Source organism: Equus przewalskii, chromosome 16, assembly GCF_037783145.1.
Source record: "Equus przewalskii isolate Varuska chromosome 16, EquPr2, whole genome shotgun sequence".
NCBI lineage: Eukaryota > Metazoa > Chordata > Mammalia > Perissodactyla > Equidae > Equus > Equus przewalskii.
The window spans coordinates 32,222,917-32,511,274 of record NC_091846.1 but is presented as its reverse complement, the minus strand read 5'-3'; the positions used below and the strand labels follow the sequence as shown (position 1 = coordinate 32,511,274).

The window sequence follows — 288,358 nt, the reverse complement described above, 5'->3', positions numbered from 1 at the left end:
TTAATAAATCCTTAGTACTTTGGGTTCAAGAACAATTGAAACTCCCATTATTTTGAAAGAGAATCGTCCTTACTTAGAGACACTCTTTCACAGTAGGTACTTATACACTGCTGAAATTAGAATAAATAGGCAATATATTTGACTGGAAAGAGGTATAATAAAATAACCATTTTACTTCATGGATGTGTGAATTTGAGTATAAACAAATAAAAGAAAGAAAATATGCCAGGTCTTGGGAAATCGCACAATGTAATAGTTCCGGTTGTCATTGTTTCCAGGAGGATGGAAACATCAATTTCTGTGTACTAACAAACTAAAATGTCACAAAAAGTTTCATTTCACAACAAGAAGCCAGAAAAACAGTGCATATCATCATTGTTAGAAGTTTCCTTTAAGCATCTTCAACACACTTTATAAGCTACACAACTGTTTTAAAATAAGAAATAACAACAAATATAATTGAGCTGCATAATTAAGAATAAAATGGCAGGGGCTGACCCCGTGACACAGCAGTTAAGTGCACATGTTCTGCTTCAGGGGCCCGGGGTTCGCCGATTCGTATCCTGGGTGCAGACATGGCACCGCTTGCACGCCATGCTGTGGTAGGTGTCCCACATATAAAGTAGAGGAAGATGGACACGATGTTAGCTCAGGGCCAGTCTTCCTCAGCAAAAAGAGGAGGATTGGCAGCAGTTAGCTCAGGGCTAATCTTCCTAAAAAAAAAAAAAAAAAGAAAAAGAATAAAATGGCACATGCATTAACAGAGCAGTGATCTTATAAGGGGATATCATGAAAGTGTCAACCAATCTAATAATTAGGCCTACTCTTAATTATGTGAGCATTTTTAGATGATTACCGAGTAAGACATTTTTGTAGCAAAGCATTAGAAATATATAACTTCTGAGGTTAAATGCTCCCAAGGATTTCCTTTGATCATACTTTATATCAAATATTATTTTAGTATTGTCCCATTAATAAACTTGTACATCAGCTTTGGCTCCTATTTTACCCACAGGTAGTAAATGTATACAGAATTTACCTTAAACATCATAGCGTATTTATATTTATAAATGTTATACTGCTATCTCCATGTCACCTAGTTGAAATGATGGTTTATTATAAGCACCACTGTTATATGATATAATAATGCCATTTGGCTACCATAATTTTTCATATTGACTCTGTGAAATCAGGTCATCACATGAACTTAGTGAATACCAAGAGTCCTTGGTCATTCAGCATTGAATTGTGCCTGCTGATACCAACACCTGCAGCCCAGACACCTAATCCACAGAGCTAACTACACTGTCTGCGGCCTGCATGTCTTTACATTCTAATATAGACACATTGATTTGAAAAAATGATATTGAATTTTTGTTTAACATTATATGTTTAATTTATATTCTGATGCACATTAACGGGAATCCCATAAGTGGGAATTTTTAAAATTAGGGATGGAAGTGTAAATCAATAAAATATCCTACTTTTAACTGAGGCAGCACATATAAGTTAAGAGCCCAGACTGTGGAACCTTACTCCAAATCCTACTTCCACTGCTGTGGCTACCTGGGAAAGTTACCTCATCTTTTTAGGCCTCAGTTTCCTCACCTGCATATGAAGATGAAAGAAATAACTACTTATATGTTGTTATAAAGATTGATTGAGTTATTACTGGAAAGGCATCTAGAACCTGGTACATAGTAAAGCAACACAGATTTTTGTCAAATAAATAACTAAGATTAAATTGAGTTTTCAAACAGGGATCACGCTTAATAAGTTAAGAATAAACAGTCTTGGGAATATTTCTGGCACGTAAAGGGAATTGAGAAAAATTATTAAAAAGATATGAGAAAAATGATGCAGGACATATAATAGGACTAACTAATCATGTCACAAGACAAAGTTGCAAAATAGAGGAAAGCCATCTATCTTTTCTATTATTTAATTTCTGTGTCTAAGTACATGCATACATAGATATAGATCTTTATTTGGTAACACATAATTCATTTTACAATGATACATTAAAATAAAATTTAAGTTGTCTTTTAGCATAACTTATTCCTAATATGGATTTCACTCGTCAATAAGAGGGGTTGCATATTATTGTATATAAGATAAACAAAGAAGACTTCCCAGCTATATGAAATTAATTGCAGAGTAATTGTCTCTATATAAGGAAGATACATAAAAATAAAGCTAAGAAAATACTCTGATCTTAAGAATAGTGTAAGTTATAGTCCAAAACACACTACGTGCTAGACTCCTGGTGAGAGATAACTGTGAAAGTTTTCATTAAAAATAAGGAGAATAAAGATTTTACATTCAGAAAAATAGAATATTTTAAAAATATTACTTTGTCATAAAATCTAGTCTATTTTACTGAATATTTAATGTTTGTTGCTTTTAGGAAACTATATAATGCTCTTTATGAGCATGAAGAAAAATCAGAAATCCTATCTGGTGGTTGATTTTTCTGAATAGTGAAATTAAAGATTTAGAATATCCCTAAGGCTATGCAGCACTGTAAAATAATGCAATGCTTTAATCCTTAGTATATGGGGCTCATTAAAATAGATTATTCATAGATACATTTATTTATTTAACCAATAAATATTAATTACTGACAATATTCCCTACACTATCTTCCTGTATTTCGTGCCTCTTTCCTACCTTTAAGAAACCTTCAGTCTATGAAGATGGCTATAATGTCAATAAAATGTGAAACTACATTGAGGTTAGCATTGTTCAGTGTTGCGGGAGCATCATGCATGAAGACAGTGGGCAAGTCTTATGAAATAGACTCGTAGATAAGAATAAGAGTCTTGAAATGAAGACAGTCAATTCAATGGGGAAATCTTGTCATTTCTTTTTACTGTTGTATCCCCAGCACATAGTAGGGGCTCAAAAACTGCTTGAAAGAATGAATGGGTGAAAGAATAAATAAATGAAGAAAAATAGTGGGCAAGATGAGAAGTATATTTTACATAGACAGTACACCATGTTTACATGTAACAAACCTCCAAACAATATCCCGGGATATTCAAGGAACCACTCATGGCATAGTATAGCTTAAATTTAGATTACTGTAGAAGAAGCAGATAAGGTTAGAAAAGTGAATGAGGGTGACATCGTGAATCAGATTTTATATGCTTTGCAAAGGTCTGGACTTTGAATGATGCCATAGTAACATTTTCATTTAAGAAAGAAAATTTATGAAACAGTATAGAGCAAAAATTGGAAACAGTATCTCTGAATGTAACTTATTTGGAGATAGGATCTTTAAATGTTTGTTGTCGTTAGCGCTATTTGGATTCCTGGGGACCCTGTGTACAGCAGAGTGGAACCCTGCCCCGTGTTTTTGCACCATCCTCTCACCTTCTGGTACTATATCAGACAATCTTCCACTACTATTCATAGGGTTTTCATGGACAATTTTCTTGGAAGTGGGTGGCCAGGTGGCCAAGTCCTTCTTCCTAGTCTGTTTTAGTCTGGAAGCTCCAACACTAAGGGTGACCCTGTTAGTATTTGAAATACTGGCGTCATAGCTTTCAGTATCACAGCATCATTTAGCCACTACAGTATGACAACTGACAGATGGGTGGTGTGGTTCCCTGACTGGGAAATAAACTCATGGCCACAGCAGTGAGAAAACCAAATTGTAACCACTAGACTGCCAGAGCTGGCTTCTTTAAAGAGGTAATTAAGGTTAAATAGTCCTATGAGTGCACCCTAATCCAGTATGATTTGTTTCCTTTTAAGAAGAGAGGGAGAAATACCAGGATGCTCATGCACATGGAAAAGGACATTTGAGGACACAGTAATTTGGCAGCCATCTGCAAGCCAATGACAGAGTCCTCAAGAGAAACCAAACCTGCCAATACTTTGATCTTGGACTTCCAGCCTCCAGACCTGTGAGAAAATAACTGTTATTTAAGCCACCCAGTCTGTGCTATGGTTATGGCAGCCCTAGGAAATTAATGCAAATGCTATTTGATCATATCACCAAGTGAATGTGCACGGTTAGAAAGAAGAAAACGTCTTCTTCATAAACATTTAGATATTTGATGATTTGGTGAAAAGGATAAAGAAGAGTGAGGGGGAGTAGACGATAGTATAATAAGGAAAAATAGGAAAGTATGGTATATAAGGAAATATATGCTTTCTTTTTGAAAAATGGAGGGAAGAAATGCCTATCTGTGCTTTGGAGAAGGAATAAAAATTTTCTAATTGGATTTCATCACTGACCATCATTTCTGTCTTGAGGAAGGGGATAAAACAATCTCTTAGTCTCCCACTGTTGATGTAATTGCCCTACTGTATCCTTCATTCACCTTTTGGGGCAAGAGTAATTATTTACACTTTCAAAGAAAAGAATGTCTATCAGAAAAAGGTATGCAGGATGGGCTGGTGATATCTAGTTGTTGCTCAATAGTTTTGGGGGTAAAATACAGTTACTTGTAGAAAAAACAGTATTGACTGATCAAGGTCCCTTGATGTTATAGAATTTTATTTGTCTCCATGGTTGTCAGGTTGTAATGGGTCCCGAAGGAGAAGAGTGGGAAAACATACCAAATTAATTAATGTGGATAAATATACACCTCACTTTGTTACTACATTACTGCTGATAAATGGATTATGAAACAGCCTTCCAAACACGTGTAAACATATTGGGCTATTTTAGGGCATACATTATTTCCCAAGTCTGCACGATTCCACAGATTTTCTCTTGTATTCTTTGAACTTCCCTCATCCACAATCTTGCTGTTGCCTCTGATTTATGATTAAGGTGAACACTTGATAAAACACTTGATAAAACCAAGACTCAACTCACAGATCTGGTTATTTTATATATAAACACCATCATAGGGTCAATTTAAATCTTACAAAACCAAATAAGATACACCAATGGTAAGCAAAGCTGCAAGCGACCAACTATTGATCCATCTCCATGTCTTTATACATGTATGTATGTGTACATAATAAGTACACATTATCACATGACTAGTATATTCTTTCCAGTTCACGTTACTTTTGCATTCTACCTTTATATTTGATAAATGGAAACATTATATATGTACTGTAGAATTATCTACAAACATGAAAATTCTCTTTATTGGTTTCAGCTAAATATTGGAGCAATTGATAACTGTGTTTCAGATTGAACATTGAAAAAATAATAATCAAGAACATTTTAATGAGTTCATAAAACATATACATGTTTACTATTAAACTGATTCACTTTTCATATGGAGTTCATCAATGCAATTCCTGAGTTTTGAAATAAAATATTTGTTGCTATTCTTTTTTCTTTTTGTTTTGGTTTGTTTTTTGGTGAGGAAGACTTGCCCCAGCTAACATCTGTGCCAGTCTTCCTCTACTTTGTTTATGAGATGCCTCCACAGCATGGCTGATGAGTGGAGTAGGTCTGCACCCGGGATTCAAACCTGCAAACCTGGGCTGCTGAAGTGGAGCATGCAGAACTTTTACCACTCAGCCGGGGGGTCCCCACGTTTGTTGTTATTCTTAAATGTGATTCTGCTTTTCTCCAACAGAGTGTCTTTATCCTTATAGTCATTCATTCATTCTCTCTCTGCTCTTCTTCCTTTCTCGCCACTTCCCTCTGATGCTATCCACTCAATATCCTTTGTGTACTTTTTTTAGTAACAAATGAATATTTCTCATGGGAGACTACTCACATGGGTCAAAACCGAAGAACAGCTTCTCCCACAAATTTTCCTTTGGAAGAAGAGGTAAGAACAAGACACAAGTAGGCCGATAAGAATACTCCATCCTTCTGACCATGGTGTTTGTTTCAAGGATGTCCACATGCTTTAAGTTGTACTAATTAGAGTCTGTTCTGGGAATTTCTGCCCAATTTATGGAAAAAGATTATCTCTTTCCACTTGGGAAACTCAACTGGAAATCATATATATTAAGTTCCTATTGCTGTTGTAACAAATTCCCACCCACTTAGTGGCTTAAAGCAGCACAAATTTATTATCTCACAATTTGGGAATTTAGAAATCTAAAATGAACTTATCGGAAAGGCTGTGTTTCTTTGGAGGCATCAACACAAGTAACTAATAGTCATTCTACAGCAAAGAACAGAAGAGAGTTTTATTCATGCCAAACTGAGGACTTCAACATAACCTTGGAGTGCAGCCTTGACAAAGGAAGATAGCGCTCCAGAGAAGAGTGACTTTCAGCACAGTTATATACCATTTCTAAACAAACAGACATACATCTAGAATGACAGGCGTACATTCTTTCAAGGATATACTTTGGTTACAGATTAGCATGTACAGAGCAGTTCAAGACAACCTTGGTGCCATGGGAAGGGAGACTTATGTGGCATCACAAGAAGGGAGGTATTAATTCTTACCTTCAAAGAGCACATTCTTTGCTTCAGGGTAATGATTACAGCCGATGTACAATGTATATTTGACAAGCCACCAGTCAGGCCTTTTGATTCAAACAAAATTTCAAGGTTAAACCAGAATGGCTTCCCTGTACACCTCAGTATACAAAACTTTTCTCATATCAGAAGCTTCAGGGAAGAATCTCTTTCCTTGCCCTTTTCAGCTTCTGTAGGTCACTTACATTCCTTGCCTCATGGCCCCTCCATCCTTTTGTTTCTATAATCCCATCTTTTTATCTGACTCTGATCTTCCTGTCTCCCTCTCAGATAATCCAGGATAACCTCTCCATCTCAAGATCCCTAAGTTAATGACATCTGCAAAGTCCCTTTTACTATATTAAGTAATGTATCCACAGGTTCTGGAGATTATAAAGTAAACATATTTGGAGGGAAGGAGAGCTGGTGGCATTATAGGGGGAAATGCTATTTAGCATACCTTATCAAGAAAAGAATATTCTGCCTTCTAGGAGGAGAAAACTCTTCTGAGAAGCGACAGAGTTTTAATAATGCTATTTGAATTACTGGATCCAGCCATATATAAAACTAGCACCATACTTGGACTTCCACTTAAATGAATAAATTAAATTTTTCATCTTCTTCTCCCAACATTAGTTGGGATTTTTTTTTGCACTTTAAATAAAAATATTTCACATAAGGCCCTGTATGATCATAATCCTAGTTATATTTTTATCCTCAACTTTTGCTTCTGTTACTCTTGGTTTTTCCAATTTAGTTACTTTTCCCTTTTCCCTGTTCCAACATGCCTCACCCTTTCACCTCAGGACCTTAACTTATATGTTGTTTGTCCATCTGGTTTTCTCTCCCTCTAGCTTTCTCCTAGACAGTTCCTAGCTGTCATTCATTTTTCACTTTAAATATCACTTCCATAGGAAAACTTTTCCTGAATATGTAGATAAAATTGGATAAATATATGCTTTTGGAGTATCTTAAATTTCTTTGCAATAGCACCACAGTTGAAGTAAATTAATATTAGAATATTGTTTTTTTCTTAGTCACTAATTTTATTACTAAACTGTAAGTTCTATAAAGGCCCATTACCATGTCTATAATTTTACTGCTGTATCCTCTTCACCTAGCACATGCATACTCAATAAATAGTTGAAAGCATAAAGAAATCATACAATGGTCAGAGCTCTGTTCTTAGGTTGAATGTATAGAACATAATCAAATTCAGAATTGAAGAGAGAATTCTGATTTGCTAACTTAAATATATGGCTGAGATTTACAATGAAGTGCCTGAAGTGATAATATTATTACATGAGCAGCATTTGATTAATCTTCAGCAAACTGGACAATCCAAATGTATATTCCATGTTCCAGGCTAATGACTGAAATCAAGGCAAACTCTTAATAATCTTGTTAAATACTATTTACATTTTTAAAGCTAACCAAAAGAAAGCAGGATGAGTAGAATCATAATTCAGCTCCTGCCTCAGCCTAGTAGATGCACAGACTGCCTCTCATTTCTTCTTTTTCATAGATGATGTGCACAGTTGGATTCCCTGAATTCTGGAAAGGGAGAAAAACCAAAAATATCAACTAGAATTTTATAACAGTAGGTTTTTTGATTGATATCCTACTGTTCGAAATCTGAGGGTTTGTAGAAAGTAGTAATTATTGTAGTCTGTCAGGTGTCCCAGAGGGCAAATAAACAAGAAAAATAGATGTGCTAGAATTTTTTTCATTCATGTAAAGGAAGATTTCATTTTGGTGACAGTAGTCAAAATAGGAGTCACTCAAGTTTCTCAGGTTTTTCATTTTTTCAATCAACTTTTAACTTGACTATTAAATTAGCCCCCTATCTGGTTCTAATTTTATCTACCAAAGAGATGTTAGACTTATCCTATTTAGAATTCAGATTTTGAATGCTAACATAAAGAAGAAAATAAACTGCCTATTTTTGTTGGTCTGTTATAGTAGTCTCAAACTATATTTCTAGCCCTAGCCTCAACTAAAATCTACTAGTACATACGTCCCTGCTACGCTAATTATGGATGTGTATTTCTCTCTCAAAATCTTTTAATTATCTCTTTACCTTGTAATCACCATTCCAATATTTCAAATAATGTTTTTCAAAGACTGATTGAAATGCTTATAGGTATATTTTCTGATGTTCCCAACTTAAGGTAATAATTTGATCCTCTGTCTTCTTTCTAACCCATTAGAATGTAAACTTCATTAGTGGAAAGAACAGATGTCTTAGTCACAATTTACTCGTAATGCCTAGCATTGAGATTAGAACAGAGTTGGCCCTCAATAACTATTTTGTGGGGTAAATGAATGCTTATAGGGTAAATGAATGAATAAATGTTGAATTCTTTTTTTTTTTTTACTGTTTGGATAAGAACAAAAACTTTAAATATAACAGCAAATCAAGTCAAATTAAGTTTTTGCTTTGGAAACAAAAATACCAGTGCACTCTTGGAAAGTAGGTTAACTTGTTTGGCTGATTTCTTATTAAAAGGAATTGAATTATTTAATATTGATATATTTCCACCTTACAAATGCTACTATAAATATTGAGAAAATATTCACACCACCTTCCCAATATCTCTCTGTTCACAATCTGAAAATTTCCTGTGAGACTACTTGGAAGAGTTTGAAAATTTGTGTAAAGTTCAAGCCAGCAAAAAAGATCAACCTAGTGGATGGTTTAATTCAGACATCTCCTATAGAGCAGTATATGCTGATAAATTAAGGCAAAGACGATTTTGTTCCTGACAAGGATTTAACATTTTGCCAAGGCTCTGGATGAAAGAAAAGCACAACTACCAATGGGCAAAGGATATAAATCGTGAGCATTCCTTGCCCATTAACATTAATTCTTTTGCTTCTGTACCATCTACATCTGATTCTTCTGTAGATGGTGGAGCAACTTAAGGTTCCATGCTGAAATGCTCTTACCATAGCATTTCAATTTTTATTGTCATAATTCAAAAGGATATAATACATACATGTTATATATTTGAATAAATTAATAACAAATGCATTCTTCTGGAGTATTTTTAAGATAATATTAAAATGAAATGGAAAATTCCTCTCTGATCAAAACAGATGTGCAATGCCCCAAACCACCCACTAAATTTTAATTCTTTTCCACAATATTAAAGCATCTGTTCCATATAACTCTGCTAAAATCAGTTTTATTAGCACGGTGTTTACAATACGACTCTATTGATAGCATCTTTATTTTAAAAGATGCATTTAAATGCATCATATTGCATTAGAAGTGAAAGGGGAACTTTTCAACTTCCAGTGCATTTTTCAACTTAATAAAGTATATCTTAAAACATGCCAAGAAAAGAAGAGATAGGACAAGAAAAGACGAGAAAGGAAAAGAAAAGAAAAGAAAAATGTTTAAATCCTTTCCTAAACTTCAGATTTTTCTTGGATAAGAGCCTACTTAAAGAATAAAAAATTTTAGTGTGTATACTAACATTAAAACATTTTAGTGTTTGCTATAAAATGATCCATGATGAATATTTCATTCCATAGTTTATGCAATAATTTTTAATTTATCTTTTACATCCTTTTTGAAACAATTCTATATTTTTTCAGACATTCTCCCTGTCAAAAAACAATATCATATGAAAAGAAAGGAGATCATATCTAATAATTTAACAATCTATTTAACAGCAGTTATGATCATTAAATTGTTAGAATTTCCACAGAACCAAAAATAGAGTATAGCATGAGTGTTTCAAAACACTAAATATAAAACATTATTATGGTGATAATCCCTTTCTTTAAACCAAGAATTGTTCTGAAAGAAAAAGGAATGATAGGCAGGCTGACAAAGAATTATAGTTCTAATCCACTCACACTCACTTGCCTTCATACTACATTTCTAATTCTGTTGTTTGGTTATTTGCTTTATCGGAAAAAGAGAAATATTGTTAGATCACAATTGAAATATACTGATTTGTAGTTCATAATGGATATATGTTATAGATGAGGAATTCATTTTCTTTATTGTTTTCCTCTTTAAAACTAATGTTATGGAATGAGCTCTCCACCGAATGATTTATATCAGAAATGGTGTACTTTTTATCGTGAGCTTTTATTGCTACCATTTTTAACTCCATTTGTCTTGCCCATACATTAGGTAAAAACAATCAAGGAAAACATCATGTTCTTGGTGTGTTTCTTTATCTTGACAAGTTTAGTGACTGTCTGATTCCCAACTCAGAAGAACGTACGACTTAGAAGGGGGAGAAAATCACTTTTCCTCTCTTTCAGTCTAAGAAACCAGTAATTAAGACTTCATTATGTGTATATCTGTTAGTTGTTTCATGTTAGCAAATCCATATCCAAATAAATAAAATTATCAGCATTATTTTCTAGCAGATGTGCATTATCTAGAAATGGGATTTTTTTATTCATCTGATAAAACACACTGTATTAACTGAATCATATATATTTGCAGAATGAAGCCACTTTTGAATTTGAATAACATTTATTATTTATGTTTACCTTAGTAACTAATAATCATGACATCTAAAACAGTAAACATTATTAATATTAAAGTGTATATTATGTGGGCTAAATAATGTATTTGTATTAAGTAACTCTTATATGTCCATAGTCAAGTATGTGAGTAGAAATTGGAGTATATTATGTTATAATTCAGATTCTATTAAAATGGAGTTTGTTAGACTACAGTGAATTATCAAATTATTTGGTTTTCCCTGCTTACTTTTCTACAATATATTTTTTTCTTTCAAAATCATGTAATAAATATTGGCTATGTACTCACAATAAGCCTAGAAAAAATAATTGAAATTATTTTGATACACTTAACCATGCTATCTCATTTGACTAGACCTGGGAACAATTAGGATAAATAACCTAAACAAAATAATTAGATTATTTAAGTTCAATTAACAAAACATTACGAGCACCCTATGGAAAGGGGTTAAACTGTTACCATCCAGATAGATGCGAATGTTGTGTTTCTCTCTCCCTCAACAGTCTTACTCAGCCTCCCCTGCTTTCTAGTGCCCTCAACTACTCTGTAAATCACATTGAGAAGATTTTTATAGTTGCAAAATTATCTTCCAGAGAGTGATTTGTGGGGAATACTCTGACTTATTTTTATAAAAGCCAGAACAAACTTGAAGCCAAATTTTTCAAAGGAAAAAAATTACACGCTAATCTCCCTCAAGTGTTAATACAATAGCCCTCGATAAAATAGTAACCCCAAAAAATCGATGTACAGAAAAGAAAAAGCGCAGAGACGGAGGTCATCTCTCAGTGAGATGTTGGACCTCTTCATACTTTTTGCTGACACTGGTAGGACTGGTAGAAACTTTAGTATAATGCCCCCTTAAGGCTAACGGGGTCTCTGGGCTGAGTTGGTGCTCCGCCATGGCTTGGAGAAGCTTTTGATCTGCATGGAATTGTGTGACTCAGGGTACTGCCGGGACAGAGGCAGTAGATTCCTGGCTGGTGCTGTCATGAGTTGGCAGTGCCAGTCTGAGAATATTGTCAAGCTGTTGGCTAACTGGTTATATACAAAGAGATCAAAAAATAAGTACACATTTAGGTAAAATAGTAATCAGATTTCTCAACGTTGCAGAAGGGAATTGCAAGTATAAAAAGAGGAAGGTTAGATTAAACCACGCAACATTAAATAATAATTAGAAATATAAGTTTGAACTCATTTAAGTTTCGATAGATAAATAATATGTAGAAATATATGTGTTTGTATGTGTGCACATGTATGTATATGCATATTTATTTAGACTTCTGTCTAATAAGACGGTATAGAAACAATGCCCAAATAGCAATGAGCACGTCTAGTGTGAATAAGTTGGATTTTGAGTACCATTTTCTACAAAAAGGTACTGAGGTTCCTTGGATTCCTGGATGGGATAGGGAAAGTACAAGATGACTCTGGAACATCTTGAGCCAGAGAACTAGAAGTACTCAAAGAATAATAGAGACATAATTCAGTTCAACCCTACTCAAAATTGCTGCCTGTTTTGTGTGTGTATGCACTTGTGTACATATGTGCGTGAAAATTGACTATCTTATTTTTAACAGTTTTATTGAGGTATAATATACAAAAAACTGTACATATTTAATGTGTACAATTTGATAAGTTTGAACATGTGCAAATACCCATGATATCATTACTACAATCAAAATAATCGACATATCCAACACCTCCCAAAGTTTCCTTGTGTCCTTTTTCTTTTGTATTTTGCTTTTTGTTTTTATGATGAGAACACTTAACATTAGATCTACCCTATTCACAGATTTTGAAGTGCACAATACTGTTTTGTTAATTATAGACACTATGTTGTTCAACGGATCTCTAGAATTTATTCATTTAGGAAAACTGAAATTTTATACACAATGAAGAACAACTCCCTATTTTACACACCTCCCAACCCCGGGCAGTCACGATTATATTTTCGGTTTCTATGAATTTGACTATTTTAGATACTTCATATAAGTGGAATCATGTAGCATTTGTCCTTCTGTGACTGGATTGTTTCATAGAATTCTTCAAGTTCAGACATAGAATTTCCTTCTTTTTTAAGGCTGAAAATTATTTCATTGTATGCATATATCACATTTTCTTTATTCTTTCATCTGTTGATGGACATTTGGTTGTTTTCATTTGTTGGCTATTGTGAATAATTCTGCAATGAACATGAGGGTGCATATATCTTTTTGAGTTAACGTTTTAATTTTCTTTGGATAAATACCCAGAAGTGGAATTGTTTGATCATATGGTATTCGATTTTTCATTTTTTGAGGAAGTGTCATACTGTTTTTCATGGTTGCTGTACCATTTTACATTCCCACCAACAGTGCATAATGTTTCCAATTTCTCCATAACCTCACCAACACTTGTCATCGCTTGCTATTCTGATAATAGCCATCTTAATAGACAGACTCCTGAGATATATTCAGTATGTGCTAAAAGCTATATAGAAGAATGATAATAGTATTATAATAGCACAAATGCAGAAATATCTCAAATTTTCATCAACAGAAGAATACATACGTAAACTGTAGCATATTCTTAAACTGGATAATGTATGCATGAATGAAAATGAGCAACTATTGTATGCAAAAATATGGATGAATTCATATTATTGAGCAAAGAAGTCAAACAAAAAGGATTACATGCTATATGATTCCATCAATAGAAGTTAGAAACAAGAAAAATGAATCTATGAGGATACGAGTCAGGATAATTACGTTTGTGGTAGGGAAACTAGTGACTTGAAGAGAACACAGGTGATGAGAAGGACTTCTGGGGCGCTGGTCATGATCTTTTTCTTATCTTCATGGCAAGCTATAATTTGTGCTCTTTCAGTATGTATTACATACTCCAAAGAAGTAACCTGGCATTACTAGTGTTTTGTATGGTTAGTTAGCTGTCAATTTGGCAAAAAAAAAGGTACATCAACCAGAATATCATTGTTTATAAGATGATCTAAATATTTAAGACAGAGAGTGTAAAATAAAAATGTCCTAAAACTTCTCTAGTAAATGGTGAAAAAAACAGGAATTAAATAGTCAGTGAAGAGCACTAGAATTATTGCTATTGTTATGATGTCTCTCTCTCTATCATCTTATGTATAATCATAAGTCATAAAGGAGTAATAAGTAAAACGTCATAATTACAGGTTCATTATTTTAATATCCATGATGCAGTGGAACAAAATTATAGGCTAATATATCATATATAACAGAATTTATAAGATATGTTGAATTATACAGCAAAATGTATTAAACAAGACAAATATTAATGACAATTAGATAATTGAATTAATTAGCCACAAAATTGGTTCTAAAATTGTAATAACTGTTTCATCTCTTTAAAAAATTCTCCAGGCAAACTTTATTTAATTTTTCTAAAACTGTTTGATATAGAATTCCTCTTTAATCACTTATTTATGTCCCTGTATTCCCTACTGGAATGTTATTCTTTGATGGTAGAGTTTATGTTTTATTCATTTTATATACATTGTATTGAGTGCAACCTAGAGTTAATTGGGTCTAGAGTAAGTATAGATCAAAATGACAATGTACTCAACCAAGAAGAATGTTTTATATTAATTTTGAAAGCCCAGATCAAAAATGTCTACTATTTATTGAGCAACTAATGTGTGAGAAAATGGTGCGTACATGATTTCGTTCTATTTTCACTTTAATGAGAAGGAAAGTTAATCTCAGTGAAGTTAGCCCACCTGCTGAATGTCATAAAAACTAATAAGTGAAAGATAAAGAATTCATGTTCATATATGACTTTAAATTCCATAGTCTAGATATTATGCCATATCTTCACAGTTTGGGAAATCTTTCTTGAAATCAAAAGTTGCTGTTGGGGCTGGCCCCTTGGCGTCGTGGTTAAGTTAGTGTGCTCCACATTGGCGACCCGGGGTTCACCAGTTTGGATCCCCAGCACGGACCTATGCACCATTTATCAAGTTATGCTGTGGCAGGTGTCTCACTTATAAAGTAGAGGAAGATGTGCACAGATATTAGCTCAGTGCCAATCTTCCATGCCAAAAAAAGTCTTTGTGGTCAGTGAGCCTCTTCAAAGACTTGCTTCCAGCCTCTAATTACCTACATTTACAAACATAGAAAAAGCCATTGTAGCTCCATAAACGGCTGGAGAAACATTACAGGGGTTGAGATGTTTACCTTTTACTTTTCTCACAGTATTTAGAATAGAATATTTCTGAGAAAGACATTTAATTTTAAATATGGATGTTAAACAACTATGGATTCATAGCCTCTTCAATTAATTTATCTGCTTTGATAGAAATAATTGGTTATTTTGTCATCTAAACTCAGGATGTTGAATGGTACAAGAAATATTCAAAGAAGGTTTACAAAATAAAAATCTTCATAAAACAATTTTAAAAAAACTTTATTGAAACTATATTCTTTACTATATACCAGACAAATATAATAAGGCAGGTGAGTGTTAGCATATTTGATAGAATTTATTATTTTAATTAATATGTATATGTAATTGTATGTTAACCATTTTATAAAATATATGGAATTCAAAGTAGATTATAAGGTATATTATCATACATTAATCTGTTGAGTGGAATAAAAATTCATTCTGTCAAGCGATTTTTCAGTTGTACATAGCAAGTAACCTTACTTGCCAGTCCATTCAAGATTCTGATTCCTTGTGTGGTTAGACTATGCAGGGTTTCTTGCAAGCTAATATAAGTAAAAGTTACCCACACTGGTTACTGAAAATGCAGATTCCTGATCCCTATGATTAAGGTTAGCTTGATTATTTTGTGATAGGCAATATGCAGATGACGTCAGGAGAAATGCTATTCTCAGTTACCTTATATTATATAAAATGAGCACCTACTATGCTTACTGAATAAATTGTTAGATACGTTGAATGAATGAATTATTCAAATAGGTATTGTCCAATATGGTCAAAATTCCTGCTAAATTAACTTGACCAAATATTAACCGGGCTTCTCCACTCCTCACAGATTACTGGACTTTGACTCACCCTTGAACTTAAAACAAGCATTGGAATACAAATAACCTTTCTTATCACGCCATCCTGAGAATGGACTGACCTCAGGCGAAAACATTACCTAACCAATTCTCTGATCACACCACATGTTCTTCCCTTGCTCCACTCACTCTTCCTTCTAGTCTTGTTTAATCCTCCCTATATTCCTATAAAATAAAGGCTTCTCTGCCTGACTTTTGAGACACTTAGATATCTTAATGTTGGAAGTGTGTCCCTGTTACAATAATCCTCCTTCCCCTACTGTGATAGTTTTTTTTAAATAAAGTCTCTATTTTTATTGAGATACAATTGACATATATAAGTTTCAGATATACAACATAGCTATTCAATATTTGTATATGTTATGAAATGATCACCACAATAAGTCTAGTTAATATCATCACCACACATAGTTACAATTTTTTTCTTGTGATGAGAAGATCTACTTGTGATTTTAAGATCTATTCTTTTAGCAACTTTCAAATATTCAATACCGTATTATTAACTATAGTCACATGTTGTACATTGCATCTGCATGTCTTATTTTATAACTGAAAGTTTGTACCTGTTGACCAACTTAACCCATTTCATCCACCTCTACCCCTCACCTCTGGCAACCACTAATCCGTAATCTGTATCTATGAGTTTGTTTGTTTATTTTTTAGCTTCCACATATAAGTGAGATCATGTGGTATTTGCTTTACTCCATTTGACTTATCTTACTTAACATAATGTCCTCAACATCCATCTATGTTTTCACAAAGATCAATTGAACAAAACAGAGAGCCCAGAAACAAACCCACACATAATCTGGTCAATTAATTTATGACAAAAAAGCCAAAAATACACAATGGGGAAAGGATAGTCTCTTTGGGAAATGACATTGGAAAAACTGGATAGCCACATGCAAAAGAATGAAACTGGATCACTATTTTATACAAACACAAAAATTGCTCAAAATGAATTTAAGACTTGATTGTAAGACCTGAAACCAAAAACTCCTAGAAGAAAACATAGGTGGCAAACTCTTTGACGTCAGTCTTGGAGATGATGTTTTAGGTTTGACACCAGAAGCAAAAATAAAGTAGGACTACATCAAACTAAAAAGCTGCTGCACAGCAAAGGAAACCGTCAACAAAATGAAAAGGCCACCTACTCAATGGAGAAAATATTTGCAAATCATATATCTGATAAGGGGCTAATATCTAAAATATATAAAGAACCCAGACAACTCAATAGCAAAACAAACAAACAAATAATCTGTTTTAAAAAATGGGCAGAAGATCTGAATAGACAATTCTTCAAAAGAAGATGTACAGATGGTCAACAGGGACTTGAAAAGGTGCTCAACATCACTTATCATCAGGGAAGGGCAAATCAAAACCGCAATGAGCTATCACCTCACGTCTGTTAGAGTGGCTATTATCAAAAAGACAAAAAATAAGTGTTGGCAAGGATATGAAGAAAAGCAAATCCTTGTGCACTGTTGGTGGGAATGCAAATTGGTGCAGCAACTATGGGAAACAGTATGGAGATTTCTGAAAAAAATTAAACTAGAACTATCGTATGACCCAGCAACTCCATTTCTGGGTATTTATCTAAAGAAAATGAAAACACTAACTCAAAAAGATATATGCATCCCCAGGTTCATTGCAGCATTATTTACAGTAGCCAAGATATGGAAGCAACCTAACCATCCAGTCTTGAATCAAATAATTTATTTGTAATCTGCACATATGAAAGATACATCTATTAAGATTTTCAACAGGCAATTGGAAAATCATCTTGTAAGAGCATGAGGCCATTATATTGTACAATGCAGCATAATGGCACAATGAACAAGATGATGAAACAACAGTTTCTGGCCAAACATTTAAAGATACATGAGTTGATGTTTAGATTACTAAATTTCTAAATAAATATCCTCGACAGATACCACATGAGATGCAGATGCAGACAGACAGTGAAAGTTTTACCAGTAAACTAACATTTTCTGGTGAAGAAGTTTCATTATTGTTGTTCTCAAGAAGCGAGGTACAGGTGTAGTGAAATCTCAGAATCTTTGGAAAGGTCTTTAAAGTAAGAACAAGACTAAAACAGAGAGAAAACTGTACTTAGTCACTTGTGCGATGTATGTAGAGAATAGTATATTGAGCTATGTGTAAAATAACTTATTTAGAGAATTTTATAAAAAGGCACATAAAAATGTTGACTTTTTAAAATAATTATTTTTCCTTTTTTCTTTTTTTTCTCCCCAAATCTTAAGTACATAGTTGCATATCCTAGTTGTAAGTCCTTCTAGTTTTTCCATGTGGGATGCCACCACAGCATGGCTTGATGGGCTGTGTGCATGTCCATGCCCAGGATCCAAACTGGAGAACCCTGGGTTGCTGAAGTGGAGCACGGGAACTTAACCACTTGGCCATCGGGCCAGCCCTCAAAGTAATTTTTAAGTACAGTAGCATGTTTGATCACGACATTAAAACTGTGAACTAAATAATACATGTTATATATAGTTGATCATTTTATAGCAAATGAAATTGATTCCACATAGTTTGGTCTTACAACAAATTTCCAACAGTTCTGACTTTTGATTAAGATCTCAGGATTTTAATATTTAGTGTGACACTAATATATTTTGTTGTGTATGTGTGTATATACACACAGATGCAAATGTGGAGAATAACAAATTTTATGACATCAGTACTTATAACACTGTCATTTGACAAACAAATTGGTATGGTGTGCTTTTTTTTTCAGGCCAATATTTACAAGAGATAACTTAAAGGAAATGTCTGAATACGGCAATATATGCTTGTTTTCTTTTGAATATATTGATATTAAGCAACATTAACAAAGAAGAAAATTGTTGCATTTAAATAACTGAACAGAGACAAGGTTTGGATCAAAATAATTTGACATTTTTCCCAGGAAATTGTTTCCCAAACATTAAGCATAACTAGTAAGAGATTTTCATAATGATATTCCCAAAGTAATAATTGATGCTGCAGAGTTTTCATAAACATTCCTTTAAAAGTATGGAATTGCTGCTTCGTTTTTTGTTTTTTTTAAAGCAGCAGGTTAAACTGTAATGCAATATGTTAGATGTATATAGCGTCCTTTCTGGATTTTGAATTTCCCACTTTTATCTTTTGGTTAAATATCCAAGTTATTCTCAATTCTTCAGGAAGAATTAAAAACATTTATTTATTTAAAAACTTCATATTTATTTCTTTAGTCTTGGACAGTAACAAGGGAACTACATTAGTTCAATTTCTTTCAGAAATAATTTCTTTTCCAGTTTTCTAAGGTTTGTTAAATGTTAGCATTTCACCACCAGTTCAGCGACCATATTGCTTTCTTGAAGTATTGACAATTATACCAGCAGAATGTTCTATAGTAAAAGAACTTGGTAACTTTGACTCACTGGTGTAATACTTTGACAAGGGAAACACAAGCTCCTTTCTATGAAAGGAGTCATTGATTATTCCTTCCCTTCTCCGTTTTCTTGTATACTCTTTAACTTTTACTTATGTTTATAAAGTAAAATCAAGCATTACCCTCGGGATACTGATCTGGAGGATCTAACATATTTACTGCTTTCATAGACTAACACAGTACTGCGAAGACAGACATAAAGTCAATTCAAAGGAGATGCAATCCTCAGAAGGAAGGGTTATTCAGTAAATATTTACTGAACAGCTATTGTATGTCAGTAACTGTTCTAGGCTATAGGGATTCAAAGACCAAACCTCAAAGAGTTCAGGGAAGAGTAGCACAGAAAGACAGGTAAACAGATAATTTCTGCTGATAGCAACATCACGGCAATTTTTTTTCTATTCTAAATATGAAACTTTTTCCATCTCCCTTTAAAATATCCTTGAGATTACAGAAGAATCAGTCTGGCAGCAGCACTGAATGTTTGCTATTGCCTGGAGAAGTTTTCCACTAAATGAATGATAGAAAAGATTGAATTTAGAATACAGTCTTGATTACTCATTGCACACCATATGCTTAACCAGAATAGGCAGACAGTACCAAGAGAAGTTTGATGTAATTGATGCCACTAATTATCTGTGCATAAATCCAGAGTGCAGAGGCTGCAATGATGAAAACAAAAACAAAAATACTTCCATCCCAAGGAATGCATACAAAAGAGAAGCCATAGGTGAATTTCCCTCAAAAATGAGATAAAAAATACATTTTGAACTGGTCAGAGACAGAATTGTGAACTCATTCCCTATTAGCCCTTCTGTGGTACAAATATTCAAACAAAATAGCTCTCAACATGTAAATCTGTAAACAGTAGAGAGCAAGAGTTTAAAAAAACGTGAGGGAACATCATAGATTATGCAAAATTGTTTAAGAAAGGGTCTTGTAAGTGAAGTGTTGACTCCAGAGCAGCAGGCCTCAATTTTGCATGCTACCAGGGACCAAGAAGGTAACACAACCTCAATAACAAAACGGGTTGTAGGAGAAGTGGTAACTAATAATCAGCCTCTCGGTAGAATGATAAAAGTGAGTGGTTAGATCTGTGTAGACCTGGAGATTGTGAATCCGTATATAAACTGGGAGCAGACTTTACTTAAGTCTAGACTGATATATTACCCAGCAAGGATATGAACATATAATTGATATAAAATCCAATCTTTCAACTGAATTTGATTTTTTTATGTGATATATCCCAATTTTAAAAATGGCATTAAAAGTATTATGTGGGGCTAACAGTGTAAACTAGGCAAAACCTATCTGCAGGCTATGTTTGGCTTATAGGACACAGTTTGGGACCTCTACTATAGTAATAGTATAGATAATCTTTTATACTATAACAAGACTATTAATAATAAGAAGAATAGCAATAGCTAGGAAATAAAAGATTTTTTTTTTTGACAAGATTAGCCCTGAGCTAACTACTGCCAATCCGTCTCTTTTTGCTGAGCAAGACTAGCCCTGAGCTGACATCCATGCCCATGTTCCTCTACTTCATATGTGGGATGCCTACCACAACATGGCTTACCAAGCAGTGCCATGTCCACACTGGGGATCCGAACCAGCGAACCCCGGGCCAACAGAGTGGGACGTGTGCACTTAACTGCTGCGCCACCGGGTCAGCCCCTAAAAGATATTTTATATGTGCCACTGCTCTAAAGACTTTATATTTAATCCTTACCAAAACAGACTGAGAAACAGAGATACACAGATGTAAAGTAACTTGCCCAAAGTTACCCAAATAGGAAAGGTAGAAGATTTGGATCACATCTGGAGTTAAATTCTAATCATAGACTGCTGTGATGGGAGAAGGCAAAGTCCAAATCGGTCCATAGACCCTGGCCAGATATATGTATTAATTAACTGTGTACAGCAATTGGCTTTAGTTATAGACTCGAGTCAAAAATCCCAGTGACCAAGTGACTAGCAAGGATGCTTAAAGACATCTACTTTACCTATTATCTAGGGTTAGATCCAGATCAATTTTGCGGAGTCATGGAAGTGTTCGACATCTTAATTGTGATAGCCATTCCACAGCAGAGTAATCTCGTGTTTGTTATTAAAATACCTTAGAAAAAGAAATCTTCCCATCACTTGCTGTAAAATCAAAGTGTAAATTAGTCCCATGTCTTTTAAGGCACTCCATGGTCTAGGCTCTGCCTACATCCCCAACCTCATCCCTAACCCCTTTGCCTTGGTCACTTTGCTACAGATGCAGTGTGTTCTTCCTGTTCCTTTAAGGTCATAACTACCTTAGCGCCTGCAACAACTGCTCAGAGAATTTCAAAGGGCTGCGTCTTTCCTATCCTTCAGTTCTCCTCATCAACAGCCTTGCTTCACAGAGGCCAGGGGCGAACACTTCCCCAATCAAGCAGAGTTATTTTATTTTATCCTGTTGTAGATTCTTTGCTGTTTGTTTAGTTTATTAACTTAATTCATAAACAAGGGTATAAACTTCTGCAAATAGTTTGAGACATAAAAACATTTCACTTAAAACAGCAAAAATAATGTTTTTGGTGAATTCTGAGCATACGTATTTAATTACTTTTTGTTCGTTTCACTATGTCTTGGTCTGTGTCCCAGAAGAAGAATCTGAACAGCATAGGAGCAGTATCTTTATTTGTTATAGACACTATGATACACTTTTTTTGTTGTTGTTGTTTTGTTTTGTTTTTTGCTTTTCGGGTTTTTTTGAGGAAGATTAGCCCTGAGCTACCATCTGCCGCCAATCCTCCTCTTTTTCCTGAGGAAGGCTGGCCCTGAGAACCCTCATCCCAATTCATATGTTGTATACTAGTATGAGATGATATCTAATAAAAGAGGATATAAAACAAAAATTACATATCATAAGGTATTTATTATATATCTTATAATTTATATATTTTATAAACTAAACATAATATATTCATCAAATTGTAAATTACATATTCTGTATTCTGGAGTGGAAATTAGCAAGCTATAGCCAAGTCTGGCCTGTTGCCTGTTTTTGTAAATAAATTTTTATTGGAATACAGTCACACCCATTCGTTTACATATTGTCTATGGCTCTTTTCATGCTACACAAGGCAGCATTTATTAGTTGCAAACAGATCAGATGGCCCATAGACCTAACATAATTACTCTCCAGTCCTTTACGGAAACAGTTTGCCAACCCTTTTCCTGGAGTATAAAGATGTATTGAATATTTCTATCTTCCTATCTATCTATCTATTCATTCATGCATCTATCCATCCATCCATTTGTCTACCACATATTGTGTAATTTGTAATATTAGGGTGAGGCATATTTATAATTACACTATACACATATAACAAGTAATTCATATAGGTATCTTTCTTCGCTTATTCCATTATTATTTCTCAAATAGGTTACTACAGAAAACCAAAAACAAACTGAAACAAAACTATAAACCTTCCTCTTTCTCTTCCCTAAATTCACTTTTACCTTCTAAATTCCAGGCTCCAAAGTAAAGAAAGAAATCATATCAATTGCCCTGCTTAAAATCTTCCAAAATTTTTCCTTTACACTTTGAACAAATTTGTATCTGTTATCCCGATTTCAATCCTATATAATCTGGCGTCCACAATGCCACCCTCGAACTGACCTTTACCCTCTGACTCCATTCCATGTGTGCCAAATACCTTTCTTCTCTCTTCCTGAGATACTCTTCCCACTATCTTCCCACGCCAGGATTTCTTGTCATCTAGATCTCAGCACAAAAATTCTCTTCTTAGAGACCTTCTTTGTCTACCCAATCTGAAATATGATTGTTGTTATATGTTTAGTTACTTTTAATTTATCCCAACACTGAAATAAATGTGACATGGAATTAAAGATTTTTCTCTCTTGTTCTCTTTTATATCACCAACACAAGAACACTGACTGGCCTTTACTCTATAAAAAATCAATGTTATAGAAAAACATATGATTTATTGTTGTATGTTAATATTTCTATACATATAACTAATTATCCAATAATTATTGATAATATAGCAATTTAATAATAAGTAAATCATGAAAATGAGAAGACTTGTTCAACATTTTTGATATTTCAAAAAATTCTATACAATTTTCTGAAATATCAGTTTTCTGTTTTGATTTACATTTCATGTCTAAAAATGTCTCTTAGATTTTGTTTTCAGAAAGTTTAAGTGTCCAGTGTAATTTTGATAATTTAGATATCAGTTAATTTTTCTTTACAGTCTTAAGGAATAACAATCAGAAAGAATATAGTTATTGAAGGGCAGTCAGTTTGTAGTCATGAGACTATATGCTTTTGAGGTGGGATCAAATTTTTTGTGCTTATATATGTAATGTTATAGCCTTTACCTTTGAACAGGTGCATTTCTATAACTCGTCCTCTCTTCGTTAATTTACTGTTGAGAATCTGCATTCTGAAATCTCAATTTCTGTTAAACCACAGTAAAATCTTATATCACCTATGCTTTAAACAATTTCTGTATTTAAGCCTCATGAGGATAAGTACCACATCTGATATATTCTCTTTTAATTCCTTTTGTCTAGCTACAGCCTGATACACAGTAGATTCTCAATTAATATTTTTTGTATGAACAAAACACAACCTTATGTTTTCCCACTTTTAATATTTTTGTCTTCTACGCTCCTTCTAATTTTCTCAGGCTAATCAATTGTATCACTTTTGAGGGTTAAATTTATCTGTCAACTTGATTGGGCCACAGGTGCCCAGATATTTGGTTAAACATTATTCTGGGTGTGTCTGTGAGAGTGTGTCTGGATGAGATTAGCATTTGAACGGGTAGATTTCGTAAAGCAGATTGCCCTCACCAACGTAGAGGGTGTCAGCCAATCGAGTGAAGGCCTAGGTAGAACAAAAAGGCTGAGTAAAGGAGAATTCTCTCTCTGTGACTTACTGTCTTCGAGCTGGGATATTCGTCTTCTTCGGCCTTCAGACTCAGAATAGAACTGGGACTTACACCATCTGCTCTCCTGGTTCTCAGGCCCTTAAACTTGGATGGAACTAAACTATCGGCTGTCCCAGGTCTCCAGCTTGCCGACTGCAGATCCTGACACTCCTCAGCATCTCTAATTGTGTGACCCAATTCCTTATAATAAATGAAAAGACTATAGATAATCTTATCGGTTCTGTTTCTCTGGAGAGCCATGCCTAATGCGTCGCTAATGTGAATATCTGTCATAACAAGTTGATGCTTTACTGCCAGCCATGTGAGCTTATCTTTATCACAGCCATTTTGATTTTCTAACTGTCTTCCCTTCTCTTACAGAAGTAAAGTCCTTTATTTTCATATAACCACACACTTTTAGGTTTTCATCTATTTTTTTCTTTATGATGATCTTTTGCTGTTTTAGACATGTAAAGACTTCTTATATTATACCAACTATTTCAAGATGGAAATTTCTGAAAAATGTGTCCCTACATTATACCAAATCAATCCTCTATGCTTCTTTGATTCTTCATGGGAATGCTTTCACTTTTACTGGAGCACATGTCATTATTCCCCTGATTCTGTTTACTTGTCATGTAAGTATAAGACATCTCTCTAGGCCTGTCACGTATCAACAGGCAATTGATCTATTCTCAGTGTCCACCTCAGTTTAATTGGAGTCCTTCTCTCTGAAGCAAAGAGAAGGGAAAGTAATCATTCACAATCTATGGTTTAATTTCTAGAGCTTATCAGAAATTTTTTTAATTTGGCTTTAATGTGTTGTGGTAATTTTCCCTACGTCATCCCTATTGCAATCACAGCAAGAACGAATACTATGGAGATAGTAATTTTTATTTTTCAGATAAACATAAAAAAATTTAAAACTCCTAAACCTAGAATAACTCTTTTCCGTTGGTGACTTCCTTTTCTGGATTCCCAGCAAGATCTGTTACACACTTATTGTCCAGGCATCTGCTTACTCTGAGTTCACAGTTACTGAAAAGATGAAGAAATCTTTTACTTCAGCAAACAGCATCCTGGCAGAGTGGTATGGCTGGCAAATCTCTTCAGGAACAGATTTGGGGGAAGGTCAGAACCGAATCTAATTCTTGACAAGACTCAGATATCTTTTTTTTTTTTAAATATTGTCACATCCAAATTTCTTTCAAATCCGTGCTAGTTAAGAAATGTTTCTCAAACTGGTAGAAAATTAATGTTTACTCAATTTCCATTGCTCTTATGGAGTTTTGTCCATTTAAACTAAGAGAAATTCAGGCATAAATGTAAGAACTATCTAATCCTGGCAAAGCTTTGGGGCAAATATAATTATGACCTTTTAAGCATCAAAAACTAAGACTCTAGATGTTTATGTAAGGCACTCAAAGGAATTGACAGCATGGACTATTTTAACTCAGATTTTGTCTCCAAAGTAGGTGCTTTTTCATACAATGTAAAACATACAATCTCTATATTTTCTTTAATTTTATAGATTTTGAAGGGGATTATGGGGGGGAGTGAATGTTTTAATAAATGTGAGAATGACTCATTAAATCCTTCCCCATTGAATAATGCAGTTTCTTCATCACGTATAAACTCAGAATGTATATTCTAACTTCAACTTTCCTTCCACATTTAGATGTTTTACTTACAAATTTGCTTTTTATTTTCATTATGTAATGCAATAAAAATAAATGCAAATAATGCTTTTTATAATAATAAAGACAACTATTTTGTATTTTTGTATTGTGATTAGGTACACCCCTCACATTTTTCATATCTGTAGTGTGCACTAAGATATAGTAACTACAGCAATGGCCAGTCAGTAAATACTTCAGTTAGAAATAGAATAAAATAACTTGCTTCTTGGCCAATATACTTCTTTCTATATTTATACATAAATTCTGCTTTTTTTTTCCTTGGCTTTCCTTAATATCATGTCTTATATCCCTTATGAGTACATTCCAAATGGAGCTGCCTTTAATCTTTAATTTCTGGATTTACTGAAAGTTCAGAAGAGGATATATAAATGTGAATTAAAGCCGCTGCTATCATCAAATACTACATTAAGCTTCCATGGGGGAAATGGTTTACACGGAATATCTGGGAAGACAAGATGAAACATAACATAATATTTGGCATATGAAATTATGCAACTAGTTGATTCAAAAAACTATATAATAAAGGATGAATGATGGTCCCCTGAAAATTGTTACACAATTAGCATATGATGAAATAAACCAGAGCAAATTTAAAGTTAAAATTAGATTTTTGTGCAGTAGGACTCGATTACAATCATATAAAGGCATCTTCAGCTATTTAAATCATATGTCTCAAAGAATGAGAAAAAATAAGAGTATGATTAAGTATTTATTAGCCATAAGCAATTTAAAAGTAAGGGCTATAAAGGCAAAAAATGTTAAATCTCCAACCAAGCATTATACATGAAGCAGGCCAACATAACATTTATTACTGTGTAAATTTACGAACACAGCATCTTGGTCCCTTGCCATTAGACTTATTAATACATCTTTGTTTTTTCTGATTCTATGTTCACAAAGCAAACGGATATAACCAAATGTCTTGCTTTCCGTTGATGTGGCATAAAGTGAAAGCAGATATAAGCTGATTTTAAAAGTAGTCAGTGAAAGATAGCTAATAAATGCAAAAATGCTAAATTGTATGTATATGTAGATGTGTGTATAGATGTGTGGATGTCTGGATGTGATGCACTTGTAGTTTACCATATAAAGTGTCTCCAAGAAAACTTAAAATGAAGCAGGACATTAACAATTTGACTTTGGATAAAAAGCATTCTTAATTTCATGATTAATTAGTTTGTTTTCAACGTACAATTTCAACTAATTTAATATTAAAATATGCCATGCATACATCTCCTGTGAATCATTTAAAAAAACTTAATCTAGTGACTGAGATATTAATAGAGAAAAATTATTTCCTGCAGTAATAACCATGCATTGCTTGTGAGTGACATTGATGATTATAACAAACCCTTCCTTAATTTCAGTTTCCCAACTGTGATAATGTTGCATAGAAAGAAATTCCCAAAGCCTTTTCAAAGTTAAAGAAATTGTACGGTCACCTTTTCCATGGACAGTAATATACCACCCCTCTAATCATTTTTCAACTATCCTAATTTATAGCCAAATTTTCAGGCTTAGAGGATCACCATCTCATTGAAATTGATTGACAGTTCTGGCAATGTAAATTCTCTAGAGCATCTCTAGGAAAAGAGAATTGAAAACTCCATAAATACGGTATTTTTAACTACTAACAGTGTAAGCATATTCACTTCCATCTTCTACAACTTAGGGACGCAAATTAAAAAAACACTGCAACTCATATTTCAGAAATTAGACAGTTCACCTTAAAAACAGTTCTAGAAAGTAAACTGGCTGTTAGAAAATGAGAGAGTAGGAAAAGAAGGCCAGAAAGAGGTCGTTTCAGATTTGCAATATACAGATATAAGGTAATCTTTTAAAAAGCTATGGTGTGTTTATCTCCCTCTTCTCATTTCTTTCATCAACTCTTCTAAAGGCATATCATGTGTAAGGTACTATGAAAGTCTCTTATCTCAAATTGAGACTTTCAAGTTGAGTGTAGGAGAGAAGATATAAAAATGAATGAGTACAGCCAGAGAGAATATAAAGTGCTTGCTAAAGGCATTTCTGGTGGTGTAGACATTAATAAATTAAGACATTACTAACAAAATTAAAATGTCTTTCTCTCAACTTCGGTTGATTTGGTGAAATAAAGGATATTTCCCTACTTCAAACCTACTACATAGAAAATGATACATAAAAGATAGCAGAGAGAGGGAGCACAAACAAAAGTTTAACAGCAGGAAAAAAAGAAAAGAAAAGGGAAAGCATAGTCTCAGAAGACTTGCTGTCAAATTCTTTGAATTCTGAACTACAAGGTAAAATTAAAACATTCACATTAATTTAATATGTGTAGGGATGTCTGATTGAAATGACGTCATAAAGTGTAACTATGGTAGCACATAGGTTCTACTGTGTTCATGTCCATGAGCTGTATAATCATCTTATCATTAGCATTAAAATGTCTGTGATATGTTAAATATCATACAGCCAGTCCAGATCTGCTTGTGCTCCATCTTTCCATCGATTTGAAAAAGATTATTCCATTTTTGAGTCAACGAGGAGATGGGGCAATTTATATTCTCAGGAGATCTTCCAAATCTCCATTCTTCACCTTCTGCAGCAGGATAATTATCATACAACACTGAAGTTCCTGCTTATAAGATTTTGCAGCCACCTGAGGACCCATCATCAACCCAAATAATCCTGTTCATTCAACAGTATCTGCCATTAGCAATATGATCTCCTATTTGTTATTGCTAAAACTGTCAATAATGCCTCATGAGACGCCTGCTTACCATTTCTCCATAAAAAGTCTTAACTCTCTCACAGGGTATTCTTTGCATTCTGTAGTCACCTAGCCATGGCTTTTACCTGCCTTCATAGTTTTTTGAGTTTGAAATTATTTTAAATGGTTTCCATTTAGTTACCTTGTCAGTTAATGTAACATCTACCCAGGTAGCCAATACTTAAGAAGGTTTCTAGAGAGAGGATTTTTCTGGAACTACTATAGCCTCTTCTTTTAGAATTTTACCTTTTACCAGTGCTCTTAACAAGTCAGGGAATGGAATCTTTTTCCTTATTTACCATCTGCCTTGCATTTTTTTTTCTGTTTAGCCAATCCTGCCAGGTCTAGTTCTATTTCTTCCAAACTCTTTTCATAAGAATTACCACCCATAATCTGCCCCAAGCCTTTGCACTTTAAATAGAGGATGAGTAAGTAGTCATTCTAGAATCAAGTCCTAATGATGTTTCTCTTTATCTCCTCCTTTGTCTGCCAGAAACTACCTTAGCCGTTATGATTGATGAGTCTGTGCTGTGTCCTCCCAAAATTCATGTGTTTAAACCTAACCCCAAAATTGGTGGTATTAGAGATGAGGCCTTTGGGAGCTGATTAAGGTCATGAGGGCAGAGCCCTCCTGAGTAGGATTAATGCCCTTATAAAAGAGGCCAAAGAGAGCCCCTTTGCCCCTTTCCACCATGTGAGGACACAGCACCATCTATGAACTGGGAAGAGCCTTTACTAGCCACCACGTTGAATTTGCCAATGCCATAATCTTAGATTTCCCACTCTCCAGAACTGTGAGAAATAAATGTTTATTGTTTATAAGCCACTCAGTCTATGGTATTCTGTTGTAGCAACCAAAATGGACTAAGACAGTCTGAAAGACAAAGCTACTAACAGTTGCAGTGTGAGGCAGCACACGGATCACATAGTCACATCAGAAGTCTTAGCTGGTAGGAAACTCCTTCAGCTTTCAAGGAGACAGAGGAGAAAAAGGAGAAGAGAGGCTCAGCCCTCCCAAGTGTTCTGTTGGTCCTTTCTGGCCAAAACAGGAAGCACTCTGGCCCAAATTCATATATGAAGACTCTAAGAAGTGCAAATGCTCACTAAACTTGCACAAGTGGAACTGTTTTGGCCAGAGCATATCTCCAATTTATACTTAGATAGTTACATAGCTCATGTGACAAGAACTAAGGAGTCATCCTCCATGACTCTATAGATTCTAGATCTAGAAAGAACTAGTACTTAACCATTTCCTTTCCATAAAGGAAAATCATTAATAGCCAGCACAGAGCCTCCTTGAAGGATGGAGAATGATGACAAGCAAAACACATATGATAATCAGAATTTCATGAACTTTTTTAAAAAACTGAGGTAATTTGTTATTTAAAGAATGTAATAATATATCCTTAATTTAGAAATATATATTCTTAAAATTTAACTAAAAGGATAAAGTTAAATATATTATATTAACAGACGGAATGTAAGATGCTTAAAATGGCTATCTAATTTAATGATTGAAATACGTATCAAAAGAGGCTTAATCAAACATCTTATGCCTGTTATGAAATATATAAAGAAAATGGAGGACGTTTTTTAAGGAAAATTTAAAAATAACACTTTTCTTGCATCTAGGTATAATTGTAATTGAAAGAAATGATACTGGTAAGAATAATTATTATTAAATAAACTTACCTACTAAATACATTTTTATTAAACCTGCTATTTTATAAGAGCAGTTCGTATATACCAAGCACTATGTGAAGAATTCTATTTCTCTCTGTCTCTACCTCTCTGTGTGTCTCTCTCTCTGGCTCACATGCTCTCTCCTTTCTCTTTTCCTCCTCCTCCCTGCCTCCCTCTCTCTCTCTCTTTCTCTCTCTCTTGCTCTCTCTATATATACATATATATTAGTCATCAGATAAATATTTGGAGACATATTCTTCTAAAGATAAAACAGCTTGCTCTCAGTCATAACCAATAAGTGACAGAACAGAATTTTGAAACCAGGTATCTCACTCTAAAGCAAATTCTGTCAGTTCTTCCCTTTCAATACACTAATAGGAAATTAGACAGAATCAAATTTATGCCCGTATCAAAAAAGTTGAGGAGTGATATTTTTATTCTATTCTTTAGATGACTTTGTTTAAAATTGAATTAAGATTGAGGGTAAGATTAAATATTTAGAAGAATTCCCTGTCAAAGCCAGAGGCAAGGCAAGCCTGAGATTTCTTTGTCAAATGGTTTTTAATAAATGATTCAATTTTTGTTCTGGATATACTATTTGAATTTCCTATTTATTCTACCATTAGATTTGATAAATTTTATATTTTGAGGGATTCTCCTTTCATTGAATTGTCAAATTTGTCAGTAAAAAATAAATTTCTACAAGATCACTGGTGATGTTCTGATAGATTAGAAAAACCATAACATTTTTACAGTTTGGAAAATTATTAAGCTATTCAAATAGGAGTTTGAAATTTAACCAATGTTTGAATCACATAAAAGGTAATTCTAACATTTTTAATAGCTAGAACAATAATAATTGTCTCTTCATCATATTACCTATGCTTTTAAATATAATGAAATTGCCAATTATAAAGGATATATTTATATGTAAACAATGAGATTCTCTTATTTACAAAAGCCAGCTCACTAGGGATCAAAACAAATTAAAACCATAATATAGAATGTGAAGCAACTGGACCCCTCATGCATTGCTGATGGGAAAGAAAAATGGTACAGACTCTCTGGAAAACAGTTTGGTATAGTTTCTTATAAAGTTGAATATACAGCAATTCTATACATGGATATTTACCCCAGGGAAATAAAAACATGTGTGTACATAAAAATATATACATGATTATTTATAGCAGCATTTTTTATAATTGCCAAAACTGTACACAACTCAAATGTCTTCAATAGATGAAAGGATACATCCATGCAATAGGATACTGCCCAATGATAAAAAGGAATGAACTATTGATACATGCAAAAATTGGAATAAATCTCAAAGGATTATATTGAGTGAAAGGGGCTAATCAAATGATTTCTTATTTCATGATTCCATTTATATGCTGTTCTTGAAAAGACAAAACTATAGTGCTGTAGAAGTATGTAGTGTTAGATAGTGATTGCCAAAGGTTAGGGATGAGGGCAAGGATGGCTCAAGACAGTTTTTTGAGATGATGGAAATGCTCTATATCTGATTACGGTTGTACTTACATGAATTAATATATGTGACAAAATTAATAGAACTCCACACCAAAAGAAAAAAAAAGCAATCTTATTGTATAATAATATTTAAAATAAAATAAATCATAATTTTAAATGCAGTAGTTTGAAAGCAATGAGAAAATTTTATTTTGCTATAGTTATTATAACTAGAATTTTGTAATGTTTCTGTTCTTTTGAGAGTGTCTGTATTTTTCCCATGGATCTTTTTGGTAGAAAAGCATTCATAAAGATAGTGACATATTTCTGCATGTAATTAGGAAGGAAATGTACTTGCTTTTCTTTTAGCTTTATTGAGGTATAATTGATAAATAAAATTGTAAAACATTTTATGTGTATAATGTAATGATTAATATAAGTATACATCATGAAAGGATTCTGCACATTGAGATAATTAACACATCCATTGCCTCACATATTTACTGTACTTTTTGGTGAGAACATTTAAGTTCTACTGTCTTGGCAAATCTCAGTTGTACAATTCAGTGTTATCAACCATAGTCACCATGTTATACATTAGATCCTCAGACTTTATTCATCTTGTAATTGAAAGCTTGGACCAGTTTACCAACCTCTCCCTCTTTCCTCCACCCCCTAGCAATCATCTACTCTGTTTCTAAGCTTGACTTTCTTCTTTTTTATTCCACATAATTTATACCATATAGTATTTGTCTTTCTCTGTCTGGCTTATTTCACTTAGCATACTGCCTTCTAAGTTCATCCGTGTTATCATAAATGATAGAATTTCTTTCTTTTTTAAGGCTGAATAATATTGCATTGTGTGTTTTTGTGTGTGTGCCTGTGTGTGTATCACAATTTTTTATCCATTCATCCATCAACAGACACTTAGGTTGTTTCCATACCTTGGCTACTGTGAATGATGCTGCAATGAACATGGGGATAGAGTTATTTCTTTGAGATAATGATTTCATTTCCTTTGGATATATGCCCAGAAGTCAGATTGCTGGATCATATGGTAGTTCTACTTTTAGTTTCTTGAGGAACCTCTATACTGTTTTTCATATAGGCTATACAAATTTACATTCCCACTCACAATGTGCAAGTGTTCTCTCTTTTTTTTTTTTAAGGAAGATCAGCCTTTAGCTAACATCTGTTGCCAATCTTTCTCTTTTTGCTGAGGAAGACTGCCCCTGAGCGAACATCCATGCCTATCTTCCTCCACTTTATATGTGGGACGCCTACCACAGCATGGCTTATCAAGCAGTGCCATGTCCTCACCTGGGATCTGAACCAGTGAACCCCGGGCCACCAAATCGGAACATGCACACTTAACTGCTGCTCCATGGGCCGGCCCCACAAGTGTTCTCTTTTCTCCACATCCTCTCCAGCATTTGTTATCTTTTGTCTTTTTGATAATAGACATCATAACAGATGTGAGCTGATATCCCAAAGCTATAGTAATCAAAACAGTATGGCAATTGGCATAAAAATAGACATATAGATCAAGGGAACAGAATAGAGATCCCAGAAATAAACCCATACATATATGGTCAATTAACTTATGCCAAAGAAGCCAAGAATATACAATGGGAAAGAATAGTCTCTTCAAGAAATGGTGTTGGGAAAACTGGACTGCTAAATGCAAAAGAATGAAACTGGATCCATATCTTATACCATAAACAAAATCAACTCACAATGGATTAAAGTCGTGAATGTAACACCTGAAACCATAAAACTCCTAGAAGAAACTATAAGATGTAAGCTCCTTGACATTGGTCTTGGCAATGGTTTTTGGACTTGACACCAAAATCAAAGGCAATAAAAGCAAAAATGGACAAGTGGGACTACTTCAGACTAAAAAGCTTCTGCACAGCAAAGTTAAATATCAACAAAACGAGAAAGTAATCTACCAAATGAGTGAAAATATTTGCAAATCATATGAGGAATTAATATTCAAAATATACAAAGAACTCTTACAACTCAATAGCAAAAAATGAATAATCTAATTAAAAATTGGCAAAAGACTTGAATAGACATTTTTCCAAAGAAGATCTACAAATGGTCAATAGATATATAAAAAGGTGCTCAAGATCACTAATCATCAGAGAAATGTAAATAAAATATACATACTTTATTTGAATATCTGTAACATCATTGAAGCTTGAGTAGCAAAGATATCCATATCTGGTCAACAGGAAAAAGTACTATATGATAACAAAAATAATAAATTAAAAAATCATAAGCAATAACATTATTAAAATATGCAAAATATATATTTAAATAAGGCAAGAAATCTCAAAGGTCTAAAAAGGTTTATTTTTTTAAAAAAACTTTTTTTTTTAAGATTTTATTTTTTTTTAAATTTTTTTCCTTTTTCTCCCCAAGTACCCTGGTACATAGTTGTATATTCTTCGTTGTGGGTTCTTCTAGTTGTGGCATGTGGGACGCCGCCTCAGCGTGGTCTGATGAGCAGTGCCATGTCCGCACCCCGGATTCGAACCAACGAAACACTGGGCTGCCTGCAGCGGAGCGCGCGAACTTAACCATTCGGCCACGGGGCCAGCCCCTAAAAAGGTTTTTAATATGCTGTTGTTTTAAAGTTTTTTCTTTATCATTTATTAGTATTTCTTATTTGTATTAGAGTTTAATAAAACCTATAAATTACTCAAAGCCATCAGAATGGAGTTTATGTAGATCAATATAGCATTCAGTTACCAACGAAGTAAAATACTACCTACACCTAGTCACCAACGGAATAATATGCAACATACAGAAAAGCATTTCAATAATTTTATTGTATTAAGAAACATCCCAGACATTATATGACAGTATGTCATTCTGGAGATCAGGCGGGACTTCTCACTCAGGAAAGTCTGCCCATAGCATTTCTTTAAATCTAAAGCTAGATTGATAACAGAGGTTTCAGATATGAAGGGTTAATGAGAAGATATCTACTTACTTTAGCACATTTCTGCAATTAGTAAACAATGGACATCATTACTATTATCATCATCACAATATTATTGTTATGATTATTATGGTTGTCATATGTGATATCATGTTTTGCTTTGTCAAATACTTCCATATACATAATTTCTTTTAACATTATCAATAAATGGAATTGCTCCCAGATTAAGAAGTTTCCTGTAGCCTTGCCTGTGAAGTACATGAGTATAACAAAGCTGACAGATTATTTCTTAGAAGTTTTACTTACCTCAATCTGCAAGATAATGTCTAACTCCCTTTTCCTGGCTATCTGACTTTAAGTTATACATTTCTCTTTAAGATTGCTTTGGATTTAAAAGAGAAATGCAAGCACAGCCAATTATCTAGCACACTTTCCTGAGATCTTTTCCCTGACAATAGCACCTTGCTGCATCCACCTACTACCAAAACACATCTCAACGTTAGAATTTTCCTCTTCCTCTCTAGTGATAGTCAGTGAACACAAAATCTACTTTGGAAAAGAACAAGAAAATTTTTTAAAAGCCATAAACCCAAATAAAGACATAAAGCAATTCATCAAGCTTTTCTTTTCTTTTTTGTTTCTGAGGAAGATGTGGCCTGAGCTAACATCTGTGCCAATCTTCCTCTATTTTGTATGTGGATCAGTGCCACAACATGGCCCCAACAAGTGCTGGAGGTCCAAGCCCAGGAAGTGAACCTGGGCTGCTGAAGTGGAGTGTGCCAAATTTAACCACTAGGCCACAAGGCCAGCCCCTTCAAAGCTTTTCTTTATGAATTTTATCTGGGTCTGCCTTTCACATGAAAACTGCATCCTAACTGCCCCCAGCTGTTAAAAGGTTTTAAAAGACATTCCCAGTACCTTGGGACATAGGATGAGTAGACACTAGGAAAATCCTATGCTAGCAACAGCAATGACAGCAAGAGATGAATTACACTCTGGGCTCCTGGGCTTGGGTATGAGAATTGAATAGTAGTTCATTCAAACTGAGCACCTGCTCATCATTTTAAAATAATAATAATTTGAGTATAAGATAGTAGGACTAGAAGAAAATTTTAAATTCCTAGTAATCTTAAGCATTGTCACTTTTCAATAAATATAGATTTGTCAAAATATAAAACAAACTGTACTCCATTTATTCCCTGACAGTGAGGTAGCCACATCACTTAGCCTTCATTTCTAAAAGTTATTGACAAGACTTATGAGCTTCATTTTTGCATCAAAGGACATTCTTTGGATGAAATTTTACTCTGTGTCTATAAATACATGTATATGTATATATAATCATTTTAATGGCAGGTATAGTGGTATCTCTTATGAGAATTAACTTTACTGTTTGTCCCAAAATTCAACCCATTAAAAATAAGGTGAATTTGCTTAAATCTGAGTTATTTTCTTTCTTGAGTGTCCACAAGGGAGGGTTGCTATACACTTTCTTGTTTGTAAAACAAACTTGACTGAACTTTGCTTATCACACTTTATTAGGTGGTTTTCTCTGAGGTATGCTAAGTTTTTCTCTACTGGACTTTTAACAAATAAAATATGCGAACAAATAAACAATAACCCAAGTCAATTTTGATAGTGACAAGTAATTTTCTTCCTCTATCTAAGCATTTTCTTGCTCAAGAAAATGATATGTAAATTAGGAAACAGAAAAGGTAGAAATATAGAAACCCTCTCCTAAGGAGTTGAAGTATCTTTAAAAAGCTTTGAAAGGTATCTAAAATGATCACCTGTCATTAATTTAAAACTCCAATGCATGAAGAGTGAGAGAATAGCTTATTTTTGTCCACAGACTTTAATCCAATGCTTCATGATAATTACTAATGACCTCCATAGGATGGCTGTGCCTGCTCTTAAATTCAATGAATTACATTTCAATTAGAAAGAAAGCGCATTATTTGATTGGTAATAGGACACACATCTGGTGCATGACAGATGTTCCTAGTGCTATAGATATATTCTTCATTGTTTATAGACATATTGTCTCTGAAAATTAGCTTGCACATTTTACTCAATTTATTTAAATAAATAAATAGCATACTTATGTTTGAAAGAAATTGAGATTACCCTCTTGACTAGCAAAGACAATTGTAACTCAAATACAAGAATTTTAATCCACATGATCATTTTCTTTAAAAAATAGTATATAATTATAATAAAGTTGCAGATTTTTTGCCTTTAGTCATCTAATTATCCATGAATTCAAGTAATGCGAAATCAAGTTATTTTGTAGAACTGTAGATATAAAGCATAGTCTGTGTATTATTCACTATCCTGTCATTTGTGGTCAAGGGACTGAAAGTAAAATGATAGAATTATGGCATTTTATTACTAGGACTAAAGTTTTAATAAGAAACAATAAAATATCATCTGTCCTATTTCACAGTGACCTATGAACAGTAAACGAGTCTATTCTTTTTGCTTCAATAATAATAGATAAATTAAGACTATTGTACAAAACTAAAATGATATAATTGGAAAATATCAATATTCAACGACAAGAATTACAATATTCCATTCAATCTTTTATGCACTGTCATCATAGTTGTAGCCTGAGAGAAATCCATCTCTCTGTGCTCTGCCTTCTGCTCCCTACCTTAGAGACAGAAAGAGGTAATGTGTAGGAGTTTTGATTACCTGGCTTATAGCCAGTGATATGAAATTATGATCATGCTTTTCTTGTGCTCTGATATTTTCTCTACTTTTGTCTTTCAACTTAAATGAGGCCTGCCCACTGAGGTTATAATGAACTGAAATTTTAAGTAAGCAAGTATTTAGTTTCTGGTGAATTAAATCTGCCAATTCAAACAGTTTCATTCCCACTGAGCTATAGATTTAGGTGAGTGTCATCTCTGAAATATCATTGAGACCCAAACTGCACAAAGTCATGTCTGTTCCATAAAGACAGACAAAACTGTCTTCTTGATGAAATAGACCGGGGGCTACCTTTTATTCTTTTCATCTTTTTTTCTTTCTTCCTCCCCTTCCTTCCTTCCTGTCTTCCTTCCTTCCCTCTCTCTCTCTCATTTCCTTTCTTTTTCCCTTCTTAATTTTTGTTTTTTTGCTTTTGTTTTTGCTGATTCCTTTACACATTCAACAAGATCATAGGATCCTCTGACTTCTGGCTTAATTCAAAATACTATAAGACAAAGGTAACTATCACTTTATTTGGAGCATTACTTTCACTGCTAAGTTCATTTGATTTGTCACTTGTATTTATAGTTTCTCCCATGAAATACTATGATTTTTGTTATATTTTGTGTTGTACGTTTATGCATTATATCAAAAACGAATTTACAGTGTGTATCATTGGTTGAAAGGTAAATGTTGAGTTCATTCATATCTCTTTTTAAAGGTATTCATTTGTGGAAAAGTATGACAGGTAGTGAGTAGAAAACTTTACAAACATTATCTGAATTAAGCCCATTATACAGATAAGACCTGAGGCTTAGAGATATTACGTAATTTGCACATAACTGTCACCCAACCAGTGAAGGGTCGAAATCAGTAATAGAACCATCATCTGACAGACATCTAATCCTCTAGTCTAACTTTCCTACAATTTAAAAATATTTTTTAAAAGAAAAATTACATCAGGTTTCCCAGATAATCGTTCATATAGACTATTTTAAACACGCGTGACTTTCCTTTAAATGTAATGTGTGAAGATCTTACTAGGTCTAAATGAAAACTTTTCATCATTTTACTTTTAAGGGATGGACTTAGGAAATGGGTGGCCATTAGGAATGATGAGCTTTGAAGCAGTTTATGAGATGAGATCCTAAGGCTAACTGCATAAGAGATACCAAACACTGGATAACTGGACTGTGTATCATTGACTCAGTACGACACAAACATAACCTGTGATCTTGGCATAAAAGTGTTGAACTGGCAGACATAGGGGGAGATATACAATGCCAAGATAGGGCCAAAGCAAAGTTAAAATACAAGGAAAGTTCATAAGAATGAGATGCAAATAAATTGGGAATAGAGATAAGTATAGGGGTTGAGTAATTTTGTGTTTTGTTTAGAATTTTCTCACTAGGAGCATCCATCTGTTTTACACATATTTTGATACATCCCTACAACCACGATATCATACTTGACCCAGTGTGTGCAAATGAATACGTACTTATCAACATAATCTTTAGAAACTAACTATGGAATGTAAAACTATAATTTGTTCACATTAACAAATATTTGATCATCTCCTTCAATGAAAATGCCATTCTTAGTTTTAAATGTAAAGATACAAGATACACATTTTTTTTGTTTTACTTACAATTTCTAATATAATGTGAAGTAATATAGCTTTACAATAACATTTTTACGTACAGTGACTACCTCTAACTAGCTGCTCTTTTCCAAATCCCACATTTTTTCTTCATGGGTACAATTCTTTCAATTGACAAACTCCTCACATTTCTCCCCACCCAGTTTAACGAAAGCTAATAATTTATTTATACCCATTTCAATGTAATAAAACATTAATTACATTTTCTAGAGGATATTTGTTCTCCTTGTGTCTTTAAAAGTATCCTGAGAACTAATTAACTGCCTAAGGTGACTTTAAAATACAACATAGAATGTAAAAACTAAAAAGAAAAAAGTTACAAATATCCGAAAAACAATTGCTACAACTAAATGTTAAATAAGCTGTTCAATTAACATTTTCCTTTCAGTATTTCTTACTAATGCATTTTCTTTGATATTATTTAATATTTAGGAATTAATTTTATGATTAATTTAAGAATTAACATGATAATTTAGGATTCATTTATGATTCATAATTTAAAATCATCATAAACATAAGCTCATCTCGTAACTGAAGAAAACTTCTTGCAAAATATTTAAAAACTTAAAAGGGAGGTGTTTATATCAATAGTAATAAAAATTCTAAGATTTTAAGCTCAACTCTAACATAAACAAAGGGAATAAAATCATTGTGAAAGATAATTTTGAAGCATAAAGAAAGTGAATTAGAAGGTTTTTGTACATAAATGCATAGGAATATTTTCTAAATATATCTGTGCCTTAATAATGTTTTTGGAAAATTTGACTGGCATTTGACATATTAAGTTTCCTTTATTATAAGACTGACTTGCTGTCATTATTTTCTAGTGAGCGTGCATTTCTTATTCACTTATATACCTTAAATTACCTCATAAAATTTCAGTTGCATACTATAATGAATTATAAATTGAGAAACGTCATATTCCCAGTCCTGAAAGAGTGCTTGCTCACTGATTTTTGTTTTCCATTAATAAAATTTGTTTAATTTATAACCCTATATATAAATAATTTGGTTAGTATCAGAACAGAAATTTAGGGTATTTCAAAATACTGTAAATCTAAATAAAAAATTGCTTTTTATGACTAGTTGAGCTAAATATATATTAAATATAATCTAAAATAAATAAAAATATTTCATCAATTAGAAGACATGGAGATTGAAATTTAATCTTCAAGGTGAACCGATACTTAAGAATAAAAAACAAGTTTGTCTTTTATACATATAATCATAGCTAATTATAATTTTAATAGCCTGTTCTACAATTAATTATAATCCAGTCTTATTTTATTTTCAGTAACATTGGAAATGGTGACTGGAGAATGCTCTATTAATGATGGCACATAAAACATATTCAGTAAATATTTAATAACCGAGAGATGTGAATGGATAAATGTCATATTCTAACATTTTATAAGAAGCGAGAATACTTAAAGTCACTGTATGTCATTTTACTACAGTAATAAGGTCAAATAAAATAAAAATTTAATATTTCTATAAAATAGGACCATATTGCATATATATTAAAAGATAGAATGTTATTAATTATGAACATTCAAAGAAGAACACACTTGATTTACATATAACTCATGCAGAAAGAATCATTCACTAATGATTTAGTTTAGTTATAGGGATGGTAAAAGGAAAGCAGAGAAAGATGTTAATTGTCCTCATAATGTTTGTGGACTAGCAGAGAAGAAAGAGATTAGGCTTGCAAAAAAGGAATGGGAGTAAATCTTGTTGCCAGAAGAACAAACTATCTTCCCTGAGAAGAGTCTAGAAGCCAGAGGAAGAATGAACACATCTAGAGAGTAAAATAAGTTTAGTTTGGCTGTTGCATAGAGATTGAGAAGGGAAAAGAACATGGGAGATGTCTGGAGAAGAGGACAGAATCTTATTTTTAATGAAAAGCTAATCAAAAATGTTATTAAATTTTAACGGAAATGAAGTTTTGCAAGGAACTTACTTTTAACATTCTTTACAAACTAATTTAACAAATATACATGTCCATGCCCAATATATATATATGGCCCAATTGTTATTCATAATTCCAATGTGCCTCTTCAAGAACTGAAAGCTTTTCAAACTTCTTCAGAAATGCCATTAAGTTATGACAGAATTTTAAAGGGATGTCAACATTTCCCCTTGCAATGAAATCTTTCCAACAGTTATGACACATATAGTCATGGAAAATAAGTCAAATTATTCTTTTCTTATAATAAAACATTAATATTAAAGATGCATTTCTTCTCAAGTCTTTCTTCCCCAAGATTTCCATTTCCAGTGGCTTCTTTTTTTCTCTATTTCTCTTTCATACTCGACTCCACTTTGTTTCCTTTTAAACATTATATGTAGGCTCTCCTATCTAATCTATTACCTCTTTCAGTGTCACTTTCTCTTAATTGTCTCTTTCCTTCCCCTTGTTGTATATTGATTATGAAACCAAAAAATAAAGTAACTGGTTTCCACCTAATCAATGACACAAAATTTGCTCCTTGAAATAATTTAAACAAAGCCATTTTCCATGTTAACATCCCCTTGCTGTTTTAGAATTCATGAAAAAAAAATATTTGAAGTAAATCTGCCTCTCCTTATTGCTATTGTCACTTTTCTGGGCTTTCAAAATTTTAACTTATGACAATAAAATAGCATATCCCAGCCCCAAACACACAGAGTTAGCTTGCAATCATCAAGCTAGGAAAATTCTCTGCAGGGGACACACACAGCATATGGAGAATTTATAACAAATGCAGAATTGCTGCTGAGTGTGTCAGTGCTTTTTGAAACAAACAGAAAATATCACAGGTGGTTTTCTAATGTTCCAGAATAACTCTAAATAAAACGGTTCTTATAGGTGTAATATATGAGTGTAATGGAATAGGCTTCTGTGTTGCCTATCAAGGCAAATGTGAGACAGATATGAAGCTCAGTCATTTTTGGAAGGAAACAATATGTTCCCAGATGTACACACCTCCCATAACAGGTGGCTGTACCATGGTCTCTATTTCCGTTTGGGAGCAGGTACCACCAGGGTTAAACTTCTGACTTCTCTCAGACACCTCATTCACTCCTAACAGCAAACAAAGAGTAACAAATGTTATGAGTGATTCTGGAAGAAGGGACAAGCATAGTTCAGTTCTTTTCTTCTTCCTTCTTTCCCACTTTAAGGATTGTTATCCACTAAAGTCCACATTCTGGTCCACCTAGTCATAATTTACAGAAATAGGCCCCTATGAGGGAAGTCATAAATTGGCCCTACACATTTGATCCTGAAGAGATGTTAATTTAATTCTGGTGCACAATGTTAGCCAGCCCCTTTGCCATTAGTCTTAAAGTCACATTTTTGAATCTAGCTTTTGCCAATTAAGTGCTGTTTTGCTATTTATCTGCTGAAATTTTATGCTCTAACTATCTCAATTGTTCAGAAATTGGCCAGTTAAAAACGACTATTTTTCATTAGATAAAATAAAATTCGTTTCTGTTTATTTAGGCTGGGTATACTGAAGAGACACAGGGAGAAAAACTTGGGGACCATAACAATCTTTTATCATGGCTGGGAAGTTTGATAGCACGTCACTGGGATTGAAGCTGTTATAAGAGAGTAGTTTTTGCTGCTGTGTCGCCAAGGCCTTAAGCCTTAGGCCAAGGGTATTTTGATCTTGGCTTGAGATTGCATTTTATGGAAACATCTTTCAGCAGATGTCTGGGCCACCCAGATGTAAACACACAAATTTGGGCTCCCTCCCTCCTAAGGTGAGTGTGAGCCACTCAGCATGAACCAGCTGCATGGGGCTTCGTGGGACCCTCAAAACATCCAGGTCCTGCTTTCCCTGCAAGTGGTAAAGATTCAACTATTGTGGAAAGAAAATTTTTCTCTATATAGTTCATTTGGACATAAAAGAGCAGAGGAATTCATTTTCTGTTTTTACTGTTTTACTATCCAAATGTAATTTTAAAATGCAAGTTAGTTTCATGTGAGCTAAAGAGTATAAGTCAGTGACCTCTGACTTTAAGTTATCTGTGCTTAGATAGGCCTGGATAGGCAGAGCAGATAGGGTCAACCATGTTTTCTTCTGTTTTTATCAATTTCAAAATCTCTGTTTGGAATAACCTGTCTTTAGTAGTCAAGTTTCCTAGAAATCCAAGAATGACACGGAATAGGTTGATTACATGTACATTGATAGAACAAAGACAAAATTTAAAAGGGAAGACCAGGGTCAGCCAGTGTCGTAGTCATTAAGTTTGCATGCTCTGCTTTGGTGCGCCAGGGTTTGCGGGTTCGGATTCCTGGCTGGGATCTACACAGTCCTCATGAAGCCATGCTGTGGCAGCATCCTACATATCAAATAGAGGAAGACTGGCACAGATGTTAGCTCAGGGTAAATCTTCCTCAAGCAAAAAAGAAGAAGATTGGCAACAGATGTTAGCTCATGGCCAGTCTTCCTCACCAGAAAAATACATAAATAAATAAATGATAATAAAGCTCTGGTTTTTTCATAATAAAGGGGGGGAGGCTAATTAAGCTAGAAGAAAAGACATTATTTTCCTTGAGATAATGAATTATATCTTAGAGGGAATGCTCCTCAGATATGAAGGGGAAAATGAGATCTGAAAGGCCATGAAAGACATATATAAAAGGAAAAACAAAATGCACTCAAATCTCACTGTTTGTAAGAAAGCAACAAAAAGGAAGCTGCCTGAAATAGTACCAGACCGGAAAATGATGAGAGCCTAAGAAAATCAGACTGAGCAAGAGGCTCACTGTCTCAGACAGCTGACTGAGAGGATTCACTCATGGGCACCAGGAGAGGTGATCTCTTAAAATAAGGACTGTAAAACCCAGAGGAAAAGAAATAGAGGTACAACTAAAAGATTAAAATAGGTACAGCCAATCTAGAGGAATTTCAGGAGAAAATAATAGGAGTATCAGTTTAATATACTCAAAGATTGCTTGATAAGCTTAAAAACGACACTTTTATTGTGAGTATTTAAAGAATGTAATAATATATCCTTATATTATGTTTTTGTACCCTGAGAAAACATGGTCATAAATGAATGGAATTAGGACTCTAATGGAAGGCTGAACAAAGATGGGGCATATAGAGAGAGAGCTAAAAGGACAATGATGGGTCATTGGATGTTGGTTTAATGGGCTAATCCATCTTGTGTATAATTGTTCGACTTATGAAAGTGAGAGTACAAGATAATTCTTTTGGAAACTTTTACATATTACAAGTGTATTTTCTTTGGGAGCTTAAGTACTTATTTAATAAATGTAATTTACTAAATTTTTAATATTTGTTTAATATAAAATTAAATATTTATTAATATTTAATAAATCTTACAAATTATATAGACTCATATTATCCTCAAAATGCACATAATCCTCATGTTTTAATATTGTAAGTGATAATATGCTATGAATTAAAGAATATAATTAACTCAACTTTCTGCTATCATTTTGCTTCTTTATATATACTCATTGTTTAGAATTGCTTTAATTTAATAATTTAAGTTTCAATTTAATTGTGAATGAAGAGAACATTATCTTTTAAATGCTTTAATTTAATCCTGGGTAAGAATAGGTTTAAGTCAGAGGAGCAAGAAGCAGCATGACCCAATACATTGCCAATGAATATAGTCAATTGCTAAGAAAATATAAAGTTGTTCTGAAAAGGTTAGGTACACAAGCCCATAGCATACACAGAGTCAGATACACGTATTAGATGAGCATTGAAAGCGTTTTAGAGGCCTGTTTCTCCCACTCAGGCCTACCCTCTTTTAAGAGGTTATTGCTTTTGTAACAAGCAGAACTATGAGAGCCAACACTGCTCATCCTTCAGGACTTGCTTATTTGCCTCTCCCCCTGAACATGTCAGCATGTCCTTACTACTTAATGGCTTAGTTTCTCCAAGCTTAGTTGTGTAAAACAAAATATAGTAAACAGAAAGTTAATATTCATAAAATAAAATTAATTTGAGCAGAAATTAAAAGGAATTGATTATTCTTCATCTCAATTTCTAAAACAACAGGTCTCGAAAAACACAGTAGAGATTTCACAGCTGTTATGGTTACAATTGCGTTCATTTTTTTTATTACAATGCAAAATATTTAAAAACACACACATAAAAACAACTCTGCATCTTTTTAATGTTTTCCTTGCTGTATTTGAAATATATACTGATGAACTTGTGTATCACATTGGAACACAGAACTGATATTTTCAGCTCTTGCATATTATGAGGAAAGGCACATCATGGAGCAGATTCAATGTTAAGTTTATGTAGCAATGGGAATCTTAGAGGTTGCCCACATAGAATGGTTCTTGTTTTTAGAATTTTACAAGATACTTGAGCAGCTTCTGATACTCCTAAGACTAAGTATATTTGGGTACTTACTGATTCAACCAACATTTTTTGAACTTTTACTCCATGAGAGGTACATGGTTAGGTTTTAGGAATATTGATAAAGAAAAGAGACTACTCAAGGGATTTTTCAATGTTTAGGGAGAAAAAAACTAAGTGAAGAAGCCCAAGTCATCGACTGTAATGAGTACTGAGATCCAGGTACGGTCAATGTACTAGGGGAACAAAGAGTAGGGACACCTAATCCAGTTTTTGGGATGGGTTTAGTAGCCAACGTTTTGTTTGTTTTTTTGATTTTTTTTTTGCCCAAGTGGAAGTGACATTGAAAGAATAGTAATTAGCTAGGTGATGAGAGTATGCAGAAAGCCAGTAATAAGAGATAATGGAAGGAAAACGCAGAAAGAAACAAAAGCAACAGTGTATCGTTAAAAGAGATGGAATTCTTCAATGTTTGTCTCTGTTCTCTGAATTTTTTAAAAGTTTTCCATTCCATCTTAATTTCTCAAGGTCTTTTCTATAGGTGATAGCTATGCTTCAATGATAACAGCGTTATCTGAAACAATGCGATGATGGGTCAGTTAAGAAGAATATTTCAGAAAACCATAATCAAAATAATCTTTTTGAGGCATTTATAAGGTTAGCTGATTGATAGTTTATACACTTATGGTGCACTAAGAATTTAGAATCCATCTGTATCACACCTCAACATTTTTGTAATGATTATTCAAATTCAAGATTACTTCCATCCAATTGGTTAAAAAAAAAAAACAAAGTAAACTTTCCAAAATATCAGGTGACAAACACATGCTAGCAAAGCATTGTTGAGTGGATTCAACATTTCCAGCCTCAAACAGGTTAATTTATTAAGGCACCAAATTGTTAATGACTGAGGAAGTAAGTAATTGCTCAGCTAGGGAAAAAGACCACTGTAATCTGGATACCCAGACTTATCTCCCAGAGAACTGAGAAACTAGATGATCCAGGAGAGAAAAATACATATTCCTTTGTTGCTAATGACTCTCTTCATGAAACTGAAATTGATTTTGGAAAAGAAATAGAATTGAGAGGATGTAAAGCAAAAAGCCAAAACTTGTGCATGAGAGAGAGAAAAAAAATTCACATGGTAAATATGAAGCCCAATTGGAAACTGTTGATAAACTTACGTTTAATGGTGCTTTTAACTTCCGTGACCACTGATAACTAAAAGCATCCTTCAAGGGTTTCATGGTGATGGATAGATGACACGGGGGTTATAGTGTAAATGAGCTGGTTTATTTCACTGAGATTGAGGTTAATTAACCTACAGAAATCTAAGGAATAAATAATAATTTATTCTTGGATGCTAGAGAATGCAAAGAAATGTTTATTAGCAGCACCAAACCAACATTGAAGAGTAACTAGGTGTATAGTATCAATGTCTCTTTTAGAGTGGATGAAGGCAGGAGTAAGATGAGTCAATACTAAGAAAGGAAAGTGCTTCCTCCCTTCATTGACTATAAAATAAAATCCCCCCTGAGAAGCAGGAGAAGTGAAGGGCAGCAGCACCCCGGGGACTGGCCACGTAATAATCAGAGATGAAATTCCCTGATTTATTTGCCTCACTGAGCAAGAGAACTCTTTAAGCATGGGTTTCCCATGTACTCTCCTGTTGGTAAATTTTATTACATCTAAGTTATCAGAGAGAGAGAAGTGAGCCAGACATGTGCTATGAGAAAACATGCTGGAAACACTTATTTAAAAGACTTTAAGGGAATGTACTTAAAAATAACAGCAATTAAAGCGCCCCAGGTAGATCCAAAATAGTTTGAATACTGAGAAGAATTAGGTGACATTATGAGGCGGAAGAGAGGATGAAATTTCTCAACTCATTAGCTGAAGGTCTTTAGAACTTCTTGGAAATTTAATACTTTTGGCAGGAGCCTAAGAAAAAAGTCTTTGGGCCCCCCAAAGAAAAACAAAACACAAGGAAGAAAAACTCCCTAAACAGAGAAAAAAGAAAATTATTATTGACAGGTAGAGAAGAGGAAAGATAGAGCCAACTTTAGAACTGTTAAAGACTCAGCTAGGCTCCCAAAAAAAAGACAGAGAAAACTAGAGTCATGTCTCAATGCTACAGTAAAGAATATACAAGAAAAGATTGTTTCCACTGCCAGTACTAAAAGCATGAAAAATTCAGAAGCATCAAAAGGCTCACTTTTGGATAGTACCACAGTTAGGGTACATACAGGTTAGTACTGGGCCCCTAAGAGTACAGCACTGAAAAAATATCAATAGCAATTTTAGTCCAGGAATCTATTGGGTCATTTCCCATCAGAGGCATGTGGGGGAAAGGGAAAAATATTATCCAGTAGGTGGATCTCATAATCTGAACAGATTCCAGATCAGGAGGCTGTACTGTGCCTTAGGGTTACAACACCTTTGGAGCTTTTCTGTGGATAGTGAAATAGAGAGAAGAGTAGAAACCAAGAGGAGCAAAGGGAGAAATAAAAAATAAAGATCTTTAGATACATTTGTGCTTGTATGAACTAAAGGACACCTTGAGCAGGTCTGAAGGGAGAAAATACGATGATTGCAAATTTCTAAATTTGCAAAATAGGAGTACTTTTTATTTTACCCTCTGAGAGAGGAAGTGATGTGACAAGTGGAATTTCCCCCAGGAAATGGACAATCCAGTGCCACAAATTCCTAAGTGAATCCTGCCAAATAATTAAGTTAGTAAATTGTTTATAACTCACATACTGATTAAATTGCTGATGAATTAAAAAGTAAGCGATATTTCCTTCTTTGTTCACTTTCTAGTCTATCATCGTTCAATCAGATAACATTAAATCTTGCTAAGAAGCAAGGATGGCTATAACAGAGGGTGAAATTGTTTTTTATTCAATGCTTGTGGAAATGAGATTGATACAGCAATCTTCGCAAGTTCCCTGTTCACTCTTGGACTTTTGGGAAGGGTAGAATACATGGAATTTGTGGGATTTGAAATGACTGGGAACTCTGAGGTAGCTTTGTCTCTGCATGACAAAAACATCCCAGGGCCAGCAGTTCAAGAATAATGCTTGATTCTTCATCTTTGAGGGCCATACATTCCCAAATTTACTATAGATTAGTTGACTGAGTGCTATAAGTAAAAAAGACTGAAAATCTGGGGAATAATACTGATTTTTTTCCCCTTCAGTGGATCAACAAAGGGACACATTGTTTAGAATTTCCAGCACATGGTGCTAATAAAAAAACAAATAGTATTCTCTGACTTATTCTAAGTTTTCTACAGATAGTGCATCCCCTTACTGTCTCCACCTAGCATAGGCCACTCCACTGCTGTTGTTCCCTTCACTCACATTCTAATTCTGGCCCATTTGCCCAGACTTTTTTTTCTTTTCATCCTTCTATTTATTCTTCTCCTAATCTGTTTCTAATCTGTTTGCTCAGAATCTCATTCACTGGGCAATATTTCATAAATTGGTAGGGGTCCCTGCATTAAAAATTATGCATGTGGTTCATACATTATTTTTCTATGACTGCTTAGGTAAACTTTTCTGCCAATCTCTCTCAGTTACTCAATTTGATCCACGCAGTTTAGGTAAGTGGCATTTTATGTAGTCAATAACATCTTATATGTCTTCAGTGACAACCTGTAAATCAGACGTATGATTGGCATAACTTGAACTCCAAATATTATTATATAGACATTATATGCTACTTCAACATCCACAGTTTTTTAGTTTCTCCCTCCTACCAATTTCAGATTTCTTTTTTGGGCATTTCACTGATTCATTTTGGAGATTTCACCCTCAGGTCAACGGATTAAGCTAAAGGAAGCCCAATGGTGAAATCTTTTGAGCAGGACAGAAAAATATTGCAGTAGTGGGCATCCATTATCAACTGAATGTTTATGTCCTCCCAAAATTGATACATGGAAATCTATTTCCCAATGTGACGGTATTAGAAGATGGGGTCTTTGGGAGGTAATTAGATCATTAGAGTGGAGCCCTCATGAATTAGATGAGTGCCCTCACAAGATAGAGGCCAGAAGGCTAGCCGCATGAGGATACAAGGGGAAGATGGCAGTCTGCAGCTCAGAAGAGGTCCCTAGCTAGAGCTTGACCATGCTGGTACCCTGATCTCCTGCCTCCAGAAGTAAGAGAAATAAACTTCTGTTGTCTATAAGCCACCCAGTCTAAGATACTTTGTTATAGCAGCCTAAATTGATTAAGAACGTAACATAAAATTTATTAAGAGCGTGCCAAAATTTTTGCATAGAATGCAGAATCATAGACTCTTTTTTCTCTTTCCCTAGAAAGATCCTGAAAGAATATACACCTTGGAACTCTTGCCAGTCTTCCTGTAATCAAGATGTAATCAGGATGAAGACAATATATTTGAAGGCAAAATAGTAAGATATACGTTAGATATCAATGAGATTGCTTAGCCTTTGTATTGCCTTACCTGAAATATGGATATTTTTTCTATTAAGGAACTGACATTATTTATTCTGTTTAAATAATAGCAAACTTTCATTGCACGCTTTGTGTTTTTCAAATATTATCATAACCCTCAAACAAACCTCTAAGTTTCTTATGATTATTCTTATATCTATTTACAGATGAAGAAACTTTCCCCAAATCATGTACCCAGTTAGTGAAGGATCTGGAATTGAGACCCCGTCAATCTAACTCCAGGGCTTAAATCATTAATCACTATCTAAGAGTTGCCAGATAAATTTTGTTACAGCAAGCATTCACACTAAGTGATCATTTTCATCTCTTACTTCAAAATGACTGTGGCTTTTTCTTAAATTACATTATTCATCGGTTGGTATTCACAATTTACTTTTTGCTCTCCATTGTAATTGATCTTTTAAAAATGTATATTTGAGGGGTTTTTCTTTAACTGTGTTTTGATGTCTTTTTTTCCCTTCCTTTTTTTTTTTCCCTTCTTTATCATTCATAAAATATTATTGGAATCTTCATTTTGAGAAATATTATTTTTGGAGCCATTCATTTTTCATTTGTTATTATTGTTTAGTTTTACTATTCATCATTTGTTTACTTAAGTAGAATGGTTAATTTCCTAAATAGTGAAAAAACAATAACAATACAGATAATAGTTTTAAAGAAGGCTCCTCAGAGAAGTTCAATACGTCTATGAGCACCACTGAATTTTTTCTTTTAGGTGTTCATCCCTAGGTTTGGATTATATGAAATCAATTTATATATTATGTTATTTAAAACAAAGATACTGAGCAAAGGGAAATATGAAAAATAATCAGAAGAGTATCTCCATTTGGTTTTTCTTAATGATTACCAAAGTCATTTTGTCACATCAGGGAGGATATGGTAGATTTATCTATCTATCTATCTATCTATCTATCTATCCATCTACCTATCTATCTATCTATCTACCTGTCTACCTATCTATGTATCTTTCTATCTATCTATCATTAAAGTATTTAAACAAGGAGGCTGTAGACTGACGTGGCTCTGATGCCTTGGTAGCCTATGTAATCAAACCAAAACTTAAGTCAGAGTCAATGCATTGAAATCTGAGAAAGTGAAGCAATCACAAACAGCTAACTAGGCTTTCCCAAAAAAGGCAACTGCTTAAATTATTACCAAATAATTTCTTTGCTTTTCTTACACTTCTTCTATACAAAACCCTGCCCTTGGTTCCTGTCAGTGGGGTGCTCCCAACCACTTTTGGTTTGGTGCTACCCATTCAAATCAACGTTTGCTCAAATAAATAATTCAAATTTTTAATGTGCCTTGGTTCAACTTTTAACACTATTTCTCCTTTTCTGTGTCCTTTTTATTGCTTTTATTGAGCATATTACTGAAGTATATTTTATGTTCAAGAATATGCTCCTTTAAATTTAGATATATTTGCAATAGCAAATTATGGAAAGCCTAGTCAGAGAACAGTCCTACCGTATACAGAGTTTTATAGTATGTTATGAAAATATCTCCTTTACTTATGCTTGGTAAATCTCCAAAATTTTATGACTTTGGAAAAGTCATTGGCTGAAAGTTATCCTTTCTATAGTACACTTGATTTTATTCCCTGCCTAATTATGAGAACAGGTTTCGTCTGCAATTCACCAAAATGTTCCTCTTTGGGTGATTTTACCCTGTTACAAGGTAGCCTGATCCCAGAAATGCAATACGATCATCAGTATTTCTGTCTTTTTCTTCTACTACATCTCCTCATTGCTACCAAATTTTGCAATTAAAGTCAGCTTTGGCTCTCAAGCACTGTAAAATTAGCCTATCACAGTTTCATGGTTGCTGACAAAGTACACAAGACACCTGGGTAAAAGCAAAGGACTTTACAACTGAGCTATGGCAACAACAGTAGCCAGTGTGAGTGTTTTTACCAGTTCCTCAAGCCCCAATTTTCATAAGGTAACACAAAGAGGAAAACATTATGTCTGCAAGAACCCTGGGTGAGTTACAGGAGAGGGACACTGAGCATAAGGAAGCTGAATCTCTTATGTAGACACTAAGTAGCAAGTATGCCTGATTTTTGACTTGAGAGAGTCACTATCTTTATCCCAAACAGTAAATTAACATGTCTTTTCCTCTAAAGGGAGACACTATTTCTCTCTTCCAAGACTGTTAGCTAGAGAAACATATTTGAAAAGATAGTTCACCAAAAAGACAGTGCTTCTGCTCCCAAGACATGCGGGGATGTGCAAGACTCACAGAAACTCTTCTCACAACATGGGCAGGTTGTCCCGTTCTTTCTCCTGGCCTGATCTTCTCTGAATTTCCATTATACCATTACACCACTTTCTTAGGAAGCAGATGTGTGATTCAATGATGCCACTTTACAGCTGAGTCTCATACTAACAGTCTGGCAGAAATCAAGCCGCGTTCCTTCTACGTAGCTTCATTTAAGTCTTCAAAATATTGACACTCTTTCTAATTAAGAAAACGTAGAAAACTGAGACAATTCCTGCATATGTGAAACATCCTGAAATTAATTTCTAAAGTATTTAATTTCTAAAGTACTTTAAGATCATATTGAAAACTAAAATTTCACTTAAAATTCAATGTCTTTGCAGGTATACTTTATTTAATAAAAATCTCTTTTTTCTTTCGATTTTCTAGCAGTCTATCAATTGCTAACGTATTTAGCAGTAGTCAGGGTACTGATACTGCTTCATTTTCTCCCAGAGAGTTCTTCTTTTAACTTATCTTCTTATTAAATATTCATTTTTATATGACTTCAAAAATATTTCCCATAATTCAACATAAATGGTTCTAGTATTTTCTATAGTTCATTGATTTCCGATCGAGAGAAATATCCCACTCGATTATGGCAGCACTAATCATTTTTTAAAGTAATTTTCTTCCATTAAGGTAAGTTTTGTTTTTCCATGCTCATTTAACTACTTTTCTGTTAAAGATTATCCCTATGGATTTTGGGTTCTGGACTCAATTCCAATGTGAGGACTGGTGGGATTTACCCACACCATCAAGCAATTCTTGTATACCAGCTGGGTGTCCTACAATTCAGCTCAATTCTGACTCTATCTACCTGGAGGCAGCATCAGATCCTACAGGTTAAGAACTCAGTCCTACAAAACTGTCTCATCCCCACTTCAGATGGCAGTCACAAGCCCAGGTTGTCATCTGTGCTTCTGACCAATGAGCTTTAGGTTGGAAGTTCTGATGACCTCCTCCTTGGGTTCAATTAATTTGCTAGAGCAGCTCATGGAACCTGGTGAAACATTTTACTTACTAGATTACTGGTTTGTTATAAAAAGACATAACTCAGAAACAGCAAGATGGAAGGGATGTATGGGGTAAGATATGGGAAAAGCATGTGGAGCTTCCATGTCCTCTTCCAGGCATGCCACTCCCTGTGAATCTCCATGTGTTCACCAGTCCAAAAGCTCTCCAAACCCATCCTTGTAGGTTTTCATGGAGGCTTCATTACATAGACATGATTGATTAGATCATTGTCCATTTGTGATTGATTCAACTCCCAGACTCTCTCTTCCCTGGAAATCAGGAGGTGGGACTGAAAGTTCCCCTGGCAACTAACCCCCATCTTTAGGGGCTTTCCAAAAGTCACCTCGTTAACATATCCAGTTGTGGTGGAAAGGGGCTTGTTATGAGTAACAGGCCACCCATTTCATTTTAACCATTCTGAAGCAATTTCAGTAACTGAGGATGAGACCAAATATTATGAAAAAAGATGCTACCTTTGCTTTTATTGCTCAGGAAAATCCGAGAGTGGACTGTGAACCAGAAACCATGGACAAAGACCAAATATATATGAAAAATATATTTTAGTCATCTGAATGACAAAATTTATATTTCTTACAAATCATAATATTGCACTATGATATTTTTGCATTATCCACATTCTCAAATATCCATATTTTTTCCCAAGGTTGAAGTCATTCTATAACAGATGGTCAAAATCTGTCCTCACCAGCTGTCGTATGGTCCGTTCATCCTCTCCAGGTGCATTTATTTGTATGCTTTCACCTGTGAGTTCTAGAAATTCCATTGGGTTGAATTAAACAAGTGTAACAGAGCTTGTAAGGAAAGCCTAATTATGAAAGAATTTGCATCAACAAGGTTGTTAGACACTTATCTGTTTTGAAATACTAGCTAGTCTATATTTTCATATTTGTGTTGCCATACCCACACCAACACTACATTGCCATTTTTGCTAATTTTTGACACACTGTTAGGCAAAACAAGTTTAGCTTCCTGCTAACATGCCCCAGAGTATTTACACTGAGAAAACATTCACTGCTCCAAATACATAACAATGACTGAAAAAAAGGAACCAGAAAATCATAGTTAATGTTAAATACAAGAAAATATCTTTATGAAAAGGGGAAAAATCACAAAATGTTGAGTGATACTCATCTCTGGTTGATAAATAGGCAGTGGTGAAAGACAATATGACTCCTCTGGGGAAAAAGGAGAAGGGCTGTCCACATAAAATGGGGAAAGGAAGTGCAGCAGTGAAGCTCTTCTCATGATAAAAGACTACTGAAGAGAAAAGGTTAACAATATACTGACTTGGGTTAAGACTTTATCAAAAACTATGGACCAAAGGAGATAGCAAAGAAAGACAGTTAGGAAACCAGCATCTGAGCCATGCTATGCATTCTCCTCATGCTGAATCTGCAGTATCATCAACATCCGTGGAGAGCAGCAACTTACAAACATGATTGTAAGATCTGGTTCTATGTTAGGGTCTGGAGAGTCTGTGGAGAGCAACTAGTGCTAGATAGGGGAGAGTGTGTACAAAAGTGGAAGGTAAGTGGGGCTGGAGCAGGGGAGGAAAGGTAATAAATAGATGGAGATACAGTTAGAGATGAGAGAAGGAGAAACTCCCAATCAAAAGTGAGTTTGCAAGTAAAAATTTAAGACAGTAAACAAAGAAAGAAAAAGCTAACATCAAGAAAGTTAGGAATGAATCAATAATAGGAATGGGATTTCACTAGAGACACTATTTCTATATAAATATATTAAAATAGGCATTGATATATTCAAAGGGAAAATATGAATCTGCAATTTTAATTTTAAACAAAGATTTTGAAAAAGAAAAAATATTAGAAACTGAGAAGACAAGATTAGTCATATACATATTCTTAAGAACAAATTAGAAATTTGGGAAATAAAAATTAAAGTCATAAGGAAATGTCATATATTGATAAATTCTGTGCTTCATGCTGTCAAAGATTAGTTAGCAAATGGCAATAGCAAAGTTGGAAATTTGGAATTTTCTGTGGTAACTTTATGATGAAATTTTTTCATGAAGACAATTGGAGCATTCATGTTAACCAATTGGAACACTTCAGTTTGACAATTTGAACCGTGTGGAGCCAGTTTGGATATTCCATCTGAAGAGCTGTCAAGACTCTTCTATAAGTAAAAAGAAAGGCAAGGCAAAAGAAACACAAAAGACTTTATGATTGAAGGTAAATCAGAAGGCCAAAGGATCACTTGATTTCATACCTGCCTGTTGCCTCGTATTCAAGGATATCTAGTTTTCTCTTTTCATGGCCTCATCTCTTTCCCTCTGCCCCTTGTAACATCTATGTTTATCTTTTCTTGCCTGCTTTCCATTCCGTTGCAGATAGGATCTCTCATGGGGTCTAGGGGATAGCTTTTGACAAATCTCAGGACTGTTTTTCTTTTTTCAACTTGTGATCCAAAAGCAAGAGAAACTTTTCTTTTCCATTAACTCTAGATCATATTACATGGAAGGGTTGTTTTTATCTTTCTGCTTTTTTGCGGCCACTCAAATGGCAGGTGATGTCGCATCTCTCCTGCAGATAAGGAGCAGAGTTGGACTTTCCAATAGGAGAGATGAATTCCCAAAATAAAAAGGTGTATTGAATAAACCAAAACACCCATATCTCACCCTGTTGTCAATGACCACACTTAATTCAGGGGCTCTTCCAGGTGCCAGGGATACAATAGTGACCAAAGCACATTAAAATCACTGCCTGCTGAAACTGCATTATAGTGTGTGTCTACGTGTGTGTGTGTGTGTGGGTGTGTGTTGGGAGTATGGGCAAAAAATACAGTAGACAAGCAAATTTGGCCTGTTAAATGATGATACTATGAAAGTTCTGGGTAGCCCAAACAGTAATAGGAAATAACAGCCGCAAAATCTCTATGCAAAACCATACTCTCAACAATACATGATGATCAAGAATGTCAAAACTGCAAAATACCTGTAAGAAGGGAAAAGGCAACAAAACCCAGCACCATGCCCACCTCCACCTCTGCCCACACACGCTCCTTTCGAGGATCTGTACCTAGCAAAGACAAATCGGAGGAACTACTATGAAGATGAAAGAGGGGTACCACTGAGGGTTCCTGAGGCAGAGGTAGAGAAACCATCGGAAAGATGAAATCCACTCCAAATAGAAGATAAAAAGACAATGGCAGAACAGAGTAGAGCTTGAGGAAAGGGACCTACCACTCTAAAGAAATGAGCATGATTGAAAAGGATAGTTTACAAATGCATAGCTTCAGGAGGAGAAAAAATGCAAAATGAACAGAAGATGCATCCCTTGGCAATTGGGTGGTAAAGAGGAAAGAAGAAAAGGGAGAAATTTAGATTTCTTTAAGACAAAAAAGGCAGCCTCTTCCTCCACAAAATCAAAAGAAATTCACCACTAAAGTACCTGAACTTCGTTAGACTGACACAAAAGGGTGCCAATAAACTAGGAATCTTGTAAAACATCTCAACATCACAAACATGAAAAGAGGGAAAGTAAAATTCAGAGAATTATTGTAGAAAACCAAGAAACAATTTTGAATAAATAAATAAGTAGACCAAGTCACTTGAATAAAGTGTGATTTTTTTCTGGGAATGCAAGAAAATATAATATATACATTATATAATATATATTATATAGTATATAGAAAATATAATATACATTTTGTATAATATTAAGAAATCCATTAATATCATATGCCATATTAATAAATCTAAGTAAAAAAATCATATGATTATCTCCATAGAGGCTGAGAAATCCTTTAAAATATTCAAGTCATTCATGATAAAAGCACTCAAGAAAATATAAATAGAATATACTACCTAAATATGATTTAATATATATAAAATAATATATTAATATAATATATATATTATATGTAAAATATATACATGTATGTCTTAGTCCTAAGGCCAGTATGTCTATTAATAAACACTAGAGGTGTTGTAATAGAAATATTAGCCATTGAAGTTAGAATGAAAAGTTCCAGGCGTGAGAATGTATAAGGTTTTGTTATCCCTTCATGCCACGTCAAAGAGAGGTAGGAATATTTCTCTCCTCTTTCCTTTCTTTCTGTTTTCTAAGTAGAACAAGACACAACTCCTAAAAGAGCAGGTCATTTGTTATCAACATTAGAATCTCACCTTTTATTCCGTGCTCCCCTAAATTTTACCAAAGTTGTTTTCCTTAACGGTATCTTCCTCCTTGAGAAGTCTGATCCCAGCTATTGAAGTTATATATTTGTTATATGTGTAATAACATTGCAAAAACTAAATTAATTAATTAAATTGTGTCCAGAGTCCTAGTTAATGAATTTTCTAAAGAACTACTTTGTGAAGTGACTTGATCAAATGTAAATCGTGAAAATATCTCCTACACTATTTCGGTCAATCTAGTGTAAGAAAACGCTACATATGGTCATTGAGTAAAACACTAAAAAGAAAATTGCCAGCATAAATATATGTTATGAGAAACGAAGCTGAACATTTACTTTTCTGAGAAAGTGGAAAAAATTTACCATTGTGAATATGAAAATGTATGTATTCAAATATAACAAAATTAAAAATAATTGTTGAATGTTATTAATAAAACATAGTATCATATTTTATTTTAAGTATTCCTCATCATGTTTATAGCATTTCCAAGGAAGGATAAACATATATAAGGATTATTGTATTTTCTTTTCTCAGAATTTATTACACTACATGTTATTTTGTAGCTATCATTTTTTTAACCTACCATGAAACTCTCAAATAGGTTTTACAGAGTTTTTTTCATTTTATTTTGTTTCCTTTTGCTTATTTTTCTAATTATTTTTTAGCATTGGGGCAGGGTTAGTCATTCTGCCATCCCTTTTTTAATTTACTCTTTCATCGTTATTGCCCTGCAAAGAGGTCATAGCAACTTTGATGAATTCAAAAAATAGCATCTACTATAAAACTGCCATTCATCTTAACATGTATTCAGGTATTGTGATCATAGTTGAATGTGAGATAGTGTTTAAGTTGGTAACTATCTCTTTTATTTCTTCCTTTAAAAATGCACAAATATATTCATGTTTAAAACATTTCTTTAGTATTATGCACATTTTCTCCTTAAAAATATAGAGTTCAACGGCTGGTTATGTCATTTCTCTTTTGTCTTCATTGTACCTTTGTTTTCCCCTTAAGCGTTATTTACAATCCGATTCCAGATCACAGTGTCTTCAGAGAGAGCAATCGGTATCATGAAGGATTGTGTTCAGCAAATGGTTTCCTTCCACAATGTTACCTGGCACCTGTCACCAGGCTTTCACAGCATGGCGTGTAAAGTTTAAAGGCATCTACACATCACCTGGCTGTGAAGATCAGGCTGCGCATTTTAAGAGAATTTTTTTTCTTTTAATAGTGAAAAAAATATACATGTATTTTGTTCATAAATTTGACCACACCATGGGAAGATTAACGGTTAGCTACTTAATGAAATTAATACAGTGACCATCATCTATTCCCAATAACTCCACAATAAAAATTGTCTATTACTTTATACCATGTGAAAATTATAGTAATTTTGTTTTTTCCACCAATTGGTGTATGTGTTTTTTTCTTTGAATGTGTTGTAATCTATATGCAATGTGAAAGATGTTGTGAGAGGTATATTTGTCTTGTTCTTAATTTAATCAAAATATTTTTAGTGTTTTAAATCTAAGCATCATGCTGGCTTGCTAGCTTTTGGTGTATGTGTATGCATGCACATGTGTCTATACATTTTTTTTTAAATTTCATGCAATTTCTCACATTGCTACTAAGGGTTTTATTTGTTTATTTCTATAATTTTGTTTTTGTCCTTTATTTTTAGAACATGAGCTAAATTTCAATAGATCCTATTTCACATCAATGGAGATGTGAAATGGTTATTTGTGCTGATATTTTTTAATCAGCTTTTCATTTTGGACTGAATCATTTTCAAGGTTATTTTAAAATACACAAGAGATATTTCTAAAAAAAATTATCACCATGTATTTAGTGAATTTAAAATATGCATTGTATAATTTAAGGCAATACAATTGACAGTTAATCTAAAAAATTAAAAGCAAGTAGTGAGGCCAGCCTGGTGATGTAGTGGTTAAGTTCACAGGCTCCACTTTGGTGGCCTGATATTACTGGGTTTGAATCCCAGGCAAGGACCTACACATCCTCTGCTCATCAAGCCATGCTGTGGTGGCATACCACATACAAAATAGAGGAAGATTGGCACAGATGTTAGTTCAGCGACAATCGTCCTCAAGCAAAAGGAGGCAGATTGGCAACAGATGTTAGCTCAGGGCCAAACTTCTTCACCAAAATCAAATAAAAAATAGAAGCAAGTAGGTAAAAAAAATCAAAAGAAGAGAACAAATAAATAAAAGCATTGGACAAGAGAAATAAGCTAACTCTTTAATAACTGTCCCATTGGATGTGATAGTGGTTATAATTTCTATAGCTGAGGACAAAGTACAAACAAATTTTAAATATAAATGAAACAACTGAGAAAATATTCTAGATGGAGAATTTTTCAATTGAGAATTTTGTTGTTTTGTCATTTCATATAGTTATCCAACTACAGCCATTTTCAGGTGTAGATTGACTTCCTATTACTTCTGGAAATCCAAATAATTGATTTGCCTTTTTATATTAAAAAATGTATACATATTTACTGTCATATTTACATATGTAAATTAACGCATATTTGATACGTATGTAAATAATACATATTTAAATGTCATACATTTAAAACAAGGTATGACAACTGTGTGAAAACAAAAGTATAATATTAAATCATAAATAGTAAGCTCATCGAAAAAATTTTAATAATTTGGGGAATTTACAGGAGATACTCAAATAAAATGTAGGTTTAATTCCACATTTTCTTAAGAGAGATAAGAGGCAGTTCAGTCTTAAATGTTATTAAGTAATGAAGAAATCAAGAATATTTTAAAACTCTGATAAATAAAATCATGCTTTTAGAAAAAATGCCTGTAAAAAGAGTATACGTAATAAAGATTTTTAAGAGCATTCTAATTAATATGTTATAAAGTTATTTATTCAGTTTAGTTGAGCAGAAGATGTCAAGTTCCATGTTGTGACATTTGAGAGACATCTGAAAAGTTCCTCGGGGGCCACTGGATGAATAGGGCCATTGCAAAAGTGACAACTTAGCTGGCAACCCGATCATGCTTTCTCCAGAGTAGCTTTACTTTTTTCTGCTGTATTCAAACAATTTTCAAATAAGGCTGAAAGCTATTGTGCAATTAACCAAGTCAGTAAACTTTCACCTCTGGAGATACTATCCAGAACTACCCATATCCCAAAGGACTTTGATTTTTCTGTTTCTTAATATTTTTATGCCAAAATAATGTTCTGTGTACCTAAAAGCGTAACACAGAAACCCAGACATTTGGCATACAAACAATCACTGAGCTCTTCTATCTCTTTTCGTCATTATAAATCGAAGTTGTCACTCAGTCAGCTATGTTCATTGGTTCTAGAAATAGCAGTATAAGTAAGTATAAGTAAGAACTTCAAATGCTCTCTGTGCAGAAAGCATTGTTGATAATGTATATATTTTTTTGGTCACATCTAATGACACAGAGATAAAACATCTTCTATGGGACTCATTGTCAGCATTGAGAAAAGTCTTTAAAATCTATACACATTTTAGTATTTTCTAAAAAGAATAACTTGTCATAAATTGTTCAACGCATAAGAAAGACCAGAATATCTATGCATTAACGTTGTCTATGAAGATGTGATATTTTAATATATTCATCTATTATTAAATGCTTTTTACAAAATTTTGAATTTAATCATTAATAAAGTAAGGAAATAGTTCACATTTCAAAGTCTAATGGGTTTCGGTCTTCTGCATATTCTTCTGTCATTTTGGGTTTGACGGAATGTTTTAGACAGCTCAGGGGCCAATTTTGTTTTATCTTTCTCTTAAAGCCTAGATATAAGTCAGGACCAAGAAGTTTTCGTAGGTCCCCTTGGTGCATAGCTTACCATTCCAGAGCTAATGTACATTTGAAATCAAAGGCATATCAAACCTTGTCTTGAAATTCTGAAAGCAGACGTTCTGCAGATCTATACCTAATCCCTCTACTCATATCACAAGTCTCTCTTCCAAAATATTGCTCTCTAGTCCTATCAAAGGGATAAGTTTGGCATTTGGGAGGGACATTATTAATTTCCCTTTGGCAATTATTCCTTGGCAATTACAGAAGCTCTTTTCTAAGTTTAGAGTTGAAAGAGGAACAACAAATGGATAAAAGAATAGTTCTCAACTGGGGATGATTTTGCTACCCCCAGGGACATTTGCCAATGACTAGGGGTATTTTTGTCACACTTAACAGGGTGCTACTGGAATCTAATGAGTGGAGGTTCTGGATGGTGCTAAACAGTCTCTGCACAGAATAGTTCCCCACAACATAGAATTATGTGGTCCCAAATGATAATAGTGCCAAAGTTGAGACACCTGGGCTAAAAGTAAAAGGTATTTGCTATAATTAATTCTCTTTACACAACTGAATGATCTGATGACATATTGTAATAGACTAATGTTTGGATAGAAAAAGAAAGAAAAGAAGAATATGTAATACTAGATAGTATGTTAATAACAAACAATGAGTAATTGTGGATTTTACTTTTGTATAAAAAGATGATAACATTTGCAATTGTTTTGAAATCTATTTTATAGCTATTATCCTTCTGTTTTTCATTTACATATCTAATAATTTTCCATCAAATAAATAAGAACACATTGAGTGAAATTATTCTTGCTATACCTATATTAATTATTCACACAAAATACCTTTGAGGTAAATACTAGCATTAATAACGTTTTCCAGGTAAAAGAGAGCAGTTAAATTACTTTTCAAAGGTAAGGTGGTTTACAGGTGAATTTGATTCCATTCCACCTGATTTCATAAGCTGTGTATTTTACTATAATCTATGTAGATAGCAAACTGGAAGCTCTTTGAGATGCACTTGACATCATACCTGTCAGTATGTGGGGTTTTTTGGAACTACACAATGACTTAGAAAATGAGAAACGTTACATAAAATTCAGGATTTCTGACTCCCTTGAGAAATGATAAGATCTGGCAACACTTTGTCCGCATTTCTACACAGCCAAAACAATTGGAAGTAGATTGTTGTCAGCCCATCACATAGAATCTTGTGCTGTTAAGTTCTCTGCAGTCACCACCATTCTTTATCACGCTGTCTCTGGCCCATTTTACTCTTTTATGTAACTTATCTGGCCCCTGTAGTCTAGATATTTTCATACCTGCTATAGTGCCAATATACTATTGGAATTCACTTAGTCTCACTTAAATGATACTCCATCAGCCTGTGTATCAAGATTTTGTTCCAAAAATCTTATTTTTTATTTATGTCTTATTTGATCAGTCTTTATATCCATGTCCTTTTTCTTTTATTTCCATCTATTTTTGTTTCTCCCTAATTTCCTTTTTTTTTTTTTTTGCTGAGGAAGATTTGCCCTGAGCTAACACCTGTGGCCAATCTCCCTCTTTTTGCTCAAAGAAGAGTGGCCCTGAGCTGACATATGTGCCTATTTTCCTCTATTTTATCTGTGGGACGCCACCACAGCATGGCTTGATGGGTGGTATGAGTCCACACCTGGGATTTGAACCCGCAAACCTGGGCCAATTAAGCAGAGCACACTGAAATTAACCACCATGCCACTGGGTTGGTCCCCTATTTTGTGAGTTTTAGAGCATTCATTTCATTTATCCTTTTGCCCCAGAAGTTACAGACCACCAATACTTTCCATTTTTCTGTTATGAGCAGCATAGAAATACTTCAGTTCCTGGTTACAAATAGAGAGTATTAGTTTCCTATTGCTGTTGTAACAACTGCCACAAACTTAGTGTCCTAACACAAATTTATTATCCAAAATGAGGTCAGAAGTTTTAGATGTCAGAAGTCCAAAACGGATCTTATTGGGCTAAAATCAAGGTGGCAGCAGGCTGGATTCCTTTCTGGAGTCCCTAGTGAAGAATCTGTTTTCTTGCCTTCTCCAGATTCCAAAAGTTGTCCACTTTCCTTTGCTCAAGGCTCCCTTCCATCTTAAATATATAAGGCAAACATTATTAACAAGCTAACATTTTATTTAACACACATTTTATTTAAATATCCATGCATATTTAAGTATATTACACATTTTTTTCAAACAACAATCCCAGGAAGTTTTATTTTATTATTCACAATGTGAGAAAATATTTCACTGACTATCTAAACTATAACCAAAAAGAAAAAAACATAGAAGAGAAGACAAATCCTGGTCTCTAAAACTGCTTTAGAGAAGAAGAAAGAAGGAGAGAGATAGCAAATATTCCAAAAGAGGATAAACTAAATGCTGCTAAAAAAATAAGTCAACAAAAACCCCAAATTAGCAATATTCAGTTATTTGTTTGGCATCTTCATAAATATCTTTAATTTTTTAAATGTTTCCAAATTCAAGCTGATCTAGATGGAAAAGAATAGAATGAAAACTTGAACAGAAATTAATAAAAATGTCCATATTATTCATTCTATTGAAGGAAACTATACGTTTTTAACCCATGAAGAGAACTTAATATGTTTTTTTCCTTGTATTTAAGATAACCACAACCTCAGAATTGCAACATCTGTTCCGTTTGGTTGAACCACTTGGATTATATATCACAAACGGAGAAATAAAATACCATGGCTTATGTCCCAGTTAATATTTGTTATATTTAATACATTGCCTACTGTTTCAAACACTCGGCCCTGATGATAGACAATCAGACAAAATTTGTCACTACTTTTGAATGTTAGTTTCTGGTTTTTTTTTTTTTTACCGCGTTTCATCAGAAAGAAGCTTGTTTTTGTTTCCTTATCCATGAAAAAAATTAAAATTTTATTGGTGTACAAGAATTGAGTTTCTTAAGACTGGTGTTAACCTATTTTCAAAGTAATTATAGAAGTGCTTCTGTAATCTGATCATAATCAAGAATGGTGTCAAAAAACATAATGAAGAATAATCCATTAAATGGCTATGAAAGATTAATACTATATTGTTTGATAATTCTGTTAACTTAAGAGCATGTAAATCGCCTCTCTTAGTATTCTTCATTTTGTGTTGTAAGTGTACATTTACATTAGAATATCTCTCTCAAAATCAAAAATGTTTTATATTTCTCTTTGGCACTTCAGTGCACAATATAGTACAGATTCTGACCCACAGTATATACATATGGGTCTGAGTTTATATTTATCCATATATATATACTATACATACATATAAATATTTTTTGAAAAAGGAAAAATATACAAATGAAAAAATGCATTAATACTCTGTAATTTATCTTTTCAGTTAGTGTTTGGTTTGAAAATTTGGTAGTGACCATGTTCACCAAGAATTTTCAATTTTTTAATTCTTTGTATGCGTATCATTTATTATTGCTCTACATAATAAGCAAAAAGGCAGAGAAAGAAACATAACCACGCATTCAACAAACACAGAAGAACAGAACTACTAGGTTAATTCAGTTTATTGTGTAATAAGCATAGAAATATTGTCAAGGGGCAAAACTATGCTTAAGTTATTGCTTTGGTATCCATAATCATCCTGAATTGGCAAGTTCAAATGTCTTTACTCACTCTAATTCAGGTTTCCTCTGTCTGTATTAAATTTTCTCTGTTTGTATATGTTAATGTGTATGTATATGTGTGTATGTGTATATTCTCTATATGTCGTTAAAATTTATTTATACAAAATAAATGCTATGATGTCTGGGATTTGGGATTTGATTAACCATTATCCACCTGGAAAAGGAGGAGATTATTGAGGCATATAGATAACAAAAGATTGGTCATGTTGATAGTTGTTGAAGCTGGTTGATGCTGTCATGGGAGTTCTTTTTGCTACTTTCTCTACTTTTGTATATGTTTGAAATTTTCCATGAAAAGATGTTAAAACTTGTCAATACATGTAAATACTAAAAGAATGATTTTTACATTTCCTGATATTATTTTTCCTTGCTATATTTAAATGCCTGTTTCTTTTTTAATTTTTATTTTACTGAAGTCACATTGGTTTACAACATTATATAAATTTCAGTTGTACATCATTATATTTTGACTTCTGTGTAGACTCAATCACGTGCCTGGATGAAATTTGGGTATGCTATATTGCAGATTCGGCTATTTCTTCCCTTATTTGTCCCAGTGTACGGATATTTATTTATGCCCAGATCGCTGCAGTGGGCTGAAAAAGAATAGTGAAGACATATTTCATTTTCCGCATCTTTCAGTATGAATGGATTCACCCACATGACTTTGTCCTGTGCTTTGATGGAGGAAAATGAGGGATGGTGTTAGAAAAGGAGATGAGACTGCACCACATCGACTTCTCACCCTGTCTGTCCAGAGCCCTTTTAAAGACAACAGTACAACACAGAGGATTTAGAGGACATGAGTTTGGGCAAATACAAAAGTAAAAGGGAACAGTGACAATTACTGGACAAAGTTGGAAAACACCAACTTTTCTAGAGGGAAATCAACATTAAGTGAGGAGAAAAGTGACACTTGACCATTAATTGGGAATACAAATGTAAAGTATTACCTTTTTAAAGTGATATACGCAGTCTCAAACTAAGTCAAAACATGTTATTACTTTAGAACTAGCCATGATCTCTTTTGTTTTTTGTTCTGCAATTAAATAATAGAAAATAAACCTTATAATTTAATAAAAAATTAATTCAGGAGTGTAATAGGAAATGTATATATAAAGTTAAAAGAGTAAATCATTATATTTTTAAAGTAACTAATATAAAACTTCACTCATAATTTACATATCTACCTTAAGTTTTAATTTTAAATGCCAACACTATAGCCATGGAAATAAAGAGGGAGCAATAAATATGGGAAACAAATTAGAAATATAGAAATAGATGAAGAAATAGAAAAATGAGAGAGAATGTGTGTTACTGGTTTACTCAGAGGTTTCTGAAATATTAGATAAATGAGACTTGGCACTCTCTGCTTTTTTCCTGGGTTGAGAACTTCAGGTTATTACTATCATACAGCCTTTGAAATGCTAAGGAGCTGCTTTTCGTGGATGAAGAGAATATGGTTTTCTTTCTTCCATCCAGGTCCCAGCACAGTGTGCTTCACACTCAGTATGATTTATTAAGAATATCTGGAAACACATAACTGTTCACAGCTAGAGTTGCCAGGTTTCTCCATACATTTCAAAGAATAAAAATTAACTGCATGTTCAAACACTAATGAACTCAACAATAAAAAATGAAATAAAACAAATATGAAACGTCTGAGAATTAGAATAAAGCATAAGGTCTAGGATCATACAAATTAGTGATTTTATCACAGATATTCCAATTTTGGCTCCATGAAATGAGATAGGTATTTATCATTTCAATCTATAAAATGGGAATTTATTCATATATTTAATAAACATTCATTGATTGCTTCCTCTGGTAGACAGTGTTCAAAGGAAATAAAATAAAGTCTAGTTCTTGAGCAGCTTGTATCCCTATCTAGTGCGGAAAGACAGATGGTGGACAGATGAAGTAAAAATTCACTATGAGGTCAGGAAATTATTAGGTGCTGCAAAGTCAATAAAAACATATGGGAGGAAACAGAGAGAGATGGAGAGTGGAGATTACTATATGTTGAGCAGACCTGAAATTAAAAACAGATGAATAGTGGCAATCTTATGTGGTTCAATCTTGTATATTACATTGAGTGTTCAGATAAGGACTTTCTTACATGGTAAAAATTGAGTAAAGAACATAGGGAGAAAGCAACATGAATTTATTTAGAAGAGCATTCCAGATGAAGAGAAAAAGTGCAAGTGGTGGAGCCCAGAGCAGGCACGATGTTTTTGGTGAGAAGCTAAGTGTGGCTGGAATGGACTGAGAAAGAAGAGTTGTGAGAAATGATGTCAAGGGGGTCACAAAGACCTTTCAGAAATTTCTCTGTAAGAAATCGGGATTATTATTCTAACTGTAATGGAAAGCCTTTGAGAAATTTTAGGTGGAGATGTGAAATAATTAGTTACATATTTTAAAATAATGACTGCGGTTTTTATTTACAGAGGAGACTTTGAAATATAGAAGAACAAGAGTGGAAACAGAGAATCAAGTTGTTAGGTTATTTTAGTGGCCCAGGTGAGCAGACGGTGCTATGAGGAGAGGAGATAAGGACTGAGGAGAAGAAGGATGCACATTATAAGTGGAGCAGATATGCTTTATTGTTGAATGGAAGGTGAAAATGAGAGAAAGTGAAGAGTCAAAGATGACTCCAAGTTTAGGGGCCTGAGTGAGTTAAAAAAGGTAACATTTACTGAGTTTGGGAACGTTATCTACACTGCAGATTTGGAAAGGAAATTTAGAATTAGAATTGCCCATATTAAGTTTATATGAGTCTTGAGATCATGGAGGAAGTTGGAAATGGAGAGGTATACATGGAGAGAGTTATCTTTGCCTAGATAGGATTTGAAGTTATTGGCTTGGATGAGTGGGCCTGCGAAGTGAGTCTTGATAGAGAAGATTTTTTGACTGGGCCTTATGGCACAGCAACATATAGAGATCGAAAGATGAGGATTACTTAGAAAACCAGAGAGAGAAGAGGAAAAGCAAAGAGAGTCTAATTTGCTCAGATACAAGTACGTTTCATTTCATCTTTTTCTCTGAACTCCTGAAAAACATTAGCTATCTATATGCATCAATAGACATAAAGGTTTCCCTTACCACTTTAAAAAATAAGGGATCTGGAACTCTAGGAAGAAGTTATACAAATTATGTAGTTATGCATTTATTGAAATGCAACCCCATGCAGAAGTGATACAGTAAGTATACACATGTAGAAAATGCTGTAGAGTGTCACGGAGAAGGGAGACAGCCTGTTACACCACACTGTATCAATCTAATAATTGCATTCTTTTCATCCACATGGTTTCTCCTTCTGTTTTATTCCTAGTCCCAGACATGATAACTGATAGGAGAAATTATCTTTATTTGAGTTTCATCCCACCTCTCTCTCTTTTTATACAAACTTCAATGTAATTTATTTAGAGGTATTGTAGCTCCAAGTTCTCATTAGTTAACAAAGATGCTTCAAAATAGATCAGCGAAAATTGGTCTTTTCCCTATTAGTATAATAATATGTGTTAATTCATAACTTACTTGACCCTATGTGAATTAATATTAGTGGAATATAATAGCAAAAGAAAATTATTCAGTGGCTAGCATCACAGTGTTGAAGTTAATTAAAACAAAGAGAATTAAAAACATGATCCTGAGAATGAGTCTCTGTTACTTAGTTTGGATGACAAACTTTTTTACTGCTACTCAAGGTTATCATTTATGTGACTTGTGTGATAGCAGTGATGTCTCAGATTTACTACATATTGTATCTTTTTTTCAAAACTATGTCATGAAGTGGTGAAAAGTCAGATTTCTTGGATATGAGACCAGAATAAGAGGCACTATTTTCCTCATGCTAGCTATCTGATCTTGTTTACCTAAGAAACTTGGCTTAAGGCTTTAAGACTCAGTTTTCTTAAGTATGAAAGTGTGGAAAATTAAATAGGCCTATATCTGCCTTTAAAATTTTATGTGAGAGTATGTAAAAATGATCTGTAGACACTAAAATACCACAAAAGATTATCTTTATGGCATTTACTAAATGAATCTGTTTTCAGGCACATGTTTTGACCCATGCATATCTGTTTCACATAATGAGCAAAATCCCAGTAAGGTTCTATTTAAATTTGATCAGAAAAAGCATGACTTTTTCTAATTAGGTACGCATTTCTTGGTAATAAGTCATTGCTTACAGTAGCATCTGCAGATCCCATAATGATATGTCTTAAGACCTTTCTTGAAAGAGCTGCTTTTGTTTTTATGCTTCTAATTTATAAAACATATAAAGTGAAGGTGAGGTCATTCCAACGTTTGCTTATTGAGAATGTAACAGGCTTCTCTTCCACATTTGAGAGCTCTGAGAAAAGCAACTAAAGGACTATCCCAACTTTATGATAATAGAAATAATCCATAAGGCAAAATAAAAGAAATAGAAAAACTGCATATATTTATGTGATTCAAGTATATACTCATGTTCCCTTGAAATATTGGATAAGTTGTTTTGTTTTTATTTCCTAATATTAGAAAAATCTCCTCAAAATGTCAGCCAATTATTTCACATGGAAAAAAATAGTGAGTATGAAAGGATATACTAAAAATTAAATGTATAATTTGGTACTGATAAAAAATAGTGAGAGTTAAGAGATAATTTAAAATAATTTTATTTTTCAGATTATATAAGTATTGGATGTTATGTAGGTTTACTACAAGATCTAGCTCTGTCCACATAAAATATCTCTATCAAAACTGCATGAACTTAATAAACACAGAAAATAGTTATGCAGAAAGATTAGATACATAAAATAAAAATGGCTTAATTATTTTTAAATAGAAATTGAAATTTTTCTTTTTAAATCAAATGGTAATTCTGAATTTTGGAGTTGATGGAAAAGTTGCTATCATATTTGAGGCAACTGTAAAAAACAGAGAACTTAGTTCTCAAAGAAGAAGTTTTACTCCTTTTAGAGAAACAAAAAGAAGTAACTCTCACAGAGCAGCGATCTGTTACTTTTTTAATCTCATATATTTAGAGGTAGAGAAAAGATTGAGGTGGTACCTTGACACGATTTTATACATCTGAGAGGGAGTAGAATATGTGACCCCAAAATGTGCCACTTTGGCATGTGGATTATTCTTAGCTGAAGGTAACTTACATACTCAGGAAGAATTTATTTACCTCTCCCTTACCTGCCTTGAAAGAATTTAGACATAGGACCTGTACCAGGAAGAGAGCTAACACTAGAGATAACTTTTTATATCAGAAAGACTTATCTGCAAGGCATGGCAAACATTTGTTTACCAAATCTTTGCTCTTCCCATCTTCCTGTGAGCTGGCTTCCTCCCTTTGAACTCTCAGACCCCTCTCCCCTTCTCCTTACCTCAGGATGGCATATAAGCCTCAATTGCCTGACAGTACGGGAGATTTACACCTTTGGGGTTCCCATGTGTACAAAATCAATTGGACTTTTTTTTCTGTCTGTTCATCTGTCTTACGTCAATTTAATTACTAAACCAGGCAAAGAACTTGTAAGAAGGGAAAAATTTTCCTCCCCTACGCATATATTTACAAATTATTCATATTCCTATATTGATACTGTCTATATATTCTAAATAGCACTCATAAAAAACTAAAGACGAGAATGAGGAAAATATTTTATAATTTTATTTACATTTATTTTATTCTCAGCTAATTATTATAATTTTTTGGAGCAACACAATATAATGATAGATTATTTCTGAAAACTGAGTTTAACCTTTTGTGATAGAGCAAATCAAAGTCTAATGTTAAGTTCAATTTATTTTAATAGTTGGTTTTAATGGTGATCAGAGCTGAAAAGGATACTCACGGAGATACACAAATGCAGATGAAAAGGTCTGCATTTCTGAAAGCAGCTGGAACATTTTGAAAACGCTCATTTTCAACTTAGTCTATCCATAAAACAATGGACGTGTTTTGAAAGCAGCTCAACTCTTTTTATTAAGTCTCCTTTAGCTTAAAGGTACATATCATTTGTCATTTAAAAAAAAAAATCTGCTAGACAGCATCTACTGACAGTGAGTTACTATCACTAAAGATGTCAGCAAATTTGGAAATGTCTTTCTATAAAGAAAAATAACTCCAGTTTAAGTTCAATATGAGATATCCAGTGAATTTCTCAGTGACAGAAAAGCTCTTCAGGGACACTACCTAGTATATTACTAATATTGTAAGTAATGTATTTTAATTTCTCAGTATTATAAAGGTAACTGTATCAATTATATAGATTATACTCTAAAATACACTTCAAGGGTCATGATGCACTGAAAAACAAAGAGTAAGGTTATCTCTGTTCCTTGTTGTAGATTTTGCTATTTCTTTAATGAAATAGGTGAAACGGCAGCCAGACATACTGCATACAGTAAGTGTGCTGTAGAGTTGCATATTAAATGTCAGTATTTGTTGAATTCTTCTCATATTTCATTTGAAATAATGAACATAATTAGGAGTTCTAGTATTTTCATTCCACACCCAAATGTAGTACACATAGTGCATAAATGCTGGGAAGAAATATTCTCTACATTATATATTATTGAGACAATTATTTTGATTTTCTATTTTCAAAACAAGATTAAGTTGGACTTCCATGTCTATACAATGGTCTAGAGTCACCTCCTACCTGAAACAACAATAAAGGAAGACATACATGAAATCCTGTGCATGAGACAACAAAAGACAGTGAGTCTGAGAGACAGAAGTGAAAATGTTGAGAGCCATACTGTTGCCTCAGCTTACTGCAGAATGAGCACTTGCAGACTGTGTCTCAATGAAGGGAAAGACAGGTGGAGTTCAGTGGATTCCTTCCATAGAATTGATGGAACTGAGAGTCTGAGGAGCCCAAGGGTATTTGAGTACATAAGACAGAGTACAAGAGAAGGGAAAGGTGCATAGAGAGAGAACTCAAGTTATGCAGCAGGTACCTCTCAAGTATTCAACAGAATACTGATGAGCAAATGTGTGCGGAAAAACTTACTCAAAATCAGGGAAACAATAAAATGTAAAAGGATTAGAAGGAACAGTACCTTGGTGCTCACAGAAAGCAGAGAAGAATGCCTATCCTTCCCACCCAGATTAGAAAACTTCATTATTCATGAGACATTGGTTAGATTACTTAGAAGAATATTCCTATGGTAGTGGGACTAATGAACTGTACAACAGTTATTCTCAACCAGGGACTATTTTTCCTTCAGAGGACATTTGGAAACTTCTGGAGATGTTTTTCGCTTATCACAATTAAGGAGTTTATTCTATTGGCATCTAGTAAGTAGAGGCTAAGAGGCCTAAATGTTCACTGCACAGGACAGCCTCCCACAACAAAGTTTCATCTGGCTCAAAATGTCAATAGCATTGAGTTCAAGAAACTCTGTCTTAGGCTATACACTACTCAGGTCCTGCCAACTAAGTCTTAAGGGGATCTGAAAAATTACACTATTTCCAAGTAAATTAACCATGCCCCAGAACATCAAGCATATTTGTGAAGTACAAGAATAGCCAGTATCCAACCAGGTAAAATCTACAATATCTTGTATCCAATAAAAAAAATTATCAGCTTATGAAGAAGCAGAAAAATATGAATCATGATGAAGAGAAAAAATAATCAATTCAAAGCAACACAGAACTGACACACATTAGAATTAAGAGCAAGAATTCAAGCAATTATTATAACTGCATTCTAGACATTCAAAACATTAAGTAGAGACATGGAACTTACAAAAAATAGCCATGCTAAATTCTAGAAATTGGAATTATAATGTGTGAGATGAAAAATCTATTGAATGATAAAAATAGTGGATTAGACATTGGAGAAGAAAATCAGCCAAGGAAAAGAAATTGCAATAGGAATTATGCAAATGAAACACAGAGGGGGGAAAAAAGAGGAATTAAAAAATGAATAGATCCTTAATGACCTATAGCACATCTTCAGCTGGTCCTGTTGACACTGAATTGGTATTCCCAAAGGAGAGGGAAGAACAAACTACATATATAATATCTGAGGAAATAATGGCGGAGCATTTTCCAGATTTATAGGAAACTATACAGCCTGAGGTCCAAGAAGGTCAATAAATCCCAAACATAGAAAATATGATTAAAATGACCCCCAAGCACATCATAGTCAAGTTATTTAAAAACAAGTGATGAAGACAAAATCTTAAAAATAGTCAAGAGAAAAAATATGTGTTACACACAGAGAACCAAAGATAAAGATGACATTGTCTTTCTCATGGGAAATTATGCACATGGAAAATAGTGGAGCAACAACTCAGTGTTAAAAAAAAAATAGTCAACCTAAAATTCTATATCCAAGGAAAAAACCTTTCAAAAATAAAGATAAAGTACTTTTTTAGACATATGAAAGCTGATTCTATCACCAATGAAGAGTCTGTCTCACAGCAAAATTTTCTGTGTGACTTTTCAGGTGTGACCATAGGCAACTGTCTGGCAGGCTTAAAGTGAGGAAGCTGTCCTGCCCATCCAAGACTGATAACAAATTAAAAAAGGTAAATCAAAATAGATCATAAACCTAAATGTAACACTTAAACTATAAGAGTCTTAGACAACACATAGGATAAAATCTCTGTAATCTTAAATTATATAAAACAATTCTTAGATACAAAACCAAAAGCACAGTCCATAAAGGCAAAATATTGACAAATTGGACACCATGAAATTTAAAACTTCTGGAAAAATAGGCCATAGACAAGGAGAAAATACCTGCAAATTGTTAACCTGATAAAGCACTTGTATTCAGAATCTAAAAAGGTCCCTCTAAGCTCAAAAATTAGAAAACAATCTAATTTTTTTTCTTTAAAAATGGGCAAAGAATTTCAACCGATACTTCACCAAAGTAGATATAAGATTGGCAAATAAGCACTGGAAAAGTTACCAAACCTCACCAGGGTTCTACCTTAATCAAGTTCTCTGTTCCTGTCTTTAAAAAGACTTCTCTCTCATTCTTTCTCTCTCTCTTTCTCTGTGTCTGTGTATCTGTGTGCATGGTGTGTGTGTATGTATGTGTGCATTTTATTGTTGTTCTTTTCCTTTTCAGAATTTACTTTGGATAACTTTGATCTTCTTGCTCTACCTGGGATCGGCCACCACAGACATATCCTGCTGTTGCTGTCCCACACTTCCGCTTACCAACACACATTCAGGAAGTCCATCCTCATGGAGATACATATCTCTGGCCATTTTACATAGTTAGAATTTCCAATTTTTTTCTATTCTCATTGTTTGAGTTATTTCAAAGAGGGTAAAGAGGAAAATATCCTATTCCTGGCCATTTTGAGAAAGGAAACCTCAAAAAATACCTTAAAATTTAAGGAAAATAGGCTTAAGAGCAGAGGAACTTAAGGTATAGAACAGTTAAGTTCAGGGCTGCGTACCTGTGTATGCCTCATTGTTAGTAGGGCATTGATCAAGCTATCTGTCAATACTGGTCTCTTAATAGACACTAGAATTTCTGAGTTTCAAAAATGTACTTACAGTTTTTCCCCTCTGCATCTGGAGTATAGCAAGCACTCAATAACATGCTTTTGATCTAAACCGATCCCATACTATTGGCAAAAAGCTTTGTTAACTGATTGGACATGTAGAAATAAATAAGATATCAGGCTGTATTGATTAGAAGACAAATATACTCTATTAGAAAAACAAAATTTTATCTTATTGTGTCCTGCAAATAGAGTGGATTAAGTGTGATTCAGGGGAAACATTTGGAAAAACATCTAATTTGAGAATTTGCTGGATACTTATATTTTTGCACCTGTAAAAGTGAGATAAGCCAAGATTAGGGTTGTCCTTACACTAACTGAAACACTAACCGAGAGACAACTACAAGGCCACCATTCCCATTTGCACAAGTTCTGGCACCATCAAATGGCCAAAGACAATGCTGTAGTATCGTTAATTTGGTTAATATCATAAGGACAGTTTCTTTTATGTTTCTCAAATAATAACATACACAGAGGCATGGGTTAGTTGTTATTAACTAAAGAGGCTGTAATCTACTTGCAATTTCTAGAAAAATATTAGTATAGGAGGCATTTTTATATCAGCCAGAGAGGACTCCTATTCACAGTAAGTAAACTGTACTCTCAAATGCACGTTTTTCTTCTATTATATTTAGTGCTCACTGCTGAATGGAAGGAAACCTATAAACTAGAAAATTTTAAGCTCATTATACCCTTATTTTTGTGTTAGGTCATGGGCATCCTCAAGTAACTGCATTCTTTGGTGAGTAGCTTTAAAATAGAAGCAGCTAGGGAACCAAACTTACTCTAGAGTTGACATTAATAGTGAACCAATGAAACTCATACTCAGGTTAAATAAAACAAAGCCTCAACACAAAGACATATAAGTCCTTTGATAGCAGAAGATAACATTTTATTTAATTTTCTGTTTATGATCCATGGAAATTTATAGATGTTATTAACAGATTTTTTGTTTCAAGTGAATGTTTTAAGCATTAAATTAAATTATAATAAATATATCCTTCAACTTAATAATAACTCGGTAAGTACAAATCACCATCATCATCATCAGCATTGAGTTATAATATAAATCATTTTCAATGAAGTGTAACAACCATATTATTGTTATCACTTTTTTTCTATTAAGGATAGGGTGGTTTACCGGGAACTGTATTGAGATTGTAGTGATAGCTGGTTTAATGCCCATGGTCTGGTACTTATTTCAGTAAGTGAATGTTTTAGGACAATTCATTAACTTCTCCAAAATTCCATTTTGCTCTGCTGTGCAATATGAATAATAATGTCTGCCATACTTTTCGGAAAGTTTATTATGTATTATGTATTATATGCTTTATACATATAGAGAGAATATAAAATGTTCTGTTGTTTCTATAGTATTTACATAGTCTTTGTGGTACTACGTAGAAGACAAATATCTTAAAATATGCAACAGCTAAATTACTAGGTAAATATTATACACATTAAAACATCAAGAATGTGCAACTGCTGAAGATGAAGTTCTTACAGTTATTAAAATTAGGATTTGGGAACAGAAAGAGATAATCATGGTTCGTCAGCACCTGTCTAACTGTGTAACTCAGAATATAACTCTACTATTGACCTTTGGTCAGAAGCCTGTAATCCTCACACTTCATTCTGAAGTGAAATTTATAAATGTCAATAATTTTTATTATTAGTTATATTGTTTAAATTTAGCTTGGGTCATGGTGATCACAAGTTGCCATCTGGCAACTGTGTGCCAGCTTCTGTGAAATAAGTTTTTCATCAGATTCAAGTTCTAAGTGGACAGATGGCCACACTGAAAAATGACCATGACATTTGTAGCTAATTGATATCCTTTCTCGGAGACTCAGCTGAGAAACCAAAGACTGAATGTGAGCTGAGACTGAAGTCTCTAGACACCCCAAAAAAGAAACTAATATGTCTGAAAAACTATCTAGATATGTGATTCTGCGGAGAGTTGAGAAAGGTAGCTTCAGTGAGTAAGGTTTTATATACATAAATATATTTATAAATATAAATAAATATATATATATATATATATATACACATCACATGCTCCCTTGTACTACTATTATATGGTAAGTAGCAATAATTAAACTTCATTTTTTTCAATTACTTTTGACTTTAGCATTACAAGTTCTTTAAATACTAAATTGATGTAATTAAATAAATGTTCACTTTCTTCTCAACCTCTTAGTATCCTTGTAAATAAATAGCTAGTTCTGTTGTCACTGCTGAGTTCTTAGCTACATTATAAGAAGAATATCTTCTGTAGTTCCCTCTAGACACTAAATCAGTTTTACTGCATAAGTCTTCTCTCACCATTTTGTCTACAACCACTTATCCCAGAAAATATCTTTTAGTCTGTTTTCCATTTAGCATTAAGGGATTTTTAAGATAACACTAGAAGCTGTTTACACATAACAAATGATTATGGAGCCAAATTTCACATGACGTTTTTGAATAGTAATACTTCTATACTCAAGAGAAGTATTAAATTTAGAAAACTAATTATGATTTACTATGACATACAGCATTTCTCTAACTTAAGGAAAATTATTTTATCTTTCAAAATGACATATCTAGATTTCTTATAACTAAAATGGATTTAAATACAATCTAGGCACTTTTATAGATTTATTTTGAATCCCCAATATATTACCAAATACATTGTTTTTTACAAAGTGATCTCCTTATAGAAATTACTATTGGTGAAATAATGGATTATGATACATCTTCCATAGACTTTTATGGCTTCTCAAATAATTGGAAAAGTTATATGAATATCAAATGCCTTAATAATTCTGTCGAATAATCAAGAATTTTAGTTTAATTATCACTAAAAAACTTATGTCAGAAACTTATAAATATATGTTTAGACACATGTATAAAGAATATATATTCTAATATTTCATGTAGTGTTAGTAGTCTTTGTGCTCTATAATTAAGCGCAATTTCAATTGAGATCGGAATCTTGTACTACTACTAAGACGTGTTTAGTCTAGCATGGTATAAAGATTCAAATATATTGAAGTTACATTATAGTGGCTTCCATGCCTCCAGTTTCTTCTGGTTTTATGAAAAGCAAAAAAAAAAAAAAAAAATGAGATAATAGTAGTCCTTCTTTAAGTCTCTGTATCAGACATTGTACTAGATGTTTTACATATGGAAATATATTTATTCCTAATAAAAAATGTCAAGGTACGTTTTATTATTGCCGTAAAAAAAATGACAGAGATATTAGGTAAATATTCAAAATCAGATAGCTAGTGAGTCGCAAAGCCTAGCCTGGAAAGGAGATCATTTTCACCAGAAAACATGCTTCTCCTGATTCCGTATAACAAGTCCTAAACTTTCTATAAGTAGGCTACAAAAAAATTATTGACAGTTTGTTTTCAGTTGCAATACCAAAACCAAAAAGACTCATTAGTAAAATTATAGGAAAATTATCAACCAATACCTCTCATGGATGTAACTATAAAAATTCTCAACCAAATATTAACAAATCAAATTCAACAATGTATAAAAAGAATTATACACCCCGAACTGGTGGGTTTATTCCAGGTATGCAAGACTGATTCAACTTTTAAAAACCAGTCAATGTCATGCACCACACCAGCAAACCAAAGAAGAAAACTCATATGATCTTAGAAACTGATTCAGAAAAAGCATTTGACAAAATACAACACCGTTTCTAATAAAAGCTCCCAGCAAACTAAGCATATAAGGGAACAGCCTCAATTTGCTAAAGAACATCTACAAAAACACTTATAGCTAACTTCATACTTAATGGTGAAAAGATGGACAGTTTCCCACTAAGATCTAGAAAAAGGCAAGGGTGTTGTCTGTCACCACTCCTATTCAAGATTACACCAGATAGCCAAACGATACTGAAGAAGTAGTGCAATATTGGAGGAGTGATGCTACCTGTTTCAAGACTTACTCTAGGGCTGTGTTAATCAAGACAATCTGGTATTGATGAAAGAACTGACATGTTACATTGATTGAAGAAGTAGAATGCAGAGTCCAAAAATAAGCAAGAGACATATAATAAACTGGTTTTTGAGAAAGGAACAAAGACAATTCAATGGAGAAAGGATAATATTTTCAAGAAATCATACTTGGAATATTGGACACTTATATACCAAAACGGGAATCTAGATATAGACTTTCTACCTTACACAAAAATTAACTCAAAATACATTTAGATCTAAATGAAAATGCAAAACTATAAAACTTAAGAAGAAAAGATAAAAGAAATCTATATGACTTTCAGTTGGTGATAACATTTTAAAATATAGCAACAATAAGATTATTCATGAACAAAAAATAATTGTAATTTGACTCTATTATAATTTAAAACCTGTTTTGTGAAAGATGCTATTAAAAGAATGAAAAATAAACTTCAGATTGGGTAAAAAAAGTTCAGAGATATATATCTGACAGAAGACATTAATTCAAAATACACAAACACTTAAAACTCAACCACGAGAAAACAAACAACTCACTTTAAAAATGGGCAAAAAGTCTGAACTGATACCTCATCAAAAAGATACACAGTTGGAAAAGAAGCAGATGAAAAGATGCTCAATATCATTTTTCATTAGTGGACTGCAAATTAAAACAGCAATAAGGTACTACTACATATCCATTAATATGGCCAAAATCCAAACCTGATAGCAACTGATGATGAGAATCCAGAGCAATAAGAATTATTATTCTTTGCAGAAAGTAATTCAAAATGGTACAGCAAATTTGCAAGACAATTTTCCAGTTTTTTCAAAACTACTCATAGTCTTCCCATATGATCTAGTAACTGTACTCCTAGGTAGATTTTAAAACTTAAGTTCACAGAAAAACCTACACATGAATATTTATAGAAATTTTATTCAAAATTAACAAAATCAAAAGCAGCTAAGATATCTTTCATTAGTTGAATAAACAAACTTGGTGCGTGCATACAATGGAATATCATTCAGAAATAAAAGGAAATTAGTTTTCAAGTGAAAAAAACACATGTATGAATCTTAAGTGTATATCTGTATGTGAAAGAAACCAGTCTGAAAGAGCTACATACTGTATGATTACAATTATATGACATTCTGGAAAATGGTAAACTACAGAGGTGGTAAACAGAACAGTGGTTGCCAAGAGTTTGGTGTGGGGTTGGGCAGATGGAATAGGTGAAACACAGTGGTTCTGTTTAGGGTGGTGAAAATATTCTATACAGTACTATAATGGTAAATATAAGGCATTAAACATTTGTCAAACTCAGAGAATTTTGCAGCACATACAGTAAACTTAAAGAATGTAAATTTATAAAAATATCATTTAGAAGCCAGTGGGATCTCAGCATGGAATGTAGAATGCGACAAATAATCTAAATATATTAAAAATGTATGAAACAACTTCACTGAAGGGGACAGCCAAATAAAGAACTAACATAAGTAAATTTCAAAATGAGTGGAGTCTGTAAAGTCAAAGGCAAAAGGAATTGTATGTAGGCACTGTACTCACATTGATAATGACCCCACATGCAGATAGAGATTAATAATCTTGAAGCTGCTATAGATGTATAATAGAGCTGAATGATTAAGTAAATAAATAGAATATATTAGGAAACAGGCCTTTCCTCTGTTAGAGTGGAATGTTGCAGGTAGGTAAGGGGAAGAGGCTAGATTAACTCATGTGGTAAAGGATTACAGTAGGAGAATCTGTATGAATTCATATTTAGCTTAATATTGATACAGATAGCTACATATAGAAATATTAATAGATATGTCTATATACACAGGTTAGTAAACACATATACTTCCTTGCTTCATCAATTGAGAGAACTTGAACCAACAACATTCTAGTAACCTTGAGCATGTCTATCAGCCAGACATGAGTTTTTAGTATCATTTTTCATTAAAAGGAATGGATGGTTCTAAGACTACAGCAAGAAATATACCAAATGAGTGTGAAGCATCTTGTAGTACCAGAATCTATGCAAAAAGATCCCCCAAAACTCCCTATATTGATGGAGGTATGTCAAAGCAATACAAAAGCCAACTGAGAGACCCAACGCCAAATCTGAATGACTTGAGCAATAAAATAATGTAATTTTGGATTATAAACCAAAGTATTTTATAAATATTCATGAGCCCATACTAATATAAATAAATGATTGAATAAATAAATAACTGAGGGAGAAAAGACAAATCTCTCTTACAGAAGAATTCCAAATATTTTATGTGGCTACTCTACCATTAAAACATGGAGCATAACTCTCCACTCTCTAGGTGTGGGCTATGCTTAGTGATTTCCTTCCAAAGAGTATAGGATGAAAAAGGAACAAAAGCGAGTAAATCATACACGATATTAGAAGCCAATATGACCTCAATAAAATTTTTAAAAATTTAAAATAAAAAAATTTAGAAAGGAGTAAACTTAGAGTGGTGAATCCTGATGAACACAACCTAGGCCAGGTGATTAAGGTTTCCATCGAGTTATTTGGGAAGTATTTTCTGTTAATATGATATGATGAGCATCACAATTTACTCTATGATCATCCTCCCAAAACTGTTGCCCAAGTCTGATCCTGCAAAAAAATCATACAAATCCCAATTGAAGAACTTTCCAGAAAATACCTAAAGAGTACTTTTCAAAACTCTCAAGATTGTCAAAAACAAGGAATGTCAGAGAAACTGTCATAGCAAAGATCCTAAGAAGACATGAATAATCAATGTATGGTGGTATCCTCAATGGGATCTTGCAACAGATAAAGACATGAAAGAAAAACAGAATTTAGATAATGCATCAGCTTTAGTTAAGTGTAATTATCTTTCTTTTTTTTATTTTACTAGCTGTGACAGATGCACCATGCCAAAGTTGGATGTTAAAAATAAGGGAAACTGGATGTGGCTGTACAGGAACTCTCTGTGCTATCTTTGTAACAATTCTGTAAATCTAAAACTGTTCTAGAACAAAAATGTTAAAAATAAATGTCAAAATATGTGTAATGATGCTACTGTTATTTACCAGTATGTAGATATAGAATATGGCTATTAAAGAAACAATTTAGATATTTAAAAATTTATCGAATATAATAAGATAAAATATATATCTAAAGGATTAAAGTGGTTTATTTACAGATCCATTTTAGAGGATAAAACACTCAAGTGAACAAAAAAATATGTATCCAAACATGAAATAGAATACAGAATATAGCTAAATAATTATTAGATTTCTCTATTTTAGTAATATTCTTTTCCAGGTTTCTGTCACTGCATCATCCACATTTACTTTGTGTTATATATGTGTTCATTGTTACAACGAGTATAAGAATTTCAAAATCTGAGAATGGGATATTTTCCTACTTTGTATTTTGTCATCTAACATGATGCATGGTTTGTTATTCAAGCAATATTTATTGAAATAATGACCAAATGAATGAATAAGAACAGATTTTATAAGTATATAACAATAGAAGTAATATCAAAACAGGATCAGCTATGAGTATAGAATAGTTAAAATTAAGAACCAAATATTTTTCTTTAAATTATCAAAAATATAATTTCCGTATGTCTGCTGCCTTGCAAAAATTATATAAGATAGGTTTTAAAGTAATAGAATAAATAAAACCAGCAATTTAAAAATAGTTAAGAAATTGAGGTCAAGACTGTATTCAAAATAAAGATGGGTGCATGCATCAAATTAGCGTATAAAATTTGACACTTAAATGTCTTTATATCTTCCTAAAGTTCCTGCAAATATATATTCAAAATTTTTAGTAGGCAATTCAATTCAGAAACATGGTATTTTAAAAATTGAGTCAATTACGTAAAAACACAGCACTTAGTTGAGTACATTATTTATAATGTAAAAACCGGTGAAAAACATTCTTGTGACTATCGGTAGAGCAAGATCTGTGTCATACATTAAATATATCTTTATATTTATTCTCATAAATAAAACAATGGCAATTTTATAAGACAATTCTGACAGTGTTTTAACATGTAGCTGTATGACATTTCTTGAAAGTATAGCCAAAGTAATTAAACCAGAAGTCAATAGGAATCAGAGTAAGTATTTACCTTACATGGCTTGGATGAATCTAGCAGTAGATTTTAGAGTATCAGGAAAATAGTTGGATTTAGTGTTTCAGGTAATCCTCTATAAATACTAGTTCTCTGAGTATTGCTTTTGAAAGGCATTGGGAGATAGTAATTGAGAGATTATATACCTGATAAGTATCTAGAATACAACTAGTCAGTGTTGCCATTTCATAGAAAATCAGGTACTTTAACCATTAGCTGACATAAAGGCAGTGTTGATATCCTCTCATAAAAATTAAAGAGCCTAAAAGACACACATTTAATTAGAAAAAGATAAATACTGTGAAGATTAAAAATTTCTCCAAAAAGGATTCATTGTCCATATACTTTAATATTAAGACACATGGAATGCTAACATCCTTGATTTCTATGTCACAGAGCATAGAGAATGAATTTATCCTGGAAATGCAATAAAATAGGTGTAATAAAACAATGAACTCAGAATTAGTAATTCTCACTAAAGTGTCTTCAGAAGACGAGCCTGTGATCAATGGAATGTTCCACTGTACTCTTTAAAGTAAGAGAATTTGAAAAATATTCATCTAGGTAAGCAAATAGTTAATTTTCTACATGGTGTTATTAACCATAACCTTGTTATGTACTGATGGACACTTGCCAAAAATTATGACATTGATTTTAGAATAGCAAGACCCACTTGTGGATGCTCTTAAAGAAGAGTGCTGGTAGTCCAGAAAGATAATTTATGATAAAAAGCGTCGTCTACATATAACTATTTTCCATATAGGAAGAGCATATGATCAATTCATCCTAAAGTGGCAGCAAATTTTCAGGAATTTATGGCAAAGAACCAGAACTGCAATTTATTTCTCTTTCAACCCCCCTGAAACTTACTCTCTGATTTTTCAAGAGAAAATTACTACTAACTCTGACTCTTGCAGTCAGATTCCTGTCTCTGTTAATGGGACACTATCATTCCTATGACTCCATCGGTAACTTGATTTGCACACTTGTGCTATTCCTTCCGAACACATACTTTCAAAGAAACCACAAATGCAGATTTTATTGTCTTCCTGTGATGAGCAATGTAAAACTGCTCTTACAGCCTTTTCTTTGCTATTGTGTATTTGTCTGTGCTTCCCACTCGATTAGGGGCTCTATAAGACAAGAGACCATATTTCTTTCATTACATTTCTTCTGAGCACTTGGCACAAATTCTGCCCATTTAAGTCCTCAATTAATGTTTGTTGAATTTAAAACAAATCCTCATGTCCTGTGAAATTTAATTCATTAATGTGTTTATAATGTTTGCCTCTCTTCACCCTTATTATTTATTTTTTTTAGTGCTTTATCTCCCCAAATCCCCCCGGTACATAGTGGTATATCTTAGTTGCAGGTCCTTCTAGTTGTGGCATGTGGGACACTGCCTCAACGTGGCCTGACGAGAGGGGCCATGTCCGCGCCAAGGATCCGAACCAGCGAAACCCTGGGCCGCTGCAGCGGAGCATGTGAACTTAACCACTTGGCCACTCAGCCAGCCCCATCTCCACCCTTATTATAATAGCCTCCATTATGATTCTATGACTTCTAGGCTTATTTCTTTTCGTCTCCTCTCTGTATTGCAGCCAGAATGGTTTTTCTAACCAGCATCTCTTGCTTTGGGGATACAGTTCATTTGTTTTTGAATCACAATCTGTAATCGTTCATCTTGCCAGCTGGCTAACATTACCAGTTTAATCTTCTCAAACATAGTATTCCACCTCTGTACCCACTCTAGACATATCAAACCACCTTCATGTTCTTGAACACATCATTCCACTTATTTACCTCTAAAGTTTGTACTATTTTTTCTGCCTGAAACACCCTTCCCTTAAGCTGTATCTGGGTAACACGAAGCCATTTTCCATGTCTCAGGATAGATATCTATAAGATAACAGAACAAGTACAGATGCAATAGAATTTTATAAAAAGGAAAATAAGGACTTCTGGCTTCCAGTTCCACATGTCCAGAGCTCATTAGTCATCACTCTGTCTGTCCTAAAAACAAGTCAAAAGCTGAATAGACTGAACAATCAGTTGTTTCAGGATCTGTAAGAAAGGGGAGGACACAGGGCAAACGACTGCCCCCAAGTTTGGAGAGACAGGTCAACACAGGGAGTCACAGATTTGGATGTGTTTCCTCCCACATTTTCTTAAAAAGCTGTGTAAGATTCTTTATATGTTTGTTAGAATTCACCAGTGAAGTAATGGTGTGGATACTGCTTTGTTTAAAGTTTTCAGAAAGTGGTCAAAAGGTACAAACTTCCAGTTACAAGATAAACAAGTGTTAGCGATGTAATGTACAGCACGATGACTATAGTTAACACTGCCCTATGATAGATGTGAAAGTCGTTAAGACATAAATTCTTAGAGTTCTCACCACAAGGAAAAAAAGGATACTTTTTTCTTTTTCTATTTTGTTTGGTATCTATATGAGGTGATGGTTGTTAACCTATTGTGGTAATCATTTCACAATATAAGTCAAATCATTACGCTGTACACCTTCAACTTATACAGGTGCTATATGTCAATTAGATCTCAATAAAACTGGAAAAAAATAAAAAACAAAAAGCATTATTATAGAAAACAAAGTTTTCAAATATAAATTCTATCTTTTCATATGTGTAGAGCTATTCATAATATTTATTTCTCATTGTGTAAATTTGGTAAGCTGTATTTTTCAAGGAATCTGTCGATTTCATCTAATCTGGTGAATTTATTGTTATAATGTTGCTCATTATATATATTGATTATGCGCTTTTTTGTTTTGTTTTGTTTGTTTGTTTTTTCCGAAGAAGATTAGGCCTGAGCTAACATCTGCCAATCCTCCTCTTTTTTTCTGAGGAAAACTGGCCCTGAGCTAACATCCGTGCCCATCTTCCTCTGCCTTCTACGTGGAACGCCTACAACAGCATGGCTTGCCGTGTGGTGCCATGTCCACACCCGGGATCCGAACTGGCGAACCCCGGGCCACTGAAGCGGAATGTGCAAATTTAATCACTGTGCCACCGGGCTGGCCCCCATGATTATGCTTTTAATATCTGTAAGATCTGTAATGATACCCCTCTTTTATTCTCTGCACTGGTTGGTTGTGTCTCCTCCCTTCTTCTTGACTACACTTGCTAAGGGTTTGTCAATTTTAGTAATCTTTTCAAAGAACCAAATGTTGTTTTGTTGACATTATGTATTGTTTTCTATTTTGTATTTCACTGTTTTTCTAGTTTGCCATTATTGTTTCTTTTCCTTCATTTTCTTGGGGTTTCTTAAAGGTTTAAGATTAGATCTTTAACCTCGCTTTGCTTCTAATGTAAGTACTTAAAACTATAAATTTCATATGACAGACTATGTTTGCAGCAAACCACACATTTTGTTATGTTCTGTTTCATCATCGCTTAAAATGTTTTCTGTTTTCCTTTTTGATTATTTGACACTGTTTTTTTTTTTTCAGGATTGCTTTTGTTTCTAGATGTCTTGATTTATAATTTCATTCTATTATGGCCAAAATATGTATATTTGTATGATTTTAATCCTGTGAAATGAATTATTGAAAGCATATCTCAGCCTATGACTTATCTTAACAAATGTTCCATGGGACCTTAAGAAGAATGTGTGTTCCTCATTTGTTTAAGGTTTTATTTTATAAATAGTAATAAGGTTAATTCAGTTGATGTTGTGTTTAGATTTCCTGTCCCTCTGCCGATTTTTTTCTAATTGTTTTATCTCTTTCTGAGAAAGGGTTGGTAAACTTTTTTTTTTTTTAAATGTCCCTTTCAGTTTTTTTTTTTAAAGATTTTTTTTTTTATTTTTTAATTTTTTCTCCCCAAAGCCCCCCAGTACATAGTTGTACATTCTTCGTTGTGGGTCCTTCTAGTTGTGCCATGTGGGACGCTGCCTCAGCGTGGTTTGATGAGCAGTGCCATGTCCGCGCCCAGGATTCAAACCAACGAAACACTGGGCCGCCTGCAGCGGAGCGCGCAGACTTAACCACTCGGCCGTGGGGCCAGCCCCGGCTTGGTAAACTTTTACTATATTTTTGGATTTATCTATTATCCCTTTAGTTCTTTGAACTTTTCCATGTATGCTGAAGCTTTGTTAATAGGTGCATACATATTTATGATTGAAATGTCTTTTTGAAGAATTCATAATTTTATCAATTTAAATTGTCATTTTATATCTCTGGTAATACTCTCTGTGTTGAAGTCTACTTGGTCAAACATTAATAAAACCACATGTGATTGTGTGTGCTAATTTAGCCACGGTATATGTTTTGTCATCTTACTTTCAGTCAGTCTTTCTTTACATTTACAGTGCATGTATTAGTAACAGGATACGAGTGGGCTTAGAAAAAAAAATTCCAGGCTGATGAGCTCTTCCTTGTAATTATTGTTCAGTCTACTTATATGTAATGTGACTATTGATGAAGTTGGTTTTAAGTCTTTCATTTTGCTATTTGTTTTTTTGCTTGCCCCCTATTCTACCCTGACTTCTATTGAGTAACAATCAAGTTTCTTTTAGGACTCCATGTTATCTCCTCTATTAGCTTTATGATTCTTTTTAGTTAGTGCCATTGAGTTGATTCCAACTCCTAGTGACCCCGTGTACAACAGAGTGGAACCCTGCCTGGTCTTTTGTACCATCCTCTCATCTTCAGGTGCTATATCAGACAATGTTACACTGCTATTCATAGGGTTTTCATGGCCCATTTTTTTTGGAATGGGGTGGCCAGGTCCTTCTTCCTACTCTGTCTTAGTCTGGAAGCTCTGTCAAAACCTGTCTATCATGAGTGATCCTGCTCGTATTTGAAATACCAGTGGCATAGCTTTCAGCATCACAGCAACATGTAGTCACCACAATATGATAACAAATAAATGGATGGAGTGGTTGCCTGACCAGAAAAGGAACTCGAGCTACAGAGGTAGAGGCATTGAATCTTAACCACTAGACCACCAGGACTGGGTTTTATGATTGTACTTTTTGTATATAATCCTAGTTGCTTTAGACAGCATAATATGTATCCTTAACTTATCACAGTCTACCTTGAATTTACATTATATTAATTTTATATATAATGTAAAAAATCACATTATAATATGTTACTCCTCTTCTCCTTCCTCACTTGCTTTATTACTCTAATTTTTTTTAAGAAATCAAAAAAAAATTATTCCTATGACAAAAGTCAGAAGCAGGGAAATAAAATCAATGAAGTCATATATTAATGACGCACATTTAGGAAAGTGGTTGTCTCTGCTGGATAGGTGATAAGATCAAAGAAACGAACCACAGACTTTGCATTAGTAATAGTTTATTTATAGAGTAGTGTGGTACTTTTTAAAATTGATATTTAAAATATCAATCATATTTAAAAGAATGATGGAAAATTAGTTATATCTCCTTTAGTGACATAGAAAAAAATTGCCCAGTATATATTAAGCACTAAAACACACTACAACAAATATGTATTTTGTTTTTGAATATGCATGGAAAGATACCCCAAATATGTACCAAACTATTAATTGCAATAATTATTAATAATAGTTTTTAAGAAACTTTCACTTTCAAAATAACATATTTCTATATTTTGGATTTGATATCTTTGAATTAAAAACAAAAAAATTTAAAATTAGGGTAAACTCAAAGATAAAAGGAGAACAATAAGAAAGTAGAGAAAAAATAACAAAAACAAAACCCAATAAAACTACCACAAATATATTTCAGGATATAGAGAGTTTTCTAACGTGTTTGCAGCCTAACTAAAGCCAATAAAGATGAAGATTTTAGAGGACATAAAAAGTATTTCACATCATCTGTAGTTGTCTGGTCAGAAGATGTCAGTAAGGGATGACACCCAGTTCCCTCACCAACTCTGAATTTGTCCAACCTATTACTTCTGGGACTAGATGTAGAGGACATTCGATTGTTATTTTATTTGTAAATAAGGGTGTGGAGAAGAAGAAAAATCAGGGAATTCTTACTTGGTGGCTTCTACTTTATAAATGAAAAGTCTAGTTCACCTACAGAGGCTGAAGTTAATTTGATAGAAAATTTAATGAAACAGATAAAGATCTGGAATAACTAAGAAGAAGAAAAAGTGAAATAGCAAGCAGCAATGAGTCAATTACGGATCTGACATTATACTTTTAAATGAATCTACTTTTCTGGCACATTCTCTGGAGTCATAGGAGACATTGTTATTCTGTGTTCTGATTTTATTTTCAATCTTTTCACTTCCCTCTATAGGCAATAGGGCATTCTATTTCCCAGTAAGAACTTCCTACTAAAAATGTTTTCATTTTTAAGAAAAAAAGATAAAATTGAAATACTGTGGCCAATAAGTAAGTAATAGCAAGCTATATGTGCATTTTACCAAGAACATAACTTACACATATTGCAACCAATAGAACATGTATTGTTTGCTTACTGTCTTACTCTTTTAATGTTGTTAGAGAGCAGAGCAGGTCCTGTCCCTTGGCCTTGCCTCAAATAAGATAAAAGTACTATGACTGTCTGTTACCAAGCCTTATTACTTGTCTCCCAAGGAGTGTAATAAAGTTGCTTCTGGCATCTCTTCTATTAAAAACAGTTGCCTCTCAATGTATCTGAAACATGGTTAAGTCTCCCAGAATAGTTAGAAGAAGAATTATGAAGATTTGAAAAACAAGCCAAAATATCCCCACCAGCTTAATTAATTAGTTAATATTTTATTAATGTTTATTATTGTTCTGGACAGAGATTAAAGTGTCAGGAGAAATATTCCTTGGTTGGTCTCCACATCCTAGCATCCTGACTGCTCTATAGAGGCACAAGTGTCCTAGCGTAACTATGATAGTCTTCTCTGATTTTGGTAAGACTCTAAAAGACTCTCACCAACCTTCTCCTTGTTTTAGCTATGCACCTTCATTTCTAATTTCACACTAATCCTGTCAATTAAGGACATGGATCTGAAATATTTTTTCCTGACTTTGACCTTATCACTTTCACTGAGAAGCAACTTCCGTTTTTCACCTGCTTGCTGGAAGTTGGCCAGTATCATAATGGGAAATTAAGTTGTAAGGGGCTACAGTCTAGCATTTGAATTAATGAATTGAGCAAGACCAGGTGAGGTCTCAAGGCACGCTCAATTGTTTTATGGAGGAAGTAGTACACCAAAAGGGACTTCCCAGGGCTGTTGCAGTGGTGTAGTGGTTAAGTAATGTGATCGACTTTGGTGGCCCAGAGTTCACAGGTTCAGATCCTGAGTGTGGACCTAGAACCACTCACCCAGCCATGCTGTGGTGGCATCCCACATACAGAATGGAGGAAGACTGGCACAGATTTTAGCTCAGGGACAATCTTCCTCAAGCAAAAAGAGGAAGATTGGCAACAGATATTATTTCAGGGCCAATCTTCCTCACCACCATCCCCCAAAAAAGAAGCATTCATTTCAAGTTCTTTAAGAAAAAAAGGAATTCCCTTTATTATTACCTTCTCTAAATGCTGTATCATCTGACCCTGTGCATCCATTGTTCGTTAATTTTACCAATACTAATTGAGTACTTTTTCTGTGCCATGCAGCTTTCTAAGCAGTGAATAAGACATGCAAATTCCCTGCTTTCATAAAGATGACAGACAACAAACAAGTAAATAAATACATAATGCAATATTAGGTAGTGAAAACAGTTACAAAATATAATGAAAACATATAATTTGTCACATACAATTTTCTTGAATATCAATTCACTTTAGATTTTAAAACTCTCATGACAATATCTTAAGATAAAATCCTTGAAAAAGCAAAACTTTCAGATAATTTGATCAATCAGATTAATTGATCCTAGGAATACCATACATCTACCCTATGCCAAGCTCCCTATTTTTGCATTCCCATCTCAGTCCTGATCAAAATAATAAGATACATATTTGGATATATCAGTTCTAAATGGCATCTTGGAACGAATCTCATCATTCTACATAACTCTGTAATTACAATGATAGTAACATTTCTCAAAATTAAATTATGTTAGATTTAATTTGTTTTTGGTCACATTATCTTGCTTTTCTCTCCTCATCTAACACAGTTTACTTAGCCTATGCTTTATTGATGACCAGTCTATATTAGAATAGCCATTTCCCTAGTTTGAGCAGAGGAATTACTTTATGTAGCTAAAAATCATTCAGAAACCATATCATATTCTTCTCTGATATTTTGTTCATTGTCAATATCTCCACATACACACAGTTAACTTTAAATTTCTAGTTTTTTGTTTGTTTCCCACATGAAATATTGCCAAGTTAGTCTTTTTGAGTCCTACTCAAAATATAAAATACAAAGGATTTCATAAGCTATGCTGTTTTTAATGACTAGTTTTGGCCTTAAATTTGAAAATACTGACATGCCTTTTATGCTCAAAAGTTTCATGCTGAATACTATCTACTATTTTAGCACTTTGTCACATTTAAATGATCAGTATTCCAAAGTATTGAGAAATACTAGTGATGACAAATTTCACAAATAGAATCCTGAACCCCTTCACCAGAAGTCATCCTAAATTACATCTTTTAATAAATATTTGGTTTAGATTAGCCTTGAAGTTATCACTGGGTATCTTGAACCAGTGCGAGAGCTGCTAATGAATAATGGTATTAATTACTGTGTGTACTAGGGGTATATGAAAGAGTGAGCTTTTAATGTAATAAATCATACAGAGACCATCTAGAGAAACACCAAACAACCAAATCCCAGAGAGGTAGGATGAACCAACCCCTACCTATTGCAATAGTCTGTGGATTTGTGATGGCAGTTGACTACCAGGGATCCTGAGAGGAGCTTAATGATAGTGTGACCATATGGAATAGTGCCTATTGTTTACGTTGCCAGGCCTTTAGAAGTATACAGCTTTGATAAATAATATAGCAACCATTTGGTTGAGGAAATGTTGAAAAACTTTGGTCAATATTAGGCCACAAGGTTTGTCAGTGGGAGAGCCAGAAATAGATTTTACAATCTTTTTTAAATTTCCAAGCCCATTAGTTAGGGCCCCATTTAAATATTACCTTGCAACATGAATATGAGAATAACGAATGCATTTTAAAAATTGAGATGATATTCACATAACATGAAATTAACCATTTTAAAGTTTAATATTCAGTGGTATTCACAATGTTGTGCAACTACCACCTATATCAACTTCAAAAACATCTTCATCACTGCAAAATAAACCCTCACGGCCATTAAGTAATCACTACACATACCTACCTCTTCCCCAGCACCTGGAAACGATCAGGTGGCTTCTGTCTCTATGGGTTTACCTAGTCTAGATATTTCATATAAATGAAATCATGCAACCTGTGACCTTTTGTGTCTGGCTATTTTTCGCTTTGCATAATATTTTTAAGGCTTTTCTACATTGAGTCGTGTATCAGTACTCCATTTCTGTGTATGACTAATATGCCATTTTATGGGCTTACCACATGATTATCCACAATCTATTGATGGACATTTGAATTGTTTCCAACTTTTGGCTACTGCAAATAGTACTGCTACAAACATTGGTGAATATGTTTTGGTTTGAACATTATTTTTAATTATTTGGGATCTATACATAGAGTAGAATCCTGGGTCGTATGATAATTGTATGTTTCACTTTTTGAGGAACCACAAAACTGTTTTCCACAGTGACTGCACCATTTTTATTCCAATCATCAATGTATGAGTGTTCCCATTTCTCCATATGTGTGTCAACACTTCTTACTTTTCTTTTTCTTTTTTAACATGTTATTGTTAATATAGCCATTCTTGTGGATATTTTGGTAGGCTTGATGGTGCTCCATGTATCCTTTGGATTCTTCTTTTTTAAATTTTTTTTTTCTTTCTGCTCCCCTGACTGGATAATTTCAATGATCCTATCTTCAAGTTTACTGATTCTTTCTTCTGCTTGCTCAAATCTTCCGCTAAAACCCTCTAGTAAAATTTTCATTTCAGTTATCGTATTTTTCAGCTCCAGAATTTCAATTTGGTACCTTTTTGTAATTTCTTTCTCTTTATCAGTATTCTTTTTTTTTTTTTTTTAAGATTGGCACCTGAGCTAACAATTGTTGCCAATCTCTCTCTTTTTTTTCCCCCGGCTTTATCTCCCCAAATACGCCCTGGTACATAGTTGTACATCTTAGGTGCAGGTCCTTCTAGTTGTGGCATGTGGGATGCTGCCTCAATGTGGCCTGACAAGCGGTGCCATGTCTGTGCCCAGGATCCAAACTGGTGAAACCCTGGGCCCCTGCAGCAGAGCACAAGAACTTAACCACTCTGCCACAGGGTCAGCCCCCAGTATTCTTTATTTACTGAAGGACATTTGAATTGTTTCATTCTCATGATTTCCTTTAGTTTTTTTTTTAATTTTTATTTTTTTCAGATGTACATCATATTTCAAATTCTGGATACATTACATCATGTTCACCACCCGAACATTAATTATAGTGCATCCCCTCACATGTGACCCTAATCGCCCCTTTTGCCCCTCCCCCCCTCCCCACTTCCCCAATGGTAACCCCCAGTCCAATCTCCAATGCTATGTGTGGTTTTTTTGTCGTTTTGATCTTCTACTTATGAGTGAGATCATATGGTATTTGACTTTCTCCCTCTGACTTATTTCACTCAGCATAATACCCTCAAGGTCCATCCATGTTGTCACAAATGGCTGGATTTCGTCATTTCTTATGGCTGAGTAGTAGTTCGTCGTGTATAAATACCACGTCTTCTTTATCCATTTGTCCCTTGATGGGCACCTAGGTTGCCTCCAAGTCTTGGCTATTGTGTATAATGCCGCAACGAACATAAGGGTGCAAGTATCTTTATGCCTTTGTGTTTTCAAGTTCTTTGGATAAATACCCAGCAGTGGAATAGCTGGATCATATGGTAGATCTATCTTTAATTATGTGAGGATACTCCAAACTGCTTTCCATAGTGGCTGCACCAGTTTGCACTGCCACCAGCAGTGAACAAGTGTTCCCTTCTCTCCACACCCTCTCCAACATTTGTTGTTTCCTGTCTTGTTAATTACAGCCATTCTGACTGGAGTGAGGTGATACCTCATTGTAGTTTTGATTTGCATTTCCCTGATAGCTAATGATGTTGAGCATCTTTTCATATGCCTTTTGGCCATCTGTATTTCTTCTTTGGAGAAATTTCTGTTCAGATCTTTTGCCCATTTTCTAATTGGATTGTTGGTTTTTTTGTTGTTGAGCTGTGTGGGTTCTTTGTATATTTTGGATATTAACCCCTTATCTGATATGTGGTTTACAAATATCTTCTCCCAATTGTTAGGCTGTCTTTTCGTTTTGTTGATGGTTTCCTTTGCTGTGCAGAAATTTTTACTTTGATGTAGTCCCTTTTGTTTATTTTTTCTTTTGTTTCCCTTGCCCGGTCAGACATGGGACTTGAAAATATGCTGCTCAGACCAATGTCATAGAGCGTACTGCCTATGTTTTCTTCTAGAAGTCTCATGATTTCAGGTCTTACATTCAAGTCTTTAATCCATTTTGAGTTGATTTTTGTACATGGTGTAAGGGAATGGTTTACTTTCATTCTTTTGCATGTGGTTGTCCTGTTCTCCCAACACCATTTATTGAAGAGACTCTCCTTTCTCCATCATATGCTCTTGGCTCCCTTGTCGAATATTAGCTGTCCATAAACGTGTGGATTTACTTCTGGGCTCTCAATTTTGTTCCATTGATCTGTGTGTCTGTTTTTGTGTCAGTACCATGCTGTTTTGGTTACTATGGCTTTGTAGTATAATTTGAAGTTGGGGAGTGTGATACCTCCAGCTTTGTTCTTTTTTCTCAGGAATTCTTTGGCTATTCGGGGTCTTTTCTTGTTCCATATAAATTTTAGGATTCTTTGTTCTATTTCTGTAAAAAATGTTGTTGGAACTTTGATAAGGATTGCGTTGAATCTATAGATTGCTTTAGGAAGTATGGACATTTTAACAATGTTAATTCTTCCAATCCAAGAGCACGGAATATCTTTCCATTTCTTTGTGTCTTCTTCGATTTCTTTCAGCAATGTTTTATAGTTTTCAATGTACAGATCTTTCACCTCTTTCGTTAAGTTTACTCCTAGGTATTTTATTCTTTTTGTTGCAATTGTAAATGGGATTGTATTCTTAATTTCTCTTTCTGCTACTTCATTGTTAGTGTATAGAAATGCAACGGATTTTTGTACATTGATTTTGTATCCCGCAACTTGACTGTATTCCTTTATTATTTCTAAAAGTTTTTTAGTGGACCCTTTAGGGTTTTCTAGATATAAAATCATGTTGTCTGCAAAGAGTGACAGTTTCACTTCTTCTTTTCCAATGTGGATCCCTTTTATTTCTTTTTCTTGCCTGATTGCTCTGGCTAGGACTTCCAATACTATGTTAAATAAGAGTGGTGACAGTGGGCATCCTTGTCTGGTTACTGTTCTTAGAGGGATAGCTTTCAGTTTTTCTCCATTGAGAATGATATTTGCTGTAGGTTTGTCATATATGGCCTTTATTATGTTGAGGTATTTTCCTTCTATACCCAAATTATTTAGAGTTTTTATCATAAATGAATGCTGTATCTTGTCAAATGCTTTCTCTGCATCTATTGAGATGATCATATCATTTTTATTCTTCATTTTGTTAATGTGGTGTATCATGTTGATAGATTTGCGGATGTTGAACCATCCCTGCATCCCCAGAATGAAACCCACTTGATCATGATGTATGATCTTTTTAATGTATTGTTGTATTCGATTTGCTAGTATTTTGTTGAGGATTTTTGCATCAATGTTCATCAGTGATATTGGCCTGTAATTTTCTTTTTTTGTGTTGTCCTTGTCTGGTTTTGGTATCAGGATAATGTTTGCTTTGTAGAAGGAGTTAGGAAACCTCCCCTCCTCTTCAATTTTTTGGAAGAGTTTGACAAGGATAAGTATTAAGTCTTCTTTGAATGTTTGGTAGAATTCACCAGGGTAGCCATCTGGTCCTGGACTTTTATTTTTTGGGAGGTTTTTAATTGCTGTTTCGATCTCCTTACTGGTGATCGGTCTATTCAAATTTTCTATATCTTCTTGGTCCAGTTTTGGAAGGTTGTATGTTATTCAGAATTTATCCATTTCTTCTAGATTATCCAATTTGTTGGCATATAGCTTTTCATAGTATTCTCTTATTATCTTTTGCATTTCTGAGGTGTCCGTTGTAATCTCTCCTCTTCCGTTTCTGATTTTATTTATTTGAGCCTTCTCTCTTTTTTTCTTGGTGAGTCTAGCTAAGGGTTTGTCCATTTTGTTTATCTTTTCGAAGAATCAGCTCTTGGTTTCATTAATTTTTTTCTATTGTTGTTTTAGTCTCTATTTCATTTATTTCTGCTCTGATTTTTATTATTTCCTTCCGTCTGCTGATTTTGGGCTTTGTTTGTTGTTCTTTTTCCAGTACCTTTAGGTGCACTTTTAGATTGTCTATTTGGGATTTTTCATCTTTGTTGAGGTAGACCTGAATTGCTATAAACTTCCCTCGTAGAACCGCTTTTGCTATATCCCACAAATTTTGGCATGTCATGTTTTCATTTTCATCTGTCTCTAGGAATTTTTTGATTTCTTCTTTGATTTCTTCATTGACCCAATCATTGTTCAGTAGCGTTTTGTTCAATCTCCACATTTTTGTGGCTTTTCTGGTTTTCTTTCTGTAGTTGATTTCCAGTTTCATACCTTTGTGGTCAGAAAAGATGCATGGTATTATTTCGATCTTCTTAAATTTATTGAGACTTGTTTTGTGGCCTACTATGTGATTAATCCTGGAGAATGTTCCATGGGCATTTGAAAAGAATGTGTATTCTGTGGTTTTTGGATGGAATGTTCTGTATATATCTACTAAGTCCATCTGGTCTAATGTGTCCTTTAAGGCGAGTGTTTCCTTATTGATCTTCTGTTTGGATGATCTATCCATTGGTGTAAGTGGAGTATTAAAGTCCCCTACTATTATCGTGTTACTGTCTGTTTCTCCTCTTATGTCTGTTAATAATTGCTTTATATATTTAGGTGCTCCTATGTTGGGTGCGTAGATATTTACAAGTGTTATATTTTCTTGTTGGATTGTTCCCTTTATCATTATGTAGTGCCCATCTTTGTCTTTTATTACAGTTTTTGATTTGAAGTCTATTTTGTCGATATAAGTATCGCTACCCCTGCTTTCTTTTCTTTGCCATTTGCGTGGAATATCTGTTTCCATCCTTTCACTTTCAGTTTGTGAGTGTCTGTAGGTCTGAAGTGTGTCTCTTGTATGCAGCATATACATGGATCTTGTTATTTTTTTATCCAGTTGGCCACTCTATGGCATTTGATTGGAGCATTTAATCCATTGACATTTAAAGTAGCTATTGATAAATATGTATTTATTGCCATTTTGTCACTTTTTCTTTTTTGGGGTGTTTTAGTAGTTCTTCTCAGTTCCTTCCTTTTTCTCTTGCTCTCTTCACTTGTGGTTTGATGGCTATCTTTAGCAATATGTTTGATTTCTTTTGTCTTACTTTTTTTCCAGTTTGTTATAGGTTTTTGGTTTGTGGTTACCATGAGGATCCTATTTAATATACTATGCATTTAACAGTCTATATTGAGTAGATAGACTCTTTAGCTTGACCTCTTTCTAAAAGCTCTACTTTTTCACTCCCCTCCTCCCACCTTATATGTTTTTCACATCATATATAGTCTTTTGTTTAGTGTGTGTATATCCATTACCCTCTTATCATTGAAATAGGTAATTTTAGTACATTTGTCTTTTAACCTTCATATTACCTTCACAGGTATTTGATCTGAAGCCTTTACTATACTTTTACCTTACAAGTGATTTTATTGCCTGTTTTTTCTTTTTGTTGTTTTGGGTCTTTTTGATAATTTTTTTCTTTTATCTCTATTTGTGGTCATTACTTTCCCACTTAAATAAGTCCTTTCAGCATTCCTTATAGAACTGGTTTCTTAGTGATAAACTCCTTTAATTTTTGCTTGTCTGGGAAGCTCTTTATCTCTCCTTCCATTCTGAATGACAGCCTTGATGGATAGGGTATTCTTGGTTGTAGGTTTTTTCATTTTATTTATTTATTTTTTTTTTTTAAAGATTTTATTTTTTCCTTTTTCTCTCCAATGCCCCCCGGTACATAGTTGTGTATTCTTCGTTGGGGGTTCTTCTAGTTGTGGCATGTGGGACGCTGCCCCAGCGTGGTCTGATGAGCAGTGCCATGTCCGCGCCCAGGACTCGAACCAACGAAACACTGGGCTGCCTGCAGCGGAGCGCGCGAACCCAACCACTCGGCCACGGGGCCAGCCCAGGTTTTTTCATTTTAGCACTTCAAATATGTCGTGCCATTCTCCTCTCGCCTGTAGGGTCTCGGCTGAGAAGTCTGCTGACAGCCTGATGGGCTTCCCTTTATATGTCACTTGTGGCCTTTCTCTTGCTGCTTTTAGTATTCTCTCTTTGTCTTTAATTTTAGACATTTTGATTATAATATGTCTTGGTGTGGGCCTCTTTGGGCTTCTCTCGTTTGGAGCTCTCTGTGCTTCCTGAACTTGGATGTCTGTTTCCTTCCTCAGGTGAGGAAAATTTTCCTCTATTATTTCGACAAATAAATTTTCTGCCCCTTTGTCTCTCTCTTCTCCTTCTGGGAACCCTATAATCCAAACGTTAGCACGCTTGATATTGTCCCAGAGTTCCCTTACACTATTCTTATTCCGTCTAATTCTTTTTTCTCTTTTCTGTTCTGCTTGGGTGCTTTCCTCTCATCTTTCATCTAGCTTGCTGATCCGTTTTTTCTGCTTCCTCCACTCTGCTATTGAGTCCCTCTAGTGAATTTCTCATTTCAAGTATTGTATTCTTCATTTATGACTGGTTCTTTTTTATATCTTCCAATTCTTTGCTGATGTGCTCACTGCGTTCATCCATTCTTCTCTGCATATCTGTGAGCATCCTCATTATATTTTGTTTGAATTCCTTGTCAAGGAGGTCGCTAGTTTCTGTTTCACTTAGTTCTTTTTCTGGTGTTTTCTAGTGTTCCCTTGCTTGGAAAGCATTCCTTTGCCTCCTCACTATGCCTCTTTTTCTGTGGTATTTTCTTTGTACTAGGTGAGTCGGCTATGTCTCCTGATCTTGGAGAAGTGGCCTTATGTATGAGATGCATTATCAGGCCCAACAGTGTGCTTCCCTCTCGTCACCAGACCATAAGAACCAGGAGTGACCCCTTTGTGGGCTACTTGTGTTCTTCTGCTGTGGCAGGGTTGCTCCCACTGCAGGTACCCAGGGAGTCTGATCTTTCCTTCCCTGGCCAGCTGTTTGTAAATCCGCTTTGGAGGGGCCTCAGCACTGTTGGCTACAAAGTCTATTAGCACATTCTTATTGCAAGTGTCCTCTTAATTGGGTTGGTACCCAGTGTAGCTGGTTGCTAGGCTCAGGGGCGTACAGTTGTGATAGGCCTGAGGCCAACAAGGCTGTTGTCAGTTCTCTTAGGAGTGCAGCTGAGTGGGACTAGCCCTTGGCATGGAGGCATTCAGTTGTTTCAGGCTTTGGAAGGTGGGGCTGATCCTTTTTATGGCTATTTGTGAAGCACAAGTCTTCTGCTCCTGATAAGCCTCAACCCTCTCTGGACCACATACACTGTCAACACAGTCCTGGTCTGTGCATACTTCTCAACCCCCTGGAGGGTACCCCAATGCCACACTGCAGAGGCCCCCATCTCTGCCCCAGTGCCCCCCACAGTTCACCTGGTCCTCACAAAAGCCCTGCCCCACAGAGACAGACACCCTTGCCTGCCTGTACAGGATCAAGGCACTCAGTCAATGCAAGCTGAAAAGTAGCCTGAGGGCTTGCTGTTAGGTGGGACCAGTCCCTAGGGCGGGTTGCCTGCCCTGGCTGAACTGGATTAAATCTGTGCTCTAGTGGGTGTGCAGACCCCTGGGCTAACAGCCCAAGTGATGCACCTCCATGGCCCCCACCGGTGTCTGTATCAGCACACCGGGACCAGCTCAGAACAATGGCCCCCATCAATGTCTCAGTCTCGGGAGAGGATCCTCCTCTCACCAAGATGCCCCCAGAGCCCACCAGGTGAGTCTTGTTTCACCCAAGGACAGTCAGCCTTCTCTCTGGTGATTTTAGGTTGTTGCAGTGAGTGAGTTTGTGCGTGGGCCCTTTAAGACCCGGATCTTTTCGGCTTTCTGCCGATAGCTTTTCTGGGGTGTCCTCGCTGCAGTTAATAGCCAGCAAAGCCAGATGGTAAGACCTTCATCTCAGTTGGGCTGAGTCCGAAGGATGGTTACAGCAGTATTGCCCCCGCTCCGGACCTCACTCCTCCAGGGAGGGCTGCGTACCTTAGGTTGGCTCCCGCCTGGCCAGCTGAGAAGTTCCGCTGCTCCCAAAGGTGGCTTTTTTCCTCTCCAGCTGGAGTTACTGCCTCTTCTGCTTTCGTCAGGACTGTCCTTTGTCGTGGGGGTTCTTTTTATCCAGTTTTCAGTTTTCAATCCAGGGTGATTCTTCCCAAAATTGTTGTAACCTGGTTGTGTCCGTGGGAGGAGGCGAGTTCAACGTCTGCTCACAGCGCCATCTTGACAAGAACTAAGTCCTTTAGTTTTCTGTCCATAGTTTTTATGAGATCCTTGCTCATACTTAATACAGTTGATTTAAAGTCTTTGTTTGGTAAGTCTAATGACTGTGCTTCCTGTAAAACAAAGTCTGTTTATTTCTCTTGTGAAAGGCTATACATTTTTGTTCCTTTATGTGCTTTTCTTTCTTGGTTGAAGACTGAACATTTTTATTATTATGAGGTGATAACTTTGAAAGTCAAATTGCCCCAGCTCTTCAGGGTTTGTGTGTGGTAGTTTTTTATTTGTTTAGGGCCTTTTCTAAAATAATTTCGTTTAGCCTGAATTATTTGGCATGTTCCGTCTCTGACTTCTCTGTTCTTTAGGTGATGATCAGCTAGTATTTTGACAGGGATTTCCTTAAATGCCTAGAGCCAAAACACACAAACAAGACAAAAGAAAAGAAAAACTTCTCCCAGTCTTTGCAGTTTGGCTTTGTGCTGGAATATTCCTTCAATGCTTAGCTAGCTATTTACAACTCTGCCTTAGTCTTCACGTCTTGCTTGCACTTAGCCTAAATAAAAGCCAGAGGTGAAAGCTAGGTTCTTCTCAGGCCTTTTCTCAGTATGTGTCCTACCTTATGCATGCACACGGCTTTCTAAATTCCCCTGTAGTTGTGGGCATTTTTAATGCCCATATTTCCTAAAGAAACTCTCTCCTCAGCTTTTTCTCCTAAGCAGACGGTGTACTTATCATTTGCTTCGACTATAAGCTTTTCCCTTAGGCAGCAGTGAGTTGTTCATTTGCCTTACGACGTTTTCAAGGACTGACCTCTTTAAAGCTGCCATTCTGCTCTGAGAGAGTTCTGAATTAAGAGACACAAAGGGAAGCCCTTTGCATCATTCCTCCAAGTAGCCTCTAGTCAGGTTAAAACACACAAGCATAATTCTTTGATAATAAGGCCTTCTCTCTTCTCTCCAGAACCAATGACAAAAATCCTATACTTGGAACCTGATTTGCTGTCTTCAAGACTGCTGCTGATGGGAGTGGTATAAGACTAAACAAAAATGTTTCAAAGTTTCCTACTGTTTTTAAATTGCCCTTTTCTGATTCAACATTCTCTTGGTTGCTACAAACCTTTTCCTGTTATGCAGAGTTGCTAAAGACTTGATTGTGATAATTTTTGTTCAAGTTTCCAGTGTGTCTGTGGAGGGTCAGGCCCTTGACACTAACAAATTTGCCATTTTCACTGACATCCACCACCAATGCATTCTTATGGCTCATTCAAATAAAGGTAGGCTCCAATCATTGTTGGTGTAGCTCCTTCTATGTATTCATTAAAAAGTATGTGCATTACAATAACATAGCTTTGGCTTCATCTCTTAGGAACACAAATCAGAAGATTAGCATGAAGCATATGATCATCTCAATAGATGCAGAGAAAGCATTTGACAAAATTCAGCATCCATTTATGATAAAAACTCTCAACAAAGTGGGTATAGAGCGAATATATCTCAACATAATAAAGGCCATATGTGACAAGCCCACAGCTAAATCATACTTAATGGTGAAAAGCTAAAATCTTTTCCTCTAAGATGAGGAACAAGACAAGGATGCCCTCTCTCACCACTTTTATTCAACATGGTGTTGGAAGTCCTGGGCAGAGCAATTAGGCCAGAAAAAAAAAAAAGAAAAATAAAAAAAAGAAAGAAAAGAAAAGGCAACCAACGTAGAAAGAAAGAAGCAAAACTGTCACTATTTGCAAATGAGATGATATTATATATAGAAAGCACTAAAGACTCTATCACAAAACTGTTAGAACTAATAAATGAATTCAGCAAAGTCACAGAATACAAAATCAATATACAGAAAGTTGTTGCATTTCTATACACTAATAATGAACTATTTAAAAGAGAAATTAAGGGCCGGCCCAGTGGCGCAGCAGTTAAGTTCACATGTTCTGCCTCTTGGTGGCCCGGGATTCACCGGTTCAGATCGCAGATGCAGACACAGCACAGCTTGGCAAAAGCCAGGCTCTGGTAGGTACCCCACATATAAAACAGAGGAAGACAGGCATGGATGTTAGCTCAGGGACAGTGTTCCTCAGCAAAAAGAGGAGGATTGGCAGTAGTTAGCTCAGGACTACTCTTCCTCCCCCCCCAAAAAAGGAGAAGTTAAGAAAACAATCCCATTTACAATTGCATCAAAAAGAATAATATACCCAGGAATAATTTAACCAAAGAGGTGAAAGACCTGTACACTGAAAATTATAGGACAGTGATGAAAGAAACTGAATAAGACACAAATAAATGGAAAGACATTCCATGCTCATGGATTAGAAGAATTAATATTGTTAAAATGTCCATACTACCCAAAGCAATCTAGAGACTCAATAGAATCCCTATCAAAGTTCCAATGGCATTTTTCACAATAATAGAACAAAGAATCCTAAAATTTGTGTGGAACCACAAAAGACCCAAAATAGCAAAGCAAACTTGAGAAAGAGGAACAAAGCTAGAGGCATCACATTGCCTAATTTCAAGCAATATTACAAAGATATAGTAATCAAAACAGTATGGTATTGGCATAAAAACAGACACATAGATCAAAGGAACAGAATAAAGAGCCCATAAATAAATACATGCATGTACAGTCAATTAATTTATGACAAAGTAGCTAAGAATATACAATGGGGAAAGGACAATCTCTTCAATAAATGGTGTTCAGAAAACTGGACAGTCACATGTAAAAGAATGAAACTCTACTCTTATCTTACACAAGACATAAAAATTAACTCAAAATGGATTAAAGAGTTGAATGTAAGATCTGAAAACATACAACTCCTAGAAGAAAACATAGGCAGTAAGCTTCTTGACATTGATCTTGGCAATGATCTTTTGGAATTGACAACAAAGCAAAGGCAACTAAAGGAAAAATAAATAAGTGGGACTACATCAAACTAAAAAGTTTCTGCACAGCAAAGGAAATCATCAACAAAATGAAAAGGTGACCTACTGAATGGGAGAAAATATTTGAAAATCATATATCTGATAAGGGGTTAATATCCAAAATATATAAAGAACTCATACAACTCAATAACAAAAAAAGTGATTAAAAAGTGAGTAGAGAATCTGAATAGATATTTTTCCAAAGAAGGCATACAGATGACCAACACGTATATAAAAATATGCTCAACATCACTGATCATCAGGGAAATGCAAATCAAAACTACAACAAGATAGCACCTCATAACTGTTAGAATGGCTGTTATCAAAAAAAGAAGAGGGGACGGCTGGGTGGCGCAGCAGTTAATTTTGCACGTTCTGTTTCGGAGGCCTGGGGTTCATTGGTATGGATCACAGGTGCGGACCTATGCACCGCTTGTCAAGCCGTGCTGTGGCAGGTGTCCCAGATATAAAGTAGAGGAAGATGGGCACAGATGTTAGCTCAGGGCCAGTCTTCATCAGCAAAAAGAGAAGGATTGGTGGCAGATGTTAGCTCAGGGCTAATCTTCCTCAAAAAAGAAAAAAACAAGAATAACAAGTATTGGAGAGGATGTGGAGAAAAGGATACCCTTGTGCACTATTGTTGGTAACGTAAATTGTTTTAGCCACTATGGAAAACAGTGTTGAGGTTTCAAAAGATTAAAACTAGAACCATCATATGATCCAGCAATTCCACTTGTGGGTATTCATCTGAAGAAAACAAAAACACTAACACAAAAAGATACGTGCACCCCCCGTTCATTGAACCGTATTTACAACAGCCAAGATAAGGAAACAATCTAAGTCTCACTCAATGAATGAATAGATAAAGAAATTGAGGGGTGTGCGTATATATATGTGTGTGTGTATATATATATATGATGGAATATTATTCAGCCACAAAAAAGAATGAAATCTTGCCATTTGCAACAACATGAATGGTCTTTGAGGGCATTATGATAAGTGAAATAAGTCAGACAGAAAAGGACAAATGCCGTTTAGTCTCACTTATATGTGCAATCTAAAAAAACAAACTCATAGTTACAGAGAACAGATTGATGATTACCAAAGGCAGAGGGTGGGGGCTAGGTGAAATGGGTGAGGGTGGTCAAAAGGAGCAAACTTTCAGTTATAAAATAAATAAGTCATGGGGTGTAATATACAGCATGACGACTATAGTCAATACTGCATTGTATATTTGAAAGTTGCCAGAAGAGTAAATCTTAAAAATTCTCATCACAAGAAAAAAAAATTCTTTATGTATGGTGATAGATATTAACTAGACTTCTTGTGGTGATCATTTTGCAATATATACAAACGTCCAATCATTATCTTGTATCCTGGAAACTATTATAATATTGTATGCCAATTTACCTCAATAAAACAAAAAAATTTAGCATGAAAAGTTAATTGCTTATAAATCAATTAAAACCCAAGAAAGAACAAAATCAAGAAACACGTATTATTTCCTATTTTGTAATTATTTTCAAACTCTCACTATGTAAAATGCATTGCATATTTAAAACTTCAAATTTACAAAGATCATAGATATATATGAGCCAACATAACTTTTTGCAATTTCTGTGGTTTTAAAGCATTCTAAAACATACTGTCAAAATTTTCTATATAAATACAGAGTAAACAAATATAATTTTTCATTTTGATGATTTCTTACCTCCAAAATTTTCTCCATTCTGCTTTTTAGAATTTTTAAACATTTGTGTCTAGAAATTCTAAACATTTCTGAGCCACCTTTAGTTATAGACATTTATCACTGAAATGAAAACTATATCCCAAAGAAACTAAGAGCCATTCAATCTTATTTAGTAAGTATTTAATTGAACTGTTACTCTTTCAGATACTGGGTTAGGCACTGGGAATACAATGATGAATGAAGTATGCCCTTGAAGAGGTTCACAATTAAGCAGAGGAAGGTGAGGTAAATTGATGTGAGCCTTTAGTGGTCCCAGGGAGAAAAATCCTGGAACTTATAATTCTGAATAAACCTTGGATAGCCACACTAAAATGTTTTCTTTATATTTTCTTTGTATTATATAATGCAGAAAAATACTGAGTCCATTTGGTATGAATTTAATTACCCACACATCATTTTATTGGATTTTTGAAAATTAGCATATATAGCAATACATTAAAATCATAATCTTAACAGAAAAGTAGAATTAAATCCAGTATAATGTACTAGATATTTTCAAGATTCTTTATAATAAAACATGTCACAACTAGATTCACCAAGCAGCAATAACAATGAATTAACCAATCAAATAAATTGTGTTGTGTTTCAATTTTACGTGAAAAGGACAATTTTCATGGCCTTAGCATAAGTACAATGTGCTATCTTGTTCTAAGTATAAAATTAGGAAATGCCAAATTCCAGCTTCATTTTAGACAGACCCATTTATAATAGAGGCAGTTAAGGAACTAAATTGAAACAAACCTATAGATAAAAATTTCAAATCTTTCGTTTCAATTCAAACCCACTGAATATATTATTATTCTTACTATCTTTCTTTTAAATTCTTTAACCCCAATATACTGGTGTTAATAACAAATATCATTATCCTCATGCAAGTTCTAACTCTAACTAATTGCATTTAGTTTCTTTATAACGACATCATATACAAAAGAACAGTTGAGAACAATTTAAAGATATTTTAAATTTTTTAAACTTGTTTTCTCTATTTGACAAATCTTATGTTATTCCTGTGCCACCATCCGAAAACACAACTCTTTACATACTTATTTTTTCATGTAGTTATTCTTTGAAATTATCAGTTTTCTAATACTTAGCTGATAACGTGTCATAATGTAGCTTGTCAAGTGCCAAATGACTCTCCAAATCATCCAAGCATTAGAAGGAAATGAAATCATTCATCTAGATACGCTTTTGAGTAAGTCAAGCTCAAGAACTCACTGAATAAACTGAATATTAATGAAGGCCATATTTAAAGGCAATATCTAATAGGAGTATTTTTGTTAATCTAGCAACATTAATATAGATCATTTATTTTAAGTTAGAACAAGTATTCAACAAGAAGAAAAAGTGTATCTTCTTGTGTAAACACAAGATTTTGGCTTTTGTCGTTAACTTAGAGCCTTTATCATTCTGCCATTATTGTGTTATTATCAAGCATTGATTTTCCCCCATTTAAATAGACTATTTTTTAGAGTAGTTTTAGTTTCACAGCAAAATCGAGCAAGAAGTATAGACAGTCCCCATATACTACCCCCTTACACACACACTCACAGGCACACAATCTCCCCTACTATCAACAATTGTGCCACTCTGGTACGGGATACTGGGATACCGGCAGTGAGGGAGGCTGTGCTTGTGTGGGAACAGGGGTATATGGGACCTTAATTTTGATACAGTTTTATTTCTGCACAAACAGACAATTTCTCTTCTGCAACAACTCCTGCAAAAATGTAGAATGTATCAATTAATAGAAAATTTAAATGTACTTTTGGTCTCATGTTGTTTTTCTGTATGTCAAAGTCTAAAATTAACGATGCTTGTGCTTCATGCAGTTTTTGTTCAAAAATACACGAAAAATATAACGTCTTCCCAAATTAATTTTACTTATTACACTTAATTTTTTCTCTTCTCAATAAAATATTTTTGAATATCTAGGAAACCAGTGTGAAAGCAATCTTCAAGTACTATATTAAATATTAATATTTAGGACGATGACATTTTCTTCATAAATAAACATCCATTCCTCTTTGAAGGTGCCCAGGCAATTTAATTACATAAGAAATCTCATTCTTTATCATTTAAAATGTAATTAATATTTTTTTGCAAAAGAGGTGGATACGTTTCTGCTAATAAACATTTTAAAGTTCATTTTATGCTATAGTTTATAACTTAATTAAAGTTAAAATATAATGCTTTCCCTGGCTTATAGGACTTTTGTCTATAAAATATTCAATAAGTTTTTGCTCTAATTATGTAGTAAGGTCTTTCACAACAGAATTAAAAAATTTGAGGACATTTTACCTTCTTGAGATTTTGTAGTTTAGAATTAAGGTAATGCAAACGCTTTTATCTACTCTCTATTCTTTAATTTAGCAGCCAAAGTTATTACAATTTTCACATAATTTATACATCAAAACTCAATGCTTCAAATAGAAATTTTCTACTGAGGTTAGCACTGATAACACTTGTTTCTGTCAGAAAGCCACTCTTGCTCAATTCTTTCATTTTACTTTTGACTTGAAGTCTTCTCCACATTTGCCTTGATGTAAGGTTGTTAACAGAAACATATTTGAACATTTTATTAGAGCAAACACAATATTTTTATGTAAATGTTCATATGGAAGAAATGTCTACCTCTGTAAGTGTTCAGAAGTAATATGTGATTATCACAATCTAACTGACTTTAAATGTGTTTCAAGAGAGACCATGTGGGCAGTTATTTTTTCCAAAATGCATTGAATTTCAATATTAATATTATGTTGTAGAAATCATCATTACATAATTTTATTGACTTTTTTAATATTCATAATTTGATAATTCTGTCAAAATCATACTTAAAGATTTTATTGTGGAAGTATTTAAAACATTTTATAAGAAGATGACATTAAATTTTACCAAAATTTTCCAATATTATTTCGTTTTTGCTGATATTCATTCCTTTACTCAACAAATATTAAATGAATACCTGTTGTGTCCTCAGCTCTTTTCTAACTCTTGGGGATAAAACAATAACCCAAAGAAAGGAAAGTCCATGAATTCAGGGAGTTAGTTATCTAGAATGTGGTCTGCAAAATAAGCATGCTAGATAATGAAATGAGTGAAGGAGGCAGATAAATCAGGGAAGTAGTCATGAGCAACTGAGGTGATTGGTGGTCATTTTTGGTAGGGGATTCAGTTTAGATCACATGAGAAAGAGGTGATATTTGAGTAAAGACCTGAACAGATTGGTGAACAGGTTATCAATGTCTAGGATAAATTTCTCAGTAGAAGAAACCTCAAGTTTTATGCAAGAGGCCCTGCAATGTTTGAGAAAAACGCAAAAATCTCACTTCAGTGCTCACTGAGTGGGAGATTATTAGGAAACTACATGTGAGAGACAACTGGTTGGATGGAAGAGGATAAAGAGGGTCAGGGTAAATAATTTGCCATTTAGTGTGAGTGAGATGGGGCCCACAGAGGGATTTTGAGCACAGGAATAACATGGTCTAAGTTACTAACATTGCTTTGGCTGATGTGCTGAAATACGTATGTAGTAGGAAGGCAAAGGTAAAAGCCGGAAAAAAGGTTAAGAGGATATTTCAATAACCCTTGCAAGAGATGATGGTGGCTCAGACCAGCAGAGTATTGGTATGATTGAAGGGTAAATAAAAACAATTTTTGAGAATGATTTAAGCAATATTCTAGAAGAAAATCTATATACAGCTCTTCTTCGACTAATGATGAGATTGTGTCCTGATAAACCCATCCTAAATTGAAAATACTGTAAGTCAAAAATGCATTTAATACTCTTGACATACTGAACATCATAGTTTAGCCTAGCCCACTTTAAATATGCTCAGAACACGTGCATTAGCCTACCGTTGGGCAAAATCATCTAACACAAAGCCTATTATATAATAAAGTGTTGACTATCTCATGTAATTTCTTGAATACTGTACCGAAAGTGAAAAACAGAATGGTTGAATGGGGACAGAATGGTTGTAAATGTTTCAGTTGTTTATCCTTGTGATTATGTGGCTGACTGGGAGCTGCGGCTCACTGCCTCTGCCACAGGAGAGGCATCAGGAAAGAGTATCATACTGCATCTTGCTAGTCTAGGAAAAGATCAACAATCAAAATTCAAGAACAGTTTCTACTGGATGCATATCTCTTTCACACCATCGTAAAGTGAAAAAATTGTAATTTGAACCATCGTTAAATCAGGGACCAACTGTACATAATATTATATTTTATACTAATACATGGATACATGTAAGAAACTAAAATAACACATGGTCCTATAAATAGTTGCAATTGTTACTTTTTGAATGAATAAATCTTCTGACAGAAGAATAATGTCTTTTTTCATGTAGTCGTGGTTATATCTTTCAAATTACTACCAGTCCTGTTCTGTCTGTAGGCCTTTCTTATCCCATACTAGTGGGCTGTAGTAATGCATATAAAATTTCTTTTACAATTAAAATTTTAAGAAGAGGGAAAATATGAGTGTGTGTAGTTTTAACCAGACCCATATAATTCAGTTTCTTCTTATTTAATTATTAAAAGTCAAATAAAAAAGAATTTTCATCCATTTTACTCATAAGACAGCTTTGCCTCTGCAAATGTCACATGTAGACCAAATGACTTTTACTTATTTTTTAATATTTCTACCTATTGCTTTACCAAAGATCACTTTTTTAGGTATTTTATATAGACTTTTGGGAAAGGATGTATACTTTACATTAGTTTAGGAGAGAGTAACTTCTCTCTTTTTTTTTTTTTTCAGATCACCATGGTCAGAATTATGAGGGCAGATGATTCTTCCTCTAAATAAAATGTGTTGGGTGGCAAGTTGTCAAGTTGACACTACTACTTCCATCAGATGCTGGTGAAATTATTTCCCATAATACCCTCCCAATATTGTTCCAGATTAGACTTGGTCAAGAAAGGAACACGGCAAGATTTGGAAGGCAGGAAGGAAACAGAAATCATTACTCTTGGTAGGTTGTGTTACACAGACACGATGATAGGTAGGGGCAACTATAACATATTTCCTCCTGCTGGCTTTAGAGCTGATCAAGAACAGCCCAAAGCCTGCTACATAGGGCTGTAAAAGAGACAGTCGCCTTAGAGGCAGCGGTTTTCACAGAGGAAGCAGCTTTCTTAAAGGCTCTATATCTTTACAAGCTCCCCTTTCATGGTTCCATTTCAGCTTTCAGATATGCAGAGTTTCTCAACTTTCCTTCAAGTTCCAACTTATCCAGCACTGCCAATGCTTCAGGCAGATACTGTGACTGTTACACCAATCTCCCGTCTTCCCCTTTCCAGACTTTCACTTCCCAGCTCCTCCATTTCTGTAATCTCTGATTTCCACGCTCAATTCCTCATTCCAACAATACTTCTACTGACACACACGATTATGCATCCCTGAATCAGCTGGTGTAAAAGAAGGTTTTTTTTAACCATTTCATGCTCTGTATTATGTAGACTATAGAAGTGCATGTAGAAGTCTATGTGTGTTCATCTAAGTTTATATAAAAGAAAAATAGCCATTTATCATTGTCCTTCAAGATATCACTTATTCATATGTCATTCAGTCTTTATATGGAAATGAAACAAACAATATTGCATAAAGATCAAGAGGAAAACTATTTTAAAGACAAAAAATGTCATTTACTGATTGGCATTTATAATAACATTTACTGTTAATATTTTCTGAGTGGTAACTATGGAAGAGGCAAGAGACTTAAAACTCGCCACAAGCTATATAGTGGATACCATCATTCTATCCTCATAACAAGTGATGAGACTAAGGCTTAATGATGTTAAGGTCAATGAGGTGTTGCAAAATATGAATCCAAATAGAATTATTCTAAAGACTGAGCTATGTTATGGACATATATGGTGAACTAAGTCTCAGGGTTAAACCACATGTAACCTAGAGGAAGAAATATAACATTCAGTAGTCTTAAATCAGTCCCTTCACTATTTTTAGCTAACAATTGAACAGCATTATATCCTGGCTTAATAGAACACATTTAGGTTTGCAAAGATGTGGAAAATAACCTGTGCTACATAGAGGGCATATTTATTTCAAAGGTCAAGATCACTCCTATATTTCTTAGACTCTCTGCTTAGAAAATGGGCTGAAATAAAAAGTATTGCTGTGATATATAGAGAATTATCAATCTTAAAGTGAGGGCAGGTTTTCCTTTCCTGATAGGAAATGAAACTGAAAGATAGAGGTGAAAAGAGAAACCAAGTAAGTTCATCCTTTTCCTAGGTTTATTAACCAAATGTCATAGATTTCTCTTGAAAATGAGCTCACCTCTCTCAACAGATTCTCCTATTCTGTAGTCCAGATTACTGTTTAAAGTGATAAACTGTAGGATTTAGTGACTCTGAAGGAGCTATAAACTTCTGAATTTGCCCAATTTGTAGAATGAAATTATCACTAGCAGTAAAAGAATATGTCTCATTTACTAAATCATATAAATATAAAATCACTAATTATTGGCACTCAAATAAAACAGTCTTCTGTCATATTTATTGGTTAATTATAGATTAAATGAGAAATTACAATCATAAAGCAATTCTACACTTATCATTAAGGATGTGTCATTGTGCTAATTCCACAAAGTAAGATATTTATAGATCTATAGATAAATATAATGGAATTATAACTATATAACCTACATTTATGTCTAATCTGTAAAAGAACATTTCTACAGTTCCAAATTGAAGATGTGATGAAGTCATTCTGATAGATTCATTTGATAATTAGCCTACAAGGCTATATAAAGGCATATGAATAATGACTTAGACAATTTCCTTTCTTCTTCAGGAAATAAAATATAGTATTAATATGTGTATGTCTATTTAAGTCATTTTCCAACAGAATATATCTGCTGAGAAAATAAACCCAGACTAAATAGATAATATAAGTATAATTTTTAAAAAAGTTATGAATGGTGGCACCTATGCTAAAAAAGTATTTTAAAATAAGTTTAAGCCAAAGTTAGTTATTGTCCTCCTGACTATCATGACTATATATTTCATGCCGTACAAGTATTAGATCTGCATTCTATTTTCTCTAGTATTACATTTAAGCTTTTGGTTGACATCTGAGCTAATCCCTTGATCATGCAAGTTACAAATTGTCTTGAACTGCAGCAGAATCCTTTTGCCGCTTGAAAACTATTCCACTTTTCCTCCATCTGATTGTTCTCCCAATTTACTCATTAGTTACTCAAAATAATCTTCACCATTCTCCTTAAGTTATCCATCCATTCCTCTTCCGTATCATTTCATTAGTTGACCTTATCTCCTGGTCATTAAGCGTAAACTATTTTCAATTACTGACCCTTTCCACCAATTTATGTACATATGTACACATTTCTACTATCCTCTCTTCAGTCTCCGATGTGCTAGCTCCTCCTCCTGTTTAAGACAATGCCCATCTCTTGCTATCAGCACCAGAAACTTGACTTGGATATTTATCATGTCTCTCTACTGTGTGTTCAACTTCTCCTTGTCTGGTAACTCTTTTCTATTATCTTACAAATATATACAAATATGTTCCAAATCACATATTTTCTCCATAGATCAGACCTCATTTTTCCCATCCCCTATCATTGTTTTGCCACCATGCTTATCTATTTCAAAAAGAAATGTAAAGGAAGAAAATATTTTAAAGAAAATGATATACACACAAAATAGGAAAATAGTGTATATATATTTATAGTAGGAGTATTCAAAGAAGAAATTAATGCAATGGAAGACAAGGACTACAAACTATGATTCAAGAAAAATATTCCTAAAATAAAAGATTCCTGGATACTACATATTGAAAAAGTATCTCATTATGGAGAAAATTGACCAAGAAAGCCAATAATGAGAAATATGATGTTAAAATTATTAATTTTAAACAAAAAGTAAATTTTCTTTGGCATCCAGGCAGAAATGTCAAGTTAAATATAAAGGAGAGAAAATCAAATTATTGTAATTATTTTTGACAGCATTCTTTTATGCCAGAAGATAATAGAGTAATTTTTAAAGGACATTTGAGGAAAGGAAATGTAAGCCAATGATTTTATACTTATCCACAATATACAAGCTGCAGACAAATGCTTATGAAGAAACTTGAATCTTAGATAGATTCAATATGTCAGGGATCAATGAGCTCTTCTGAGAAGTTTAAAGTGGAATCTACTTTAAATAGCAAATTTAAAAGACTGGAGGATATCAGCATAAACCTAGAAGTGAAAAATAAATATATCTTTACTTACAGAAATACCAAAACACTCTTGCATTGTTTTTGAAACAGACTTGCCTCCAGGGATAGCATCAGGTATATAAATAAATGATAGACACTAAGATATTTATCCTTACTGTTACCCTCTCCAACAATAAGACAATCAGATGCTATAGCTAAAAAAAAGTATAAATCTTTGTTTCCAAAAGATGCAACTTTGGTTAATTTATTCTTTATTTTAGAACAAACTAAAATTTCTGGCACCTCATGCTCATTCTCCCTTCAGCTATCCACTTTAGATTTTTCACGTCCAGAAACTTTTACACTACCAAATTTATAAGGCAATCCTTAATATATTTTCCTCTAACAAAATACTATCAAATGAGGCCTAGAATTTGATAGTCATTCTCTGATTGGCCAACAAATTTGGGGATGGGTGACAAAATATGCAGAATTTTTAACATTTCAACATATTTCTATAAGAAAATTCTCCTCTACATTGTTTCTGGGTTATTTCAATTTTAATCAGCAACCATAATGTTTATGGTAACAAAAATTAATAGTTTAGTTCTTAATGTAATAGAGTAGTTATCCTATTAAAGGTAATTGTTTGTAGGTTACTTAAACATTAAATATAACTCCCATATCACACCAGATAAACAAAAAGGTATTTTTAACAATTATTATTCCTCATTAGGATCTTTCTCTGAAGTTCTAAATTGAATCTCAAGTTGTAGTTTAAAATAATAATTCTCAGCAGATTATTTTATTTTTTAAAAAAATTGTTCTGTGAAATGTAATTACCTTCATACATTAGTTTCATAGGCCCTCCACACACACACACACACACACACACACACACACACAAGTAGTGCTTGTAAAAACTGGTGAAATCTTGGCAATGTCTATACCCCAGTTAATTGTCTTGAGCCAATATGAATTTTCTGGTTTTAATACTGCACTCTAATTACGTAAGATGTTACCTTTGGTGGAAGGTGGGTAAAGGGTATATGTCTCCTTTCTGTACTATTTTTGCAACTTCTTGTGAGTCTATAATTATCTCAAAATTAAAAGTTAAGTAAAATAAAATTACTATAATTATTGTAGCTACGTGTTACAACAAAAAACGTTTTAAAAAATTCAGTCTTCAATCAAAAACATCCCAAAGAATAAAACACCAGGACCAGATGGCTTTCCTGGGGAATTCTACCAAACTTTGAGAGAGGATTTAATACCTATCCTTTTCAAGCTATTCCAAAAAATTAGGGAAGATGGAACACTTCCTAACACATTCTATGAGGCCAACATCACGCTGATACCAAAACCTGACAAGGACACCACGAAAAAAGAGAACTACAGGCCAATATCACTGATGAACATAGATGCAAAAATTCTAAACAAAATTTTGGCAACCAGAATTCAGCAATTCATCAAAAGAATCATACATCAGGATCAGGTGGGATTCATACCAGGGACACAGGGATGGTTCAACATCCGCAAATCAATCAACGTGATACACCACATCAACAAACTGAGGAATAAAAACCACATGATCATCTCAATAGATGCAGAGAAGGCATTTGACAAGATCCAACAGCCATTTATGATAAAAACTCTGAACAAAATGGGCATAGAAGGAAACTACCTCAACATAATAAAGGCCATATACGACAAACCCATAGCCAACATCATACTCAATGGGCAAAAACCGAACCCCATCCCCCTGAAAACAGGAACGAGACAAGGATGCCCTCTATCACCACTCTTATTTAACATAGTACTGGAGGTCCTGGCCAGAGCAATCAGCAAGAAAAAGGAATAAAAGGAATCCAAATAGGGAGGGAAGAAGTGAAACTCTCGCTGTTTGCAGACGACATGATCTTATATAGAGAAAACCCCAAAGAATCCATTGGAAAACTGTTAGAAGTAATCAACAACTACAGCAAAGTTGCAGGGCATAAAATCAATTTGCATAAATCAGTAGCATTTCTATACTCCCGTAATGAACCAACAGAAAAAGAACTCAAGAATACAATACCATTCACAATCGCAACAAAAAGAATAAAATACCTTGGGGTAAATTTAACTAAGGAAGTGAAGGACCTATATAATGAAAATTACAAGGCCTTTCTGAGAGAAGTGGATGACGACATAAGGAGATGGAAAGACATTCCATGTACATGGATTGGAAGAATAAACATAGTTAAAATGTCCATTCTACCTAAAGCAATCTACAGATTCAACGCCATCCCAATCAGAATCCCAATGACATTCTTTACAGAATTAGAACAAAGAATCCTAAAATTCATATGGGGCAACAAAAGACCCCGAATTTCTAAAGCAATCCTGAGAAAAAAGAACAAAACGGGAGGCATCACAATCCCTGACTTCAAAACATACTACAAAGCTACAGTAATCAAAACAGCATGGTACTGGTACAAAAACAGGTGCACAGATCAATGGAACAGAATTGAAAGCCCAGAAATAAAACCACACATCTATGGACAGCTTATCTTTGACAAAGGAGCTGAGGGCATACAATGGAGAAAAGAAAGTCTTTTCAACAAATGGTGCTGGGAAAACTGGAAAGCCACATGTAAAAGAATGAAAATTGACCATTCTTTTTCACCATTCACCAAAATAAACTCAAAATGCATTAAAGACCTAAAGGTGAGACCTGAAACCATAAGGCTTCTGGAAGAAAACGTAGGCAGTACACTCTTTGACATCAGTATTAAAAGGATCTTTTCGGACACCATGCCTTCTCAGAGAAGGGAAACAATAGAAAGAATAAACAAATGGGACTTCATCAGATTAAAGAGCTTCTTCAAGGCAAATGAAAACAGGATTGAAACAAAAAAACAACCCACTAACTGGGAAAAAATATTTGCAAGTCATATATCTGACAAAGGCTTAATATCCTTAATATACAAAGAACTCTCGCAACTCAACCACAAAACATCAAACAACCCAATCAAAAAATGGGCTGGAGACATGAACAGACATTTCTCCAAAGAAGATATACTGATGGCCAATAGGCACATGAAAAGATGCTCATCATCGCTGATCATCAGGGAAATGCGAATCAACACTACACTAAGATATCACCTTACACCTGTTAGAATGACAAAAATATCTAAAACTAATAGCAACAAATGTGGGAGAGGTTGCGGAGCAAAAGGAACCCTCATACACTGCTGGTGGGAATGCAAACTGGTGCAGCCACTATGGAAAACAGTATGGAGATTCCTCAAAAAACTAAAAATAGAACTACCATACGATCCAGCCATCCCACTACTGGGTATTTATCCAAAGAGCCTGAAGTCAGCAATCCCAAAAGTCCTGTGCACCCCAATGTTTATTGCAGCACTGTTTACAATAGCCAAGATGTGGAAGCAACCTAAGTGCCCATCAACAGACGAATGGATAAAGAAGATGTGGTACATATATACAATGGAATACTACTCAGCTGCAAAAGAGAACAAAATCATTCCATTTGCAATAACATGGATGGACCTTAAGAGAATTATGTTAAGTGAAATAAGCCAGCGAGAGAAAGATAATCTGTGTATGACTCCACTCATATGAGGAATTTAAAACTATGGACCAAGAACAGTTTAGTGGATACCAGGGGAAAGGTGGGGTGGGGGGTGGGCACAAAGGGTGAAGTGGTGCACCTACAACACGAATGACAAACATTAATGTACAATTGAAATTTCACAAGATTGTAACCTATCAATAACTCAATAAAAAATTAATAATAACAAAAAAAATTTCAGTCTTCTCTTTAAGAACATATTGATTCCCTCAGTTTTGTAAGTGTCCATCAATTTGGTTTAAAACCTTTCTGAACATAGAAAAAGTGTACATTGTTCGAGTGCAGCAATATTTTCATTAAAAAGCAGCCATATTGAATTTATTACTCTTTTTGGGTAAAGTTGACTTGCATTAGCCAGCCCAGCAATTTAAACCTTTTTGGCAGCAGAACACTGGAAACTGATGTAGCCGCTTAATTTGACCCCGGAGACTCTGCAGATCTGAGAGCAGCCCCTCCGTGACCTGCAAACTCACCTCGATGAGCAGCAGGTGAGGCTGGAGGAGCTACAGAAGGAGGCCATCTCCAGGAGGACACAATGGGCTTCCTCTCCTGCCCCTTGTGTTTGTCTTAATTTTAAGTGACAAGGAAATTGATGAGAAGGCAGGTGATCTTGTTCAGCTTGAGTGATCCGAACCATCTGTTCACGTCCGAGGGAAAACTTTCTTCTGTGTAGTGACTGTTGTGTTGACTCATGGGAAATGCTTGTGGGCACAGTGCCCCTTCGGCGCCATCCAGTGTAAGGTCCTGTACAACCGTGCTCCTCTGTAGGTGGAGCATTCAGCAAGAAACTGTCACCCTCATGGATTGTTAGGATTAAGTAGGAGGTGAAGTTAAGACAGTGCCTTGCACATGGTAACACACAGGGGAAGTGGAGACTTTTCCTCTGTGGCAGCCTGCGGGGGACTCTTTAGCCAGCCCTGCCCCTGGGATGGGTGTCCCTGCACCTGCCTGGTGCTCACTCACTCACCATCTGGGTCCGTGAGTTCCCCCCTGCACCGCGGGGCACAGCAGCACAGGGCCCCCCACTCATTTTTAAGAATAAAAAATTTCACCAGTGAAAATAGAAATATATATTTTAATAAATTTAATAAAATCAATATGATTGCATAAAAAGAAAAAATGACAATTTAACGGAATTTTATATGTGTGTATAATCATCAAAAACAATCACCAAAACAATTAATAATCATCAAAAACAATTTTAAGGACACCTTTGTTTGCCCATCTACATTTAAGAAAACTGTAGAGTGTATATAATAAAATAAAAGAGAAAATAATGTTCTAATTTTCCCAATGCGTTAAGAAATTAAATTACTTCATAATATTTCCCATTTGTTTAACTTTCCTATCTGTGTATTTTACAATATTTTCGTAAAGCTTTCTACCCTTTTGATTTTATCTTCCAATTTCACATGGGAAAGACACTTCATTTTGTTTAAAAAAGTTATGAGTATACAAACTCTGAAATGTTTTATATTATTTTCCTTGTACTTCTTAAACTTATTCACCATCTTCTAAAGCGTGATTTATCTACTGAGAGAGAAATAAACCTTATCATTTTCTCACCTTTGAAGATATAATGGTTTTTGATTCTCTGAATACCAGTATTATTTTTTAATTCTTTCAATGGAACTATTCCTTAAAAGGAGATTTGTAATTATGATTTATAAGAATGTGTATAGAAATATAAGAATAAGAAAGTAAAATGTTATTTTGATTATATTATTTGCAGTGTCCATTTCAATCCTTCAGTCAGCTCAACTTGCATTATGAGATTTAATGTGGTGTTAGTACATACTTTATCTTACAAAGTGATCAGTATGTTTTGTTTCCAATATTAATTAACAATAAATCTCTTAATTCAGTCATATAAAGTTCAATGCTGTAATAGTATTCAATTTATCTGTAATATGATCCCTACACTTAATTATTTTATTAAGTGAGAGTGAATAATGGAATGTAAATCTCTGTGAACAGTGTGGCACAAGTGATATACATGAGCACGTTGAGGGAAAAGAGTGTAAATTCGTAAGAACTTCTAATTTCTTATGAGTGAAATGGGTTAAGCACTTAAACTTCAATTAGATAATCTCTATACATTTTATGAAAAAAAGTTGAGGTAGTAGCAACTGTCCTGTCTATCTCACAAAGATTATGTAAGGATCAAATGTTATGACCTCAGAGACAAATTATTTAAAAATTTATCTTAATTATATTCATGCGCTAGAGTCTGGCTGAGTATGTGAGTCTGGCTGAGTATATGAGAATTTAAAAATAAGGAAATCATAAAAGGACAACTAAATATGTGTAATTGAGCATCTTATCGATGCAAAGCATTGAGACAGGCATGATGGAAGATGCAAATATTAGATCAATATGTTTCTGAAAAGCTTGCACTTTAGAATGAAGAATAATGCAGCACATGTAAAAAAAAAACTACAATATAATTAGAAGTTTCCTTAAATGGCTTCATTCACAAAGGTTTCTTTAATTATTCTTTCTCTAGTGACTTGATTGCTATTTCCATGGCTTATTGATAAGTGTATAATATATTTTTGTATGCACAATGTATATGCAAATATAGATAGGTTAGAACTCTGCTTGTATTTCCAATTCTCAGTCTTATTCCAAAGCTTTCAATTTTTAACAAGTGAATTTACATAATCTCCCAGTTATTTACACCTCTTAACCCATATACTTGATTTGACACATCCTTACTCATTTTTCTAATTTTAAAATATCAGACATTGAACCTCAAAGTTCTCCTAGAAAAATTAAAGTCTTAATAAAAGATAAAAACATCAGACATCAAAGCTGTCGATAAAGATTACATTAGATCATCAGAACTACCAATAAAGAGGGATAATTTCTATTGATAGTTTGCTTTAAATGTTTCTGTGCACTTTTCTACAAGTATGCCTATTGAAAATACTTTTAACAAAAATTAGAATGCTATTTCTAACTTGTTTTTGTGATTATAAATAGTAACTATGCGTTGTGCAAAAATTACAAGTACAGATGGAAAATTAAGACATGAAATTACTCTTATTCATACCATCCTGACTTAATTTTTTAGTGTTTAAATATATAGGTAGAATTTACAATAATACACTTGTATTTAAAATATTGTTTCCTAGACTACTTTAAATCATAAAATTATTTGTTAATATTTTCCCAAGCAGTGTATATAATCTTACAATAAGATTAGAAAACCACATACTAATCTATAGTATGGATGTGCCATGTTTAATTTAATCAAACACCAAATTAACCAGGTGAAATACTTAGAGTTAATAAACATTTGGAAAACTTACTGAGGCTCTATAATAATGAAAAGCACAAATAGGACTTGAAATGCTGCTAATATAGTTCTGCCACCTTTGATAAGAACGTGCAATTTTTTAAGTGAGTCAAGTGTCACCCTTGTTTAGGTCCTTTTTTTTGGTTTGGTTTTAGAGATGTATATTTAATTTAGCTAACTTCATGGAAGTTTAGAAGGTAAGTCTCAATGTAACAGACAGTGACGTGTCATAAAGCATGCAGTGTTAACAATTTCTGTGGTACTTCCCAGTCTGCAGAGTGTTTTAATATACATTATGCTATTTCATCACTCATATCTTACTAAGAGTTAGTGTTATCCCACAAATCGATATGATGTTTAGAAAGATTACATGGTTTTCATTCACAAATATAGGAAGTATATTCTGGGATCCTGATACAAAAACCACCAACAAACTCACTGGCCTCTAAATCTATTATTTATCTCTGTACCCCATAGGCTTTGCCCGAAGAAGAAACAATCATACACATTAAAACAAAATCATTTTCTTGCGGACAGTTAAAGGCAATGTGTCTTATATGGTAAAATAACATATTTTTACAATGTTAATTTTACATTTATTTTATTATTAAATAAATGTAAATTAAAGCCATAAAAAGAAAAAAATTGTATGTTTAAGTTCACCTGAGCAGGAACGAAAAAATTTGTTTTGACCTATATTTTAAAGAGAGAGAAGAATTTGGAGAAAATTGCTGGGAAATGGGGGTTTTGAAGATGGGCATTAACAAAAAGTTGGGCAAAGCTGGAAAAATCAACACTGCAATGCAAAACTCAGTGGGCTAAGAGTCGAGGGGTACCAGCAGGGGAGCAGATGAGGTGGAGCCTGAAAGATTTAACCCCTCCATTCAGTGCCACATGACTGGAGAGAATTATGCCTCAAAATATAACATTGCGCATGACGTTAGCCAGAGAAGACATGGAAAACTATGAATATTTGTATTGGCAAGCCCTGAACCATATTCATAGATGGATGATGGGGTTAGTTTCCTCTTCTATTATTTGCAGAGTGATTGTAAAGGGATTATTTTCCTCCAGCATTGAAAAATTCTGAAATGATTTCTACATAAGAAGGAGCATAATCTCCCCCAGCATTGGGGGATATCATTAGTTTCAATAGTTTCAAAGGATGTTTTTTTTCCCTTCTTTTCACCATCTCTACAAATGTCAAGAAAAAGGTGTTTCAGCTTTTCCTAATCACGTAAGTCCTCAACACATTGTCATCACAACTGGTGACACTGTGAATACCTGAAGAACAAAGCTGAATACAAATAATATCCAATGATTCACGTTTATTAAAATGATTCCATCAGCCTTTTCTTCTTTATTTTACTAGAAAACTCCTTTTACTATTCAGAAAAAAATGTATCTGACAGGGTAGATAATAGCAATCACATGTCAGTGTTCTAGAAAGCCACTTCTTTCAGCTTCCTAAGAGAAAACTTGCCATACTTGGAAACAAACTACTGTTGTGGTGTGTTTTTTAGTACCATGGAAGATAGGTGTGTCTTGTGATTTAGACCTCAGGAGGAGTTTAGAGTTTATCTCAGGCACCTTTAGAGGTGCCAGGACTGCATGTGACTGGTTTCGCGCATGCTTGTATGCTTTTTTATCTCATTGATTTTCACAATTAGCCCCAGGATTAGTTTGACTTGTAAAAGTCCTGAACCAAAAAGTTCCTTTTGACATAACAATGTCTTTCTGTTTTGTGTCTTGTTTTAAAGACTAGATTATTCCCAACTACCATTCATTAAAGATTAATAAACAATAATTAATTATTAATTACTGGGAGGAAAGATTACATGCATTTGCCTTGGGCTTGACAAGCTGTCAAGGATTGTTGCCAAGGCTGCCAGGCTCAGTGAGTTCCTGAGAAGCTGTGACACTGAACACCAAAAGTTAAGTGACATTTCTGAGAACTGGAGCAAAAGCATGTGGACAACAACAATAACAAATTTCTCCCAAGTTTTTTTGTCTCTTGCATGTAAAAAAGAACAGAAGAATGACGTGGAATTTTTTTTCACTGCTCAGAAGAGTCATATTAACTGCATATCATGTAGGAATTCCTTGCAACAGTACCCACAAGGAAATGATTTCTAAGAGCAATAATCAGAAAAGGATCGTTAATTATCTCATTTTTAAATATTTTCCAGTAAATGAAAACAAACATTTCTGCAAATAATAATAATGCATTTAAAGCTATATTTAGATCTGAAAAATGTCAAGCACACTGATGATAAGTGTGTCTGAGACACAGGCAGAATTGGGACTACTGCATTAGTCACACTTTAAAATTTAATTTTTATGTTCAAGATCTGCTCAACTGAATAGAAAATAAGATATTATCTCATATATTCTGAGTAGGAGGAGTCCAGCTCAATCAAAAGATTTTTAGTGACAACAAAATATGTATGTTTATGAAACAATGCATTTATTTGAACTACGTTTTATGTAATTTTGAGGAAATCTGTGCAGATCACAGCCAAACGTTTTAGTTCACTCTTATTCATATCACTTTAGTATAAGAGATGCTTTACTATAAATTGCAAATTTTTACCACTTAAAGTACTTCACAAATCAATAGTTCTAGAATAAGTTTGTTTCTTCCTGTGTCCACTAAATTCATTATATATCTAGTATACTATCTATTTTCTTATTCTTAAATAAAGACAGGAACAGATTAAGGTTTGAACTTTCTCTACATATGAACTGGAACAAAGATTATTGTAACATATTATAAGTATTAATGTTTTATATTCCTGAGCTACTTGTATTATAAATAATGAGAAGTAATGCTAAAAGTCCCAGAAAGATTAATCATAAACAATTATGAATTTTGTTTAACAATGTATATAGATGTTATATTTTAATGATATCTGTGTAGCATATAACTTTAATCAACATGGGCAAAAAAATAAATATCAGTACAATTTTTCACAAGAAAAATTCAGAAAAACTAGCATGAAAATATTGTGCCGGGGGCCAGACCAGTGGTGTAGTGGTTAAGTTTGAATGTTCCGCTTCAGCAGCCCGGGGTTCAGGATTTGGATCCTGGTGCAGACCTACACATGGCACATCAAGCCATGTTATGGTGGTGGTGTCCCGTGTACAAAATAGAGGAAGATTGGCACAGATGTTAGCTCAGAGCCATTTTCCCTCATCAAAAAAATAAACAAATAAAATAAAATAAATATATATATAAATATGTATATTATGTATATATATATAGTGCCAATTTCTTGCCATTACCATCAATTTCCAGAACAAACTCATCTAAACTCATTATCTCTCATTAAATATAGAAATTTAAACTATGATACTACAACACATACAGTTTTTTGACCCTTGAATATTTCCTACTGCTCTATTATCTTTAAATTTTAAGCCTCCTTCTTTTCGTGCCCTCTGTTTTACTATGTCATTACTCCATATAATAGTGAATAGTGAATTATAAGTTAAATCTGATAATGAGTTAGCAGGAAAGATTTCATCTTCTGGGATCCTTGTGTGTTGTATATTTTGTAGAAGCCAAATGCCAAGGCAGTCCTTCAGCTGGCCAATGTGATAGGGTAATAATGTCACAGATGGGCTTACCCAGCTGCCACCCACTGAAACAGAAAGCAAAACTTTGAGATCCTTTATCTTGACCTTCCTGTTCCAGAACTGCTACAACCAAACGATGAGTTTTTGTTGAAGCAGAGAAATATGGGATCATTTTCAGAATCTCCTGTATCAAAATCTGATGACCAGTTATCTGTCTGCCTGATCTGGACAAGGCCTCCTTGTCTCTCAAAAATCAAGAACTGAGAAATCTGTTTCTTACATGCCTTCTAGCTGGGAATTGATAGGATCTGGATACTGTCTTTAAGAGTGAGAATCTGAGGCACTGATATCAGTCTTTCCATTAGGTACTGGACATCTGGTACAAGATGCCTGAGTGTGAAAAAGCAGTTTTCCTGCGTGAATGTCTATGAAAGCTTTGAAAACATGAAGTAGAACACGGTTTCTCAATCTCAGCAATATTGATATTTGGGGCTGGATAATTCTTTATTTTGGGGGCTGTCCTGTTCAATGTAAGATATTTAGCAGAATCTCTGGCCTCTACCCACTAGATGCCAGTACTAACCTATCTCCCTCCTTCCCAGGAGCGCTAGTTAAGGCAACCAAATATAACTCCAGACATTGCCAAATATCACTGGGAGGAGGATTGGACAAAATTACCCTTGGTTGAGAAACTCTGAAGAAGAGTAATTGGCTTGTAGCTTTTTCACCATGTTTACTGTTAGTTTGTTTGAAGAACTCTGGGTCCTGAGTACTGCAAAATCCCAGAGTGAATGAGATAAAGTCCAAAAAATCTACAACTTATTTCTCACAAATATGAAGAACAGAGAAAATTCATATGGAAACATTGGGAATTATCCATTCTCACAGATCTTTCTGTTTACAGGTGTTTATTTTTTTTCTTAAAGATGTTGTACACATTTATTTTTGTGTGATTGAAGTTGCAGTTAGTTCTCTGTATGCAAAGAAGAAAAGCTTTTAACCCTTTCTCACCATAGTAATTAGCCAACTACAATGTTGTATTTATAATTGCAACCATATGTAACTGTGGACAGATTTGAGGGACACTTGGAAATTACAGAATCATCCAAGTCTGTCATCCATATATACTACACACACAAATTATTTTAAATAGAGAGGTCCTTGATCATAGAGAAGAAAAAAATACAAATAGGTATCAAGCTACCAACTAGAAATAATAAAATATAATTAGGAAGATATCTGTACAGCATTTTTAATCCTTGATTGATAAATGAAAATTTACATGTGGTAACAAATTTACATCATAACCTTAAACAAGGTGAATTATTGAACAAATAAGACTGGATTGAAAAATTTGCTCAATTGGATCTACATATCTTTTTCATGAATATATCAAAGTATAAAATATAATACTATACATATTTAATTTTATAGAAGGCTTTATTTTCTAATGAAAAATCTAATTGTTTTGAGCTTCCTACAGTTTTTCTACATTAGCTTCCTGAGTCAGAGAAGTTATTAATGTTTCCACAAAACATTTAAAGTCATGAGAATGTGAACGTATATGTTCAATTAAATCGATTTACAAAGATAAATGTATATATCGAAGCGATTATTTCTGGTCACCTTAGCTACTTCAAGAGCTGTCTGTGTGAAATTTTTCATGTTTATCCCTGTGACAAACATATACAGGAATTGTGTTGCTCTGAAATGTAAACTTAAATATAACTTCCTAGATCATTTAATCAATTCAAGATCTTGGGTTAATATTTGAAATGAGTTAATTAACAAATGGCCTTTGCTTTGGTGAAAAACATATACAGAAAGTTAAAATCATGGAAAAAGAGAAAAGAATAATGGGTCACTGAGCAGTGCCTTTACTTGCTTTTATAGCCCTTCCTTTTACTATAAATATAAGGTTAATTATACCTTGAAATTGAATTTAGAAGTTTGAAATAACATTGCCATCTAACCATACATATTTGTATGTATATATGGAGGTAGGTATGTATATGTAAATATGCATGTAGATAGGCACTTATATATGTGTGTGCGTTTAAAAAATTAACATAAAAGCTTATTAAAGTTAATTTTTAAAACTTTTGTACATAATAGAAAGAAGAGGATAGATAGTTCAAACTTGGCTTCAGAATATTTAATCTGCTGTTAATAAGTGGTAGTGAAAAGTTATTATCACCACATTGAGATACCACCTCACACCCATTAGGACAGTTAGTATTAAAAAAACCCATACAAACAGAAAATAACAAGAGTTGGTAGAGATATGGAGAAATAGAATCCTTAAAAACTGTTGGTGGGAATGTAAAATGGTTCAGCTACCAAGGAAAAAAGTATGGTGGTTCCTCAAAGGATGAAAATTAAATTGCCAGGTGATCCAGCAATTTCACTTCTGGGTATATATCACAAGGAATTGAAAGTAGGATCCCAAAGAAATATTTATACACCCATGATCACAGCAGCATTATTCACAACAGCCAAAAGTTGAACGCAACCCAAGTGTCCATCAATAGATGAATAGATAAATACAGTAGAATATCATCTAGACTGAAAAAGAAGGAAACTCTGACACATGCTTCAACATAAACGACCTTGCAGACATTAGGCTAAGTGAAATAAGCCATTGACAAAAAGACAAATACTGTATGATTCCACTTATATGAGGTATCTAGAGTAGTCAAATTTATAAAGAAAGTAGCATGGTGGTTGCCAAGGGTTGGGGGTAGCCAGGAATGGAGAGCTGTTATTTAATGGGTATAGAGTTTCAGATTTGCAAGATGAAAAGTTCTGAAGATCTGTTTTACAATAATGAGAATACACTACTTATCAGAGCTGCAGACTTAAAAATGATTAAGATGGCAAATTTTATGTAATGTATATTTTACTGCTATTTTTAAAAAGTTATTTATCTTCTATATAATCTGCCCAGATGGTAGAGGTTTCTTTCGTTATTATAATATTTTATTTCAAAAACCCATTGAGGGGCTGGCCTGGTGGCGTAGCAGTTGAGTTCGAGTGCTCTTCTTTGGCAGATCACTGGTTCAAATCCCGGTTGTGGATGTATGCACCACTTAGCAAGCCATGCTGCGGCAGGCATCCCACATATAAAATCGAGGAAGTTGGGCACAGATGTTAACTCAGGGCCAGTTTTCCTCAGCAAAAAGAGGAAGATTGTGGCGGATGTTAGCTCAGGGCTAATCTTCCTCAAAAAACCCCAAAGCCTCTTGACTTTAACTTAATATTTATCATGCTTTTAAATTACCTTTTGAAAAGTATGAACAAAAGGTTCTCACGTCTGCAGGAGAGGATGTTACTTTTAATGAGACTACTAAGCCAAGTAACTCACCTGCATTCCACTCAGCTTTTCTCTATTGTTTCTTTTACTTTACCCTACATTCAGAAAAATAAAACTGCCACGTGTTTTTAACACCAAAAATAATCTTTTGTTCTCCCAAATGACCAAAATATGAAAGGCTTGATCCTTCAACTTGTAAACACTGGCTTGGCACCCAGAAGCAAGAGGAAAATTGAAAGACTTGGGTATACTTTCTAATTCTTAATTAGAAACACTTTATTTAATAGATAATGGGATAAAAGTTATCCATAAAAAAGAGAAACTCATCCCATAAGGTGAGTCAATTTTATATTTAAAAATGATATTAAGAAGAATACATTTTAGAGATTTAAAACTAACAGGCCCTGGAGATTTGGTAAAGACCTCACTGTATCTATTTATCAAATACTTGAAAGAATAGTTATTTATTATACCAATATGGCAGTCCACTCTTCTCCAAATTGATATTAAGGTTTGCTCTCAAGAAAAATAATAATAACCAGACTTTCCTTATTTATTTTTTTTTAAATAAACATGTTGTTTCTTCTTTCCTCTCACCTTATGTCACTACTTTCTGTCTTGGGGTTTCTGGGAGGAAAATATTAAAAGACAATCTCAGAGATAATAGCTGGAGCAAGTACCTTTGATTATTAATATTGCAAAGAATAGAGAGACACCTGGTATAAGCTAATATTGCTACCATGAACAATAATTGTATTACTTAGGCTGGGAACTGAGGCAAGACTCTTCCCAAAACAGATGACTTTGTGAAAGCAAACTCAAAACACAGATACAGTGGATGGTGATTAGTCACACAGGAACCAATGAAACTAATTAGGGAAAACTATTTGTGATCATTTATTTTGAAATGTGATTTTTTTTTGCCCTAAAGTATGTATATATTTGTCATAAAATATAATTTCCGTTTTATTTTTTTTCCAGAGTCTAGGTTTTCTTCATTCTTTACGGACTCAGCGCCTCACAAGGGCTTTAGCAGAGATTCTGGTTGAAGCACTCAAGCGTCTGAATTAGGGTGGGGTTTTTGGCTCTCGACTACCTTGCTGTGAATGACACAACTCATACAGTAATGTAGTTTCACATATAGCTTGGGAAACACATAGGCAGAGATGATACTCATTTTGCAGTGTCCCTGAGAGCTGTGGCCTCCACTAGGTTTCAAATGATGACATTCTTAACGGCCTTGTTCTTGGGCAGGCAGAGGCCCTTTTTACCATGACCATTGTTCTTTCTGTTCCTTGTCATCTTGGAAGCAAAGAACTGAGAAAAGCTGAGATGTTGTTTTTAATACTCTATTTTCTCATGGTCACCTGGGAAAAAAAATACATTTTTAATCTATCTAGCTTTCACCTGATGTTAGCAGACAGTATCTGCCCTCTTTGGATGGCATCCGGTTTTAACAAAACCCTCACGATTCATGAACTATGTCTGTGGGAAATCTTAATGTAGATTATAAAATAGGAAAACATTTAAGGATGTAAACAAATGACTCTATAGGATATAGAATTAATTTACTGTCTTTATTTGCCAACTCCTCATAACAATGACCAATAATATACACATAGCTTTTACTCAGGCCCTTTATTTTCAAGACAAGATAGTTATTTACATATGTTTAAAAAATGTATCTTCATCCCCACCATCGTGCTCTACTGCTTGTGGAGCCCCAGCCTTAGTGCTGGTAAAAACACAATAATTTCTGCTTTGTAAAGTCCCAAGATAGAAGTTAACCTTGTATACTTTATATCTTAACGGCTTTATACTTAACTGACGATACTACGAGGCATGTTAAGTAACACAACTTGCTGCATCTGTATAAATGAATTAATCAAATAGAATAGACTAGACATAATATATTGGTTAAATCCACAGACTACATTAAGTAGCCACTGCTGAGTTAGTGTAATAATATCAGTTGTACAAATACCATTATTAATTTTGATTTTACATGTATGCTGCTAATTGAATATATGTCTAATTCTCATTATCTATGAAAACGGGGTGAAGAAAAAAAAGTAAATAAGCCAGAAATCCTTTAAATGATCTTAGCACAAAAGCACAACAAACCCACTCTATTTGTCATCAGGAATAATGTTTAGATATTATTTAAGATCAGAGGTTTTAGTGTTGAGGATAAACCAAATCTTGGGGAAAAAGGCATGCATATGAATGTGTGACCTTTTTGTCATGCTGCAGCATTTTCTAGTAAGCTCAGCGAAGGGTAATCTGATTCTCAAGAGATGTAACTTCTTTTTAAATATTTTTGATATTTATTTATTATAGAGTATGCGTTTTAAACTATTGAGAGAGAGAGGTTAATTTAAGAAGGCTTAAAAGTGTGTTCATTTTTTTTCCTGTCTAATAGAGAAGATACCAAGATATTAGGATTTTCTTGTCCATAGCACATTATCCAGGTTTATATCTAAATTAGCTTTGGGAGACAATTAATTATCTATCTAGACTTTCCCATTTCTCCATATTTTGAGAGGAAGGCACCCTTTGTAGTGGACTACCTCTTCCAGGGAGTCGCATAGTAAACAGACTTAGAAGACAGAGATAATGTCTTCCTCTGGAGTGAAGTGAAAGGAAGTATTTATTCACACGTTTGACAGATAGCGATAGTATCTCCCTCTGGAGCAAAGAACAGGCATGATTACTTTCCATTATCAAAGGACTGGGGATCTCTAAACTCAGAATCCTTCTGTCAGGCAACCCACTGTGTGAAGGTGTTATCTAACTAAGACTGCCTTAAGGGGCCCCTCAGCTGGACTAAACTTTAGACAGGTCTCTTCCAGACTCTAGGCCCCTCATCTCCCTTTTCTTAGATCATTTACTTTAGAAAACTTGTCATTGCAAATTCTTTCTGTGCCCTTTGAGATGTAAATCTTTTCTCAGTCTTTTGCCAGTTTTACAACTGTCTTTCTCAAGGACCTGAGAGCCATCCCTTTGAAATGCAATCAAGAAAGGTAGAGCACGTATCTCCCAGCCTCTGTGGGAGGGTAGGAGCTTAACTTAGAGAAGCACCAATTAACAAGCACAGTTGGCCTAATCACACTGACCACCTCCTGGCTAATGTCCAGCAGTATTTTTCCACTAACTTATACAGCACTTAAAACCTCTCCCCCGTTTTCTTTCAGTAGAGTTGAATTCAATCTTTCTCCTTTATTGCAATAGATTTGCTCTTTTTCCTGATACCTTGTCTAGGGATTGAGCAAAGAAGTTCAGAGAGCAAAGAGGCTCCTCAAGGGGGATTGCAGAGAAGAAACCCTCTGGCTCCCACATGAGGATTGTGCTTGGAATTTACTTTTTCAAATCTTTCACAATAGTCTTGAATAAAGTTTATCTTGCTTGTTAAATCTGTCTTGGCGCTATGTGTTTTTTTTTTTGAGACACACAACTTCCATCATGTGGATTTGAGTTGGTACTAGAGTTCATGGAACTGTTTTAAAAAAATGCTTGTATTCTGGGGCTGGCCCAGTGGCATAGTGGATAAGTTTGTGCACTCTGCTTCAGCAGCCTGGGGTTCTCAGGTTCGGAACCAGGGTGTGGACCTAGGACTACTCGTCAAGACACACTGTGGCCACATCCCATATAAAATAGAGGAAGACTGGCAACACTTGTTAGATCAGGGCCAATCTTCCTCACACACAAAAAAAGAAGATTTTTTAAAATGCTGTATTCTGAATATTAATATTTCTGTGATTAATTAACTGTTGTCTGTCTTTGACCAAGGAGTTTCATGTGTTCTACAAGCATTCATGAAGCTGTGGCAAAACTAGATGGTTAGCTTGCAAGTAGGATAAAATTCTTAGACTCTTTACAGTTCTTGAAAGTAACAGTCACATTTCAGCATTTCTTTCCACAATGACTGTATAAGTCCTAGTTCTTCATGTCCAATTTTAATCAGCTCTGCCATCCTGCTGGTTCTCTCATTAATGAGTTAAATGTGACACTGACACATGCGCATTATCTATTTGTATCACAGTGACAATTTTAACAATTTGAGAAGTGTGTTCTTCTTATAGTGTTAATATGCCAGTGTCCATCTATCATTTTCAGTGACCTAGTTCACATAAGGGGACATTTCTTCAAAGTTCATAGCTGTTTAGATGCCATAGAACATGGGGGAAATTCAGTTCTACAATTGTTCCAGGCTGTTCATTTGCAGGAGGCAAACTGGTATAAGATATTTTGCCATGCCTCATCTGTATGCAATCAATGATCTCTTACTGCTCTTGTTAAGTATTAAAAAGTTATAAAGTTATTCCTTCTATACTAAGTGATGTATTTGATTTTCGGTTCTTGAAACATTTTACCGACTGCCTTTTTGTGTGTTCCATGATGAGACAACGACTAGTTACTGAGTATCTGCTATGTACTGGGCTACTCTTTGAGGATATAGTACTGAACAAGAAAAGCTATATTAATGGAATTTAAAAATACATAGATGTTTTCATTTGGTAAGAAGTCAATAAATGCATTTAAAAATGTAAATGACGATGGACAAAATAATACTAAATTTCTTCCTTAAGATAATCTAGCTCATTGGGCAGGGACTCTAGGTGGTGAATATTGCCATAGAGAGGGATATAATAAGGGTGGAAACATAAATCTTTGTTTTGTTCAAAAGACATAGAAAAAGAAATGATACTAATTCTTCACGAAGTCTTCCAGAATACAGAAAGAGGAAATAATTCCCAAATCATTCTACGAGGGGAGCATTACCCTAAGATCACAGCCAGATAAAGATATTACAAGAAGGAAAAACTACAAACCAATATCTTTCATGACAACAGATGCAAAAACAAAGCAAAGTAAAACACCTACTTTAATACAATATTAGGGAAACAAATCTAACAATTAATAAATGGAATTATATACCATGACAATATGTGATTTATTTCAGGTATACGTGTCTGATTACACATTGAAAAAATGATCAGTGGAATCTACCACATCAACAAGATAAAGAAGAAAAATCATATGGTTGCATTGCTTCAGAAAAAGCATTTGACAAAATGTATCATCAATTTATGATAAAAATACTCAGCAAACTAGGAATGAGGGAGAATTTCCTCAACTTGATAAAGAATATCTACAGAAATTCAACAGCTAACAAAGTTAATGGTGAGAAACTGGACATTTTCCCCTTAAGATCATGAACAATGCAAGGATATTCTCTCTTACAACTCCCTTTCAAATTTGTATTAGAAATCCTAGATAGTACAAAAAGAGAAGAAAAGTAAATAAGAGATATGCAGATAGCAAAGGAAAAAAAAATGGTGTCTTCATTTGTAAACAAAATAATTACCCACGTAGAAAACCCTCAAAGAATCACCATAAAAAGATTTAATGCTAATAAAGGAGGATTGCTAGGACATAGGTTATTATTTTTCTGTATATCAGTAATAAATAACTAGAATTTGAAGTCTTAAAAGAAATCATTTATAATATTACCAAAAAATTAAATACTTAGGTATAATTATAACAAATAATGTATAAGATCTAATAAACGATCTATATCCAAAACATACACACAAAAAATTCTTTTACTTTTTTTCTTAAGATTGGCACCTGAGCTAGCAATCGTTGCCAATCTTTTTTTTTTTCTGCTTTTTTCTCCCAGAATCTCCCCATTATATAGTTGTATATTTTAGTTGTGGGTCCTTCTAGTTGTGGCGTGTGGGATGCCTCCTGAACATGGCCTGATGAGCGGTGCCATGTCCGTGCCCAGGATCTGAAACTGGAGGAATTGGGGAAACCCTGGGCCAAAGCGGAGGGCATGAAGTTAACCACTTGGCCATGGGGCTGGCCCCCAAACAAAAAATTCTTAAATCAACAATTGAAAAACAGACCATCTACTAAAAATAGACCAAATATCTGAACAGACACCTACCACAGAAGATACAGATGAAAAATAAGCCTGCAAAAAAATGTTCACCTTTATTCATCAGTGGGGAATTGCAAGTTAAAACAGCAGTAAAATACCACTACATACCTATTACCATTGTTAGAATTTTTTTAATTGATAATACCAATTGTTAGTGAAAGTGTGAAACAAAAAGAATTCTCAATTCACTACTAGTGGAAATGTAAAACGATTCCAAATTGGGAAACAGATTTGGAATTTCTTACAAAGCTAAACTTGTCTTACCATACAATCCAGCATTCACATGCCTAGGTATTTACACAACTGATTTGAAAATTTATGTTCACACAAAACCTGCATAGGAATGTTTATAACAACCTTATTCATAATTTCCAAAACTGATGTCAAATAAGACATCCACAATAGCTGAATAAATAAACAAATTGGTATATACACACAATACAATATTATTCAGTGTTAAAATATGTGAGCTACCAATTCATGAAAAGATATGGAGGATCCTTAGAAGCATATTGCCAAGTAAAAGAAGCTAGCCTGAAAAGTCTACATTCCATATGATTCCAATTATATGATATTTTGGAAAAAGCAAAACTATAGAAACAGTAAAAAGACAAGAGGTTTCCAGGGGTGTGGGAGGGGAGAGGAATGAATGAGTGAGACAAAAGAGATATTTAGGGTGGTGAAAATAGTCGTTATGATACTATAATGGTAGATACATGATATTATGTATTTTTCAAAATCAAGAAGGACTTTACAGCAGAAAGCAACCTAAGGTGCACTGGTTTAAAAAAAAACTCATTTATGAGGGAAAGGAATCTCAGAAAGGAATGCAAACTGTGATGATTGAATTTAATTGTACTGCAAATACATGAGACAAGCACAATAAGGGCAGTGCACAGATGGGTGAAGGTGGTCATCTAAGTAATTTTAGAAATAAGTGGAACCTTTAAGAGTGAAGGTAAAAGGAAATGCGCACATCCATTTTAAACTAGTTGATAAAGTTGCTTCCTTTGGGGGTATGGGTTAACAATTCTGATATTGCCGTACAGGTATACCGGATTTGAATAATTAAATGGACACCAGATGGTGGGAATATCTTTTCTCACTTTTGGAATGGGAGTTTACAGATCCTCAAGGGAAGAAGGCTAGAATAAGCCATTTTTGGATCAGAGGTGAAAACATTAATGAAATAAAAATTCCTTAATATAGTTACAGACAGTTATATATAAAAATGTTTATACGTATTTGTTTATATATAGGTTAGTATGCATGTATATATTTCTTTGTCAGATGAGATGGCCTAAAAAAAGAGCCATCAGTAGCAATGAACACACTTGGAGTCCAGATGTTAATTTCTAATACCACTCTCCAATGAAAAGAACCAGGGTTCCTAGGAGAAATCACTGATTCTAAGACTGGGCAAGAAACAAACAAGATGAATCTGGAGCATCTTGTAGTGTTAAGAAGTTAAAAAAAGTACTAAAACTAAAAAAGCAAACAAACAAAAAGCTACATTGATGGCAGTATGTCAAAAGGATACCTTAGTCAAATGAAAGATTTCCAATGGCCAAATATAGAACCATGCATTATAACCCAAATAATAAATTAAATATACAGGTATCCATACTTATATAAATAGATGGCTGAATAAATAACTCTGTAAGAAGAGGCAAATATTTCGTGCAAAATAATTTCAAATATTTTATGTAGATATTCTACCCTTATTGAGGTTCAGCAAATTCCCCACTCCTTATGAGTGGGGTGTGCACAGTGACTTCTTTCCAAAGAGTACAGTATGAAAAGGGGGCCTAGGAGAGAAAAATTACACTGAAAAACTACCTCAGCCAAGTGATCAAGGTTTACATTGACAGTGATATGTCATATTGATACATGCATTCTAGATTCGTTGTGATAAGAATGTACTTTTCACTGCGGTCTTCCTCTTCAAAACATGCCAACCCAATCTAATAAGAAAAACAGCAGATGATTTTAATAGGGGGACATTCTACAAAATATCTGACCAATACTCCTCAAAACTGTCCACCTCATCACAAACAAGGGAAGTGTGAAAAACTCACAGCCATGAAGTGCCTAAGGATACACAAAAACTAAATGCAACATGGTATCCTAGATGGAATTCTGGAACAGATAAAATGACGTTATGGAAGAACTGAGGAAATATGAATAGAATACGGATTGATTAATGTAATACATAAATACGGTTCCATTAATTGTGAAAAGTGTACCATACGATGTAAGATGTTAATAATTGGGGAAACAATTGGGCACATGGTATATGGGAATTCTCGGTACTATTTTTGTATTTTTTCTGTAAATCTAAAACTTTTCTTAAAAAATAAGATTATTAAATTTTTAACTTATGTGCATCAGAAGGTAGCGTGGTTCAAAAGAGTATAAGAAAAATGTAATGAAGAAATAAGCATACAGAAAATTTCTTTTAAAACTAAAAGAAGTTTCTCTCTTTTTCTAGTTTCTAGGGCTAGAGAGGTAGAATCGTGTGCACACGTGTCTCTACGTGTGTGTGTGAGAGAGAGAAAGAGAGGGAGAGATGGAGGGATGGATAGAAGATCCCTAGGACAAATGGACTATTACTCTGTTTTCCAAGCAAGATGTGACACAAATGAATACTTTCCCAGAAAACATAATATATTACATGGTATTAATATATTCCCAGTTAACACATTACATCACAAATCAAGGGAGGGAGTCATATTTGTGAAAAGTTAGTTATTCAACTAAGCAATTATCTGTAACGTAAATTAAGTGGAGTTGTAATCAGAATTATATTTCTAAAACCTCTGAGTTTTGCAACTGAAATTATAAATCACGGTAAAGGGGGCTGACAAAATCTGATTATCATAGGGTATTTGATCTTTTTCCTTTAAATTATCCTCCTACTTATAAATAAAACATTAATATTTTTGCTGAGTTTCCAGAATTCCCAAGACACTTTTTCTAGATGTACCTAAAGTTAGATTTTTCATGCTTTGTGTCTATTCAATTTGAAATTTTAAACTGCAATTGCTTTTCAATATTATGTGTCCAAATGTTTTATTCTAATATTTTACAATATATTTAAAATTAGAATTATTTTATATTTTTTCAAATTTTAGCTATATCCTTCAGATTTTCAAGAGTATTTATTAGTCAACATAAATTATGATCACCTTGTTCTTTAATTACAACCACAACAAAAACCCTGGTGACAGGGATTATCATAGGCCAAAAATTGTAAAAATAATATATCATGAATATTAAAGTTAAAACTATAGATGTTACATTTCATAATATCATTAAATCTAACAAATAATTAGGAAAATAATTAATAAAAATGCGTAAGTCTTCTTCACTGAAACCACAAAGCATCACTAACCTATATTAATGAAGACCTAAGAATAGTCAGGGCAACCATAAAGATGAACAAAAGCTGGACTACTGGATAGCAATTTCTGCCATCATTCTACGTTAATTAAAACAATATGATATTGTTGTAAGTCTAGAAAAACTGACAAATGTAACAGCAGAGACATTCCAGAAAGACACTTGCTTATAAATGGCTACCTGATTAGGGCCAATGTTCTGCTATCAAGGAGAAAATAATGCTTTTTGTATAATGGTAGCAATTTGATTGCATATTTATATGGAAAAAAACTTAACCCCTACCTTACACCATACACACAAAAACAATTTCAGGTGTTATATATATATATATAAACAGGACCAAAGCAGAACCTACTCAGAGGGATCTGAGTGGCAACAGTAAAGAAAAGGGAAAGAGAAATTCTGACAGTCTTCAATATTCTGAAACACAAATTTCCAACAAATACCCTCAAAATAAGAGCACTATTTTAAATGAAATCCTCTGCAAGCAAATCTTTGATAATAATGAGATCCAACTTTTGACAGAGCATAAAAAATATACTCAGGAACTCACAAAAATAATGCTGGAAGATCAGTTTAAATTACGATGACCTAAGACCTCAAGGCCGTAGATATATCCCACAAACATTCCTTCCAGAAGACAGATGCAAATCTGGAAGCAACAAAAAAGAGCATGATCTTTGTTTGCATACCAGATTAGGAAAAAAGAATAAAGACAAAGAAAGAAACATAAAATTTATTGTTGGGACCATTGAGAAAACTTAAATGTGGATCACATAACAGACTACAACATTGTATCAATGTTAAATTTTCTGATTGTAATAAATATAGCTAATTGTTATTATGTAATAGAATGACATTTTTCATAGGAGATATAGTCAGATATCAAGTGTTATATCTACTACCAGTCACGTGTGCATAGACGAACTGAGGCAAAATTCTAACCATTGTAGAAAATAGCTTCTTCCTGATAAGAAAATATCTACATGAAATTAAAATCTTTAGCTTCATTTCAGCAAAATTAGTTAATATATTTAAGTAAGTACAGGATAGATATACACATTCACCACAAATAATTTCTGACAGTTAAATTCTTGTATTTTTGGAGAGCAGTGTTAGTGAATAATGTTGAAGGACTATTCTGAAATAAATTGTCGAATATTTTAAGTGTTTCTTTAGATGGGAATAAGTGTACAATATTTTGTGATAAATATTTTATAAACAAAAAATAGAAAACGTTAATGTTAAATATAATTATCACATAATAGAGAAAGGTTATTATAATAATTTTAAGAGTAAAAACATGAAACCAAGTTAGCCCTTATTCAAGTTAGTATGCTAACTAAAAATTGTACCCTATTTTAAAGTTTACATAACTTTTTCACGTACATTATCAAAGTGGATTTTCATAATATTTCTATTAGGGATGTAGAGCATACACAGTTTCCTCATTTTAAATGTGAAAAAAATGGGGTTCAAAAGGTTAAGTAATTTGTCTAATGCCATAGAACTAATAGAACCTAGGATTGTATGCATATCTTTTGAAACAATCAATATCTCTACGTAAACAATCTCCCTAAGCCCTGTGTCACAAGCACATATTTAATGACTCATATTTTGCATTTAGCAGGCAGACCAACTGGAAAAATTTCTCCATGGATCTCACATTTCTGCAAAACCTCTAAGCAGAGACACTGAACGTTTTTGTTCTAGACCATTTTTTCATGGATGTTTATGTACCAAATTGTCCCATCAGTGAAAGATAACGTCTTCATCTGGAGCAGTGTGCAGATTTGTTTGCTGTACAATATAGTAAAGATAGTATCTCTCTTGGGAAAAGGTTGAACATATTTGTTTGAACTCCTTTTCAAGATTGGGGTTTATTAAGTTCAGGGTTTTTAAACTGCAAAACAAAAGTACTATATGCATAGCATCCACCTGGACCTGAGTCCACTAGATTCATATAGGACTTGAAAGACATGACTAACTGGTGGGAATATAAAGTTCAAGCTGTCAGCTGTGCTGTGAGTAACAAAGTTCTTTTGTCTCTGATCCAAGAGTTCTGTGTCTCCTGCCAGCATCCATGACTCTATGAAAGGTAGACCCTTTCAGTTCTTGACAGACCTAAAGCAGTCATTGATGTTCAGACATGAGAGTTATGACATTGTATTTATTCACAGCATTATGAATCTAATTCAAAGAATTGGTACTAGTTTTACTGATTTTTAACCTAATTTTCCTTTCTTCCTATCTCCCTACTTTCCTTGCCTTCTTCCCTCATTTTCTCCCTCCTTCTCTCCCTTCCCTCCCTCCCTCCCTTCCTTTCTTTGTTTCTTTTATGCTGAAGAAAGCTAAGTATCATCAGTTGAAGTTTACACCATCTTAGCTTCTGAAAAAAGGGACGAGAAACATTTCATGAAATGACAGTATCAACACAGAAAAATAGAATGCAATTCTAAAGGTTTTGTGAGAAAGACCAGCATACACAGCTTTGTCATATCTTTATTTGCAATTTTTCTTTGGCAGAGCAACCAGTAATAAAGTAGGGAAAAATTATCTTTTGGATTATAACATCATTTCTCAGTCTGATATCTCAGTCTGGAACACAGTTACTTCAAGAATTTTCAATCAAATTTTTCAAAAATGTTGTTTGAAATAGATGTCAAATTTGTGTTCAACTTACTGACACAGTAATGATTTTAATGAACTAGTCTGTAGCCATTTAAAATTATTTTATATAATTGTGATAATCATTTTAACTACACTTTATTTTCATTTTTCCCAACAGAAAATGAGTCAGAGCACTAATGTGAATTAGGAATTTCCATGAATAGCCTATATAATACATTTTAATTTGTAAATTGTTACCTCATTTAATTTTATGGGTATTGAAGCTGACAGAAAGATTGGTCTTTCTTTAAAAATATGGAAAACAATGCTGCAGAAATCAACATACATGATACTACTTAAGAGAGAAAGTTTTTGTGAATGTAAAGTCATAAAGACAAAAACCATAGAAATATGACAGATATGTCTAGAATTTTTGATAACATATTGAAACAATTTCATATGTATCAAATACAGTTCACAAAGCATTCATTTTTTGTTTACATTGAACATTTTTAAATTTTCAGATTTATAGTGCTATTTTAAATAATCCAGTAATTAGTTTAAAGATTAACAGGAAACTTAAGAATCTTCTAGAAAAAAAGTACAAAATAGCATAAAACAAGAAATTTTATGCTATTTTATACAATTATAAAAGGAATACCTTTTATATATTTCATGTATTACATGCCACTCATATATTAAAAGACGTTGACTCTACTATCAAAATAAAGTTTCAAATAATCCCTCAAATCATTAACTGAAAAAATGGTTCTACGAGGGAGGGATCAAGACTAGTGTTTACCTTTATAGTTCTTGGAGAGCTAAAGGCAATCAACAATATTTATATATTAAGGACTTTTTAAAATTGAACCAGTGATAGGGTCAAAATACATGAGACAATTCTGGTTTGAATATATAGCAAAGACAAAGTAAACAAACAAATTAAGTAACAAAAATAAAGAAAAACAAGATAAACCAAAATAAAACTTTTCTGATTTTTAATTCAAGGCAAAAATACAATCACAATAAACAAAATGCCTCACTTACATTTTTATCAAAGAAAGGAGAACACAGGATTGTCAGGAGAGACAGATTATTCCTGGTCCTTTCCCTCAGTCCCACACCTAATCCATCAGCAAAGCCTGTCAAATTTTTCGCGTGTGCACAGATTTCTTTTTCATCATCGCCACAGTCCTATATTAACCACCATCTTCTCTTAATTAGAATGCTGCAAGAGACTCTGAAAAATTCCATCCGTGGTTCACCCACCTCGCTTTATACACAGCAGAGAACATATTAGACTCAGTAATTTAGAGAATATAAATCAGACTCTCTCACTTCTCCCTATTTAAAACCCTCCAATGACTTCACAATACATTCCAAATAAATTCAAATATCTTACTATAGTTTTCAAGGCCCAGTGTTATCTAGCCCTTGATAATCTATCCGTTTTTATATTGGCCATGCTCTCCTTTTCACATTACTCCCTGTGAATACTGAATTTCTTCCTTTCTTTTTAACAACAAACTTTTAACTTAACAAACTCCTCCAACTTAACTGTCATTCTTCAAAGAGGTGTTCTTCTCCCTGACAACCATGTGTAAGATTCTTCCTCCTATTCTTTATCAGGAGCCTTCTATTTTTCTCAATATTAGAAATTATTTAAGATACATAATTGCAGATTTTTAATATAAAATATTCAATGAAAATAATAGAAAATAATGTAATAAACACAGCACTTGCTACCTCAAAGCTCTGACAAATTTCACCATAAATGCTTTAGCTATTTTACTTTTTAAAATGTTTTGTTGTAACCTACTACACACAGAAAGAAATTGCAACATAACCATATCAACCACATCAGTATTATTATTGTTATTGTTGTTAGACTGGACACATTAAGGCAGGTAAACGGTCTGTATCAGTTCCCTCCTGCCGCTGTGCACATTACCACATATTTAGTGGCTTTAAACAACAGCGAATTATTCTTTTACAGTTCTGGAGGTCAGACATCTAAAGTCAAGGCAGTGTCAAAATTGCATTTCTTCTGAAGGCTTCAGGGGAGAACGCACTTCTTGCCTTTTCTAGCTTCTAGCGGTCATCTGCGTTCTGGTCTCTTCCTTACATCTCTCCTACCTCTTAATTCCATCATCACATCTCTTACTACTCACTCTAATCTCTTGTCTCCCTCTTATAAAGACCTTATAATTACCTCAGAGCCAACTGGAAAATCCCCAAAATCTCCCCACCTCAATATCTTTAAATTAATCATATCTGTAAAGTTCCTTTTGACATATAACATTCACAGGTTCCAGCAAATAGAACATGGTCATCTTTGCAGGGTATTATTTGGCCTACCACACTTTGCAAGCATTTACACAATCTGTTTATTCATAATAGTCAAGTATGGAAAGAACCTAAGTGCCCACCAGTGGACGAATGGATAAAGAAGATATGGTGTAGACATGCAATGGAATATTATTCAGTCATGAGGAAGTAGGAAATTTTGCCGTTTGTGACAATATGGATGGATCTTGACAGCATTATGCTAAGCGAAACAAGCCAGTCAGAGAGAGACACTGCATGGTATCACTTATACGTAGAATCTAAAAAAAAAAGTCAAACTCATAGAACCAGAAAGTAAAAAATTAGTTGCTAGGGTCCGGGGATGGGAGGAATAGGGAGAGGTTGGTAAAAGGGTACAAATTTTAACTATAAGATAAATAAGTTCTGAAGATCTAGCGTAAAACATGGTCCAACGTAAAACATTATCAATACGTGCTAACATTGTATCATATAATTCAACTAAAAAACCCAACACTATCTAATCATATCACCCCCTAAACTATTATAATAATTGGGAATGTTTTCAGTCACTTATAATAGCTTAATGTTGTCTTTTAATATCTACATATCCCTCAGTATTATCCCTTTTTTCAGAATTTTCTTGTAGCCTATACTTTCATATTTACTTTTTCCGGAAGATGAGCTCTAGTATTTTTTTGTGAAGTTCTAAAATAAATGCTGTTAGACAAAGAGGGTAGTCTTTGGGAGAGGGTTGTGTGTGTGTGTGTGTGCTAAACATGAACGTGGTATATATTTTGATTTACCCAAATCTTCTTTCAGTTTGGTTAGGAAAATTTTAAAATTTTCACCATCTAATTCTTGGATATTATTTTTTAATTTAAACCAAAATATTTTATTGTCTCCTCTGGTACTGTAAATGAGACCATTAACTTCCAAACTATTTCCTAGTCACTTTATTTAATATAAACATTTTGCTTTTTGCTGATTTTTAAAAATTTTCCTTTTCAAAACAATTTAGGTGTATATTATACTAAAATGAGTGCATCTTAAGTTAGCATATCAATGAGTTTTGTCAAATGCATCCAGCTATGGTACCGTCATGTGAATGATGCCATAGAACATACCCAACACCCTAGAAAGTCCACTTTACTCCTATCTGGTCAATATCTCGCTCAGGGTTATTTTACATTCCTTTCTTTCTGGTGTATAGGAACATAATTGATTTTCCTATTTTGAGCATGTGGCTCATGGCCTTGATAAATTTACTGTAGTTTTTGCAGTGTTTCTACATTCCATTCAATGTTCTATGAGTGTAATTATATCATATATGAATAAAACAGTTCAATTTCTTTCTTTACAATTCTAATGCTATTTACGTTTTTACATAATTCACTGGGTAAGACCTTCAACAAAATAGAATTGGCAAGAACAGACACCCTTGCCTTATATCCTATCTTAGGGAAAAGTAATTGCCATTAAATTTGTTAACTCTTGGGTTTTCAAATATATCCTTTCTAAGATTTATTAATTTGTCTTTTTAGTCCTAGTTTACTGAGTACTTTATTCTAAATGGGCATTGAAAAGCCCATATTTAAAATATGTCATTAAAAGGGAAAGACACAATAGTAAAAATAACCTATAGCTTTGGAAGCTCTAATCACCATCATTCACAGCCCATTAGCCAAAGCTAGTTCACATAGCTTTGACCTCTATGCGTTAGGAAGCATTCTTCTCCCACTAAGAGAAACACTGAAAGTCACACGGCAAATGGCAGTTATACATTCTTCTTGCTGGTAGAGCATCAAATAATTTGGGATAATAAGTATCCAATTTGTTACAATATACTAAAGCCTTTCTGAAGATTCGCCAAATGAAGACTGGGTCAATTTTCCTTATTGATCAATAATTTTATCTCTGACTCATTATCGTTCTCCATAGTACTTCTTCATAATTCTTGGCAATTTTTAATATCCAACTGATATTTCAAAATCCCTGGCTTTTCTCCTTCTCCTTCTTTTTCATTTCCTTCTCCTTTTTCTCTTCCTCCTCCCCCTCCATTTGTTGAATTATGTCATCCACTCTGGCTTTTTTGCTCGCTCCCACAGTCATACCTGAGGACCTGTTACTTATAGTAACTGAAATCCTGTATAAACTTGATTTTAGGCATATCACTCGTCAATCACCATTTATCTTTCCTGCTCATGCCCTTTAACGCCCCATCTCCATCAACTATTCAACTTCACAGAAACATGCACTACTTTGATACTACCACCTATCATTTTTTCTTTACCTTTTTTATATGCTTATTTAATCCTTGCCCAGGATTTAGTCCATGGTGTTAAATAAAGGGCCTCCTAAATAATTGCAGTGCACACCAAAAAAAACTATATGTGGAGTCCCTATTGTAATCATAAGATTCCTTTGGGATGCCCATGATCTTTCTCTCCCAAAATAAATGATCTTCTCTGGATACAGAAAATTTCCCATTTCTCCCATTTCCATTACGTTCCTTCCATTCTACTGATCTAGATACCTCCTGAACCCTGGATTACTCCACAGCTCCAGTGTCACTCTGAACATGGTGTTTGAGTAGTGGGGACTGCTGCTTTACATTGTTTCCCATTGAGAAGCCAGCATGAATCTTCTCATTCTCAAATTTACCAATTCTAGCCAAGAAGCTGAGAGAAGACATTATGATTGATATTCTCTTCTTCCTATTTTTGGGGCTAGTGCCTCAGACTGCAAATGCTCAAGATTCTTTGTCCTACATGATTATAGTTTGAGTTTCAATAATCAATTTTAGTAAAGTTATTTTTTCCTTCCATTGTATTCTTGCTATATCAAAACATTTCTCTGCAACATTGAATTTGGGCTAAATAGAAGGAAGGGACATTCAGGGAAATGCCAGGGGTAACGAGTATTATCACAAATATCATTATTTACCTTCACTCTTTTCTTAATACACTGTGAAATATGTATAATTATGACTAATTTCCACTTCAAAGGTTAGAAAATTGATATTCTAGGTTTTGTGTAACTTGCCCCCCTAAAGTTAATAAATAGCGCAGAGTAGTGTTTGTGAATTTTGGATTTCTGTCTTAGAATATTTGTAAGTCCCTTTTTTTTTGTCAGTGATGTTCTTCTGGTAAGAAATCAGGTGGAAAACATTACTGACTTGAAGATAATTTTATTGAAATTGATGTATCACCTAAAGATAAAAAATGCATTGTTTATTCATGTTGCATAGACATAAAAATAATTTTTACTAGTCTGTATTGATCATATTGCAGGCAATTAATAAATATATTAAAATACCACATATTATATTATATAATTATATAAGTAATGTATATAATTATGAATTATAAATAACCTATTGATTGAATAAAGGGGGCTTAGATGTGCATATATAGACAAATATATGTATATATTCACATATAATCATCCTGGGTTCTAATCTATTTCAATTCTATTACATTAGTCTCTACAACAGATTGCATATATACTGATCTGACAGTGCATGTATTAGTCAGCTTGGGCTGCCATAACAAAATACTATAGACTGGGTGGCTTAAATAACAGAAATTTATTTTCCCACAGTTCTGGAAGGTAGAAGTCTGATATGTGGGTGCCAGCTTGGTCTGGTTCTAGTGAGGATCTTCTGCTGGCTTGCAGATGACCATCTTCTTACCATGTCTTCACACGGAAAGAAAACAACAATCTCTCTTCTACTTCTTATACGTGCACTAATCCAATCATGAGGGCCAATCTCATGACCTAATCTAACTCTAATTATCTCTCAAATACCCCAAATACCATCACTTTGTGAGTTAGGGCTTCAACATGTGAATTTGAAGGGGAGACAAACATTCAGTCCATAACAGGTAGAACTTTTTCTTTTTTTTTACATAGGTGGCATTTATAGAACACTACATCCAACAAGAACAGACTATATACATTGTTTTCAAGTGCATGTGGTGAATTCACCATGGTAGACCAGCTGCTGGGCCATAAGAAAATCTTAACAAATTTAAGAGGATTTAAATAATTGAAATTGTATTCTTTCACCACACAGAACTAAATGAGTTACGATACAGGGCAATTATTTTCAGAATCCTGATATCTTAATTTTTTTCAAAGTCAGTCACAGAAAAATTAAAGACTCCTATGTTTTCAAGTTTCTAAATTATTAAAATTGATTGATTAAAGACATTAATTGAAGTTAGAATGCCCTTCATCTTCTTGCCTTGATGTAACTTCTATTTTAACAGGGTTTTTCCAGTGTATATTTCATTAGGTTTCAGGTAAGTTACCAAATACATACGTCGTACTCTCAAATGATCAGAAATAATCTGAGAGAATGAATTTGGTTTTAGACATATGTTCTAGTCCACTGACTTTCAATTGTGTTTGGTACGTTTTCTGTCATTTTGACATCAGTTATTGTCATTTTATGTATTTAAGATTGTGCCTTTGGAATGCTGTTCTAGTAAGAACGAGTCTATGTGTGCACACTAGGGGAGATCCCAGGCCTTAAATTCTTCACTATCCAGGGTGCTACTTTTGACACAGAATAATTTTCTAAAAAAGACATGGCCAATGATTTGATCCAAAAGCATTTACAAAAAGTTCTTCATGAATTTTAGGGTACTTTAAGACAAAATAAAAGAGAAATTTTCACGGAATTGATAAATTAGTGGCATATGAAATATACCTAAATCCATGTCATTCTATATAGTTATCATAGAGAAAATAATTGACTACTTTTATACGGAATGCTTGATATGCGTTAGTTTAAAAATGAAGGCATGGAGAACTGAGGATGCGTGTGAAGTAAGACGTGTTTAAAGAACATTTATGTTTTCCTGACGTTTTTAAATGAGATAAATTTACTTCTGTTTTAATAGATAATAGTTACAGTAGCATGGCAGTTATAGGTAAAGACTCTAGTGCAGTCTACATATTTTAAAATTTGAGTTCCATGATTACTAGCTGTATAACCCTCGGTGAATTATATACTTCAGTTTTCTTCATCTGTAAAATATAGGTGAAAGCAACTGCTTCTTAGAGTTCTTGTGAAGATTTAATGAGTTAATATATATGAATTGCTTATATACTGCATATAATAAGTATCCAAGATGTGTCCAACATGCTTTGTTGAAACATAACTGATTAAGCAGAAGTGAGGAAATGAATAGTTTATCACAGTTGATTAAGAACTAAGGCAGTTGACATGAATAGAAACACAAACGAGAATGATTAGTGGCTTGTTAAAACAGTGTAGGAAAGAGTTTTCTGTAGAGTAGGACTGCTTTGTATATCAGAGGAATGGGTTGTACTAGTTGAGAGAAAGCAAAAGGAAAGGGGCATGATCTCTCATCTGTATGAAGGAGTTGGTTCATAGAATAAAATTTAAATTTAATTTCAAACTTGGATTTGTGCAGGTAAAGTAAATAAATTTCTGTTTATAATCAAAGGACCAGGAAAGTAGGTGACTGTTCCTAAAATGCTCACACAAACAGAGCTTCCTTTACCTCATAAATTATTAGCTGAACTGTTTGCACACACACACAAATCTGGAAAACATATCTGACTTGACCAAACTTTAGTTGAGCTTCTCTCCTCCCCTAGGCCCCAGAATGTTGGTCCATCCTTGAGCACTGGAGAGCATAATAGCTTCTACTTAAAGGCCCTCCTGACAATCAGTTGACCTCAAGGAAAGACATTTCCTGCTCAAATGTCCGATAACACCAGCTACTCTACCATGCCTAGTTCTTTCTAGCATTCTGTGCTCTTCCCTAAAAAAGAAAAGCAGTTTTCTACTTGACCTTTGAAATGCTTACATATCTTGTGGTTGGAGGATTCACCCTACTATAATAGCCTGCTCGCCTTCCCTTATGGCAATGGTCCTTTTGAATAAAGTCTTTCCTTACCTAAGTCTGGATTTGTTTTATCTGATGCCTCACGAAAGGAATTTGTTGCAACCTCTCATATTTGTCATTTTATACACTACATCCTTAAACTACCAATTACCTGATCAAATATGATATTTACCATCACACCTATTTTTTCCTAATTTACTAGATACAAGTTAATAGCAGTGATGTTGTCATTTGCAGGTGGTAAAATAATACACTTGCTTTTCAGACACATTGACATGAGTTCCTATTTATTAAAACAGTTGTCCTTCATTAGTATATAACATGACATTTTGATTAAAATGATTACAGAAATATTTATGTATGTGGATAGATTTGTACCTTAAGCACTAGACTAAGGTCCCATATACATACATATATATGAATATACACAAGGGCACACCTGTTTTCAGCATTTTCTAATCCCCAAATATTTTAGATTATGTTCTACAGAAAGCCAACTAAGAATTTAGTGTAAAACCTGCAAAGACTGATGGCTGAAGGCTTCTCCTAACAAGGACTGAGCAAGTGTACTTCATTAACTGGTGAATTAAATGACTATATGACAAGGACTACTAGCCTTGCATTCTTTAGATGCTTAGGGGTGATCCTCATTTCTGCATCACCCCTCTCTCAAGGAATTCGTTCTGTTTTTTGGTTAACTACCTTGGCTTTCATGGGATCGAGAGTTTCAGAGTCTTCTACTTGGTTTTCCTCGCCATGATAGTCCTTGTCAAATAGACCGAGGACCCAATGTGGGTGTTGTATCCACTACCGAGTATGTCTATCCCGATTAAACATTCAGGGAGGGACCAAAAAGTGACACAATGCATCCCTCCCTGGACACATTAAATTAACTGTGAGTTGGACCTTGGCGAGGACTCCATTTATTACCTGGTCCCCACATATCATCATTCTAATAGAGGTGCCGTGATAACTTTGGATCTCTGAGTATTGCCATCACCTTGGAACCTGTGTCAAACAGTCCTTGAAATGGTTAGCTGTTCCCCTTTCTCTAGCGCACAGTTTTTGAGAAAATGGCTATAGGTCCTTGGGGAAGGTCCAGAAGAAGTGTTGCCACGTACAATTATCTGGTGCTGCGGGGCTTTTTCCTCTTGGGGATCTAGCCTCTCATTCAATCAATGCATTTTGGGTCCTAAAACTGGCTCATATCCGACAAGTGGAAAAGGAATTTTTAGTAGAGCAATTGCCCACTCTGATCATTCATCCTCAGTTTCTTCTGACTGCATACATTTGTAATGCAAGTACCTGACATTAAGTTTTTGATTGCCAAGGCTTCCACTTCAACAATATCCACCTCAAATAAACACATTGCCAACTACAGGACTAGATAAATAGCCAGGCCACCCCACCCATGAAATCTCCTTTTTTTTTTTAGAAAACTCTGGTATATCTAGATAACCAACCTGACCATTTGACTAGCCACTTGCTTTTCCCTTCCCATGCTTTAATTCCCATTGTTATGATTTAAATTCACCAATAAAGAGTGAACCCATGAAACCCTACTTACCTCACCCTCAATCCCAATAAAGGCAGAATCCTAGGTCTGCTTTCTCTGTCTACCAGCAATCCTGCTGTGTGGCCCGGGCATACCATGTGCCCTCCAGGATCTGTAAATAGTAATCCTTGATATTTCAGGGGCCAGCCTAGTGGTGTAGTGGTTAAGTTCATGTGCTCTGCTTTGGTTGCCAGGGGTTCATGGGTTTGGATCCCAAGGCCAGACCTACACACCGCTCATCAAGCCATGCTATGGTGGCATCCCATATACAAAATAGAGGAAAATTGTTACAGACGTTAACTTAGGGCTAATCTTTGTCTCCAAAAAAATGATTTTTCAAAGTTGCCTGATGGTGACTGCTGAGGTACATCTTATAAGCATGATAAGAACCAAAAGGTCCAGTCCAATCACAACATTGGCTCTGGTCAGGGAAATGCCTGTGAGGGGGTCCCACAAGGAGTACAGTTCCAGGTGAATGTCTCAGACATTTCTAGGCAATAACTTCACTATTGGCTGAAATTGGCCCAAAAGAACATTGACCAGTACCTTTGTTTTACTTGCACGTACCTAGTTTCTTGTATGAAGCTCCACAACCTGGCTTCTCTTCTTTAAAGGTTTTACCATCCCTATTTCTGCCAGTATACCTAGTTCTACCTATTGTACCCAGCCTCTTTCAGCATCAGCCTTAGCTAATAGAGGGGAACCACCACTGAGTTCCTTCAGGACGCTTCTGTTTTCCTACAGTACATTCCTTATGGCCCTAATTAATGGTGCATCCTTCAGGCCTTTCTGTGGAAAACAAACATCTGGTAGAGTTTCTGGTGTTATGGAGCCTACCTTCTGCAGCATGCATATGTCCCTGAGCCTTTTATTCCCTTTATCCACAGACTTCCCCACCAATTCAGGCATTAGATTTCATTCAGTTTCATCCACTGCTTTTTGCAAGCTTCTAGAAGTCATCTAATGCTACAATCCTAAATCCTATATCTCAGGAAAGTACTCCTAAGTTAGAAACCTTTCCCTTGTCCATACTCATGTCTGCATCCATTGATCAAGCATCATCGGAGTCCAGTTCCACACGGATACTGAATTCATTAGATATGATTCACCCATGGAAGGATGTGCCTTGAATCAGATAACTCTTTTCAACGCAAGCAAACTGTGAAAGGGCTAACAGCTGAAGGCTATCTGTTGACAGCACTCCCAGAAGCTAGGGCAATAACTCCATATCAAAGTGTTCAACACACAAGAAAATACGCACTATTTGCTCTAACAAACTTAAATGATATTTTAGAGACTTTACTTCATCCTGAAGATATTAACTGATTAAAAGTATTTGTGATGGTGAATATATCTTCTGTTTGTGCTTCCACCTACTCTTTGAGGTGGTGTCTGAATTCTAAAAGCCCAAAATTCCAATTTATTCTCATTTTAATGAGATTATTTGGGGGTTTTTTTGTTTTACAATCAATCATTTAAAGGAACTTCATTTCCATTGTTTGTCTAAGTTAAAAAAATTAAAAGTATGAGCCTAAGACCTTAACAGACACCTCACTAAAGATATACAGATGGAAAATAAGCATATGAAAAGATGCTTCACATCATTTGTCATTAGAGAAATGCAAATTAAAACAATAATGAGATACCACTACACAACTATAGAATGGTGAAAATCCAGACCACTGACAGCATCACATGCTGACAAGGATATGGACCAACAGAAACTCATTCATTGCTGGTGGGAATAGAAAATGGCACAACCACTTTGGAAAACAGTTTGGCAGTTTATTACAAAATGAAAAGTACTTTTACCATATGATCCAGAAATTGCACTCCTTAGTATTTTCCCAAAAGTAATAAAAACTTATGTCAACACAAATACCTGCATATGGATGTTTATAGCATCTTTATTCATAATTGCCAAAACTTGCAACCAAGATGTCCTTTTGTAGGTGAATGGATAAATATACTGCGATATATCCTGGCAAAGGAGTACTATTCAGCACTAAAAAGAAATAAGCTCTCAAGCCATTAAAAGACAAGAGGAACTTAAATGCATATTACTAAGTGAAGGAAGCCAATCTGAAAAGGGCACATGCTGTATGATTTCTATTATACGACATACTGGAAAAGGCAAAACTAATGAGGGAGTGAAAAAGATCAGTGGTTGCCAAGGGTTGCTCGTGGGGAGGGAGGAATAAGAAGAGCTTAGAAGACTTTCAGGGCAGTGAAAATACTCTGTGTGACACTAAAATGATGGATACATGTCGTTATACATTTGTCCAAAGCCACAGAATATACAACACCAAGCGTGAACTCTAATGTAAACTGTGAACTTTGGATGATTATGATGTGTCAATGTAGGTTCATCAATTATAACAAATGTGTTACTCTGGAAGATAATGATGGAGGCTATGCATATGTGGGAGCAAGGGGTATTTGAGAAACTTCTGTACCTTCTTCTCAGTTTTGCTGTGAACATAGAACTGCTATGAAACAGATGAACTTTTTTCAGAAATGAAAAGAGTATTCCTCTACAAAAATCTATTAGAAAACTTCTTTTTAGTTGGTTTCTTATTAAAGTCACTATTATTCTGAATCACTCTACAAATTTGACCAAATAGCAAGATAATACTGTCTCCTTTTCTTTACTTTAGTTTATTAGAAATATGCTTCATTATTTTTTTATTTAGTACTATCTGAAATTACCTAGACTATGACTATGATAAATTAAGGGGTTATAAAAAAGTTTGCTGCTTTTACTTTTTAATGCAATTGGTCTAATATGAAATCTGGACTCACTTAAAATATTCACACATACACATGCACCATTTATCTTTATCATTCCATTATTTAGATTTTATGTGAGTAATTAGGGTGAAAAGTACTCTTCACATGGATCTTAGCAAAATTTAGTACAAGTTCTGTCATCTGGATATATAATGCTATTTGTTAAGACTATAACTGTGTTTGTGTCTGACATGATTATCTTGAAATTCATATTACATATTTTGTAGGTCTTCACTCTGAATTTGAAAAAGTTTTACTTACCACTATTCTCCTCATATATTTTATTCAAGAATTAGAAGAAAGAAATGATCCATTACCATTAGAACAACTGCTTTCTCAAGAGATTAATCCTGTGATGTCAACCAAGTTAAGCAGAATCTCTTGACCCATCTCTTTTATACTCAATGACATACAAGTAGTTGCATATCTTTCACCCTTGAAAAGCGAATTTTCTCTGTGTAAGCTTTCATCATCCACGTAAAGGATTAAGCTTAAAACATTATCTCGACATTGTTCAGCTTTACATAGGAGAAAACATTTTGGATGGCTGAATACATAAAAGTGTGTAATTTAGGAAACAACTTCACTGTCTTAAAAGTTCATTTACATCAAAATGTAAAATTATAAAATTAAAATAAATAAACTTAAATAGTATAAAAAATTTAACCACATAAAAGAAGTAAATACACTAATGTGTGTGTAAGTATGTATGTGTGTATATTTACTATTCGTCCTGATATCTTCTTATTGCAAATATGAGCTAGAACTTAAAAATATCTTGATATCATAGAAGCTCAAAAATGAATTTAAGTACATTTATGAATTTTTAAAAATTTGCCTGATTTCTAGAAATTTGAAATACGTAATCTGTATGAGGATAGAGATTTTGCGTTTCACTGTTATTATATCACCACTACTTAGAAGAATGTTTGGCATATAGTTGACTCAATAAAAATGTATTTGGAATAAATTAGACAATAAAAAAGTGCGCTTCATGTATACCATAGCAAAAAACCTATACATTGATGAAAATTACATTTTCAATTTTCAATATTTACTTCCCCTGTAACTGGACTGTATCCTAATCAATGATTCAGATTTTGGACTATGTTGAACTGTCACTTTTATAAAGTGTTCACTACAGATTTGGGGTTCTCACCCACTCTCTGAGGGAGAAAATTATCTATCATTATCCTACTGGGCCCAAATGAATATTTAATAGTTTTAGCTTTATTATATAAGCATTAGATAGTTATTAATGGCTTTTTGCAAAGTAAAATGGCATATTAAAATTGTTAGGTTAATTAGTGGAATTGAGAATATTTTAAGAAGCATTGAAAAGAAAAAATGAGAGAATTTGTTGACTGCTTAAAGAAGGAATTAAAGGGAGTAGAGGACTGAGATAACTCTATGAGGTTTCAAGACCCTACAATGCCCTTAGGGAGGTTTTGCACTGCTGTTAACAGAATGTTAAAAGAGAAGGAGGTGTGGGCTTGAGGATGAAAATTATAAATTAGCTTTCATATGTTTTTGAGTTGAAAATACCACATTCAAGTAGAAATATCCTGCAAGAGATAGAAAACTTCAGCTTATGGCAATAGTTATGTATGGGGGTGTATTTTAAGAGTTAAATTTCATAGATTTAATCATTAAAACTCTGGAAATGTGTGATATCTTCCAGAGGGATGGTGTATAGAGAGAAAGTGGGACAATTCTGCATGAGGATTTGTAAGTGTTTGTATTAGGTGTTTGGGGAGTGGGTCTTCCAAAAGATACTCCTAGCAAGAGTAACAAATGAACAAGAGAAGTCTAATAGAGTAATGGAAGTCAAAGGAAAGACACTCTCTCAAATGTGAGAGAAATAGCTGATGGAAACAATACCTTCTTCACCAATCCCTACTTTCTGTTCCTAGATATCTTTTAGGGGTATACAAAAACATTTTAGGACTGATAGTTTTATGGAATATTTTTCTCAATAGTTTAAAATTCATATTTATGTATATGATGTTGGCTTAGAGACTGTGTCAAGCCCATGTATCTTAATAGTTTCAATTACAAAATGTATGATTACAAATATACCACACAGAATCTATAATTCAGTAGAGCTTTCAAGCTTCTAAATTTCATAGGACTCATACACATGAAGTATTAAAATATTTCTACTATAATACATTCATGTGCAATTCCAAATGTTATCTCAAATATCTAAGATGTTTGTTTTGCATTACTAGTTGCTGTAATTTTTATTTACTGTGAAGACATTTAAAATAAAATTTCTAAAGTAATAAAGTTTATAACCTTTGAAAGGCAAGAAAATAAATTTGAATATAAAAGACATAAAATAAACATTTATTGTTGTAAATAATTAAAATAATAGGAGGCATTATTGTATTCAAAACATTGTCTTAAAATACGATATCATTATCATGTTACTTAGAATGTTTTTGTTCAATATTGTAAAATTAAGCACATTTTAGTTTGTTTATCTAAAATAAGTTTTTCTTTCTGAACAAAACAAGAAGAAAATTATAGTTCTTTTGCATATTTCAAAGTGAAATAATTTTTGTAATGCTTTTCCTGTCAATCTTGTGATATGCCCAATATAAAGCAATGACTAGAATTATTATGTTATTATAGTAATATTGCTTCTGATGAATGAGGAAAAGGAACCATATATAGGTTTTCAAACAAAAAGAAAACGTTGTTGTTTTTCTGCCTCCTGATTATGTAATTAAATCACAAGATTCATATTTTAGCATTACTAAATATTATTAAAGCCATGTATGGAATGGTAAAAATTAACAAAACAATGCAATTCTTCCAAATAATGCTTTTCCAAATATCCAGTAATTTGTGGGGAAAAACGTGATGTTGTTTGATATACGTGGGTGCCTTCTTTCTTTTTAATTTTAGTTTGATTGTGGTTAAGAACACTGCTATATACTGAATGTTTGCATTCCCTCAAAATTCACATGTTGAGGGACCAGCCTGGTGGCACAGCGGTTAAGTGCGCATGTTCGGCGTCTGCGGCCAGGGGTTCACCGGTTCAGATCCCGTGCAGATGTGGCACCGCTTGGCAAGCCATGCTGTGGTAGGCGTCCCACATATAAAGTAGAGGAAGATGGGCACAGATGTTAGCTCAGGGCTAGTCTTCCTCAGCAAAAAGAGGAGGATTGGCAGATGTTAGCTCAGGGCTGATCTCCTCCCCCCCCCACAAAAAAAAATTCATATGTTGAGATAATAATCCCTAAGCTGATGGTATTAGAAGGTGAGAACTTTGGGAAGTGACTAGGTCATGAGGGTGGAGCCCTCATTAATGGAATCAGTGCCCTTATAAGAGACCCCAGAGAGCCCTTTTGCCCCTTTCACCATGTGAGAATATGGAAAGAAGAAAGTGTAGAAGATCAGAATTTGAGACCTTAAGATGCGTCTCCTTGGCATGAGGATTATTTTTGGTGTTGGATTTTATTTTTTAAAAAACTATAGAAATGGAGAAAGCTCTGAAAACCAAGTAGAAGTTACACTTTTAAGTGACATTTACATTTGTAAGGAAAATCTCCACTTGTAAAGATATCTCCCTCTCTGTACCAAGAAGAGGGCAATGACCTTATCTCTAGTAACTCTTATCAGTGCAGAAGGCAAGGACTTAAATCTTCACAATAACCTTACTCTTGTTTACTGTGCTTGTCTGGTAATCTCCCATAACTGATTCTCCCCACCCCCAACATCCTCCTTTGCCTTCAGCTGAAGATGAAATTTAAGGTGACAACCTCAGCCATTCTGGCGCATTACCCAGTTTTTGTGTTTCTCTCATGTATTCATGCTGTAAAGTTTTGTTTGATGTTCTCCTGTTATTCTGTCTCATGTCAATTTAATTCATAGGCCAGCCAGAAGCAGCTGGAATGGGTAGAGGAATTGTCTTCCTTCTCTACAACAGCCAATTATGATCTAAGGAGCATACTTTCAGGGGACACCAAATCCGCTGGTGCCTTGTCTTGGACTTTCCAGCTTCCAGAACTGTGAGCAATAAATGTTATTTATGTCATCCTGTCTGCTATTTTTGTTATAGCAGCCCGAAGGGACTAAGACAAACACTTAAAAATTCTGTTAATAGGGTAGATCTCATGTTACATGTAAAACACAATATTGTTAACTATAGGCATAATGTTGTACAGCAGATCTCTAGAACTTATTCATTTTGCATTATTAAAACTTTATAGCCACTTATAACTTATTTGGTTTTCCTTTAGTTCTCATATTTCAGATGTTGGTACTACTGCATCCTTTGAATTAAAAGGAAAGCCAGGTTAACAATAAATTTAAGTGAAAAATTAGTTTACATTTATGCCTTTAGAAAATACCAATAGCACTACATTAACTCTTATCCAACATCTCATAATTAATAAATACAGTCACGTGCCACATAATGACATTTCAGTCAATGGCAGACTGCATATACTATGGTGGTCCCATAAGATTAGTGCCATATAGCCTAGGTGTGTAGTAAGCTATACAATCTAGATTTGTGTAAGTACACTCTATGATGTTCACACAACAACAAACTCACCTAGTGATGCATTTCTCAGAATGTATCCCCATCATTAAGCTATGCATGACCATAATGCAATGGCTTAAGAAATTATAGAACTAATAACATTCATGGTCCATACTGGCCAGTATTCATCCTTACTTGCACAGCAAGAGACATCTGGTTGATTGGTTAATATCCACTCTGGAATACCCATGAGGAAGTACGTGTGTGTGTGTGTGCGCGCGCGATGTAACATCCTTTCATAATCATCTATTGATTTATTAAGCTAATTTTATTGTTTTAAATTTTATTTCTTGTTAAGAAACACGTAGTTCTGTATTTACTACCTGCTGACGTATGTCCTATTTTATAGTTTCCAGAATTTTCTGTTTTGATGGCTGTTTCCTATTAACGTCCCTGTGTATTATCCGTGTTCTTTAAGGTTTTATAAAGCTTTCCCACCTTTCCATTATTATCCATCTAAAGTAATAACCTGTAGTATGTTCAATCTTCCCTATTACTGCTGTCATCTCATCACCACCTAATGAATTTAATTCCCCCAATCAAGATCTACACCAATTGAGTCTAACTTTCCTATAATATATGACCAGAAAGATGCACCATAAAAAGATGGAATGTTACCATGATTTTTTAGCTCCAAGTAAAGTTCTTTTCATAGTTTCTGTAGACACAAAAGATAGAGTATTCAAAACATTTAGATCCCTTAGATCTGAGCTATATATTAGATGTAAGCTAGTCTAATGTTAACATTTTACAGAAGACAGATCGTTTTACTTACATAGATAGAAAAGGAATGCAGACATGAGATGCCTGGTATTGTGTGCCGTGTTTTCCTTAAATGAAACTGAAACTTAGCATAGCCTCTGGAATTTTTTTGTTCTATAAAATTCATATGCACAAATACATGGACAAGTATGTGCATTGTGACCTGAATTCTGACAAGGAATCCATTTGATATTCAGCCTCCATTGATCCTCATCCTAACAGGGAAGCCATAATGATGGTTTCCATGCCACATCTTCAATGTCAAATTGAATTCTGTGTCCACAGTCCTCAGACATGTTTGGACATTTCCCTTTTCTTTGGGCACAATTAACTGAGTAAATGTCCTTATATTTCTTTGGGGAATGACTGTGAAATCATTACCATGTATACTTTCCAAAGTGTCCTGGTTGCTTATTCTCATGAAGGATCCATCCTCTTCTTCAGTCAACAGTTTCCAGAACTGAAAAGTCCAGACATGAACTGGTAACTGGAAAAGAGATTTGACTGATTTGGGGGGTGGTTTCTCGCAGCATTCTGATCAAGTATCCTTCAATCCTTCTGGCTATAAAATTAAACAATTTCTTTCTTAACAGCCTAAGGATCTTGCCCCTGGGAAGCCATGTTCTATTAATCATCTCTATAGCTGTCCATGGGTCAGGACTCCTGAATCTCAATCTTTACAACAATTGTATGCACCTTAATTCTGACAGTTAAGTAAGCACATCTGACCTCTAATATTTCAGAACTACACCGTATTCTTTGTAATCAGTGAGTCCAGTTTTGTAATGGCATCTCCTACCTTTCTCCCTGACCAACAGAGAGCAGGAACAACGAGCTTAATGATGCTAGTGAACTTCTTACCAATATATTCCTTACTGCTTTGGTGTACACAGAGTGTCCTCTGAGCCCTCCAAAAGAATACAGTCAACTGACCTCGCGTAGTGTATCAATATTAGTATGCCCACCTCTCTGATCATTTTAGTCCTCCCTTCACTTAGTATGGGTAATCACTTTTTCCAAGATTCCAGTTGCCAGTCCAGTAACATATTTTCACTATTTCTCACACTACTTACTCGAGTATTAAATTCTTTCTTACTATAGAACATAAAATATATTTTCTATTGAATAATGTACATAATATGCTCTGTCTTGTGTTTTTTCCCTTTCTCATCTGGAACAATCAGCTATTTTACTTCAGGACAAAATCCTCTATTTTCCCCTTAACAAAACCTCTCTCCATATAGCATACCTTTTCTTACCAAAAACACGTCCTACTTCCTTGCTTAGAGGTTTCCCTTATTATTTCCAGTAGTTTTAATTACATATATTAATTGGAAATGTTAACCCTTAGAATCTTTAATTCCTAGTAAAAACTAAGAAGTAAGCAATTGTGGACAGACTGCTACACTAGCCTTGTGTGGATTGGCAAATTTATAAGTACATTTCACAATTTCTAGAAGTATATTCTGTTTTTTTAAAGATATTTTTCCTTTTATATAATTCTTTTTTGAAGAAGAAGAAGATTGGCCCTGAGCTAACATCTATTGCCAATCTTCCTCTTTTCTTTTTTTTCTCCCCAAAGCCCCAGTACATAGTTATATATCCTAGTTGTAACTCCTTGTACTTCTTCTATATGGGATGCTGCCACAACATGGCTTGATGAGCAGTGTGTAGGTCCATGCTCAGGATCCAAACCAGTGAACTCTGGACCAACAAAGCAGAGGACACAAACTTAACCACTATGCCACTGGGCCAATGCCACCTAGAAGTATATTCTAGTATGTTTTATTTTATTTCGAAATGATCTAGATATTCAATGAATATCCATTATTTAACTTATCTCACTATGAGATTTCAAGGTACCAAAAATATTTTGGAAACTATTTTTACATAGATATGTCATAAAGAATAATTATTGTTGAAAAGTTCATTTATAAACTTTTATCTCATATATACATCTGTTTAATTTACTTGTTTTAACAATTATGTTTAGATTACTAATGAAAGTTCCATGAGACATTAAATAGCTAATCATCACTGTAAGTTCGCTCTCTTGCTGACAAATGCTGTAGGAGAGAACACAAGCTTATTTGACTTTTAGTAATCTTACGTAGAATAAAAGCTGTATGCCTGCATTATATTTAATATTGATAACTCTAAAGACACGCCTGTTTTAATTAAAACAACAGGCTCTAACTAGCTTTCTTTTTCTTGAAAATTATCCTACATCAGGTGAACTTGAAAAACATTTGTGTTTTCTATATTTCTGAGAGTACACTTGATTTATATAAATGTTTAATTTTCTTTAAGCCAATTAATAGATCTCTTTACAAATTAATTTTGGCATTACCATCTAGAGATAGAAAAATATCACTCATCTAAAACATACATACATAGACAAATATAAACATACAGAGATCTTATAGTTTTTGTCTTTAAACCTTAGCCTTGAGACAGGCATGAGAATGCAAAACTCACTAGTTTATAAAAGAACAGTTAAATCCAAAACACATTTTTGGCAGATGGAATATATTAATTTCATCTGCTTAGATGGCTTTTTACTAATATTTGTGAAGAAAATGTGAATGATTTTTCATTTTCCTTCTAAGTTTCTAGTTTAATAGATACTCTCTAAATAGCCTTTCCTTTTTCCCCCTTCTAATAAGAATTGCCTTCCTGGGGGCTGGTCCCATGTCCTAGTGGTTAAGTTCACGTTCTCCCCTTCAGTGGCCCAGGGTTCATCAGTTTGGATCCTGGGCACAGACCTACACACCACTCGTCAGGCCTTGCTGTAGTAACATCCCACATAGAAGAACTAGAAGAAGTTACAACTAGGATATACAACTATGTACTAGGGCTTTGGGGAGAACAAAAAAATAGGAGGATTGGCAACAGATGTTAGCTCTTTGCCAATCTTCCTCACCAAAAAGCATACCAAAAAAAAAAAAAGAATTACCTTCCTGAAGTGTGCACTTCAAAGAGATGGCCCCAGTTCCTAGAGAAGGCCAGGTAGAACGTTTACTTCTCAAAGACACAGAGAAAGGATGTAAGTTCCTCCAAGAAGGATTTTCATTTCCTGAGTCCAGAATTTTTACAATACTTCCAAACCTTTTGAGATGAATAGGGGAGGTTTTGGGATTGGTGAAAAAAAGAAGGATAGACAGACTTTTTCTATTCCTGTAAAGACTCGATTTGTAAGACAAGTTGTATAAGTTGTCCTCAATTTGTAGGACAGTTGTTTTTAATTCCTCAAAGAATTGGGTGCATCCTGAATTGCATCAAGGTGTTGACCCAGCCTTTCCACTACATTATCTTCAACTTGCTTCTTTATATCAGGGAAAAGATCTTCAACTAAGATAGAAATGGAAATTAGCTTTAGAGCTGTTTGTCTTTAGAACGTTTTTCCTTTCCTCGTAGTGTTACTGCACAAAAGGCATGATCTGCTCGCCATGAGACAAAAGCCAATCATCAAGATACAAGATGGTAGCAGAGAAAGCACATTGTATTACAGCTTGCTAGCAAGAGGGAAGATAGCCCACTAATGTCCAAAAGAGTCATCTTGACAAGGGCACAGAATCTTGAAGCAGTTGTATAGGCCAGTGGGTTATAGGGGAGGGGTTAGGAATATTGACCCTCTGGTGTTACAGACTGTGTAACACCAGATCTTTCACTTTTCATTGATGATGGCTATCAGCATAGGCTCTCTGTTCAGGGGTCATCACATTCCTAAGGAACTCAAAAGAAACAAGTTATTGTCTTATTGCAGCTGGGAGGTATATGCACAATCAGGGGTCATAAAATCTGCAGAGCAGGTTGATCTCCTGAAGGGTGCATATCCAGATGTGTTAGTTAGTCAGAGGTCATTCAAAGTTATAATATGCTTTCTTTTCTACAGTATGGCTTCCCTTATGTCAACCTTATGTTGAGCCGGCATTAATAGTTTCATGTTAGTTTAGGGGAGAAGGCCTTTAAAAAAGTTTCCATCAGGTTCTGACTATCAGCTCCAAATTTGACCAATTTCTGACCATAGAGCTACTAAAAAAAAAATCCTTCAAATGTCTTGTCTGATTGAAAAATCTCTTTACCCTCTACAAAGTAAATATTCCTGGCAGTATTGAATGTCTCACGGACCCACGAGGCATCCCCAAAGAGGGTACAAAAGATACTACCCTCCCAAGATCCAGAGTCACTCTCAAAGACAGCCAAAAGAGAGAAATACTTGGACAATTCCCCTGAGAGCTGGGAACAGTCAGTAGGACCCTAGCCACAAATGGAGTGACCAGCCATATTTTTGGGCCCCCAACCCAATGGTTGAGCTGCCTGCATACACAAGAGCTAACAAACTGTGCACCCTGGGCAGGCAGAAAGCCAAGCCAAGTTCTCAGAACACAAAATGAGACAAACAAGAAGGAAATAGCTGTCCTTGGGAAAGAAAGGATTGATAACCAGTGGGTATCTCAAAACCAAATTCACAAGAGTCTGGATTTGCAAAGAAAGAGACAAGTGAAATTTTATCTTCCTTTCTCAACCAGGCATTACGGAGATCCAGGAGAGCTAACTCTGGTAAGAATTCTTACATTTTGCATGCTTCTACCAGTTTTCCAAGATCCCATCTGCAGGTTCCAGAGCAAGTGGGTTTAAATTAGAGATTGTAGCCTCAGTATATACCAGAATTTGGCAAGGTTTTCCACTAATTTTAATAGCTTCTAAGTGGTTGATCCCTGCCCACCAATTTTACACCTTTGGCTTTAAGATTCCCATTAGCACTAGATCTTTCTTCTTTCACAAGATTTCTTTATAGTGGCAGATGCCCTGATGGCTTTTGAAATCCAACTTGTGCCTACTTAGATTTTTATTTTGATGGTCTACATAATCCAAATTTCTTTTCTTAATTTATTTTCCAACTTCCTCCAGTGGTTTATGCTATAAACTGGCCTCAAGGCTTTGTGAGTCCCCTAAGAGCTGCCACGCATTGCGGACTCCCAATATAAGTACCCCAGAACCTTTCCAGGAGCCCAGAACCTTTCTGGGAAGTTTAATAAACCCCAGAACTTTTCTGAGAACTGTATATATATATATATATATATATATATATATATATACATATATTTTTAAAATAAAGGCAGATGACTCTAGATGGGGAGGTGGCTAAGTTTAATAAACTAGGGAACTTAGATACAAGTTGCTTGTCTTGGGGGCCCACAAAACAAGTAAGTCTCCACACCTGCTCAGCAGAATCTTAAAAGTTTATGTAGAGGCCTTACCTGGTTTCAGTGACGTATTGAGTCCCAGTGGTCCCAACACCACTTTACTCTCTCAAGGCTCTATACTTGCAACAGCTCCCACTATGGGAATGGTGGGCAGAACGTTATATTCCAAGGACAGGGGAGGGGCTGAGGAGCCTGCGATTAACCAGTTCGTAGGTCAACTGGACGTCTCATTCTCTCATGACTTCCTCCGACTAGGCCAAAAGCAGGAAGACTTTTTTAATTTTTAATAGCATAAACAGTAAAGAACAAGGAAGAGACAAATAGAAAATATCTGATTGGCTCAGGCCACACAGTCAACCTTGTTTGGGGTAAGAAAACCTAGATTTGGCTTGGCGATTAGGGTTTGGCTTACTGGATATACTAGATTTCTGGTCAAGCAGAACTTTTAAGGGATGTGAAAATTTTCTAAGTTTCTGTTTGCTGATGTAGTGTCCTTGGCATGAGTGGCTCCACCTTGAGCCTAGAGATTTATTTCAACACTTGTAAGTACTATTTTTCTCCTGCCTCTCAAAATCCTGAGATATTTCACCTTTGAGCACACTCCCTTCTACTGATATCCTATCCCAGTTCACCTCCAGTAAAGTTTTAATAATTTCCACACAGTTGCATGCCAGGAGCTATCAGTGTTCTACTTACATTAGCATTGATATTCTCATTGCCAGTCGCCCAGTGAGTGACCCAGTTTCCATTTAAGAGTCTATGTCCACAGACTAATCCTGGTTAAAAACATGTCTAGGTTGTGTCCTCTGGAAAACAGATGTTGAAATTCTGAAATTTGCATATAGGAGTTTTATTAAGAATTGCTTAACAAAGGAGAATTGGGGGGAAGGAGAATCTGTACTCCAGTGTAGTTGCAACAGAGGCATCAGCTGATCCCACAGTGAGCTCTGGAGCTGTAATGGCTTTTCATAATTTTCCCATATCAAGCAAGGGATGTGGGCCTCTGTGGCCCTGCATTTATTTGGTGCAATCTGCCCAAATGAGGGACAGAACTTTGGATGAGGCAGCTTTTTTTTTTTTCTTTCCCTCAGGGCAATTCCTAGAGAGATACTGATCTGTGAACTACCAGAATCCAACACTGTCAACAGCTGTAAGAATTAGTTCTTCGTTCCTGAAAGCTTCTACTTCAGCATCTACCCCCGCATTGGCTGAATTGAGTTTGATCTCATAGGAGTCTCTAAAGTTCACAGAAATGAATTTCATAAATATATAACTGGATATTTATGGATACCTAACTGGAGGAGCAAAAGGGGAAAGCATTAATTCATATAACTCTTATCCTATATTTCAAGGATACGTCCATGTGCATTTACCCTTGCAATTCTCAGCTGCTCATTCATAATGATCTTCAATTTCCATTAGGCTTGTCATAATGTTATTAAAGAAAGCCCAGGTGAAAGGTTTGTGGTGCTATAAAGTAAGACTATTGCGGTACAGACCAAAGATGAGGCACCGTAAAATTGAACAGATATGAATACTGGGAAAAATCTATGCAGAATTGACCACTGCAGCAGCAGCTGGGGTAAGTCGTAGGGCTGAGATGATTCAAGGTTGCCCAAAAGTTTTATCTGATGCAAGAGTTAAATTAAAGGAGGAGTGACTAATAGTTTATTCTATTTGATCAATACAATTTGTTGACAATATCAGTAATAATATGTTCATGAAGACTTTGTTGTTAACGGTAGCACTAGTGCAAAAAATGATACCACCTTCAAGGTAACCAGCCTACAAGACAGACATCAATGATCTCCACCTCCTGTTACTCATGCCTTTGTGTAGTATCATCTCACACTGAATAGGGCTGATATGTGTAACCTATAGGAATTGAGGAAAGGATAGATTGATTTCGAAGCCTCGATCAAAGAAGGCATTTCACCTTGAATCATTTGCTTTGATAGAAGCCAGCTACCATGCCATGATGATACTCAAGAAGAAATGTGGAGAAATCCCCAAGGCAAAGAGGCCTGCTGCCAACAGGAGACATGTGACCATGCCAACTTGGAAGTGTATCCTCTTCCTTAGTCAAGTCTCTGGTTGACTTCAGCCAACCTCATTAGAGACACTAAACCACAACCACTCAGCTAGGATGCTCCAAAGTTTTTGAACCACAGAAACTATAAGATAATAAATGTCAGATGTTTTTTAAGTCATCATATATTTGAAGTATTTGTTACACAGGAGTAGATAAATAATACAACCATTAAATTACAAATATTGTGTCTTTCTTTCAAACAGCATCAATATTTATCCTATATGTAATGGTGGAACTTAGCATGTGCCGTGTCAGGACCCTAACTCTTAGCTTAACTCTCTTGGGATGTTTTGAGGCACTGAAACTGGTGTCCTGACTTTTATAACTTAGCTAGAATTTGAGCATCACATGAGATAAAGCTTAAATCCCCCCCTGACTGACATTCCTGACAAACTCAGTGGAGCGTGTAGGGCCTGGGCTTTCAAAGAGGGGGGAAAAATGCCATGAATGATTGAGGAGTTCTACCCCACTAGGCCATTATTACAACCCCCACCTAAGTTCCAGGAAGGAGCAGTGGTTTCAGCTGCCAGGAGTTTACCCCAAAAACACATTTATCAAGCACCAACGAGTTCTAGGAAGAAAGCTGGAGAAGAATACATAAGACTACATAACTATTCACATCTTTCCCTATTGTGATGGGATCTCCTTCTGGAAGTGCTAATATTATTTAAGGAAAGAACTTCTCCTTTGGAAGGGATCATTGAGCCATGGGAATAAACCATTGGAAACAATTTGGAATGCCCTTACGGCTTCAAGAGGTGCTCCATAGTAACAAGGGACTGTTATCACCACCTTGTGTGTAGTCCAGGAAATGCAATGGCAATAGAATTACAGAATCTGGAGAACTTTGGTAGGAAGGACGGAAAAAACTACCAAATGTGTAATTAAGAGAGATGTTCCAGGATGCAAATTGTTCAACAATAGTGAGCTACCTGTTTCAATGCCTAAATCAGCACATCATACAGTAGATATTCAATAAATATTTATTGAATATATGAATGAATGAATGAGTTTTTTCTAAATGGAGACTAAGTGGTAAATGGAGACTACTATTAATTACTAATGGTAAATGGAGACTAAGGATGGGCAGTCTTACCACAGAAGTGGGTTTTAATAGGATTTTTACAGATATCAGAAGCATCTGACAGGGTGATTTTGGAGTCAGCTGAGGAAGAGTGGGATTGTAAAGTCCGAGAATAGCTTGGATCAAATGTCAGATACTACAACTACTCCTACTTGAAAGCTTTATAGAAGCAGAAAAAACATGGATAAAAGTGTCCCAATTTGTCACTGGCAGATATTAATTTAATTGACCCGTATACAAATTGCTCAAGTTTTTTTCTCCTAGAAAACTCAGACAAGTGGGGCCAAGGCAATATTCTAGTTAAACATAATAATTCATTTGAGACTTTAAAGTCTTAGAGAAAGCAATTTTATGTTATAAACAGTGATAATGCTAAAGGCTACCTACAAGGTGTTTATTGAGATTACTTGATGGAAGACCACTGAAATATTTGTGATGGACATATCTAAAATACTTAATAACTGATAATATTACTAGAAGGAATTTTAGTACTGGTAGATGTGTTAGAATTAGGAATAATATGAAAGACTGTGAAATTAAATTTAGATGATATTGTATTTCTTAGTCTTTTGTATAAACATACATTCTTCTAAATTTTAAGTATATTTACATATGTAAACATATGTTTAATATGTTAAGTAAGATTCATATACATTTTCTTATCTGATTATGAGATATGATATGTAAGTTAGATGCTGTTACTATTATTCCAATTTTACAGAACACAGAATTGAGGAAAAATTATTTTCTCACAGTCATAAAATTATGAGAAAGACAGGATACAAACCCTAGATCTTATTATTGCAATATGCATTCTCTCCACCCCTAATTATAGCATCATGTAAAGTATAACAGAACTTGGTAACAGTAAAAGTGGGTTTCTATATATGAATGAGTAACCACGGCTTTGGAATTTCTTGTACCCAAATGGTATTTTACTTTTAAGGTAACAAGGGTTTTTATCAAGCAATGGCTCAAAAATGCTATTGACTGGTGGTTATGTCTAGACATTCTTCTTCTTTTGAAAACATGAAGAGAATTAAGAAAAACACTTTTCCTAAAGTTCTTATAATCTAAAAAGAAATAAGCAAATAAATAAGTTTGTAAATATACTAGTGTTGTGATAAAGTATACTCAGGGGACAATGACAGCATAGCAAAGGGTACTGGCTCTATTAAGCAAAGCTTCTATTGGAACACATCAAGATGAGATGGGGAAGTTTAGATGATGAGAGTAAGAATTATAGAACAAGTGAGGATAACTTGAACACATACAGCTGGAAAAGGAGACTACAAACAGTTTGATATTATGATAGAATGAAAGTCAAGGAAGAGAAAGTCAGGAACTGACTCAGAATAAATATAGTTACGCAGCCCTTGAAAGAATAATGGGTTACTAATATGTAATTTCAGTTTTATCTAGGCAATGGGTGGAAAATCAATGAGTATTGAAAGCCTTCCAAAGCAATGTCTACCCCTGCCGATCATAAAACCTTCCCAATAATGGATGGCTGAGGAGCTAAAACGCTTGAGCTCCATATATCCAGAAGCAGTGAAAAGAAAAACTATTGTTTTAAAGGGCAAGTGACAAGGAATGGATGACTTCATACTGCCTAAACACTTGTGATCTCAAAGTGAGCTTTTCTTCTCTGGACACTTGCAATAAGTTCTAATCATTTGGCACAGTTCTGGTATGCAAAGGCAAATTTGCCACACAAATACCTGATACTTTTCAATCTTTTTCACTCCTGTATCTCAAGTTGAAAACATGTCCTAATACACAATAGGACTTCAACAAAACATTGGTGAATAGTAAATGAATGAAAAGAAGAAGATTAAAATCATCTAGTCAGCCATGACTAAGAATTTGCTTAATTTGATCAAAGATACTTTTCAACTAAATACACAAGTATTAGAGTTAAAAAATCAGCTTGTACATGCAAATTAAATTGCCAGGGATGGCTTATCAAGCATTACTATTTTCTGTCACATTCAGAGGAAGTCAATATTACAAGCAATGACATTCAGAAAATGTCTGCTGTGCTTAAATATTGGTAGTATATATAGTTCTATATAGTGAAAAAATAGGAGCCATATTTCTTTCAGTTTAAAATGAATCCAGATAAAACTAGAGGGAGGGTGAAATTTCCTAATAAAACTCCCAGTTGTTGTAAAAGCAATGTCTTTTTCTCCCCAATAGAGTCAAAACTTCATATAAATAGAGAGTTGATAGTTTATCAGTCAGAATAGGATACGGTATGCTGTAGTAACACACAAACAAAAGTCCAAAAGCATAGTCATATTTTTTCCAAAGAAAAGGTTTATTTCTTAGTAACAAAAATGTCTGTTGTAGACTTGGAAAACGTCCAGGGTAACAGCTTTCTCAGCAGTGAGTCAGTGATCCAAGCTGATGGAGGCTCCACCATACTGTAACTAAATCAACCATATCTGACATTCCCAGTTGAAGGAGCAGGGAAAGGGAGGTGAGAAAAGTATCAGCAATTAAATGCTTCCTCTTAGAAGTGACACATCTTATTTCTACTCACTTTCCATTGTTCATAGCCAGTCATATGATGACACATAGCTTTAAGGGGCCAGGGAAGTGACTAGAAGGGGAAAGACCAGGAAATGTTGATGATCAGTTTTAATGTCTACAGTCTAGAGGTGAAAAATGGATATTGGAAAATCAACCTGAATCTATGTCAATTTCAAGTGAGAAATTTCAACACTTAACTGTGAATTCTTTACTACCTTTGTATGGCAACGTAAGAAAAATCGGGAGAACTGTGTATCATATTCAAGACATAAAATGTTTCTATCTAATTATAGTCAACATTCTCCCTCTATGATGAGCTGAAAGAAAGGTTACTTGGGTCTAACACTTATCATCATAAGCTTTATTTCCGATTAGTTGTCTATCCTTGACAAAATTATCCATAGGCAAAATTCTTTGCTCACAGCCAAGATCGGTAAAATGTATACCTTAGTGAAAATTAAGGGCTCGTGATTTCTCTTAAGCTCTCAAGTATGCTAATTCTTGGATATTCATATTAAAAATGACGTATATTTAGTTATAACAGGCTTAATAATTTAGAATGAAGGACTTTGATGAGATTTATACCAATCTTTCTTAATTAATCACAATGTTTGACTCTGTGTTAGTTTTATATCTGATAACTGTTCTGAAGTTGGTCAGCTTTATACGTCTTATTCTTGTGAGCATAACAAGTAGCCTTCAGTCATTATTCAGACTACCCTAATTAACCATACAACTCTTAATGAAATGCTTTAGGGAACATAAATAATCTAACATATTTTTCAAAACTGGTATATTATAGAAAGAATTGAACAAAGGTTCTGGAAATCCAGGGGTTTTCCAGTGCTTAAAATAAAATTTATTATCCTATATTTGCAGTTGGTGACAACTAGGAATTAAATACCAATGAAAAGGTCCTATTTAACATTCCTCTAGGGGTCAACAAGGATCATCTGTTATTTTCTTACAAGGACAATGAAGAAAGTAAAATGAATGCTTTTAGAAATGTGGGAGAAAATCCATCTTAAAAAAAAGAAAAAGATACATTTATTTAAGGAAAAGTAACAGAAGAAATCCTCAAGGCTAATTTGTCCTGAGTAGTATGAGAGTCATTTAGGCAGCCAGGAAATTCAATGGCTGAATGCTTCACTGGCTTTGCCAGCCAGTGGGCAAGGCAGAGTGCATAGCAGACTATCACCCACTGGCCGATTGCACTCTACTGGCTCATGTGTCTTATCCTTTCCCACTGGTAAGTGATTAACCTCATGTACTAGGCTTATTCAGCAGGACTCAAGTGGTTAAACTAATTAAATTGGTGGTGCCCTATATTAACTGCTACATGAATTCCTGCTGCATCTCTCCTTAAGAGGGTAGAGATTCAGGGTCAAAAGGATGCCTACTGAACTTTATAAGGAGAGAACAAATGTTGCCTGTAGTTCGAAGCTTCCACTAAAGCTATTTATACTAACTAATCATTTCAGCATATTGTTTATTAAAATGATGGTAAAACTGCAATACAATATCAGATATTGGCTCAGGTACTTATAATAACTCATATGGAGCTTGTCTACCCAAGGGGGTAACTAGCGATTTGGCAATTTTATGATGAACATCATAGGCCTAAATGTATTCGTTCAATAATTTATTTAATTATTCATTCATCCATTTAATTCATTACATTACCTGCAGGTATTATTCACATTTGGAAAACAGGCAAGTAGAATATAAACGATTGGAACAAGTGGAAAAATATCACAGCATTGAAGAAAACCCAAGGGGTGCTATTGTGAAAAAAGAAGACATACTAGAATACAATAAAGACTAAAAACATGATATAGTTTAAAATGTTAATAAGTAACTTTTAAAAATGAAAGAAAATTTCCACAATGGCTAGTGATTTGCTTTAGCACACATCAATGGGATAACCAACGCTGTGCAAAATATTTTATAGATATAGGTACTTGCTTCCCTGTATCGATTCTTTTGTACTTCTGAGCAAGCAATTTTGTTTGTGTTCAGTTAAAGTAAGAAAAAATGGAGCAGAGCAATTCCTCTAATTCAAATAAACATGCACACCTAAATACAGTATTTTTCTCTCGAGACAGTATAAACACGGGGAGTTTAGTCATTGACTGTTGGGGAGGACTGCACCGTATTTCAAAATGAGCATTCAGATTCATAGAACCTATCAAGAAATTCAGAAACCTATCAACAAGAATAATGCACCTACCATCCCAACACTGTATGAAGCCTGAGGACACGAGACAAGGGCATTCTTAAGCAACAAATTCTGAAGACAGACCAAAGCGTTATGCATATCAAGCAGGTTGTGAGGTCAATGTGCGGAAAATATCACAACATAAGTTAATGCCAGAGAATGACACCCTGAAAACACCTTTTGAAAGTAGCCCTGACAACTAGAGCATCTGCAGACATTACCTCCACATGACACGTCACTTGATGCTGCAGAAGGGGCCGTGGTTAAGGAACACACTTGACAGGTACTGTAGACAAAATAAACGTGAATTTCAAAAGAGAAAAGAAACTATGTTTGTCTGTTTGTGTTAATATGTGACTGGATTTCTAGAAGATTTTTTTAAATTTAGAAAGCAATATGAAAATTGACATTTTAGATAATATGACAATGATTTTTCAAATTCTGCAGTTTTCTAAATTTGCATTACTAAAATATTTTGTTGAGAAACTTAGAGGTCTGAATACTAAGAAAAGATGTGCCTTAATGTATTCAGAATTCTATTAAGAGTTTAATGTTTAAGTTTGTGTTTTGAGTTCTCCCAGTTTCTTTCAATTTCCTGTTTTCGCACAACCCTCCCCTTTTCTTTTTCTTTTTCTTTTTTTGTGTTTTTGCTGAGGAAGACTAGCCCTGAGCTAACATCTGTGCCAATCTTCCTCTATTTTGTATGTGGGTCACCACCACAGCATGGCTTGATGAGTGGTGTAGGTCTGCGCCTGGGATTGTCCAGGATCCAAACCCGCTGACCTGAGCGACTGAAGTGGAGTGAGTGTAACTTTAACCACTCAGCCACTGGCGAGCCCCACAGCCCTCCCCTTTTCTAGCCATTGCATGCTCCTCATGGTTTCCCCTCATATTCCTAAGTATTTTTACTGCATCATTTAATTAGATTTATCCTCAATTCTCAATAGTATTATTTAATAATAATAATAATATGATGTCACTGAGCTATCATCCATGACAATCTTCCTCTATTTTATGTGAGATGCCACCATAATGTGGCTTGACGAGCAGTGCTAGGCCTGGGCCCATGATCTGAACCTATGAAGCCATGGCCGCTGAAGTGGAGCATTGTGAATTTAACCACCACGCCACCAGGCCAGCCCCTTAACATATATTATTTTTGTAACAACTTCTCTATAACAACAAGCTAGGTGGTGTTGTTCTCATTTTACAGATGAATAAACCTAAGATCAGGGAGGTAGCTCACATGTTTAAACGTCAGTAACAACAAAGCTTGAGAGTTTCAATAGATGAAGAGTTGGAATCTGGGTTTATTCTATGAGGTCTTCAGTCTAGACCTTCTTTCATTGGAATTGATACTTTCCCCACAGCATTTCCCAGTTTGGGTTAACTACTTTTCTAGCCTCACAAATGTCTTTGCTAACTTTTTGAACAGCATTATAGCACTATTCCCATATGGAGAAAATTTAGAGATACGGAGGTAACATTTAAAAGCCTTGATCATGATTTTGAACTATAAACAAAGTCCTACTGCTAGTAATAAAAATGTTTTCTGAGCAAAAGCGACAGTGACAATACTCAAAGTATTTTGCCAATATTGTTATTTTCAATTATAGATCATAGCAAACAGAATCATCTCAGAAAAGTGAGGAGGTAAGAAAAACAAATTTTAAAAAAAGTGGAAATGCCTTTCTGCTTTTAATTTTGCTCTCCAGAATTAGGACTATGGACTTAAAACTCACCTGGGAAGAAATTCCCATCAGGAGGTTTATTGTCACACTATCATTCCTATAACTTGAGGGAAACAATTCTGTCTACATACTGTCACCGCTAGTAATAAGTATCTTTGAAACAAATGAATAATTACTGTCCAAAAAGACAGGGCAAACTGTGGGCACAGTAGAAAGCTTTGCATCTGGGGCAAACCAAGACAAGGCAAAACCTCAACAATTGTATTGATCCAAAGGGCTTGAGACAAGAAGGAAAATCCACTTTGTGTATACCAGCCAGGGAACAGAGAACCAACCTCAAGTAAGTGGGATTAAAGTAAAGGAGTGAAGGTGGCTGAGCCCAGAAAAAGGAGCGTCTGGAACATAGCCACAGAATCTCTTTTTTAGGAGCTTGCAATCTCAATTGTAGACAGGGATAAAGCTCTAACGTATGACAAGCCAACTTGGACAGATGTTCAGAAGACATCACTGATTAAAGGGTACTTGTTTAGCTGAAAAGTTAATTCACTTTGATAGATGAGTACTTCCCTGCAAATGAAAATTTCATTTTGTTTTATATTAACACCTTCCATAGAAAATTTGAAACTAACTAAATTTGATCTTATTTTTGGGGGGAATATTTTCAGCAATTCAGAAAGCAATTTTAATTTTAAATGCTATTTTCTTTGAAGAGGAAAGAGGAAATCAATAAGTATACTTTTTTCTGTATTTTGGAACAATTAAACAATTCTGATCCATCTCTCAATTTTACATTCTAGTTCTTCAGGAAACACATATAATACAAACACAATTGTGCACAAACACATAGCAATCTAATGTCTGTTGCAAGCCCCAGAACAATATAATGCCCAGGATATCAAACACTTTCTTTGCCTTTTGTTAAATATGTGAATTCAAATGTGCAAACACAAAATGGAATTTGGACTATAGTTTTACCATAAATTAAAATCTGGAATTCCTCTCCATAATTATCAACGTTAGAGAGTTATTTTATTTTATTTTATTCAAAGATTGGCACCTGAGCTCACATCTGTTGCCAATCTTTGTTTTTTCTCCTTCTCCCGAAAGCCGCCCAGTAGATACTTGTATACTCTAGTTGTAATTCCCTCTGGCTCAGCTATGTGGGATGCTAGATCTGTGCCCAGGATCCAAATCAGTGAAACCCTGGGTCGCTGAAGCAGAGCATGTGAACTTAACCACTCGGCCACAGGGCCGGCCCCTAGAGAGTTATTTTAAATTTCATCTTTTAGCATTACCAAAAATAATTATTGGTATCACAGATAGAATCTCCAATGGATTAATAGCTTTTTATGAGTCACATAAAAGTGAAATAAAAATACAATAAAGAAAAATCTGTAAATGTATAATTTGGAACAAGAATTGTATTAATACTAAACAAAGTCAGTATTCAGATAATTTTTCTAGTTTTGGTGAAACTATAAATATACAATTGTGGTTTTAGAAAGAGTTGTTTTTTTGATTGTTGTCACTCAATGTGTTCCCCAATAAAGTGGGAACGGATAGTTCAACAATACACTTATCAGTGAAGATACTTATCTATCACAAACCTCAAAACCAACAGGAATTCTTGGAGAAGCTAAATAGTTTTGCCATTTACTCACACAGTATTACAAATCGTTAAGTATTCCTTCTGCCATGTTCCTTTCTGTTTCCTGTTTCTTATCACACCCACAAGAAGTAGTAGGGCATTACCCACTGAAATCAGGATGCTGGCTGCTGTGCTGTACCACCAGACCTCCCTTCTGGACTAAGAATTTATTTCTTCAGCTGCTGGGAGTTCCAGCAGCCAATGGCCCTCACCTGTCAGCCCTCTCCACTTATTGCCCAGGTGGAAGACAGCTGCCTTGCCCAATTCACACTCCCTTCCCTTGGCAGCCCCATACCCAAAGACTGATCAAGAGAGGAGCATAAAAGTCTGCCACCCTCCCCCAACTGCGGCCAGTGCTGAGGGATCATCCAGCTCTGGTTGATACAGGAGAATCTGCTGAGGTGTTTGATGGACCAGCATTGCAGCTGAACATCCCCCTTTGCCAAATCCTGCTTCCTAACCCTCACTTCCACACATTCAGACCCCTAGGGATCAAATGTTGTGGACTCTGATCTCACTCTCAGGGTTGGTTTCCCAGAGAATCTAACCTGTGATATCAGAAATTTCTTGTGAATATAGTACATTTTGTTATACTGCTATATAATATATGTAAAATAATATGTATATAGTAATATATAACTATATATAATAACTATATACAGAAAAGACCATAAAGTCTAATCTGATCATACCTTTAATCCCCTTTTTATTCCAGTCATAACAAGAAGCCCAAGATTGTGAGAAATTTCTCATCATCATAAAGTGTGTGCATTTCCTGCAATTCCCATATCACTCACCATTTTCGACTCCTCAAATCCTTCCCCTGAATCCTTTGTAACTCGTGGATCACTGGCAGCAAATTTCCCTATATTCTCAAATTCCTTTCTGAACAGCTTCTTTAACTTCCTTCTCTGACTAAAAATCTGCTTTTTCCCCAGACACTCTTTCCTCTAGAGTTCTTTCCAATGTTTTCTCTGCAGTATTCCTTGCACCACACATGATGCCTCTGCGAGTCTTTGCCATTTCTAAATGATTTCCATACTCTCTTGCCTCACCCCCACATTGGAAACTTGTGTAATTAGATACTACCCCTTGTCATCCTTCTTTGTTGTAGTCATAACAATAAATACTAGATCATTCCTTCTAATTATTCTAAAATATCACCTGGTTCATTATTACTCTCATAAAAACTGCTGACAAAATTTTGGTGATTTCAATATCTTTTGTAATTGATCTTTCCTAACCTCTTTCAAAAATCCAGAAATAACAAAACCAAAACTACCAAATTAATAAATAGTATTTAGTAAGAGTTTCTTGTGCATGTAAGAATAGTTCTTGAACTAAGAGTTTTCAAATCCAGAAGTGATATGAATCTCAGGGCCATGACATTACAGGATGATGGTTCACAGAGAGAAAATGAGGAAGCTGTTTACCCCAAACAATGATTGGTTATTAAAATGAAGGTTTCCAGATGGCAGGGGATTGTTTAAAAGTGGTTATCTTATACCATTTTTAGGAAGATGACTTGTTTCTTTGATGATTATCAGGGGCATTAATAACAAATAACCTAAATTAATTTTCACTCATGTTCATGAAATAAGCTAGATTTAGTTTTGCTTATGTGGCTTAAATGACTTTATCTACTCAAGAAATTTTCAAGTCCGGTTTCTATCTTGTATTTAATTTTAGCATCCCTCGGTTCTTGAACCTTTCACATCCAGTGGTCTTGTCCACAACACTTCTCTGCCATCTTATGACATTGTCATACTATAGATATTGTCATTACCAATAACTGTGTCTCTTCAATTTCAAACATTGTCTTCCTATCTTCCTCCAAAACCACTTGTCTTTCTGACCATTCCCTCTGGTGCCTCAATTCCAACAATTATTTGACCACATAGGAAACTCCAGTGCATTGAGTCAGCCAACTTTTATTGTTTCTGTGTCCCTCAAGCTCATCCCCTACGTTACAGGAAATTAACACCATCCTAAATAAGTATGTGAAATGTGGTTTATTTGACAGCAAGGGATACAAGAATATTAAAGAAATTCAGGATTGCAGTGACACTGGGCATCTGCATTTTAGAGCTGCTTCACTTATTGTCTCAGCAGTAAATTTACTCCTAAGTGTCTGGACCAGACCAGGTTGGGATGCTGCGTAGTGGTAGTAAAAACAGTGTGTCTCTGGGGCCCTGGCTGTTTTGCCTAATAATAAGCACATGTGCAGTATTATAAATTGTGGTATACTGTTATGAAGGCTTACAAAAAGTGGTTCAGCTCCAAACAGAACTTAAAATATTTATTGTGTGTTGGTTACTGCACACCTGTGTTCATGCACAGTAACAAAAATATGATTTATTAAGAATACAAAAGCCTTCACAATATCTTATCATTATTCCTCTCTTTTATGTTGCTTAGAATTCCTGGCACAACATTATAAAAATTGTTCTGAATATGTTCTTAATTTCCAGACCCCTCTCTCACCTATCGTACATTCCTGGTTAAACCCCACTCTCTGGATCTGCACCCAGGCAGCTAAACAAGATTGTAGAAAATGACAAACCCATGCTGATTGGAACTGAAATTTGTGTCGCCAAATAAGGTCTCATATGGCAGAAAACTGTATCTCATGTTCTTATATTATTCTTATTCTAGACGAGATCTTATACCTCATCCGTCTTCAAACCCCCAACACTCTGCCACATTTTAACTTTCTGATATTAATATCCACATGTTCTCACCCCAATATCTACAAAGAAAATTTGAATTTTTTACCCTACCCCTATATCCACTGAATCCTGCTCCCCTCACATACAAAGTCCTTGCTCCAAAAGTTGTGTCTTCTGTCACCTAAATTAGCAAATGTTTCCTTTCCAGGGAATCATTCTGTTGCTCATACAACACTCTGTAATGTCACAGCATGTTGTGAAGTTCTCTTGACTCCATGTATCCCTTTATCTACTTTTCTACCTCTCTGCTCCCTTTTAAAGTAAAAATTATTTAAAAGTTTGTTATGATTGCTCTCTCGCCTTCCATTCTTCACATTGTATCTTGAAACCACAAATTTGATCATTTCTTCCTTCATGCTTTACCAAGCCTCAAGGGAACCACACATTCTTGCCATAATTTATAATGAAAATACATTTTCAGAGGGCCACACTTTCTCACCTACCTGAATTTCCTTTCCTCATCTCCTAACCTACATACTCTGGAGTGTCCCAGGACTCAGAACTCTTCTCTCATCTATCTCTGCTCAGTCAGGCTCATGCCTTTTAATACTTTTTATGTACTGATCACTTCCAAATTTACCTCAGGCCCTGTTCTACCCTGGACTCCAGACTTGTAGATCCTACTTCCTATTCTGCATGTCCAGTTGGGTTACTTAAAAATCAATACTTGCAAAACTGAAATCCTGACTTCTACTCTCCTATAAGCAATAGACCTGCTGCTTTTGCTGTCTTATCCAGTTCTTAAACAGAAACTGTCTTCATGATTTGTGTAGCCTAAATTTCTGGAATAACTCTTATTCCAGGATATTCCTCATACCCGCCACCTATTAAACAAGTAAATCGAGTTTTACTTTGAAGAAGTTTGAAAAGTTTGAAGACTCCTCCCCACCTCCAGCATCGTGTGACACCTGCATTATTGGAATTAACTCGTAAATGCTCCCTGTGCTAGAACTCTTACTTCTGTAATTATTCACCACACAGCAGCTGACACCTTCCATCCAAGGAAATCAAGTAAACAATTTCACTCTTCCATTTACTATCTTCCAATGGCTTTCTATTATACTCAGAATGGTATCTAATAATCAACAGTAATATATAAGTATCTCTAATATCTAATTATCACCAGTTTTAGCAAAGGCGCTCCTACCTTGTATCTCATTGCTTTCCTCCTCTTTCACAAAGCTCCAAGGCACTGGCCTTCTTACTGTACTGGAAAATATGACACATTGTTCATCTCTAGGTCCTTGACCTGTCTTTTGCCTCTTCCTGGACTGTCACTTTCCAAATGCCTTCAGGGTTACTTCTTTACTCCAAATCTCTGCTCCAATATCTTCCTGAGCACCCTCCAAACATTCCACCTTCCCCACCCCTGGTACTTCCAGCCCCTTTCACAGCTGTATTTTCACCATAACACATACAGCCTCACACATATAAAATCTGTTTATTTAACTGTTGTCCATTTCCTTCCTCTGGAATAGAAATCCTGGAAAGACCAAAGTTGTTTTATTCCCTTTCAGTTCCCAATGCCTGAAACAGTGTCTGACCCATAGTATCCACTCAATGATGATTAACTGAATGAACAGATATACATTCATTTTTATTCTACTTGAGTGGAAACTTCTTTAGAGAAATCTCTTCCAATTATATCATTCTGAAGTATGATTATAGTTGATTGTGTAGAATCACCTCCATTGATGTTTCTTGTATCCCTTATATTACTATATTCTGTCTCCCATAAATAGCAAAGGTATTTTTATTAACGTGTGGGAAAAAGTTAACTTTTGGCCACAGAATTGAAAGCTTCTGTTCATCACACTCGTCACTAATACCTGGAGACTTATTTAAGCTTTAGCTAATTTACACCAAGCTTACTCAAGTGATTTTGTATCAGTTTGCAATCCATGAGGTTCATTGACACTGCTGCAGGGGACAAATCCCAAATTTAATGAACTAACATTTACCGAGTACCTACAATATGACAGGTGTGATGTTTGGTACTTTAAAAATGTATGTCTCGTATTCCCTGCAATAATCCTGCAAAGCTGGATATTTATCCCATTTAGAGAGGAAAACGATGATACTTTGTAAAGGTGAGCAACCTTCCATATTGAAATACAGTTCTCTTGATTTGAAAACTTTCATCTTTCTCTCATACCTCATTGAATTATGTAACTTTAGGTGTTAAAAACTCTATTCTGGTATATTTAACTATTCCCATCCCTATTAAATCAACTCTACTGATGTGCACACCAAACCATTCATTTATGCAAACATATATATTTTGCAATTTCAAGTTACATAGCAATGGCTGTATTAAATTGAATTCATTGTTAATCTGTTTTTTCCCAATTTTTCCGTGTTTTCTATCATACAGACATAAGTCCCACAAAACTTTAGCATTATTTCTCCTATTAAATTCACTTTAGCTATATTGTTTTCTATACTTTAATATAGAAATGTGCAGGTCAATCTTGCATTTGAAAAAAGTATTAAATGTTTTAGAGTATTCACACTTTCTAGAAATGTCCAAATTCTATTTAACGTTTAGGATAGTTTGTAAAATTCTCTTATAGTCTCATTTTGCTTCCACCATTTTGGAACTAAGCATTGTTCAGTTTTCTCCCCTCAAAGTTTTTTGGTTATTCTTTTTCTAACAAATTAAACCTATGATTTATTTTTTCTTCTTGATAATTCTAACCTCTTCAACTTCCCTTTTAAAATAATTTAGCTATGTTAATTGGTGTTGGCAAAACTTCCAATTTGATATCAGTTACAAATTTCATTAACATACTGTTTTCTCCATCTTCCAGATCATTAATTAAGTTGTTAATAAGATCAGTCCTCACACTGATCCCTGTGGCACTCCATTAAATAGGTTGACATTTTGTTTGTTATACTTCAGTCAGTTTTATATCCACAAGGCTCTGCTTTTATCCAAGTCAATTTGAATTTTTTGTCGCTACTCCATCATACTCTATGAAATATTTTATTTGCTATTCTTCAGTAGATATATTCCATATCCTTAACATTATTGGCCTTTCTCCAATGATTCTGTGGTAAAAGTAGCCTGGAATTATTTTAAAATTTTGGATTTTTAAATTATGATTGCTTTAAAAGAAAAATCCCCAAATATTTTTCTCTTACCATCTTGGTCCTTAATTATGAGTATTGTAACTATTTTATTCAACTATGTCTTTTCTGAGACTCCCATTTCCATTGAAAATGCAGATTTCTCTCTAATTATATATTCCTTTTAAAAGAATAATGAACAGGTGCTGATCTCGTGGCATAGTGGCTAAGTTTGCATGCTCTGCTTTGGCAGCCCAGAGTTCACAGTTTCAGATTCCCTACACAGACCTATACACCACTCATCAAGCCATGCTGTGGTGGCATCCCATATACAAAATAGAGGAAGATTGGTACAGATGTTAGCTCAGTGACAATCTTCCTCAAGCAGAAAAAGGAAGATTGGCAACAGATGTTAGCTCAGGACCAATCTTCCTCACCAAAAAATAAAAAAAAATAAACACTTTTTTCATTGATAATTTCCTTCATACTGAACTACTCATGATATACAGACTCATTGGAGGAAGTATTATTATATCACACTTTTGTGTCAAATTTATTTGTTTTCCATAATTCCTTTATTCTTTATTTTTTAAATCAAATGTTTACTAATTTACCAGCAAACATGGTTTTCATTATTGATCCTAACTGATATATATATTCACTTTAAATACATTTTTGTGTAGATTTAACCATTTTAGTTAGGACTTGGTTGAATTTCTCTCTGAGATTAACCCATACACACAGGCTGTTTATTTGGAGATTGAATTTATAATTGCATAATAATACAGCATCCTATCATTCCCCAAATTTTAAATCCATTTATACATCTAAACTCTGAAACATATTCTATTAGTGCATTTATTTCTTCAATATTATTATTTAAAATGTATTTTCTTTCATTTAATATCATAGTCCTTATGACATCATATATTATTAAATTAAAAATAATACATAAGAATTGACATACTAAATCTTGTAATCTTGGGTCATGACAATACTCTTTTTTTTCTAGTTTAAAGACTTACAGACTACAAAATCTTATATTTAACAGTTCATTGTGCGCTAAAACGTAGTCTGCTTCAAAAAGTGTTCCGGGCACCATCTCACAATGAATGAGACACAAGTTGACCACTGGCAGTGGACAGTAGTTTTGATGACTTATCAGAAAAGAATCTGAACTAAATCTTCCTTTGTATAGAGCAGATCCCAAATGCAAATCAAGTTAATTTGATCAGCGGAAATTTGCAAAGCCCTGGAAGCTCGACGCATAAGATACTAGGTAGAGCAAGAAAATTAGAAGATTGGCATTCATATGGGCTAGGCTTATAAGTTTCTTTCCCTCCAAATTTAAACCTGCAATTTTCTTAACCCCTTTCAGGGATGTATATATATTTTCTGGAACATTTTTCAGCTTGATTTCTCTAGGGGAAGCAAAAATGGGTCTGAGACATAGCATCGAAAAAGTGAGGAAAAAATTCACCCTGAGAAACAGATATCCTTGCTTCCTCTTTTTGTTTGGCTTTCAAAATGCCTGCACTTAGACCTACAGTTTCAGGATTTGGGAGGTTTTTCCTGGGATAAGGCAAGCTTCTCGAAGGGAAAGATCTCTGCATGCTGATACGTGTAGATTGTATTTATATTAGCCACTAACTGATCATCATTTATAGATTGGTAGACTAGCCCAACTGTTGACAAGCCCTAAACATAGAGGTTCCAAGTTAACAGAATTGAAAAGCCCATATGGGACATCTGAGGGAATCTTCCAATAGTAAAGAGAGAACAAAATAAATGATAGAAAAGTAGATTCTGATGAAACAGAAATAGAAGGGAATAGGAGAAAGGATTGCTAGAATTTATGATTTATATTTCAGAAATGTAATAGAAAATGTTCATTTATCAAAGAACTGGAAGCTATTAAAATATAGAAAAAGATGGGGCTCAAAATCTAAAAGTAGAATGGTAAGCATTTAAAAAAATATCAAATTTGATGGCTACAACTCAGAATTTCCTAAAATTTTAATTAAAAGGAAACACATGGCAAAAAGGTAAAAAATGAGAGAAACAATGAGACAATTAGGAATCACTTATGATAATTAAATATTAATAACAGTAGAGGAAAAGAACAGAAAAAAGCTAGAAGATGTTATTCTATTAAAACAAGCAAAAAACTTTCCAGAATTGAAAGACATGAATCTCCTACTTGAAAGGATCCAATGAGTGCTAATCTCAGTGCATAATAATAATGATAATAATAATAAGACCAAGATAGCAGTATAAAATTTCCAAACATGAGGTATTTAGCAAATATCTCAAAGGTTTTAGAGAGAAACAAATCAAAATTTGTTATATACACATTGTTGAAAATTAGAGTTGCTTGAGTTTTCCAAACACAATATTGAATGCCAGTACAAGAAAAAGAAATAATTTAAAATACAATACTGATTGAAAACATTTTCTACATAAAATTCTTTCTCTAACTTTATTAGTTTTCTAGGGTTGCATAAGAAATTTCCACAAATTTTGTGGCTTAAAACAGCAATATATTTTCTCGTAATTGTGGAGACCAGTCCAAAATCAAGGGGTTGGGGACAGGCTTCCTCCTACAGCTCAAGGAAAGAATCCTTCCTTGACTCTTGCAGTTTACAGTGGCTCCAAGCCTTCCTGGTTTAGGACTGCACGTCTCCAATCTCTGTTTCCAGCTTCACGTGCCCTTTGTCCCTCTGGGTACAAGCCTCAAACATCCCTATTCCTTTAATTACAAAGACACTTGTCGCTGGATTTAGGGATGGTGTTAAATCCAGAATGATCTCATCTCGAGATCCTTAACTTAATTACATCTGCGAAGACTTTTTTTTCCAAAAAAGATGACATTCTCAGGTTATGGGAGTTTTAGACACAAACATGTCTTTTTTGAGTCTACCGTTCAATCCACTACATCCATCAAACTACTAACCAGGTGCATGAGTAAAGGAAAGGCTTTTTGTACAAGCAAGTACTAGAGAATTGACCTCCCTGCACTCTTCCTTGGAATCTAATGGAGAATGTGCTGCACCAGTGAATTAACCAGAAAAAGTACCACAAGCTGCCTACTGAACAGTAATTCCAACAGAGGACTGTGTGAGTAGAAATTCTAAGAATGAAAGGACAGTCTCAAGGCCTTAGCGGTGCACAAGGCCCCAAAGTCCAAATTGAAGTGGGATATAATTAGGTTTTGAGAAGAAGGATGTCAAAAAAAAAATGAAACTAAAAGAATTTATACAATTGAGCATTTTGAAAATATTGGTAGGTATTTGGCAGATCTGATGAAATAGCTGAAATAACAATATAAATTTTATAAATAAAACAAAGTGAATACATGCAAGGGAAATACTCACTCCAGAGAAAATGAGGAATTGTGTAATAAAGAAAACAATATATGGCATGTTTTAGTTCAGAAGGAGCTATAGTCAAATAAAAACATGTACTTTGACCACTGATTTGACTAACAATTGTGATAAAACTACATTGAAAGGATGGAAAGAGGAGAAGTGTTTTCAGAGAACGGTAGGCACAAAAGATGTAACTCCTATTCTGTGATATGGCATGTCAGTAGGTAATGTTAAGGTTGGTAAATGGCAAAATGACAGTATCTCATGTGGCATGGAAGTATGAAGATAAAGGAAGGACAGTGGAAAGGAGAGTAGCACGTTCGGGTTCTGCCCTTTATCATCAGTCATTTTGTTCAATATAATTTTTAAAGTATATGCATATAAAACTTTAATTATAATTGTAAAAGAAAATGTAATGTTATTGAATTGAATGACCTTAGCTGACATATGGGTTAACGCTGTCACTTAGAATTTAGAGTATTTTGTATTTTATAAATTACATGATTTTATCCTTTAAACAAATTTGATCAAGAGCAGACATTATTAGCTTTATTTTAATGCTGAACATATTTGGAAAAGAGATGGCATTTCAAAGACATATACTTAATCAATGGCAATGTAATATTTCATTCTTGTCTTCTGTTACCTAATGTTGTTTATTTTCCAGTGTAATTCATTCTACTTAACATAGAAAATTTACTTTCTCTCATTTAAACTTTCATTTTTCTATTAAACAAAACATTACAACATTGTAGGCATTTTTTCTAAAATTTCTAGAAATTACTTGGAACATCTCTCTGAATTTTTCTCTGCGACTCCTCATCATTATTTTTCCCTTAAATCTATTAAAATTGTCGTGGGATGGCTGTTTCCCCTCTCACTGTGTTCAGAATCACACGGCTACCATATGTAATTGGGCAACCTGACCCAAATTGCACTCATAAAAGTAGAGCTTAAGTTTTCAGATTCTAAATTTATCATCTGCAAATGATTGCCTGAGGATGTTTACACCAAGTATTGTCTCATCAGCATTCAGCAGCACTGACAAAGCATAAAAGAGGAAAGAAACCACAGACACATGAGAATGGATGAAAAAATAGATTCGTGAACAGAAAATCAACACCCACAGTGCTTCAAGGACCCAGGCTGCAAAACTTCTTTCCTTTTAATGTAACTCTCCATTCTCAAATCCGCCTTGAGACAAGCAAATCATATGCCTGTTTTGTCTGCTCTGCAGAATAAGCATACTTGCACACAACTGTAGAGTTTAGAGGTGGGACTTTTTTTGTTGTTTTGTTTTGTTTAGTCTTTTAAATGTTTTACTTTGAAATAGAAGTTAGGGCAGTATTTGCATATTTCTCTTGAATAATTTTTCTTCAGTTTCAATAAATAAATTTTAATTATCACTCATGACTCCGTATTACTAATTTCATTGTCTTATTTTTATTTTTCATTCATTTCCTCGAAGAAACTAACTAGCCCTTTCACTATAACAGGATCAAATAATCTATGATTTATTATGAATCAATATTCTATCTAACATCTAGATTCACTTAGTTAAAGAAAAGAAATGGAGAAGGAATAATTATTTAAACGTTTTACATAATTCTTTTAAAGCCATCAAATATAAAGGAAAATTCGATATTAGAATAAGGATATAAAAGGTATAGGGCATAATATTTATGATAAGATAAAATCTTGATTTTCTGTTGTGATCATAAGACCAGAGAAAATGCAAATGGATTCCTTAAATTCAATAAATTATACTTTAATTATATGTATGTGTGTACAAATAATATTTTGTATACTGTCCAAGTATATTTCTTTATTTTTACATAAATATTAAATTACATGAAGTACTAGATATATGCCACATATTAAAAGACTGATAAGTAATAGATTCTTTGTTGTTGTTATAATCTTATCACTATTAGCCTAACTTTAAGAAAACTTTAAGCCTAGTCAAAGCATCTCATTTAAATCATAACAAATTTGCAATTGGCAAATCCTAGGATTTAGATAAGAAAATCCCTCTTTTTTATTTGGCCTGAATATTTTGGAAGTTACATTGTTTATCTATTGCTGCATAACAAATTACCCCAAATTTGCTCTTAAAACAATAAACATTTATTGTCTCACAGATTCTGTGGATGAGGGATCTAGGACTAGCTAGCTGGATGATTCTGGAGCAGGGTTTCTCCTAAGTTTGTAATCAAGTTGGCGGTGGCTGCTGCAGTTATCTCAAGCCTCAACTGGGGAAGGATGCTTTCTCAAGTTCATTCACATGATTATTGGTAAGCTGCTGGGCACCTGCATCTGAACAAACTCACATATGTGCTAGCTGTTGGCTAAAAGCTTCAGTTCCTTGTCATGTGGACCTTGCATTGGCTGCCTGTGTCCTCGCAACATGGTAGCTGACTTCCCTCAAGAGTGAATTATGAAAGAGAGACAGAGAAAGAGACAGAGAGAGACAGAGAGAGAAAGATTGAGGGAAACTCAAGAGGGAAGTTGAAGTCTTTGATAGCCTTAATCTTGGAAACGCCATCCTATCACTTCCAGTATATTCTGTTCACTAGAAGCAAGTAACTAAACTGAGACCACACTCAAGGGGAAGGGAGTAAAGCTTCACACCTTGAGGGGAGAGGTATCAAAGAATTTGTGGACCTATCTTTAAAACTGCCCCAGGAGTCATGCTATCAATATTTGAACTTGAATTGTAAATGCTTCTTAGAGGATCTAAGCTTCTGCCTCCATTACAATCAGAAGCTTCTGACATCTTTCAGTCCCTGTCATTTCTGACTGCCAGTAAGGGCTACCTGTCTTTGTCTTCACACAGGTACGTAAAGCCAAGTTAGAGATCAAAAAATCTTTGCTTTATTGTCAATAATTATAACTATGCTGAGCTGCCAATGCTAAGCTGTCATTGTGAAATGATGAGAAGCTCTTCCCAGTCTAAAGATCTCAGTATTCAGGAAGGGCTAGAATGTTCCTCAGGTTTAAACTTCTTGGGATACAATAGCAAATCTTCCTAAAGAACTGTTTTTCTTCTTTCTTCTCCCCATGTATGAGCTACTCTAGAGCATTTTCTTATATTGTAGGCATTCTGCATACATGGGTTGAAGACCTGACTTCCTAAACTTCTATAAAGAATTTCTCAAAGAATAAGCAACAGTACTGTGCCAACATGTTGCCTGGATTATCATGGATAGGCTGTTACTAACTTGGAGTAGAAGTAGAGGTTCTGTTTCTGTTTTCCTTGCATCACCAAATTCACTGATTTATTTATGGTAATTCTTACATTCTCTTCTATTAGAAGGTTATTACAACAAGGAGTTATCCTGAGACTAAATGTGGTATTGACTGAATAAAACAGGAACTAGAAGGATCTCTACAGAGCTAAGTAGGAGATAAAATATAACCAATTTATTTCTTAGTCTGTGTAATAAAATCTTATTATTATTTTCCTAATTACCCTGTAACTTTATGATCCCCGCATCTAAATGTTGTTGAAAAGGTTAAGAATAAAAATTAAGTGAAGTGAGCTAAAAACTAATAAACACCAAAGGAAATAGATAAAAATAAATAGCTTATTATCTAATTAGAAAAAATCAATTTGGCAACCATAGGAAAAAACAAAGACATACACATGTCTATTGATGGAATTTAAAAGACTTAGCAAGATTATTCATCATCAGTATTAACAGAATTAGCGGCCTTTGCAGACCACTGTCTAACGACAGGATTCAATTCTTCATGCTCAAAGCTAGTGGTGAGTCACACCTCCTCAGATGCTGACTGCTCCATTGAAAGGATTCAGGTAGGAAAGGATGTAGGTATTATACATACGTTCCTAAAGATTCTTTGTATCTTCCTGTAAATTGAAAAAAAAAAAAGACTCAACCATGTCTCACTTTTTAAATTTACTTTTAATCATTAGGTTTGATTTTGCTGAATCTGGGCCCACCAACTGTTCTCGAAAACTATATTCCAATATGTTCTCACTCTTCTGTAGGTACATCTGATACACTTCCAGCGCCTCAAGCCATTTTCCTTTTGCTGCTTCTCTTGATATTTTTCTTCTAGAATTAGACTCACAATTTCGTAGACCTTCTTATCTGTTATTTGACTTTTATTTATACAGAATCTCCTTTTCAGATGTCTTTTGAGATCTACGTGTCAAATCATATAATGCCCTTTCGTGTAAAACGATAATTCAACAAACAACTTTAAGTGATACTATTGCTCAACTGAGATGACTATGTTTACTGGTGTTATTATTAATAAAAATATTTTTCTTGAAAGAATTCAAGTTCCCAATTCAAAAGAAAATACTTCCATAAAGGATAAATGTTTTTCAATCTTAACTCTTGGCATGCTTTCCCAAATATATATTGCTTCACACATTGTTTTATAACTGTTTAATAATTTCAGTTATTAAATAGCAATATAATGCAAAATGTCTATCAAAGTCTCTGGTGTATAGTAGTTACTCAATAAATGTTAGTTTTCTCCTTCCTTCCCTTTTACCCAACCCAGGTGATTACTTGATATTTGCTTATATCAAATTCTAATGGCAAAATATCTATAAAATTTTAAAAATCTTAAACAATATGAAATCTGTAAACTGCATGATTCTTTTTTATGCGTGAGCATTATCTTCACCACCATTATTATTTTTAAAATGCGTGGGTTCACTCAATACAAAACATTTTCAATTTACTGAGAATTCTCATTTACATTTTACAGAAGAAAACATGTAAAGCAGAGAGAGATTAAATTACCTTCTAAAAGACCTAGGAAGTAGGAGAATAGAATTATGTTTTAAACTACAAAATGAGTGTTCTTTCCAACTATCCAATGCTAATGAACTCATATTTAGGATGGAATGATGATCATATGTGTCATTCTTTCAGTTGCATATTCAACATATAAACACCCACATTTTTTGTCACACCTCACTCTTCATCTGTGAAAATGTCTTCTCTCTCTTATCATAAATTACCATAGTTCCTGAAATGCAGTATTGTACATATAAGAGAACATTGGGTAGGATATATAAAAGCCAAAGTTTTGGAATTTGATCCTTCTTAACTAGTTAGATGATTTCTAAATTTATTTTAAACATTGTGAATCTCAGTATCCTCATCTTTCCAATTAATATATTTTATAGGACTTCTAAAGATGATTAACACCGCAAACATGATTCCATTGATTTGAAATTAATATGCAATATGAAAAATTTGTAGCTACATGTGTTGCTGGATGTTAACTAGACTTATTGTGGTGAGTATTTAGCAATACATACAAATATTGAACCATTATCTTGTACACTTGAAACTGATATAATGTTATAAAGATATGCAATATAATGTGAGAAACAGAAAAGAAACCAACTTTGTTTTGAATTTTAATTTAAAAAGTATGATTAAGAAACCCTTTTCTTCTGTTTCATCTCCTTTTTTGCTTTTATTCTGTGACTTGCTGACAACTTTTACTCAAGTTCTATTGCGGACCTGCAGCTTCGTCTGAAACCATAGAATATCTACTGAACTTGTACAACCATACTGAGTTCTCTAATAATAAGTTCTATTTCAAGAAATCTATTATATTGATTAGCCCTGCTGTATATAACATCAAGATGTTCGCATTAATTGCAGGTATACTATCTGTGGTATAATCTAGAAGGAATCTGTTAGTAAGAATTTTAGAGTACTGGTTACCTTGACAACAACAGGTAATGCATGGCTACTCAGCATGTGTTTCTGCAGGATCCCAGGTAATTCCTCAGATATTAATACAACTTTGCTTGTTAAATTTGTATTTCTGAAATTCTGGTTCTTGTGTGAAATTGAATATACTTGCTTGAACTCTAATATAGTCTAGGCTGTAAGCAGAGGTGCATTTTTACATGCCTGTCACCTTGATTTTTCTCATATTTTAAATTATCTGTTCTAAACAGAGGCACTGTGATTTCTGAGAAGACACATCTGAAATATTTCATATGGCTGATCAGTTTCCAGAAGAGTGTGTATACATGCATAGGTGATATGTCTGTGTGTGTGTGTGTGTGTTGCATGGCTATTTATTTCAATAACTGATAAAACAGACATTTATATATGATTAATTAATTATATTTTATTAAGTAAACCTGATGGCATCAAAGGAAAGCCTAATTGTTAACGAACTTAATCTCAGATTTCATTATCACAGTTCTGCAGCTGCTAATTCTTTGTGCATCTTAACTTTAGTAGGAGAAACAAGAATCTGAGAAAGAAAGGACTAGAGGTACTAGATTGTCAAGATTCTATAACCTAAGTTTAAGTATCCAAATGCACAATGAATAATAAAACATGCAGACGAAGCCTCAATAACAGAGACATGAGAAAGTTTGGCTTTATAAAATATGTAATTTTATTAAAAATGATAATATAGAATTTTCTCCCTACTTTGTGGAACATATTTCTGAAAACCCCTGCTATAAGATAACCATCATTGAATAAATTAAGCAATTCTTAGAAAAAAGTAGATTTTGGTGGCTAGTAAAATACTTTAATGAATATTAATCATTGTGAATAAATAAATAAAAACCATTTCAGCTTCATTTATTATTATTAAAATTAAATGGTTTTTAAGATACAAGAATATACATTATTATCATTTTAAACATTTAATTAATAAAAACTAGGTCTGCGTGTAAATTTCCAGTAGCCATATCTCAGTGTTCAGACAACCTTTCACCAGAGTTTCTCCAGGCAGTTTTTCATTCACTATCATGTTTCTGTCATGATAACCTAGATAATGCTGTGGTAGCAGATAGCCCAAAATATCATTGGTTAACCCAGCCAAGTTTATATTTTCCTCATGTTATACATCCATCTCAGTTTGGTAAGGGGGTCTCTGCTCATCTTCGTCACTCTGTGACCCAAGCTAATAATGATCCCATCTACACACATGCTTCCTTGATCACAAAAGCAAGGAAAAACTATCACAGCAAAGTACACTCAGGCTCTAGAAACTTCTGCCTGGAATTCAGAAATGACACTTTACTATTTTGGGGGCCAAAGCAAGTCACATATCTGAGAGTACATTTAAAGGGTATTGGTATATAATTGTCACACAAAGGAGGAACTGAATATTTGTGAACAAGCATTCAGTCTACCACATCTAGAAAACATACATTTTGTAATGGCTGTTTTCTCTGAGTTTTGTCCTTCCTCAATTAATGTGTTCATTCAATGAACATTTATTGGCACTCTCTATGTACTAAGGATTGTAGTTAGATGTGGTAATGCAGACATATAAAATGCAAATTATGTTAGTAGGGAAGAAAAACACATAAATAGGCAAATGCAAAATAATTTGTCTTTCTATGATAAGGATAATTGTTTTATATTTCAGAAAAACTGAGCACATAAAAATACAGTATAACAGAATATAGTGTTGCTGTCTTCAGCTCTTAAGAAAACTTATAAAATATGGTACGTTGTGATTTACAACAACAACAAAAAAAACCCTGAAACTGTTTGAAACAGTAAAAGAGGTATAGTGCCTGATATACAAGGAATGTTCCTGGAAGGGGATGCTAATGTGTCTTGTATATTTGAGTCAGAAGTTCAATGAACTCTCTATGAATCCAGCTTCTTTCTATCTTCTGTTCTGCCAGCTGGGTTGCCTGCTTCATTTTAAGGTTCTGTTCTCTGATAGTGAACAAATGGCTGTAGCAAGCCCGCTGTATATCTAGATGCCACAACATTCATCCAGGAAAATAGTGACATTTAACTTTAGAATTTCCCAGGAAATATTTCTTACAATTTTATCAGATTGTGTTGAGTCACATGCCTTCTCCAGATCTAATAAACATTGCTGATGGAATTATAATGAGTAGCTTAGACCTAGAGCACAGGAAGAATTACATTCTCCTAAAACACATAGGCTATATGGAAAAAGGATAAATCTTTAATGAAAATTGAAATAGTTATCAAGAGAAGGGCAGTAATGACTAATAATCAACATACTATTATAATTTTTGCTTCTGAATTTTATAACGTGATATTCTTAATGGTTTCTAAATGTGTTACCTATATCTAAGGTGTATATTTGATTTGCATGAAAAAGGTTCATCTCAAAAGGCTCTTACATGAATAAAAATTTTGCAACAAATTTCCTAATTTCGAATAATTACTGGGTTTAGTTTGGAAAGTGGGTTAACCACTTATATTCTATTATATATTCATATATATTAATCATATTTATAAGCATAGATCTTTCGCTATAAAAGAAGAAAAAAATAGTATACACTTGGTTAATGGAAATTTAAAATTGAAATGTGAATAATTTGACTTCCACTATGCCTGAGTAAGCTTCTAACAGGCTGAACTCCCCACTGATAATAAAGATAATCTCTGGGGGTGAGAAGACTACTTGAAGGGCATGGAAAGTGAAAACTCAGGCATTCGTTTTGTCAGAAAGTGGAGAATTGGAAGAAGGGACCAGCACACACTGAGTTTCTTATTACTACTGCTTCAGCCTGAGGGAAATATATGGTCAGAGCATGTCACACAGTGCCGAAATTTCTAATAGAAAACCGTGGTATTTCTGGCCTAGAAAACTAGAGGACAGAGACTGGGAAAGTATAACTGCTAAAAAATGAGAGAGGGGACCTGGGAAAGGAGAGAAATACATAGGAAGTACCCCAAATTCTGTTCATATATGGCCAAAGTCTCCAGATGAATCTTGAACTTCCCATAATGGGTCTAATTCAAAACAGCTTGCAGGTAAGATAACAACGTGAAAACCTGAACTGATATTTGACCTGACAACCACCATGAAGAAATGTGTATGATAAAAATGCATAGGCAATTTGATTCCAACAGTTTAACTGCTTTGTAAAACAAATTTTTTTTTTTACCTTGCCGTTTACAATATTGGCATTATTTACAACAGCCAAGATACAGAAGCAACTTAAGTGCACATCGATGAATGATTGGATAAAGAAAATGTGGTCTGTATACACAATGGAATACTATTCAGACTTAAAAAAATCAAATCTTGCCATTTGCAACAACATAGATGGAACTTGGAGGCATTATGTTAAGTGAAATAAGTCAGACAAGAAAGACAAATACTGTATGATCTCACTTGCATGTGGACTCCAAAAAGAAAAAACTCAGAAAACAAAAAAACAAGCTCATAAATACAGAAAACAGATTGGTGATTGCCAGAGGCAGGGGATTAGGGGTGGACAAAATGGGCGAATGGGATCAAAAGGTACAAACTTCTGGGTTTAAAAATACATAAGTCATGAGGATGTATTATATAGCTTGGTGACTATAATCAATAATACTGTGATGCGTATTTGAAAGTTGCTAACAGAGTAGATCTTAAAAGTTTATATCATAAGGAAAAAGAATTTGTGGCTATGTATGAGGATGAGTGTTAACTAAATTTACTGTGATGATTATTTTCCAACATATAAAATTTTTTTGTACACCTGAAACTAATAGTTATATGTGAATTATACTTTAATTTAAAAAAAGAAATGCTACTTAAAGATAATTAAAAAAATATGTCAGAGTACTGTAACAGAATCTTGAGTCTAATACATAACATCAATAATATTTAGGTTGTGATCCAGAATTATGCAACACACATATACACACACGCACACACACAAATACACAAAGCAAATAGTGATATGTGCTCAAGGAAAATGGCAAGGACTATTCCCAAGTTGATACAGAGATTGAAATCATCAGAAAAGGAGTATAAAGTTGCTATTATAATTATGTTCAGGAAAGTAGAAAGCTAAATGAAAACATACATATAATGGATCAAAAGATAGGAAATCCCAACAGAGAAAGAGCTTGCATATAATAGACCAAATGGGAAATTTAAACATTGCTAACTCTCTGTTAAAATGTTTTGAAAAATTACTATGTTTATCTAATTAAGAATAAATTTAATAGATTTAAGTTATCTTTAGCGATATTAATATTATGACAAATATATTGTATATATTTATCAAGTTTTGAGTGAATAGATTAAATATTTTATTAAAATATTCACTTAAGGTCTGAATATTCACTCCATTCATTATTAATTATATTTAGTGATCTATTTGTTGGTTGGTTATTTTGCACAAATAGCTGGAAGACTTTGACCCAGAAATTTTGTACTTCTTTTTATTATTGTTTTCTATTATTTCTATTTCAATATATACATTTTTTTTCCTGAGGAAGATTTGCCATGAGCTAACATCAGCTGCCATCTTCCTCTTTTTGTGTGTGAGCTCCTGCCACAGCCTGGCCACTGACAGACAAGTGGTGTAGGTCCACGCCTTGGAATGGAACCCAGGCCACTGAAGTGGGACACGCCAAAATTAACCACTAGGCCACCTGGGCCAGCCCTCAATATTTTTTAAAAGAAGAATTTTCTTTCAAAATGTGATCTCTCAACTACCCTCTAAATAAAATTAATATCATAGACATTTCCAAAATAGTTGGCAAACAGTATTACTTTTTCGTTGGTTATTACTACTAAGTCTGTAAAGGCATCTACAAACATACCAGACATTTTAGAAAGTAGAGACATATATTGTAATCCAAACCTTGTCACTAAGTTGCTCAGATATCCTCAAAAAACCCTTTTACCGTTTCCTGATTTGGTTTTCTTATCTTTTAAACATGGATAATGTTATTATTTCTGACTCCACAGACTTAACATGGTTATTATGATGAGGAAATAAAATAAAGCCTGTGAAATTTATTTGGGAGCAAAAGCTCTATATAAATAGGACTCTGTGAGTACTCACTGACTTCTAACAGTGTTATTTTAACCAGCATACTTTTAAAGAAGAACATTTCATGTCACATTCGATACCAGTTGTCATCTTAAATGTTGCAGAAAGAGTAAAGAGGAATGCCTTACTTACAGTGCTCAGCAAATACTGAACTGCTACAATTTCTCCCTAGACACATAGAAAAAATATATATATGCTTCAGTACACAGAAGCACAAGTAAGTCTTCCCGGGGAATTCACTGTTTTAGGAAGCTAGGTAAAACCGAAAGCAGTAAAATCCAGGATATAAGGTACATCTCAAGAAGCTGTAAAAATAAACTAGAAGAAAATTCAGCAGGTATATGTGAAAGACAACTGCTAAAATGAGAGATTCAAAGGAAAAGTGGAGAAAAAGTTGGAACAAATCAACTGGAAATAAGCTCCTGATGAAATGGTAATCAATAAGTACACAAAATATGCTGGGCAAGCCTTTATTTCTCCAAGAGTACTGGAGAAAATTGCCTCGAAGCTTCCATTTATAATCTTCTCACTCTGACTCCAAACTTTTTTTCTTGGGTGTAATAGTAGTCTTACTTCATCAAAGGATCACAGCAAGCTTTTATTTAAGAAAACAGAGCAATATTAACCAACAAAATTTTTGAATCTCTCTTCTCCAGGAGGCTTTCTTACTAATGTTGGAGAATATACCCTGTGAACCTCTCAGGAGAAAAGAATGGGAGAGAACTGATACACCTTTTGTAACTTTCCAAAATATTGTTGACTGATTATGTATTGTCACTGGCAGATAATCTAGCATTAGGATAAAGGACTCAGACAACAATATTATTTCTTGTGTACTTTGCAACTACTAAAATTACAATCATATAAATGGAAGTTAAATTTTGTCAATTAAATTTTGAATAGAAATTAACACAATGAATGTTTTGGTTCTTTTTCTGGTCATTTTATTAAAAATGCTCCTGAAAACACACAAATGTATATTTAAATATTTTATACTTCTGCTATACAATTTTGTTTGAAAGATAGAAATCCCAATGAAAATCTTCATTACTTCTCTTTCCTCTTGTTTCATCACATCAAAAAAAATACACACAATATAATTGACATTTTTGTGTAGTGTGAGATCTTTTTATAATACAGATTAACTGTAACTGTATTCAAGCCATTTCTCTATATGAGTCTGTGATTCAAAATTAAAAAATATCAAATATCTACACATTCCAATATTTTGTAATGTACAGGATTTATTATAATGCAGTTTTACCTGAATTGATGTTTATTTTACATATTAGTGTTTTCTTTAGAGTACTGACTATACACAAATAAAATAGAGAGCAATCAAAATATACACTAAGTTTCAAATTAAAGATAAAAGTAACAACTGAGTAGAATTAAATAGATCGCTAAATAGCTACATTTCTAAAAGGGACTACAAATTTAAAAAAAACTCCTCTTGTAAAGATAAATATAATGTTGGATATTGTTCTAAAAGATAAGATAATTGAATGGTTCTAAGGGGGAAAGCCTTACCATAGATATAGGTTACATTAAAATTACCCTTTACAATATACACATCGCAAGATGTTCCAGGATTAGATAGAAAGGAATATTGCTTATTCTTTCCTCATCATTTTGTAGAGTTTTCTTGATTGCTTCCAATTCTTAAATTTTTACCATTAATCACTCCTTATCTCTATCTTACAATTCTCAAGTACTCATCTCTTAGAACTTTTCGTAGCTTTATATTAACACTACTCGAAAACTTTTTCAAAAATAGATATTTTGTAGTTTTATGTTTTCACACTATTGCCTGAAAATGGTATTTATTTTCTTTTAAAATAGACAACTGTTAAGAAAATCTTTATTATTAAAAAGTATTATTTGAAATCTCTCGTTTCCTGTACTCATTAGAATTATCCAAATTACTAAATCTCTGAAGTTTTCTGTGACATACACACAATCTCATGAATTTAACAAGAAGAGCATGATGAATTACTCTCCACATTAGTGTTTGAACATTTCCTCATATAATCTTTCTCAGCCTTCCACTAAAATAACTATTAGGAAACGTATTCCATAATCTCATAGGCCTCTCATTCAACATTCTTCTAAAGACAATCAATAGACGAACATAAAGTGATATGTGTGTCAGATATGTATACGATAAGGAACTAGAATAGTTACAATCTGGAAATTGTAGTCCCAAGCAGAACTCTGAGCAGGAAACAAAAAGATGAATATCCTGGAAAGAATATATTCTAGGGGTTATGGTTTTATCAATATCCCATTACTCAGCGCGGCAGACATATATGTCAGGGTAGAAAACACATGTGCAATTCATTACATCAATATTGGATGCATGTTACTAAACACCAAAGGGGAACTCTGAGCGAGGCGTTTGAATTTGTCTTTCAGGAGTATATCTGAGAACAGTATTCTGTTAGCACACTAGTCTGTTAACACAATAGTGGATAGTCAGGTATTATCTCTGTTAAGGATCACTGATTATGGATTGCTTGTTCTTCAAGATAAGAAAAATGGAAAAGAGAAAAAATATATAAAAACACAACACTGGATTTATGAAAAGATAAGGTTAAGGGAGGATAAAAAGAAGAAATTGAATATAATATTAAAGACCAAGAATAATAGAAGTCAGAAAGCATATAATAGAGAAAATTGCATTAAAAATTTCTCATTTTATCTGGATGTAATTAATCATTCAGTCACCTTAAAAGTTTCATATTTCAAAAGCATTGGCTTCTTCTACTAAATCCTCACTATTTGCTAATAGATTTAGTCCTAGATTAAACATAAGACCTATTTCCTAACACGAGACTTAGTTTTTTTCTCTTTATGGATTTTCCAAAACTAAAAAAGTAAAGCTGTCAGCCACCTGTCACTTTTAAAAGTCGAGATTTATTTCATTTAATACAAAGGGTAAAAAGCTAGAATAAGAATTCAGCGTTGGTAAGTGAATCACATAGGTCAGCATACAGATCTCCTATTCTCAGGCGTCAAGCAGCCATCTTCCAGATTACAAGGAAAAAATAGAGATATCATAAAGCAATACGTTTGGGGGTAATTATCATATAAGTTTATAGTCTCTTGCAGTATATTCTTTCTATATACTTCTACATTTTTCACAGATACTTAATGCTGTCACTCATATTTGTTCAACAATAATTAGTCATCAGTCAGTCTGAATAGACGATAAAATTGATTATTCATTAGGTAGTACAGAGAGTGGCCTGCAGGAAATGTGTCTAGCACTGGCTGTGAAATCTGGATTGGTACATTAGAGAAGACGGATGTCATTAGGAGTTCAGATTTTACTTATCATCAACAAACAGAAGATAAAGAGACACGCATCTCTTTAGCTTATCTATACTACTGAGTAGACACCGCTTTATACTCCAAAACTGAGAAATACAGGCTTTTGATCATTTCATTAAATATAGTCATTTGACTGTTTTCTTGGCCAACCAAGGAAAAAATAGGTTCACGCAAAAGCTCTTTTTATTCATACATCAGTAAGGTATACATTTGGAAAAATATCTCTGAGTTTACCAGGAAGAAATCTTTAAAAATTTAAAAGGTATAAGAAAATAAAAACATTTAAATGAAAGGAATTCTCATAAAATCAGAACTGCAAAGTTTTTAGCACCATTATTAATATTTTAAATCTCCACTGAAGAACAAATTTGTTTGCACAAATTAGCAAAATGTAGACAAACATAAGAGGCTCTCCTGATATCATGAGAACAGTAGAAATAAAATGGAATGATAAATAAAATAATAGACATAATATCAGAAGATGAGGTTCCAAATTATAGATAATTACATTCTGAAAAATAAACTGAAGCAAAAAGACGAATGATATAAGGCAGTCATTGTCATCATCATCATCTTCTTCTTCCTTATTCTGTAAAATGCCCTAGTCTGAACACAAAGTTTTCCATATACTGTCTCCCCCCTTATCTGAGGTTTCATTATCCACAGTGGACTGTGGTTTGAAAATAATACTACATCATAATGCCTACATTATTCACCTCACTTGTTGTCATCGCATAAACGTTGTATCATCTCACGTTATCACAAGAAGGAGAAGAGTGAATACAGTACAATAAGATATTTTGATATCTATCTACATTCACATAACTTTCATTACAGTATATTGTTATAATTGTTCTATTTTATTATTTCACTATTAATCTCTTACTGTGACTAATTTATAAATTAAACTTTATCATAGGTATGTATGTACAGGAAAAAACATAGTACATTTTTGGTTCAGTACTATCCATGGTTTCAGGTATCCACTGGGTGTCCTGGAACGTATCTCCCAGAGATACCATAAAAGAAATAGTTATTAAGAAAAGCCTAATGTCAAGATATCTCCTCTAAGATTTTGAATAAAATTATAAATTTTAAACTCTAAAAGCACATGGACATGAAAACTTACAAAGGAGTAAGCCCCAGATGAACTTCTAACATTGCATATATATTTTATACATGTGTTCATGTATATATATATAATATGTATATATATTTATGGATGTATATATACATGTGCATATGTGTTTATATATGTACAATATTATAAAATCTACAGAGTTGCAATAGCAAACATTTGAGACACAAATTAGTTCCCATTTCATTCAAATTTGTTTTAATTCACGATGACAAAAAACTTAATGGTTACAGGAGGATTTAGACTATGTTAGAATTGGTACAAAAGGAATTTAATAAGCATTGTAAGCAGTTACATATAATATATGTATATAAATGTTGTTATTTTACTTAAAATTGCTAATAAATATTTATTGAAAGCTTAAAACCTCCCAAGTACTCTTAAAATCACTGTTGATTTTTAATCTAATTATATCTTGAAAATAATCTAATGAGTTAGGCACTATATCTTATACTTACAGATTTTAAAAAGCTAAATAGAGGCCCATAAAAGAAGAAATATAATTAATTAAATTCATAAGGGTATAATATTCCTATTATGTAATTATGAGAGTAGTTGCAAGAAAATAAAGGAACTAAAAATACTATGTTTTATTTAGAGACAGAAAAATATGGTGAATTTACCTCAGAGTACAGCTTTGTCTGCAACCAATATAGTTTAATATTTTGTATTGTTATCAATTTTATACTATTCACATTCATTACAATTTTATCACTCTTTTTTTGACACAAAACTATTTATTAAAGGTAACTTTAAAATTACAAAGTATTTTGTTTTTTTCATATAGCAATTGAATGAAATGATTCAGAGAATATTACTTGCATTATTTTATCACATGAAATGTTATTTTAAAATTACAATATGATCATTTAAATTATATTCAATAGATACTTAAGACATTTGCCTTTTTAGTATAAGATACACTTATGTGTGTGTATATATATACATAAAGCATGTATGTGTATGACATATATATGATATAAAAGATATACACCCACATTTTAATTTTCTTATATTAAGCAGCTACTTGCAATTTTTTAGAATACATATAATGAAGGTAGTATATACTTATTGAAAATTGTGCATTTTTAATATTTTATTAATCCGTTGATTGCCTTCAAGCTGTTAAAATGTATTTTCACTTCTAAATATTCTAATAAAAAATAAAATAACCCAATCTTGAGAGAATTTTATAGGGTAAAAGATTCAAAAGACTAAAACTTTTTAATGTGATATTATTGATTTTTATATACAGTGCTGAATAAATAAAAGCACCTTAAGGATGCAATTTTCTGAATAAACTATTATATATCCTTAAAGAAGATAGAATAATATTTATAAGATTACATAGAAGGACAGAAATTAAGTTGCAGAAACCCTAGTATTGTAAATATGTAAAATTATTTTTATGTGATATTGGAAGAAATAATTTGAAATACAAATGCTATTCTAGCTAATGAGGAAATCAAAGAATATATATATCCATTCATTTATGTATTCACTCACATGAATTTGTATACACACACATGCACACAACACACACAAACCACACATTTTTCCAAAGATGGCACCTTACTAATGACAGTAAAACAATTCATGGTTTTTTAGAAAGTGAGTGAACAGATTACATTAACACAGATAAGAAAAACTACTTTTTCATTCATTAAGCATGGATATCAAGGGTCAACATTAATACCTTTGAAAACAAAGAGTATGTATAATGTAAAAAAACACGTTCTTTGTCCAATAAATACATTTGTAAAAACTAAAAAGACAACAACAAAAAATAAGAGCAACTTTTTACATTATAGGCTTTAATGAAGTTGTAACGGAGTTGAAAATTGTTTCCTAGCGGAAAATTATTTGAGAGGTCAATCTTTTTCATAGGAGGACTAACAGTGACGCAGATTTCTAGTTTTAATAAAGACAACAATAAACTATTAGAAAATTTAAACATGCGGACTTTGGCACTTTTGCAGCTTCACATGACCAGAGATCTTTTTGTACTTAGTTTTCTTCCGAGGAATAACAAGTGTTATTAATGCCCTATATCGTCCTGTGGAAAGTGGGTAAGTTTTCTCATCATTTTTCTTGGAGGTGCAGATTTCTCAATGCTGATTATACTCTGTAATATAAGCAAAGACAATTTTAACTGTTTTCTTTCCTAAATCTTCAGCTACTGCATGATATTGGGAGACTCCTTCCAATGCAATCAGTTATCTTAATCACAATAGAAACATTCTGCACATCTAAATAACAGATTAATAGAATAAAAACAAATTTAATTTGAGATGAGTAACAGCACAGCGTGTCCTAGACATATTAAAATGTTTTATTCTTTTAAACAAATTACATTCAGAAGGAAGAAAATTAGATCTATAATACCTTATTGACAAAGAAGAGTCAAAATCTATTGAAGATTTGCCCTCAAAAATTTGATAGTCTGCTATAATTTCATTTTCTTTATCCAGAATTCAATAACAATAACATCTCCTGCACACTTTTATCTCTTCTATTTTTCCTCCTCCACATTTCTCTTTTCTTTTTCTTGTAAAACATTTAAGTTGAGCATCACTTGTTTTTTAAATTTGATTTACTTTTATGGAAAATACATAACAAATTAATTATTCTGAGGAAAATAAATACCTATATTTAGATTCTCACCCTCAATTGAAAGTTCCACATTAGTGTTGAGTTTCATGAAAATTTAGCAAAATGAGAAATTTTCTTGATTCCTAAAAGGAAAATAAAATGCTAAGAGTTTGCGTTTAATCAATCTTTCTTAAATATTTTATTCAGCTGATATAAACTAATTTTATATTTTATTTTCTATTTAATTCACTCAATAAGTAAAATCTAAGCAACTATCTTTAAGCACTGGGCTTATAAGTGTGAGCAAACAACAACAAAACCAATGAACAAATTCCCAAACAAAAAACACCTGAATCCCTGTCTTCCTCAAGATTATAATGGACATGAATACATATTTAGAGTGGAAAACATTTCTCTTAGAGAAATCTTAATATTTATAGATAAAGAATGCTGAATATATTATTTACTGCCTAATTTTATATAATTTACTGCTAACATTTAAATAAGGTATTTCTACTACATTAGATAGTCATTTGAGTTGACTAAAATCTGAAAATCAAGGGAAAATAGATTACACTTTCACAGATTTAAGGAAAAGAATCCTATGTGGCCCATTGAAACCTGTTCCATCTCTCAAGCACTTTTTGAAACTAACTTTTAAATGATGCGTTTGTTCCCTGAAATCAATGGAAGTTCTGCATACTTCATATAAAAACTGAGCAGAAGATTTTTAGTGTTTTTATCCACCACTCAGTTAAAGTCTTCTTCTGAGGCTTGTGATGATGTGATCTTTAAGTCATTCACCCATGATAAAGGGATAGAAAGGAAGGCTGGGAACATTTTTGTGTTCATTCTGCAAAGGTTGTGTTCAAAGACAAATTGAAGTTATTCAGTGTCTCTGTACGAATGCTCTAACCTTCAGTTAAAAGGTTATTCTGAGTTCTCAGCTTAAAACTGAGGTCAGTTAATATCATCAGATGTTCAAAAAGGACACTAATTTTCAGAATACAAAATATATTTTTAAAATAAAATATTGCCCAAGACACAAAATAAAGTCAAAATTTATCTTCCATAGATGTCAAGTATTGAAATTGTTATTCTTTTTTTTAATACACTTATCTTTATTTTGAAAAATTCCCTTTTTGGGCAGGGGCTTGGATAACTTCTTGCTCAAATATTACATCTGAATATGTAGCTTAATAGGTCCATCTATACAAAGGCCATTAAAACAATCTATATTACCCAAGCTTAAATGTGTTAAACTCTCAGAAATTTAATGCAAAAGGAATTAAAGTTGTTCCAGGAATAAGTTAATGTTGAAGTGTTTCTCCACAAATCCAGTTTCAAGTTATGGAAAGATGATGGCTACCGGAAAATGAAAGACTGTGGTTTCAGAGCAATCTTTTTAACTCAATATAGCTGTGACCCTGAGCAAGTAAGCTAAAACTTTTTAAAATATAATTTCCTTAATTAGAGTAATAAAATAAATAGAATGGTCTCATCACTGTAATACTTAACTCTCCAAATATCATCATTAAAATTTGTTGATCAAGCAAAACTAAATTTCTTAGACCTACTGCAACGAGCATGAGCACCATTTTGACAGAAATTTAGAAGTATCTCAATTTGAGAAATTGAATGATATCTTTACAGAGTTTTGGGGCCTTGACGTGGTACTTTTAAGAAGGATCTTACAGGGAAGGGAAGTAGATGGGGTTAGCCAGAATTCACGACCCAATAATTTGGATTGGTGGCCACAGTATAGCAAGCATCTGGAAGTGTGTCTTGAGAAAGAGGTTAATCCTGGTGAGTAGACCATTCATTGTTTTGCAGTCTTATCTTCCACAGGCATTTCTTGAAGCAGGTAGTGAAGTTAGTTTTTCTTGTTCTCAGGACCATGTAACATAGAACAGAGAGAATATTTGGTCTTAAGTTAAAGAAGTAACAAGTTTAGGGAGTAATGTTGGTTTCAGAGCTTATTGTTTTTTAGGAGAATTAAATGAGAGCGCATAGAACAAGAAACTTATATAATGACTGGTTCATAATAGATGCTTAATAAATATTCTTTTCCTTTCCCTAATCCCCAACATAGCAAAGTACTAAACTAAGATATTTAGAATCTTGCGTTTAAAGTGTGACATTACTACCAACCATCTATGTGATACAAGGAAAATACATTTACACCTCTGTGTGTGTGTGTATACACATACATACATGTAAATTTTTTCTGCTTTGACTTCGTTTTCTGGGGAATGTAGATTACAATTCTTTACATATTTTAAGGCAATAAAATCTACTTAACATATAAATGCATTTTCACTTTGATAAAGAAAACCCAACGTTATAATTGTGAGGAATAGAATGTCACCTTATATAATGCCATATGTAAATTCACTTTGCTATGGGAAAATTGCCTCAGTTCTCCATAGTTTTGCTGCCACATACAGAGTATATAAGGGGCTCTTTCTTACCTTCGAAGAGGCTGATATAGCATCAAGTCCATTTTTTTGACCATCTCCATACCTGCTGGCCAGATGCTGTGCCTCTACCATTGAATTCCTTCACTTATACTCTTCAAGCTCTAGATCTGTGTAGTAGTAGCTCTTTAGATTAGGATCCACATGTTTTTTGGGCAGAGTAGAAAAAATGTTTTCCTTGACTTTTCATTGTTCATATCTTATTCTCATGGCTTCTGGCCTGGCCTTCAAACTTGTAAAATTAGTAATTCCTTTCTATATTTTCCTTTGGTTTATATTTTGTTCTACATAATTGTTATGTTCTACATAACAATTGACATATACATATATAGTATATATAGTATCTGTTATTCCAAGTAAAATCTTTGATATCTTTGTTATTGATATCTGCCATTCAGCTTAACCAGATTTCTGGTCCACACAATTTGCCCAACAATGCCCCATTCAATGAGCTCTGACCTATCTGAGTACATAGTATCTCAACATTACAAAAACATGTTTGAAGATATGTTTCACCAAGGAAAATGTTTGGATATGATTTGGAAAATTATGTCAGCAACCACTTTGCTAAAAGAATCTTAGAAAAAAATTGTGTGTATTCAGTTTTTCCAAATTTACCATATACTTTTTTGGTATTTGTCTTTCACTTGTATATCTACGGATACAAAATTTGATAAGATTAGAAGACATATAATGCATTGAAAACCTACTGGTTTATTTTGTTTTATTTTTCTTTATTTTTTTGTGGTAGTAACATTCATTTATAACATTGTATAAATTTCAGGTGTACATCATCATATATTTTGAATTTTGTGTAGATTACATCATGTTCACCAACCAAAGACTAATTACAATCCATCCCCACACACATGTGCCTAATCACCCCTTTCAGCCTCCTGCCTCCCCGCTTCCCCACTGGTAACCACTAATCTAATCTCTGTTACTATGTGTTTGTTTGTCTTGGTTTTTATCTTCTGCTTATGAGTGAGATCAGATGGTATGTTCATGGGAGGAGGTGAGTTCATAGCCCACCTCTGCTGCCATCTTGATAAGATCCGAAAACCTAGTGGTTTATTTTTAATTTCTTTCTTTGATCATTCAGGCTTCTCTTAATTCAAGGAATTCTATTGAGTGGTTACCATTAGAGGAAACTTTATCCAGAAGTTTGAAGTGCCTCCATTTGCCGGCTGTGTGACCTTGAGCAAGTTACTTTTCTTCATAGTTTCTCAGTTTCCTCATTAGTAATAGTGACTTAATAAAAACACATTTGCAGAGTTGTAAAAAGGGCTAAAGGAGTTAATATAATTAAAGTGCTTAGGGCAATACCTGGAATATAACGAGCAATGCCTAAGTTTATGCTATTATTACTGTCATTACTACAGTGAGGAATCCAGCTCCTGGTTAAAAACCTATGTGTGATTTTTCAGTCCCCACCATAGGTAATTAGAAAGGCTTTGCCCAACAGGCCTCAAGGGGAAAGCTGCCCTCCCCACAGCAAACTTTGTGCACAGTCTTTGCAATGTAGTTTCTGAAGGGAATTTCAGTCAATGACTCTGGGCCCCCTGGCCAGTCATGCTCTTTTCACACTCTTAGTCCTGGTGCCTTCCTTCCTAGGCCTCTTTGTCCGAGGCCTTATGCAGAGATCTTTTTAAGGTGTTTCTGCCCAAGTTGTCATTTTAAGAAGAGAAAAGGGAAGCTGTGATGACACTTTTCCTACTTTTACTTAATATCAGTACTTTTCCACTCCTAACCACTTACCCTTCCCCTTAAAGTCCATTAAACTGTTTAATCCTTTTGTTCAAGTCCCCCTCAACCATGAGCTGACTCCCATGTCTGTGATGATCCACCTGACCCTCCACTGGCCACCATGCTATGCAGAAAATGGAACAGGGAGGAGAGTCAGCACTTTCTCTCAACACAGGCTTTAGATTCTTGCTTATACTATTGCAGTAAGTGCTTACAGGCTTACCTCTTTTGTTTTCGGCTCATTACTTTAATTGGCTACTCTGATGCCTGGCACTTTGGCTCTCTCTTCCAGTTTGTTCAGTTGAGCTCCTGACATATGGGTGATGAGTGATTCTCTTTATTTAAATGCTGGTGATGCTGTTCTGAAACTCATCAGTGTTTGGATGCTACAAGATCTGTTCCAAAGCAAATGTCAGTAGACTTCACTTCATTAGATTTTAACTGACTAGAATAGATTAAAAATATTTGACAACTATGACTCTCAAAAGTAGGAAATTTAGTGTAGCATTATAAAATAGTTTGCAATTTTAGTCAAAGCCAAGAATTTGTATTCTTAGCAGTAGTTACAATAATAGCAGAAAATATTCTTCAATAATTCTGGCCAATTTGGAATAAACAAACTGGTACCTCATTTAAAAAAAATAAATACAAACAATAAAATAAAATACTGGCCCTTAGTTATCAAAAACAAATTGATAAGGTCCAGCCCATGGTGCAGTGATTAAGTTCAGCATGCTCTGCTTCAGTGGCCCAGGGTTTGCAGGTTCGAGCGTCAACCTATACTGCTCATCGAGCTGTGCTGTGGTGGTGTCCCACATACCAAAAATAGAGGAGGACTGGCATGGTTGTTAGTTCAGGGCCACTCTTCCTCAAGCAAAAAAGAGGAGGATTGCCAACAGGTGTTAGCTCAGGGCCAATCTTGCTCACCACAAAAAATAAATAAATAAATTGATAGATGTTGCTGGCAAAATAAGAAATTTTAAAAATTACGAATCTAGTAGTGAACAGTAATTAAGACTGATTTCTAGAGTGCAACTGTCAAGTTGCAAATAGCCCTCTGTCACCTACTCTGAGACTTTAGAAAGGATTTAAACTTTGTTTCCAGTTTTTCACATCTGAAAAATGTAGACAATAGTATTATCTAGTGTTGTAATGATTGAATGAACTAATATGTAAAGTCCTTAAAAGATATTCCATAATATAGTAAATATTATGCAAATAGTTATTATTGTTAAAATTATTTTCACTATTGTTTTATAATGGTAATAAAGTATATTATTCAATAGTTATGCAACAAAATTTAAATGTATTCTATTATATGGAAATACTTGGCAAATCAACTGGATTGTCACAGTTTTGAAATAAACAAATATCTATACATGTTAAGAGATAATAAAAATAGTATTAATTTATTAGAGGAAAGAAAAATCTGACTGCTACTCTGAAGATTAGAAAGGTGAAATATTTGATCTGAGTGCTACATAGTGAGTAGAGTTTACAGTTGTACTCTGAGATCATGGCTATTCCAGACTGAGAGAATATTAAGAGAGTAGGAAGATGTTACTGGTGCTTGTTACCCAAGGGATAGGATGACAGTGGACCAGAAGGCAGTCTTTGCTCACATCAGTTGTAATGCTGCAGGTTATACTAGGAATCTTGCATTTTATTTTGTAATCACTGGAAAGAGATGAACTTTTTGTTTTCAACTGGCCAGGATAATGATAATTTTTTATTCTATATGGTAACTATTACATTAGGATAAAGAATGGATTAAAAACAAGAGTTTGGAATCAAGGAAAACTGTTCAGAAGATAAAATTGTAGAAGCATTAAATGCTAAATGAATGTGTTAGAACATCGGTATTCAGAACAGAACAAAAGAAGAGGATACTTACATGCTATTTCACATGAAGACAAAGGACTGGGCAATTTATTGAACATGGTGAAGATAGGAAGAAGTGGAGGAATAAGGAGTGAAAAATAACAGGTTTCTCATCTGGTTTTCTAGGAGTATAATGTTACCTCTAAGAGAAATAAGAGAAAAATGAATATCTGTACAATTCTTAATTTATGTCATTATTTTGCCAGGTCTTTTAATAATGCCTTTCCATTTTAGTGTGCATTGCTTAACCTTCACGCCAGCCCAGGGATGACATTAGAATGCTGCAATTTCCTCCTAAACATCATCATGGATGTCGGCACCTGCTTTTCTGCAATCCCAATAGATTGTATATTCCTATTAATATATAAAATCCTTATTGAAAAAATGCACAGTTATTGACAAAATATCCAGAACATTAGGAAAAATATCCGATTGTAAACCTGTCTTGAAGACTGTTTTCCAAGAGCAGCAATCCTACCATTCTAGAATCTACATGATCATCCAGAAACAGCTTCCGTTTGTTTACAAACAGGCTTGGCAATGAAGCTACACTCTACAGAGAAGGTTTCTGGTTGTGTGAAATTTTCTTCAGCATGCATTTGTAGAACAACTGCATGTCACAAAATCTCCTTTACAGACAGAACAGTGCCACTGTAGAAAGTAAATCCTGATGGTCTCAATAAAAGCAACAGTGAGCAGAGAAGCAGTTATTTCAGCAAAGGGTCCTGTTGAATAGAAATGAGCGATCTGTAGGAAGTCTGCATCCGTTTTTCAAACAAATACAATAGCGATTGTTCTCCCATAATGAAAACGAGATAACGAGTCTCAATTACAACTTTGTTCTCCAGTACAATCAGTTTACCAACTGGCAGGACAATAAGCAACACTGTTTGAAGTAATAAATGAAATACTCCTAAGATTTATATTTATCAAATTTTTAAATCAAAAATACGACATAGTTTTAAAATAAAAGATTTTTATAAGTGTGCCTGCTAATTTTAAATTAGATCTGTGAAATGACTGTGTAAACTCATGGATGGAACCCAAATATGAGAGCAGATGACCAACTTGTATCATACCAGTTAATTGCTTAGAGAGTCTTGCTGACTTCTGAGTTTCTAAGGTACCAATCAATTGATGAGTTTACACTTCTTCACCACAGATAGCTAGAGCTATTATTACCCTCTCTTCTACTTTGTACTCTCTGCTCCACGCAAAATCCCCCTGGAATCAAAGATTTTCTAAAACTATGATAGGAACAGGAATCATTTAAATGCATGTGTACTCTTTTTTCTACTCTCTAAAGTCCAAGTAAAAGAGAAACTAAATTAAAAAAGGATATCAAAATATATTGTGTAAATACTCTATGAAAAAGAATTTGCTTACATTAATCTCAATTAAGAAAAATGCTATACAAATTGACTTACATGAAAGCTGAAGAAATTGATTTCATGCTACATGAATATGATTCTCAATTTTAAACCCTATTTAACATAGTTAGTGTTTTAGAGAAAATAATTTTGTCAATCACAGTGCTCTATAATACTTTAGCATATTCTACCCGTCACAATAATTAAAATCTTTTTATTAATATTTTTAAATCTGCTTATAATTTTATCCTTTTTAAATAATTAAGTAGTAAATAGTATATTTCTATTTTTTTCCATTAATAAAACTTCCAAGGGGAAAAAATCTGTAATATTTAAAATTTCATTTCTTTCATGAAAGCAAAATTTTCAATGAAAAAAAATCCATTGAAAAAGTTTTTAAAAATTCCATCTTCAAATATTAGATTATTTCTTGTATGATGTTATTTTAATAGAAATGCTGAACATTAACATTTTTTTCTTGTGGTAAAATATACATGACATAAAATTTAATATTTTAACCATTTTTAGATGTATGGTTCTGTGATGTTAAGTAGTTTCACATTGTTGTGCAGCCATCATCACCATCCATCTCCAAAATTTTTCATCTTCCCAAACCAAAACTCTCTACCTATAGAACGTAACTCCCCATCGTCCCCTCCTTCTAGTCCCTGTCAACCACTATTCTATTTTCTCCCTCTATGAATTTGACGATTCTAGGTACCTCATATAAGTGGAATCATACAATATATTTCTTTTCATGTCTGGTTTATTACACGTAGCATAATGTCTTTAAAGTTCATCCATGTTGTAGCATGTGTCAGAATTGAGCTCGAAGATTTTGAAGGATTAATCTAACCTGATTTTATTAAAATTACAAAGCTTACACTGAACATTATTTAAATCATTCAGTAAACTTTATATTTAACACAAACCCATACAATTGAATTTTAAACTATTTGTTTTAAATTTTGCTCAGATGTATAATTCAAAATGTGAAAGAAATATTAAAAAAATTTATTAATACTTAAAACTGCCAAGACCATAGTAATTGCTCAATATAGTCATTTGAGTACACGCATAGTACATCAAAGTGCTCATTGCTGGCAACAGAAACCCTAAAGGAAGTATGTAATTCCTACAGAATTCTTTAAAACAAACTCTTTTGTTTAAAGAGTTTACAAGTTCCTTCAAAGGTCAAGAATTTGTAAACTTGGACTTACTTAATTGAGCAAGCTCCATTCACATCTCATGGATTCATCCATCAAAGCTTGGTGTAGATATTTTGGTCAATTAGTGGGCCAAAAAAGGAGAAGGGGAGGCATCAGTTATATTTATTCACAAAATAATGCATTTGAGGGTGTCTTTTTTTTTCAAATGATGATATTAAAGAAAAATCATTATCTGCATTTGCACATCAAAAATCTAATAGTACTTGAGGGGCCGGCCCCACGGTCTAGTGGTTAAGTTTGGTGTGCTTCTTTTTAGCAGCCTAGGTTTGGTTCCTGGTCATGGACCTATCCTGCTTGTTGGTGGCCATGCTGTGACAACGACCCACATGCACAACATAGAGGAAGATTGGCACAGCTCAGGGCAAATCTTCCTCAGAAAAAGAAAAAAAATTGATAGCACTTGATACTGTTCCTGGCAAATGAGAAGATATATAATAAGTATTTAATGATTAAATAAACATATAAATAAATAAAGTAACTGTAGACATGTGACCTTTTCCTAACTAGTGATTTCATAAAAATAGCTTTCCTGAAAATAGAAATAGTTACTTGCTTATCCATGATTAAATCTACAATAATTCTCTGACAAGTTATAAATGGGGAGGCCAGCCCAGTGGTGCAGTGGTTAAGTTCACACGTTCTGCTTCAGAGGCCCAGGGTTCACTATTCGAATCCCAGGTGTGGAGCTGTGCACTGCTTGCTAAGCCATGCTGCAGCAGGCATCAACATATAAAAAGTAGAGGAAGATGGGCACGGATGTTAGCTCAGGGCCAGTCTTCCTAAGCAAAAAGAGGAAGATTGTCACAGATGTTAGCTCAGGGCTAATCTTCCAAAAAAAATTAAAAAGATGTAAACAGGGATAACATACTTGTTTACATATTACAAAGTTACTAAAAAACATTGCTACTCTTATTTTTATCATAGGCAAAATGTTACATTTCACAATTTTTTTCTCATGTCAGGGAACATATTAGAAATAATTGCCACTTGATCATTTTGCAATAATACAAATATCAAATTATTATTTTGTACAAATGAAACTAATATAGTGTTATATGTCAATTATGCCTCAATAAAAAAGTGAGAAAGAAATTTTTGGAAACTGCATCTATCGTGAAAATAATGTGAAAAATCTCATAAAATAGCCCTAACTGAATCAATTAGAATATTATCCTAGAATGCATTTCCGTAGAACCACGTTAATTTCATAAACCTGAATAGATTAGGTATGTACAACAAGACAGTGGAACCAGAGAAATGATTTAGGTGTGAGGATTTTATTGAGGGAATGCAATGCCCAGGCGCAGCAGTATAGGACAGAGAGAGCAAAGCAAGCAAGTTGCAAGAACTAATACAAAGATGAGTTGGCCACAGCTATGCACAGTTAGTTACTCGATAATTTGAGAAAAAAATTCTAAAGAACCCCAGGTGTTTCTTCTCTCTCACTTATAAGATGTATGTGGATGAGCAGGTCCATACCTATAGTGCCCGAGGCAACTGCATTGGAAGAGAAACGTTGAGGTAGGAGGGGAGAAACCCACAGCATGGGTCTGGGAAAAGGCCAGAGCCTAATCATAAGTGATTTCCACAGAGGTGACTCTAATGCATTAAAAGACAGGAGGATCTGAGAGGTTCTGAGCGGCTGTGTTAAGAGGGGCTGGAAACAACAGCCAAGAGAGATGACCATAAGCTGATTTACTTACTAACAGGAAGGCTTAACAAGTCCACAGGCTGTGATGGTTAATTTTTTATGCCAATTTGCCTAAACTAACAGATATCCTGACAGCTGGTAAAACATTTCTGGGTGTGTCTACAAAAACGTTTCCGGAAGAGATTAGCATTTGAATAAAGACCGCTCTCACCAATGCAGGTAGGCATTGTCCAGTCCAGTCCAGTCCAATCTGTTGAGGGCCTGAATAAAACAAAAAGACAGAGGAATGGCAAATTTGTCCTATGCTTGAACTAGGACTCCATTTTCTCCCACCTCAGACAATGTCTCTCCCGGTTCCAGGGCCTCTGGACTCAGACCTGGAGACTTATACCATTAGCACCCCTCATTTTGGGGCATTCTGGTACAGATTGGGACTTATATCATTGGCTCCCCTGGTTCTCAGGCCTTTGGGTTTTGCACTGGAAGTACACAGTTGGCTTTCAGGGCCTCTATCTTGTAGACGGTAGACCACGGGTCTTCTCAGCCTCCATAATCGTGTGAGCCAATCCTTCATAATAAATCTCTATATATCTATGTACATTCTATTGGTTCTGTTCCTCTGGAGAACCACGACTAATACAAAGATCCATCTCAGAAATAAAGTTGTCCCTTCATAAAACTACTTTTAAAAATGTAAACATTGTATCAAATTCTGGTTGATAAATACATATACTAATATAAATACAATTTACAAATATATGAATTCTAGTATATAAATACATACAGCATTAAGACACAAACCTGGGAAATTTAAAAATTCATTTTTTTCTTAAAGCAATTCAAAATGCAACTTTATCTGCTTCAATCATGTGCATTTCTTTATTAATGTTCTTCTCTTCATATTTATTTCAACATAGAAGCATAGCACACACCATATAATACAAGGATTTACAAAGACATCACTACAATAGCATCTGAAGGTTTTAATAAGGCTGTATAATGTATTATTTTTCACGAATTAAGATATAGCTTAAAAATAAGCCTCAGTTTCACAAAAGAAAATCATAGTTCAAGAGATGGAGTAAGCTATACATTCGAGCAATTATTAAAGTCAGGTTTTATGCATACGTAAATGTATATACAAATTATTTGTTTTTAACAGCTTTATTGAGCTATAACTTGTATAGCGTACAAGTCACCCATTTAAATTATACAATTCAATAGTTTTAGTATATTCAAAGATATATGCAACCATCACAACAGTCAGCTTTAGAACATTTTCATCACCACAAAAAGAAACTCTCTACTTCTTAACCATCGCTTCTCATCCCACATCCCTCTCCTCACAAGCAGTGTATTAAATTATGTTACACCAACTTAGAGAACAAAATTGAAACACATCAGTGAATTGCTTACAGAATTAAATAAGTAATGGAACATTACTGTCTTAGTCTTGGCGTTTCCACATTCGAGTATGAATTCATTCTCTTTTGAGTTGTCTGACCACATAATTTTTCACCAAGAAAATTCTATGGCCCGATTTGCATTTTCTGTTTTCCTGTTACGCTGTATACACTGTAGAAATTGTTTGACTATTTGAAATGTGATTTATTTTATCTTCTCGAAAGTGTTCTTGTTCTCACTTTTATTCTCATTCTCATTCTCTCTCCTCCTCCTCCTTCCTTTCCTCTCTCTTCTTCCTCAGAAATGTTTCATCCATAAAAGTTTGCATCCTAACAATGTGGAAGAATCACATACTATTAAATAATTTTCAACTATTTGTGTCTAATTATGAAAAGATAAATATGATGAGAAATAAGCCAACCAATGAAGAATCTGCTCTATGACATCTTTGGCAAATGAACATTCAACGTTAATATAAAAGCTTCCACACAAGGGAAATTCCTTATGTCACAGGGAAATTCATCCTATTCAGAAACAATTCTAGTTGTCCCTTATACTGTGGTTGAAATGCGTCTCATTATTTTCCAGTCACTATTTCTTATTATTCCAACAAGAAAATATAAAATAAATATAAGCCTCATTCATATTTTAACTATTTGAATATAACTTTTATTTCACTTTTTGTTTCCTTTATAAAGTTAGATATAGTCCTTGCCTCCAATCATTCCAATGATGTACTCTCTAGATCTCTATCTCCCGAACCCTCTTCTCTATACCCTGTGCTTCATCAGCTTCCTATTGAACTGTGACATTCAAATTACATAATACAGATATTATGCAGACTATCTGATGGTCCTGGGATTTTTTTTCCCCTCAAATCAATAATTCTCTACAGGCAGCATCTTTTCAGGTGGCAATTTTGACCCACTGCTAATACACGTTGAACTTACATGTGGCTAAGTTTCTTGGTATCTTTCAAAATATCTGAAGAAAACCCAGTTCCACCACACACCATTCCCCATAGTTCACATTTTATTTTTAGCTCCAAGCTCTTCAAACATTATCTTCTCTCTCTCTCTCTGTCTCCCTCTCTCTCTCCTTTGTGTCTCGCTCACATTACAGAAATAATCTATTTATGTCCTTGTCCAGGAAGCTGATAAATCAGTAGAACAGGTCAGGGACTGTGGCTCATCTCTAGAGAGAGACTTTAGATTAAAATCATTTAATCTTTCACCATTCTAGAGCGATGAATATTCCCCATCATAGATTATTCAACCTAAATCATTCCTTTTTCAAATGGCCATAATGCATTAATTTGGTTGCACTGAAGAAGTCAACTAAACTTTATAAAACCAATATGATATACCTAATGTCACCATGAAACAAGAATATGAAATTAGTTTTATCTAAATTAGTCCTACTTGCCAGTATCTTTCCTAAATATTTAAAAGCCCATACACTTTTGAAAACAGGAAGATTTCCCGAAATCTAGTTTTCTCTTTCATCATCTATTTCGTAGTGTGAAAATATTCTCTCATCTCTTTTCACTTACCTCTCCTTTCCAATGAAAATAAACTATAACAAAGCAGTAACTTGTTCCCAAATGGAAATGACATCATAAAAATAGCCTGCTTTTCCAACTCTAAATAATTACAGTTAAAACTTTGTAAATAATAAATCCGAAGTCATAAATGAAGTTTTTAAAATTTTACACTTCGTTTTGCTACCTCCAATTTGTCTCATCACCCCACTGATTATTCCTTACCGTTAACTCATTAAGTACTTTTCATTTCTACTGTCTTCTTCATCTTATTTCTATTTCAAACTTGACTTTCCACTGTTGTTCTCCTTCTAATTTTAACCTCTTTCATCATTTTGTTCCTCCCTGTACTAATTTTAGCCACATAGATAGTACATATCTGTACTTAAATGCAGCAATGGCAATCCTCAATCCAGGCTCCCTGTTTCCCTCATATACATTCTATCCTAGCAGATGTTATTTTTGGTATATTCCTATCTGTAAAGAACAATACTGTCTTACACAGTTGGTTAATTATCAAGAAAATAGAAAATAAACTTGAATAATACTTCTACATAAATAACACACATTATTTCTTCCAGAAGCACTTTAGCAATCTTCATCTCAATTGATCTTTGTGTCATTAAGATTTATTGTTTCTTCTCATATCCCATGACTTTCCTTAAATTCTACGTTCAGTTGCAACTAAAGACGTACAAATAATGTCTTTTCACTCTGCCCTATGATAAAGGGTAAAAGTTGTATAATCACATCAATTAATTAAATATTCAAGGTAATTTAACAAATATTATAACAAATGTGGTACTAATGAGAGTCACATTACCATGATTAATTCCATAATTAATTCTAAAATAATTAATAACTATTATGACATAATTTTAAAGTTCCATTTTTACATAATATGAAGATGGAAATTATTAGGAATTTTACTACGTTTTATGTCAAAACGTTAAAGTTAGCTAAAAAGAGTATTCTTTCCTTTTTTAGTTCATTTTAGTATTAATAATTTAAATCATTTTTTATTTATGTGAATAAAAATGGAATATCTAATCTGTTAACATTCACAGTTAATGTAGGTGTAAATTTCAAAGCATTTTCTATTTTTTCTCTAATTTCTTTTGAGTTATGATTATAGTGTTCTACTTTCTTTGTAAATATTGTTTCCCTTAAACATTTTTATACAGTAATTTTGAACAAAGGAGGGTTTAGAGACGGAGGATAAGGATATTCATTCCTTCAATTATCCATCAATTCATTCAGCAAATATTTATTGAATTCTTACTTCCCTGAGTCCATAAGTAAGAATAGAAAATATTTTGAGAGAGTCTTTTCTTTCATTGGGCTGGCAATCTCTTTTGTTTTAAAAAATATATACACTGCAAGAAATATTGTAGTTTCTTATTACTTGGTTGATTCTCCCTTGAGGTTTTCTGGCAACAGTCCTGATTTATGCCGATTCTCTTATGGCCCATCTGGTTACCACCCCTTTCACATTTATAATTGTCCTTCTGTGTAAGGTTGATTACAGTTCAACTTAGGTAAACCACATCCAGTGCCTGTATCATGGAAGTTAAACCTGGCAGGCAATCATATACTGTTAAAGAAAAATTAGTCCACAGTTCAAGTTTTGTGACAGTTGTCCTTGAGTGATCCTATTTGCCCAAATGGTTCCCATTCCACAAATACAAGACCAGGTAAACAGATTTTATTATAGATTTTTACCCTAGATTCCCAGAGAGAGTGCCACTTTTCCTATGCTGTATTGGCCTCTGATACCGTACGACTGTTTTACATTGAATAACAATATGGAGAGCTACAACCTCTTACAAGCGTTCCCAGATATGAGAACATCTGGAATATGAGTTCTATTTCGGCTTCAGAAAGTCTTGTTTCATTTCCCTGCAATATAAATCTTGTTAATAGTATTCTTATTCTAAGTTGAAGTAAAACTATCTAACAAACTTTGTACGCTATGGATTAGGAATGGTGATTTATCATTACTACTATTACTATTCATTTGGAAACTGAGACATAGCTGAACTAGTTCTACGCTCTAGTTCTACCTGCTCTAGTTTGATATGTTATGCCAGATATTGAAACCTCAAAATGCAATTCATTCAAAGCCATCTCAAATTTTAATAAGAAAAACTTTCTTCTCTTCTCTGCATCCTCACCAACACTTGTTATCTCTTGTGTTTCTGATGATAGCCATTCTAGAAGGTGTGAGGTGATATCTCATTGTGGTTTTGACTTGCATTTCCCTGATAGTTAGTGATGCTGAGCATCTTTTCTTGTACCTGTTGCCCATTTGGAAGTCTTTGAAAAAATGTCTATTTAGTTCCTCTGCACATTTATTTATTTATTTTGTGGAATATTAGCCCTGAGCTAACATCTGCCGCCAATCCTCCTCTTTTTGCTGAGGAAGACTGGCCCTGAGCTAACATCTGTGCTCATCTTCCTCTATTTTACATGTGGGACACCTGTGACAGCATGGCTTGCCAAGTGGTGCGCAGGTCCGCACCTGGGATCCGAACCAGCAAACCGCAGTCCGCGAAAGTGGAGAGTGCAAACTTAACTGCTGCGTCACCAGGCTGGCCGCTGCCCATTTTTTAATTGCAATTTTTTTTATATATTGAGTTGTATTAGTTCGTATGTTTTGAATATTAACCCCTTTCAGATATATGGTTTGCAAATATTTTCTCCATTCCATTGGTTGCCTTTTCATTTTGTTGATTGTTTCTTTTGCAGTGCAGAAGCTTTTTAGTTTGATATAGTTTCACTTATTTTTCCTGCTGTTGCCCCTGCTTTTGTTGCCATATCCAAAAAAATCATTGTCCAGACCAATATCAAGGAGCTTCTTCTCTATGTTTTCTTCTAGGAATTTTATGGTATCAGGCTTATGTTTAAGTCTGTCCCGTTAGAAGTGAAGTTTTGTGAGTGGTATAAGATAGGAGTCTTATTTTATTTTTTCTGCGTGTGTTTATCCAGTTTTCCCAACACCATTTGTGGAAGAGACTATCCGTTCCCCATTGAGTATTCTTGGCTTCTCTGTCAAATATTTGTTGAACATGTTTGTGGGGGTCTATGTCTGGGTTCTCTATTCTGTTTTTTGCCCTATGTGCCTATTTTCATGCCAGTATCATACTGTTATAATTACTATAGTTCTATGGTACAGTTTGAAATCAGGAAGTGCAACGCCCCCAGCTTCATTCCTCTTTCTCAGGATTACTTTTGGTATTCAGGGTCTTTTGTGGTTTGATACAAATTTTAGGACTTTTTTTTTCTATTTTGGTGAAAAATGCCATTGGAACTTTGATAGGAATTGCATTGAATCTATAGATGGCCTTGGGTGGTATGGGCATTTGTTAAAATTAATTAATTCTTCTAATACATAAACATGGGATATGTTTAGATTTGTTTGTGTCTTCTTCAATTTCTTTCATCAAAGTCTTGTATTTTTTATTGTACAAATCTTTCACTTCCTTTATTAAATTTATTTTTAAATATTTTATTGTTTTAATGCTATTGCGAATGGGGTAGTTTTTTTCATTTCTTTTTCAGATGTTTTGTTGTTAGTATATAAAAATGTAAGTGATTTATATAGGTTAGTTTTATAGCCTGCAACTTTACTGAATTCGTTGATTAGTTCCAAGTTTTTTGGCTGAGTCTTCAGGATTTTCTATGTATAAGATCATGTTATCTATAAAAACAACAATTTTACTTCTGCCTTTCTGACTTAGATTTTTATTTCTTTGTCTTGACTAATTGCTCTAGCTAGAACTTCCAGTATTATGTTGAATAAGAATGGATTTAGTGTACACCTTTGTCTTCTTCCTGATCTTAGAGGAAAAGCTTTCAATTTTTCACTGTTGAGTATGATATGAACTGTGGGTTTGTATTATATGGCTTTTATTACTTCAAGGTACATTCCCTCTATACCCAATTTGTTGAGGAATTTTATCATGAAAGGATGTTGTATTTTGTCACGTTTTTCTGCATCTATTGAGATTGTCATATGATTTTTATTTTCAGTCTGTTAATGTGTTGCATCACGTTTGTTAATTTGTATGTTTTGGAACATTCTTGCATCCCAGGGATAACTCCAACTTCATCATGGTGTATAATTCTTTTAATGTATTGTTGAATCAGTTTGCTAGTATTTGTGTTGAAAATTTTTGTGTATAATTTAATCAAGAATATTGATCTATAGATTTCTTTCCTTGTAGCTTTCTTACCTGGCTTTGGTATCAGGGTAATGCTGGCCTCATAAAAGGAGTTTGGAAATGTTCTCTCTTCTTCAACTTTTTGGAAGAGTTTGAGAAGAATTGGCATTAATTCTTCTTTAAATGTTTGGTAGAATTCGCCAGTGAAGTCTTCTGGTCCTGGGGTCTACTGTGTTGGGAGGGTTTTCATTATTAATTCAATCTCTTTACTCATTATTGGTCTATTTAGATTTTCTCTTTCTTCCTGAATCAGTCTTAGTAGGTTGTATGTTTCTAGGAACTTATCCCTTCCTTCTAGATTTCCAATTTGTTGACATATAAGTGTGCATAGTAATATCTTATAGGTTCAGCCACTATAGAAAAACATATGGTGGTTCTTCGAAAAAACTAAAATAGAACTAACATATAATGCAACCAATACACTTCTGGGTATATATCCAAAATAATTGAAAATAGGATATCAAAGAGATATACGCACCCCCAAGTTTCTTGCAACTTTATTCACAATAGCCAAGATATGGAAACAATCTAAGGGTACAAATTTGGAACTAGTAGATAAATAAGTCCTTGAGATCTAATGCACAGCATAGTGATTATAGACAATAATACTATATTATACATTTCAAAGCTGCTAAGAGACTATATCTTATTTTTCCCACCACAAAAAAAGAAATGATAATTAATGACATGATAGAGGTGTTAGCTAACTCTACACTGATAATCCTGTTGCAATATATAAATGTATCAAATCAACATGTTGTGCACCTTAAACTTACACAATATTATTCATCAATTATATCTCAATAAAAATAAATTCAAAAAAAGGGAAAACCTTGGGGCTGGCCTGGTGACACAGCAGTTATTTTCACATGCTCCATTTTGGCAGCCAGGGGTTCACTGGTTTGGATCCCAAGAGTGGGCCTACACACTACTTATCAAGCCATGTTGTGGCAGGCATCCCCCATATAAAGTAGAGGAAGATGGGCACAGATGTTAGCTCAAGGCTAATATTCTTCAAAAAAATTTTAAAAAAGAAAGAAAAAAATTTTGGGTGAGATTATCAGCAAAAGCTTTATGGATGAATATTTATACATATTTATGAATATAAAATATACATATATAGAGATTATATTTTATGATAATAGAAGTGTTCATATCTATTTTAGAAAGTATATAAAGTACATAAAAAGTACAAAAGAAAATAAAGAGCACATTCTTTTACCACTAGTGATTACAACTCTAAATATTTATATTACGCATTGCAACCAATATTTTAACATAAATAGAGTGAATATGTTCCACATTCTGAAGTACTATACAAATGACTCTTGATAATTATGTTTTTTCAAAGTATACAAAAATATTTAATATATTCCCTGTTATCAGACACTTGCTTCTTTAAACCTATCAGTGAACAAACTGCACGTTTTACACTTATATCTAACTAAGTTTTGAGATAAAACTTAGAAGTCAAACATCCATGTAATTTTCTGAAGACTTCTGAAAAATTTTAGACAAGTTGCTGCATTGCCCTCCCGTGAAGTTATAGCAATTTACTTTGGCACTAATAGCCTATAGTCTTTTTTCTCACCTTGGCAAGAGTATATCAATTAGAATGTATATTTTGTACTTAATAGATGATTGCACTTTAATTGTATATATAACTAATTGAGATAATCAGCCTCCACTACTGGAAATTCTCAAGGAATATCCCACCTTTGGCAGACGAGTGTCCAGCAGCTACCAATTGTCCCCAAGGTCTGATTTCCAATTCTTGGTCTACCCTGTCTTCTTTGGTGGGTCTTCTACTAAACTTGGCTCCGTACTTTTCCCAAATGACTATAGCATTCATATGTATGTTTATTAGAGAAGAGAATCTTTTCTTCTGAGCGTTTCTAGCTTTACATAGGAGGATGGGATTCCTGGGCTGGCTCAACCCGGGTTATGGGCTCAACCTCCATAGATGGGGCAGAGATAACTTGCAACAACACAGATTGCCAAATGAAGAATTTAAGCTCTTGGGAAGCAGAAAATTAGTAAAATAATCTGAGAAAGCAAATAAAATGTGTGTTGTGTTTATTAATTTGATGAGCAAAAAAATTCACTTAATTTTAATTTATACTTTACATATATATCTCTATGGTGTTCAGTCACTTATTATTTTTGTTTTCAATTGCATTTCCCTGTCTAGGTGTAAGATTAAAATCAAAGTTGATATAAATTAGGAGAAATTCTGGTTGCATGAGAGAATGATGTGTTTGGAGACGTATATATTTATTGTTCATATGGCTACAATGTAAACATTTAATATTTTACAAGATAAAAGATATAAAGGTAATCAACATAGCTCTTATCAATTCTAATTCCTTATTCTTCTCAGAATATACATAGTAGCTGAGCAATAAGGGAGGATGTTGTGATCTGGTAAATAGTGTAAATTTTAAAAGGATGCTTAAAATCATGCTAATTTTTCATATTACACATGAATAGACAATAAATATCACTCTTAGGTTAGTTCAGATTTAAATGTAAATTGAATTATAATGTAAATATTTCCAAAACAGAAAAAAAATAAAGAGAAGTAAAACCACATACTGACGACGGGTTGGAGAGAAAATAATGCTAAAAACAGAAACGTAAAACCAGAAAAGAGAAGGAAAACCAAATAATTCAGTTATTATAGTAAGTCAAAATTAGTTAATTTTTCTTCTTAAAGTATTTTCTTGATAGCATAAAGGAATAAAAATCCAACTTTATCCTAGTTAAAAACAACAATTAAATAGATGATTAATTAAATGATATAGAAAACTTAACAATTTTCACATATACATACAATTATCATACATACTGATCAATGAAAGCCAGACATAGGCCTCTATCAACATTGAAGAATTAACTGGCATATTTTTTATATTAATGACCTTATATCCTTGAATCTAACAGGGGAATCCAAATAAGCTACGGGAAAGTAAAGACTGCTCCATGTACCTACTGAGACTCAACTCCTTCAAAACTAACTGAAGGTCATCTTTTTAAAGATACAAACTTTGGGATATAACACAATCCTAATAATTCAATCCCCAAGAATTACAACTAGGATTTTTTGTTTGTTCAAAGCTGTTTAGACGATACTGATGAATAGTCAGATTTGAAAACAGTTGCCATATACCAAGTATTTGAGATTGCCTATTTAACAGAAAAACAGAGAAATTTGAGTTTGAACTGGCATAATAATGAAAACAATCACATCAAGTGAGTCCTTACCAAGTTATAGGCACTAACCTAGGTGCCTGACCTGGATAATCTTATTCAAATCCCTAAACTGTATGATGTAGGTGCAATGTTGATTCCCATTTTACATGTGCAGAAAGTGAGGCTTAGAAGCTAACTGCAAGGCTCACAGAGATTTCTCTGTGTTTTCCTGTTGGTTTATGTGTGTGTGTGTATATATGTATTTATGTATATTTTAAAGTAACAATAAAAGTTATTGGCAATAGAAGGATTAAAAATAGTGGAGATAGGAAAGCGGATCGCCAATGACCAAATGGAGTCGATTAGACCAAGCAGAGTCATGCACTTTGCAAACAAGGACATTCTCTTGACATAATAATTAAAAGGGACCCAAATACCATATCCTAAAACAATTAGTAAAAAGCTAGTAAAAATGAAGTACTAAATAAGGATACTCTCCACAATCATTTATATGCCCTTTTATTTAGTGATCATAGGTTCTTGGTTTTGAAGATGGAACTTAAGATACTTCATGCAAATATAATTTATCTTATAAGATTAACCTCTTGAGACAGGCAAAATTATTACTGAAATGTTACATTTAAGAGGACACATTAATAAATATTTTTAGAAGAAATAAACCACTGTAGAAATAATTACATTTGGAAAACATTGACCCAGTTGTTAATAAATGCATTTTCTAAATGTCTGATACATAGAAGTACACATGACATTGCTGTTGTTAGAATACAGAAACAATTATGGACATTATTTTGTGGGTGTACTCTTTACTCTAAACTTCATAAGGATTATCATGAACTCTAAATCAGTTCTACACCCCCCCCCTTTATTTTCTTGTTTATTAAAAGAGAGGAAGAGGGAGAAACAGAGAGAAAAACATGCTTAGAAGGTTGGCTTCTAATTTAGATTCCGTTTCACTGAAAGCTTGATTTCATTACTGGGTAGAGTTTAGAGAAACGGGTGGCAGAACTTTAATGGGGAAACAAAGTGTCAGGGATCTGGACAGAAGGTGATCTGCTTTCATGATGTGGACTCCTCTTCCAAGTTAGGGCGTCAAGTGTCATTGTTGGATGGTTGTCCAAACTTAGTTGAGTCTTACCTAGTCAGAGGGTATAAACTCTCTTGTGATTTTTAATGTTGGACGATTTGTATTATTGAATCTAATTAATGTGGACATTTTGTAATGTTAAGAAGGATGAACAATTACCAGAACTGCTGTTTCTTTCCTATACATGGAGATATTCTTACCTTACGTGGAGGGTTTCTGCAAGGAATAAAAATGTAATGTGGATAGCAAAGTACTGATGTGTAATAAATACCGAATAAGAATTATTTGTTACTTTAACCATTAATATAGTTAGAATTACAAATTTAATTATTCTACTTTATTTATACTGTTATTATTATCTGAATATTATTCAACTGTACTCTGTCAATATGAGTGGTTATCACAAAGCATAAACATCTGTTCATATCCAAAGATTTAAGACAATAGGCACTAGGTCAGGTTCAGCATTTACAATCAGTGTCCAAATGCACTTGCTTTATTAAGACAGACTATATTTTCTGCATACGTATAATAGAAATCCTAACATGTTCCTGACATATTTGGAGTTATTTTTGGAAGTTTCCATTTAGAAAACCCACATGAAAGCACGCTGTGAATTCTATAATACTATATAAATTAAAGTTATCTTTATTATTAAGAAGCCACTTTTTGGAGATGAAAGCAGTAAATGTAAGAGCATCAAAGTTCTCTTAGAATAGCATTTAATTTAGAAGCTCAAAAATTGTTCAAAAATTAGGTTATTTATTAATAGAGATGAAAATAATTGCTCTCTTTCAACTCTAAGGAAACTATCAAGGCAAATAACACCAACTGAAGTGATGGCTTATAAGCAAGTAGAACTGGATCTAATTGTACTATTCCTGTCATACAAATTATGTCTTTATGCATTGTGTGCCCATCAACACAGATTTATATTTGCTTTATGCAGTTGTCATTTTAATCAGACAGCAAAAGAAAACTACATTTATACTCTTTTATATTTACCTCTGCAGTTGTTTTTCCCAGTGCTCTTTATTTCTTTATATGGATTCAACTTACCGTCTAGAGTTCTTTCTTTTCGGCTTTAAGGATTCATTTTAGTAATACTTACAGGACAGGTAAGCTAGTGACCACTCAATTTTTGCTTACCTGTGAATGGTATTAATTTCTTCATTGTTTATGAAGGACCATTTTTCTGGGTATAGAATCCTTGGTTAACCATCTTTCCTTTCAGTGCTTTGAATATGTTATTTCACTGACCTATGGTCTCTGTGGTTTCTGATGAAAAATCAGCTGTTTATCCTACTGAAGATCCCACATCATTTTTCTCTTGGTCCTTTCTAAGTTCTTTCTTTGTCTCTGGTTTTTGACAGTTTGATTATGACACATCTAGGCATGGATTTCTTTGATTTTATCTTACTTGAGTTGATTAAGCTTTCAATCAATTATGTGTAAGTGTCAGCCATTATTTCTTCCAATATTCTTCATGAGTCTTTCTCTCTCACTTCTCCTTCTGGTATTTCCAGTATATGTATGTTGGTAAGCTGGATGGTGTCCCACAGGTCTCTGAGGATGTGTTCATTTTTCTTCATTCTTTATTATTTGTTACTTAGAAAGCATAATCTTAATTGATCTATCTTCAAGTTTTCTAACTTCTTCCTGCTCAAATCTGCAGTTGAGCCCCTCCAGTGAATTTGTCATTTCATTATCGTACATTTTAGCTCAAGAATTTGTTTTCCTCTTTTTAAAAAATTCTCTTTATTGCTATTCTCTATTTGGTGGCTCATCATTGTCAGACTTCCCTTTAATTTTTGGACATAACGTATTTTTACATTTTGTACATATTTATAATAGCTGATTAACATCTTTGTCTGGTGGATATGATATCTGGGCTTCCTCAGCAACAGTTTCTGTGGACTCCTTTTTTCTGTTTATTTGCCATTCTTTAGTGCTTATTTTTGTGTCTCATAATGTATTGTTGAAAACTGGACATTTTAAATAATAAAAGGTGGCAGCTCTATAAATCAGAACCAACCACCCCAGGGCTGGTTTTTGTTACTGTTTGTTGTTGTTGATTGTATTTGTTTGTTTAGTGACTTTCCTGAACTAATTCTGTATAGGTTTTATTCTTTGATTGATTTTCAGAGTTCTGAAAAAGTCAATTTTTACAGTTTTTTCCAGGATACTCATTGCTTTCATGGATGAGTAAATTTTCAGACATCCTTACTCGGGCATTTTGAGGTATTTCTCTCAGCATACATTTTTGATTCAGCAGAAAAACCTCTAGATGACCTAAGTAATTGAAGTATATGCAAAGCCATTTGCTCAAACACAGCAGTTCAGGTGACTGAAAAAATAATTGGAATTTGAATTCCACTTTGAGGCTTACCACTTTGCCTTCAGGAAGGAACAATCTTGTATGAGCATTGTTATCTTTAACTCCACCAGCTAGAGCTTCCTCCCCCTTTAAAAACAGTAATGTTTCTTCATTTATTTGGATTTTTATTCAATGAGGTCAGAATAGTTCACTTCTCATCTCTTGAGCCTAAATACTAGAGGATCAAATTAGTTCTGTTGTCAATAGGTCATCAGATAATGTATCTGACTGTAATTAAAGCAAACAGTTACTTTCTATAGCTTTAGTGTGACATACAAAAATGATTTGTTTTCCCCTGAATTGTCTCCTATATTCTAGGCTTACTACACCCCAGAGAATGAGTGCCATGGTGGTCTTGATGTGATAATGGGAGCCTGTTCATATTCTGAAAACAAATTCTTCCACAAATGTGTTGTGTAAAGTATTTCGACCAGAAATAAGACATGATTAATACTATTCCTTATGACCAAGATGATTGAAGATCTGCCTTAGAAGAGGAGGGGATGGTGGGCACTCATACCTGAGGAGTTCTCTGAAGGTCAAACTCCTATGTCTAATATTTCAGCCTGACCCTAGGCACTTATAAAGCTTTGTTTGGCAGGCCTCATGGTGGGAAGCTGCCATCCCCACACTTATCTTTGTGTAGTCAGTGCATTGCAGTTTCTTGAGAGAGTTGCAGTCAAGGACTCAGTCTTCTGCCTTCAGACCAGCCATTCTTATGCATGTAGCTGCATTCCTAGCCCAGGCACCACCATTTGCTGGCGTCCTTCTGAAGGCCTTAGCTGTAGCATTATTCTCCACTTTGATCAGTACCTTTCCATTCCTAGCCTTTCCCTGTCTCCTCTCCCTCAGCTTGTGGGTCCACAATGAGATAGAAGCCCTATCTTCAGGGCTCCTTAGCACTGAGATGATTACCCTCATCTGCACTGCATCCACCCGACCCCCACCTGGCATCATTGCACAGGGAAAAATGTAACACTGAGGAATCAGAGCCTCTTTTTTCCTCTAGTTTGTACTGTCACAGTAAGTGAGTAAAGGTTTGATTGTAACTTTAAGTTTGGATTCTTGTCCTGATTGACCACCTTAATACCTGCTTGCTTGAAAATATTTGTCAAATCTAGCCCTTCTTCCTGAAATAGAATTAGGGAAGATTGGAATTTGAGGTTCTTTGAATCCTTCAATGAGTCAAACATTTATTATAGTTAGGCCTGATACAACTAGATTAATTTTAAAAGTAATGTTCAGTCAAAGGTCGTTTTATGGTATGCTGCAAACTTTCCATAGTCCACAGAAACTCAGTTTATTTTTCTCTCTTCCTTCCCTAAAGAACAAATACCTGACCTAAGAATTGCATCAACTTTTTACGTTGTTAACTTCTATATGAGTTTTCTAACTCATTCATTATCAGATACACATTCATGAAGAATTATGAGAATTCATACAATTCTTAATACTGACGCTGAATTCTTTCCCTTTTCTCCCTTTTTTTTCTGCCTCTGAGGCCCACATTGTCTAGAAGATGTTAATAGTGTCATCAAATCCCTACTCAAAATTTCCCCTACCTAGTTACTATGGCTATTCTATCAAACCATTCTCAAGGTTCTTTTATCAGATAACTTGATTTGCTTCTCTAGTATCTATTTGAGTGATGGAGCCACAGCAATTATAATCTCTAGTGGACAATTTTTCAGTGGACTATGTAAAATAGTCATCCAGAATCATCCCACAAAAATCTGTCATTGACACCATTTTATTTTTATGAAGGTGGACTATAATTATTTACAAAATTATGCATAGGCCAGGCTGGATTAAATCCCAATTACTTAATTTTTTGGCTACTTTGTAATATTTAAAACTTATCATTGAAATAGATTCATGTAACAAAACCTTTACTTTGCTCTCCATATGAAAACTCATTGACTTTCCCTAATGACTCATACGGCAGTTTCAATGCGGTTTCTGCATTTTAAATTTTACTTTCAAGTAATTACTACCAGTAATGTCATAACTTATGCACCATGCATTCAACAGTTTTGTAGTCAGAGTAAAGATGGTCTTTTGGATAAGGCATAAAAGTATGACTTAATTTTTGAGAAAGATATTTATTTCAAATTATATAAAGAATCACATAAAATATTTTGCCATATACATTGCATACATTACACAGATTCTCTCAATCTTCTTTCTTCCCAGGCATCTGGTTACCACCTCTCTCATTGTAGCCTTTAGAATCTTTGAAGCCTCATCCAGCAAGAATGGCTGTCCAGGTTCCACTCATAGGGATCTTTCATGTTCTTCATATTACCAAGTGGACCTAAGAACCTGATCCAAATGGACCCAAGAAAATTTGGCTCCTCCCGTGTCTTTTAAATTTGGATGTAGCACTATGCTATAGTATGTCAGATTTGACTTCCCCGGCAACTTCCCAAAGGGGACTGCAATCTGTAAGTGTGGGAGAATTGGCTGTCTGTGAAATAAATTATGATCAATGGGAAAGAGTAGATAAGAGAGAAGTGGCAAATGAATTCCTTTCATTTTCACTCCCCAATAGATAATTCTGAGATATGGCTTTCCTGCACAACCTGTCTAGTGTATCTCATATGATCAAGTAGTGGGACATGTCTTTTCATATCTCATGAAGAGGTGACCACCTTGGTATGTTTATAATTCTGTACTTTCTGTGCCACTTTGCTTTTCCATAATTCTTGTTGCACTGGAATTGCATCACCTTAAGCATTAGCACTTATGTCTTGCATAGGGCTCAATTCTAATGAACCTGAGCTTAAACAATAGATATCAGTAGCAGTTCTATAAACCAGATCATGGTAAGTGGACTGGTAATAATTGTTTGCAGTTGATGGCATCATAATTTATTAAGCTATGGTTAATTTGAATGAAGTGCAAGTGGGTGGCAGGGAGATAGCTGTTCCTTGTAGCTGTGGTATTTAAATCAGTATGTGGATAATGTTATTTACAAGGATCATGGTGTAGGATGGCTCTTTTTGGGATTTTCAACAAAGAAAAATGATATGTATACCAGATTCAATTCTCAACTTAAAGCATGCTCTTGGCAAACAAACAAACCAACAAGGCCTCTTTAGCAGCTTTAAAATAAATCTTCTTCCTAGCAGAGACAGAAAACACTAGGTTGATAATAAGCCTCAACATCTGATTATGAGCATGGCAAACTTATAAAGTACATTTCATGTGCAGTCTTTATAGATCTTCCCTTTTGAATTCAGGGTTCTGGGTTGGAGACATTTGTTGCACCAGTCTGAGAATCCCCTGAAACCTCAAAATTAGCAAAAGCACCTTTTTCATCTTTTCCAGAGGAAAACAGTTGTGACTGGCATGGAGAAACTTTCTTTCAAAATGAAGACTGGTCTCCACAAGACATATTCCCTTCAACCATCCCTGTTGCCTCCATGACCAGATTTAGGTCTCAGTATCACCAAATAGGAAAGTACAAGCCCCACTCCACCTTTGTCCAAGTCCATAAGAGTATCCCCACCCAAAATCTCAGCATCTCACTCTTTCCCCAAAATATCCAAATTGCATATGATAAATTTTCTGAGGTTGTGAACTCACTGACATTCTAATTCTTCAAACAGTATGATTATATTTTGTATCTAATTGTTATCAAACTTGACCTGGACGTATAGTAAATAAAAGATGCTTTTAAGGCCACCATTGAAAGTTTCTAGTTTCATACGACAAATTGAACTAAGAAATTCAAAACCTGAGCTTGTCACTTTTGTTATGTAAGCACTCCCAGGTACTCAAAAGAAGCCATCCCATCTCATAATTCTTGTAATTATCATTATTTCCATAACAGATGAGTAAGGAGCAACTTGGTCCCCCAAGGCATTTGCCTTATAAGCACTTAATCACAGTCAACCACAGGTGATAATTTGATTAATGGTAATGCTCCTGCATGCTGAGGATTGCTAGCATCCCATTTCCCATTGGCAAGATGTTTAAACCCATTTCAAAATTCTTTATTGAGCACCTGTTTTCTGAGCTTACTCCTGGAATTAATTAGTTTATTGGTCAGGCCATTGCCAAAAGATAAATCAGACCAGTATTTCTAACAGAGAGAAATTCATAGAGAGACATTTTAAACATGTTAAAGAGATATTAGAAGGTTAAAAAGGCAAAAACAAAAGTCTGAGGTTATTCAGAAGTATGAAGTGTGGAGCTATCTACCACGCTTAGAGCTGAGGGTACAAAGGTAAGATGTTGAGAATAATAGTACTAAGAAGTATGAAGAAATTGTCCATATAGAGTTTAGACTCAGATCTCTAAATAAGTGGTTGATGTCAGGACATTACTGGTAACTCAGGATCTTGGAGACAGGGATGGGATCCAGATACCTGAAGAAAGAACTTTTTCAAACTGCTGCTAGAGCCTCAGAAACTCCAAAGAGGACTCTCATAGAGCTAGAACTTACTTCATTGAGGAGGAAATACCAGACTACTGAGACATTAACCAGAAATTAATTGTAGCTGCATTACAACTCTTCTCCCAAGTGATAAATAGTAATCTTCCTAGTGAGTAGAACTATAAGCAATATACTTGGTTTACTCCATCTGGGGAGAGAATTTGCCTCAAGTGTGGGATATTCACCAATGAATGCCTTGAAAGTGACAAATGCCTGGGTGACTTTTGCTGGATTCTGACCGTAATAAGACTAGAAGATCAGTGACAAGGAGTTGTTGGAATAAGATACACCTATGGACCCAAATAATTAGAATATTTATGTCTCATGTTAATTGGTACTGGAGATGATCCATCAAAAGGATGCCCCTCAACAACTAGGTAGTTATGTGAATGTCATTCATTCTATCTCTAGGCAACCCCTGTGCTTGTGTAATCCCATAAATAGAGAATCTGTGGTGACAGGGATGAAGGCTATGTATATGACCAACTACATGGGCTACTTCTCCAAAGATTCTCTACCTACCGCCACTGCTGTGTGTGTAATTTTCCAGAGCATAGATCAACACTGAACCTTCAGCATTATTTCCTGGGAATACCAGCCAGCTATCTTGTGGCAAGGCAATTATACTTGACCTTTCCCATCTGAAGGAATGCATACATATTCCATATACACAATTTGTTTCCTATCCAAAGTGTCTCAGCCAACACAATATCTGAAAACTTACAGAAAGGCTTTTCCATACACATGTTATCCCTCACGACATTGTTTCAGATCAAAGGATCTACTTTATGGCGAAGTGATTATCATAGTTGGTTCATGACCTTGAGAGGTATTTATTTTGTCATATACTACCCCATTTACCAGAAGCTGGCCTGATGAAATTTGGGAGCAATCTGTTCAAGATTCAGCTTAAATTCTGGCTCAAGTTCACCACCATGCAAGATTGGGGCAATGTCTTCCAGGATGCGATAAATGATACAGTTTTCCCAACTAGCTGTAGTGGATCCAGAAAACAAAGGATCCGGAAACATGGATGCAGAAAACAAAGGGTAAAAGTAGGAGAGGCAGCTCTCGCCATCCCTTTCAGTACACCGTTTGAAAATGTAAGCTTCTAGTCCACGTCATCTTAGTCTCCTCCTCATTAGAGATCCTGGTTCTAAGAGGAGATTATTTCCTTCAGGGGAATCAGTAGGCTTTTATTGAATGTGAAGCTGTGACAGTCATCTGGCCACTTTGATCTACTCAGGCCAGTGGAAAAGCAAGCATATGAAAGACTTCCTCTGCTTGAGGTAGTGATCATAATTACCAGGTGACATTAGGGTTGCTGTCACATGAGGTATGGTGGGGACAAGGAGGAATATGATTGGAACTCAGATCCTGCAGAGAGATGACTCTTAGAACTTACTTGCCTGGTGATACCCATCAAACAACAATTGCAGCAATCACAGTCCAATAATTACAAAGTGCTAAAGGCTCAGACCCCTCAAGGATCACATTTGGCTAACCCCAAAAGGCAAACAAACCCAATCATCAAAAGTGCTTGCCATAGATGAAGGAAAGTTAGAGTGGTTGGCTAATAAGGAAAAGGATAAATATCAGTGAAGCCTCCAGAGCTACTTCAATAGTTACTAGTTTTACCAAACTTCATACTGTGAGCATTTTAGGAGATGCTATGTTCCACCATCTTGAAAGGGATTTTGAATGATTGAACAAGTCACTGTCTCCTTAGGGAAAAAAATGAGGGCTTCTTCATACATACACACACACACACACACACAAATGGGGTCAAATTGTCACATGGGAGCTGGATATAATGATAGAGTATGGGTGGATAGGAGTAGTACAAGGGAAGGAATGTGTTAAACACATTTTATGAGCTTCTCAGGTTCACTTGTAATCATTTATTTCTTAAGCCCTAAGGTTGTTATCATCATTACTTCCTTGGGAGCTGATATCACATCTACAGGTATCTCCAGCTCTCTTGTCCTGTCTCAAGGTAAGTGGTGGAATTAAATTATCTTAATTTTATCTACCAAAGCAGGACTCATAATACCACTAACAAATAATTAAATATGGAGATATACGTTTACAATTAATTCAAGTATTTAGATTGAGTATGTTAGATAATTTTAGGTAGACTATTACATTTATTATGAGCCAACAAATGTTAATAAAATGTAAATGAATGTATTAGCCTAATAATAGAGATTTTATATACAACAACTTTAATATATACTGAATAGTTTAGTGCATTCGCATTCAGCACACTAAACAAAATAACCCTTAAGAACTACAATTCATATTTAGCTACTTAATTCCATTTAGGTCATGAGTCTTACAAGAAAAATAAATTTCCCTATTTTTTTCTTTCAAAGCTATCAAAAAAATCTTCATCCCGTATAAGCCACAACTGAATATGAGCATCTACTTAGGATTGAAAATGTACAACATCATAATAATAATCTTCAGTAATGGCAGGATTAATCCAACATCTGGCATTTATGAGAAATTATTGTCCCTGCACTATAATGTCAAAAATTTAGATATTTCTACCAAAGTTTTAATTATTTCAAAATACACTTAAAATAAAATTTCAGATTTGTGCAAATGTCTCTCCATGATGAAGAATTTGAGCCTCAGATGAATACTGATTTTCATCCCTTGAGTTTTTGACTTTTGGTCCAAATGCTTATTCATTATACGTCTACTTTATCATATCTTAGCACCATGTCATCCTTTATAAGTAAGAGATAAAAATTTGTGAAATTAATTAATGAATTAGGAATAATATAAACATAATGTTTGCTATCTTTTAATTCTACCTTTCATTGCTGATTTTAGACCCTCTAAATTATAGGATATTAAAGAATTACTTGCTACAGTTGCACTTGTTCCTGTCTCAAAATTACAAGGATAGATTCCAGAGAGTTTTCATCTTTTTCCTATAATGGTTTCTCCAAACGTTAAGATAATACGTATAAACACAAAAACTTCTAATGCAAATAAAAAATTCTGATACTTCACTTTTTTGTAGGTCCAACACTTTTAACATATCCTGACACTGACTTTTCAATGATTTTTGTAGCTAAAAAACTTTTGCTAAATCCAGGTGTCACTGTGATAGCCCATAAAAATAGGACTCTAGAATCCTCACTGATCTCTCTCAGGGTTCCTAAATCTTAGACTTAAATCCATAAACCTTAAAAAAGAGTAACTCTTTAGCCTCCAATTATAAATTTAAAGCAAGGCAGAAGATCTTAAAAAGAAAATTAAAAAAAAGAACGCCCTTGGCTGGCCATTATCTGCTCCTCAGCAAGAGCCAGAAACCAATCACGTGTCAGAAGTAGGTGCCTGGGAGAACTGAAACAGTGTATCATATTGACTGGTTTCATCAGCTGGTCTCTTTCCACACCAACGGGAACATTCACTCAATGTAGTCTCTCAGATACACTTGAAAAGCAGGTTAAATTTAAATGTTGCACTGTGGCTATTGACATAACACGTTTTTAGTTCATCTAAACTAAATGCATTTGTTATCTTACATCCAAGATATTTGCCTTTATGTGGATATAATTTTACATTTTTCCGTATATATGCACCGCTAAATGCCCACTGAGATCTTCATTCTTAACATGAAAAATATAAGAAAAAAGCCATTGTGCATAGTGTGAAGCAGAGTTAGCTTAAGAGCCAGAGTAAAATAGAAGAAGGCACTCAGCATGCTCCAAATGTAAAATCTCCTTCTGTGCCCATCCACAGAATAACAGGACAAAAAAATGAAAGTTCACCATAGCTAGTCAGAACTATGATGTCAATCTCATTTTGTGGGTTATCTGCCTATGAAACAGAACAATATATTTTGCATTTTTATGAGGTTTTTAACAGATTGATGTCACCAGGCGTAATTAGGAATTTGGAAAACTAGATATCTTTTAAAATATCAGGGATTTGCACTCTTATTTTACTAAGATGCATGTTCTTTATCATGATTCATCTTGATAGCACAGGTACATCCGAACAGTAACTAGCGTATACTGATATTCTACATTAAAACTGCTACTAATATTCATAATAATATACATAATAACATCTTGAGTGGTGTGTTTCTGGCTCTATTCTAACTCATTTAATAGTCATACTGCTTTAAGATAGATAAAAAAAATTTTCATTTGGAGATGAGCTTATAATATCTCCAAGGTTACAATCATTCAATCAATTACTTTTTCATCAATATTTATTATCTCCTATGTGCTGAGTGTATGACTGTTAACATATAAAATTTCTGTGCTTCTGGCTATTGAAATTCTCTGGGTTCTTCTACGAACTACTTAAGAAACAGCAATAATATTATCTTTCTGTGTTCTCTTAGAAAAGTATGCACTCAGAACTCATGAATCTTTATCTCACATTTTCACAGAGATAGAGCAAACTCTCCATGCCAAAACTCCATTGTTGCAAATTTATTTACATTTGCAAAATGTCTTGTGTTAGTGCACGCTGAGTCAAAACAGATTATTTATGAAAATTGGAAAGTCTAACTACATTGATTCTGATCACACTGGCATCAAATGGATGTAAATTTTTTGCTTCCTATCTGAAATAAAACAATCTTCTCTAGCCCAAGGCAGAGTTTTTTTAAAAAATCATTAAAATATCCACTTAAATTTGTAATGGGAAAATATAAAGAGGTTTTGTGTAAAAAGAAAAAAAAGACAGAAAATGCTGTAAGCCAAAGTGAGGTGATTAAGATGGCTATTATCCGGCTGTTTTAGATTCTGAATTCAGATGGCTAGGCATGCATTACCTGCTATCTTGTAAATCTCCAATTGTACAGGTAATGCTCTGTGCTCGTTTATCTGAACCCAAAATCAGACCCCTAAAATGGAATCTTTATACAAGATGCAATATCTCAACCATCGAAAAGTCGTGATGGGGTTTTTACAATAAAGCTTTGAGTTATTATAATTCTGAGGCCTTAGGGCTAGAAAAATAGGCAAGAAAAAATGACACGCCATCTCTAGGACATCTGAGATTAGTATATGTTTATATTATACTTCATCAAAATGCAAACTTCCTTTAAAAACCTGACATCTTATCCAAACTTAAATTGAGGATTCATGTTACTTCAATTGCTTAAATTGATAATGCATGTTACTTCATAGTGTTGAATCGTATTACTCAAAGTTTCTTTGGAGATTACCTAAATTGTCTCCAAGCAAAACAAAATATGCCCACAAGAGATAAAGAGAAACAATATGCTTAAGACCCATGGGGAAGAAGTTTCCACCTTCACTGTCATTATCAGTGTTTAAGGTCTACCAGGCCCAGGGATATTGTCATTCTTTGGGGCTCTCTTCTGATCACGAGAGGTTTTGATTTTTAAATAAAGTATCTCAGAGGTTTACACCATCTCTCTAAACTGAAGAGAAAAGGATGTTGGTGCCACTTTCCCCAAACAGCCTCTTTTCCTTATTCCTTTTCTACTTTTTCAAAAGTTCCACTAAAGGAATATTTGACATGCCATATCTGTCAAGGATGCAAGAAGACTCAACTGGGTCCCCAGGTGCAGATGTCTAGTGGCAGTGTCCTTTGTCATCCTCTTCCCCTCACTCATGTACTTCTTTTTTTTTTAATTAATTAATTTATTTTTTGAGGAAGATTAGCCCTGAGCTAACATGGCTTGCCAAGTGGCCTGTAGGTCCGCACCTGGGATCCGAGCCAGCGAATCCTGGGACGCTGAAGCAGAACGTGTGAACTTAACCACTGTGTCACTGGGCTGGCCCCTCCCTCATGTACTTCTAAGTTCACAGTCGTCCAACTAGTGATCTCATCGCTTTATTACAGACTGCTTAGATTCAGCTTAAAGCCACACAGTATAAACAGTGGTTGCCAATCTTACTTGAGGATTGATTAGGGAGTTTATTCAAATACGCAAACCCAGGCCTTTCCTACAGAGTTTTTCATTCAGTTGATTTTAAGTTGAACAGGCATTTGTATTTTTATAATATTCTCTAGATTATTCTGATGCTTTGTAAAGGTTGATTCACAACCAGTCTGAGCCTCAGTTTTCGGTACAATGGAGATAATGCTCACTGTACTCCCTTACGATGAACATGTAAGAATCAAGTAATTTCACGTATGCAAAAATGCATTTAGTGTGCTGTGCAGTTGCAACATATTGTTCTCTACAGTAAGGCATAGTATTTTCATGCTTTTTAGCATGATTGTATGCTTTAAGGTCAGTTACCCACTGTTCAGTTCCAGGAAAGACATATTTAATACATATTTTTCGTCTCTCCTTTATATTAAAATAAAGACTATTTTACAGAGACAATGAAAACATTCCTCTATTTTGCCTAAATTAGCCAACAAAGTAAATAAATACTAAAAAACAAAGCAAACTTGATGATCCTCACTTGTGTTGGCAAAATCTATTACTATATTTGTATCATGAAGATAAAACCTAAACAGGATTCTTCACACGCTCAGAGCTCATAAACAATTGTGCAATTAAACCCTATGCCAACTGCTCATGTAAAACTTGCAAATATTCGTATTACATGCTCTTTAAAAAGCCTCAACAATAAAGTAATTCAAATATTGTAGAACTTCAAATAGAAAAAATAGATGAAACTGAGGGGTTTCCATTTTGATACATTATATTTAATAAGGCAGTTAAGTCCATAAAACTGATATGGTAAATTAGTTCCCATTGGCTCCTCCGGATTCTGAAGTGAGAGCAAATCAAAGTATCTGATAATGACATGAAAAAGCAAAATGAGGACATCTCACTATAGGGGCAACAAGCAGTGGCTGAAGCTTCCTAGTTATGCCCTATTAAAGAACAAGGACTTTTCTCTTCAAAAGGGTTCAGCTCATTTAGCACAGTGAAAAGAACTGTGATAATGATCTAATGACATTACTTTCCATGGAGTGGATTTTTGAGGCTATGGCTTTTTTTTGTTTGTTTTAAAGTAAGTCCACCTTAAAGTATGGGGAAAAAAGGATAATGCTTTTTTCTACATTACAATTTCTCAGTGGTCAAATACTACAGAAAATTCAAATTAAGCACCATTCAGGGAGATAGAAAAGTTTCAAAACAATATCATGTTCAAAGCAATTATGGATAAAATTATACCTATGTTCTTGCCACATAATAGTATTTTTTTCTTAAAGTGGAGATATTTAATTCAGAAAGACTGGTTTAAGAGTAAATATTTTGGCAAATACTAATTAATTTGTGTTGCTATCATGATTAAGTTTTTCCTCTTCCTATATTTTTGACTGAACCAACTACTCAAAATAAAAGCAGGAATATTGAGAAAAGCAAATTTGTAGAGAACATTTTAAACTTACAATTTCTAGGAAGAATTCTCTTACAACAAGGAGCGAATTTTATCTTGCCTTGTGACAATCTTCATCTTTTCTCAATCAGTAACTACAAGTTTAACTTTTATAATTCAAATCTCCACATTTTTCCTGCTCTCCCCAATATACTGTCTTTCATCTCCATGAGCCCATCTTTTCAATTCACTCTGTGCCTACTTTCTTTTTTTTTTTTAAGATTTTGTTTTTTTTCCTTTTTCTTCCCAAAGCCCCCTGGTATATAGTCGTATATTCTTTGTTGTGGGTCCTTCTAGTTGTGGCATGTGGGACGCTGCCTCAGTGTGGTTTGATGAGCAGTGCCATGTCCACGCCCAGGATTCGAACCAACGAAACACTGGGCCGCCTGCAGCAGAGCACGTGAACTTAACCACTCGGCCATGGGGCCAGCCCCTGTGCCTACCTTCTAAGCTACATGCTTTTTACTTTTCTTTTCCTTCATTAAATGGAGTATCACCTATTGCAATTTATATTTTCTATGAAAATAAGTGACATAAGCTTTATTTCTCAGTTTGAGTATTACAATTGCTTAAAATATATTTATATAATCTTTTTAGAACAATAGTGGAGTATTTTTAACATGTTACTGCTATGTTTCATAATAATAACAAGAATAAACAATATTTTCTATGCTGGGCATCTTTCTTAAGTACTTAATGTATGAACTAATTTAATCCTCACAACCACACTAAGAGAGGTCCAGTTGTCTGTCATCCTTGTTTCACAGCCTGGATTCAAACCCAGGGATTCTGATTTGAGCATCTAGATGCTACTACTTCCACCAGGACCCTTAACAACCCTCATCCACTGAAAACCTTCACCAAGAATAAACAACATTAGCAAAGAACTTATCACTGAAAGAATGTCTCTCAGTCTAAACACAATCCAGATTGAACATTGATTTAATCTGGTGTAATAAATATATCATTTGAAATCAACACATTACTGGGCACTTATTTAATATTATTAGCAATTCTAAAATAATGTGAAGTGCCCTGTAGAGTTCAGGATAGCAGGATTTTTCTTATTTAGGGTTTGCACTATTTCCAAACTTAGTGGCTAGTATCTTTGGAAGAAAGGAGTTGAACTTTGCTCCTTTGCTTTTTTGAAATATTTAGTATAACATTTAAACTAAACAGCAGGGAGAAAAATCTTTTAAAACTGAAAATTTCAAAAAAAGAGAGAATATTATGGTAGAGAGATGCCCCCAAGATTAGAGCAAGAGGTAGGGGCTTGGCCAGTAAAAACTTTGAGGGACAAAACAATCAGTACATTTCTAGGATGTCAAGTATTACTAACACCGAAATAGAAGTTATTTCCAGCACACTGTCACTTACACGTTTTCAATAAGATTGGAAACTTCAAAATTTCTAATGACAAACAACACATACATGTGAAGGGCTTGTGTTGTGATATTTGAAGAGGAGGATGTTTTCCTTAAAGAGCGAATATCTGGTGTAAAGAACAGAGATATTGATGGGGAATAGCAGCCACAGAAATCTAACATCAGAGAGGTAGATGCTAGACAAGCTCTCTCCAAAAAATGTCAACTGATTGAGAGAAAATGTGGGATTTCTATAGTGTATTTAGTACGGGTGTGAGCCATTTCTTCTTAAACCTCAGAAGTCAAGAACACTTGCAAACATCATAGCTGGAACTGTGGAGGTTAATAATACCATTATGATAAATTATTTAAAATGTAGAAATACGGCAAAAAAATTACTGTCTATCTTTGAAACTCATTCTTTAAGAAATTAAAATTAAACATTAAAACATTAAACATTGAAATTTAAATTCTGAAAGACTTTTAGAAATTCGAAAGATAACACTGAGTGTTATGGTTTTATTGTTCTACAGGAAATTAAACAATTTGGTATCTAGTTTAGGAATCTTATTTCAGGATTTCTTTTTTTCCTTCACTGGCTATATAAACCAGTTTCTGCATTCTCCAGGGAACCAGCTTTATTATCTTTCTGATTTCCTACTTAAAAGATAAAGAATTCTTCGACATGTGACAGATTTGAGTGTCACGTTCTTAACTTTTTGCAAAGAATCCTGTGACAACACATCCACTAATCCTGTAACAAATGCTATTCAGAAACACATTACAATGTTTCAACATTCACAGATGAATATTCATAAAAATTTTTATGAAATTTCAGAGATGTCAGAAGTAAAAGCAAATTGTCTTTTTTCTTATTAAAGAATAAAAGGGAAAGAAAAACAAATTCATTAACAAGAACCTCACAAATCTGGAGAAGTCAAGTTAGTTTGTAGAGCACCTAACAGGAAATTGGGGGGTGTTGCCAAGGTCAGGCCCCTGTCCTCTCCTTAAATCACTTAAAGCCACACTCCTCCCTTCATTTTGTGGAGTGTGCTTTATGCTGATCCATCTCTGGCATGATTATTTCACACAAACCAAGTGTTTGCATCTCATTGTTATAAATGATAAACAGATGTAATCGTTCGCAGCTGGGCTAGTATTTATTATTATTATTATTATTATTATTGGCTATTATTTATTATTGGCTCAATTGTCCTGTCACGCTTTGAAAGACAGAGTTTAATAACATTAGAGATGACACAACCGGTATTCAAACCTTGTTGATGAGTGTAAATGCTTATTTTTGCTTTTCGCCAGTGTATTTGAAGTTTTATTTTTATAAACTTGACTATTGCTCTCTGTTCTCATGGCTCAAGTACTATACTAAAACTTAGTTGTTTCAATATTTAATCTTTATATATGTTCTTGTAAGGAGCATAGTCTCTGGGAGACTGTGCTTAAGCATGAAGCATGAATTCCTGGTCTAATGAATGTTCTGTTTATCAGGGGCAATCTCTGTTTATCTATGTTAACACAAGTCATGAAGAAATAACCAAGTCTGCTTTTCTCAAAAGATAGAGGACAGAAAAGCTCATAAAACATCTAAGAATTCCTGGTTCTCATCAGTGTGACTTCCCACCTCACAGAATACTTCCTCCTAAGAACTATGCATAAATGAGGCCTCTCCAAACCCTGTTATACTCAATATAAGCCAACAACCCTAAATACCGCAAATATAACTAGCACTAAATTCCATGACCAGCCTGAGACAACCCCCTGTGACCAATTGACTGAGAGTGACTTTCAGACTTTAAAACAGCCTCTGAAAACACTGCTCTGTTGGGGCCTGTATTGCTTCTAATTTTATTTTTCTTACTTGTTCTATTCTTTTCTATTCTTCAAGCTAAAATGAGATAAAATAAATCATGCATATAATATACATGTAAAGTCTGGTTTTTTTTCTTTTTAAATTCTAGTGTTCCACGGCTAAACTTCAGAGAAGTTAGATGAGCTGTCCAAATTCGAGAGCTGTTATATGATTGAGATGGGACTCCCACAAGGCAGCTTCATTACAAAGCCATCCTCTTAACGATCTGCTAAATGCCATTTGTTCGGTTACAGACAATCTTATATGGAATAAATAGTACATACGAAATACATGTGGAATGCAATATTAGGCAGCTTTTGGTTAAGACAAACAATCACCAGGCCAATCTTTTGGACCAAGATATTACTGCTGGTTTAGATGGAGGTGTATTACTCACAAGCCCTGAAAATCAACATGAGTTTGCTTTTATTACATAATAGAAGTAGATTGCAAGGAAGACCCTCCTGAGACTTCATATTTCCTATCCACAATAGCATATTTTCTTGCAGGATTTAACTTAGAATCATCCCCTTAAAGAGAAATACACACTGAATTAAATTAATCCAGTTTAGACTTATTTCAAGGAAAATATTTCAAATGGTAATTAATATAACTCAGGGCCTGTGTGACTCGACCTTATTTTAGTATATAGGTCCCAAAGTTTTCAGGATTTCTAGAATAGAAAGAAATGAACAAACAGAAAGACCTATCAAGAAAGAGTTCATAATTCTATGAGAAAGTTCATAATGAAGGATTACTAAAAATGTTTCAAATCATTCCTTAAAAGATCACAGTAGAAAATAATGTTTCATTTACAGTAACTCTTAAAAATTAAAATTAAATAAACATAGATTATTATAAAAATCATTTGGGATGCAGCAAAAGCAGTCCTAAGAGGGAAATTCATCGCAATACAGGCTCACCTCACTAAACAAGAAAAAGCTCACGTAAGCAACCTCAAACGACACCTAACAGAACTAGAAAAAGAAGAACAAACAAGGCCCAGAGTCAGTAGAAGGAGGGAAATAATAAAAATAAGAGCAGAAATAAACGATATTGAAACAAAAAAGACAATAGAAAGGATCAATGAAACAAAGAGTTGGTTCTTCGAAAGAATTAACAAAATTGACAAACCCCTAGCCAGACTCACCAAGAAAAGAAGAGAGAAATCGCAAATTAATAAAATCAGGAATGACAGAGGAGAAATCACAACAGATACCAATGAAATACAAGAGATCATAAGAGAATACTATGAAAAACTATATGCCAACAAATTGAACAACCTGGAAGAAATGGACAAATTCCTAGACTCCTACAATCTCCCCAAACTGAATCAGGAAGAAATGGAGAATCTGAATAGACCAATCACAAGTAAGGAAATAGAAACGGTAATCAAAAACCTCCCCAAAAACAAGAGTCCAGGACCAGACGGCTTCTCTGGAGAATTCTACCAAACATTCAAAGAAGACTTAATACCTATTCTCCTCAAACTGTTCCAGAAAATTGAGAAAGATGGAGAACTCCCTAACACATTCTATGAAGCCAACATCACTCTGATCCCCAAACCTGACAAGGACAACACAAAGAAGGAGAACTACAGGCCGATATCACTGATGAACATAGATGCAAAAATCCTCAACAAAATTTTGGCAAACCGATTACAGCAATACATCAAAAAGATTATACACCATGATCAAGTGGGATTTATACCAGGGACACAGGGATGGTTCAACATCTGCAAGTCAATCAACGTGATACACTACATCAACAAAATGAAAAACAAAAACCACATGATCATCTCAATAGATGCAGAGAAAGCATTCGACAAGATCCAACACCCATTTATGATAAAAACCCTCAGTAAAATGGGTATAGAAGGAAAGTACCTCAACATAATAAAGGCCATATATGATAGACCCACAGCCAACATCATACTCAATGGACAAAAGCTGAAAGCCATCCCTCTGAGGACAGGAACAAGACAAGGGTGCCCACTTTCACCACTCCTATTCAACATAGTTCTGGAGGTGCTGGCCAGAGCAATTCGGCAGGAAAAAGAAATAAAAGGAATCCAAATAGGTAACGAAGAAGTAAAACTCTCGTTGTTTGCAGACGACATGATCTTATACATAGAAAACCCCAAAGAATCCACAGAAAAACTATTAGAAATAATCAACAACTACAGCAAAGTAGCAGGCTATAAAATTAACGTGCATAAATCAGTAGCATTTCTATACACTAACAATAAACAAACAGAAAAAGAACTCAAGAACTCTATCCCATTCACAATCGCAACGAAAAGAATAAAATACCTTGGGATAAACTTAACCAAGGAAGTGAAGGATCTATACAATGAAAACTACAAGACTTTCTTGAAAGAAATAGGTGATGACATAAAGAGATGGAAAAACATTCCTTGCACATGGATTGGAAGAATAAACATAGTTAAAATGTCCATACTACCTAAAGCAATATACAGATTCAATGCTATCCCAATCAGAATCCCAAGAACATTCTTCACAGAAATTGAACAAACAATCCTAAAATTCATATGGGGCAACAAAAGACCGCGAATTGCTAAAGCAATCCTGAGCAAGAAAAACAAAGCTGGCGGAATCACAATCCCCGATTTCAAAACATACTACAAAGCTACAGTGATCAAAACAGCATGGTACTGGTACAAAAACAGGTCCACAGATCAATGGAACAGAATTGAAAGCCCAGAGATAAAACCACACATCTATGGACAGCTAATCTTCGACAAAGGAGCAGAGGGCCTACAATGGAGAAAAGAAAGTCTCTTCAACAAACGGTGCTGGGAAAACTGGACAGCCACATGCAAAAGATTGAAAATTGACCATTCTTTTTCACCACACACCAAAATAAACTCAAAATGGATCAAAGACCTAAAGATTAGGCCTGAGACAATAAGTCTTTTGGAAGAGAATATAGGCAGTACACTCTTTGACATCAGTTTCAAAAGAATCTTTTCGGACACTGTAACTCCTCAGTTGAGGGAAACAATAGAAAGAATAAACAAATGGGACTTCATCAGACTAAAGAGCTTCTTCAAGGCAAGGGAAAACAGGATTGAAACAAAAAAACAGCTCACTAATTGGGAAAAAATATTTACAAGCCACTTATCCGACAAAGGGTTAATCTCCATAATATACAAAGAACTCACACTGCTTAACAACAAAAAAACAAACAACCCGATCAAAAAATGGGCAGAGGACATGAACAGACATTTCTCAAAAGAAGATATGAATATGGCCAATAGACACATGAAAAGATGTTCATCATCGCTAATCATCAGGGAAATGCAAATCAAAACTACACTAAGATATCACCTTACCCCCGTTAGATTGGCAAAAACATCCAAAACCAAGAACGACAAATGTTGGAGAGGTTGTGGAGAAAGAGGAACCCTCATACACTGTTGGTGGGAATGCAAACTGGTACAGCCACTATGGAAAACAGTATGGAGATTTCTCAAAAAGTTAAAAATAGAAATACCCTATGACCCAGCCATCCCATTACTGGGTATCTATCCTAAGAACCTGATATCAGATATCTCAAGAGTCCGTTGCACCCCTATGTTCATCGCAGCATTATTTACAATAGCCAAGGCGTGGAACCAGCCTACATGCCCAGAAACTGATGATTGGATAAAGAAGATGTGGTATATATACACAATGGAATACTACTCAGCCATAAAAAAAGACGAAATTGGCCCATTCACAACAATGTGGATGGACCTCGAGGGCATTATGTTAAGCGAAATAAGTCAGTCAGAGAAAGACGAACTCTATATGACTCCACTCATAGGTGGAAATTAGTATATTGAGAAGGAGATCTGATCGGTGGTTACCAGGGAAAAGGGGGGGTGGGGGGAGGGTACGGAGGGGGAAGTGGTGTACCCACAACATGACTAACAAAAATGTACAACTGAAATCTCACAAGGTTGTAATCTATCATAACATTAATAAAAAAAAAAAAATTGGAAAAAAAAATAAAAAATAAAAATAAAAAAAAAAAAAGAAAGAGTTCATAATTCTATGAGAAAGTTCATAATGAAGGATTACTAAAAATGTTTCAAATCATTCCTTAAAAGATCACAGTAGAAAATAATGTTTCATTTACAGTAACTCTTAAAAATTAAAATTAAATAAACATAGATTATTATAAAAATCATAATTTTGGTCATTAAAAATAATATATAACAGAAATTTACTCTGTGCAATATTAAAAATAGCAATAAGACATGTTCCTTAATCAATGGTTAGACAAATTTCCTAATTATTGACTTATGTGCTTCTTTATAAAATGCTGAAATGAATGCTAAATTATGAGGGTTAAAGAATTTCTTTATCTCCTAAAGTGAATGATCACCTTATTTTATACTTCTTCGCTAGTTGTAATTTCACAAAATTGGAATGTTTTAATAATGTGGAAATAGGCATACGGCCTAGATAATAAATTATATATATATATATTTATCCCTATTATTTATATAGTCATACATAATCTCAACCTACAGGATATAAGACAGAATGGTGTTTCTTTTTTATTCATTAGAAATGTCATGATTTGACATATTGCTTTAAGAATGAATCATGCTCTTGTTCCTCATTTAATACATCAAGATGCCATTTGAATAAAAGATGATATACAAGGAAAAAAAAGTCACTCCACACGCAAATTAAAGAATTCTAGTATGACAAAGAGGGTGGAAGTTCTCCAGTAGCCTCTTAGCATGGGGACGAGGTAACTGGCGCACTTAGAACATGGAGCCTGATTAGACTATTCAACTCTATGTTGGCAGACTAAGGACAGAAGGACAGGATTTCTAGTTCAAAGTCCCAAGTAAATGCAATTGTCATTTATGTGTTCACACATTGAAAGGTATGAATTGATAATTTAAGCAAGAATATTAGTGATACATTTAACACATTTTATAACTATACCTGATCTGGTTATTTTCCTAACTAAAAAGTCATCTTTTTCATGATACCATTAATTTCGAAGCTGGCTTTTTATGGTTTATTCCTCAGTCCTTTACTAAGGGTGCATAAAAGTAAAAAAAAATTTACAATCATCTTCAATATGATTTTATGTTTCTATTGAGTACTAATGGAAATTCATCAGATTATTTCCTAAAAAGTTGTTTATTAACTAAAATCATCATGTCATATGACAGACGCGTCTTGTTTTTGAAACCTTGGTACCAAGGAAAAGTATAAACTTTGGAACTAAGTAGCCCAAAATCAACCTAAATGAAGAATAGTTTAGTCATATTTTAATAATCATTTTTTTCTATCATTGTATCTATTGAAGGCACTGACTGAGGTGATTTAATCATTCATTTGTGCAATACATTCATTCATTCAATCATCAAGCATTCATTCAGTGCCTGTGATGGTCCTGATATTGTTCTAAACAACGAGATCTTTAGGACAGTGGTTCTGGCTTTCAAAACTTACATTGTATTAGGATGGATGAGTAAATTAGACGACAAAATAAACATGGTACAATACATGTACACAGTGACGAATATATCAGCACGTATGAAAGTAAAAAGGAAGATGGTTTGGAAGAGTTGGTGCTTGAGTTGAGTCCTTTAGGAAAAAAATAGACCTGAAAATGCATTCATTTAATTGAGGAATGAAAATGCATTCATTTAAGTTGTGGTGTAGGAGTTAGTGACTCAATGAAGACCGTATGCCATGGTCTTCAGGAATCAGAGAGCATGTTGTGGCTGCAGAAATGCTGCCAAAAGATACAAAATTAGCAATATGAAAAAGAACTTAAGGAACTGGGAGGTAGACTTGAAGATCCAATATATATCTATTATGAGTTTCTGAGGAAGTAAATTTTAAAAAGTGAGAAGAGTCAGCATAGAAAGAGATTGTGTTAGGCAGAATAATGGTACTCCAGAGATGTTTACACCCTAATCCTGGGAATCTGTGACAAGGTTACATTATATGACAAAAGGAACTTTACAGATGTGATTATTGATATACATGTTGAGATGGTGAGATTATCCTAGATTATCAGGGTGGTTACAATCTAATCACATGAGTCTTCAAAGCATAGAATCTTTCCTGGCTGCAGTCAGAGAGAGAAGGAATGACAAACAGAAGAAGAATTAGAGAGATCCAATATCACAAGGACTAGACCTGCCCTTGCTGGCTTTAAAGATGGAAGAAGGAAGCCATAAACCAAAGAATGTGGGTGCCTCTAGAAAGTGAGAATAGCCTTGAATTTACAACCAGCAAGAAAATGTGGGCCTTCCGTCCTACAACAGCAAGGAATTGAATTCTGTCAACAAGCTGAATAACAAAGAAATTAATCCTAACACATAGTCTCCAGAAAGGAAGGCAATTTACCAGCACATTGATTTTAGCCAATTATATCAGTGTCTGTCCAACTTCTGACCTATAGAATTATAAGATAATAAGTTTGTTGCTTTAAGTCACTAAATTTGTGATAGTTTGTTGTGGCAGCTATAAAAATTAATACAAAGTTAATACCCCAAAACTGAAGAATAATGTGGCTAAACAAATTATCATATGGCACAAAGTTGTAAAGCAAGGATTCAATCCAGGAACCCCAAAAGCAGGGCCCACTGCCTTAATAAATTGCATTATGGTAACTGAATCCCTAGAGAACAAACATTACTTTCAGGTAACTAAAGAAACTCCAAACATTATCTACACTTATATCTCCAATAAAAAACTCAAAGCAAAATAACGAAAGCCACAGATTTTCTGAAACAAGAATTTAAAACGATGGGACCAGCCTGGTTGTGTAGCGCTTAAGTTTGCACGCTCTGCTTCGGTGCCCAGGGTTCGCCAGTTCGGATCCCGGGCAAGGACCCATGCACAGCTTATCAAGCCATGCTGTAGCAGGCATCCCACATATAAAATAGAGGAAGATGGGCACAGATGTTAGCTCACAGCCAATCTTCCTCAGCAAAAAGAAGAGGATTGGCAGTGGATGTTAGCTCAGGGCTAATCTTCCCCCCAAAAAATTGAAAAATGAAACAAATGTTTACAATTAAAATAATATTATTAAAAACCAAACATGCAAAAAATATGTAAGTATATAAATGCTAATGCATATACTCTCAAAGATAACTTTTTGGAAAAGTAGACATCAAAGTTACAATTGCATAGCATTAATGATTTATCAGAAGTGATTACTGCTTAGGAAATGTACTTAATTAAAAAGAACAGCCTCCTCTCCTGTTTTAAAAAGCAGAGAATAATGTTATAAAATTGCTGTTAAATAATTTTAATACATATTTGGGTAAGACAAACCTGAATTCTCCCAAGTCCAGAGTTGAAGTAAGAAATTAAGTGTAGAGAAGAAAAAAAATAGCTAAAACTGCAATTAGCCCTAAGAGCTAGGAGTTGAAATTTTAATATCCATGTGGGATAGCAGCTTTGGTTTTTGGGCCAACAAAAGGCATGAAAATTTTTATAGTGCCCCTTTATGTATAAAGCTAGTAACTTGGAATTTTAGAATTAAAAACACATCCACAGGGTTGAAAGAACACTAGAAAACTCTGGTCGACTGCCCAGAACATAACAATAAGTTGTGCTGTGTCCTAGATATAAGAGTTAAATAAAAAGTCGACTTCAAGAAGTGGCTATGAATTACATACTAGTATGTTCTGGAATAGGTCAAACTGCAAAATACAGTTAAAAATGTTCCCAGACTAGAGATATCTTTAAGATGTTAAGTAGAAACAATTTATATAATTACCAAGTACTAACATTTCTACAACCCAGTACCTGATGAATTAAACTGTAGCTGTGCTCATTTTTCTAAAAATAGATTTTATTTTCTTCAGGATAATTTTATGTTCATAGCAAAACTGACTGGAAGGTACAGAGAGTTCCCATATAACTCCTACTTCCACATACCCACAGCCTCCCCAGTTATCAACATTCGCCACCAGAGTGTTACACATTTGCAATCAATAAACCTATACTGACACATCATAATCACTCAAGGTCCATAGCTTACATCAAGATTCACTCTTGGTGTTAGTACATTATATGTGATTTTAAAATGTATGAAGACATGTATTGGAGCCAGTCTGGTGGCACAGTGGTTAAGTTTGTGCACTCTACTTTGGTTGCCCAGAGTTCACAGGTTCAGATCCCAGTCATGGACCTACATATCTCTCATCAAGCCATGCTGTGGCAGTGTCCTACATACAACATAGAGAAAGATTGGCACAAATGTTAGCTCAGGGACAATTTCCCTCACAAAAAGTTATATATACACGTATGAAGACATGTATTCATCATTATAGCATCATACAGAATAGATTCCTTGCTTAAAAAATCCTCTCTGCTCCACTTATTCATCACCCCTTTCCCCCAACCCTTGGCATCCACTGATCTTTTACCATCTCCATAGTTTTGCCTTTTCCAGAATGTCAAATAGTTGGAATCATACGGTATGTAGCCTTTTCAAATTAGCTTCTTTTACTTAGTAATATACCCTTAAGATCCTTCCATGTCTCCATGACTTGATAGCTAATTTTTTTAGTGCTGAATAATATTCTATGTCCAGGTGTACCACAGTTTATTTGCCCATTCAACTATTGCTTGCTTCCAAGTTTGGGGATTATGAATAAAACTGCTATAAAATTCATGTACAGATTTTTTGGGTGGACATAAGTTTTCAACTCCTTTGAGTAAATATCAAGAGCATGATTGCTGGATTGCAGAGTAAGAGTGTGTTTAGATTTGTTAAGAAGCCACCAAACTGTCTTCCAAAATGGCTGCACGCTTTTGCATTCCCACTAACAATGAAGAAGAGTTCAAGTTGCTCTACAACCTTACTAGCATTTAATGCTGTCAGTGTTTTGGCTTTGGGGCATTCTAATAGATGTGTAGTAGTATTTCATTGTTTTAATTTGCAATTCCCTAATGACATACAATATTGAGCATCTTTATATACTATGCACCATCTGTATATCTTCTTTGTAAGGTGTCTGTTCAGATCTTTTGCCCATTTTTTAATTGAGTTGTTTGTTTCTTTATTGATGATTTTAAAGTCTTCTTTGTCTATTTTGGATAACAATCTTTTATCAAGTATGTCTTTTACAAATATTCTCTCCCAGTTTATCTTCTTTTTTTTTTTGAGGAAGATTAGCCCTGAGCTAACTACTGCCAAGCCTCCTCTTTTTGCTGAGGGATACTGGCCCTGAGCTAACATCCATGCCCATCTTCCTCTACTTTATACATGGGATGCCTACCACAGCATGGCTTTTACCAAGCGGTGCCATGTCCGCACACAGGATCCCAACCAGTGAAGCTTGGGCCACTGAGAAGCGGAACATGCGAAGTTCACCACTGCGCCACCAGGCCAGCACCCCAGTTTGTCTTTTTATTCTCTTAATTTTGTCTTTCACAGAGCAGAAGCGTTTTTTTTTAATTTTAATGAAGTCCAGCTTATAAATTATTTCTTTCCTGGATCATGCCTTTAGTGTTATATCTAAAAAGTCATCAGCAAACCCAAGGTCATCTAGATTTTCTCCTATATTATCTTCTAGGAGTTTTATAATTTTGATTTTTCATTTAGATCTATGATCCATTTTCACTTAATTTTGTGAAGGTGTGCAAGATCTGTATCTATATTCATTGTTTGGCAAGTGGAAGTCCAGTTGTTCTAGCACCATTTTGTGAAAAGATTATCTTTGCTCCTTTGTCAAAGATCAGTTGACTATATTTAGGGGTGTCTATTTCTGACCTCTTTATTCTTTTCCATTGATCCATTTATCTATTCTTTCACCAATACCTCACTATCTTGATCACTGTAGCTTTATGGTAAGACTTGAAGTCAGGTAGTGTCAGTCTTCCACTTTTATTCTTCTCCTTCAATACTGTGTTGGCTGTTCTGAGTCTTCTTCCTTTCCAAATAAACTTTAGAATCAGTTTGTTCATGTCCACAAAATAACTTTCTGATATTTTGACTGAAATTGCATTAGATTTATAGATCAAGTTGGACATAACTGACATCTCAACAATATCAAAATTTCCTATTAATGAACATGGAATATCTTTCCATTTATTTTTCTTCAATTTTATTCATCAGAATTTCGTAATTTTCCTGTTACAGATCTTGACATATTTTGTTAGATTTATACCTAAGTATTTCATTTTGGGGGAGGGTGGTAATGTTAATGATATTGTGTTTTTAATTTAAAATTCTAAATATTCATTCATATTCATTCATTCATTCCAAATTTTTTGATACAACTACAAACCCAACAATGATACAATTGATCATTAAATTCAGCAAGCAGAGCAAATAATAGTATTACCTCAAGAACTTCACATAACTGGATAATAAAAAAATCTTTAAACATATTTTGTATGAATGAAGAATAGAGCAATTTTCTTAAAGGAATAAAATAAAATTTAAAGAAGATGTAATCATTAGAGTCAAAGCTCTAGGTATGAGCCAAATAGCAGATCTGACATAAATGTACATAGAACTGGTGCTATGGAAAAAATATCTAAAGGAGAATGCCAGAACATATAAAAACAAGTTACTGAGAGAAATAGAGTCTTGACTATGAAGAAGGAAAACAAAAAAGAAGTGGAGATGCAGGCTTGAGCCTCACCCTCAATGACTATCTTGTGAATTCAAGAGTAACAAATCCTCAAACATGATGGTGATTGAATGAAAGATATAGATCTCAGACTGAAGCCATGCAATTGATTCTTGTGTATACTGCATAAGAATCAAAAGTACAACCTAACATTGTAATAAAACAATAGGACTCCAAAGAAAACAGAAATTTAAAAAGAGTCAGCTAATAAAGACAAATAAACAAAAATAAAACTGAGTCTTCTCAGGAGCAAAGATAAATGTCAGAAGTCAATGTAATTAGATACTTGTAATATCTGAGGTGAGGATGGACATGATGATTCATTTTAGACTTTATCAACTAAAATACATGCTAAAATATTTAGGGAAATAGACTTCTGGTTTCATCCCAGGAAACAGAAAGCTGTAAAGAGAATTTCTCACACCCTAAGAGTTAGAAAAAGTTTGATAACCTACAAATTCATGACTTTTCCTGAACTCAGCAGACTTGAGCTCAGAAGACAACAAACTCTTCTGGAATATAAGGAAATCCAAGGCAAGACAGGCATGAGTGCTGGCTCATCTGTGGCAGTGGAAGAAAATGGAGGCTACCCTAGAAGCCTCTCTTCTTACCTAAGAAGAATTCAGTTAAAGTGTTTAACACATTTCTGAAGACTGAAGATGGGCTAGCACATGAGTATAGAACCCCTAAGAGCTGCAGATACAAGGGTAATTCACAGGCACTGCAGGCTTCAGACTCCATGGACCTCACCAGGTATTCATAAAAAAAGTTGGGAGAAGGGAGGGAGATTAGAATAAACTTATAATAGAGGTGTTGGTCAGTTGGAGGAATGTGGTTAAAAATGTTTGAAAGACATAAAACTTTACCTGGGCCTTTCTCCTCTAAGAAACAAAAGTCTTAAGTCACTGGGAAAGAATAGGAAACTGTTACCTTGAATGACACAGAAGAAGATCTACTGAGGGGGAGGGAACAATAAAGGAGGAAAAAAGTCCTGCTACCCCTGGGGATTCGACAGAAAACTGTCCTGGGCCCAAACCACAAGATAACACTTGCCACTTTGGGAAGGGCACAATCAGAAACTTAGGGGTCACAGAGTCTGACCAAGAGAAGAAAGAATCCTTTTACTCACAACGCTAATTTGGCAAGAACCAAGGAACTAGAATTAGTAGTCTGTTACTAGAGGATGGGGCAAGAGTACGTAGAGAGGTACTTTCTAGAGTACCGGTTTACAGGGAGGTCCTAAAACTTAGGCTAGCCAGGAATAGTGATGGAGACCCTCTAGCAAACCAATGTGTACCCTAAGCCCAAGATAACGCTAGAAGAATTTGAAGCCAGTGTTCCACTGAAGGATACCACTGCAACATCAAAATCTAAACACAGCTCAACTCTGGATTAGATTGACTCAAACTCCCACACTAATGACCTAGCAGATGAAGGGAAGTCACCGCTAAAAAACATAAACACTCTTGATTTCTGTATCTCTTGATCTACACAAAATTTATCATAGTCAATAAAAAAGTATGATATGCAAAAAAAGCAAGATTAACAGAACAAAACTCTAAAGTTAGCCAGATGTTAAACTTATCAGACAGGGAATGTAAAATAACTATGATTAATATATAAAAAGCGCTAGTGGAAAATGTTTACAATGTGTAAAAAAGGTAGAGAACTTCAGAGAAAAGAAACTATATGAAAGGGTCAAAAGAACATGCCTAAAAAAGCAAAGCAAAACAAAACTTGATAACAGAGATAAAGAATTCTTTCAAGAAATTCATCAGGAGACTTGACACAGTTGTGGAAAAATAAGTGAACTTAATGATAGAACAATAAAAACTACTAAAATTAGAGCACAGAAAGGAACGAGAATGGGAGAAAAAACACAAAAGGACAGAGCTTCCAAGAGATGTGTGAAAATATCAAATGATCTAACATATGTGTAATTGAAATCCCGGGAGGAGAACATACACAGAACAAAAGAAACATAGGAAGAAATAATGGCCACGATTTTCCGAGAATAATGAAAATCCTCAAAATGCAGCCAAGAAGCTCAGAGACCCCAAGTAGAATGAATATTCCCCAAATCACACTAACATGCAGTGTATTCAGACTGCTAAAAATCAAAGATAAATTGAATATCTTTATTGCAGTGATTAAAAAGGAAATGTTACATACACAGAAACAAAGAAAAGAAATATAACAGATTTCTCATTTGAAAAATTCAAGAAGACAGAGTATATAAAATGAAACACACACACACAAACAACAACTGCTAACCCACAGGAAAATATATTTCAAACGTGAATGAGAAATAAAGACTGCTTAAGAAAAACTCAAGTTGAGAGAATTCATTTGCAGCAGACCTGCAATACAAAAGAGTTGAAAAAATTTATTTTGTAGGAAGCATTAGGATATCAGTTAAGAATTTGAATCTACATAAAAACAAAAATCCCTCACAATGTTTAAAATGAACGTAAACGTAAAAGCTTATCTTATTGTTATCACTATTTTAAATCTCTAAAACATAATTGAGAGAAACTGATGTCAGCATCATGGCAGAGTGAACTTGCCCAGGATTCTCTCCCCTCCAAAATACAATGAAAAGGGACATCCTTACTCCAATAGAGGACCTCCTAACATAACACAAAAAACATTGGAGAGACATGTCACCTTACAATGGAGGGCAGAGAGGCTGGAGACCCCTCAGAGGAGCTGGAATGGAGTAAGAGAGAACATCACTGTCTCTCATAAAGACTGATATCCATGACCACCGGAGGCTCCAAGAGAGAAGGAATGGGGGAGAGGATGATCATTTGCAGGAACATCAAGGGCCCCTGAGGGCCTGTGCAGCCTAGAAAGAAGCCTTCTACCTCAGCAAGAGCTTTCACGGGGAATGACCTCATCAAGCCAACACCCAGGAGAGCAGATAGCAAGAGCAGAGCGAGAAAGCCTGGATTGCACACAGGAAAAAGTGCAGCTCCCCCAGCCCACCAAACCACTCCACTGTTTGGGATGTCTGCTGAAGGTGGAGGGTCTTGATCCTCTCACACAGCTCTTGATCCCCACCCATTGGAGATAGGCAGTAACTGCAACCAAGTAATATCAAGATGTGTAGGAACCAAAACATCTCCTCTAGCAATATCAAACACTATATTAAATCTCCAGACCAGAAGGAAAGCAACAAGTACCCAGAAATCCATCCTGAGGAAACAAATATGTAATCTAAATTACAATGAATTCAAAATAGCTGTCATTAAAAAACTAAACGAGGTAAAAGAGAATGTAGAGAAACAATTCAATGAGTTCAGGAGCTACTTCACAAAAAGGATTGAAACTATAAAGAAGAATCAATCAGAAATATTAGAGATGAAAGACACAACAGAAAAGATAAAACAAAATACAAATTCCCTGAATGCTTGAGTGGACGTTATAGAGGATCATATCAGCATAATAAAAGATAGACATGCTGAAATGCTCCAGACAGAGGAGGAGAGAGAACTAAGATTAAAAAGAAACGAAGAAAGACTCTGAGAAATATCTGACTCAATTAGGAAATGTAACATAAGAATTATAGGTAGTCAAGAAAGAGAAGAGAATGAGAATGGAGCAGAAAACAGGTTCAAAGGAATAATACCAGAGAACTTCCCAAACCTAGGGAAAGGGAGGGAAATCCATGTGGAAGAGGAATCCAGATCTCCTAGATATGTGAATGTAAAAAGATCTACTGCAAGGCTTATAGTATTAAAACTGGCAAAAATGAATGGCAAAGAAAGAACACTAAGGGCAGTAAGGCAGAAGAAAATAAGCAACAAAGGAACTCCTATCAAGCTTTCAGTGGATTTCTCTGCAGAAACCTTCTAAGCTAGGAGAGAATGGAATGACATACTCAAATCTTTGAAAGACAAAAATTTTCAGCCAAGAATACTCTATCCAGCAAAAATGTCGCTTAGATATGATAGAGAAATAAAAACTTTCCCAGACAAACAAAAGCTAAAGGAGTTCATAGCCATGAGAACCCCCCTACAAGAAATCCTCAAGACAGCCCTCATATCAGAAAAAAAAGGGAGAAAGGGGTTACAAAGCATGGAGTAAAGAGATAAATAGTTTGACAGAATCAGAATAGGATAGCAAATACTCAAGTATAGCATTAAAGATAACAGGGAAGGAAAACACCAAAAACAAAAACAATCTTGTGAGTTTAACCACAGACTCACAACACAAATGGAATAAGATGTGAGAAAAACAACTTGAGAGGGGAGGAGGAAAGGGACTGAATCAATTTAGACTAAGGAAACAAGAAGCCATCAGAAAATGGATTATCTTATACACAAGATTCTGAATACAAACCTCACAGTAAACACTAAACAAAAAAGCAGAACAGAGACACAAATAATAAATAAGGAAAAAAAACAAAGAAACACATCATAAAAAATTACATAATTCAATGGGTAGAGCAAAACACACAGGATGAGAAACAAAGGAAATGCAGGACAACAGGAAAATGAGTGATAAAATGACAGCATTAAGCCTTCATATATCTATAATCACCCCAAACGTAAGTGGATTGAATTCTCTAATAAAAAAACACAGAGTGACAAGATGGATTAAAGAACAAGACCCAAAAATATGCTGCCTCCAGGAAACACATCGCACGTACAATGACAAATACAGGCTCAGAGTGAAGGGATGGAAGACAATACTCCAAGTTAATGGCAAACAAAAGAAAGAAGGTATTGCAGTACTTATATTAGACAAAGAAGACTTCAAGATAAGACAGATAAAGAGAGTCAAAGAGGGGCAGTATATAGCGATCAAAGGGACACTCCATCAGGAAGAAATAACACATAAATATCTATGCACCCAACACAGGAGCACCAAAGTTGACAAAGCAGCTATTAACATACCTAAAAGAAGATATTAATAACAACACAATAATATTAGGGGACCTCAACACTCCACTCACATCATGGAGAGATCATCCAGACAGAAAATCAATAAGGAAACAGTAGAATTAAATGAAAAGCTAAACCAGTTAGACTTAATAGACATACATAGAACGCTCCATCCAAGAACCGCAGAATACACGTTCTTCTCATGTGTGCACAGAACATTCTCAAGGATAGACCATGTGTTGGGAAACAAAGCAAGCCTCAATAAATTTAAGAAAATTGGAATAATAGCAAGCATCTTTTTCAATTGCAATGCTGTAAAGCAACAAATTGATTACAAGAAAAAAGCTGAGAAAGGGACAAAGATGTGGAGACTAAACAAACAACATGCTATTGAACAAGCAATGGATCATTGAAGAAACTAAAAGAGAAATCAAAAATGTCTGGAGAGAAATGAAAATGATAACATACCATACCAACTCATATGAGATGCAGCAAAAGCTGTATTAAGATGGAAATTCATTGCAATACGGGAACAACTTAACAAACAAGAAAAATCTCAAATTTCACCTAAATGAATTAGAGAAAGAACATACAAAGCCCAAAGCCAACAGAAGGAGAGAAATAATAAAAATCAGAGCAGAAATAAAAGCTATTGAAACAAAAAAGGCAGTAGAAAGGATCAATGAAACAAAAAGCTGGTCCTTTGGGAAGATAAATAAAATTGACAATCCCTAGCCAGATTTATAAAGAACAAAAGAGAGAAAGCTCAGATCAACAAAATTAGAAATGAAAGAGGAGAAATAACAACGGACACCACAGAAATTTAACGGATTAGAAGAGAAGACTACAAAAAACTATATGCCAACAAAATGGATAATCTACAGGAAATGAATAAATTTTTAAACTCTTACAACTTCCCAAAGCTGAATCAAGAAGAAACAATCTGAATAGGCCAATCACAAGGAAAGAGATTGAAACAGTAAGCAAAAATATCCCAAAGAATAAAAGCCCAGGACCAGACGGCTTCCCTGGGGAATTCTACCAAACTTTCAGAGAGGACGTAATACATATCCTTCGCAAGCAATTCCAAAAATTATGGAAGATGGAACACTTCCTAACACATCTACAAGGCCAATATCACTCTGAAACCAAAGCCTGACAAGGACAACACAAGAAAGGAAAACTACAGACCAATATCGCTGATGAAGATAAATGCAAAAATCCTCAACAAAATTTTGGCAATCCCAATTCAGCAATACATCAAAAGGATGACACACCACAATCAAGTGGGATTTATACCAGGAAAACAGGGATGGTTCAACATCTGCAAATCGATCAACGTGATACACCACATTAACAAATTGAGGAATAAAAACCACATGATCATCTCAATAGATGCAGAGAAATCATTTGAAAACATATTTTATGATAAAAACTCTTAACAAAGTGGGGATAGAAGGAAATTACCTCAACATAATGAAGGCTATATATGACAACCCACAGCCAACATCGTATCATACTCACTGGGCAAAAACTGAACACCATCCCCCTGAGAACAGGAACAAGTCAAGGATGCACCCTATTATCACTCTTATTCAACATAGTACTGGAAGTTTTGGCCAGAGCAATTAGGCAAAGAAAGGAATAAAAGGTATCCAAACAGGGAGTGAAGAAATGAAACTCTCACTGTTTATAGACAACATGATCTTATATATAGAAACCCCAAAGAATCCATCATGAAACTAATAGAAATAGTTAACAGCTACAATAAAGTTTCAGGGTACAAAATCAACTTACAAAAATCAGTTGCTTTTCTATACTCTAATAACAAACTAACAGAAAGAAAACTCAAGAATACATTTCCATTTAAAATCGCAACTAAAACAATAAAGAAACTAGGAATAAATTTAACAAAGGAGGTGAAGGACTTGTATTATGAAAACTATAAGACCATTACTGAAAGAAATTGATAATGACATAAAGAGATGGAAAGATATTCCATGCACATGGATTGGAGGAATAAACATAGTTAAAATGCCCATATTACCCAAAGCAATCTACAGATTCAGTGCGATCCCAATCAGAATCCCAGTTGACATTCTTCATGGAAATCAAGTAAAGAATACGAAAATTCATATGGGGCAACCAAAGTCCTTGAATTCCTAAGGCAATCCTGAGAAAAAAGAACAAAGCTGGAGGCATCACAATCCCTGACTTCAAAATGTACTACAAAGCCATAGTGATCAAAATGGCATGGTACTGGTACAAAAACAGGCACACAGATCAATGGAAGAGAACTAAAATCCCAGAAATAAACCACACTTCTACAAACAGCTAATCTTCAACAAAGGAGCCAGAAACATACAACGGAGCAAGGAAAGTCCCTTCAGTAAATGGTGTTGGCAAAACTGGACAACCACTTTCAAAAGAATAAAAGTAGACCATTATCACATGCCATACAAAAAGTAAGCTCAAAGTGGATCAAAGACTTGAAGATAAGTCCTGAAACCATAAACTCCTGGAAGATAATATAGGTAGTACACTCTTTGACATCGAACTTAAAAGGATCTTTTCAAATAACTTGTCTTCTCAGACAAGGGAAATAAAAGGAAAAATAAACAGTGGGAGTTCATCAGACTAAAGAGCTTCTGCCACACAAAAGAACCTAGGACTAAAACAAAGAGGCAACGCACCAACTGGGAGAAAATATTTGCAAATCGTATATCTGACAAGAGGTTAATCTCCATAATATATAAGGAACTCACACAACTGAACAATTAAAAAACAAACAGCCCAATTAAAAAATAAGCAGAGGAGACGAATAAACATTTTCCCAAAGAAGATACACGTATGGCCAATAAGCACATGAAAAGATGTTCAACATCACTAGTCATCAGGGAAATGCAAATCAAAATTACACTAAGATACCACCTTATGCCTGTTAAAATGGCTATAATCACTAAGAGTAAAAATAACAAATGTTGGAGAGGGTGTAGAGAGAAGGGAACCCTCATACACTACTGGTGGGAATGCAAACTGGTGTAGCTACTATGGAAAACAGTATGGAGATTCCTCAAAACACTAAAAATAGAAATACCATAAAACCCAGCTATCCCACTCCTGGGTATCCCAAACAACTTGAAATTAACAATCCAAAGTAACACATGCACCCCTATGGTCAGTGCAGTACTATTCACAATAACCAAGACATGGAAACAATCCAAGTACCTATTGACTGATGATTGGATAAAGAACATGTGGTATATATATAAAATGGAATACTACTTAGCCATAAAAAAAGACAAATTCATCCCATTTGCAACAACATGGGATGACCTGGAGTGAATTAAGTTAAGTGAAATAAGCCCGTGTGAGAAAGACAAACACCAGACGATTTCACTCATGTGGAATATGAACAAACATATGAACAAAGAAAACAGTTCAGTGGTTACCAGAGGAAGGGGGAGCAGGCACAGGGGGTGAAGGGGAGGACTTACGTAGTGACAGTCAAGAAATAATGTACAACTGAAATCTCACATTGATGTGAACTATTATGAACTCAATAAAAAAACTTGAGAATTAAAAAAATCTATTCCGATCACATTGAGCTTTCAATTAGAGATTTTAGTATGTAGTCCAGCAGGATTTTATGTAATTACTAACGTTGAATAGTTTTGTTTTTGTCTCTTTTTGTTGTTGTTCTCCTGTTCCTCCTTTCTTGACTTCATTTGGGTTAATTATAGGTGTATTTTTAGAATTCTACTTATTGAGTTTGCTTGTTTTTTTGTGTTTCCAAGCTTTTCATTATCTGTGGCCACCTTAGTCATTTAGGAACTACTCAGCCATTGAGAAACAAAATCTATCTTAAATCTCCGTAGGTTCACCCCTACAGCTTGTGATGCTGCCATGTTTCCATACCCTACCAGAGTGTGTCTGAGCCATGAGAAGACAGAAGGAAAGTTGTGTGTGTGTAAGGAGTGGTGGGTGAAGGAGGTGCTGATGTAAATAAGAACATATTTGTTATCATTGGCTTTGAGCAAAAAGAATGACAATAAAAATGTCTCCCCTTGTGTTTGTCCTCCATCATAAAGACTGTTTAAACATATAAACAAATTATAAGATTTTACTTATAAACAAATCAAAACTTTTTTTTTCAAAATGTGTGCAATCATACTATCACAGCCAAAGTGGCATAGATGTTTAGATTGGGGTAGGGAAGGATTTTCCAAAATACAGTGATTACTGTTTTCAAATAATTTGCATTCCTAGTTAATGATCCTCTCTTAAGGATTATAATGGATAAAATGAAGGTAAGGATTTTCTATGCCTCCAAGGTTTGTTTAAAGTGAAGTGCAAAATTATTTTTTTTCACGTTGATTCATTTACATAGTTTTGCAAGGAGATAGAAGAAGATGATAGGATTGACCTGGAAGCACATTTTTCTCCCTATCTTTATCAGGGAGTATTTCAGTCATCTTCAGTTTGGTTTATTTGCTCTGGCTTTGGCATAATTTGCTGTTAGAGAGATGGAGCAGTGTTTTCTGTTCCAATGGAGACATAATCTTCTCTTTTGTAATCTTGCCAGTAAGTACAGTGTAAGTAGGTAACACCAATTAAGTTTTGCCCCTTATTAAATCATATGAGTAGAGAGATATTCAAAACTTGAGAAATTTATGATTTGGAGTTCTGTATTTTTTGGGAGAAAAACCCCCTCCTTCTTATGGTATAAAGAGCTGCATAGCAATTAGCTTTTGAATGAAGTTGATTTACACCCTGAATCTGTAAATGTGCTATATTGACTTGTATTTGGCAAGTAATATTTAAGACACTGAAAATATTTTGCTAAAAAGATAGTATTAGAAATACCTGAATATTCTATTCATTCTTCTTGATCCTTTCTCTCTGGCAGCATAAACAATTGATAACTGTGAATGAATTTGTTCCATTTTCCCTTAGAAATTTATTGGTATTTCCCTTGTAGTATTTCTGCCTTCCAACTTTTTTCTCTTTTCATTTTATGGTGTCACTTTATTTCTTGCAGTTTTTTGTTTGGCCAAATTTAAGGCCTTTTTTTCTGTGTTCTTACCTAGTCTATATTCCTTCAACTGTCTTTTCATTTACACCTGTGATTACATTATTCATTCTTTACCAAAAATTAAATTTTCTTTTCCTTATAATACTATACCTTGCTCTCAAAATCATCAGTATTCATACTTACTTTAATCCCAGTAATGCTCCTTATTGGTGAAAATTCTTAAAAATATGTATTCTGGGTAAAATAACTTTATTACACCTTTGTTCGTTTTTCAAACTGAGCATAAATGAGGCTATATTGAGGTTTAGTAAAAATGTAATTACTAATTTAATTATTTTCCATTTTCGTGCTACTTTGAGTTTTCTGTTACCTCAAAAGAGTAGGAAAAAATGTCAGTATTTTAAATGGTTTTACTTCTTTAATACTCACTTTAAGTAATAAAGGAAGCACCCAGAAAAGACTGAAAATACTTCTTCAAGGAATTGTATTCTAATTTTGTAATGTCAATAGATCTGGAAAGTATAATGTTAAGCTTAATGCCTTGCAGATTTGAAGTATTCATTTAAGTTTCAGAATGCCTTTTGTAACAAAAGGTTCTAGATTCAGAAGGGAAAAGACCAAGTTTACACTGCTGGCTCTGCTATTGCCTAGATGTTACTATTTCTATATGGGCGATGGTTATTGCTAAAAGAAATACACACTTCTTGGAAGTGACACACAAGTCTCTAAGGCCACTATGGAACCAATACACAGTCTACAGCTGTGCATCACAAGAACAATAATAAAATGCATCTACATTTGTAAATTAATGTGTACAATAATTATCAATACAGAAAAATAGAAAATTTCATATTTTGGTAATATTTTTATAAAGAAATTCTATGTCATGTTCTGTCACTGATAGATGATACTTACATCCCAAAATAGTTGTGTTGTCTCTTGACAGCAAATATTATCAAGAAAAGTTAAGTGAAATCTCCTTGAAAGTGAAGATTATAAGTTTCTCATTACAGTAACTTCCAGGCCAAGTACTCTATTTTATCTTATTTTTTGTAAATATAGGCCATCTTACACCTAAAAAAATATATGTATATATAATTTAATAATTGTCTATACAGGGACAATAAGAAAGAAAAAAAGCCTGGGTACTGTAAATGAGTGTATATGTGTTTTTCCTTAGTAAGCAAATATCTACACGTATGTATGTGACATTTACATAACAATAGCATCTTTCCCTTTTTGGGAATTACTACTAGAACAAACCATGTTGTGTTGGCTGTCAATCACAGATCCTTACTCTCTTGCCACAGAGGTAGACTCATTACATAAGGTGATACAATCAGAGCTCACCATTAAAGGGCTGTAATGACATAGTTCAAAAAGGGCATGTAAGCTTAATCTTTGTTTGAAATCTTGTGTTAGGATAATTTCTTGTCTTATAAATTTCACTTTCCCAGAAACAGTAGTTAGGGATTCATTTCCCCAGCTTTACTTACATTAGGTCACGGAAATGTGTTTAAAGTTTTGTCAGCCAGACTCATCCATGGGAGATGTCAATCAGAAATAAACACTATGAGGATGCTGCTGCCACAGAGAAGCTATTTTCTAGACATAAGTATAGCAGAGCAGTGACAGATGTGGCAGAAGTACTGATCTCTCCAGTTTACATCAGCTTTGCAAGTTCTGGTATCTATGACCAACAGTGGGGGAAATGGGGCCTTGGTTGGCCATTACCTGGCTGGTTCAAAGCCCGACTCAAGGGCTCTTATGAAAAGTAACTGGGCTCTTCATACTTTATATTTATTGCTAAGCTAGTCAGAGTCCATTCTGAAATTCGCAACTTTAACTTCTACTTATAGAGATATTTGATTATGAAAATCTAGTGCAACTGCCAATCATATAACCCTCCTTTGTGGAAAAAATGGGTTTAAAACAAGCAAAAATATAGAAAAAAGTATTGATAAACCATAATCAGAGATCTGAGTGCCTCTACAGCAACTAATTGTATGTACCATCATTTATCTTTTTTAAATATGTTTTTTACTTAAGTTTTTTAAAGTTGTCTTGTTACATATGAAGTACAGTCAGTCCTCCCTATCTGCAGGTTCCACATCAGTGGATTCAACCAACTGCAGATGGAAAGACCCATCATGATGGCATCTGTAGAGACATTTTTTAGATCATTATTCTCTAAACAATATAGTATAGCAACTATTTATATAGCATTTACATTGTAACAGGTATTGTAAGTGATCTAGAGATTATTTAAAGTATACAGGAGGATGTGCATGGGTTATAAGCAAATACTTCACCATTTTATGTATAAAAGACTTGAGCAGCCTCAGATTTTGGCATCCTAGGGGGTCGTGGAACCAATTCCCTGGAGATACAGAGGGATGACTTGAATGCTTAAATTGCCACTATATTCAGAAAAGATAAAACTGTTGCATGTAGATTTCAGTAAATAACTATTGAAGAATTAATAAATGAGTAAATTAGTGAATTTATATTGTAGTACAAGTTAGAATAAAATTATTACATTATGATCTTAATTGATATGAGACTTCATTCTACTGCCAGCTAATACCTGCCTCTGAAGAAAATGGTGATTTACGATCCCAAATCAGAGTGTGGAGACTCTCACATAATAAGATATGTCATTTCTTACGGTTCTTTTTCTGATTACCTAATCTATTTGGATAGATGATGAAAAGAATTATGCCATATACATTTATGTATTCTAAGTATTTTGATAAAGCAATAATAGTTATAGAGAGACTTTGCAAAATCTACAGAAGACAAAAATGATTAGTTTTTGATTTTGCTACATACGTTTTCAGATTTAAAGTATTGGTTGATCCAGTGCTAATTCTCTGCCTCTTATGTCAAGCTTAAGAGTGGAATTAAGACCTTTGCTATGATACAGCAACTTGGGCAGTAGACCAATGAGGAACATACTCCAGTTCTGATGACAGGAATAAAATAGCAACTTTAAAAGAAGGTTGCATCTTATGTTCTCCTCTTTGAGTGGTCCTTTGAAATTTCACTCAGTTTAAGCTATTCTGGAACAAACAACCAAAGTTAGGGGCACAGCTCTAGTTAAGCAGTTGTCCTTGAAGACTTACTACCGCCCATTGCAGCTATCACAAGTTAAACCCATTGTGAATGGGGGTATCTTAGACCATGAGAATGTTCTACTTTGAATTCTGTTATCTGCCCAGGCTGCACTCTTTACTTCCCTTCTTTAGTAATGAGTACAATAGCAATCGGTTTGTGTAAATATTCATTTACTATTTTGTTTTGTATTTCTGCTAGTCTCTAAATTCTATATCATCAGAGATGGAATATATTACATTCAGTACAGAATCTCCAACATCCTGCTGCTACATATCATACGACAGGAATGCAAAAAGTGAATGGTGAAAGAATTAGCAGGCATAAATAAATTTTTCTACTGCATACAGTCAACAGGTCTGTTCCACAAAAGCTATAGTGTTTAAAATACTGAATTCAAAACATACCTTTTATTCCTTTTGCTGGTTACTCATCGTGACACGTATTTTGAATAAGACCATAGAGAGAATGGATAAGTATAATACTATACTAGCAGCATGGCCAGTATTTAAAAGAAAACACAATCATTACATGACTGAGTAATGCATAATATAGCATAATATATTATGTAATACAACATACTGTTAGCCTAATAGGAGTTTTTGCAAACAACTAAAATAAAGTAGGCATGTATTTTAAAGCAGTCAGTCTATTATTTATGTTTGCTGAAGGTTAGAGTGTTTTTAAGTTTCTTAACTACAAAACATAAGTCAAGCTTCACTATCTTGGGTCATCAGCAATTTTCAATTGTCTCTGTATTTACAAATGTTTGCTTCAACTAGCAGTTTTAATTGTTTAAACAGAATCGGTACAGTTGCTTTTTCAATTGTTCAGCAAGTAAAACTATCCACATTTTCCAGATGAAAATACCACCAAAGCAAGCAATCACGTGCATAGCAATTATTCCAATTTACATGTCCCAGATTTGACTATTTCTGCTTTGAAAATTTCCATACTTATTATTTCTTATTTTGGCATAATGTTTATCAAAGATACTATCTCCATCTAAATTATTCTATCAGTAAAGGATTAGTTCAAAATTGCATCATTTCACTATTTTAATCATATTATTCCTTTTACCGTGCAAACAATAATGTGCACTTTTCTGCTATCTGACAAGCCAGCTCATTCAAATGTTGTTTTACCTAAAAGCTGCTATGCCTCACGCCTAGTAGACTTCAAAAAAATAACAAATATGTAGGTTGTCACATATGTAAATGAAAGGCTGCTTTGCCACCAGTAGTCTCAGCATATATTGTTTTATTACTCTAAAATGAAAAGCAGGACTTCTAGCTATTTAGAAAGTAACAAACTATTACTTAGATGGACAATCAGATTGATAGTGATATGCCAGCCCCAACTATTTAACCACCATAAAAAACTCTGCTATTGCAATCAAAGTTTTGAATCAAGAAAATGAATATTTTTATTACAGAGACATAGTGTGTGCCTCGGATAAAAGTAATTGCTAACGACCTAGAGGGATGATTATGTAGATGAATGCAGCTTTGTTTTCAAAAACTTAAGATTTTGTTAGATCTTTTTCCAAAGTACTAAGCAGACATAGCTTAATAATATGAGTAATTTAAAAGAAACTTTAGAGATGTAATTCATCATGCATCTATTGTTTTCTGACTCAATCTTGCACTTAAAAACATTTAAAGTTCACAATGTTCTACTTTTTCAGTAATTAACTAGCTCCTTTTAAAAAAATGGTGTGCCATTATTGTTATCCACTTTCAGAGAAAAAGAGCTAATTGAACTCAAGCAATACGGGTATGATTAAAATGCTACGGGCCAGAGGATTTGTATTTTTCATTAAACACTAGAATGGAAAATGGTAGACGGAGTTCACCATGATTATGTTATCATAACATAAGTTGTGAAAAGTAGATTTCAAGATTTTTTATGTTGGTCATCATCTATCTATTTTTTGGCATATAGAAACAACAAAGATTCTCTTAAAAACGTTTCCAAGAACCTGAAAAACTGTAGTTATCTCCTTTCATTGTCATCATTGTTCATTATGTTTTAACAGTAATAAATTAGGAAATTAGGTATATCCTGTCAAATGCCCATGTGTTCAGTTTTTTATTTTGATGAATAATCTTAGTGCAGCACAGATTTAAGGAACAATTAGATATCCAGATTGTATCATCACTTTGTGTTCAGAAATTTATGCGTAAGTTTAGTCTCAAATTGGTTAGTTCTGAGAAGCAGGGTAAAAATATTGGGTCATAGGTACCCATACAACTGTAAATCTATTGTAAAGGTAATGCTAAAATAGGAGTATTTCAAATTTCAAATAACGAGGCCAGAAAAATATTCTTTTTGTTCTTTAAGAAGTAAGGAATTTATACAAGAAAGTTGTGATTGTGTAAAAGGAGAAAAAAATAAAAGAGAAACAGTAAGGGAAGTAATGTTTAGTGTAGATCTGCCTATCCGGGGCTGAATTCTTCGCAGATGCCTCACACTGTTTAATTTTCACAATAGCCCACAGAGGGAGAAATGATTATACCCATTATGCAGGTGAGGAAATCAGAGACTTGAAAACTGCTTATCATTCAAAACTCATAAATGGCAACTCTGAGATTTAAATATATACCTGTTTTAAATTTTGCTTTTCATTATACAACATGGCTATAATGTATCTAAAATTCTTTTGCCACTTAAGAACGAAAGACACTTATTCTAATAAATCAAGTTGACTTATTTTGCTCTCCTATAGAAAAAAAAGGGTGAATCTGAATAGGAAGGATGTAGAGGGGAATGGTGGTAGCTGGGAGAAAGCACACATTTTGGAATTAGACACTAATTAGTGTCATTAGTTTAATATCCATATCCAAAAATATCAATACAGTTTAGCCATTATGCATTCCACTGGTTTTATTTTCATGCATAGTATTTTGGGAAAAAAATGTGGTCATAAGCCACCATGTTCTCCTTCAATTTCCTCCACTCTTTCAAATCAGATTGACTGAACACTAAGAGTTTTAATCTAATTTGGTATAAAGTAAATAATTTTGTCCCAGCTTTTATCATTTTTGTGTGTGTGTGAGGAAGATTGGCTCTGAGCTAACATCTGTGGCCAATCTTCCTCTTTTTGCTTAAGGAAGATTGTCATTGAGCTAACATCTGTGCCAATCTTCCTCCATTTTATGTGGGATGCCTCCACAGTGTGGCTTGATGAGCGGTTCTAGGTCTGTGCCTGGGTCTGTGCTAGGTCTGAATCTGCTAACCCCAGGCTGCTGAAGCAGAGGGCACAAACTTAACCACTACACCACTGGGCCAGCCTCAGCTTTTGCCATTATAGAAGCATGTAGAGAGGGGCTATTGGTAATAGTATTTAGAAAGTATTATTACATCAAAGCCCTGTTTTTGCCTTTTTGGTACTCCAGGAAGTTTTCCAAATAGCACCTGGACTAGAGATAGTTCCTATTTTCTCCAAAATGTGACAAAGCCAGTTTCATTTTCTGATTTTATTTTCTGATCTCAAGTGACTTGTTGAAACATATTACTTAGAATTAAATTGGCCTCAATTTAAAACTTAAATCTGACAACAAAAAACTTGAGCTTGTCACTTACAGCCAGAATTGATTTGCTATTTTTTTAATGTGAAAACAAAATATCAGGATTTCTTAGGAAACCAAACTGTAGTGCAGATAGCATAATGCTTAAGATTTTCTTTATTCAGAGAAAGTGCATTCAGAGAAAGCACTTGATGACATATCATTGAGTTTATTTGAAAAAAAAAATCCAATTTCTGCAATTCAGTGTAAAGAAATACTTTCCAAAGTTAAATTCAACCAAAGGACAGATTAAGAATCCATTACTGCTATTGCTCAAATCAAAATTTTCATCCTCTTGCTTTGAAATTGACTTAATATACTATGGAAACCTGAAACTATTTCTCAGTGAAAAAATGCTCCAACATTTCTTAGTTAAATAACAGAATCTCTGGGACATATTTACATGCACTTTCTGAATCCTTATATTTATAGCAACTGTCCCTGGTGAACAGCATTAGTTTTTCAATCCAATGTGACCATCTATTTTTAATTGGAGTATTTATCCTATTTACATTTAATGTGATTGCTCATATATTTTGAGCTTAAAAATCTAATATCTTACTATTTGTTTACTATTTGTTTTGTTTGTGATATATTTTACTATTCCATTTCCCCTTCTATAGTCACAATAGTTATATATATTTTTTACTATTATCTTAGTGAAATCCTAAAAGTTTCTGTTTTTCTCCTTGACCTTAAAGCTTGGCATAAAGTAGTACTTTTACCACTGTTTGTACAAAGCATTAGAACATGTTATCTACACTTACTGTTTGCCATGAATTTTATAATAATTTGTCACATATTTTGAGTTTGTATAAATTTTAAACGTCACAAGAAATTATCAGTATCCGTTTGTTACATCAGTATTATTTTAGATTTACACAAATTTACCATTTGTATTCACTCTTATTGCTTCTTGCATTGCTGTACTTCCCTTTGGGATTGTTCTTCCTAAAAGAATGCCCATTAGTAATTAGTGAGTCTGCTCTAACAAATTCTTCTCTCTTCTTTGTTTGAACATGTTTCTGTTAAACTATGTTTTTATATTAATATAAGAACGATATATAAGTGCATATATGTATGTATGTGGGACATAGGATGCATCTAGCATATAAGAATATTCCCTTCTTCCCCTGCCTGGTCATTTCCTCCATTATGGGTAATCTCTGATCAGACTTCTGTAACCATAGCATTTGCTTTACCTTTTTAAAAATTTGTTATAAATAGAATTGTGCAAGTTGTGATATTTGGAGTCTGGCCACTTTTACTCAACATCATGTGGTTTTATGCATTCATAGCTCATTTTTAATTATTATTATGTAGTAAATATAATTATATCTCACATTACTTGTTCTTTTAAGGGTTGATTGACATTTGAGTTGTTTCCAGGTCTTAAGATTTTAGTTTTGAAATTCAACTTCTAGAATTTTCACATGATTTTACTTTTACATTCTTATTCCCTACCAAAATCTTTTTTTAGTCCTTAATTGTAAACAACGTATTGTAAAGTTTATGTCATTATCACCAGCAATATCTGTATCTCCTCCAAGTCTGTTTTTACAGTTTCTGCTTTTATGTTGGTTTAGCTACGTTTTTTTTGTAGCCCTAGTGCTTCTGATTTAGTGCCAGAGATTGAATGTGAAAAAATATAGAAATAATTTGAGGCTGTATATGATGCTTTATTCCTCAAGAAAGATTTCTAAATAAAAATTAGAAAAGAAGCAGAATAATTTCCTCCAGTTGGATTGAGAATATTTTAATACAGGCTGTGATCAATGGGAGATCCGGCTTATTTGCGGTTTACTGAGACTTCTGTGGTGGAGTTCAAACTGAGATCCTGAAGTGCTGACTTAAGCCCTTATGCCTCCTGGGCCCTGAAATTCAGCTTTGTCATCTGACATCACGATACTGCTGAAAGCTCTACTGATCTTCTCAGCCTTTCAGTTACCGTTTATTGCTTCATTTTTGCAGCCTCATAACCACAGATTTTGAATAAGCAAATGCCTTAGGAGAAAAAGGCTTGCTAAATGGGAAACTCACTACCTGGATTTTCCTTCTTTCTAGGCCTTTGGCCCTGCAATTCTTGCTGAGTTGATAGCATTTTGATGACTCCAAATAGATGGTTTCTATATATCATTCAATCTTTTTAGATGGTCTCATCAGGCAAGTTGTTCCAAAGCAAATGAGTTCAAATTTCTGGGAGCAGAATTCCTATTGAATGATTTTTAAAATGGGCTTATTAATCATTTCATTATATGTATATACATGCATATAAATGTATATATATTATTCACTGAATGAATTAAACAATTACAATGTATGTGAAGTACAGTATTCACATATGAGGGCAACACTATTCATAAAAGGCAAAATACATTTTTTACTAAACATTTCAAAAATAATGTCAACAGCAATTCTTGATGCTTTCTGTATTGTCTAATAAATATGTAATATTTTAATAAGTATAAATATTTATTTTACATATTTACACTCTAATAGACAAAACACTGACTAATCCATAAGTTCAGAATCTATGCTTTAAACAAAAATAAACATAATCAACTAATGTTTGTTACTGTCATCATAATCTAGATATAATATAGATTTAAAATAAAAGAAAAAGAAAACAATATATTTTCTTTTTCAATTACAAATGATGGTGGACTGCCTATTGTATCCCAAAATATATTTTCTTTCTCCTGTGGTAATACAGCGATAGCTGGACACGTGGCTGTTAGAAAGAAAATAAATTTCCTAGCCTTATTAACATTTAAATGTCATATGACTAGTTTGTTACTGATGAAGATAAGCAGAAAATCACGTGTACAATTTACACATCGTTAGCTAAGATGAAATGGTTCTATCCTTCTTCCTATAAGCAGGAACACAATCCTATAGCTGTTGCTTTGCCATCCAAATAAGAAAAAATCCTGTTTTTAAAACAGATGATGGAGGAGGAAAATAAGAGAGAAAGAGAGAAAGAAGGAAGGGAGGGAGGAATGAGCAAATGAAAGAAGGAAGGGAAGGAAGGAGGAAGAGAAAGAGGAAGAAAGAATCCCAGACCTTTCAAAGATCTAATGGAGCTAAAATATACCACCAATCTGAACCATCTATTTGAATAATTAAGAGGTAGAGAATAAATATCTATCTTATTTATGCTAATATATCTTGGGATCATTTAGCCTGTACTTTATTTAACACATTAACTTTAAAGAAGCATGTAGTAGGCTAGCGTTATATTGTATTTTGGATATTTTAGTCTAATTTAATAGCTAAGTAGATGTTTGGTTTTTTTTTTTTTTTGAGGAAGATTAGCCTGAGCTAACATCTGCCACCAATCTTCCTCTTTTTGCTGAGGAAGATTGGCCCTTAGCTAATATTTGTGCCCATCTTCCTCTACTTTATATGTGGGACGGCTGCCACAACATGGGTTGATGAACGATGCATGGATCTGTGCCCAGGATCCAAATTGGCAAACCCTGAGCCCCCAAAGCAGAGCGTGCGAACCTAACCACTGTGCCACCAGGCCTGCCCAGTGTTTTTTTTTAATTGCAACATTTGATACAGGGATGAATGCAATCTGTTGTTATAAAGATAGTCTCCCATTGAGCTTCTATATTAATTTTCTAATTCCTGTTGATGCTAACACATTTAGAGGATAGTAATAATGATAACGATGATGGTATATTTTGCAAAGCTAGTGCTATCTATGTGCTGAATAATTCATGCAAAATTCCACAGGTGAAAGTTTGGGGAACTACCTCTTCAGAGACCATGCCTGGACTGCTTACATGTCAGAATGGAAACAAAGTGATCTCAAGTGTGTATCTCTATAGTACTGGATAGTCTTGCATCATTATTCATTTTGGCTTCATATGTGTTTCAGATCTCCCCAGTATGTTTATGTTAGTATTTCTAAGAAAGTAGATACGCTCTGAAAAAATAATTAATTAATTAAATTAAGTATTTGCTAGAAATAGGTAAAGAGGGCAATGGATAGTACCAAATTTACTTATTCCTCAACCAAATAATCAGATAGTTTATGTATTCCAATAATATTCCATATGTAAACTTACGAAAATTAAATATACTGAGGATGAGTTAATACTTATTGGTTTGAAAGATTTCCCCAAAACAATTGATTTTATTTAAATTATAAAGTCAAATTTAATTCTTGGAACAGTATACATGGTCAGAGAATCAAGATTTATTTTATATTTGCAATTCAAAAACATAGTTCATATTTCCTAAGTTTTCTCTCTGTCACTTGAAGGTTTTTGGTAAGACAATGCTTGATCCACGTTCTAATTTAAGAACATTGATGGTTTCATGTGCTATCACTGATGTGGATTTTCCCAAATATTTTGTAAAGTGGCATTGAGGTCTTCTGTTGAGACTTAGAAATACAGAATAAAGAATTTTATGTAGATTAATTAACCTGTACCATCATTCTCTACAATCATAATTATATTTCTGTTATCTGCTCCTTAAATGCTATTAGTGTTATGAGGCTTTTGATTTACCTATAATATTAATTTAAATAATCTCATCTTATTATGTATTTTAATTTTCTGACTATCTCTACATAAAATCAAAATAAAATTTAAGTTTAATGGTTTTTACAGCATGACATCTTTCTATTTAGCTAGTAATATCTAATACATTGGTGCCTTATTTTCACCCCTAAAAAGAAATTAATGTTTATTTTTTGCCATGAAATAATAAAATATTCTTTTATTTTTATTCAAAATAAAACGTTTCTTAATTTGGAATAAATAATATTTTTTTAATTAAGAGACATTCTATGTATTAACATTTAATATGACATAGGGACAACTGGTGGCATGTAGTATTTTTTGGAATAAAGGTATATGGGAAAATATCATAAAGAGAAATCTCTCTTTATTTTTTAAAGATTTTATTTTTTCCTTTTTCTCCCCAAAGCCCCCTGGTATGTAGTTGTATATTCTTCGCTGTGGGTCCTTCTAGTTGTGGCATGTGGGACGCTGCCTCAGCGTGATTTGATGAGCAGTGCCATGTCCATGCCCAGGATTCGAACCAATGAAACAGTGGGCCGCCTACAGCGGAACGCATGAACTTAACCACTCGGCCACGTTTGTTACATCAGTATTATTTTAGATTTACACAAATTTACCATTTGTATTCACTCTTTGGAGGATGGAAGAAAAAGTAAACTAACACCATTTTGTTATGACTAAAATTACCTAAAGTTGAGTATACTATCCTAACTGAAGAAAACATTTGTTTTCTACAGGCATGAATGTAGAAAATATAGCCACTTTTCTGTGAATCTCATCTAGAAGAGGGGTAATTTTAAAAAATATTTGAATACCACATACCAAGACAAACTACTATTTTTTGGGAGGGAAGATCAGCCCTGAGCTAACATCTACTGTCACTTCTCCTCTTTCTGCTGAGGAAGATTGGCCACGAGCTAACATCTGTGCCCATCTTCCTCTGCTTTACATGTGAGATGCTGCCACAGCATGGCTTAATAAGCAGTGCATATGTCTGCGGCCATTATCCAACTAGCTAACCCCTGGCCACTGAAGCAGCTATGCCACCAGGCCAGCCCCCAAAGTGCTATTTTTTGTTAGCAAAAATGCAGTTGCTATTTTAGGAAAAGAAAACTGTGCAAAGAAAGTAGATAGAAAATTATTATATGAATCAAAGAGTGAAGTACTAAAATGTATTAATTGTTCCAGTAATAAAAATAGAAAAGGAGAAACAAACAATATATTTGTCATGAATAGTGCAGCATGTTCACCTGATTAGAAGTGGAGGGGTGGAGAAATATAAAACTGATATAATGTGGGGATTTTGAACCAGCAACAATGATACCTTAGTTTTCTCTCTGTATGAGGTAACACAACTTGCAAAAGAACAAACATAGTGACTAACATTTTCTTCCATAACAATAAGCAATTAATATATTTTATTTTCAGATACTCATACAAGAATATTTGAAGGCAAAGTCATTGTTGTCATCTATTTGCATCTTAATCGATCATAATTTTTTATGAAATAAACATAAAATTTTATAAAATAATTATGATAGCAGCACACTAGAGGGTCGTATACTTTAATTAAAATGGCCTCCCTTAGCATCATAGGATTTTTGTTCGGAACCTAATTATTATTCAGTCATCTGAAAATATTTTTTAGCGATTGGATTACATCGGTGAACAAAGCAGGCAAAAAGCCCTGCCAACATGGACCTCACATTCTAATTGGCAAAGCAGACTGAGAATATTATAAAATTTACATTATATAATATGCTAGAAGGTGATAAAGACTTAAAAAATATGCTAGTCCTAGTGGGGAGGAATTGTTAAAATGTGTGACGATGAATGGGTACAATTTTAAATGTCACATATCCATCATTTTATCTCATTTCACTCTGGCTAATCACACGTAATGCATCTATTTGTGAGCTAGAGTTATCTCTATAACTTGCATGGATTATCCTCATCTACTTACCCCATAATGTGAATTATTTATTCTTATTCTTCAGCTGCTTTTCTATTGCTTTGTTGTTCTTTATATATATTTTTTGGAGGGGGAGCTTTTTATATATAAAATATAGATAGGGACCCTTCTGTATTAAGCATGATGCTGTTTTTTGGTCTGAGATAGATATATTTGATGACTTTAAAGATGAAACCATCTATTTTATTATTATTGATGCTCAAAAATCAAAAAAAGCTATTTTTTTCCAAATACTTTTTAGTAATTATAGGGATAATCATAATACTTTTTCCCTGTGATTTTTAAATGATAGCCTGTATTGGTAGCTTTCCTAATACAGAAACATCTTTGCATTCTTTAAATAAAACCTAATCTGCCCTGATGTCTAATTCTTTTGATACACTGCTAATTTCTGTTTCTTAGTATTGTATTTAGGACATTTACTACAGTATTCATGAAAGAATTTGAGTATAGAATTCTCTTTTTGATTAATATATTTTCAAGTTCTTGTATTAATGTGTTCAACAGTTTTGCTAGTGTTTAAAGACCACTGGCATCATTTGCCTTCACAAGCTTTGGTGGAATTACCTTGTAACAGTATCTGATACTGTTAGTTTTCGCAGGAAGGTGTAGAAACTCTTTGACATTGTTCTTAATTCCAAGAAAAGAAATTGCTCTATACTTTTTATTTCTTCTCGTGTCACTTTTGAGAATTTTATTTTTTAGAAAAGTATTCAATCTAACCAGGATTTCACATTAATTTGAATAGAATCAATTGAAGTTTGTTTTAAATTTATGAGACTAATTCTACCATATCACTTTTTAACGTTATTAATATTGACTCTGTAATGTAAACAAAGTAATTAAGCAAGTAGCATACACGCCAAACACTGGAGCAGTGGTCACAGAGAAAAACAGATAAAAGTAGAATCAGTAGCAAGTTCACAGATCCACCATTCATTGAAGGGCATCACACAAAGGTCTAAGAGTGCTAGATTTCAGACTCCAGAAACGGAATCTGACTTTCGGCTGTGAAGTTTTGGATTTGTATTTGGGACGTATCAGTCCTTCTCTGGTAGGAATAGGGGCCACCATTCAATAGCAATATGAGACGGCATAAGCTTTGCTTTGGCCTGTATATCCAGTGTTTATTCCATGGCTGTGGAGGTACTGAACTCACTCCTGGTAAGATCATCTGGGAATCTGTGCCTTACAGCTGTATAAAATGGGGATTTGTGTCAGGGGTCGCCACGACAATATTTATTTTTGGGGAAAAGACCTCCCCCTCCCCTTGTGGTCTCAAGAGTTTAAAGTATACCCTGTTAGACCTGTTAGATGACTAGGATTGAATACCTGAGCACAGGAGCATATCAGGTCTCTGAAGCTGTTTGGGAAGCCCACTACAGCAAAGCTGATCCATTACTTCTCAGTCTTTTTTCACTTGATTTGCCTAAAAGGTTTTTTTATTTTTTATTTTACTTTATTTTGTTTTATTTTACTTTTTTATTTTATTTTATCTTTTATGTAAGTTTTTCTTACCTGAGTATTTCTTTCTCTTTTTCTCCTTGCTTCTAATTTCTTTAAAAAGTAATTTGCTTCTGTATTTCTACATTGGCGGGTATAGATATTCCTAATACTTATAGCTTCATAATGCAATGTAACTTTTAGCATTATAAAGGTTCTTCTCTGTTTTATTTAGTGCTTGGATGTGAATTCTAAAATGTCTGATGTCATGTTAGCAGCATCTGCTTTCTTTTATTTAGCATTTACTTGCCATATGTTTGTCCCTCCCTTTCAATGTCAATCTCTATAAATCTCTTATTTTAAGGTCTGTCTTTTGAATGCAGCATAAATTCAGGATTTTTCTGTGAAATCTGTTTTCTTTTCAGTAGGAATTGACGTTATTTTCTATTACATTTATTTATGAGATTTTTAAGTATATTTCACTACGGTGTCTATTTTCTTTTGTTTGTGAATTTTCTAATATTTCAAAATACTTGCATTCTTGTTGTAGCGGTCATCTTTTTTATTTAATTTCCCGTACTACCCTTGATCTGCTGTTTCTTTTGATAATATCTCTTAGTATTAAGCTATAAGCCATTATTAAATTAGTGGATTTCTTCTTGTTCTGCCTCCTCACTTCCCTTGTCTGTGTATCCGCACGTACATCAATAAAGAAATACATTTTTCAGAGTTTACTTTGACTAAAAATACTCTTACCTCAAAATTACTTTATATATAATCAAGGACTTAGCCTGGAACAGAAGATGCAATCAGAGAACTTACCTAATTTCCTGTCTTCTTTTCACTTAACCTTTGCATATTACTTATATAATTTCTACATGGATGAGGTATATAATATTTACATTTTGATCTCTCATCTAAATCCCATCATTTGATTAAGATTTACTTGTACATTTACTTGTATTAATGCTCATAATCAAGTTTTTGTGATGGTTTAATAAATCATCTCTTAGATGAATTCATCCTAGTATTGTTCTTAGGAGAGATTCATGGGAAAATACTTCCTGAGTTCTTAAAAGACAAATCTGTGTCCACAATTCCCAAATTTGAATGACATCATAGTTGGATATAAAACATAAAAATGTATTGGATATAAAAAGAAAGATATGAAATCATTCTTTTACTGGGTATTTTGTATGTGCTGCTCCATGGTTTTCCCACACAGACTGTTACTAATATCTTCCCTTTGTGTGACACTGTACTTAAGGATTTCTTCTTTTCTTTACAGAGGTGTACTAGGTATGGTTCAATGAACTATTCTGGAAAATATCTCCTGGAGCACATTGTGCCAGGGTAATACATAAATTCAACATAATATATTTCAAGAAAGTTTTTATTAATTATATCTCTTTTTAAAAAAAATTTATTGAGTTTTAATGAACAATCAATTGCAAATATGTAAAGTGTATAATGTGACAAGTTTTGACACGTGTACATCCATGAAACCATCATCATGATCAAGATAAGGAATATAACATCAACTAAAAAAGTTTTTCTCATGTCCTGTGAAATCCTCTTCCTCTGCCTCTCTATACTCTCATTCCCCCATCCCCAGGCAAAAACTGATCCGCTTTGTGTTACTACTTATTAATTTGCATTTTCTATGTTTATATGGAAATGAGATAGTCCAGTGTGTGCCCTTTTTCTGTGTGTTTTCTACATACCATAGACATTGTGATATTCTTCTGTGTTATCGTGTATATCAATAATTTACTCCTTTCGACTGTATAGTAATATTCTACATAAGGATAGAAAATAATTTTCCCATTCATCTGTTGATGTACATTTGGATTGTTTCCACTTTTTTGTTACTGCAAATAAAACTTCAATGGACAGAATTGGACTTGAGTTTATATGATCATGCAGTTTAATTTCTCTAGGATAAATACGTAGTAGTGGAAAAAATTCAATATATGTTTAACTTTTTGTAAATCTGACCAACTATTTTCCAAAGAGTTTGCACAATTTTATATTCCCAGCAGCAGTGTATGAATCCTCCATTTGGTGCACATCCTGGTCAGCACTTAATATGGCCAGTCTTCTTAATTGTAGCCATTCTAAGAAGTGTGAAGTAACATTTTGTAGTGATTTTAATTTGCATTATCCTGAATACAAATGATACTGAGCATAGTTTCAGGTGTTTATTTGGCCCCCTCTTTATCTTCCTTGGTGCACTGTCTTTTACAATTTTTTGCCTATTTTTTAATTGAAGTTTTTTTTCTTCTTGATGGGTTTTGAGAGTCCTTTATTCTAGAGACAACTTTTTTATGGGCTATAAGATTTGCAACTATCTTTTTTTTGTTTGTTTTAGTCTTTGACTTGTCTGTTCATTCCCTTAACAATATCTTTCATAGAGCACACATTCTTAATTTTGATAAAGTCCGAATAATTTTTCTCTTTTTTCTTTATGCTCTTATCTCTGTGTATCCTACCTAAGATTGCTTTACTTAACCCAGGGTCACAAGATTTTTTTTTCTCTCCCTTCCTCTACAAATTTTATCACTTTTGCTCTTATCTTTAAGTCTATCATCATTTTAAGTTAAATTTTGTATATGGTTTAAACAAGAGTAAAGATTCATTCTTCTTCTTCTTCTTCTTCTTCTTTTTTGCACACGAGTACTCATTTTTCCAGCACCATTTGTTGAAAGGACTTTCTCCAATGAAACACTGAAGTAAACCTGTTGAAAACCCATTGCTACATACATGTGGTTTTATATTCCAGGACTCTCTATTCCATCCCATTGATCTATAGTTTATCCTTTTTTCCTCCATGTTACTGATGTATAATTGGCAAATAAAGTTGTAATGTGTTTAAAATGTACAACACGATGGTTTGATGTATGTATACATTGTAAAATGAGTACCACAATCAAGTTAATTAACACGTTCATTCATCACTTAGTATATTTACTTTTTTAAAATTCTTTCTTTTCTGTTTTGATGAGAACACATAAGGTCTACTCTCCTAGAAAATTTCAAGTATACAATACAGTACTGTTAACTATAGTCACCATGCTGTACACTAGATCCTCAGAACGAACTTATCCTATAACTGAGTTCAACTTTTTAATTCTTTTAAAAATGTTTGCTTATTCTAGGTCCTTTACATTTCTGTATAAAATTTAGGATAAGGTAGGCAAAAGGTTTTTTTTAAAAAAAAAAAAAAGAGTCTGCTGAAATATTGATTTGGATTCCATGAATTTATAAATCCATTTGGGGAGAATTGATATTTTAAGAATACCACACTGTCTTATAATTGTTATCTGATATGGCTCTCCATTTATTTCTGTTTGTCTCAATTACTCTCATCAATATTTTGCAGTTTTCAATATAAAAGTTTTGTGTGTATATTGTCAGATTTATCCCTAATTATTTCATGTTTAATAACACTATTGTAGACTTTCATTTCTTTGTGGTCAAAGAGTTTGCTTCTTGGATATAAAAATGCAATTGGTTATTGTCACAGATATAGATGCCATCATTGCATCTGATTCTGTTGACTGCTTTATCTCTGATAAAGTATTTTGTTTTCCTTGTCCTTTTGTATATCTCATAGCCTTTGATTGAATGCTGGGCAGTGTTTTCAGAAGAACAGTGAAGACTAAGACAAAGTTGTATTTCTCACCGGAAATAGGCAAGTCTGTCATTCTGCCTGACTATTAATGTGGGAGGTTAAGCAATCTAGTCTAAATAACTAAGTTTCTCTTTTGTTGTTCCTGTCATTGTCTTCAGGTCACCGCAATCCTCAGACACTTTCTTAAGTAAGCTTCTCCTTCCTTGTGCTTAGGGTGAGGACCGAGGTACCAGAGACTTTTACTGAATGTTCTTGTTCCACCCTCAGCTTTTAGCAGCCCCGCATCTCTGTGTCACAGAGGTGGTCTCTTCCACACTCTTGCCCTTTTGCCAACCTTAGACTGACGTTACTTATTACTTGAGTCCAGACTTGTTGGTGGCAGGGCATTCTCAGTTCTCCTGGTCCAGTCTCAGGATCAGTCAGGCCCTGTGCACATGGTCCTTGAAATGAGGGATTCTCACTTTCCTCACCCTCCTCCCTGTGTCAGCCATACTTTGCCATATGGATTTGATTGTAATCCTACATATGTTCAGTAGCTTTCATTCATTCTCTGAATGTCCAAAAGCATCTCTGTTCTAATTTTAAATTTAGGATTTCATTTTCTGGTGAAACTTTTGGCTTTTGTGTAATATCTGGAAGCAGTAGGAAGCTGTTTTCCCATGTTACAATGCTCAAAACTGTAGTCTCTCTCTGCCTTTTAAGTATTCATCTTCCATTTGATACTTTTGTGATATTTCTACACTTAAAAAAAATTCTTCACTTTGTGAATACATACACTTGATTCATACTTCTTCCAAAGACTTTCCTATTTTAGTGATTACTTTTATGGCTAAACATTTCTAATGAGAGTCATATTTCTTATACCTCAATGGCTTTTTTTTTTTTTTTTGGTGCAGAAGATAGGCCCTGAGCTAACATCTGTTATAAATCTTCCTCTTTTTGCTTGAGGAAAATTGTCACTGAGCTAACATCTGTGCCAATGTTCCTCTATTTTATGTTGGATGCCACCACAGTGTGGCTTGAAAAACGGTGCTAGGTCCACACAGGGGATCCAAACCTGCTAACCCTGGGCCACTGAAGCAGAGTGCGCAAACTTAACCACTCTGCCATGGGGCCAGCCCTGACCTCAATACACTCTCATTCACTCCTTTCTTAAAACCTTACTTTATGTGTTCCTTGTCCTAATTACGTAAAAATTATTTTTAAAGACCTCTTGAAAGAACTTGCTATCTAATTTAGTTCTCCCCACTCCTTTGAAACTACTGACACCACTCAGTTACATAATCGCCAAATTTAATTATTTTGCTTAAAGCTCAGAATGTTTTATTACTTTGTGGCATTTCACATTAGGAACCACTCCCTCCTTCTTGAAACCTTTTCTTTCTTGTTCTCTACGTAATTCTAAAATCTTCTTTCCTGCTCTTTCTGTTTTTCTCCTAGTCTCTTTTAGTGAAGTATTTCAACCTCATGCTCTCCAAATACGTCCCTTCCCGAAGATTTTTCCTCTTCTTCCCTGTCCAAAATTCTACAGATTTTTCTATTTCTATAGCTTGAAGTAATACTGTTACAGACTGAATTCTGCCCCCACCTCCAAAAATTTATACGTTAAGGCCGTAAGTCCCAATGTAACTGTATTTGGAGATAGGGCTCTGAGGAGATAATTAAAGTTAAATGAGGTCATAAAGGCTGAGCCCTAATCTGATAGGACTGGTATGCTTATAAGAAAAGGAAGACACACCAGATCTCTCCATCTCCCTGTCTCCCTCTATCTTTCTCTCTCTCTTCACAGAGAGGAAAGGCCATGTGATGACACAAGAAGGCAGCTGTTTGCAAGTCAAAATGAGAGTTCTCACCAGAAACAGAAGCTGTCACCACTTTGATCTGGGACTTTGAGAAAATAAACTTCAATTGTTCAAGCCATCCAGTCTGTGGCTTTTGTTGTGATAGTCCAAGCAAACTAATAGAAATACCTCAACACAGAGTATTCCATTTCCATATCAAGGACTGTTCAAGAATTTCGGTTATACATAACCATCTGCTCATTATACTTCTGATTTATCTATTTCTAAACATTCTCTATTTATTCCTACAGACATGTTTTCCTCTCCTCAGTTCGTGCTTTTTTTTAATGGTAATACTACCACCCACTCACATATTAGAATACTAACTTTAACCTCTGCCCACTCCCTTATATTTGGTTGTCAAATTTTTTCTTCTTTCCACAAATTATCTTTTTTGCCCACAATTTAGCTTCCATTTTCATTGTCAACAGAGATTAGGGCCCTGTTAATTCTCATTTATTTTCATTTCTAAATAATCTTATAATACTTCTCTTCAATTTTATTCATTCCTGCTCTCTACTGTGACATGAATTACACCAATCCTCTACTCCGTCAAAAATACTTATTGCATTATCATCAAACATAGGAAATATTCCAAACCTTTTACCTTCATATGAAACGTTTTCCGTTACTGCAGCGTTGCCCAGCCTGGCTGTTCCCTTCTCTTCAATTCCCATCTTCCACACAGTTTCTTACCTTCTGTTGAACTAGACTACTAATTTCTCACACATAACTTAGATTTTTTCCATGTCCCTATATTTTCTTATAGTATTCCTAAGGTCTGGTTTACATTCTATTTATTGCCTTCTTCATATGTATTCCACGTCTTTATAGGTCTGGCTCAAATTCTAACTTTTCTGTGAAAACTTTTTTGTCAGTACCATCAGAATCAATATTCACTATTTTTAACACATACTGTTTTTTAATAACACACATTGTTTCTGCTTCTTAGGACAGGAATTATGCCTAGCATAGTTCCTGGCGCAAAATTTAGACTCAATGAATATGCTGTGGATTGGCTGATGCTTTACAGTTGAATTATTTCTGAACATATTTAAACTTCTTTACTAGAATTTTAAGTCCTTGACTCTCTTGAATACAGCATATTCAGACTTGTGCCCCCATCTTATTCAATAATTCATCACATAAATGCATGGATGAATAATTCATTTCCTTAGTTGATTTTTGTTTTCACTTCTGTCCACCTGCTGGAGGCATTTATCAACTTGAGTTTGTTTCAATTTACTCTAATCTGAAATGTCAAAAATATTCAGTCAAAAGTTTCAATTCCAAACAGAAGACAATCATTAACTAGATGTTTGATCTTTTTTGTGTTATAATTTCTTCAACTCTAAATTCATATGGCTGAAATAGACATTATCTAAGATAATTTATAAAATTAAATCAGTTGAATATTGGAATAAACAGAAGATAGAAGTGATTTTGTGGCATATTTTTAAAATGTCTTTTCATATATATCTATCTTTATTAAGGACATGCCCCAGAATTTAAAATACCTATAATTATACATCTGAAAAAAATATATCATTTTTCATTATATATCTTGTGTCTTTATTATAAATCAAAATGATACAAATTAGACATATATAAGCAATTTTAGATTTCTTCAATAAATATGAAGTGTCAGAGGATTTCCCTAATCTTCTGAAAGTTTGTATCTAAGCAAATGATGATTCAAATGTTTGGTTTAATGTAACGCAACTGTTGCAACAATTCACAAAACAGCACTTAGCTTTCATTAATTTAATACATTTCCGTTAATTACTAAGATCAATTAAATATTGAAATCTTTATACAATTAAAAATCCTCTTAATTTTGACAGCAATCTCCCTCATTATATCAAATTACATGATAAAATCTCCTAACCAATCTCAAAATAACTACTGGAAAGTATTTATTTTAAATCATCACTTTCAAGTAAACCTTTGGATAAACAGATGGGATTTTGTATAATACTATGAAGGTCAAAACATTTAAGACTCCAAAAGGTGACAAATTTTTAAAATTAAGGATCCCCTTCAATGGTTGTCCTTCTTCTTCCTCCAGAAGTTTTATTTTCAACTTATGATGAACTGTACTTTAATTATGCTATTGAAACTTGACAGATAAAAAAAGGGTTTATCTTAAGGAGATAAACTCCATATAAACAAATATGTTAGTGATATCTGTATCTTTCAAACTTATAATTTTGACAACTTTTGCTAGTACATCAATGTGTAGATTTCAATAAATCAGGGCTTGAGTTACTAAGCAAAGCTTCTTGATAATTAAGTATCCAATTTGTGAATACATATAAATATTATAATTGTGTCGTTTGAGTAAATAAGACACTCTGGACTATTTATATGCCTGAATAACTGATTTTCCAGTCATATCAGAACTTTCATCTGATATAGTTTTTTTTTTTTTATTTAAGATTTTATTTTTTCCTTTTTCTCCCCAAAGCCCCCCGGTACATAGTTGTGTATTCTTCGTTGTGGGTTCTTCTAGTTGTGGCATATGGGACGCTGCCTCAGCGTGGTCTGATGAGCGGTGCCATGTCCGCGCCCAGGATTCGAACCAACGAAACACTGGGCCGCCTGCAGCGGAGCCCGCGAACTTAACCACTCGGCCACGGGGCCAGCCCCCATCTGATACAGTTTTAATGATTAATTTCTACTAATCAATTTATAATCTTACTGCTATGCTTTTATTATTAAAATAAATCAAACCACATAATGAATTTACATTCTCTAAATTTAATATTAACAAGGAATGATAAAAATGTTATTTATAATCCATCCTAAGCTTTATAAATCAATTTTATAAGTGAAAAGAATATAATTAGGATGCAGTTGTTTTTGCAAATAGTGAAATATCTTTCTTTGATTTCCTAAATCTTGCTTATTTTCTTTATTTCCTTGCTTATTCCCAAGTATCTATGGCCGTACTTGACTGAAACTTTGCAAACAAGACAGTAACTCCTTCATTCTATAAGATACTTGCAGATTTCATATAGCTGTCTGAGATAGTATAAACTCTCCATAAGTTAGCTAATTCCTACATTTGATTTCAATTAAATGCTGAGGTTTTTTAGGTTAATCCTAAAACTATTTCCACTGTTTTATTCTTTTAAACTTAGTAACAGAATCTCAAAATTTTCTTTTAAAATGTATTCTGAATTTAAGGTGAATGAAGTATGCATAACAAGGAATATTATATTACAACCAATTAATCCAAGCCAATTGTCAATATTTTTAAAGTAAATGAGAACCAAGATGTACACTTAGTGTACAAACTGAATCATTTTTAAATGAATAAACTATAGCTGAATATTTCTATTACCCTCAAAAAGTTATAAATAGCATATTTCTATAAAATAGCTACTCTTTACTTTTAAATCATTGCTTATAATAATTAATGCATATTTCTCTTTCATATGCATATTGCTTTCATAATTACTGGAGTGATTTCTATTTGTAGATATACAGAGCATCTCAATAATTCCTAAACTATCATGAGGATTATTTAATAATACATATTTTGATATATTAGATATAAAAGTTACAGCATATGATGTCCAATACTCTCAAGTTTTCTGATCTCCTTGATAAACAATGATCATTCTGAAGCACTTGGAATAGCACATTTTATAAATAATGGTTCATTTAACTCCTATAAAAGTATTATAAAGCAGGTATTACTACTTCACAAACACGGTAACCTAATGCTAAAAGGGAGGGAAAAACTAGCATAAGGTGGCACAGCAAGTACTTGACAGAACACTGTCCTTTCTAAGAAGACAAAGCTGGTCCTTTCAACCTCAATACACATCTTAGAGACACTCCAAAATAGATAAGCAAATGCTACCAAGATATGCAAGTCTCTATTTCAGGTCTATATTTGAGAGAGCCTTCATTCTTCTATACACTGACTTACTAAATCTACGCATTTTCCCAAATAACAAATATTAAGACATTTAATGAAACTTAAGTTTATAAGGCTCAGAGCAGTTTCAGATTCCTAATGTCAACTTAGTCTACCACTCTAATAGCTAGCTATCTCCTCGCTGAAAGTCTACCAGGCATTAACATAGCCTTACTACTCTAAAAGATGTTCAATCTCAAGCCAAAATAACACATCTGTCTTCAAAAGTAATTATGGAAAATATAATACATTTAAAATAACTAATTAAATAGGCAGATTGTTTGCACAAACATTATTTTGAAAATTAATTACTTTATCTGAAGTCATCTAACTTTGTCATACACTCAGTGTGAAATGTGAAAATGCTATCTATGTTATGAATAAATCAATGAACTGAATGTTTCTGATGTGATGTGTGTTTCTTTTAAAAAATATTAATGTACACCTTCAGAAAATGCACATAGGGTCTTTGAAAGTCAGTGAATTTTCATAAAATCAATAAATCCAAGTAAACAGAATCCTGATAAAAACAGGACATAATCAGCACCGGAGAAGAGCTGTCCACTCTGATTCTTCCTAATCATTAGCCCTCAGCAAGAACACTCTCATGACTTATAAAAGCCTAGATGTTTTACCTGATTTTATATAAAAGGAGATCATCCCTTTTAAGCCTGTCTTCTTCTATTCAGTATTACGTTTATGAGATTTGTTGTGCAATGGTGTCATGGACACAGACCCCTAGCACCACACACTGCAGATGTAATAGATTTTGCAAGGTGAGGGAGGGGAAATTAAAAGACAGAGAAGTAGCAGAGTATCCCCAATCCCCCTAACTCTGATTAGTCCCACAGCAATGGTTGGGCAGAGATGGTCCATGTGCACTGTGTTCAAGATTCTGGCTCAAAGGAACTTGAGGCAGGAAATACTCCAAGACCAAGATCAAGCCCCACAAAGACACTAGAGTACATCTAGGCAACACCTAGCTTCTCTAAGTAACAAGAAATATATCACTGGATCTCTTGCTCAGAAACAGCATTAAGGAGTACGTATACTGAACATCAAGGGCTGCGTACTGAGATCCTGGAAACAGCTCCACCAGCAAAGAATGCTGACATTAGTTCAATTGGCTCAGCTCTCTGCTAAGCAACCAAAAGAGAAAGAAATGAGGCTCTGGGGCTATCCAAGTTTGTCTCTCGTGATCTATCTTGTTCTGTGTAGTTGTATGTTGCTCATTCTCAATGCCCTATAGCATACGCTCTTGTGTATTTGTATAAATGTATAAGACCATTTATTTATTCATCCTATTGTTGATGGATATTTTGTATATTTATAATTTTCGATTTTTAGTGTTGCTAAGAACATTTTAGTACATGCCTTTTGATTAATCTATATAAATATATATATTGGACTTTTTGGAGTGTAATTTGTAGGTCAAAGAGTGTGCATCAACTCAGGTTTTGTTAAATGACGTCAGAGAGTTTCTTGTAGCAGTTGGAGCAATCTAGATTCCACCAGCAGTAAGTGTAAAGTTCAATGGGTCCACATCCTCTCCAAAACTTGCTATTTTCTGCCTCTTTCATTGTATCCATTACGTTGGCTGTGCAGAGTCATCAAATTATGATAACTAATGAAGTTAATCATCTTTTTTGTGTGTTTGCCAGCCATTTGGAAATTCTCTTCTGTGAATTGATTGTTCAAGCCTTTTTCTTCCAATGTTCTATTATTTTTTATCTTTTTCTTTTTGATTCTTATGATTTTGAAAAATAAGTACTGGATAGGAACCTTTGTTGAATATCTAAAGCAAGTATTTTCTTCAATTTTGAGGCTTTTTCTTTGTAGTCTCTTGATGGCTTATTTTGAATAATGTATTTAAATAGATAATTTTATGTATCTTATGCAAGAGTGTATGTGTAATTTAAGTTACATGAAACATACAAATGAATACAGTTCATCATTTTTGTTGTTAGTCTTATCTAAAAAATCTTTCTAAGCAGTAAAGGAGACATCTTGTTTTCTCCTAAAAGATTTTTTCTTTCTTATTTAAGTCTACAAAGTATCTGAAATTGTTTTTCTTTTTCTTTCCTGTTTTTTTTTTTAAGTATGACTCTGTGTGTATGTTTTGAGGTAATTTTCAAAGTTCTTAGTTTCATATAGATAGCCAATTTACCCAGCATCATTTATTGAAAAGGCTATAAATCTAATAGTTGTGTAATTTTAGAGACTGATTTGGAACTCTATAATTTGTTCTTTTTTCACCTTTGCTCCAATATAATACTTCCTTAATTGCTATACTTATAAAATTATTAAAATATTTATACATTTAATATGATTTCTTCAGCTTTGTTCTTCAAAACTGTCTTGGTTATTCTGAGTTATTTTCATTTTTGTTTAATTTGAAATAAGGTTGTAAATTCTTCCAAAAAGTGTTGAGATTTCTAAGTGAACTTGCATGGAATTTATGTCTATTAGGATTAACTGACATTTTCTCAATGTTGAATATTCAAGTCCATGAACGTGGTGAATTCCTCCGTGTATCCAGATCTTTAATTTCTTTCAACAGTATCTTATGGTTTCCAAAGTAGATGCTTCTCACATCTTCCCTTAGATTTCTTGTTTCTATTTTTTAGGTGTTTAACAAACCTATTATCTTAATCTATTTTCTAATTAGCTGGCATGTAGAAATACAACACATTTTTTCTGAAACTTTGACTTTGCAATCTTATCAAATTTACTTGTTAAAATAGTTTTGTGAATCTTTTGGAGAACTGTGTTATTTGGGTGTGATAACAGTTTAGGTCTTTCTTCTTTTTGAGTCCTATTGGTCAATGTTGAACATAACTAGTAGTAGTGGACATATTTGTCTTTTTTTTTTTTTGCCACAGCTAATATTCCAGTATGAAGTGTAATAGCTGTAAATTTTTTCTTATACCCTTTATTAGATTAAGGAAATTTCCCTCTTCTAATTTCTTGAGAGTTCTTATGCTAACTGAATATTAATTTTTTCAAATACTTTCTTTTGCAGCTATTAAAATGAGTATTTTTTCCTCTTCTGTTTGTCCTTGAATCAGATTTTTAAATTTTCAGTTTTTAAATAATCTTTCATTTTTGGAATAAGTCCTGTTTTGTTATTTTTTTTTTTTTTTAAGATTTTATTTTTTCCTTTTTAAAGCCCCCCGGTACATAGTTGTGTATTCTTCGTTGTGGGTTCTTCTAGTTGTGGCATGTGGGATGCTGCCTCAGCGTGGTCTGATGAGCAGTGCCATGTCCGCGCCCAGGATTCGAACTAACGAAACACTGGGCCGCCTGCAGCGGAGCGCGCGAACTTAACCACTCGGCCACGGGGCCAGCCCCTGTTTTGTTATTTTTATCATGGTGTATTCACTGGATTTTATTTGTATTATTTTCTATGGGAATGTGCATACTATGTTCATGAAAAAATAGATTTTGGTATCAAATAAATGCTGATTTCATAAAACAATTAAGAAGTATTCACATTTCTCCTTCCCAGGAAAGTTTCTATAAACTTGTTAGTATTTGTTTCCTTTAATATTGTGAATAAATCACAAGAAAATCAGATAAAGAACTGATTAGCTAATGTATTGTGCTGGGTCAAGGAAATGTTTCAGTTTCAGTTTGATTTAAACCGTCTCTGGTTCTCCCCTGTTTCTTGTATGTGGCCTCATGAGCTTTGTGTTTTTTGTTTTTGTTTCTTAATTTCAACTTTATTTAGGTATAACTGACATGTAAAATTGTAATATATTTAAAGTGTACATGGTGGTGATTTGAAATACGTATGCATTATGAAAAGAACCCCCCTTCATCTAGTTAATTAATACATCCATCGGCTCACATATTTAACTTTCTTTTTCTTTTGGTGAGAACATTTAAGTTCTGATCTCAGCAAATTTCAACTATACAATACAGTGTTGTTGACTATAGTCACCATGTTACACGTTAGATCTCAGACTTTAATCATCTTGTAAGTGAAAGTTTGTACCCTTTTACCAACCTCTCCTTATTTTCCCCATCTCCTAGCCTCTGGCAACCACTTTTCTACTCTCTGTTTCTCTGAGTTTGACTTTTTATGTTTGTTTGTTTTAGATTCCATATATAAGAGATACCATACAGTATTTGTCTTTCTATCACTTATGAGCTTTTGAAAGATATATTTCAAATTTATTTTGAAAATATTTGTCTCTTCCATTCTGAAAGACTATGAGAGTTACAGGCATTGTTTTCAATGTTGCCCTTCTACCTTGGACCATACTCACTTTCAGCTTCTGTTAAGCATATTTATAGGAA

General features: G+C 34.1%; 1 long non-coding RNA gene across 2 annotated transcripts; it reads right to left on the bottom strand.

The window, feature by feature from the left end:
- Positions 1-198,369: 198,369 nt before the first annotated feature.
- LOC139076466 (uncharacterized) lies at positions 198,370-213,855 on the bottom strand. 2 transcript variants are annotated; one of them, XR_011528102.1, is made up of 8 exons: positions 213,768-213,855; positions 210,810-210,859; positions 208,939-208,985; positions 206,362-206,490; positions 204,691-204,862; positions 202,716-202,831; positions 201,940-202,132; positions 198,370-199,777 (listed from the first exon to the last, which is right to left on the bottom strand). It is a non-coding gene; the product is annotated as an uncharacterized lncRNA (long non-coding RNA). The 2 variants fall into 2 exon arrangements; XR_011528101.1 differs by lacking the exon at positions 208,939-208,985.
- Between the last annotated feature and the right edge of the window lie 74,503 nt (positions 213,856-288,358).